The 262,804-nt window shown below is 43.5% G+C and overlaps 1 protein-coding gene and 1 non-coding gene across 2 annotated transcripts; one reads left to right on the top strand and one right to left on the bottom strand.

Moving 5' to 3' along the window:
* The first annotated feature begins 59,092 nt into the window (after positions 1-59,092).
* SNX4 (sorting nexin 4) lies at positions 59,093-189,863 on the top strand. Its single transcript, XM_060261816.1, has 13 exons — positions 59,093-59,212; positions 70,307-70,445; positions 78,871-79,020; positions 82,576-82,623; positions 93,170-93,225; positions 104,793-104,865; positions 109,942-110,003; positions 138,879-138,944; positions 152,830-152,919; positions 167,962-168,061; positions 178,851-178,996; positions 181,790-181,904; positions 188,139-189,863. Exons 1-13 carry the CDS (start codon positions 59,094-59,096, stop codon positions 188,184-188,186), a joined length of 1,212 nt encoding a protein of 403 aa, XP_060117799.1. The 5' UTR covers position 59,093; the 3' UTR covers positions 188,187-189,863.
* Positions 149,657-149,731, bottom strand: TRNAP-AGG (transfer RNA proline (anticodon AGG)). Its single transcript has one exon. It is a non-coding gene; the product is annotated as a tRNA-Pro (tRNA).
* Positions 189,864-262,804: the final 72,941 nt, after the last annotated feature.

The raw sequence follows: 262,804 nt of genomic DNA, 5'->3' as shown, positions 1-262,804 counted from the left end.
AGTACAGTTTGGAGTTTTATTTCTAAAGAAAGATAGTGAGTGATTATTTTGGGGGGGAGGGGGAATTGAGCACATCATAATTCAAATGCTTTGCCGCCACATGTGAGCCTAGGTTGCCGATATCATTAACTTCCATACCTAGATTATAAATCAGGAGTGGGGAATGTCCAGCCCAAGGGCCATTTATGGCCCTCAAGATCACTTGGTCTGGCCCTTGGGGATTGCTGGGCCAAGCCGAGCCATGTGGCAGCCTCCCTGGGGTCTGGCAGGTCGGTGAGGATTGTGAGGCCCAGCTGCACTGTACAGAGGCTCTCTGAGGCCCGGCTGGCCAGCAGGGATTACAGGGCCCAGCTATGCTGTGTAATGGCCTCCCTGGGGCCTGGTTGGCTGGCCAGGGTTACTGTGAGGCCTGGAAAAGTCACTGCCACAGTTCAGGTAAGTTTTCCCCTCATTTCCCTTTCTTTCTATTTCTCCCCCCACCCCCCATTTCTTTGTTTCTCTTAATTTCCCTTTCTTCTCCCCCTTCTTTTCATTTCTCCCCCCCCCCCATTTTTAATTTCCCTTTCTTCCCCCTCTCTTTATTTCCCTTTATTTCCATTTCTTCCCCACATTTCTTTATTTCTCTTTCTTCCCTCATTTCTTTATTTTCCTTCCTTCCTCCCTCCCTCCCTCCTGGGCATTGTGAAGGACTCTGCTGGTATATAGGTGCCTTTAAAAGTCTGCAGAGAGCAGCCACAGTTTCCGCATGGAGGGAACATTTCAGGGGGCATTTCAGGCTGTTGTGGCAGGGAGGTGTCTAGCATGCGGGTTCAATGACGAGTTGAAGTTGATACAAAGACTGCGTTTATTGATAGACCAATACTTTGGTAATAGGTTCTTGAGAGTAATGCTGAATACACATTGATACAATATTTTTAAGGCCTACTTCAAAAGGATTCCAAGGGATGGGGTTGCGGGGTAGCATTCACACATAAACTATCATAAATGTCTACATTCCCATAGTGTTATCAGGACCGTGTCCTTGCTTTCCCCAGATGTCTCTCACTCCCTTACAAGAATGTATGGGAAGGTGCTGATTACTTGGTTTCAGTTCTCACTACTTATTATAAGCCATAAAGCAAGGCGGGGGGAAGGGAAAGAATAACAGGCTAACAAAGCTGAATCCTTCATGATACTTCACAGACCAGGTTAGGCAGGACCACTAAACAATCAATTATCAATGGAATTTCACCATGCTTGACATACTGCCCCCCCTAAAATCAACCTCGGGGTTTCTGAGGAAATGCTCTGTGAAACTTGTTTACCAAATCGGGGGCTAACACATCTTTTTCTGCTACCCATTCATTTTCACTGGCTGGGAAGTGTTTCCACTTAATTAAATAATACAAAATCCCACGCTTCATCTTTGAATCTAATATATCTTGTACTTCATGGTGACTCTGATTCCCAATCTGGATAGGTTGTGGAGCTGGTGGTCGAGGGTGCCAAGAAGAACTACCCGGATCTCTTCGCAGAAGATTGCAGTGAAAGCCAGGGTGTATTTTACTAAACATTTTGGGCAACTCCAATTTTACAGTCACTTTGTTAATCACCCTCTTGATCTTAAAAGGACCCAAAAATCTATATGCCAACTTCTTGGAGGGTTGATTTAATGGGAGGTTCTTAGTTGATACAAATACCGAATCTCCCACTTTAAAATCCCAAGGGGGTACATGAGATTTGCCATATTGCTTTTTGTACGCCTCCTTAGTGGCTTCCAAATTCTCTTGAATTTCCTTCCAGCTGTTTCCTAGCTTTCCCCACCATTGTTCGAACGAGTTGGGGTCCCGGGTTCGCTCTCCCCCTGGCAACAGCGGAACAGGCTTCCCCTCATACCCATTTACAATCTGAAACGGGGACGCCTTGGTTGAACTGTGCACGCTGTTATTGTAACCATACTTGGCAAACGGCAAGAGATCCGCCCAGTTAGATTGTTGGAGATTTACATAGCACCGTAAATATTGTTCTAGCAGCGTGTTCACGCGTTCCGTCTGTCTGAGGGTGGTAGGCTGAGCTCAACCCTTGTTCTATGCCTGATAATTTGCAGAACTCCAGCCAGAAGTTGGCAATGAACTGTGGCCCCCTGCCGCTAATGATCTTATCAGAGAATGAGTGTAGTTTCACAATGTGAAGGAATAACAGATAAGCTAGTTTCTTAGCTTTTTGCAGTTGCGTGCAGGGAATGAAAGGTGCTTGTTTAGAAAAGGTGTCCACTACTACTAGAATTACGGTTTTGCCCTGCGAGACTGGTAGTTCGACTATGAAATCCATTGACACCACAGACCAAGGGCGGGTGACTGTCTCTAGAGGTTTTAACAGCCCAGGGGGCTTCCCTCCCCTTCTTTTTTGCCATTAAGCAAATTTGGCAGGATGCAACGAACTCAGAAATGTCCTTTTTCATGGAAGGCCACCAAAACTGTCTATTAATTAAATGCAATGTCTTCACATATCCAAAGTGGCCAACTAATTTGTTAGAATGGCAGAACTGCAGGACTTCGGATCGTAGGCTCTTAGGGACGTACAGCTTTTCACCTTTATACCAAAACCCATCCTCCCCTTTCTGTACCTCCCCCGGTCTGTCGTCTCCCTCCTTTTCAGTTTCTGTGGCCAGGCGCTCTCCCCACCCCACCCCACTTATCGGGCTGCAGATTCCGCCATGGTTTGGAGTCTACAACCTTGGTTTGGAGTCTACAACCTCCTCCTTTTGACTGTTATGTTGAGGAAGGCGCAAAAGGGTGTCCACCAAAAAGTTTTTCGTCCCAGGAATATGCTTCAGCACAAAGTCGAATTTAGAGAAAAACCTTGTCCACCGGATCTGTTTTTCGCTGAGATTGCATCGGCCAGTGAGCACCTATAAATTTTTGTGGTCGGTCCAGATTTCAAATGGAACCTTAGAGCCTTCTAGCCATGACTTCCAGGTTTTTAGCGCATAAGTCACAGCAAAAGCCTCCTTATCCCAGACCGACCAATTCCTCAGCTCTTGGGAGAACTTTTTAGAGATATAGGCACAGGGCTTTAGCCTCCCCTCCTCATCCTTTTGCATGATGATGGCTCCGATGGCATCGGAGGCGTCACATTGCACAATGAAGGCTTCAGCTCATTAGGGTGGGTTAAAACGGGTTTATTCATGAACAATCGTTTGAGCTTAGTGAACGCCTCTTGGCACCTCGGTGTCCAATTCAGTTTCGCCCCTGGTTTTTTTGCATCCAGACCCTTCCCCCTTGTTTTTAGCAACTCCGTGAGGGGTAACATAATTTGGGCGAACCCCAGTATGAAGGTTCGGTAAAAATTGGCGAACCTAAGGAACGATTGGAGCTGTCTACATGTCCTTGGGGGAGCCCAATCCAGTACCGCTTGAACCTTACTTGGGTCCATGGCTAGCCCTTGTGCTGACACCCGGAAGCCCAAGTAGTCTAGTTCGGTCTTATGGAACTCACATTTTGACAATTTAGCATACAGCTTGTGCTTCAACAGGGTGCTAAGAACCTCCCTCACTAATTTCACATGCGATTTGAGATCTTGTGAGTAGATAATTATGTCACCCAGGTACACCACCACCCCCTTGAACAAATATTCTCTCAACAATTCATTGATAAAGTTCATGAATACCCCCGGTGCCCCTTGCAACCCAAATGGCATCACTAGATACTCAAATTGTCCCATGGGTGTGTTGAATGCCGTTTTCCATTCATCCTCCTCTTTGATGCGCACTCTAAAATACGCATCCCAAGTCCAACTTGGTAAACACCTTCCCCTCCGACACCGTACTGAGCAGATCCTTGATGAGGGGGATTGGGAAGGCATTGGAGGTGGAGATCCCATTAATCCCCCCAAAATCAGTACAAAGTCTAAGTGAGCCGTCCTTCTTCTTCTTAAAAAGGACAGGGGCTGCATGGAGGGCTGTGGCGGGTCAGATGAAACCTTGCTTCAAGTTCTTATCGAGGAACTTCCGTATACCAGATCTTTCCAGGGGATCCGGTATACGCAAAGAACTTTGCAAGCGGGCCAGAGTGGTTAGCCACCTGGGTGCTGCAGGTCACCGGGTCCCGCTCCTACAAAGTCTCGTCGGAGGGGGGCCAGATCCTAAGGAGACATATTGACCAGCTGCAGCGTCGCACATTGCCGGAAGAACTGATAGCGATCGGGGGAGCGGGAAGTGGGGGAGTACTAACAGCAACACCCCCGGAAGCTGCCCAGCCTATGCCGGCCGCACCGACTATGCGGGCGGAAGAGCACCACAGTGGAGGGAGCACCCCCCCCCCCAGAGAGGAGATTCCGGAACAGCAACAGGCGACGGACAGCCCTTTTCCGGCCTCACCCCACCACGAGGAACCAGCTGCCCCGCCAGCCACAGCGGCCGCTCCAACTCCCCAAATAACCCCAAGGAGGTCGACCCAGGAACGCAGGGCGCCAGCCTACTTGAAAGACTTTGTGTCTTGAACTTGGGGGGGAGGAGTGCTGTGTCTTGCATTTCAGTCCCGCAATTGCACCTGGCCAGACTGAGGGTTGTTCTGGGGTATGTATATAATTGGGACCTGGCCCACGTTGTTTTGCCTTGTGATGTACTCGCTAATAAAGCATGTTGCCTTCAACACGGCTCGTCACTCAGTACATTACACAAGCAGAGCTTTTTTTCTGAGGTAATGCAGTGGAACGGGGTTCTAGAACCTCTTCATGGAAACAAAATTCTCCAAAAATATTTAAAAGTTCATGAGGGACACCCATGTGTTTCTCCCTAATTTCCCTCTTGAGAGTTCCAGCACCTCTTTTTTCAGAAAAAAAGCCCTGATTATAAGCAAGCAACTTCCTAATCATTATTAGAAAGAAAGGTCATTCTTAACATTATTTACTCTTTTTTAGAAAAGGGAGTCAGCAAAACAAATTACAAAGGCTGCTGGGATTTGAACCAAGTCTGTAGATTACCATCTCAATGTTTGTTTGTTTATACATTCATCCAATTATTCTGAGTCTATGATACAACAAATGTTGCATTATCTTAGTAATTCCAAACTGCATAATCAGCTAATGAGTTCAGAGATTCACAGAATTACATTTTGAGATGAATGCTAACCTGTTAATACTTACTCGGGGACGTGGCGGTGGCGCAAATGGCAACAGACGCGTGAGGCTTTAGCTCCCGACCCGATCTCCTCACCTTCCCTCATCGACGCAGGTTTTTATATCCTATTTCTTATCAGACTATGGGAAAATCGTCCCATAAAAAGAATAACTCATCTTTAGCTAGCGCTCGGCTTCTTAAATCCTTTCTGGACTCCAGCTCACAATCTGATCTCTCCCTGTCAAGGCCGCATGAAACGTCAAATATGGCGGATGACGCTGCTAGTCTGCTTCCCTCACCAGATCTGCTCACAGCGAAAGAATTCCATAATACCCTGAAATGCTAGACAACATGGCGGCTATACTCAAGCCAATTACAGATCAGATCAGCTCCTTACAAATCACTTTACAAGAAGCCACAGCCACAGCTAACTCAGCGTTAGAAACAGGCCTTACTAATCAAGAGGAAATCCGACATCTTCAGAGGCAAGAACGCTGGGCCACAGACAAAATTCTGGCACTAGATAACAAAGCACGGGAACGACATGTTAAGCTGCGAGGCTTTGAAGAACACGAGGAAGGAACCTCAGACCTGGCCAGCTTCCTAGCATCGTGGTTTTCTACAGCCCTTCAGCTGGAGGACGGCATCGCTCCATACATTGTTCGTGCTTATCGACTGGGTTCAACCTTCTCCTCCTGCTCCCACAGCTCCCGAGATGTCATCATCGAACTGGCTGACATACGAGTTAAGAAAAAGATCTTAGACACTGCCGGAAACCTTAATGGTCTTCCCTATAAGGATAAGAAAATACTTGCTTTCCCAGATCTATCAGCAGAAACCCTGCAGAATAGGCATTTCCTCAAACCTATTGCTCAAAAGCTGGCCGCAGCAAGCATCCGCTATAGATGGTCGCCCTCAGGCAGACTTGTCGTACATCACCAAGGGAAAAGCTGGACTATTGAAGACCCTGAAGCTGGTTTGTATCTACTTCAGTCGCTCAACATAGATGTTCTGATGGAGCTGGATCGTAAGTCACAAAAGCGAAAATGGACCTTCGCGTCACTGCCTGAGGATCGTAAAATCTCAACCCGTTCGCATGAACCAGCCCAGGCTCCGGACTCTATACAGTCACTGCAATCAGTAAACTCATCATAAACCTGCGTTGTTATCTTATGTTATCTTACTTTAAAGCTTTGTCTTATATGTTAATTAACATCTGAGGGAGGGTGGGGTGGTGAGGATAGAGTGGGGCTTGGCTCTCCAGCTCTCAAGAATGAGGGGAATGTGTAGTGGAAGGGTACAAGGTCCCCGGTCTCGGGTGGTTTCCTGGGACCCACGGGTTTTCCCCATGTGCTGGTTACTGGTTCTGTTATTTAATGTATCTGATGGGAGTTCTGTCCCCCTGCAGACATCTTTCCAATCTATCTTTGACCATCATTTATATACAGAGGGGACAGAGAAAGGGGAAGGGGGGAGGGGGGTGGGGATGCAGTACATTTATTGCTGTTACTTGTATTATAGTGTTAGATATGCTGGTTACCACTTATGTTGCTACTCTAGTACGCCATCTGCTGTTCAACTAGGGATATCACATGATTGTCTATTAGTTCTGTATAGGTTTCTTTGCCTTTTTTCTAGTTCTCGTTTGTTTGACTTGACACTGATGCAGTTCATTTGCCCTAGGAACAAAATGTATATGCCTTCATGTTTTATAGGCTTGCTTTTTGGATCAGTGGCCCTTTTTTCTCCTGTGCTCGTCATTTTTCTTTCTCAAAGGCCCGCCAAGTTGGCTTAAACTAATATTTCTATTTAGCCCTGTTATAGCAATTAGTACCTTTCCAATATCCCATTATATTCCCGCAGTAATCATAGATTGGGACATTGTCCTACATTCACTCACATACAAACCATCCTTTTTCATAGTCATGAGGTCTCATACTGCATTTCCCTGCTATGGATCTTACATTGTAATTGTCTATCGTCTCCGTCCTTTGTCCCCGACGAGAGACCTAATTTATAATCCATATATTTTGACCTAAATGGCCCCGGACCTAAAAATCTTTTCGCTAAACTGTTGAGGGCTTAATAGCAAAATCAAATCTAGACGCATCCTCTCAGGGTTGAAGAAACGTGCTCTAGACATTATCTTTCTACAAGAGACACACTTACGAAATGACATTAATCCCCTATTTCGCTCTGCCCATTTTCCTGTGTCTTTCACAGCCTCTGGTTCCTCTCATGCCAGGAGGGGTTGACCTTTTACTCTCACGTTCATTTCAATTTTCTTGCTTGGCTTCTGAGATAGATGAACGTGGTAGATTTCTTTTAGTTAAGGGTAGACTCAATGACGAAATCACAACCCTAGCTGCCATTTATGCTCCTAATTCGGGACAACTAGAATTTATCCAGGAGATTATGAACAAATTAAAAGCTTTTCAGGAAGGCGCTTTAATTATCGGAGCTGACTTTAATTTCCTTATGGACACTCGGCTAGACAGAAAATCGGAACATTCGCCTCTCCACTCCCCCCCCAGGCAAGGCTTTTCCCCCTCAGGCTTGCATAAAATAATGTCAGAAATGGGGCTTACAGACTCCTGGAGGTTTCTCCATCAAAATGAGCAGGACTTTACCTACTTCTCTTCGCAGCATCAAACTCACACGCGCATTGATTATATCTTTATTTTTTGATTCTCTTTGTAATGCTCTTGTAGATGCCTCAATTGAACCAAAACTCTGGTCTGATCACGCGCCAGTTATCTGCTCTATTAAGAAAACTGTACAATATGACCGTAGCTTTTCCTGGAGACTTGACAATTATTTATTATTAGATAAAGAACTTTTCAACCTAATCGAACAGGAAATTAAGGAATTTTTTAGCCACAATCTTTCTGACGACATCCCTTCCCAAACGGTCTGGGATGCGTGCAAAGCCTTCCTAAGAGGCAAAATTATTGCATTGGCTGCCACCTAAAAAAAGAAAAAACAACATCTTATTAACCTCTTGACTGTGAAAATCAAAGATCTTGAACTCCAACATAAACGCACTTGCAACAAAAAAACATTTCAGCACTTGCAAGAGGAAAGGAAAAAGTTAGAGGCCCTGGATACTCAAAAAATAAAACATAATCTGCTATTTACCAAACAAGCCTTTTGTTATCGGGGCCCAAAATTTCATAGGCTTCTAGCATGGAAAGCCAAACAGCAAGCCACCAACCTGAATGTAAAGGGTCTCAGAAATCGCGAAGGCGTTGTATGCACCTCTTCAAAGTCTATTTTAGATATTTTTAGAGAAGAGTCAATTCTACTCTTCTCTATACCAATCCAAGAACCCACCACCTGAAGCGATCACTGAGTTTTTTCAATCTGTTACTACACTCCCCACTTTGCTAGAAGCCCACAGAAAGTGTCTTGATCGCCCCATTGATGAGCTGGAACTTGCTGAATCCATCAAATCATTGCGCACAAACAAATAACCGGGTCTGGATGGCTTCACTTCTGAATTTTATAAAGCTTATAGTTGTACATTATCTTCCTACTTACTATCTCTTTTTAACTATATTCTCGATTCTGGCTCAGTCCCTCAGTCTTGGAGTCTTGCCAAAATTATTGTTTTACACAAAAAAGAGAGAGATGAATTAGACCCCAAGTCTTACCGACCGATATCGCTTTTAAACACCGACTACAAACTTTTTACTAGCATCTTAACAAGACGACTGAATAGTTTTATGGCAAATTATATTGCCTCTGATCAGTCGGGTTTCATCCCTGGTCGTGACTTAACTGATGTCACCCAAAAAACACTGAATTTGATTCATCATTGCAAAACCAAAGCTGTTCAGGATGCCTGCATCCTATCTATAGACACAGAGAAGGCCTTTGACTCGGTCGAACCTCTCTACCTGCACTCCTTACTAGAAAGAATGAATTTTGGTCCCAAATTTCGTACTCTTATTGACTCCCTCTATCTCTCTCCTTCAGCACTACTTCGAATTAACAACTTAAACTCAGCTATTTTCAGTCTGTCTAAAGGCACACGGCAAGGCTGCCCTCTCTCGCCCCTACTATTCGCTCTTGCAATTGAGCCGTTAGCCATCAAAATCAGGAACGATGCTCGCATCCATGGTATTCTCGTGGGGACCGAAGCTTTTAAAGTTAGTCTCTTTGCAGATGATATAACCTTGTATCTTACCAACCCTTCCTCATCACTTCCAGCAACTCACTCTCATCTTTCGGACTTCGCTATCGCCTCAGGCCTCACCATAAACTTTGATAAATCTCTCTTGCACCCCATTACCCTATCTTCTACCTCTATTTTTTTTATCAGCAAGCACTACCGATACAAATGGGTTAGAAAATCTTGGAAACACCTTGGTGTTCACATCCCGTTAGACTTCACTACTCTCCCAACCATTAACCAGACAGAAATTTCCAAATCTATCAATTCTCTCCTATCCCACTCGGGGGAAAAAATTTTCAACCTTTTGGAGCGCATCTATCTAATTAAATATTAATTCTACCTAAGATTGTGTTCTATTTATGGGTGGTCCCTCTGTGTGTTCCAGCTTCTCTGCTGCATAAATGGCAATCCCAAATAAATGAATTTGTGTGGCAGCATCGGAAGCCAAGGCTCAACTTTGCCTCAAGTAGGCGTCCTATTTTGCTGGGTGGATTAGCTGTCCCAGATATTTCAAACTACCATGATGCTATTATCCTCACTAATTTGGTGAAATATTATAGGTCCTCCTACGTGGCGGACTGGAAGTCAATCGAGGATTTTTATCTCAGGGCCCCCTCTTTCCAGGAGGAACTCTGGTGTGTGTCTAAGCGCGTCAAAACTTCTTCTTCTCCAAACCCTTTTTTGGCCTCCATGCTGCAGGTTTAGCGTAAACACCGTAATAAGTTAGCTCCCCTGACCTCCTCCTTAACCACTTTTGTTAGACAGCCCTGGTTCGCTCCGGCGCTGAGTAAAGACTCATTTATGCAATGGAAACATCTAGGACTGACCCGATTTGCTGATGTTCTTCTTAAGGGGGTACTGAAAGATAAAGTGACTCTGGAGGCTAACTCTGACCTCCGACTACCCTGGTTCGAATACCTTCAACTTAAACATTTATTAGATACACATTCCTTCAGTCCCCCTCTGCACGTCCACCTTGCTGGCTTTGAAAAGATCCTATTTGGTGATTCAATCCCGATCAAAGGACTGATATCAAAAATATATCAATTGCTACTCAGCCCCCTTAATGCAAAGCTGCACTCCTATCAAGGTGCCTGGGCTCGAGATTTGCAGATAGAACTAACTGAGGAGCAATGGCGAGCCATCTGGGGTTCTTCCATATATAAAACGAAAGCAATGAATGTCCAACTTCAAGCCCTTAAAGTCCTCACACGATGGTACCGGACCCCAGTGCAGCTAGCGCACTCGTCTTCCATCTCACCCCTCTGTTTCAAGAACTGTGGACAGAGGGGCACTTTTCTCCACTCCTGGTGGCATTGCCCAATCATAAATAGCTTTTGGAGACAAATCTATCAAGAAGTACAAGAACGCACATCATACTCTCCTCCATTTACGCCCGAATTTGCCCTTTTAAATCTAGATAACTCAAATATCCCCAAATCTGCAGAGGAATTGATCTCGCTCATGTTTGTGGCTGCTAAATTTGCAATAGCTCAAGTTTGGAAACAACACTCTCCCCCCTCACAACAAACTTGGTGGTTAAAATTGTGGGATTATTTTGCACTGGATAAGCTCACTTATGACTTAGGCCCTCATCATTCCCAACAAACTGCTTCCTCGAATTTTATAGAAAAATGGCGACCCTTCATTGATAAAGTTTATGCTGATAATAGAATCCCCAATGCCTCATACCACGCTATATTGATGTCCTGTCAATTACTTTCGTAACTGCACTCTGTAATGTTTCATGGTGTCATGTTTTGATATTTGATGCATACTCATGGTTTTCGTTTGTTATATCTGTATCGCACTTCTTAACTCAATAAAGCATTCCAAATGTTAAAAAAAAAATACTGACTCCACTTGCTCAAAAGTCAGAACCACAAAAACACTGGGTATATAAATAATAACCAAGGCATAAGACTTCATTATCAACTGCTCTTCAGTTGTTTTGTTGCCACTGGGATGTCTGAGCTTAATTGGTTATAGAAGTAACAAATCAGGGCCAGCTCTATAATGAGGTGATCAGAGGGGCAGATGTTTGAGAGCAGCCACCTCCCATAGTGCCTACTGCCAGTCAGCCACTCCCTCCACCCCTGCTTAGGGGCTGGATCAGATGATCCTCCTTATCACTTTGCTCCCAGAATTAAAAAAAAAATGTTGCCTTGTTTTTTAAACTCATTATTATTTATTTAAAGGTTTTGGTTAAGAAACGAGATAGAAAAGAAAATTGCAAACGTGGAGTAGAGAGACTAAAATACAGTGATGGCAGCTGACAAAAGGAACGTGAAGAGTGGTAGTTCACAGCTGAAGAAGTACTTGTGGGCTTGTGGCCCTGTCCTGGTTGTCAAGTAGAATGGGGTAGGGAAGGTGACACTGTATAGACCAGGGGTGTCAAACACCCAGCCCACGGGCTGGATCCAGCCCACCCAAGGCTTTGATCAGGCCTGCAGAGCTCTTTTCTCCCCCCTCCTGTCCTTACCCTTTGAAGCTCCTAGGCTCTTACTGCTCCCAGGCTTTTTGAAGCTTCCAGGCTGAGACTCTATGGCCGTTTTTGCACTAGCGTTTACTCCGGCGTAGCACCCCATTTACCTCCGGATCTTTCCCTGGTTTTCCCACCTGTTGCTCCGGCGCTGCGGTTTGCTCCGGCGCTGCAGGGTTTTCATGCTGGAGTATCTAGATCCACCTCCTTCCGGAGTTTTTGAAAACCTCCGGATCCACTCCGGATCCACTCCACGGAGTTTTCTGTGGGAAATCCATCCACGCCGGATCGACTGCTGTGTGGGCGGCACCCTCTCCCTTTCCGTCCTCCCACCCCATCCACCCCCTTGGCCAATCATCAGCCTTTCGCGGCGCTTCCCCAAAGTGCCGGCGCGGCCATTTTTTTTTTTAAACTTCACAGTTTTGCGTAATAGCGATATTTCGAAATTAACAAAGAAAAAAAAAACCCTCCCGGAATAGCCTCAATTGCCACTTCAATTGGTTTCGTTAGAATTTTTTATTATTATTATTGACTTTAGTTGCGTTATTTCGTCTGCTTGGTGCGGAGAGGTCGACTTGTTTGGGTTTCCTGCGCAGAAGGAGACCAAACAAGGCGCGGGAGAGAAGGGTGCGTGGGGTGGGGTGGGGGCATACAGTAAACAAAGAGGAGCTGGATGCCCCACCGACGTCCCCGGGGAGCTGCGCTGTGCCTTCGTTCTTTGCCCGGCACCATCCCAAACTCGGTCTGCCGGTGCGCCTTCTGGGTTTGAGGTGCCCCCCCCCGCCGCAGCCCCGCCAAAAGTAAAGTTTGTTTCCAAGCAGGAAAAGGAGCTGCGTCTCCCTCGGGGCCGGCTGCGCTCTGGAGCCCCCTTTTCTTTCCAGCCAGTCCGGGGGGGGCTGTCCCGAAGCGCTGCAGGGCCCCGAAGCTGCGTCTGCCTAGAGGCGCGCCGAGCGCTTCTCCTGCAGGCTGGGCGCCCTCGGGGAACCGCGGAAGGGAGCCGGGCGGGCGGGCTGTGCAGGCGCTGCTTTCCCCGTTGACCTCCCGCCGCTTGCTGTCTCCTTTGCGGTGCGTCTGCGAGAGGAGCCCGGCGGCTTCCTCCTGGCGCGCCCGCTGCGAGTGCCAGCCGGCCTGCTGGTGCTGGTGGATGGGGTTGATGGCGCCGTAGGGGTCGCCCAGGTGCGGTAGGCGGCCTCCTGGCCCTGCGAGTAGGGCAGCGGCGGCTGCGGGTAAGGCGGCGGGAAGTAAGGCGGCTGGAAGTCCAAGGCGGGCGTGTGGCACAGCGGGGGAGCCGACGAATAGGCCGCCGCTTGGTTCAGCGACGAGAGCTGCGAGAGGCGGCCGCCCGTCGAGCTGCCGTTCAGGCCATCGGAATAGCCTCAATTGCCACTTCAATTGGTTTCGTTAGAATTTTTTTATTATTATTATTATTGACTTTAGTTGCGTTATTTCGCTGTTGCGTTATACAATGTTGGGGGGGGGGAAATCTAGTGCCGGCGCGGGCCAAAGCGTTCATGTGTGTGTGTGTTTTAAAAAGGCAATGCCTCCCTCAGCTGTGCCACCAGGATTTCTGGACCTGCACAAAATCGCCATGTATAAAATGGGAAGTAGAGCACGGAGGAAATCCCAGCGTCGCCACCCGGGAGGGAGCGAGGCTGGGAAAGGAAGAAGCTGCCACACACACACACACACACACAAACCCCTCGATTTCTCTCTCTTCGGGCTGTGGAGGATACTACAGCTGCAGCCAATCCATAAGCAGCAGCAGCACACGTGATGCGGTTTGTCCACGAAAAGAAGGGGAGGGAACAGCTCGATGTTACGTTAGTACGTTAGTACGTCATTACGAAACCAGACTTGCGCTTAAAAAAAAAATGATTGACAGGGCATCGAACTCAAGTCGATGCCAGTGGGAAAACGATTTGAGCCAGGGCTTCAGGGAAGGCGACTCCGCAAAGAGTCACTAGTGGGAAAACGAGAAAAATGATCCGGACATAATTGCGCCGCGGAATAAGGGGAGCAAACGCTAAGTGCGAAAACGACCTATCAGTTTCAACCTGGAAGCTTCAAAGGCTTGGTGTAGTGGTTAAGTGTGCGGACTCTTATCTGGGAGAACCGGGTTTGATTCCCCACTCCTCCACTTGCACCTGCTGAAATGGCCTTGGGTCAGCCATAGCTCTGGCAGAGGTTGTCCTTGAAAGGGCAGCTGCTGTGAGAGCCCTCTCCAGCCCCACCCACCTCACAGGGTGTCTGTTGTGGGGGAGGAAGGTAAAGGAGATTGTGAGCCGCTCTGAGACTCTTTGGAGTGGAGGGCGGGATATAAATCCAATATCTTCTTCTTCTTCTTCTTCTTTGAAGCTTGCAGACTGAGTCCCAGGTTCTTCCTGCCTTTCTTTGCTGGCTGCTGCAAGGAAAACGTGGGGTGGATTTTAAGATCCATTCCACATTTTCCTTGTAGCTTTGTCTGTACTCTGCAATGGTTTCATATGGAGTGGAGATGGTTACATTTTCAGCTTCCCTATAGCTAGCTGAAACTCATGCTTCCTGGAGTTGTGTCCTTGCAAACAAGGGTTGATGCTTTCAGCCAGCTTCTCTCTCCTGAATGGACCTAACCTAGTGAGTACTTTAATGTGGGAACCCACAGCCAAAGGGGGATATTATACTGGAAAGACTTGGCCAATCTGAGTAGACTGGTGGGGAGAAGTTTACAATGTCATTTCATTATTTCCACAGAGTCAGAGCCTTGTGCTTTTTCTTTATGTTTTGTTTTTAAAATTGCATTGCCAAATTCCCCTAGTCCCCCACCTTTCCAACTTAAACCATTAATATCTTTAATTGGGTTTGTCTGTGTCCATTATAAAGTTTATATTTCCACTACTTGGCATATTTTATGAGACTCATGGCCCGGCCCACAAAGTCCCATTTGTGTCAGATCCGGCCCTCTTAACAAATAAGTTTGACACCCCTGGTATAGACTGATCTTGCCAGATCTCAGAAGCTAAGTAGGGTTGGGACTTGGATGGGAGACCACCAAGGAAAAGTCTGCAGATGGTAATAGTAAACCACCTGTTCTCACTTGCTTTTGGAAGCCCCTTGGTGGAGTCACTCTAGATAGGTTCCAACTTGCTGACATTTATGTGCATATGTTAGTGGAACAAAGAACTCTCAATGGAAACCATGAAATCATGTATCCCAGATATAACGGGCAATATTGGGTTTGCTCTACAAACTTTGAATGAAATCTTGGGTGGCATCAGGATGGTTACTTCCCTCAGTGTTACATAATAGTACAACAGTTTTCTAGAGCATAGGAAGTGGGTTGGGAACTATTTTATACAAGAGCTACCAAATGTGTCTCTGCATGTTTGTAAGTGTCTGTAAAGTGCCATCAAATCACAGCTGATTTTTGGTGACCGCAGCAAGGGGCTTTCAAGGTAAGTAAGAAGCAGAGGTGGTTTGCCATTGCTTTCCTCTACAGAGTCTTCCTTGGAGGTCTCCCATGATCCAAGATCTCCCTTGATTTTGCTTAGCTTCTGAGATTTGACAAGATTGGGCTATACCATGCCACCTTCTCTCCCAAGCTTCCAACAACTAAACCATTTCTGCACTACAATCACAATATCTGCCCTGTTCCTACAAGCAATTTAGACTAACAGCAGTCATTGCAGGGGGAGGAACTGTGCATGGCAAGCACATGGTTTCAGTATATCCACTACTCTCGAACTTCTCTTCCTGCAGGCATTCTTAGTCCTTCCCTAAGTTATCTCTGTATTTCATTTGCAAGGTTTAGAGAACCATACCCAGAGAGATTTTTTAAAGATCATAGAACATGTGCTGGAGGAATAGCAATCCAAAAGATATCTTCCTGTACATCTGGTGAGAATATCCTGCGTATTTTCCAGCAACTCTGGAAAGATGCCTGTTCACAAATGAAAGGCATAACAAATTAAAGTCTTGAAGATACATTGAATGTCTTAGTGTAGCTGCTTGTTCCTTGGTTCCATTGTACGGAAAAAACCCCCTACATTGATTATAGTGGTTACCACTCTTGTTATATCATGAAATATCTCCTACTCTTGTTATATCATGAAATATTCTAAATTCAGAACATTTTAGAATTGGGGAAATTTTGTCAGTTTGTTAGTCTGGGAGTGCAAAGGACTGAATTCAAGCCCCTGATTGGTCACAGATTCAATGGCTAACCTTAGGAAAGTAATTTTCCCCCATCTGAAAACTGGAAATCACAACAACCTACTTCACAGGTTACTGCAGTGATACTCAGTGGCTCAGGACATGCTACCTATGGCTCTTCTGAGCATTATTCCCAATGGCTTCTGCCCCATGTCCCAGGAATGGGGGCAATTTCTCTAGAAACTGATATAATTTAATCATTACTATATGCCCATGATAAAACTGCTTTATTTTTAAAATGTAATACATATTGCTAATGATAATTATATCACAGTTTTGCAGATGTAGGAATTCTGTGTTTGAGGATATACCTAAATAAGGTGAAGGGGACATACCACAGTTGAATGCTAGCCCATAAAACAAAACTCCCAATAGTGGGGGAAGACAACTTTAGATGCTCAGAGGTACTCTAGTTAAAAGGGTTATATTATATATTATTGTTTACCCATCTTTGAGGTGGTGCCCAGAACTAATTGTCATGTGGTTCTTTTGATTGATGGGAATTGTGAATGCGGCTCTCCACAATCCCAGAGTGAGTACCACTGTTTGTTGTGAATATGAACAAAGTAATGACTGTAAAACTAATTGAAAAGGGCTGCAGAAATTATCAATGTGCTTATACCCAAAATTGTTGGTCTTGAAGGTGCCACTGGACTCAGTCTTCATTTTCACACATTGTATTAGTATGCTAATTTGCTGCCATTCACAGATCTTACCAACTGCCTTATAATCACACGCTTACTTATGCATTTTGATTCTAACTAGCTCTTCCTGGCAACTAACCCCTACTTCCTATCAATACTCTAAGCTGTGGAGTCTTGTGAGCTACTGGCATTAAAGTTGTGAGCCACTGTATAAATTAGTTTGCTCTGGGGCATCCAGTTAGCTAGAATAGGTAATCTATTTCTATCTCTCATCTGCGCTATCTAGAATATAGTTCCTTTAATAAACATCTTATTAACTTGACATTGTCAAAAGGCTCTGTGTGACTTTGTAAGTTCACTAGCACACTCAGTATGAATGGTTCACTGTATGGTTAGTTTTAAGGTTAAGATTCCTGGTTGTACCAAACTAGTGAATCCAACACTAAGAAACTTCAGTTCTGAAGGCAGCGAGAGCTGTGAGTTGGTTGAAAGAGAAGCATTTTGGCAACAAAAGTATTTCTCTGGGGATCAGGTGTGAGCTAAAGCATCTGCCTTGCAGCCATGTCTAGTTGCCACCATATAGTCTGCTTGTAAATAACTAAATATTAGAAAGGCACTCGAAGTCTTAAGTGTTCTGTTATCCAAAGGAAATTATCACTACTATTCTAAACAGATTTACACCCTTTTAAGTCCATCAGCTTTGATCGGCTCAGAAGGGTGTGACATTGTTTAGGATTTCACTGTACTTGCTCCACTACTTCTCCTAAAACTCCTCACCACATGTGGAAGTGGGATGCAGCTAACAATATGTCCAAATGTATAGTAGTTTGCAGCACTCTGTGATGATGCGTTTTGTACTAAAGCAAGAATATGAGAGACTATGCTACACCAGAAAGCTGTGGGATAGTTCAGAATCCAGTGCAACAATTGTACCAAAGCATGTTATCTGGATGGTGCCACCTAGGCTGATTCTTGGTCTGTTATCTGGCAGAGTTTTTCCCGCATGGCTCATGGGTGCTGAAGGCATGGGATGGTATGTACCTGACTTCCTGGAATCCTCTGTCCTGAAGTTCCACTGAATTAGGCAGGATTCAGTTTTAGTGGAAATGGTGTGTATCCAGAAAAACAAATTCCATATTAAAGACATCTGCACAGATATTCCATGCTGTATACCACAAATATTAGAGAAAGGCATATACTAATTATGGCTTCTGCATAGTATCTGCATGTAAATACTTTCCTGTGATAAAGTGAGTAAGAAGATTTAAGCAAGAAAATGTACAACAAATACTGGAATATACTTTCAAATACTCACATGGGTTTTTTCAGGTTTAATGGACCTCTATAGAAATATAAACACTGTGTGCAACAAAGAGTTCTTTTGCTTAAATGCTGGATTATCCTTCCAGATATATGTAGCTGCAGAGGCCTTTCTTTCTCTGCTTACCTCAGAATTTTTATTATTTCTGTGTTTAAACTTGTGCGTATTTGCAAAAGAGCACAGTGCAGCTGTTTTAGTATCCAAGCACAAATGAAGCCACATATTTCACCCATGCATTTTAGTTGGATTTTAAGATGCTCAACTACAATGAAAAAAAACAAATGCAATTAAAATAAGTTACTTCATGTAACACTAACCCCTGCATTCATAAGTTACCATGTGGATACAGTTCTGGGAACTTAGGCTCCTTACCATAAACATTTACCATTTGTTAGAAAGAATAGCAAACTGGATTTTCCAGCAAGCCTGACTGCTGTAGTTTTATACCAAATCTCCAACTGTTCCCTGTCTTGCAGCTAGTCATCAGAGAGAACAGAGCTGGGAGACGGAAAATAAACAGCTCCTTGCTTTACACAGGCTAATCAGAAGCCTTTTGTTTTACTCACATAACAGCAGCAGCAGCAGCAGAACAAGGCGGCTCCAGTAACCCATTTTCTGGACTGTCCAGCAACTGAATTCCCAGCTTCACGGTTTTGATCAGTTCATCCTCCAGCAGCCAGTCCAGAGCTTGTGGGGCTCCTGGCTAAAACTGCAGGGGAGGCAGATCCAGCTGTTTCAAATCCAGCTCTCTCTCTGTGTGTGTGTGTGTGTGTGTGTGTGTGTGTGTGTGTGTGGAACTGAAGTTTATGAGCAAACTAAGCCCGATTCTCTGAACGCACACAAATATGGGAGAAGGAGGACAGGGAAGAGAATGCTGGCAGTAAAAGCCAGGCTTGATACCACAGTGACAATCCTTCAGCACCCTCTATACGTTACCCAAAACTGCTGGAAGAACATCAAATTCTCTCTCCTTCCCTCTCTCCCTTCCCCCTCTCTCAAACAGTCCTCTAGATCAGATGTAAAAACCCTTTTGTTTGGAGCAGAATATTGTGGTATAGAATGATATAGGGTTGCCAGCTCTAGACTGGGAAATTCCTGGAGATTCGGGGGTGGAGCCTTGAAAGGGCAGTATTTGTGGATGGGCAGGACCTTAGCAGGGTAAAGCTGCCATTTTCTCCAGGGGGACTGATCTCTGACATCTAGAGCTCCACCTGGAGACTGGCAACTTTATGAAGGAGTACATTAGTTATTATCCTATCTTCCTTTCGCTTTCTTTTAGATTATAATCCATTTTAGCTGCTGGTGGCTCACAATTTTTTTGTGTGCCATTGTTACATTAAAATTAGTCCATTTATAAATGCCCTTGCACAGTATAGGATGCTAGAGAACAGTGGATTGGATCCAAACAACAGTTTGCTGAGTTCCACTCAGAGGTATGGAAGGTGGTATAGGGACTTAGAATCAGGGCTTATTTTCTGGAAAAAGAGGTGCCGGAACTCTCAAGAGGGAAATGAAGGAGAAAAACATATGATTCTTTGAAACAATAGCAATGTTCTATGGATTCACCTCTACTTTAAAGCAAGTTCTAATCTTTAGACGTGTCACCAACTTCCTCAGTTCTTCTTTGAGTCTTGCTTTTGGTGCCTAATGCTGATTGCCTTGGAGGAACCATGTTTTAACATAATTTCTTGGATTAAGGACTGTTAAGGGAGGTCCAACAATTTTTATAAATGGGTTTTTTTTCTGGGAAAAGAGGTGCTGGAACTCTCAAGAGGGAAATGAAGGCGAAACATACAGGTGCCCCTCATGAACTTTTAAACATTCTTGAGAATTTTGTTTCCACAAAGAGGTTCTGGAACGCTGTTCCACCATGTTCCCCCGGAAAAAAAGCCCTGTTATAAAATGTTATAGTTTTGACTGACAAGAAGGATCTTTCTAAAGCGACAATCAGGTTCATCTGGGAAAATCTTTCACACAAACTGGAGGAAACAGCTATTGTATTGAGAGTGCACCGAATTCAAATCAGTTCCTTGGGCATTTCTTCCCTAAATGTTACATGTTCTTTGACAGCTTGAATGGTTTCTCTTTCATTGAGCTGAAATCTTCTTGCCAATGTGCTTATTTCTTCCTTCCCATAGAGAATGTCCCTTGAGTTTGCTGGCCAATTCTTAGAATCCAGAACTCTTCCACATCTTGACAATTCTGTTCCTTCTTTTGAAAGCAGCCTTTTTTGAAGAGAAATTTTAAGTTGCTCATAGAATGCAATTGAAGAGATTGCTGGTTCATCAATTCTATTTTTTTCTATGCAATGGGACACCCTTAAATTGCAGATTTTCTGTTGCCTCAAGCACTTTCTTATAATAAGGGCCTGGAACAGTGCTTCTCTTCGCACAAACATCAACAAGATACTCAGTCTTGATTTAGGCTTTCTACAGTTCAATATTTCTCTCCTGCAAATCTAAACAGTTCTTGCAAAGCATCACAAATTAATCTGAGATCCAAAATAAATTCAACTGATGTAATCTTTCTATGAAGACCTTCATATCTATATTTCTCCTTTCTGTCTCAATCATTTGATTTACCTTTTTCAAAATGAAGCGCTAGGGCTTCATAATCCTGCCAAACAGCAAAACAGTTCTGTAGCTAGATACAACCCATCTTATAGATAGAATCCTTCCAATTTTTTTAAATCTCCATCAATATAACTGCACATGACTTGAGCGGTCTTTCATTTTTTGGAAAGAACATACAACTTGACCAAAAAACTTCTTGAATCTATTGCTGCCAGAAACATGTTTTACAACATCATGTACTAAAAATTCTGGCCTGTGGCTAGTACAATGGCATAAAACAATGGCCGGGAATTTGGCTTTGGAAAGTTTTGAAATTCCTCCACAGGATCCCAGCATCACTGCAACATCATCACATGTCAATGAAAATAAATTTTCCTTTAAGAATTCTTCAGTGAACCCTAGTGACGCAATATGAGGCATAAAAATTTTGTATATTCCATGTGTTGTTAAATCGTCCAGCTCTATCAACCAATGAAGAGATTTACAGGTTCTTGCATATCTGTTTCCTCAGTGCAGATTTCTGACTTAAGGTTGTAAATTCATTGCGTTTTTGTGAGATTTTATTATTTGAATCATTAATGTCGTTCTCATTTCACTGCCAATGTGATTTATAATATTTATACAGGCAGTAGCTGAGTGCAAAATTCTCCCCATATCAATACCGTTTAATTCAGAGCTGTTGAACTCATTTGTTATGAAGGCTGGATCTGACATAAATGCAACTTTGTGGGGCCAGGCCATGCATGTCATAAAATGTAATGCCAGGTACTAGAAATGCAAACTTTCTAAAGGACACAGAAAACACAGCGCATTTTTTACCTAAAATGAAAACATGCTTAAAATTCTTGCAGTGTTTTGTTTAAAATGGAAAGGTGGAGGGGTTGTGGGATTTGACAATGCAATTTTAAAAATAAAACATCAAGGAAAAGCACAAGGATCACAGCAGAAACTAAAAATATAAAGTGCTCTGAGCCTAGGAAAACATGAAATGGCTCAACATTGCAAGCTTCTCCCCTCTCAAGGTTTACTCAGATTGGTAATAGCTCTCCTGTGTAATATCCCCCTTTGGCTGTGGGTTAGAGTACTCACTAGGCACCAGTTCCCAAGTCCACTGAGCAGAAACAAGCTGGTTCAAAGCATCAACCCTTTATTTGCAAAGACACAACTCCAGGCAGCAGCAGCTTCAGCTGGCCATAGAAACCTGGAAAGTGAAACTGAGCTCCACTCTATTGAAACACGTTGCAGCACAGACAAAGTTGCAAGGAAAATGTGGAATGGATTTTCCATTAGGATCTCTCGGTCCAGATAGACTACCTATCTGGGCACAGAGATCTTAATGGAAAACCCATTCTGCATTTTCTTTGAAGCTTTGCTAGCCCAGAAAAGCTTCCTGCTGCAGCTGGCAAAGACAAGGCAAAAAGAGCTGGGAACTTCAGCAGCCTCAGAGCTTCAAAGGGTGAGGACAGGAGAGGGAGGAGTGGGGAGAAATGAGACACAGGCTTGATTAGAGCCCTGGGTGGGCCAGTTGTGGCCCGTGGGACAGACATTTGACACCACTGATTAATTATTGTAAATCAATTTCAGCTTCAAAATGTTTAAAAGACTGGTTCTTTTTAGCAACCTTATATGCAGTACAAAATATTTTATTGGTAATTTCCTTCTCTCTTGCTAGTGACTTCAGATATACTGTTTCAAGCTTTTATTTTTTTTTCTTCAATTATTTTAACTGCAACTTTATGACCTGCACTTTCTCTATAGCCAAAAGCCTTTTCCTTCAGAGATATTAGTTGCTGTTTCCTATTTTGACCACATACCCACATTCTTTTCTCTGTGCCTAATTATCCAACATTTTTGCACACTGAGCAATCCAAGTTGACATCATGAAAAAATAACCATTTTTTTTCACAAATTCATTCTTCTGCTCTACAGTTCAACATTGGTGCCAGAAGCTTTAATTAACTTCAGAGACTGAAGTGGAACTCCTTGAGTCAATTGTTTCATTTTGAAGTTCCAGACATTAATTATTGGGAGTTGAAATTCCAGATGGATTGATTCATCCCTTGATGTTGATGAACAATTTTCAGTTGATTTACATTTTGTTGTAGCTTCAGTAAAATAGTCTGAAATCATTTTCATGTTTCTCAGTCATCATATGGTTGACACATATATGAAGGTGACAGCTCCCCTCCCCCGAATTTACGGTGCTTCCTCATCTGAAGAAGCTTGACATCACCATAATCATTGCACAGCAACTCTTACCTTTTACTGTTGCAGACCACAAGATAGAAATATTTATTTGAGGGGAAGGAATACTTGAAGCTCTACAGGATTACTTAGAGGCTTCAGATCCTCCTGATATTGATCAAATATACAGAATCAATTCAAGGTTTGCTCCCAAAAACAGTCTTCCCCAGGACATACTAGTTGTATTTGCACACAGGAAAACCAGATATGCAGCATAGAACAAAGACATACCCCATTTGTAGTTTCTGACAAAGAGAATTTTTTCAAGGTTTACCCACATCTGTACTGAAGAAAAGGAAAGATTTTAAAAAACAAACAAACAATTTTATTGGTAGCATATGGTAATAAATCTATAACCTCTTTTTTAAAAAAGCTTCTTTTATCTACCCCATATATTACTTTCTACCCACCCCTCCCCCCGTTACTTGACCCCTGCCGGTGTTATTTACTTAAAATGCAAATATTTAAAGGTACCCTTAACTATTAAAACAAAAATTTATATTCTTCTTCTTTTTAAAACTTAATCATTATCAAAGATTGTCCAATGTCCTTTTATTTTCCACTGTTTTTCTACATATCTTCTAAACTTTTTCCATTCCACCTTAAAAACTTCTAAATCATAATCTCTTAATATTCTTGTTAATTTGTCCATTTCAGTCCATGTAATAACTTTTATAATCCAATCCCATTTCTCTGGTATTTTTTCTTGCTTCCACAACTGCGCATACAATGTCCTAGCGGCTGAGAGCAAGTACCAGATTAAAGTTCTATCTTCTTTTGGAAATTTTTCCATTTGTAGTCCCAACAGAAAAGTCTCTGCAACTTTGTTAAACTCATATCCCAAAATCTTAGAAATCTCTTGCTGAATCATCAGCCAAAACATTTTAGCTCTTTCACAAGTCCACCACATATGGTAGAAAGAACCTTCATGCTTTTTACATTTCCAACATCTGTCTTGCATCTTATTATTAATCTTTGCCAATTTTTTAGGAGTTATATATCATCTATACATCATCTTAAAACAGTTTTCTTTAATACTTTGACATGTTGAAAGTTTTATAGAGTTCTTCCACAAATATTCCCAAGTTTCCATCTGTATTTCTTTATTTACATTAATTGTCCATTTAATCATTTGCGATTTCACTACGTCATTATCTGTAGACCATTGTAGAAGTAATTTATATTCTTTTGAAATTAATTTATCATTGTCTCCAAGCAGAACTTTTTCCAATTCTCTTTCCTTATTCCTTAAGTTTTAATATCATTCTCCACCAAGCTCTTTATTTGTTGCATTTGAAACCAATCATATTTATGATTCAACTCTTCAGCAGTTTTCAGTTCTATTTTGCCACTTTGTATTTTTAATAATTGATTATATGACAACCACTTTTCTTCGCCTATCTCAGCTGTTATTTTTATTACTTCAGCTGGCACTATCCATAACGGTTTTCTCTCATCTCCATATTTCTTGTATTTAATCCATGTATTTAGCAAATTATTTCTTATATAATGGTGAGAGAAAAAACCGTCCATCTTCTTTTTCCCATAATACAAATACACGTGCCAGCCAAATTTATTTCCGTGACCTTCCAACATTAAAAGTTTTTTGTTTAACAACGTTATCCATTCTTTCATCCCCACTAAACAAAGTGCTTCCTGACATAATTTTAAATTCGGCAGTTGAAACCCACCTCTTTCTTTTGCATCTGTCAAAATTTTCGTTTTAATCCTTGGTTTCTTCCCAGCCCACACAAATTCTGAGATTTCCCTTTGCCATTTATCAAATTGTTTGCCATCCTTCACAATAGGAATAGTTTGAAACAAATACATTATTCTTAGTAAGATATTCATTTTGATTGCAGCTATTCTATCCAACAATGACAAATTAAGCTTATTCCATTTTAATATGTCTTCATCCATTTTACGCCATAACTTCTCATAATTACTTTTAAACAGATCAATATTCTTCATTGTGATCTCTACCCCTAGATATCTTACCTTAGAGGTGACTTCACAACCCAGTAGTCTCTGTAATTCTTGTTGCTTGTTCATTCGCATATTTTTACACAGAATTTTTGATTTTTCTCTATTAATACAAAGTCCCGCCAACTTCCCATACTCTTGTATTTTAGCTAGCAGCAAAGGTGTAACTTGTATGGGGTTTTCATTTATAAACATTACACCATCAGCAAAAGCTCTATATTTGTAAGTAAATCCTTTTAGTCTTAATCCTTCTATTTCTTTTTCTCCTTGGATTTGCATCAATAATATTTCAAGAGTCATTATAAACAACAATGGTGAAAGCGGACAGCCTTGTATAGTACCTTTTCTAATTTTTATATTTTCTTTAAGATCTGTGTTTATACACAACCTTGCACTTTGTTCAGAATATATTGATTTTATCATTCTTATAAAGTTTTCACCCAGCTCCATTTTCTCCATTACTGCAAACATAAAGTCCCAATTTAAATTATCAAATGCTTTCTCTGCATCTGCAAAAAATAATGCTACTTCTTTTTCTGGATGTCTTTCAAAATATTCTACAATATTTACATCAGTTCTAATATTGTCTCTTATTTGTCTTTTGGGAAGAAACCCTGCTTGATCTTTCTTTATAAAGTTTATCAAATGTTGTTTAAGCCATTCTGCCAAGATTCTTGTAAATATTTTAAAGTCATTATTTAATAGCGAAATTGGTCTATAATTTTTTACGTTCGTGACATCTCTATCTTTCTTAGGTATCAATGAAATAACAGCTTCTTTCCATGTGTTTGGTACTTTCCCTTTTATTCTTAGCGTATTCATCAACTTCTGCAATTTTGGTATTAACTCATCTTTAAAAGTTTTAAAATATTTAGCTGTATATCCATCGGGCTCAGGTGCTTTTCCATTCTTCATTGCGTCAATTGCTGCTTCAATTTCTATTTTTTTCAATTGGATCATTCAAAACTTTTCACATATTTTCAGTTAAGGGCTCTATTTTTATCTTTTGTAAATACTCATCCATCTTCTCTTTCTTTATTTTAACAACTTTAAACAATTTGGCATAGTACTTAAAAATTCTCTTTTTATTCCCTCTTGAGTAACCACTTCTCTTCCATCTACCACAATTCTGTTAATAATTCTATTTTCTCTCTTTTTCTTCAATTGCCAAGCCAAATACTTTCCCAGTTTATTTGCTCCCTCAAGGATTTCTGCTGAAGTCTTTTCAAACTCCATTCCACTTCTTTATTTAACAAATGACTCAATTGAGTTTGTAATATTGTAATTTCCCTTAAAATTTTCTTTTTCCCTGGCCTTTTTCACAACTCCCCTTCCTTTTTCTTTATTTCATTTTAAATGTCCAACAACTGTTTTTCTTTTACTCTCTTATTTTTATTATTCAAAGTAATCAACATTCCTCTCATTACTGCTTTATAGGCATCCCAGACTGTCTGAAAGTCAATATCCTCTTTGTCATTCACTTGGAAAAAAACTTTAGTTTTATTTTCTAAGTATGTCACTATTTCTTTATTCTGTAGCAAATCGTTCAATCTCCATCTTCTCACCTTCTTGGACAATTTTGTAATCCACATTATTGGGTTATGATCAGCACCAATTTTAGGTAAAATCTCTATTTTCCTTGTTATAAGACCTAAATCTTTAGTTCCCCACAACATGTCAATTCTAGAAAAAGTTTTGTGTCTTGCAGAAAAGAAAGTATAATCCCAAACTTCAGGGTTAAATCTCCTCCATATATCTTCCAAATTTTCTTGTTTAACCAGTTCAAAAAAAGACTTTGGCAATTTTCCTTCTTTACTATTTTTTTTTTTCCCCTCCTGACCTGTCCAATGAGTTCTTAACTGTTCCATTAAAATCTCCCATTATCAAAACTTGGTCATAAGTCAATTCATCAAGCTGTTGTATAATGTCTTTAAAAAAACATGCTTTGCACCATTAGGCGCATAGAGTCCCAATAACAACATTTTTTTCCATCTAATATTGTCTCTATTGCTACAAATCTTCCATCTTTATCTTTAAATACTAATTTTGGCTCCAATTCTTGTTTAATATAAAAAAACCCACTCCCCTTTTCTTCTGTTCAGCCAATGAAAAAAATTCGACTCCCAATTGTTTGTTCCATAAAAATTTATAATCCTTTAATATGCACTTCTTGAAAACAAATTATATTACAGTTTTGTTTCTTAATCCAATGAAATGTTGCCCTCCTTTTTTGTGGTGAATTTAGTCCATTTACATTCCAAGACAATAATTTGTAATCCATCATGGTGCAAATTCTTTATTTTCTTCAAAAAATTTATGCATATCCTGTGCATTTGTAATTGTAATCTTTTCCCCCTGAAGTTCAAAGCTCAAGCCTTCAGGTATTATCCATCTGAACCTCATTCCATTGTCTCTCAATTTTTCTGTCAACTTTTTATATGTTCTTCTATCATTTATCACTTGCCTTGGCAGCTCCTTCATGATTCTCACTCTACTGCCTCCCACTATCAATGTCTTTTCAAAGTTTTTACTCATGATCCTTCCCACTATTTCCTTTGTCATATATCTTATGACAACATCTCTTGGTAAGTTATTTTTCTTGGCATAAAGTGAGTTCACTCTATACATATAGTCATACATGTTTTTAGACTCTTCGGGGTCTTCCTCTAAAAATTCCGCTATTATTTTTATTATATATTCTTTTAAATCACCATCCTCCTTCTCAGGTACTCCTCTCAGACGTATCTGAGTCTCCATCAATTTGCAGTCATGGATTGTCACTTTTTCTTGCATTTTCAACAAGGTGGACTCATATACTTTCATTCTGCCTTCTACCTCCTGCACTTTCTTAGATGTTTTCTCAGTTTCCTTTCTGAGATCTTCCATATCTTTTTAAATCTCTGCAATAATTTTTTTCCCCGATTCATTTATCATCTCTCTCACCCCTTTCATCATTCTGGCCTTCATTGCCTCCAATTGGTCCTGCATTTTTTCCAATAAAGTAGCCCTTGTACAGGGCTGCTTGTGTTCAGACATTTAAAAAACAATGAAAATTTGGACCTCACCAATTTCCAATTCGACTATCAGATTCAAAAGAGTAGGACTTGCCCTTTATAACAAGCCCAATTTCACCGTCCTCGGAGCTCCCAAAGTCAAGATATTTATTTTTAACGTTTTTAAAACTTCCAAAATGGCGTTCGCAACTTTTTACTGCTCCTTACAATTTTTTTCCCCTTTTAAAAACATCGGAGGTCCACATAAATAATATGACCAATAGTATTTAACTTCTTACCCTCTTCTCAGTTAACTCCAATAATTTTTAATGTCCCGAATTCTTTAAAAATATTGTTTTTATTTTGACCTCCCAGCAACGGCTGCCGATGTTTCTCAATGGTAGTAAATTCCTAGAGTAGGTTTTCCCTCTGCTACTTCCTGCTTTTCTTGCCATGAAGTCTCATTCACACTGGTAAGGAGATCTCACGATACTTGATGTACTTTCTGTCTTGCTTGAATGTGCTACAGGTCTGTGACGTTGGTGCTCTTTTGTCAAAACCGCAAGTAGACTAAACAATAAATTCCTTTCCACTTTTTAGCACTTTTTAACACTGTTTTTTATATTATAAAGTACAAATTTCACCTCTTCCTCCCCTCTTCTTCCAGACTTTCTAGATTTTCCTTTCCCACCTTTTAAATTTATTCCATTAAGATGTAAATAGTTCCGGAATGAAAGATAGTAATTTGTACCTTCTCTTCCAATTATCCAAGTTCCCACCAGTCTTGCAAAGCTTTAGATGTTTAGCAATGTCCAAGAAGGTTAGGATCCTGTCGAGCTTATGTCAAATAAATGATTCTGAAAACTTCTGCAGATGATGAAAATGCAACTCTTCCCGGAGACCCCTCAAAGCCTTAAAGGAGCCCCCCCCGGGACTCCCTTTTAGCCAAGGTAAATCTCCTCAAAGTTTCCTGTGCATATCTTGGACTAATCTCTGACTGAGAAAAGTAGGCAGTAGGCATTAAATTGCCTTCCACTACCCTGAACAGAAGTTCCAGCCTGCTTCTGTTATGAGAAACAGCTCAGCTCAACATTTTTCTCCCCCGGAAGTCAGAAAAGGAAAGATTTTAACTTCCTCTGGCAAATTTTACATTTGTCAAGCATGCAGTTTCAATGATGAGTCCGGTTTTATACAAAACTACGTTTATTGATAGACCAATACTTTCAGTGTAACAGATTCTTGAGAGTGATGAAAGAGATACATTGATACAATACTTTTAAGGCTAACTTCAAAAGGATTCCAAAAGGTGGGGGCGAGGGATGCACTCTCACACATAAACTATCATAAATGTCTACATTCTCATGGTGTTATAAGGACTCCATCATTGCTTTCCCCAGATGTGTCGCACTCCCTAACAGGAATGTATGGGAATGTGCTGATTACTTGTTCTCAAGTTAGTTTTGTTTCTTTATACTTCTACTTTGCAAGCAATAAAGCAAGAAGGGGGAGGGGAAAGAATAACAGAGCTAACAGACCTTGGTCCTCCATGATATTTTACAGACCAGTTTTATGGAGGACCCTAAAACAATCAATTACCAATGGAATTTTACCATGCTTGACATAATGCCCCCCTTAACATCAACGTCGGGGTTTTTGAGGGAATGCTTTATAAAATTTGTTTATCAAATCAGGGGCTAAGACATTTTGTTCTGCTACCCATTCATTTTGGCTGGCCGGGAAATGTTTCCATTTAATCAGATAGTACAACACTCCACGCTTCACTTTAGCATCTAAAATTTCTTGTACTTCATGATGACTCTGATTCCCAATCTGGATAGGTTGTGGAGCTGGCAGTCGAGGGTGCCAAGGAGTACCACCCGGGTCTCTTCGCAAAAGACTGCAATGAAAGACAGGGTGTATTTTACTAAACATCTTGGGTAACTCTAGTTCTACTGTCACTTTATTGATTACCCTTTTTATTTTGAATGGACCCAGAAATCTATAAGCCAGTTTCTTTGAAGGCTGATTCAGTGGAAGGTTTTTTGTTGACACAAACACAGAATCACCCACTTGGAAATCCCACATGGGCACATGGAATTTATCATATTGTTTTTTATAAGCTTCCTTGGTCAGTTCTAGGTTCTCTTGGATTCCCTTCCAACTATTCTCCAATTTGCTCCACCATTGCTCGAAAGAGGTGGGGTCCCGGGCTTGCTCTCCCCCCGGCAACAAGGGGAGAGGCTTGCCTTCGTACCCATTTACAATCTGAAATGGGGAAGCTTTGGTTGAGCTATGAACACTGGCTTGGCATCAGGGGGTATGGCCTAATAGTGCAAATGAGTTCCTGCTGGGCTTTTTCTTTAAAAAAACCCTGTGTAAAATAATGGTGATGTCAGGGGTGTTTGGCCTAATATGCAAATGAGTTCCTATTGGGATTTTTCTACCAAAAAAAAGCCCTGATCCAAACTACAACTATCCTGGCTTGGAATAAAAATCTGCAATAAAAAACAATGTATTATCAAAATTAAACTTTCTGTTACCAATTATTCCAGTGTTAATCTCCTAAAAGATTTTGAGTGACTGGCAAAAACAAATGAATAAGTGCATGGAAAGACAAGAAGTCAAGAATAAGATTTAAAGTACTGAAGGATGAGAGGAAGAGAGGCAGTCTGGCAATACCTAATATCAAGTTATACTATCAAGCTGCTGGGTTAGTTTGGATATCAGATTGCATCAAAAACCCAATGAAAGACTGCTTAAACTAGAATCATCAAGTCTTGTTGGTTTAAACAATTTATTTATTTTGAATGGTTAGAGGGAGAAAGAAAGGGGTAGACGGGGTGGGATGGGGGGGTTGTGTTAACATAAAAAAATAAGTGGTTCATACAATATAGAATTTCTCCAATTGAATTCTTAACAAATAGAAGTTTTCAAGATTCCATGTTGATACATCCCAACTATTATACTACATATCTATGCATTCACTATTTATTCCTTACACTAAGCCTGCTATTGTTCAGAGACTTTTCTTGCCTTCTTCAATCCATCTATAAAAAGGAGACCAGACTTCCTTTAAATTTCTTTTACTTCTCTCAAGAGGTCTGTCAGAATGTCCATTTCAACCATTTCAAAGAATTTGGTGATTACTTCTGCCTCAGATGGAGGTCCTTCTTTCTTCCAGTATCTAGCATATACAATTCTGGCAGCTGTCACTAAATGAATGCACATATGTTTAACATCCTTATCTACTATCGCTGATATTATATTCAGCAGAAAAAAATTCTGATTTAAATGGAATAGAAATTCTACTAATTTTTTGTAACATTTAGTGTATTCTTGACCTATATCATCTTGCTTTCTTACACGTCCACCACAAATGAAAGAAAGACCCTTCCTTAACCTTACATTTCCAGCAGCTATTTGATAGTCCTTTAAACATCTTAGCTAGTTTAGTTGGTGTCATGTACTACCTAAAGAACATTTTATAAATATTCTCTTTAAATACTGTCGATTTGGTTATTTTTATATTCGTCTGCCAGATTTGTTCCCACTGATCTAGTTGTATGTTATGTCCTAAATTTTGTGCCCACCTTACCATAGTTACTTTGACCACTTCATCTTTCATTTTTTGTTGCAACAAGATAGTATAGATCTTTTTAATTAATTTTTCATCTGGGCTCAGAATAATTTTGTCAAATGATGATTGCTTTCTTTCAAACCCTGTGATTTTATCTTTCACAAATCTGGACTCAATCTGCGCTCTGGTCCACCAATCTAATTTCACCGTTTTGTTCTTTAGTTCTTCACTTGTTCTCAATGTCATATCATCTGCTAGCAAATCCTCATATCGCAATATTTTTCCCATGACAACAGATTAGATTGCGTGAATGCTTCCATTGATGACACCCACATTAGTATTTCCATGTACATCCTTGCCTTTTGCTTATCCCAGACCCTCAGTAGTGATTTCCTTATTATATGATTTTTGAAATATTTATGGTTTCCTGCTTTCTGATAGAACAAGAATGCGTGCCTACCAAGTTTCAGGACATGCCCCTCTAGTATTAAGATCTGTTTATTCTGCACTTCTATCCAATCTTTCAACCACATCATCACACAAGTTTTGATGTGGAACATGATTGAAATGCTGTGGACTAAAACCGATTCCTCACTAGCAGTTGCTCTACACCTGGGCTTCTGCTTTCCTCAGACCAAGTGATCAGTTCCCCACTAGTTGTTGCATGACTACATTTTGACTTGCAGCTCCCTCCAATTTCCCTCACAGCTTTCAAATCTTTAAAAAAAAACAACAGAGCAGGAAGCTGCAAGGGAAATTGGAGGGAGCTGCAGATCAAAATATGGCCACATAGCAACTGGTGGAGAAACAATTGCTTTATCCGGGGAAAGCAGAAGTTCGGGGGCAGAGCGACTGCTAGTGGAGAATTGGTCTGAGTGTTTTTCTTTTGTGGTGGGAGTTGGGGACTTGTTGCTTGTTCTAAATTTGTTTGTTATTGTTTCTGGAAAATATATTAGTTGACAATTCATTTGTTCAGTGCACTTTATAACATGCGAAAAAACATACAATTGGTCAAAATGAGCCCCAGACCCAGTGTAAGGTTGACACAAACAAAGGGAAGAAGAAGAAGAAGATATTGGATTTATATCCCGCCCTATACTCTGAGTCTCAGAGTAGTCACAATCTCCTTCACCTTCCCCCCCCACACACACACAACAAACACCCTGTGAGGTAAGTGGGGCTGAGAGAACTCTTACAGCAGCTGTCCTTTCAAGGACAACTTCTGCTAGAGCTATAGCTGACCCAAGGCCATTCCAGCAGCTGCAAGTGGAGGAGTGGATAATCAAATCCGGTACTCCCAGATAACAGTCCACACACTTAACCACTACACCTAACTAGTGGGCTTGAAGGTTAACAAAAACATTGAACAAAGATCTTAGGAACCGTTTTTTAAAAGTCAAGTTAAACTGTAGGAACAAAAAAGGGAGCAGCAAGCAAATAGGTCACAATATTAACTGAACATGGTACATAGACATTCTGTGTTTGCCCAAATGGCCTAATTACTTTAATATGGGAATTGCTGGTCATAGACTTCCTCTTGCACTGTTGTACTGTACTGTGAGGCAACTTTGGTCTGTCCCATGCTGGAAGAAAGTTTAATATTAGGAGAAAAGGGCTATTTAAAATTTCTGATGTGCAAACTTTGATCTCTGACCAGTGTGCATTGAGTCATTTTGGCTGCCCGCTTCACACAGGAGCCCACAGCACCCCTTCCCCTAGCAACAATTGCCCTCTCCTGAGGCATGGGTAGGGCAGCTTCCCCCTCCCCCATAGGCTCCTAGGTATCATACAGCAGTTCAGCACCAATCAAGGTATTTGACCCCTCAACAAGGTGTGGTCATAATCAGGGCTGGCTCGCTCACTAGGAAACTAGGCGGTTGCCTAGGGCACTGAGAGGCTGGGGGCAGCAAATTGGGCTCTCCCCCCCTCTGGTGCCGCAGACAAGTGCTTAGTTTGCCTCCCTCTCCCTCCCTGCCACTGCCGCTGCTAGCCTCTTCCGGGCCACTGCCCCCTGCTGCTGCTGCCTCCGCTCCCCTGACACTCTGCTTGCCTGCCCGCTGCAGCAGCGACGGTGCTCCATTTGCTTCCTTCTCCCTGCTCGCCACGGCTAAAAGTAAGCTCTGCTGGATTTGCAGCCCATGCCTGTGCGTTTTGTCTCTTAACAAAACGTGCAGGCACGGGCTGTGAAGCCGGCAGAACTTACTTTTAGCTGCGGTGAGCAGGGGGAAGGGAGTGAGTGGTGCGCTGCTGCTGCAGCGGTGGCAGACAGACAAGTGGAGCCCTGGGAGGCAGGCAGGCGAGCGCCACACTGTGGGGGGGGGGTGGAGCTCTGCGCCGGGGGGCACCGGGGGGGGGCACCTGCCTAGGCACTATTCGCCCTGGTCATAATTCAATGCCTGTTTGATGTTTCTTGGGTCACCACTGCCTGCAACTGGACCATTGCCCTTGACATTTTGGAAAATGTGGAGAGGGCTTCCTGAAAAATGAAACATATTACCTGAGGGCTTTGCCTCTTCTCCTCTCCTTCCATCACGAGCTGTTGGTGCTTATGCCACCCAGCCTCCATCAAAGCATTGTGTGCCCCCCCCTCTTTTTTACAAACAATTTTTATTGGAAAAATATCAAATATGCAAAAACCCAAGGTAAAAAAGAGTACAAAACGTGATAATACAGTCATTAAACTTCCATACATAAAATTGGGGTTGGAATTTTGTATGTTTGTTTTTTGTCCCCCCCCCCCCCTTTGACCTTTATAATGTCAAATCTCCCCTTACAGTATCCAACAAATAAACCAACAAGCCAACAATCGTACATTCCAAAACAAAAACTTGCTCTTTCAAAATCAATACAAGCAAAGCATTTGGACAAAAGGCAATAAAGGAAGGTTGGACCTACATAAACAGATTGGAGCAAAATGTCCGAAGTAGAAATTTACTAAAGGAAACTTGGTCCATACTATCAAAAAGTAAAATTAATGTATAACCCCTACGTTGTTTGATCAAATCATTATATAGTGTGTGGATATCAATTTGTTCCAAAATCGAGAACCACTTAGTAACAAAATTTTGATAAGCTGTATATGGGTTGACAAGGTGCAGGCCAGCTAATATTTTATGGAAGGAGGGCCTCATAACTTGTAGAGAAAGAGTTAGGAAAGCTAAAGCTCAGTATGAGCTTCGGCTGGCCAAAGATGCTAAAAACAACAAAAAGGGTTCTTTTCTTATGTTCAGGGTTACATCAGTGCTTATTTATTGTGACCCTTTCTGACATAACTGGGGAAATGCTGATTACCAATTTTGGGGTCAGGAAGCAATTCCACTCAGGCCACTTTGACAAAGGATCCTGGAGGTTCCCCCCCTCATCTGCCCATGGAGTGGGGGTCACTAGGATGTGTGTGGTATTTGTGAATTTCCTGCATTGTGCTCGAGGTTGGACTAGATGACCCTGGAAGTCCCTTCCAACTCTGTGATTCTATGATCCCATGACACTCACCAACTGGGTTTCTCTCCTGGAGATTTGTCGGTCCTGCCTCTTCTGCTTGCCTTTTTTCTGATGTATGTGTATTGATCAAAGGAAAAAAGGAGTATTAACAAGGAGTGGCCAAGCAAGGATGGTTGTGGATGAAGGACTCAAATCCGTAACCCAGACAAATTTGATGGGCTGCATACATTTCAGTGATGGCTGCATGTTTACATAACATGGCAGAAATCCCCAGCTGAGCCCAAACAACTCAACGGCAGTTGAGACACACACCAACCTTGTTCAGTATCAGACTTTATAATGGTTTCATTGAAATCCTCTGTTACAGCCTCCTTCTGAATGCTCATGAGATCACTGTCACCATCTAGCTCAGCGGTGGCCAAACTACAGCTTGTGTTCCACATATGGCTCTTTCACCCATGTTGTGCAGCTCTCAAAGCACCCACAGCCCTTTCAACTGGCTTGGAGAAGGCATTTGTCTCTTTAAATAACTTCTCCAGGTAAAGCCAGCTGGTGGCTTGGAGGATGCATATAAAGTTTGCTTTCTTTCCACCTCTCTCTCCCTCCCCATCTACGTATTTCCTTCCTTCCTTCCTTCCTTCCTTCCTTCCTTCCTTCCTTCCTTCCTTCCTTCCTTCCTTCCTTCCTTCCTTCCTTCCTTCCTTCCTTCCCCTTCCCTTCCTTCCTTCCAGCTCTCATATATCTGATGTCTTGTGTCTTGTGGCTCTCAAGCATCCAATATTTATTCTATGTGGTTCTTATATTAAGCAAGTTTGGCCACCTCTGATTTAGAGTGAAAACAAAAACACGAGCATCATGTAGATAAGTCATTGAAGTCATCCCAGTTCCTACTAGGGTTGCCAAGTGCAATTCAAGAAATATCTGGGGACTTTGGGGGTGGAGCCAGGAGACTTTGGGGGTGGAGGCAAGATCAAGGCTGTGACAAGCATCATTGAACTCCAAAGAGAGTTCTGGCCATCACATTTAAAGGGACGGCACACCTTTTCAATGCCTTCCTTCCATAGGAAGTAATGAAGGATAGGGACACCTTCTTTTGGGGCTCATAGAATTGGACCCCCTGGTCCAATCTTTTTGAAACTCAGGGGGAATTTTGGAGAGAGACACTAGATGCTATACTGAAAATTTGGTGCCTCTACCCCAAAAAACAGCCCTCCCAGAGTCCCAGATACCTGCAGATCAATTCTTCATTATTTCCTATGGGAATAAGTCTCTGTAGGGAATCATAAGTTCCCAGCAGACATTTCCCTCCCCTCCCCCCGCTTTCTGACGACCCTGAAGCAGGGGGAGGGCATCCAAACCGGGGTATCCCCTGCCCCCACCTGGGGATTGGCAACCCTAGTTCCTACCCTGGGATGGAATGGCTCTCAGTGGTAGTGTTACTACCTGACATGGCACAGGATCCCAGGTGCATTCCTTTGCAAGAGTAAAAAGGATCAGGAAGGAGGTGCCATGTAAATTATAAGCATGAAGCCCTAGAGAGGAACTTCGATTCTGAGTAGACAAGGGTGACCAAACTACTGCTGAGTCAGTATAGGCCAGCTTCATGTGTCTGGAGATCTAATAACTGAGCCATGCTAGATGTACATTGGCTGTCCATAATAACTGCAGCAATGAGACCACTAGTCCCCTACCTGGAGAGTAGGCTTCCACTAACAACTACAGAACAGGTCACAATATTGGTCCTGTGTCAAACTACAATCCAAGATGTAATTGCAAAAGATGTACCCTTTTGTATGTATGCATGTTTCTCCAGATACGTTATAGTGGACATTCCAAGTACATGTAGTGGGGGGTGAGCACCATTCAAAGCTAGGAAGACAGCAGGGTACATTGATCCAAAAGGACTTGATCAGGGACTGAGGAAATTGGATTAATGGTTTACATTGGACAACTGACGAGGAAGTTAAAAGAGGTAGAGGGGAACTGTAATCTGACACCCACCATATACCCGCTCTGTTCACTGCTGCCTATTGACCCTTGTCTGGAGCCTCCTCTTAGCATCAGAGGGCCCTCTTAATTGGTGGGTGGGGGTTTCTTCATCTGTTCTGCATGCTGTCTCCCAAACAAAACTCTGAGTTGTTCTCTTGGATTTGATGCTTGCATCCCCCTAAGGATCTGATGAAGCTTCTCAGAGTAGGGGCAAGTTGCCCTGGCAGCACCTGATTTCCTATTGTGATGCAGCAACCTCTTATTCCCCAGGTGCAGGCTTTTGGTCTTGGTGTGGCACTCTCACTGTGCAGTTGTGTCCCCTCTCAGCCATGTCTTTTGCCAGTGCCAGATTAAACCCTGTGGAGACCCCTAGGCAGTTGAAATCTCGAGGCCCCTCCTCACAAATTATCTCCTACTCAACCGATATGTTAATCTGGCCTTGCCTGACTTTGTACACTTACCTGCAAATAACTCCCACTAACCATGCCGGATTTACTTTAACAGAAATATACGCAAGCCTCATTTTGGGCAGAAGCTCTCAGAAGTGGAGCTCCGGAACCTCTAAATTGTATTGTGCTCTTTCTTTCTTAACCCCTCCCCCCAAACCCCCCCCCCCCTTGCTTCTGGGCTCCATTGTCTCTGTGAGAATTTTGCTGAACTCTAAGATTGGACAAACTTTCTAATATTTCCCCCCATAAAAAAATGGGAAAATAACCAAAACATATAAAGCAGATAGATGGAAGTCTTCATCATGCCACTGTGGCCACATAGGAGAAAGTAATTTTAAAAAGATTATGGGAATAAGGTTTTATTATGACAATTGTAATCCAAGAAGCATTTTAAGACAGATGCTGAGCTGATATAATTCAGTACACCTTCTGGTGTAGCATATGCAAATGAGTTATGCAAAGGAGGTGCTAATGCTATACAGAGATTCCATATCCATTGTGGCTTCTTTGGAAGGCTGTTCAAAGGTTATCTTTTCCTCAGACAGCCTATGGTGTCATACACATAATGATGTTTAAAAGAATTACCTGAACCAGTGATACAACTGAAATATGTGTGAAAATCCATGTATATCTTATCGGACATCTGGGTTCTGAAGATTAAAAAATGGGAAACCTGGGTCTCATCTCCTCTTATGATAATGTGAGAAGACTGGAGTCCCAGGGCGACCTTTCAATTTTCCTTGAAAGCATGGGACCAAGCTGCTGTAGCTGCTTTTGTTGTTGTTTTTGGTTGAAACTGTTTTGTTGCATTCAGCAGGATTCACTTCTTGAGTAAAGATGCACAAGACTGGACTGTAAAGCAGCAATATTCATTCTATTTACCCTGACCTGGATAGCCCAGACTAGTCCAATCTTGTCAGATCTTGGAAACTAAGCAGAGTTGGCCCTGGCCAGTATTTGGGTGGGAGATCGCCAAGGAATAACTGGGGAGCTACACCCAATTAAGACTAGTAATGAGGACCAGAACTCCATCCAATTAAAATATAAGAAAGATGCAGTTTATTTACAAGACAGAATAAAAAAAAATAGAGGTGTACAAACAAGAAACGCAGAAACAAAAAATACAGATGCAGGCAATGGGAAACCACCTCTGAACATCTGAAAACCCTATAAGGTTGCCAGCAAAAAAAAAAAAAAAGTTGCTGTAGGTCATGAAGTCTATAAAATTGTGCATGGCGGAGAGAAACGGAACTTTCTCCCTTATTCCAATATACTAGAAGTTGCGCTTAACCAACGAAGTTGGCAGTAGATTCAGGACAGACAAGAGAAAGTACTTCATCACACAATCCACAATTAACTCGTAGAACACAGTACCACAGAATGCAGTGATGGCCATTAGAATAAGTAACTTTTAAAAGAAATTAAGGGGAATTAGTGGCAGTTAACTCCATCATATCCATGGTGCTAATGAAACATCCATCCTTCAAAGTACAGTGCTCCTCAATGTCAGTTGCTTGGGGAACCAGGAACCAGCGTGGTGCCTCCGTTAGAGCGTCAGACTGGCAGAATCCCAACTCTGCTATGATGAAAGCTTGCCTGGGTGACCTTGGGCCAGTTCTCATATCCTCAGCCTAATCTACCTCACAGGGTTGTTGTAAGAACAAAGTAGATAATAAAGCGGAGTTACAAACGACATAACGAATAAACAAAGTGCCCCTGCTTATATGCTTGGGGCACCTAGCCGCATACTGCGGGAACCAAAATGCTGGACCAGATGAACTGGACGAGACGGCCTGATTCTAGCGGTCTCGTCGTCTTTCTGTTCGTCTGTGAGCCAGCTCCGCTGAGCACGGCGGCACTTCCTTCTAGTAAACGCGCAAAAAGATTGCACTGCAAGGGCAGTTCCCTTGAGCTGGGGAGGCGCTGTGCCTGGCGCCGAACTGGAAGGCAGCCTGTTTTGCCTTGCAATCCATTCACCATTGGAAGCCCCTGTTTTGCATCTTCCGCGAGAGAGCGCGCAGTGCCCGCAGCGCCGCCCGGAACTGCCTGGTGCAGCCGCCAAGGCTTGCAGGAGGCCGGCGGGGGCGGGGGCGGGGTGCAGAGGCGCCGAGGATCCGGGCGCCAGCCTCGCCGAGGACTGCTGGGCGCCTGCGCGGAGGGGAGTCTCCTCCTCCGGCCTCCATGGAGCATCGCGGGGACGAGAGCCCGAGCAGCGGCAGCAGCGGCAGCAGCCAGGAAGGCGGCGAGCCCGAGTCTCCCCCCGGGGGGCCGGCCGAGGCTGCAGCGCCCCTGGTCCCGGTGAGAAGCGCCGGCACAGCTCGCGGTTAGGCCGCACGCCCGTCTCGCCTCCGCCCTCCGGGGTTGCCGGGGAGGGGAGGGGCGGCGCGGCGGCAGAGCCTTGGAGGGGGCAGCTGGGGTGCAGCAGGGGGCTGCCTGGGAAGGGAGAGGCGGCTCCCGCGCGCCGCTGCAATTGCAGAAGTGACGGGAAAGCCTGGCCTCGGGAAGGGAAACTTAACCTGCTGCTGAAGTTCCTTTTTTTCCCTGCGCAGGTCCTTATGAAGTTCTGTTGCCTACGAAGCTGTTGGAATGGGATGCACCAAAATGAATGACAGGACAGACGGTCCATAGGAAACAATAGCAGAGCCTGGGTGGCCCATAGGATATAATGGGAGAGAAGGCCGTCCATTGACTTCCATGGGCTTCATTGAAATGCATTGAAGCGCAGAAGCGGCTGCAACAAAAACCTGGCGTGGAGAATCTTCTCTCCCATTATATCCTATGGACCATCCAGGCTCCCATCCGGGCTTTGCTATTGTCTCCTATGGACAATCGTCTGCCAACCTCCAGGACTGGATTGGCAGTGCTTTGCCAACCTCCAGGATTGGATCGACAGGCGAAAAAGGCACTTTGCCAACCTCCAGGACTGGATTGACAGGGGGGAAATGTTCCTTACCAACCTCCAGGACTGAATTGACAGGCGAAAAGGCACTCTGCCAAACTCCAGCACTGGATTGACAGGCGAAAAGTGGTGGTTGACAGTCTCTAGGGCCAGATGGTCAGGGGAAAGGGAAGATTGCCACCCTCTAGCACTAGATTGTTGGGGGGAAAGGGAGATTGACTGCCTGTAAGGCTAGAATGACAGGGGAAAGGGCAGCTTGACAGCGTCTAGGACTAGATTGACAGGGGAAAGGGGAGACTGACAGCCTCTATCTAGGGCCAGATTGACAGGCAAGAGCGGAGATTGGCAGCCTCTAGGGCCAGATTGACAGGGGAAGGGGAGATGGACAGCCTATAGGGCCAGATTGTCATGGGGAAAGGGAGACTGAAAGCCTCTAGGGCCAGATTGACAGGGGAAATTGGAGATTGACAGCCTCTTGCACTAGACAGCCTCTTGCACTAATTATAGCATTGGAAAAAGTCCAGAAAAGGACAACTAGAATGATTAGGTCTGGAACACTTTCCCTATGAAGAAAGTTAAAATGCTTTAGGCTCTTTTGGTTGGAGAAACGTCGACTGCGGGGTGACATGAGAGAGGTTTACAAGTTTATGCATGGGATGGAGAAAGCAGAGAAAGAAGGACTTTTCTCCCTTTCTCACAATACAAGAACTCGTGGGCATTCGATGAAATTGCTGAGCAGACAGGTTAAAACGGATAAAAGGAAGTACTTCTTAACCCAAAGGGTGATTAACATGTGGAATTCACTGAGGTGGTGGCGGCTACAAGCATAGCCAGCTTCAAGAGGGGATTGGATAAAAATATGGAGCACAGGTCCATCAGCGGCTGTTAGCCATAGCATTTTATTGGAACTGTCTGGGGCAGTGATGCTCTGTATTCTTGGTGCTTGGGGGGGGGGGCAAACTGGAAGGGCTTCTAGCCCCAATTGTGGACCTCCTAATGGCACTTGGGGGTTTTTTTGGCCACTGTGTGACACAGAGTGTTGGACTGGATGGGCCATTGGCCTGATCCAACAGGGCTTCTCTTATGTTCTTATGTGACACAGAGTGTTGGACTGGATGGGCCAATTGGCCTGATCCAACATGGCTTCTCTTATGTTCTTATGTGACACAGAGTGTTGGACTGGATGTGCCACTGGCCTGATCCAACATGGCTTCTCTTATGTTCTTATGTGACACAGAGTGTTGGACTGGATGGGCCATTGGCCTGATCCAACAGGGCTTCTCTTATGTTCTTATGTGACACAGAGTGCTGGACTGGAGGGGCCACTTGCCTGATCCAACAGGGCTTCTCTTATGTTCTTTTGTGACACAGAGTGTTGGACTGGATGGGCCATTGGCCTGATCCAACAGGGCTTCTCTTATGTTCTTATGTGACACAGAGTGTTGGACTGGATGGGCCATTGGCCTGATCCAACATGGCTCCTCTTATGTTCTTCTGTGACACAGAGTGTTGGACTGGATGGGCCATTGGCCTGATCCAACATGGCTCCTCTTATGTTCTTATGTTCTAGACTGACAGGGGAAAGGGCAGATTGACAGCCTCTAGCTCTAGATTGACAGGGGAAAGGGCAGATTGACAGCCTTTAGGGCCAGATTGTCAGGAGAAAGGGGAGATTGACAGCCTCCAGGGCTAGATTGTCAGGGGGAAAGGGAGATTGACAGCCTCTAGGACTAGATTGTCAGGGGAGATGTTAGATTCCCAGCTTCTATTTATTTATTTATTTATTCTATAATTTATATCCCGCCCTTCCCACAGAGTGGCTCAGGGCGGCTCACAACAACGACAAAACAATAAAACAAGGTACAAAGTTAATACATTTAAAAGTCAAAACATTTAAAAAACCTAAAAACATTAAAATCTTAACATTAAAACTATCCAGTATATTTCACTAAAATCTGATAAGCTACATTTATCTAGTCGGCATAAGCTAACCGGAAGAGGGTTGTCTTACAGGCCCTGCGGAACTGAGTAAGATCCCGCAGGGCCCTCACCTCTTCCGGCAGCTGGTTCCACCATGTGGGGGCCATTGTAGAAAAGGCCCTGTCTCTGGTTGTCTTGAGACGGACTTCCTTAGGCCCGGGGATGGTGAGAAGGTTTTGAGTCCCAGACCTTCTGAGAGTGCATTGCCAGCGGAAAAGGGAGATTGCCTCTTGGTGCTCTGGCACCCAGTACCTGGTTATCATGGAAACCAAAGTACTTTTTGGGAAGACAGCTGGAGGATTTGCACCCTTGGCAACTGCATGGCTTTCCTTTTCCCAGGACTCCCTACAGTAGCATGGTCGAAGGCGTTTGGGGAATTATGTGATACACCTTTCAAATAGTTAAAGGTTCATTTTTTTAAAACTAGTGAAAAATGACAGACATAATCTTAGCACAGCACACGATAAACTGCCGGAAGATCAAGTAAAGGTTGGTTTGAAACACATCCTTCCGCGTCTGGTTTGAAGACTTGCCCTGCCAGATGTTGAAGCAGAGCAGGCCCATTTATGCTTAGTTACAACATCTTGTAATGGCACCTCATTGCATCGGGCTTCCTGCATCCAGTCAGGGCCAGCAACATGGTCAAATATAGCTGCTGGCTACTGCCTGGAGAGTCGCAGTCCCAGCTGCAGGAGAGAGGCAGCCTTGTGCTCTTCAGAGTAAGCACTTTTGTTTATTCTCTGACTCCACCCACTTTACATCACTCTCAACCCCTTGTAACCTGACCCACCTAGGTTTACGCTTCTTTTCCTGTTGTCCCCAGGAAGCCTCTTCTGTGGAAGGCATTCTGGGGAAAACCCACGCGTTCCGTGAAACCTCCACCTCATTCCTGGGGCTGGTCTAGCCCAATGTCCTTTCCACTCTTTTTCCTGCATGGAGGAGAAGGTTGCCCATGGTCTCTTCCAGTAGCACCATTAGTATCTCTCAAGAGACAGCCCAAATGCTAGGGCCTACATTCCCCCCCCCCCCTTCTGCCAATCTCTGAGCTCAGATACAGAAACTTTTAAAGCAGGCTTACCACTGCTCCAGGAGGCAAGGCATTTCTCCACACAGCCAATATAGGGTTGCCACAAAAATTTTATTTTTCATGTCCCTAACTTTCCCTGACCAACATTTGTCAATTTTCCTGACAACTATTCAAGTATAACCACAAGTTAAAAAATGAATGGGTGGTGTTGCATTAATGCAAGGCTTAATGAAATATTCTACTCTACAAATGCCAACGTCTCAACTGCAACAATATTTGTCAAAGTAAAATTGTTACTATCGGCTTCTTTCAACATTAACTGCACCAACATCTGTCCTGCAATTACACCAAGATACAAACTTCAAGTAAACTTTGAACGCTGACAAGTAGGAATTTTCCCAAAGCTGGGAAAATTACATTATCATATTCTGGTTTCAGAAAGTGTAATGAGCAGACCAGCAGCAAGGAAGTTGGTGGAGTCTCTGCAATCTGGAGAAGCGCACAAAAAGGGTTATAGAGCTGGTACTCTGTAAACTCCAGCAGGAAAAAGCGATCACATTTGCAAAATTTAGTTTGCATGGTGCAGAGTGGAAAGTGCTAGTTGTCTGTGAAATCCAACAGCAAAACGAATTTGCAACTCTGTGCTGGGTTTCAACAGGAGACAAAATGTCCATTCCATTTTGAAGCACGACCCAAAAACATATTTATTTTTATATGTAAGTTGAATGCAGCACTAGCAGGTAGGGATGAAAACAGTTAGATGTGTAAAGTTTGTACATAGCTAAATGTTTAAACTAGCCTCGCTTTGCAAATGCTACAGGCAGACCTTGGAAAGCATGCAGGGCAGAGCTCAACAAACACATCTGGCTGGTTGCTAGGGCCTGTGGGGTTGATAAAAAGGTGAAGCTGGGAAATGGCATCATTACGCTTCCCTTGTATTCTGAAGGCTGTCAGTCTCCCTTTCCCCCTGACAATCTGGTGCTAGAGGCTGTCAGTCTCCCTTTCCTCCTTGACGATCTAGTGCTAGAGGCAATCTCCCTTTCCCCCTCTCAATCTATTCCTAGAGGCTGTCAATCTCCCTTTCCCCTGACAATCTGGTGCTAGAGGCTGCCAATCTCCCTATCCCCCTATCAATCTAGTGCTAGAGGCTGTGGACCTCCCCTTTCCCCTGACAATATAGTCCTAGAGGTTGTCAGCCTCCCCTTTCCCCTGACAATCTAGTCCTAGAGACTGCCAATGTCCCTTTCCCTATCATTCCAGTGCTAGAGGCTGCCAATCTTCCTTTCCCCTGACAATCTAGACCTAGAGGCTTTCAACCTCCCCTTTCCCCTGACAATCTAGTCCTAGAGGCTGTCACCCTCCCCTTTCCCCTGTCAATCTAGTCCTTGAGGCTGTCAATATCTGCTTTCCAATGACAATCTAGTCCTAGAGGCTGTCAATCTCCCCTTTCCCCTGACAATCTTGTCCTAGAGGCTGCCAATCTCCCTTTCTCCCTGTCAATCTAGCGCTAGAGGCTGTAAACCTCCCCTTTCCCCTTACAATATAGTCCTAGAGGCTGTCAATCTCCCCTTTCCCCTGACAATCTGGCCCTAGAGGCTGTCAATCTCCCGTTTCCCCTGATAATCTGACCCTAGAGGCTGCCCTTTCCCTGACAATCTGGCCCTAGAGGCTGTCCCTTGATAATCCGTCAATCTCCCATTTCCCCTGCCAATCTCCCTTTCCCCCTGTCAATCTAGTGCTAGAGGCTGTAAACCTCCCCTTTCCCCAGACAATCTAGTCCCAGAGGCTGTCAGTCTCCCCTTTCCCCTGACAATCTAGTCCTAGAGGCTGTCAACCTCCCCTTTCCCCAGTCAATCTGGCCCTAGAGGCTGTCCATCTCCCCTTTCCCCTGTCAATCTAGTCCTAGAGGCTGTCAGTTTCCCCTTTCCCCTTACAATCTAGTCCTAGAGGCTGTCAGTCTCCCTTTCCTCCTTAATGATCTAGTGCTAGAGGCAATCTCCCTTTCCCCCTCTCAGTCTATTTCTAGAGGCTGTCAATCTCCTTTTCCCCATCAATCCATCTCCCTTTCCCCTGTCAATCTGGCCCTAGAGGCTGTCCATATCCCCTTTCCCCTGTCAATCTGGCCCTAGAGGCTGCCAATCTCCCCTTTCCCCTGTCAATCCAGTCCTGGAGGCTGGCAGACTACCTTTTGCCCTGTCAATCCAGTCCTGGAGGTTGGCAAAGTACATTTTCACCTGTCAATCCAGTACTGGAGGTTGGCAGACCACCCTTTCCTCTGTCAATGTAGTCCTGGAGGCTGGCAAAGTATATTTTCCCTGTTAATCCAGTCCTGGAGGTTGGGAGAGTACCATTTCCCCTGTCAATCTAGTCCTGGAGGCTGGCAAAGTACATTTTCTCGTGTCAATCCAGTCCCGGGGGCTGGTAGACTACCTTTTGACCTGTCAATCCAGTCCTGGAGGTTGGCAAAGTACCTTTTCACCTGTCAATCCAGTCCTGGAGGTTGGCAAAGTATATTTTCAACTGTCAATCCAGTTCTGGAGGCTGGCAGTCTACCTTTTCCCCTGTCAATCCAGTCGTGGAGGATGGCAAAGTACATTTTCACCTGTCAATACAGTCCTGGAGGTTGGCAGACTACCTTTTCCCCTGTCAATCCAGGTCCTGGAGGCTGGCAAAGTATGTTTTCCTTGTCAATCCAGTCCTGGAGGTTGGGAGAGTATCATTTCCCCTGTCAATCCAATCCTGGAGGTTGGCAAAGTACATTTTCTCCTGTCAATCCAGTCCTGGATGTTGACCAGGTACATTTCCCCCTGTCAATCCAGTCCTGGAGGTTGGCAAGGTACATTTTCTCCTTTCAATCCAGTCCTGGAGGTTGGCAAAGTACATTTCCCCCTGACAATCCAGTCCTGGTGGTTGGCAAGGTACCTTTTGCACTGTCATTCCAGTCCTGGAGGTTGGCAAGGTACATTCTCGCCTGTCAATCCAGTCCTGGAGCTTGGCAGACGATTGTCCATAGGAAACAATAGCAGAGCCTGGGTGGTCCATAGGATATAATGGGGGAGAAGATTATCCATTCCAGGTTTTTGTTGCAGCCATTTTTGTGCTTCAGTGTATTTCAATGAAACCCATGCAAGTCAGTGGACTATCTTCTCTCCCTTTATATCCTATGGTCCATGCAGGCTCTGCTATTGTTTCTTATGGACCATCTTGTGATTCGTTTTAGTAGATCCTGTTAGAACTATAGTAGCCCTGTTGTTTGGTGTATCATGTTGCCTTAAGAATCCACGGGGGACAATGGTCAAGCATGCATATTTCTGTGTGCCATGATGGTTCCTTGGACAAAGAGTAGGTCACCAGTCTCTACCGCCCCCCTCTCCTTTACCACCTTTGAGCAAGTAATAGATCCATCTAGCCCAAGGATGTTTACGCTGCAGCCTGGCTAGTAAAGCTGTGAATTACCTCTCCCCCAGATTCACACAGACAGTTCTTATCTGGTCCCAGAGAAGTGTGAGAAAGGGAGATGTTTTTAATAGCGTAAATTCCTTAGTAATAAAAGAGATACTATGTAGTAACCTTTGAACCCGTGACTCAAGCTGCATCTGCATGATACCCTTTGAAGCTATCCTATATAGCAACTATGTACCCGGTGTACCTCATTACTTCCAAGGATTGTGTCCTTGGTAAAGCTTCTGAGTTCCTACAATAAAGCAACTTTTGATTCAACAACAAAAGACTGTTTATTGAGAAATATAGATGCTTGACAACAATGATTTTATTTCAAATATATCTATATCGGTTTTCTACCATACATTCAAAGTGGTTTTTATGGGTATCATAATACGGAGCAGTTAATGAGCTTTTTTTGTGTACTTCATATACATAGTTTTGTTTGCAGTTCTTGAAACAGGCTTGTGTGGTAGGTTTGTTGTGTTAGTTCCATATTCAGAACCGAAGCAGGGAAGGTAGAAGAGGGACATGTGACTGGGGTTTGCGGCTTAGACAGATTCCTGAAGGACTAAAGAGAAACCTTGAGTTTAGAGGTGGCAGACCTCTAATTTCCAGTGCTAAGAGTAACATCAGGGGAAGGCCTTGGCTTTTATGTCCTGTTTGTTATTTCTTCAGGCATTTAGTTGACTATTGTATCACAGGATGCTGTACTAGAGGGACCACTAAAATGATCCAACAGGGCATGATATAGTTGCTTAATGTTTCCGTAAGTGGTTGAATGCTTGGATGAATGTTAGTTTTCACAGCATGTATGAGGATTTGCTTAGGGAAGCAGGGCTTACTAATTGCATGGTTGGCCTTTGCCTGTCATGAGGAATAACATCTGACTTACTAGTTGGGCCCAGGTGTTGGTGATAAACGTATTAACGGATGGGGTGGCCCTATCAATGCAAACAGCAGTGATACTACTCTTGAAGAAGCCCTCACTGGACCGAATTCATCATCTGGTTTCTAATCTCACACTCTTAGTTAAAGAATTGGAGTGGGTGTGGGGCAACAGCTCACCTTGAAAGATTCTTGAATTATTAGTATCCATGCAGTCTGGCTTTGGACCCCGACTGGAAACAGAAATGGTCTTGTCTGATGACGTGCAGTGCGAAAGGTACCTTTTGGTGGACAGTACTGTCACCGTGGGTTGGATCCTTATTCAGTCAGCAGAAGGCACTGACAGATCTTTCATATGATAGGAAAGTTTATTTCTGGAATTTTGGTATCTTCGTGATCTAATAGCCACACAGGTTGGGAGGTAGCCTTCTTCCATTATAACTGAGAGGGCTATTTTGTCCCATTCACCATTACAGCCCCCTGACTCATATGGCTGTTAGGCGGTACAAATCCCATGATCCAAGGAATAAACTTAATCAGAGTTGGAAAGAACTGTCAGGGGAGGGTGAATGCAGGAAAGATCCACAGTTCTTTTGTCCACAGGATCCAAACCAAGGTATCCTTTTGAGTTGCATGATTGAGCTGGGAATGGGAGACATCATACAAATGATAAAATGTCCAGTAGCACCCTTAGGATTAACACATTTTATTGTAGCATAAGCTTTCAATAAACACAGCTCTCTTTGTCAGATTTTGCATCTGATGAAGTGAGTTGTGTTTCTCGAAAGCTTATACTGCAATAAAATTGGCTAGTCTTAAAGGTGCTACTGGACTCCTTACTTTTTTGCAGTAACAGACTAACATGGCTAACTCCTCTGGATCTAAGACCATACAAATGGTCTCTCTGACCAAGACATCCTTTGTTTTTGAGCAAGGTACAACTTTGTTTCTGGAAAAAGATCTTAACTGTTCTTTTTAAATGTCTTGATAAACATCAGATTCAGTTATCTCAGTGTTCCTTTCACGGGGTTGCCCTTGAACAGTGTGTGAGAACTACATCTGGTTCAGTGCACTGGGGCGGATTGTTTATTGCTCTGAAGATATTATTCTGATGCTTAAACGATCTACAGAACCCTAAATGTTCTGAGACCGAGGTATCTGAAGGACAGCCTTCTCCCATATGAATCTGTCAGGTTACTGATGCTATCATCAGAAGCTCTTCTCTAGATGATAGGTGGGTTGACCAGACTCTGAAACTTTCCCCCCAGAAGTTTTTTTAGCATCCACTTTTTTCCCAGTGGCTAGTAAAAAGTTTTATTTGATCAAACATTTCTAGAAAAAAAAAAGTATGAAACTTTTGAACTACTACTTAATTCCTATTTTTGTTTGATATCTTAGTCTCAGTTATTGTGCATCAGAGCTTAAGAGAGTGTGTGGTTTGGAACCTAAACGTTTGGGAGGAGAAATGGCATTGTTTAGCTAAAAAGAAAAGCTACAAAAAAAAGCTGTTCAGTGTATCACAAGTAAATACAATGGTTAATGCTTGGTTAGGACAGTGAACACTCTGCCATTTTGGTGTGTGACATTATGATGAGAGACATTAACTGGCCCATTGTACCTTACAGAGCTGTTATGGAAATAGAATGGTGGGGAAGGATCCTTGTGTCATGGTCTGTGCTTCTTTGAAGATAAGCAGGATAAAAGTTAACCTATACACAAAGTGTACATCTTGAAAAATTACCATGTATCAAGTGGCTGCTCATGTCTTTGTTGCTATGTGCAATGTGTTGTATGTATGCTGGAGATGCATGGCCAATCATGACACCTTCCTGCACACTGTGATATTTTAATGCATAGTATGTTAAGTAGGTCTTCTCTTGTGTGGTGAGATCTGGTGTAAGTGATCAACTAGAATCAATGAAGGTCAAGGAAGGCCAAAAAACAACCAAGTTTCTTCTTTTTCATGATGTCTTTTCTGTTGTAGTCTTGTTTTTTGCCATGATAGAAGGAGATGAATAGGAATGGTCTCAGTTATTGAGGGCTTGAATTCAATATATATTTTATTTGATTTTTACAAAATTTTCTATCCTGTCTTTCTGCCATTGCAAGGGCCACCTTGTACTGTGATTTAACCCATTTTAATCACTGAGGCTACTTGACATGAAATCACATACTTGGTTCAGCCTTTTGTTTTCTTTAAAGAGCCAGCCTTTGGCACTTAACAAAAAGCAAAGGACTTTGATAGTTGTTTACTTATGGAATGATTTATTTATTTATTATTTACATTATCTGTAGCCTGTCTTTTTCTCGGAGACTCAAGGTGGGTTGCACAATGTAAGTCAAATACAGTCAGCAGGCTGGTTCATCCAATAAACAATCCATGAAGGTTTGTATTGCCAAAATCTGAAAAAAGCTGATGCAAAGCATAAGTATTTAAATATATGTTAAATCAGAGGTGTCAAACTCATTTGTTACGAGGGACAGATCTGACATAAATATCACTTTGTTGGTCCACACCATGTGTGCCATAAAATGTAACACAAGGTACTGGAGATAAACTCTTTATAAAGATGATTTCAGATGCCGAATGGCTTGGTTGGATTAGGCATGATATGCAGAGGGGTTATAGGCATGGGTAATGAGATAGGAAACCTAGGTCTCAGTTTGGTCCAGGAGGATGCAAAGAATAAATGGATATAAGTCTGAAGAAAGTGACTCAAAAAAGCTCATATCCTGCACAAATGTTGTTAGTCTTCAAGATATTACTGAACTCTTACAGCTATGAGAAACCATAACATTCAAAAACCACTGTGGGGGGGACATTTTAACCTTCCAGGACATTATGAACATATGAAGTTACCTTATACTGAATCAGACCTTCAGTCCATCAAAGTCAGTATTGTCTACTCAGACTGGCAGTGGCTCTCCATGGTCTCAAGCGGAGGTTTTTCATGCCTATTTGCCTGGACCCTTTTTAGTTGGAGATGCTGGGGATTGACTCTGAGACCTTCTGCTTACCAAGCAGATGCTCTACCACTGAGCCACTATCCCTCCCTTTAGTTGCTGACCAAAGAGTAGCAGATCTCTTACAAAGGAATTTCAGATGGAGATTAGAAAGAGAGACTGCTGAATTGCAACTGATAATGAAACTCAATGCATCCTCCTGGGCTGAATTGAGATCTATGTTTCTTCTCTCATTATCATGGTTTCTGTTATTTGGCATCTGAAATCACTTCACTCTCCATTATATGACAGATGGACTTACATTCTAGCCGTATCTGAAGAAGTGAGCAGTGTCTCCTGAAAGCTCATGCCCTGCCACAAATTTTGTTAGTTATTGAGGTGCTCCTGGATTCTTGCTCCCGTCCACTAATAAAGATTGCAAGCTGTGCAGTTAGGTTTCTTTTATATATATTTTTTTCATGTTAGAACTTAAGATGTTATTGTTAAATACCATAATGATTGAAAAAATGCATAAATGTAAAAATTAACACTGAAAAACTTCTGCAATAACTGAACTTTGTAAACCTTTTGTAGAATAAGTATTAATTTTTAGGAAAATGAAGTTTACAAATTTTATTGCCTGAGAAGTGTAAATAATATGATCATGATTACCTGACAGTGTGGCACTTTTAGAATCTAATTTATGTTGTCATTAAACAGTTTTAAGATACATATTAAGAAGTAAACTACAACCATCAAATACAGTAAGACTAAAAATGTTTTTTTCTAGCCTTCCTCATAGCAAAATCATCCAAAACTTCATCAAAATTTGTTTGTCTAAGTTTAATTTCAATGTACAGAATGCACAGTGTGGACAACCTCTCTTGAGACATTGTGGCCCTTAATTCATTGTTAATTCTTTTGTTAGCGACCGTAAAGCTAAGAAATAGCCACATGATTGCTTCCACATTAGGACAGGCCATCTGAATTTTTTCCATGTATATAATTTGATAAAGGTCTGTATGAGACAGAGAGTGCTCTTCTGTAGGCTTTGTCTCATGTACAGGTGAAAGTGCAAAAGTTCATCAATAAGTTTCAGGTCAATATCTTCTGGGTATGCTTCCATCAGCAGTTCACCACCTTGCTGAATTTCTTGCTTAGATACTGTCAGATTAGCAAGAATGGAAAACAATTGTACAACATCACTGTACACAGTACTGTTTCTTTTTAAATTTGCTTCAAGTGCATCTAATATAGGAATAAAGGATTTTATCCTAAACTTATCTCTTGAAGAAAGTGCATCTAAGGCATCAGGTGCACTTCTGTCATTTCTTTGCCATTCCCTTACTCTTTGTCTCCTTGTTTTGTAGTTAACATTTGGCAAGATAGCTTTTGCTTGTTTCTCAAGCTTATCAAAATCTTCTCTAATTTTCCTTTAAAAAATCCAGAAGTGAAATGTACAAACTTGCACAAGAACTCAATAACAGGTCTGATTTCTGAAGGGCTTTGCTGACCTTATGAAAATGACCTAGCACACGGGTCCAAAAATGCAGCATAAACACAAATTTCAGTTCTTTCATTTTCTGCAAAAGATTGTTAGCTTGAAGCCTTGTCTCCCCTTTCCCATTAACATCAGAGTACAAATGACTGAGGGCATCAGTGATAGCACTGTAACTTTCCAAAACAGCTTCTGTGGCTTTTGCGTGTGCATTCCACCTAGTGTCTGACAAATATTTAGGCACTTTAGACTCAGGTGGCAAAAATGATTTTAGAACTGCCCATCTCTTTGTGGAGGATGAAAAGAAGGTATAAATTTCATTGACAATGCCAAAACAGTTCACTGCATCAAGGCAGCAATCCACAGCTGAATGGTCCACCAGATTTAAAGAGTAACCTGCGCATGGAATAAATCTTACAAATTGTTTTTTTTCAATGATTTTTTGCTGCATACCGTTGTACTTACCAGCCATGTTGGCAGTGTTGTCATAAGACTGCCCGTGGCATTTTCTAAAGTCAATTTTAAGTTTAGTAGTGAAATAGTTGAACACTAAATCAGCCATGCTTTCTCCTGAGTGGGCTTTTAGCTCAAGGAAAGTTAAAAATCTCTCAGTTGGCAAACCATCTTCAGCTGATACATATCTGACAATTAAAGTCAACTGATCAGCATGTGAAATGTCAGGAGTGGAATCTCCTGAAAACCTGAAATATCCAGCCTTTCTCACATCAGCCAGAATTGCGTCCTTAACTTTTTTTTGCCATGAGTTGAATCATTTCCTCACATATTGTTTTTGACAAATAAGAGGGATTTCCTGATCCAGAATGTCTATACCGATTGATATGAGCAAGTAAAAATGGATCAGATTTTGCCACTAGTTCTAAAAGACCAAGATAATTGCCATTATTTGGAGATCCATATAATCTCCAAATTGTCTCCTCTAAATGGTAAGCCTCATTCTATAAGAATGCATATTACAGCAATAATTCTCTCAATGACATGCCACCAGCACTGCTGTTCTGCTTTTATTTTTTCCTCTAGCTTGGAAGTTAATGTTTGCCCTCTCTTCCATGGCATTCCTGTGCTTCTCTTGAGTTTTCATGAGTTTGGATAAGATGGGGTTTTTGCCAGTCATCAAACCCTTCAGTAGCTAAAACTGTGGAAGAAGATGCAAAGTTTGGAAAGAGTTTACAAACAAAGCAATAAATCCAGCCTTTTGAGGGAGAATATACAAGCCACTCTCAGCTATGTGTTTCCCCATTTGTTTTTATTGAGTAAAAAAGAGCGTTTGTGCAAAACTTGGACTGTTTTTTGTACACTCGCTTGTAATTTGAAATTGGTCCACAGTGATGCAGAATTTGAGAGGGACCCCACTAAACTCAATAGGATACTTCCTCATGTGATAATTCTGACCACAAACCAACATCTGTTACAGTCTATCTATGTTTGGCATTATCTTTATCTGCATCTGGAACACCTTGGACTTGGCCTATCTTACCAGGTGCGAACTGCAAAATCTGACTATTTACATTATTTTCTTGTGGCTCTTTAGCCTCTCCCTGTCCAGTAAGTGACTCTTGAATTAGTTCTAAACTTTCGGTTTAAGCCAGCATAATGACTGCTTCCTCATAATCAGCTTGCTGTTCCACATCCTGCTTTGCTGTTTCTCTTTTAGGGAGGTTTTTGTCTGATTGCATGCTAGTAGTTGGCTCAGGCTGGATAGCTTCACTGCTGGCTCTTGTTGCTTCAAACAGTGGTTGATGCACAAAAGCAATGATTGGTCTTAACTTCATTACATTTTCAAGTCTCTGTCTCTTGCACTTGCTAGCACCCCTTTCAAATCTAAACATAAAAAGTAAAATTAATCTTAAACTGGATAAACACGTGGATCAGAGGTTTATCAGTGGCTATTGGCACAAGGTATAGTTGGTTGCTGCTGAAGGGTTACAGAATTCAGTTTTCCACTGCGGAAAAATGGTCACCCACCCTGAGCCCTGGGGGGACTGAGTAGCTGGTTTGTGGCTCATGAGCCCCACTTCGCCTTCCCACCTCCTTGGTGGGCTTCTGTCACTCTTCAGTAGCTGCCACCACTCACTGACTTCCCTATGCCTTTCTTGAGGGGCAGTGAGACCCCTCTGGCTGATTCCTGGGGTTTGGAGAGGAAAACCCCTAACTTTGGGTTTCTCCTGGAGGGTTGGCACCTGCACATTTTCCCTCTCAGGACCCTTCTTAAGGCACTAGTAGTGGGCAGAGCGGGGGAGACTCCGTGGTCAGAGCACCAGACTGGGGTTTTAAAGAAAGAACAAAGATTTTATTGACTATTTACAAGTAACAGGATTTTAAACACAAAAAGGCACTTTAAATCAAACACAGAAAGGAAAACACCACCGGGCACAAATAAAATAAGACACAACACAGTTCCTCTGTCCCTGAGCTGATCCCTGTACTTATTCTCCCTCGGGATGAGGTTCAGTTACCAACCTGCAGCCTGGCCTCCTGCCTTCTACAAGTAGTTCTGGAACCCTCCAAGGATCCCTTTCCACCCCCTGGTTTTCCCACACTTTTTGGCCATAGAGGCAACTGGGATTTGTAGGTCTACCCTGGAGTTTTGTCCTACTTTCCAGGGTGGGTGGCCATTTTAACTAAACAACCTAAACTAAAGCAAACCCAAGATGGAGTCTATTCTGTCACATCCAACAAGCCAACCCTATAGCACAACGTCATTTTCCAATCTAAACATTTTCAAAGTTTATAAACTCCCAAAATTGCCAAAAGGATTCAAAATAATTTTCTCCAAGACATATGCAATTAGGAGGCTTAAAAATGATGCAAAAACATAGGTTAATAATTAACTATAATTTCTTATCTAATAATTCCAGTAGCAGCAAATACCAGGTTCCCATCCAACAATCAATACTAGCCATTTAAAAGAGCCAACTGCCAAAAAATGTTATATAAAATAAATATGTAAAACTTTGATTAGATTCTGCAATATTTAGAACAATTAATCTGCTATTAATATATGAAGCAGTATTGTTTGAATTTATTGGCATGACAATTGACACTATCAATATTTCTTTTCATATCCAAGACGTTCTGAGAAAGGGGTTGCAAGTACATGCTGCAGGCACCGACAGGGCTCTATTAAGTGTGAAAAATAGACTTCCCTGCCTGGGAGGGGTGAGGCCAGTGCCAGTCACATGTGCTTGCTCTGTTCAAGCCAAGGAGGAGGGAAGGAATGGAAGGGACTTGAGAGAGCTTGCTTGCCTGGTCTATCTGTCCCAGCTGGCCCCCAACTCGCACTCTCCCACTGATTAAAGTGCAGCACATACCACTACTGACCTGACCCTAGAGCTAGGGAAGGCTGTGCAGCTGGTTGTTGTTGACTCTGGGCTGCTGGCTCTGGAGTCCTGGGGTCTGTACTCTGAATAGTAGCACCAGGGACTTAGAAGGGGCAGGGCTTGTCAGTCCAACTCCTGCACAGTCTCATCAGGGCTGGATTTAAGGCAATTGGAGCAATTTGGCCAAATTGGGCCCCATGGGCTGCTCCTAAGGGGGCTCCCGCCCCAGGGCAATCTAGATGGATTTTATTTATATCTCTAAGATTCTGCAGACTTTGGCTGTGAACTGGCGCCCCACAACAATTTTTCCAGTTGGGCCCCAGAGTTTCAAATTGGGCCCCATTGCCTGGCCCTGAGTCTCATAGTTACTGGGCCTGAGTTGCCCTGCCCTCACATGAAGTCTTGAGTTTGCAATTTTGGGAGAGGGGAGACTGCCCTCTGGGTGGGGTGCAGGGCTGTGGAGGCCCCCTAGATTTAGAGGCCCTAGGCTTCAGCCTACTTAGCCTGTACATAAATCCGGCACTGCCCCAGACTAAGAGCTACAGGCCAAGAGTACTTTAGCTCTCTGCCTTCGGCTCGCGCTTCTGGCAAAGTGCAACCTTATAAATGCAAAGAGGGTGGGGCCAGCAGTCAGCCCCAGACATTCCCAATCAGCAACAATCACCTGCTGCAATCACCTATAGCCCACTCAAAACAAACAAATAGCAGTTCCTTAGCAACTACTCTTCCCATAGAGTAGCACCCAGCTGATCCTTCAGCTGTTAAGAAAAGGCAGAAAGAAAATGCAAGCACTCACCCTTTCAGCAACACACTTTTCCTGCTTTCTCCCAGAGCTCAACTGGTGTTCAGTAACTGTGGGATTTTTGTCTTTTGATGAGTATCCTGCAAAAAATCCAATATTAGTTCTTTCTTTAAATAACAAGTTGCTAATATGTCCGCATTTGATCTGGTTTTTACTGTTCCAAGTTACAATTGTGTACTGTTGAGACATTAATGTAGAGTCTTTTAAGGCATTGCCTTAGATTAAGTTGTAAAGGCAAAGAAAAACAAGGTAAGATGAAATTTAAAGGAAAGGAAACTTAAATCTAGAAAAAGAAGGCAGAATGCCAACACTAAAACTCCAATAAGGAGTAAGATTTCAAAAAACTTCAGCCAACCAATTTGTAGGGAGATATAATTCTACACTCCCAAGCATGAAACCTTCCTACAACTTGTGGGAGTCTTAATACACCCAATTAATTATAACTAAAGAAGAAACCACCTTCTCCTTCCTTCTTCAAGTTTAAGCAGACTATAATATATAATAAACAAAGAAGAAAAGTGTCACAAATATTAACTCAAATAAGCCATGACCAGTACTGAGAAAGCTGTGATATCAGACTTCACACCAAATTACGAGGCAGAGTAAATTCCATAGCAGTAACTGAGCAAAAGCAGAAGTATATGCATTACAAAAATGGTAGAAACATAACCTTGAAATATAAAGTTAAAAGTTAGGGTACATTACAAAATAAGAAATATGAAATAACGCTAAAAAAACAACCCTGGACATAAACAAGACCTGGATAGGTTCATTGATGTCCAAAGAGATTACTCAAATTAGGAGCACCAAGATCATAAAGCAGTAAAGTTGATCAGATGAATTCCAAGAGTTATTAATTTCAAGTCTTTTTAGCAAAGAAAGTAAAGTGAAATCTGTATAACAAAATCTATATAATCAGAATTCTATAAAAATTCATTAATTATATTTATCAGTATTTCAACTCTTCCTCCCTCCTCCCTTTTAAGTATTATGCCAAGTTCTATATATATGATAATTATATTTAACGAAATAAAGAAATAAAATACGAGGGTTACAAAATAATCTGTGTTAATCCATATAAAGCTAAAATTCATATTTAAAAGAGGTTTAAATTTAAATTAGCAAGTCATAAAAATATCAAAATTTATTCAAACATAATTACATAAAATAAGTAAGTGAAAAAAGCAAATTGAATTCGATAAAGAAACTCCAATTGAATTCAGTAAAGAAATTCATTAATAAAACCAAGCAATCATTACAAAGAATTTATATAACGAATGTTGTTAGTTTTTAAAAGTCTATTTCATTAAAACGCTATTAAATAAGTCATTAGCAGAGGTTATTAAAATTTTAGTAAAAATTTTGTAAATTAAGTTTTCTAGGAGTCTAATAAACTAGGATTAATGTCAAATTTAACTATTAACTGTCGTGACAGTACCAAAATTCATTCATATGTGCTCAAAAATCTAATTACTCAGTCAAACTGTGTCAATTAAGAGGGAACAATACTGATCAACACTAGAAATCTATGAGTGATGAAGCAGTATTAGATACTAAGCCCACATCAATTCATGTTGCTTCTGGAGAGGGGAGATTGTTAGTATCTGGAAGGATGGATTGCAGCTCTTCTTCCTCACTGTGTGTAAGTTTAATATTCAGGTTCTCTAGCAGCCGTTTTCCTGTCGAAATGTTAGAAGCTTTATATAAAGTACCTCCTTTATACACCAAGGTATCAGAGACAGGGCTCCATCAAAATCTTATGTTTGAATGGAATAATTTTGAAGCAAAGAACTTAAGACGTTTCCTCTTTTCTAGTGCTTCCACTAAGTCTAAAAGAACTAGGACCTTCTGCCCATCACAAGTAAAGGAGCCTTGGAACCGGGCTTCTTTCAGTATCTTCTTTCTTATTCTGGGGTATACAAATTGTGTCAAGATATCCCTCGGTCTTCCCTTACATGCTGAAGCCAACGGAACTAGATGCATAGCTGTTACCACTGCAGGGGCCGCTCCAACTTCTAATTTAAATACACAAGCTGGCCATTGTGAAATAAAAGTAGTGAGATCCATATTTTCTTCCATGCCCTCCGTGATCCCGCTAAACTTAAGGTTTAAGGATCTCCAGTGATTCTCCAGTGCTAAATCTCAAGTATTAAGTATGGATTCTTTTGCCTTAAGTTGTTTGATTTCTCCCTGTAAGGAGAGACTCTGCCATTCGTTCTGCCGTCTTAGAAGCGATTTCTAGTTCATTAGAGACTTCATCTATATAATTATTAATAGATGTCAAAAGTTCTTCTGCAGAGTCTTTAACAAAATTATGACTATCTTGACACAGCAACATTAGATCTCTCTTGCAAATGGGGGCATCATTGTCATTAGACTGAGCATTAGCAGCAGCATTTAGACTGGGCGCCATTTTGGGATTGGCAGGGAAAGATCAGCCTGTTTGCAGAGGAGGAGATCCTGAAGTAAAATAGTCTCTTACCTATTGCGATGCCTTCACAGAGGATTTGGCTTTAGATTTGGAAGACTTTCCCATTGAGGTAATCATTCTGTTTGTGTCATTGCTGAAACACCAAGATTTTGAAGGGAAAGATCGAAGCTTCACTAACAAGTGTATGCCATTACTCAGTGATGCTCCCCCCGAACCATTTCTTTTCAGTACAGCTGAGCCACCTGGTGGAAAGGGCGGGATATAAATTACAAATAAATAAAAAAATAAAATAAATAATATATATATATATATATATAAAAATAAAATATTACCTGTATAAGAAAGCCCTCCTGAATCATTCCGTTTTGTGTAGTCTGCAGAAAACCAAAGCAGTTTGATTTTGTCTTGTCTGTAGCTTGGGAGGTTCAATCAGGTTTTGCTTCTTGAATGTACAGGTGGACAGTTAACCGTGTTGAAGTTTGAGAACTCACTGACCTTACATTTGCTCTCTAAAATCAGGCACAAGATAGTTTCAACACACTGGTTCAAAAACTGAATAGGTATTTATTGTTCCAGAAGCAAATTGTTCTTTTATACATACTTAATACATTTTACATATGCTCAGTATTTAATTTTTAAGGACTTTTCTCCATGCCTAATACTTAAAAGTTCTTTCTTTTTAAAAAGATGATGGAAGATTGTTTGTTGAAGAAAATAGAAATCAATGTCTCAGAAGCAGAGAAACGAACTGGACGAAATGTCATGAACATACAAGAAACATTCACAGCTTACCTGGTGGAAACAAGGTGGGTAAAATAAATAAGGAATATATTACCTGATTGATTCTTGACTAGTAGTATTCAGGGCCAGTTCCAATATAAGTTCAGAAGTTCATACTTATACCTGTACTTTGTGTATGTGGGAACATGCAAATGAAGGACCATACATGTTAACCCACTTACAGATGAACCATTCAAGTGAGGCCAGTAAATAGTTCCCTAGGCTGTTTTTGATATGACTGGAATTATTTCCACTGGAAGTTCACTTTGGTGATAACTAAGATGAGTTAGCGATCTGATTTAGATGTTTCAAGACTAGACAGGCCCATGGGTTTGTTTCTAAGAGGTAAATGCAAGCACTCAACTTGACACTGGGGACAAAGTTAAAATATCCCTTTAATTTATGATTTTAAAAACCTGTCAGGTTTAACAGAATGTATACTAGGCAGAAACCATTCTGAAAATACAAGTAATAGTAGGTAACAAAATAACAATAGTCAGCTAAGAATAACTAAAAACTGGATTACTTACACAAAAAACACTTGCTTCTTTAGTTGTGAGCAGTTCCGTGAAATCAATCAATTAAGCGGTTTGTTAAAATTCTCAAAGATCAGAGGAGAGGAAGCTGCTTCTGTCTCAGGCAGCCTTCCTCATTTCACAGGCTGCCACATTCCATGAAAGTAATTTTCTTGTGTAGCTGCCAGCCATCTAATCATGCTCTCTTCCTTGAGCAGTGAACCTGTCAACCAATCAAGATTCCCCCAGCTATTTAACATTACTAATTTGAGAAAAATTATGGAGGCTCCCAAGGAAGGGGCAAAGCCTGTGGCTAGATGTAATTAAGAAATGAGCACATTGCTTTTGATAGCTTGCCGGTCAAAGGCCTACCATGACTTACTGGCTGAGCCAACCTGACAAGCCAAAACATCAAGTTTTCTTCTGTAAACTTGTCCACTATACTGCTTACCCCCAATTCCAATTATTTATGAACAAATTCAATAAGATTAGTACCAATATGGATCCTTGTGTGATCTCTCTACTCACTTCCTTCCGTTGTGAGCTGTCTATTCCTAGATTCTTCTTCCTATCATGTGAAGACCCCCATCCTCTTATCCTTTGATTTCTAAACTTACTCAGGAATCTTTAGAAGATACTTTGTCAAATGCCTTTTTGAGGTTCACGTATATAATGTTGACTGGATCAACCTTATCAACATGCTTGTTAACCTGCTCAAAGAACTCCCAAAGGCTGGTGAGGCAATTCAGAAGTTATGCTGATTTTCTCCCGGCAACCTTTGTTCCTTGACACAGTAAAATAAAAACTGTGCATCACATCCTTCTAAAGGACTTATATCATAAACTAGGAATATGGCTCATTGTGAGGAAAAATACAGCGGGCTCTAGAAAGAGGCTCTGAGTGAGTGCTCTTCCCACTCTTGCTGTCTTCCTACCCACCCACCCACATGAAGGCATTCACTTCCTTGGTGAATCCAATTTTCCCCTCCAACTACCACCTACCCAAAAACCACTTCTTCCTCTCAACTACCTCTGCACTCTTGGCACTCTACTATTTCCCCCATCTGTGACATTCACTCACCCCCACCTTTGTTGTCTGCCTATCAACCAACCCTTGGCCTTCACTCGCCCTCTCACCTTTGCTGTCTTCCCACACACCTTGCAGCTGAAACGGATGGCGTTAGCAACCTAGTTCCTTCTCAGCCAACCATCAGCCTACCTTTATCTTCCCCTCTGACTTCAGCCTTCCGTCTCCTCACTCTGTCAGGACCCCCCTGGTACTTAGTAAATAGACTTCAAATTCTTGTAAAGTTCCATTTATTTTAGAATCCAGGTAAGCACACTCAGACAGGCATTTTGAGTCAAATCTGAAGGTTTGAAGAGAGACCCAGGGTAATATAGGGTTAGGAATTGCGAAGCACAACCCCCTGCCCCCTTTGCCCAGACACATTTACTTTCACAACGATTCTTCTCAAGCACTCTCAGGCTTGGCCCAAGGCTGCCAACTTGGATACATTCTGTTACTAAAGTGCGCTAGACATAATACAAGCTGATGTGCATTGAAACATACTATGGGAATGAAGGAAGGGGGAGGGAAGGGAGAGATAACAGCACAGTGGAATGTGAAACACTTCAGCAACACTTTGCAAGGCACTTACAGAAAATTTAACTAATTTATGGCAAGGTACTTGACACCCTTCCTGCAACCTCTACCTAGGAAAAGAACAGTATTTTTCTGCAGTGAGGACCAAAGCACCTTACATCATTCTCCTGTCCCCCTTTTGATCTGCACAACAGCCCTGTGAGGTAGGTTAGGCTGAAAATCTGTGACTGCTCGGTAATCACCCAGTCAGCTTCCACAGCGAGAATTTGGGTCTGGCAGGCTCTTATCTGAAGCACTAACTGCTATATCACACTAGTTATCATATGGGGGCTGTTGCTAAACAGAAAAAGCAGCCAGACCTAGAATAGCCAACCTCCAGGTGGAGCCTGAAGACCTCCTGGTATCAATCAATCATATTTATTTCAGTCAAAGACCAGAACAGCAATAAAGACTTCCTGGTATCACAACAACTGAAGTTCAGACAACAGATTTCTCTCCCCTTAGAGAAAATAACTGCTTTGGAGGATGGACTTTATGGTATTATTCAGCTGAGGCCTCTCCCTTTACTGCGATAACCAACCTTGATTGTCTAGCAATAGCCACTGCTTAGCAGCTTCCCCAGTGGCCCAATCCTCATCTGCCCTTGGGCAAGGCTGAGGGGAGGAGGGAATGAGCAAGTGCCAGGAAAGAGGTTGCCACTGTGGCCTCTGAGGAAATGCTCCTGGCGGGCCAGGCCTTGCTGCGTAGTTGCATTACTACCTTCATGCCCTGTCTCTTTGCCATCTCCCTGCCATTGCTGCCTACTCTCTATTCTGAATGCCACAGAGAGTGCGTAGGCGACAGCAGGCAGGAGAGAGGAGTGAACTCAACCAATGGAATGCACGGAATGTGAGTGGCAGTTGACGGGTCGATAGCTGATGGAGTGCACACCACAGCCAGTGGAAGAACTGGAAACTGCCAACATGCTCAGCTTTTTTATACACACACACAGAGGAAGGCCTGCTGTGACCAAAAATACAACGGACACTAGAAAGAGGATTGGCGTGAGTGTCCTGGGGTGGTGAGGTGCTGGGGAAGGAAGGGAAAGATATAGGGCTTTTTTTCCCACGCACCCCCCAAGCCTTGACATCAACACACCCACCATAGCTGTCTTCCCACCCCCTACCAGCCGCCCCATACTGTTGTTGTTCCCCCCCCCCCCCACTGGTTGGCATTTAGCTTGCTCCACCTTGCCCATCCATTGGTATGAATCCCCCCCAAGCCTGGCTTTCCTCCCACCCCTCCTTTGGCATCTTCCCACCCTCCTCCCAGGCTTGACATTTGTTTCTCCCCACAACCTTACTGTTTCCCTATCCACTGTAAGCCTTGACATTAACCTCCCAGTGCTTGCTCCCTCCCCAAGCCTTGGTGTTCATTCCCCCCTTGCTTGCTTTCTACCCTCCCAACAGTTGGCAGTAGTCCTCCTACCCCTTGCTGTATTTCTAACCTCTGTGAGGCTTAGCAATCAGTCTGCACCTTATCCTTGCTGTCTTCCCACCCACCTACACCGTTTTCCCATGCATGGCATCCACTCCCCATTTTGCCATCTTCCCATGCATGCCCCCCCAGCTTGCTTTAGAATCATAGAGTTGGAAGGGACCTCCAGGGTCATCTAGTGCAGGAAACTAATGCAGGCCATCTAATGCAGGAAACTTACAAATACCTCCCCCTAAATTCACAGGATCTTCATTGCTGTCAGATGGCCATCTAGCCTCTGTTTAAAAACCTCCAAGGAAGGAGCGCCCACCACCTCCCGAGGAAGCCTGTTCCACTGAGGAACCGCTCTAACAGTCAGGAAGTTCTTTCTAATCTTGAGCCAGAAACTCTTTTGATTTAATTTCAACCCATTGGTTCTGGTCCTACCTTCTGGGGCCACAGAAAACAATTCCACACCATCCTCTATATGACAGCCCTTCAAGTACTTGAAGATGGTGATCATATCACCTCTCATCCACCTTCTTTCCTGGCTAAACATGCCCAGCTCCTTCGACCTTTTTTCATAGGACTTGGTCTCCAGACCCCTCATCTTCGTCGCCCTCCTCTGGACCTGTTCCAGCTTGTCTATATCCTTCTTAAAATGTGGTGCCCAAAATTGAACACAGTACTCCGGGTGAAGTCTTACCAGAGCAGAGTAAAGCGATACCACCACTTCACATGATCTGGACACTATACTTCTGTTGATACAGCCCAAAATTGCATTTGCCTTTTTAGCCACTGCATCACACTGTTGACTCATGTTTAGCATATGATCCACTAAGACCCCGAGATCCTTTTTGCATATACTACTGCTAAGACAAGTCTTCCCCATCCTATAACCTTGCACTGGATTTTTCCTACCTAAATGCAGAACTTTACATTTATCCCTGTTAAAATTCATTTTACTGGTTTTAGCCCAGTTTTCCAGGCTGCCAAGGTCATCCTGTATCCTGTTTCTGTCTTCTACTGTATTTGTAACCCCTCCCAATTTAGTATCATTGGCAAATTTAGTAAACTTTCCCTCTATTCCTTCATCCAAATAATTTATAAAGATGTTGAACAAAACAGATGCCAGGACAGATCCTTAAGGCACTCCGCTTGTCACTACACTCCAAGAGGGTGAGGAACCATTCACAAGCACTCTTTGGGTTCCATCTGTCAACCAGTTACAGATCCACCTAATGGTAACAGGATCCAAACCACATTTTACCAACTTGTCAACAAGGATAGTATGTGGAACTTTATCAAAAGCCTTACTGAAATCAAGTTAAACGATGTCTACAGCATTCCCCTGATCCAGTAAGGTAGTCACTTTCCCAAAAAGAGCAATCAGGTTAGTCTGACATGAGTTGTTCTTGAAATACCTGTGCTGTCTCTTAGTAATCACAGCCATCCTTTCTGAATGTTCCAGGACTGACTGTTTGATGATTTGTTCTAAAACTTTTCCAGGTATAGATGTCAAGCTGACGGGTTGGTAGTTACCCGGATCCTCCTTTTCCCCCTTCTTGAAGATGGAGATAACATTTGCCTGCCTCCAATCTTTCAGCACCAATCCTGTTCTCCAAGAATTCTCAAAAATAATAGCCAGAGGCTCAAAAATTATATCCTCAGGCTCTTTTAGAACCCTTGGATGCAGTTCATCTGGCCCTGAGGACTTAGTTTCATTTAAAGAAACTAGATGTTTATTTACTACCCCTATGCTGATCCTAGGTTGGAACTTCATACCCTCATTATATGTTCTGTTTTTGCCATGTTGAGCACTGTTTCCCTCACAAGAGAAGACTGAGGTAAAGTAGGAATTGTGCAGTTCTGCTCTCTCTTCATTACCTGTTACAATTTCATTTTCTTGCCCTTGCAATGGGCCTACCATGTCTTCACTCTTTTTCTTACTCTGAACATAAGAAAAGAACTCTTTTTTGTTGTTTTTAGCATCTTTGGCTAGACTAAGCTCATACTGAGTTTTTGCTTTCCTTACGTTTTCTCTACAAGCACTGGTGATTTGTTCATATTCATCCTTGGTTATAAGGCCCTCCTTCCAATTCCTAAAGGAGTCTTTTTTATTTCTCAAGTCTTTAGAGAGCTGTTTATGGAGCCAACTTGGCTTCTTTAGGCTTCTTCCATTTTTTCTTCTCATAGCCATCTTCTATGATTGTGCTTTCAGTATTTTGCTTTTAGGAAACTCTCACACCTCTTGAATCCCCTTCTTCCTAAGTATTTCTGACCATGGGATTTTTATTTTTTTATTTTTATTTGGTCGATTTATATTTTGCCCTTTTCCATACGGGCTCAGGGTGGATCACGGTCATAGTAAAACTGTTAAGATACAACAATAAGTTAATAATATATGAATAAAATATAACTCACGAAATATACACAGGCGGGCAGGCACATATTTCAGGTGAAAACATAATTTTTCGGCTCATAATAGCTTTTCAGCCCATTGTTGGGGAGGGCAATAGATGGTATAGACCAGGGGTGTCGAACTCATTTGTTATGAGGGCCGGATAAGACATAAAGAAGACCTTGTTTACGATTAGGTAGCAGAGATATAAATTTTATAAAGAACACAAACACAAATATATATATATATATATATATATATATATATATATATATATATATATATATATATATATATATATATATATATATATATATATATATATATATATATAAAAACTTAAAACATGCTTAAAATGTTAGCACTCATTAGTCTTAAAGATGCTTTCTTTGTATTTCTCCCATGGGATCCAGGGAACTGGGCAAAGGAAGCTCTGGCTCTTTCCCGCCTTCCCCAGGGCACTAGGAGGGGGAAGAGCCTCAGCCAATAGAAGGAAGAGAGGCTTGGCTCAGTAGCTCTGCTGTGCAATTCAGAGAGCCAGGCAAAGCAAACTGTTCCTCTCCCCTTCCTCCCAAGGGAGGAGCCTCAGCCAATGGTGAAAATAGAGGTTTTGCTCCGTAGCTCCTGTGCAATTGAGCAAGCTTGTAAAACAAGCTGTGATGCAGAAGAAAGCAAGATATAGGGAAAAGGAAGCAGATGACAGCCAGTTGCTCGGGGGCCTGATAGGAGCTCTCCAAGGGCATGATTTGGCCCCCTGAACTGCATGTTCGACACCTCTGGTATAGACAGTAGAATGAGAGGACGTCTGCTTGCCTCAACCAAAGGCCTGGCAAAACAGTTCCGTCTTGCAGGCCCTTTGGAACGGAAGCAAATCCGCTAGGGCCTGGATCTCCACAGGGAGCTGATTCCACCAGACCGGGGCCAGGGCTGCAAAAGCCCTGGCCCTGGTTGAGGCAAGCCTGATGTCCTTGGACCGGGGATGGCCAGAAAGTGCTGATTGACCAATCACAGCAGTCTTCGGGGCTCATATGGGGAGAGGCTGTCCTCTTTTACTCAGTGTAGTTCTAAGTTTATCGAAGTTTGCCTTTCTGAAGTCCAACCTATAAGTCTGGCTACGTGTAACTTTTCCCTTCCCTAAGACTGTAAATTCCAAAATCACATGGTCACTACTGCCCAGGGTGCCCACTATTGCCACTTCTTCAATCAATTCTTCCTTGTTGGTGAGAATCAAATCCAAGATAGCAGATCCCCTTGTTTCCTTCTTCACTTTTTGGAAAAGGAAGTTCTCAGTAAGACAAGTCAGGAATCTATTTGACCTTTCATTTTTAGCACAGTTGGACTTCCAACAGATGTCTGGGTAATTGAACTCTCCCATGATCACTGTATCTCTTCTCTTGGAGAACTTTGCAATCTGTTGTAGGAGTATCTCATCCAAGTCCTCTGCCTGGCTTGGTGGTCTATAGCAGACACCACGATAATATCACTGTTGTTTCTTACTCCTTTTATTTTTACCCAGAGACTCTTCAACTGAGCTGCCATGCTCATATTCACATATTTCCTCACAAGTATATACCTCCTTCACTTTACTCCCACCTGCTCCCATCGCCTCACAGTATCTCTCCCTCCATCACTTCCCCCCACCCAGCCCTTCCCACTCCCCCCCTATACACATCATTGCTTATCCTGGAGTTGCTGCCACTGAGTCCTTGCCACAGCCTGTCTAGGCTTCTGCAGGGGCCCATTAGCTGCTGGTGTAGGTGCTATCCCGAAGATTGTACGTGAGTCTGTACGAAACCAGGGGCCCTGAGCTAGACACTATGGCAGGGTTCCTACAAGCCTTGCTCACCCAGTATGAAGACCCCCTGCAAGAAACCAGAGCCATCACCGCACTACGGGAGATGCAATGGGGTGAAGTCGGTGCGTGAGTACGTGGCTGACTTTAGAGCCAACTTGGCCAAGGTCCAGGGTTGGAGTGAGCTGATGAAGATAGAACAGTTCCAGAGGGGCCTGAACGCGAGCCTGCTGGATTGGGTCCTGCAGCAAGCGTGCCCTACCACGTTGGTAGGGTGAGTGCAATTGGCAGGGGAAGTGGAAACCAACATGAAATGAGTGGCCCTACAGTACCAACTGCAGCAAGGGAGTAAGGGGGGACGTGAGTCTTGGTCAGGGGCAAAGTCAGATGGGAAAAAGGGCCCACCGGCGGGGGCAGCCTCCAAAACTCCCCCCGTGCGCAAGTGCTATCAGTGTGGGGACCCGAACCACCTGGCGGCAGACTGCCCAGAGAAACCTTGAGGCCCCCCCTTGCTCCGAAGCCTCCAATCACGACACCCAAGAGAACCAAGATATAAGGACCAATGGATTCAAATTCTAGCTGTATTTGAAGAAGTGAGCAATGACTCACAAAAGCTCATGCACTGCCACAAATATTGTTAGGTGCTACTGGACTCTTGCTCCTTTCCTCTGATAAAGATTGTAAGCTGCTCTATAGGTTTCTTCACCCCCCTTCATCTGTCTAACTGGGAGGGGGGGGGTCTCTTCAAGTGAAATAATGTGTTGAATTCACACTGGGGAAAAGCAGTGCTAGTGCATCAGAAATAAAGAGGAAATCAACAAAGGCAGCCAGAGTGGGAGATACAATGAACTGGAACTTATGGAACCATAAATGTATTCTAAATATTTAGCCATCTATTTCCTGTCATTAAACAATGGAATCCAATCCAATTCTTAATCAGGGTCTTTTTGAAAGAAAATTAAATCCCAGATAGGAACTAAGAAATCTAATCTTTTTTAAAAAATCCTTTTCAGAATAATCCAAAATAATTTCCTTTTAATTCTCCTTTATCCCAACGTGCCATTCCTTTAACACGCATACACACATGTATGTGTGTGTGTGTCAGAGAGAGATAAGGGGGGGATACCAAGGCTGATTCCGCATTAGCCTTTGCTCCGGCTCCAGCACTGAGTTTCCCCTGGGGCAGATGTTGGTTTCCGCATATCTTGACCCGGGGGGGGGGGCAGTTTGACCCACCTCCAAAGCGGTGTCACCCTGCATTTAGGAGATCGGCAAAATGCGAGACGTTTATTTTTGATGTGGTTTCGGGGCTCGAAATTTATGTGCGGAACTCACGCCAATGCGTTGTCAAACTTCTCGCATCAGTTAAAAAAAAAAAATTCTCGCATCATTAGAACACACCCACATAACTCCACGCCCATGATTCCGCCCAGTTATTTCGTCATACTTCCTTAATTTTACTCTCTTTGAAAATTATCCAATATTTTCCTGAAATAGAGTAATTTTTTTAAACAAATCACGTTTTGTGTTACAACGCGAAAAATATATAATGATGTAACACGATTTTCTTTTACTGAATACATCCCTTGCTTCCACCCACCCCCATTCTTTATGGTATTCCACGTGATTTTGATAATGTGTCATTGCATTGTGATTACTTTCTTCCCCCCTCTGATGAAAATCACTCCTGACTTATAATTTTTTCCCCAAATAAGATCGTTACAACGTAACTAAATAAATAGTGATGTTACACGAACCACTTTAAAGATGCGCGATTGCCACCTTTATCGATTCCCCCCCCCCCCGTATGACCTCAAACGGGAACGGGAATTTGATTCTGTTTATAGGTTTATATTTTTGATAGGTTGGGGAAACTTTCTTCCTTAACCCCTCTGCATAAATCTCCCCCTCCACCTTCATGCATCTGTTTGTAATTTGTTATAGCTTTTAATGGAAGACTGTGTACTTAACATTCAGCATGTGTGGATAAAAATGGTGGATCGCCAACTCAGATTTTCTGGGGCTTAGATAACCTGCCAATGGCAGGGCAAAAAGAAAACACGTGACTTTGCCAGTATTATGCCTCTGGCATTACATTGTAACGCAAACAAAGATGATCGTGTTGTAATGCGAACCTGCATGCATGTTAAAAAAAAAGGGGGGAAACGTATTAGGGAGGGGAAAATTGCTACGATTGTGGGGGAAACTCGGGGAGCAGCAGTAATGCGGAATCAGAACCCACGGAACAGATTGGGAATTGAATCCGGGAGAAATCCTCTAGTGCAGAATCGGGAAATTACACCTGCATGGAACAACCTTGGAGCAAAAGGGAGGCAAACGCCAAATGCGGAATCAGCCCAAGTCTCAAATAAAACATCAGAGCAAAGTGATCTCAATGTAAATTGTGCTTAGCAGAATCCATCCATCCTCCCTCCCTCTCTCAAGAAGAAGGAGAAGAAGAAAAGCTTATACCTGAAACAAAAGAAAAGCTTATACCTGAATTCTCCCAGGCACCTCTCTTTCTCTCCTGGAATGCAGCATGGGATTCTCCACTTCTCCTGGGATAGTCAGTCAGCCAGCTGAGGGTAGGATTTTGGACTGACGTATGTAAGTCTACTTGAGGACACTAGAAGTAAAAGTGCTAGGTTATACTGTCTGCTTTGTTACTTTTAATCATTTCCTTTTCTTTTCAGGTACCAAGCACCATCTTCAATAAATATTTCTTAAGCATTTTAAATTGGTGTCTGTGTGTGCTGCAAATTCATGGTATTCAGGAACCCTGTTGTAATAGTGTAATGTTTCATTTTTTTAATGTGTTTTAATTTTATCTGGCTACTGGTGTTCTTTTTTTTTTTTGTCAATAGCCTCTGCTGACAGGCTGGCGTTGGCTGACAGCTGAGATGAGTCTGGAGTGGCGATATAATTGTGACTAAAATAACAAATAGGAATTTAACAATAAGATTAACGCTAAAATTGATAATAGATAGTTTTGTTACAATTTACAGAGCATATTGGAGTTCTTGAAAGTATATGTAGTCCTTGTTTAATCTAACACTGACATAGTGGTTTTGTATATGGGTAAGATACATTAGGACACGATTGCATAAAAAAGACTGTCAAAGCACTCAAAAGAAAGAAAACCTTAACAGCATTTTGAAATTTTTCAAATAGCAATACTAGTGAAACTCAGTATGAGTAGTAGTTGTTTTTCCACATTTTAGTAGCCAGGACAATGCCACTTCAAAGACCACTGTAATAATCTCTCAAGCAATCTTGTATGGTTCTGAATTGTGACTTTTGTATTGATTATAATATTGGTTATAATATTATATTGCTGTGTTCTGCTGTATTTCAGGGCTGTGGAGTTGCAGGGTGAAGGTCACTGTTCCCCCCCAGATTCTCTTTGGAGACGATACAGTGAATTTGAGTTGCTGAGAAATTATTTGCTAGTTAACTATCCTCATGTCATTGTTCCCCCATTGCCAGAAAAACGGGTAAGAAAACTTAGCAACTTTATCTCATTCTGTTTTCCCCATCTCTACCTTCATGTGTTAATCCAAAACTGCATAATTGTTCCATTATTGGTCCAGTCAAGCAAATAAATTAGGGTTTAACATTATGAAAATCTCAGCTTTCAGGTTGTTGTTTTTTTAAAGCAAGCTTTTAATTTTAAAGCAAGCTTTTAAGTGGGTGGCCAATACTTACTGAAATATCAGAGGTCAAGCTAGAGCAGATTTCTGGTTGTCTGAGCTGAAGGTTTCAGTGTTGCTGAATTAATTACTTTAACAAGTGTGTGGTGTATGTTCAGTTCAGATGTCACACAAAAGTATGGTTTAATTGAACAAACTGATTAGTGTGATCATTTTGCTAATTATGGTTGGGTTTGAGCAGGGGTGTCAAACATGTAATCCAGGGGCCAAATCAGGCCCCCGGAGGGCTCTTATGAGGCCCCCGAGCAACTGGCTTCATCTGCTCCTTCTTTCTCTTTCTTGCTTCCTTCTGCATCATAGCTTGCTTTGCCAGGCCTGCTCAATTGCACAGCAACCACAGAGCAAAACCTCTATTTTCTCCATTGGCTGAGGCTCCTCTCTTGGGGAGAAAGGGGGTGGAAGGGAGAGCTTGCTTTGCCAGGCTCTCTCAATCACACAGAGCTACTGAGCCAAGCTTCTTTTCCCTCTGTTGGCTTAGGCTCCTCCCCCTTCTGGTCCCCCGAGGAAGCAAGGAAAGAGCCAGAGCTTCCTTTGCCCTGTTCCCTAGATCCCATGGGAGAGATGCAAAGAAAACACCTTTAAGACCAACAAGTGCTAATATTTAAGCATGTTTATTTTTAAAAAATCCTTTAATTGTTTGTCTGTCTTTTATAAAGTTTGTATATCTGCTGCCTGGCATTACATTTTATGACACACATGGCCCAGCCCGACAGGGTCTCATTAATGTCAATTCTGGCCTTCATAACATATGAGTCTGACTCCCCTGGGTTAGGGTGTGTCAGGATCTGAAATTGTGATTTGAAGGTAGTCTTAACCTCGGTTTCTCATGATATGCAAATATGGACATCCTGGTTTATACCTCAGTGCTACCCAACAGGGAATGGAACATTATCTGGGATTCGTAGTGTAGAGAAATGCCATTTTGGCTGGTCTTTTCCTGGGAATTGGCTGGAGGAGTCAAACTCTGGAAGCAGACTTTGGGGCCTAGTCTCCTCCCCCCCCCCCCCCCCACTCCTGTCTGGAAACAGCAAATCTTTATTGTGGTCTCTGTGCAGTCCCACACATGGGTCTTGCCTTCGGCAACGGATACTTCGGGGACTCCAATAGCTCACTAGGAGCGTCTTTCTTGGTGTCACTTCCATTTTGCTCTGGGGAACAGGCATTGACTGCGCATGCCTGGAGCGACCGGAAGACACACCTCCCACCCAGTTTCTTCCTAACCGCTGCCTGGACAACATCTACCTCACTGCGTTCCTCTTCTTGGTTCGTTTTCTCCTTTGTTTCATGTGGTATCGTATTTCTTCTTTGTTCTCTGCCTGTGTCTTTCTTCCTTTTCATCTTCCTTCATCCCTTGAAAAAAAGAAAAAGAGGCCCTGTTATTGCGTTTTCTTTGCCCTCTTTCCCCCCCTTCCCCCTGCCCCTTCCCGGAGCGTATGGAAGAGAAAACAACTTGTAAAAAGTGCCTGAGGTGTGGGACTAAAATCCTCACGACCAACGGACATTCCCACTACTTGTTTTGCCTGGGAGAAGCCCATAGAGTCAAATCCTGCCTTCATTGCACCAACTTCGGGAAACAGGTGTGAAAAAATCGAGCAGCAAGACTTCAGAGTTTTCTCCTTGAAAATCCCTCCTTGCGATGCCTGCATCGACTTCCCGACCACCTCCCCCAGAAAGAGCGGGAGATTCAGCTGCGTCGGCCGCTGTTCAGTCACTGAGAAAGTATAAGCCTGACAAGGGAGCTTTCCGCCATTCTGAGACCGGACATAAGTTAACAAACATGGTTAACAAACAAAGTAACGGAAGCTGTAAAAGGTAAGAAGGACTCCTTAAAGCGGTGGAAAGCTAGTATGAGTGAGATTAATAAAAGGGAACACAGGCTGTGGCAAATCAAATGCAAAACTGTGATCAGGCAGGCAAAAAGGGACTATGAGGAGCATATTGCAAAATACATAAAGACCAACAATAAAAATTTCTTCAAATATATTAGAAGCAGGAAACCAGCCAGGGAGGCAGTGGGGCCCTTGGATGACCAAGGGGCCAAAGGATTACTGAAGGAGGATAGAGAAACGGCTGAGAAGCTGAATGCATTTTTTGCCTCCATCTTCACTGTGGAAGATGAGAAGTGTTTGCCTTCTCCAGAACCACTTATTTTGGAAGGGGTGTTGAAAGACCGGAGTCAGATTGAGGTGACAAGAGAGGAGGTCCTACAACTGATAGACGAATTAAAAACTAATAAGTCACCAGGTCTGGATGGCATACATCCAAGAGTTCTAAAAGAACTCAAAGTTGAACTTGTGGATCTTCTGACAAAAATATGTAATCTTTCATTGAAATCTGCCTTCGTTCCTGAGGACTGGAAGGTAGCAAATGTCACCCCCATCTTTAAAAAGGGTTCCAGAGGAGATCTGGGAAATTACAGGCCAGTCAGTCTGACTTCAATACCAGGAAAGTTGGTAGAAACCATTATCAAGGACAGAATGAGTAGGCACATTGATGAACACGAGTTATTGAGGAAGACTCGGCATGCATTCTGTAAGGGAAGATCTTGCCTCACTAACCTGTTACATTTCTTTGAGGGGGTGAGCAAACATGTGGACAAAGGAGACCCAATAGATGTTGTTTACCTTGACTTCCAGAAAGCTTTTAATAAAATTCCTCATCAAAGGCTCCTTAGTAAGCTCGAGAGTCATGGAGTAAAAGGACAGGTCCTCTTGTGGATCAAAAACTGGCTAATTAATAGGAAGCAGAGAGTGAGTATAAATGGGCAGTCTTCGCAGTTGAAGACGGTAAGCAGTGGGGTGCCGCAGGGCTCAGTACTGGGTCCCATGCTCTTTAACTTGTTCATAAATGATTTGGAGTTGGGAGTAAGCAGTGAAGTGGCCAAGTTTGCAGATGACACTAAATTATTCAGGGTGGTGAGAACCAGAGAAAGATTGTGAGGCACTCCAAAGGGATCTGTTGAGGCTGGGTGAGTGGGTGTCAACGTGGCAGATGAGGTTCAATGTGGCCAAGTGCAAAGTAATGCATATTGGGGCCAAAAATCCCAGCTACAAATACAAGTTGATGGGGTGTGAACTGGCAGAGACTGACCAAGAGAGAGATCTTGGGGTCGTGGTAGATAACTCACTGAAAATGTCAAGACAGTGTGCGATTGCAATAAAAAAGGCCAACGCCATTATTAGGAAGGGAATTGAAAACAAATCAGCCAGTATCATAATGCCCCTGTATAAATCGATGGTGCGGTCTCATGTGGAATACTGTGTACAATTCTGGTCACCGCATCTCAAAAAGGATATTATAGCATTGGGAAAAGTCCAGGAAAGGGCAACTAGAATGATTAAAGGTTTGGAACACTTTCCCTATGAAGAAAGGTTAAAACGCTTGGGGTTCTTTAGCTTGGAGAAACGTCGACTGCGGGGTGACATGATAAGAGGTTTACAAGATTATGCATGGGATGGAAAAAGTAAAGAAAGAAGTACTTTTCTCCCTTTCTCACAATACAAGAACTTGTGGACGTTCGATGAAGTTGCTGAGCAGTCGGGTTAAAAAGGATAAAAGGAAGTACTTCTTCACCCAAAGAGTGATTAACATGTGGAATTCACTGCCACAGGAGGTAGTGGCGGCTACAAGCATAGCCCGCTTCAAGAGAGGGTTAGATAAAAATATGGAGCAAAGGTCCATCAGTGGCTATTAGCCACAGTGTGTATATATATGAGGGTCCCGCAGAGCAGAGCAGCTAAGTTTATTTTCACCCTACTGTTCTCGGCCAGTGGGGCCTGGCGTGGATTTGGAGGGCTGCTGAGATGGTGGTCTGGAGTGTGGGTGTGGCTGAACGAGGCCGGGCGACGAGCAGAGCCGGACGGAGCCGAGCGGAGTTGGAGGAACCCATTCGGCGAGTGGGCACTGGGTCGCTGACACAGTTGGGCACCGGGAGTGGAGTGCTGACGGGGAGATTGATGGAGATGGCTGGGCTCCCTCTATTTGGGGCTCGGGCAAGGAGAAGGACCTTGAAGCAACCATTCTGGCGCTGACGAGCTCAGAGGTGGAGCAGAGGTCTATGACAAGCTGGATGAACTCACAAATAGAGCTGTGGAGCCTTACTGTGTGGCGGGGGAGCACGAGGGGGGGGCCTCTATCCCCCCCCCCCGGGTCTGCCACGCTACACGGGGAGAATATTGGACTCAGGCTCGCTCGCTCTATATGTGTCACCTGCATCCCACCCTACACCCTGCTGTACGACCGCTACACTCAACTCTGCACTTTTACTCTGCACTTTACTCCGCACTTTACTCCACAGTTACATCGTAGAGACTGCATTTTAGCCCACTACTACATCAGAGAAAATTGGGGACCCTGCTTTTCATACAAATTGCAATTGTAGAGAACTTTACATCTACCTTATCTACATCTACGTCATAGAAGCACAACAGCACTTTACTCAGTGATAACAACTACCTCCAACCATTTACGAACTGCTAGTTTATCAAATGAGTTGTTGTAGGGGTTTGTTAATTAACTTATAGATTAGTTGAATTGATTGGTTTCAGAATAATATATATATTTGGCAATTAATTAAGGGTGGATTATCGTTAGGTTGGGATTTATATTTAAATAATTAGCCATTAGAATTAATTTAATGTATTTTAGCCAATTAATTTAAAAGGGAGATTGTGGGTAAGGTTTTAATTGGGTTGATTGACTTGAAAATTTGCAGCTGGCGGGGTGGAGTGGCTTGGGGAGTTAACCAAATGTGGTGTGGGAGTTGTGTACTTGTAGCAGCTACAACAGAAGCAGCCACCACTGGGAGATGACTGGCGTAGGGATTCCAGTGCTCCTGGGGAGGGGGAGGTATGACGGTGGGAACAGACAACGACACAAGGGATGCCGAAACCAGACAGTTCTCAACAGCTTTCCAGTCTGCGTCCCATCCCGAGGGTGACAGGTAGAGGGGCCAGGTTGAATGACTCGCCTCCTTCATTGGTGTTATGCAATGCCAGGTCCATTAACAATAAGACCTCTGTCGTTCGAGAGTTTTTACTCGAGCAGGTCATGGACCTGGCTTGTGTGACTGAGACTTGGGTTCGGGAGGGAGACACTGTGGCTCTCTCACAAACAGCTCCCCCGGGTTACTCAGTCTTTCACCAATCGCGGACTAGCGGGTGGGGGGGGAGGAGTGGCCCTATTCATACAAGAGGCTTACTCCTTTAGGGCTCTCCCGGCTCCAAAGATCGATGGTATTGAATGTGCCGGTCTGGCGTGGGAGGCTGGAGAGAGGTTGGCGATTTGGCTGGTGTACCGTCCGCTTAACGCACCAGCCAATGCCTTACCGTCCCTGATTGAGGCTGCAGCAGGCTGGGCATTGGAGTACCCAAGGCTGGTGATCCTGGGTGACTTCAATGTCCATGCTGATGACCTGGCCTCTAGTCAGGCGACGGACCTAGTGTCATCCATGGTGACACTAGGACTCTCTCAGTTTGTTACATCCCCCAACCACCAGGCGGGGCACATGTTAGACTTGACCTTTGCGGCCGGGTTTATGGTGGATGATATAACTGCAGAAGCGGTGCCATGGTCGGACCACTTTGCCCTTAAGGCTTGTGTGGATGCTCCATTCCAAACGCGTTTAGGCGGCGAGTTTATTATTGCTCGCCCGCGGAGTCAGATGGACCCAGAACGGTTCCAAATGGCTGTACAGGATACCTGGCCCCCTGGCGATTCCCTCGATGACCTGGTTGATGCCTGGCATGGCCAACTCTCCAGAGCCATTGACAAGATCTCACCTCGATGCCCTCTGCAACCTCGCACTAAGCTGGCCCCGTGGTATACCCCGGAATTGCGCCAGTGGAAATAATTTAATGCCTCAGCTACTCTTCCCTAAAGTTTCATATGTCAGCTATCTCTGCCTTCCATGTGCCTGTCGAGGGACAGACAGTTTTCTCACACTATCAAAATCCTTCCTTAAGGGGATTCTCCATCTGCACCCCCCAGTAAAACCTCTCATACCAGCATGGAGTCTATCGTTGGTTCTCTCCCAACTTATGAGGCCACCTTTCAAGCCTTTGACGTCTGCAGCCTTGCACCTTGTCTCCTGGAAGACTGCTCTCCTCATTGCACTCACATCGGGCAAACGAGCCAGCGATCTCAATGCCTTCCGCTCCAGTCTGCCGTACACGGTATTCCACAATAAAGGTGGTCCTTTGAGTGGATCCGGCTTTCCTACCCAAGGTGGTGTCCACCTTCCATCTTTCAGGCTCGACCTCCCTACTGACGTTTTTCCCAGACCCCAAGGACTCAGGCCAAAGGGCACTACACAGCTCTTCTGTAAGGTCCCCAACTTCTTCGTGGCCTATGGCAACCCACAAAAGGAGTCTAGAATATCTACCCAGAGACTGTCCAAGTTGGTAGCCAACACCATTCGTCTTTGTTACAAGAATGCCAAATAACCTTTACCTGCAGGTCTTAGAGCTCACTCTACCAGAGCTGTCTCAACCTCGTCAGCATTCTTTGAGGGCGTCCCTCGGGAGGACATCTGCGCTACTGCATCCTGGTCCTCCCTGTCTACGTTCGTCTCCCACTACGCCTTGAACATTCGTGTTAGGCGGGACGCCTCCTTTGGTCAAGCTGTTCTCAAATCCATCTTCCACTGATACAGCCACAGGTGAGTGCTTGTTGAAACTGTGAGTATCCAAATGTGCCAGCACCCACCGCCTTTTTCTTAATTTCAGCTCACTAATCACCCATTTGTGAGACTGCACAGAGACCACGATGAAGATAAACAGGTTGCTTATCTGTAACTGATGATCTTCAAGTGGTCATCTGTGCAGTCACACCCACCCACCCAGCCTTCCCCTCTGCTGGCTCTTTCCAGTCACATTTTTTTGCTTTTGCCGGTAGCAGCTGGAAGAAACTGAGTGGAAGGTGCGTCTTCCGGTCACTCCAGGCATACACAGTCAATGCCTGCTCCCCAGAGCGAAATGGAAGTCGCACCAAGAAAGATGCTCCTAGTGAGCTATTGGAGTCTCCGAGGTATGGATCCATTGCCGAAGGCAAGACCCATGTGTGTGACTGCACAGATGACCACTCGAAGATCATCAGTTACAGGTAAGCAACCTGTTTTTCTGAGGAGGCCTCCTAGAGAGACAGGAAGTCTTTCAGGCTGGTCTCCCTGAAGGCTGCAGGAAGGTACACCAGTTCCTGGGTGGGAACTGCAATTTATATTGAAGTTTTTGCGTGAGAAGCCTTCAGTTTGAGTTTGAGTTCAGTCTTGGAGTTCAGTCAGTTCAGTTGAGTTGGTGAGTCTGTCTGTTCTGGAAGGTATGGTCAGGACAAGTATTAGAATAAAAAGAGAAGGAGCTTTTTTTCCCTACTATGATTTGTGGCTTCTGTTTACTTTAAAAAAAATGTTTGTAAATAGTTATATGATGTAAATAAATATTTGTTTGTTATAATCTTGAGTTCCTCTGTGCCACATAGTTTCCCCAACTGCCTTAGACCACGCTACTGTAAGAGGGGAGTCAAGGGAAGGGGGAAGGCATGTAGTTGGCAAGGGTGCCAATCTGCCAGGGGTCTCTGTGATAACCGGGTGTTGGGTTGGCAGAGGACCTTGAGGCCAGACCTCAGAACTGGAAAGGGGGATTGGGGGTCCTGTTCCTCTTGGTCAGGAACCCCTAAATTGAGCACGTGGTGGCAGTGCACCCAAGTGGCAGGAAGCAGATTAGCTCCCTCCAGGAGTTGGCAACCCAAAAGGGAGTTGACGGTACTGGGTCTGAAGGCTGAATCGGGCCAGTTCCGTCACACGTGGTGACAAAAATCCTGAAAGCGCGCTTGTTAAGCCAGAATTTGAATGATCACCTGCAAACTGAAGCATGATTTAATTAAACAAAATAAGCCATGATATTATGTTATACCTGAACCAAAACAGTCAAGTGGTATCTTAAAGACTTACTTTGTTTCAGCATGAGTCAGATCTTTTACAGAATCTTATGCTGGAATATATGTAGACTTTAAGGTCTGCTGGGTATCTGTTTTATTTTGCCACAGTAGACTAACATGGCTATTCCTGGGAAATACCTGAACCAAGCCATTCCAGCACTGTGCTTTATTTACAAATATCCAGCCTTTCTGGTGTGGGATTTAGAATGACTTCTTTGTGCTTCCTTAAAATGGTGTATTCACAGCCTTGCCTTTAACACACTTCTTTGTTCCGCAGGCAGAGTTTGTTTGGCATAAGTTATCAGCTGATAACATGGATCCAGATTTTGTGGAAAGACGAAGAATTGGCTTGGAAAATTTTCTCTTACGTGTGGCTTCACATCCTATCCTTTGCCAGGACAGAATTTTTAATGCATTTTTAACCCAGGTAAGTTAATAGAATCCTGTCTGCAGTATTTGTTTAAAAGCAATATCTTAACTTGATATTAATTCATAGCATATTCTTCTGTGTAAATAATTTTGTTTCAGCTATTCACATATTGTCTTTTGCTCTAATTCGAGGTTGCAATAGAAATTTGCTAGAGTGGTTTATGTTGTTATTTTTTGTCATGTCATTTAATCAGTACTGCTTATCATGGTTTATATTCCAGACCAGTTTTAAGGTATAAGGTTTGCTCTCTAGCTAAGTGGTATTTGGGGTAAATAAAAAAAAAAAACAAGCTTCCGTGTATTATACTTTTATAGCATTGACTGTGATGGAGTTTATAAAGTCTGCTATTATTTTATATTAACTTATTTTATGGAATTAGTAGCCCACCTTTCTGTTCTCAGAAATAGCCAATGTAGCTTGCAATAACAAGGAAAATAACAATCAGAATAAAAATGTTCCAATTGTAGTAACAGAAAATCAATCATAAAGAAAGCTAAAAACAGTAAGGAACACAGAAGGGAAGTTCTGAAAGATCCAAGTAAGCTAGGCCCATTGAGGTGTGAGCAACCATATTTCCTGGGGTAGGGAACCACCTGGGAGCATTGGCTGAGAAGTACCTCAGTATTGATCATTCAAGTTCTCACAGCAGGGCATTGTTAGCTGATAACAAGCCTTGGTCAAGTTCACTTGAGTGCAGACAGTTATTCAGATCCTTCGGCCCCAAGCCATTTAGGGCTTTAAAGATGATCTTTTGAATTAGATCCTGAGACCATTGGGAACTTGTACATTCGATGAACTACTGGTCTAATGCATTAATCAGAATAGGTTGCTTCACATCCTGGCTCCTGCATTTTGTACCAATTGAAGTTTCAAAACTTTCTTCAAAGTGGCGCTAATAATCCAAAATATGTGTGACAGCAGCCATAACTGGTGAACTGACTGAAGTTGGTAAAAGACATTTCTGGACATCTCTGTAGCTTATGCACAGGTGATCGATTGAGGAGCACCTCCCGGACTGCAAACCTGATCTTTCAGGGATAGTGGAACCCCATCCAAAGCAAGTTGTATGCATATTTATGAAACAGCTTTATCCCCAATCCACAGTGCTACCATTTTAAGATTGAGTTCTGGTGTGTTCAGGCCAACCCCACCTTTCACTGATTTGAGGTACCAGTGGAGGGTTTCCACTGCTTCCCTGGAGTTAAAAGTTACTGAAAGATCTCTCATTGTATTGGTAACACCTTCCTCTGATTCTCCAGTTAACCTTTCATGTGAATATTAAACATCATAAGAGACCAAATATAATCCTGTTGCATGCCATAGGTTTACGGCCATAGGTAGGGCAAGTCTCCAAGCATTGCCCCCGAGATGTATCTGCTAGGAGAATTGGAGCTTTTGCACAGCAGCGTTTCCTAAACCCATCAGGATACCATGGTCAATGATATCAAAAGCTACTGAAAAATCCAGGGGAACCATCAGCCTCCCTAAACCTTGATCATAGGGTATTGGTCTCTGGGTCCTTTCCCCTCTATTGTTGAACAAAACAGCTTCTCCTAATCTGCCTGTCAAAATGATGTTTCCTTTAGTGCTATAACAAGATAAGGAAACCCGCAGTAAATAATATATTAAAGTCTTCACAAATTCTTCTCAATGTAATAGTCTTGTGCATTGATTCCTAGACTGAGGGATTTGCATTTTAAAAGTTTTTAAATTTAGATCGCTTGTTCTGTATACTATGATTGCTTTTACTGTTCTAAATTATGTTTACACTGTATTCTGGTCTTGAGATTGTAATAATAAGCAACACACAACAATGTAATAGTGTATAGTCCAATATCAAGCAGACACCTCACATGCAGTATCAAAGTTCACAGTAAGCAATGAAAAACATTCAATGGTTCAAGTAGAAATTACACACAAGATTCATACTAAGCATATTCTCAAAACCATACTTCCATGTGTCAAAACTGCTCTCCAAAATTCTGTAAAAAATTCCCCAAGTAGCTACATAGAAAAGTCTCTGGTGGTGCTACTCATGGAGATAAAAATATCCATTCAGCTGACCCATAATAGATACAAAAGGTCTGGCTTCGGAATCTTGATCCACAGCTGAATGCTGTGCTGCTGAGAAAGACATAAGATGGTCATGGAAAAATAGCTAGAGGTTGGGTGCTCCACTCTTTAAGATTTTTCTTCTTCTCTGTGTTTAAACTGATACTTTAAGAGGATATTGCTCCATGTGAGAAGCTTAGCTGTGGATCAAGATTCCGAAATCGGACCTTTTGTATCGATTATAGGTCAGCTGAATGGATATTTTTATCTCCATGAGTAGCGTCACCAGAGACTTTTCTGTGTAGCTACCTGGAGAATTTGTTGCAGAATTTTGGAGAGCAGTTTCGACTTGTGGGAGTATGGCTTTGAGAATATGCTTAGTATGAATCTTGTTGTGTATAATTTCTACTTGTACCATTGAATGTTTTTCATTGCTTACTGTGAATTTTGATACTGCATGTGAGGTGTCTGTTTGATATTGGACTATATATTATTACATTGAGAAGAATTTGTGAAGACTTTAATGTATTATTTACTGGGGGTTTCCTTGTTATTGATTACCTCCGGGACCCTGTGTGTTTGCTTATTCATTCTTTTAGTGCTATATCATCATCCACCTTTTATAGGTGTTATTCATTAGAACAGAACTTTCTTTTTTAAAAAAAAGGAAAACCCAGTTGACATGTGTGAATGATTGATAAGATTCTGTGTAGATTTTTGAAAATTGGATTTTGGAGGGAGGAGTTATCCAGTGAAATATGTGTGTCCTGATTTGTATGAGGCTACATGCTATACTTGTCACATACAAAGCAGATCTACGCTGTCTCTAAGAAGTTGGGAAGCTCTGTACAGGCAAAGAAACACATGGAAGTTGAAATAATCGTTGAGAAAGAGGAGCCATTGACTGGCTTTGGTATCTCTCTGGCAGTTCATCAGTCCTGTTGGTTGGGAATGGGTAGAACAGAGAATGTTAGCTTCTCCATAAATAACTGAACATAACATAACAGGGGAGCCTAAGTGTGGCTCTCTCTCCCCCAAGTATTCTGGCCTATAGAGACAAAGCCATTGGGAAATGTGTTAGAGTTCTGAATAGGCAAAATTGGGCCGCATTTCATGTAGCCCATATAATATATACCCTGACTTTTTGTTATGCTTGACTTGTAACTGTCACAGAGGATTAGGCAAGTAGCTGCATAAAAAGTGATTAGAGACAGTCAAGACTGGAAGTTTGATGTATTGCAAGTGACTTATACTGGCAAGTGAGAACCGAAGGGCTTGTAGATGGTTTTGTGGGCTATTAATTTGTATGGATTTTTGTTTTAAAAAAAATCTACCATACAAATGTCTTCAATTCACAAAAAGGTTTTGAAAGATCTCAGCTTTGTTTGTATCCAGCTTGGCTTGAGGTCAGTGAACTTTATTGAGCCAGTGTGTTTAGAACTAATGTTCACATTCATACCATTTTGAAACTAACAATTGAAATGAAATTTCCATTTCTAGGAAGGTGGATGGAAGGAAATGGTGAATGAAACAGGGTTTCAGCTGAAGGTAATTGTATACTTATAGTGTGACTTATTCTGGTTAAATGGTAAAATTAATTTGTAGAGTCATCGTAACCCTAAAGTGATATAGAAGAAACCATTTTGGAATATTTTGGTAACTCGAGGTCATAGTATAATGTAAGTGTACAGAATAAGATGGTGCTTGTGACATATTGGCTCCCCTGATTTATGTACCTCTTGTGAATTCCAGACATAGGTTTTTCTTGGTCTAAAATTTAGGAACTTTATCTTTGAATAGTATTGATCCAGGCATCTGAAGAAGTGTATGTGGACACAGAAAAGCTGATATCTTGAGTAAAACTTTGTTAGTGGTAACGGTGCCATTGGACTCTAACTTTATTTTGAACAGTATTGCTACATTTGCTGTAAGCCATTGCAGCAGTATTCCAAGCAGAAGTGGATGTTTTTAAACGGCAAGAATTCCTGTATGTTTTTACTACCTTGGAAGTATTTATGGTAGAATGTGACACACGCTTCACAGAGCAGCAGGAATTTTTAAAAAGTCTATATGCATTAAATGCAGGACAACATTTCTTCTACAGATGAGTGGAACAAGCTACTCCCAGCTCACCTTAATTTCTAGCCAGCACAAATCAAACTTTTTGAGAATAAACTCTAAAACATTTGTTGTATTATCAAAGATTTCAGGTTTTCACGGCTGGTAACATCATTAGGGATTGTAGAATCTTTCGGGCTCAAGTGCCGTGTTCACAGAACAACCTTCGCATTCCACAGAACAATCAGCACAATCAACAACCATCTTCCTTTTCTACACACCGCTTCCAACCCTCCCAGCAATTAACACAGAACAATGGTCATATTCAACAGCCGGTTTCCTTATCACTACCCTTCCAGGAAGCCCCACCAAACAATGGGCACATCCACAAACCTATTGCCCTTTCACCACACCCCCTCCAGCCTAGAAATAGCAGCTCTCCAGCAGCCCTGGCCTCACTCAATGCACAGCAGCCAAGAAGGTCAGAGCGCCTACTACGGCTGCAACGCCACTGAGGATGTTCTCTGCAGCCGAGAACGAAACTTCTGGAAGAAAAATTTTCTCCAGTAGAACACGGCACTTGAGCCCGAAAGATTCTACAATCCCTAATTTGTTGTATTGCAGCTTTTGAAATATTTGAAACCTGAGGGCACATCTATTGATGCCATCTGGAGCACTGTAGGTTACCTGTGCTCATGGTGGAGAGGCGGGAAAACCTGTGCTCATAGTGAAGTTGAAAAGCATTCACAGGAAGGGAGTGTTTCTGTTCTAATGTCTCTCTCACACACCCCACCCCAGTGGATCCTATCTCTGTAGTGCGTGCTGCATTTGGGAACTGTAATTCTCACAGTGTCTGGTGTTGCATCTGCTGTTCTGTAAACTATATTTTCTAAAATGACCAGGCACCTGAGAAAGCTCAAGGAAATGTAGTTCATCCCAGCTACTTGGGGCAGGGAAAAGAGGAAGGCAGTAAAGCAATGAAGGGACACAGCAATAATTTTTCCTCTTCTCAGCTGTCTTCTGCAGCTGCCATTTGTTTCTCCTCAGTAGGGCCACATACATTGAGGTGAAAGGGGAAGGAATTCCTTTCATCCCTTACGAGCTGGAAGCAGGAACCAAAAAAAAAAAATACATAGTTAAGTATTAAAATTACTGCTGCATTCAGACATCCCAGCAAGCCAACATTAAGCATGTGATATACAAATGTGATCTCTCTCATGGATTGCTACCTTGTTGTGGCGAGAGAGCTTGTATGGTTCAGTGAGGCTGTGGGCTATGTCATGCAGGGCCACCCAAGATGGACAGGCCGCAGCTGAGAACCCAGACAAAATGCAATCCACTGGAGAAGGAAATGGCAACCCACTCCAGTATCCTTGCCAAGAAAACCCCATAAACTGTAACAAAAGGGCTAAAAGATATGCCACTGGAAGATGAGCCCCTCAGGTCAGAAGGTGTCCAATATGCTACTGGGGAAGAGTGGAGAGCAAGTACAGGTAACCACAGAAAGAGTGAAGCAACTGGATCAAAGCCAAAAGGACGCTCAGCGGTGGATGTGTCTGATGGTGAAAGGAAAGTCTGATGCTGCAAAAAACATTACTGCATTGGAACGTGGAATGTAAGATCTTTGAATCAAAGTAAGCTGGATGTGGTCAAACAAGAGATGGCAAGACTGAACATCTTGGGAATCAGTTAATTAAAATGGATGGGAAGGGGCGAATTTAACTCAGAGGATCACTACATCTGTTACTGTGGGCAAGAGTCCCGTAGAAGCAATGGTGTGGCCTTTATAGTTAACAAGAGAGTGAGGAAGGCAGTAATGGGGTACAATCTCAAAAATGACAGAATGATCTCAGTCTGTATCCAAGGCAAACCTTTTGATATCACAGTAATCCAAATCTATGATGATGATATTGGATTTATATCCCGCCCTCCACTCTGAATCTCAGAGTCTCAGAGAGGCTCACAATCTATTTTATCTTCCTCCCCCACAACAGACACCCTGTGAGGTGGGTGGGGCTGGAGAGGGCTCTCACAGCAGCTGCCCTTTCAAGGACAACCTCTGCCAGAGCTATGGCTGACCCAAGGCCATGCTAGCAGGTGCAAGTGGAGGAGGGGGGAATCAAACCCGGTTCTCCCAGATAAGAGAGCTCTGGCTGACCCAAGGCCATTCCAGCAGCTGCAGGTGGAGGAGGGGGGAATCAAACCTGGTTCTCCCAGATAAGAGAGCTCTGGCTGACCCAAGGCCATTCCAGTAGGTGCAAGTAGAGGAGTGGGGAATCAAACCCGGTTCTCCCAGATAAGAGTCCGCACATTTAACCACTACACCAAACTGGCTCAACCACCGATGCAGAAGAGGCTGAAGTGGACTAGTTCTATGAAGATCTTCAACAACTTCTTGAACTGACACAAAAAAACATGTCCTCATCATCATAGGGGACTGGAATGCCAAAGTAGGAAGTCAAAAGGTAACCAGAACAATAGACAATGGCCTTTGAGAACAAAATGAAGCTGGGCAAAGGCTAATAGAGTTTTGTCAAGAAAACAAGCTGGTCATAGCGAACACCCTCTTCCAACAACCTAAAAGGCGACTCTACACATGGATATCACCTGATGGGCGACACAGAAATCAGATTGATTATATACTCTGCAGTCAAAGATGGAAACGCTACCTACAGTCAGCAAAAACAAGACCTGGAGCTGACTTGCGGTTCAGATCATGAGCTACTCATTGCAAAATTCAGGCTTAAACTGAAGAAAACTGGGGAAGCCATTAGACCATTCAGGTTTGACCTTGATCACATCCCTTATGAATATACAGTGGATGTGAAGAATGGTTTAAGGAACTAGAGTTGATAGAGTGCCTGAAGAACTGTGGATGGAGGTTTGTAACATTGTATAGAAGGCAGCAATCAGCACCATTCCAAAGAAAAAGAAATGCAAGAAAGCAAAGTGGCTGTCTGATGAGGCTTTACAAATAGCTGAGGAAAGAAGGAAAGTGAAAGGCAAAGATGAAAAGGAAAGATTCACCCAACTGAATGCAGATTTACAGAAGACAGCAAGGAGAGATAAGGAGGCCTTCCTGAAGGAACAATGCATAGCCATAGAGGAAAATAATAGAATGGGAAGGACAAGAGATCTCTTCAAGAAAATTGGAGAAATCAAGGGAACGTTTCGTGCAAAGATGGCCATGATAAAGGACAAAAACAGTAGGGATCTAAGAAGCAGAAGAGATTAGGAAGAGGTGGCAAGAATACACAAAAGAATTGTACAAGAAGGATCTCAATGTCCTTGATAACCACGACGGTGAAATGAGAATCTTGAGCCAGATATCCTGGAGTGGGAAGTCAAATGGGCATTAAAAAGTGTTACTAACAACAAAGCGAGCGGAGATCACGGTATCCCGGTTGAGCTATTCAAAGTCCTAAAAGATGATGCTGTTAAAGTGATGCACTGATTATGTCAGCAAATTTGAAAAAATGCAACAGTGGCAACAGGATTAGAAAAGGTCAATTTATATTCCAATCCCAAAGAAGGGTAATGCAAAGGAATGTTCAAACTATTACACCTTTGCACTCATTTCACATGCCAGCAAGGTCATGTTAAAGATCCTACAAGCTAGGCTTCAGCAGTATGTAAATCAGGAACTACCAGAAGTTCAAGCTGGGTTTCGGAGAAGTAGAGGAATGAGAGATCAAATTGCCAACATTCACTGGATTATGGAGAAGGCACGGGAGTACCAGAAAAACGTCTATTTCTGTTTCATTGACTATGCTAAAGCTTTTGATTGTGTGGATCATGACAAACTGGCAAGTCCTTAAAGAGATGGGAGTACCAGACCACCTCACATGTCTACTGAGAAACCTGTATAAGGGTCAAGAAGCAACTGTCAGAACGGGATATGGAACAACTGATTGGTTTAGAATAGGAAAAGGAGTTCGACAAGGATGTATATTGTCACCCTGCTTATTTAATTTATATGCAGATTACGTCGTGCGGAATGCCAGCCTGGATGAAGCACAAACCGGAATTAAGATTGCTGGGAAAAACATCAACAACTGTCGGGACCCCCTTTGGTACTCAGTAAATAGACTTCCGGTTATTGTAAAGTTCCAATTATTATAGAATCTAGGTAATTTCACTTAGACAGGCATTCTGAGTTAGATCTGAGGGTAGGTAGCAGGACCAAGGGTGATATATGGTTTGGGGAAAGCGAAGCAGCCCCCCCCCCCCCGTTCCCTGGCACAGATATTTTCCCAGCGATCTCTGTCTGGTGTGTTTCGACCCTGGGCTGCAGCTTTGGATACGTTCTGTCACTAAAAGCTGTGGATTGCAACAAAGTGATGGGAACAAGGGAAGGAATGAAGCGGATGTGATAATGGGGTATAGTATTCCAAAGCAGTTTCTAAGGCACTTAAAAAGGACCTAACTCATTTATGGCAAGGTATTTGACATTCTGCCCCCCTTAAGATTCCCCTCCACCTCCAGGACAGTCCGGATGGTGACGATGGAAGTGCTTTATTAATTTAGGGGCTTGGACATGTTCTGCTCTGACCCATTCCATTTGAGAGATAGGAAAATGCAACAATTTAATCAAATAATATAAGACACCCCTTTTTAGTTTAGAGTCCAATCTGAATTCAGTCTCGTGGTGAGATTCGTTCTGGATCATCTTTGGAGGTGGAGCTGGCTTCTGGGGGTGCCAAGTATCGTCCTTGGGGGCAGGTTTTAACCAGCTGCAGTGAAAGACAGGATGAAGATTATGATGAGTCTTAGGTAAAGCAAGTTCAACAGTTACGTTATTTATCAGTCTTGTAAGCTGGAAAGGTCCAATGTATTTGGGTCCCAGTTTTCGTGAGGGTTGCAAGTTGGGGAGGCTTTTTGTTGACAAGTACACCCAATCCCCGCTTTGTACATCCCAAAACAGGCTGTCATTTCTTGTCATAGGCATGTTTATAAGTCTGCTTAGCTTTATCTAGTTGAGTCTGGGCAGTTTTCCAAATGGACTCTAAGTTTGTCCACCATGTTTGGAAGTCTGTGGCTTTTGGGTTATTCCCGCCTCCCCTCCCCCGGGAGGGTGGGCAATGGTTTGCTGTCGAATCCCTGCCCAATTCTGAATGGTGTGTGGTTAGTGGAGCTATGGACAGAGTTGTTGTAAGCATACTCTGCAAATGGCAATAGTTCAGATCAATTGGATTGTTGGAAATTAATAAAGCACCTCAAATATTGCTCTAGCATGGCGTGAGTACGTTCAGTCTGTCCATCTGTCTGAGGGTGATAGCTGGAGCTGATTCCCTGCTCCATTTTAGTCAGTTGGCAGAATTCTCTCCAAAACTGACTTTGTCAGATATTACCTTTTCCATCGAATGTAAAGGTTCATGGTCTCTTAACCATTCCATGCTCAGCACCAAATAAAAAGCTGCTGTAGGCGCTATAACAAATGGTCTTTTCTCTCAGTGGTCTCCCAACCCCACAGAAGTAGGCAGAGTCTCTTCCATGCACGGTTCTCCCCTCATCAGGGATCCGTCCATTTGTTCAAAAGTCAGTGGGTGGGGTAGGGCTGTCTTTTGGAGCCCCAGAGCCTCTACCAGGTGGGGTGGAATCAAGTCCCTAGTGCATCCGGAATCCACCAGCACTTGCACATGGGCGTAGCGTTTGAGAACTGGGTTGAAAAGGGTTACTGGGAGGTACAAGAGTGTCCCCGAAGTCTTAACTCTTACCATGCTGGCGTCTTCATTTCCCTGTTGAGCTTCACACTCATCGTCCGATGGGAAAGAGGCTCCCTCCGTTTACCGCAGGTCCTGCTGAAGTGGGATAAATCCAGTATTAGCGGCCCTCAGGCCCTTCCGGGAGTTCTGCAGCTTGCTTCCCTTCCCTTTCTTGGGACTGGACATGGGGTTGGAGGGGGTGGCTGGCGGCTGCCCCTTTTCCCGTGGGCAGTTGGCAGCGAAGTGAGACAGTGACCTGCATCAGAAGCAGACACTTTAATTTTTTCCTGTGGCCATCCGCTTCCCCTGGGGACGTTGCTTTCTCAAGGTATCTCGAGCACCACACTCCCTTTCTTCTTGCAGTTGTACTTTGAGTGGGTAGGTATCCATTTCACTTGTTAACTGTATCCAACCTACCAGTGTATCTGGGTTGTCTTGTACTAGCTCCCACTGAGGCAGGTTGGCCAACAATCCACATTTGTAAGTGGCAACTTTCATCTGTTCGTCCCAGCTTTACCTTGAGCATGCGAAACTCGTGCGTGTACTCTCTTGCCGACCGTTTCTCTTGCTTGATTGCTTCTAATTGGGCGATGGCATTGGACTCTTTCATGGGGTCTTCGAATTGGCGCAGCAGAGAACGCGGAAATCTCTGTGCTGAATACAATTCCGGGGCTTTTGTCTCGTACAAGGCAACAAATGAGTCATCTGCGGGGCCCTCCAGGCATGCACCGATGGCATCAACATGCAGCTGTTCCGAAGCAAATGAGGTGGCCCATTGCCATAAGAAATTCCGGGCCTGGATGATAAAAAATTCTAACTTCCCCGGATCCCTGTTGAAATGTGCAGTTGGTCCCCAGACATTGGGCAGGGGGGCCCCTAGCGTTATCGAAGGTCCTGGAGATGCTAGTTGAGGCCCCAGCGGAGAGGCCCCTGGTGGCGGCGCTGGTGGCTGTACAGCAGGCGCTGGAGGAGCAGGTCCTGGTGGCACCGCTGTTGGTTGCAGAGGTGGTGGACACGGTAGCGGTGGCAACTGTGGTTGCAGTGGCTGCTCCCCCGGTGACATGGGTCTTGCTGGTGATCCGGCTGGCGAGGCGGGTCCCAAGTCTGGAGCTCTCGAGAGCTCCATGGGCCAAAACTGAAGCTTTTGCAGGAAGAAGTCACTCATGAAGCAGAGCTCATCTCAGATCTGCCCCACTGCATCTTTCAGCTCGAGCTAGATGCGCTGGAGGTCAGCTGTTCTCGCTGAATCACCATATCTCCCTGAGCCATCCAGAGGTTCCACCTCTTCTTCTTCATACTCCTTGGGTCAGGATGGTCGCCCTCTCCCAGGAGATTCAGCCGACGGGCTTGGCATTCCAGGCTGGTCCCAGACCTCTGTGGCTGCCATGCTTGGGGAGTAATGAATGATCTCTTCACTCCCTCGGGCCTTGGTCTTGCTTTCAAAGGGACATGGTCTTTGGTATAGCTTCGAAGTCTATGGGCCGACTTTCTCCGGTCGCGCTCTGTGCTGGGAAGGTGGATGCTGCCCAAGGGAAATCTAACACTATGTCAGGACCCCCCCTCCCCCCCCCCGGTATTTAGTAAATAGATTTCCAATTATTGCAAAGTTCAATTTATTATAGAATCCAGGTAATTTCACTCAGACAGGCATTCTGAGTTACATCTGGGGGTAGGTAGCAGGACCAAGGGTGATACAAGGTTTGGGGAAAGTGAAGCAACCCCCCCCCCCCCTTCCCAGATGCAGGTATTTTCCCAGCGATCTCTGTCTGATATTTTTCGGCCTAGGGCTGCAGCTTTGGATACATTCTGTTACTAAAAATGTGCTAGACATAATACACAGTTGTAGATTGCAACAAAGCGATGTGAACGAGGGGAGGAATGAAGCGGATGTGATAACAGGGTACAGTATTCCATAACAGTTTGTAAGCAGGGTTGGTGCGTGGGAGTCAGCGAACTAGTCAATGGCCTAGGGTGCTGGCTCCCACAGGGGTGCCTCCCTCCCTCTGGCACGATTGGGTGTGCCCCTTGGCCACCCCACCACCGCCTTCCTCCCTCTCTTCATAGCGCTGGAAGTGCCCCCCCCCAGCCTAGGCTGGTCCTTACCAGCTTCAATGTGGCTGTGTGCAGCTTCTAAGCCTTTGAAGGGCACACGATAGGAGAGTTCACTCCCCCTCACTACCGGTTCCAGGGAGGGGAGCAAACTCTCCTCTCGCAAGCCCTTCAAAGGCGTAGCAGCCCCACGCAGCCACATTGAAGCTGGTAAGAACTTGCCTTGGCGGTGGCGGCAGCAACGGAAGCAGGGGAGAGTGTGGCCTGGCTTTGCAAGCCTCGGCAAGATCGGGGGGGGGGGGATGCAGGGAGTGAATACGCTCAGAGCTAGTGGCTCTGAGCGCGCCCGCTGTCTTCCCGCTCTTGCCGAGGCTTTGCACAGCCTGATGTCATCATGATGTTGTTGGACTGCTTGCGCTGTGTGTGTGCGAAAGTTTGTGAAAATGAAAAAAGGAGGGGGTGGGGGGCAAATTTTGGTCTGGGGTGCTGGAAACCTCAGCGCCGGGCCTGTTGACTTGGACTTAACTCATTCATGGCAAGGTGTTTGACAACAACCTCAGATATGCAAATGACACCACTCTAATGGCAGAAAGTGAAGTGGACCTAAAGAACCTCTTGTTGAGGGTGAAAGAGGAGAGTGCAAAGTTAGGCTTGAAACTCAACATCAACATCCGGCCTCATCACTCCTTGGCAAATAGAAGGGGAAGACATGGAAGTCGTAACAGACTTCACATTCCTGGGATCAAAGACCACTGCAGATGGTGACTGTAGCCATGAAATTAAAAGACGTTTGCCCCTTGGGAGGACAGTTATGGCAAACCTAGGCAGCATAAGAAAAGTAGAGACATCACCCTGCCAACAAAAGTCCGTATAGCCAAAGCGATGGTATTTACAGTGATAATGTACGACTGTGAGAGTTGGAACATAAAGATGGCTGAGCGCAGAAGAATAGATGCTTTTGAGCTGTGGTGCTGGAGAAGAGTCCCTTGGACTGCAAGAAGATGAAATCAGTCAGTCCTAAGGGAAATCAACCCTGACTGTTCCCTGGAAGGTCAGATGCTGAAGCTGAAGTTCAAATACTTTGGCCACCAAATGAGAAGGGAACACTCTCTGGAGAAGAACCTGATGCTAGGAAAGAAGGCAAAAGAAGAAGGGGACGGCAATAGATGAGATGGCTGGACAGTGTTACTGATATAACTAACATGAATTTGAGCAGACTTCAGAGGATGGTGGAAGACAGGAGGGCCTGGCATGACTTTGTCCATGGGGTTGCAAAGAGTTGGATTCGACTGCAACTGAACAACAAACAAAATATAAATGTGATAAATAAACATATATAGAGAAATAAGTAATAAATAGAGAGAAAGAACTCAATGAAATTGCTGTGCACTTGGATTAGAATGGATAAAAGGAAGTACCTTCTTCACCCAAAGGGTGATTAACACATGGAATTCACTGTCACAGGAGGTGATGGCAGGTACATGCATAGATGGCTTGAGTAGTACCATGAAATGTATTTTAATTGTTATTTAATTGTTTTTAAATTGTAATCTTAAATTGACTGTTAGCCGCCCTGAGTCCACTTGCAGAGAGGGTGGGATAGAAATCTATCTATCTATCTATCTGTCTGTCTGTCTGTCTGTCTGTCTGTCTGTCTGTCTGTCTGTCTGTCTGTCTGTCTTCTTTCTGTCTGTCTGTTAAAACGCTCGGGACTCTTTAGCTTGAAGAAACATTGACTGAGGGGTGACATGATAGAGGGATAGAGAAGATGGAAAAAGAAGTATTTTTCTCCATTTCTCACTATATGAGAACTCATGGGCATTGAATGAAATTGCTGAGCAGTTGGATTAGAACAGATAAAAGGAAGTACTTCTTCACTCAAAGGGTAATTAGCACATGGAATTCACTGCCACAGGAGGGGATGACAGGTACATGCATAGATGGCTTCAAGAGGGGACTGGATAAACATATGGAGCAGAGGTCCATCAGTAGCTATTAGCCACAGGGTATAGATGGAACTCTCTGTCTGGGGTAGTGATGCTCTGTATTCTTGGTGCTTGAAGAGGGCAGCAGTGGGAGGGCTTCTAGTGTTTTGGCCCCACTAGTGGACCTGCAGATGGCACCTGGTGCTTTTCTTTTTGGCCACTGTGTGAGAGGGTGTTGGACTGAATGGGCCACTGGACTGATCCAACATGGCTTTTCTTACGTCTTGGTGCTTATTATGATTATAAATTTAAATAAATTTATAAAACTTATATGTGTCCTTCTGCTCTCTCCTCTAGGCAGATTCAAGATTAAAAGCTCTTAATGCAACATTCAGAGTGAAAAATCCAGACAAGTAAGTTTAAGAAAAATTAAACAATCTTAGTCACAGTTGGTTAATATTTTATCTCCTTAACTTTTAGTTCTCAGTGCATGTGCTAGACAGGCCCGTAGCCACGGGGGGGGGGGGGGGGGGGGCGGGGGGCACGGCCCCTCTATTAAACCCCCCCTCCCTCCTGTAGGGCCCCTCCGTTCAGCGCCAGCCCAAGGCACCCCCCCCCCCAAAGTGCTGCAATGCAGTGCTCCATTGAACTTGCCCCCGTGCTGCCCATCACCTGCGTCTCCTCTGCCGGCCCGCCAATGCTACTGTCTCTGGGGGTGCGCTACTGCGTGCTGGGGGTTGTGAAGGGAAGGAGTGGGCGGGCACCGAGCCTGGGGGGGGCGAAGGAAAGGGAAAGGAGGGATCGGCACTGGCCTAGCTCCTCTTGCAGGGTGGCTGCTGAAGCCAGCCACAGCGCCAGCTGAGTATGGTCTCCCCCAGGAACTCGGCCTGCCACAGCCAGTTGGATGACGACGATTCTGCAGCCTCTTTGTCGTTCTTGTCGCCCATGGCTGCTTGCCTCGCCCGCCGCTCAAACGTCTGTGCCTCCACTCCGTTCCACGTCCCTGGTGCCTTCCACTCTTACACTTGCCACGCTCCACCCGGGCCGGCCCCGCCCCCAGAGCAGCAGAGACTTGCCACTTCCCCTTCCTCCCCATCAGGGCTGCGTGCGCACAGGACGCTCTGGACCACGTAGCCGGTGGGGGAGAAGCGCACCTCTGGCCACCCAGCCACCTGGCTGACTTGAAGCCCTGGGTAGGTGGTAGAGGTGCCAGCCTCCATGCCTTTCCACACATATTGTGTGGCTCTTGAAGCCCCCACCACCCTGTTGGCTGGCTTGGAGAAGGCATTTGTCTCTGTAAATCATTTCTCCAAGCCAAGGAGAATGCATTTAAATTTGCTTTCTTTCCACCTCTCTCTCCACATCTATTTGCTTCTGGGTTGGTGGGTGGGAGGGAGGGGGAGGTGCTGTGCAGAGGGGGGTGGGGCTGCCAGAGCAGCGGAGAGAGTGGGGGTCGCCAGAGGAGGGTGGCCCTCCATTTAAAAAAAAATTGCATGCCCCCCCCCCCAACTGGAATTTTCTGGCTATGGGCCTGGTACTAGATTTTTTTTTATAAAAAAAAACAGATTTTAAAAACCACAACATAGAAATGAGAAAAATACCTATTCTATGGAAGACGTATCCAGCTTTACTTGCTTCTGGGTTAAGATGGTTATGGAGCAACAACTTGTTGAAGAGGCTAATTTATTTTAATAGCTGTGGGAAAACCCTGTCTGTAAAGTGTCAAGTCGGCAGATTCAATAACGAGTCTTTGTTGATAACAAAGTAGCTAGTTTATTGATATCATGGTTCTCGACTACAAGGAGATTGAAAGACTAAAGATCATACAGTAGAATGCAATCATATAAGGTACACTTCAAAGGAATTCTTGAAGGAGGGGTACTATGCAGGGCACATTCACACATTGATGTTACAATTTCGTTCTCAGGCCTGCTTTGGCCTTGAGCGTCTCTTTGGCTCCAACCTCCCCCGATGCCCAGCCTGAGAAGGCCCGATAACCTCTTTCACATATTCCCGTTTCAAAGCACAACTACATAACAAAGGAAAGGAGGGGGGTGAGGAAAGTTTGAGCTAGCAGCATTGGCATACAGTATGGCTTTACCCAGGATGCTTCTCTCCTGAACCAAAGATTGAGCACAGGCCTGACCAGAGTTAAAGCAGACTTGACATGAAGAGGTAGAGGACAGTCTAAATCAGGGATGTCAAACATCCAGCCCGTGGGCCAGAACTGGCCAACCCAGGGCTTTAATCAGACCTGTGGGGCTCTTTTCTCCTTCCTCCTTTGAAGCGCTGAGGCTGACAAAGTTCCCTGTTTTTTTTGCTTTGTCTTTTAGTTTTTAAAGTTTTATTAAGTTTTCATAAGAATGAAAAAAAGAGGGTACAGGGTATAAAGAAAAACAGTGAGTATATAAACAGAAAAGATGTACACTCTGCATATCTATGCATCGTTCACCATAAAAGAAAACGGCTATAACATGTTTTCCTAAATTCAAAACAGTGTCCAAATGATTCTAAGTAATCAATATATGTTATGAGTATTGTAAGTTCACACTAAAACTTATCTAAATTGGATCGTATTCTGAGTAAGTACATACTAAGTAAAACTGGTTACCCATTGCATTTCACATCAACTAGTCTTAATAAAACAACCAGGTTGAAATGTCCCACCTAATATACCACGGCTCCCAATGTTTTCTTGCTTCTTCCTTAGATTTGCCACCAAGTAATAAAGACAAGTAGTCCATCTCTGCTGTCTCCAAAATTTTCCCAATCAGTTCTTGCTTCGAAGGGACTTGTTGAAGTTTCCATTTCTGCACAAACAATATTCTAGCTGCTTTAGCTTTAATATGCTTGGGTGTCTTCTTGTCTAATTGTTTATCGAAAACTGCATTAAAGTCTCCTATTAAACAGTATTCTGCATAATCAAAATTTGTTAGCTTAAGATGCAGTTCATTAAAAAAAACTGTCCTGATGATCATTTGGGTCATAAATATTTGCCAAAAGTATTTTTTTTGCCTTCAGTAGTAATTTCCACTAGCAGAATTCTCCCATCTTCCGATGCAAACAACAATTGTGCATTCAGTTTGTCATTTACATAAGTTGCCAGGACTCTCTTCCTTTTTATTAGAATCAGCCGCCAAGAAAAGATTGCCCAATTTTTTGTTTCTTAATAAGTGTTGATCCTTTGACAGTATATGAGTCTCTTGTAGACAAATTATATCAGCTTTAAATTTTGTTAAATATTTGAAAGTCTTTCTCCTTTTTATAGGAGAATTAAGTCCATTGATATTAATAGAAACTATTGATGCCATTATGGGTTCTTCTTATCCCTATCTTTTTAATTTTTCTTATTTTTGGATCGTGTTGAGTACCGTATTTTTCACACCATAAGTCGCACTTCCCCCCCCAAAAAAAGTGGGGTAAAAAGTGTGTGCGTCTTCTGGAGTGAAGGTACCGTACGTACCTTCCTCGGGGGGGGGGGGGGGGGGCGATCCGCTGCCTCCGTCCCGGCGCCTGCCTGGCTCCAGCTCTGACGCTTACAGCAAGCGCTAGGATCGCTCCCTCCGCCCTCCGATCCCAGCGCTTGCTTTAAGCATCAGCGCTGAAGCCATGCAAACAGGCAGGGAGAAAGCATGCCGCCCCCTCCACAGGCGGCGCTCGCGAAGCGCTGGGTTTGCGGAGGGGGTGGGTGCTTCCTCTGCCTGGCTTCAGCTGCTACTTTCAGCAAGCGCTGGGATCAGAGGGTGGAGGGAGCGATCCTGGCGCTTGCTGTAAGCATCAGCTGAAGCCAGGCAGGCAGGCACGGGGAAAGCACGCCGCCCCCTCCACAGCCCAGCGCTTTGCGAAGTGCTGGGTTTGCGTAAGGGGCGGGTGCTTCCTCTGCCTGGCTTCAGCTGCTGCTTTCAGCAAGCGCTGGGGTCGGAGGGTGAAGGGAGCGATCCTGGCGCTTGCTGTAAGCATCAGCTGAAGCCAGGCAGGCAGGCAGGGGGAAAGCACGCCGCCCCCTCCACAGCCCAGCGCTTTGTGAAGCGCTGGGTTTGCGGAGGGGGCGGGTGCTTCCTCTGTGCCTGCGTGCCTGGCTGGGAGACAAGCGGCGAGATCGCTCCCTCCGCCCCCATCGCAAACCCAGCACTTCGCAGGGAGCGATCTCGCCGCTTGTCTCCCAGTCAGGCATGCAAGCGCAGGGGAAGCACGCCGGCGCCTGTGTAACCGGCTGAGAGATAAGCGGCGAGATCGCTCCCTGCGAAGTGCTGGGTTTGCGGTGGGGGCGGAGGGAGCAATCTCGCCGCTTGTCTCCCAGCCAGGCACCTGCGTCTAATGGTCCGGAGCGTCCAATGGACCGAAAAATACGGTATGTCTTCTTTCCTTCTTGATGGTCCTCTTCTGAAGATTCATCCTCATCATCATTCTCCCCCCCCCCCCAATCTTTACCTCCAAATTTCTCTAAAAAAAATTTCCGCTTTAAAGATTGAATTAATCCTATACCTTTTGTCTTCATATGTGGAAAGCAGGCCTTCTGGTGTTAGCCAGGTGTGTGGGATTTCTCTTTCTCTCAAAAAGGTTGTCAGTTCTTGATATTCTCTTCTCCTTTGTTGGACTGGCCATGGCACCTCTTTTACAAGTTTCACATTATTTCCTGCTATTGTCACCAACTTATCCGTTGTTTGCTTCAGAATAGCATCTCTGGTTTTCTTTCTCGTAAATTTCACATGTATTTCCCTGGGTAATTTCTGCTTTCTTGTGAAACTTGATGTCACACATTTAGTTTGTTGATCTCTTCTTCAATTTTCGATGGCTCAACCTTTAAGATTTCAGCAAGTGTTTTGCTTAATATTTTTCGCAAATCCTCAGATTTGTCTTCTGATACATTTTGAAACCTCAACATATAAGCTGCTCTGTCCATCTCCAGTTGAAGAAACCTACTGTCAAGAGTTTTTTGACTTTCCGCAAGCTGTTTCACCTTTTGGGTGTTAGTTGCCACTTGACTATCCAACACTTTTAATGTTTTGTTTGTCTCCTCTGTTTGCTTTCTATTCTCTTGCAATTCTTGTTTTACTTCTGACATCTGTTCTCTTATATTGTCTACCTTTTCAGACAATTGTGCTCTTGCTGTCATTAGAGCATTTTGCATTCTTTCATAACTTCTTGCATGTTTGAGGCACTAAGCTTCCCAGGTCTTGGGGAGGGGGGGAGCTAGGTGATGGAGTTATGGCTCAAACCTCTCTCTTCCTTTGGGTTTCTTTGAACCCAGAGGCCATTAGCTTGTTGCAGACAATTAACAGTCGACCTTAGAGCTTTGTATATACACTAGTTTGTTATGGAACACGATGTTCCCACTTTTGTCAACAAACCCAATGCCCAGAGAATAAAATCAATATTTTGGTTAAAAAGCAAAATGTTTGGGTACAAGACCTTCCACCTTATGTCAACAAACTAAGCAAACCCCAAATAGTGATACCATGTAGAATTAACAGTACCTTTTTACAATGACAATAATAGCCTAAATATAGAAATATTCAACCCTAGGCTTTAAAATATTCTAGTCCAGAATTTGCAGCCAAAATTATAAGTACCTCACAGTATTTTATAATATACTCTGCAATTCCCAGTCCAATTGTAAATCAGATTTAGCCAGTTAAATCCAGTTAATTCTGAGCCAAGGCAAGAACTTCAAAAGATATATTTTGATATATATATATCCTCCTGCACCTGATGGAATGGCCTTGGGTCAGCCATAGCTCTGGCAGAGGTTGTCCATGAAAGGGCAGCTGCTGTGAGAGTCCTCTCAGTCCCACCCACCTCACAGGGTGTCTGTTGTGGGGGAGGAAGGTAAAGGAGATTGTGAGCCACTCTGAGACTCTGAAATTTGGAGTGGAGGATGGGATATAAATCCAATATCATCATCATAATCCAACCAGAACGTTAGTCATCCATCCATCCATCCATTCATCCATGGAATCCAAAAATTGCCATACCAAAAAAGGAAAAAAATATATACAATATAGGTATTTATGATCCAAAACAGCCACTTGTATAATCCAAAACAGTGCTCTATAATCCCAGCTAGGTATTTATAATTTATAAATCAAAAGAGAGATTTGTAATCCAAGGTGTAAATTTGTAATCCTAGAATCCAGGATATAGGTTATAATCCAAAAAGAGATTTATAATCCAAGGCCCTTAGATGGGCTAAAAAACAACAACAGTTTTTAGTCACTGGTAGAGGTACAGGTTTGTAATCCAAAAAAGAAATTTATAATCCAAGTCATTTAGGTGGGCTAAAAAACAACTTTTAATCACTGGTAGAGGTGCACTCATCTCCAAAAATAATGCAACTCTGCTTCAGCCATATACTCCACTTAAATAGAACCAAGCAATCCAGACAAAGTACAATAGCAATTAGTAAACCAGCCAAGTTTCTCTTCTGATATATTAACTTCCTGTCAACTTCACACACTCTAAAAGCAGTGCCCGCCATTCACTCAGGGGCCCCAAACTTTTATAACTTTAAATCCCAGTCTATCAGTCACTGACATGAACGTAATTTATTTTCAGGACGATTCATATGCTTAGAAGCAACCACGGTTTGTTTTTTTAATTTTAGTAAAGCCTTTGTGAAGCCTTCTAACACAAGGATGGAGAGGGAGCCAGCTACCTGCCCTCCCCTCTCTTTAAATTTCCCGCTTCTGTTCACGCTTCCAGTAAAAGTTTATATTCGATCCTAAGGGTTATAATAAAATGCAAAGCACTCAATAAAGTTTGCTCAACTTGCTGAGCCTTCTCTCCGAATCCATTTATGCAGAGGGTACTTGGAAAACAGAAGAGGCAAAAAAGATACAGAAAAGAAAGCCAGCAGACGCCTCTGGGGCCATAAAAATGGTAATTGCAGCTGCAGGGGCTCCACAGCAACAACAGCTCAGGGAAACGACTGCCGTCGGTTTCTTGAGCTTGATGTCAAGCCGTCTGCCCTCCAGAACCCTTCCCGGGCCCCAGAATCGAGTCTCCCACTCCAGGAGACCCCCCTCCACCGGTCGCTGGATTAAAGCACAGCCGCTGGAGCAAGTACGCGGCCGGTCTTCCCTGTAAGCCTTTTTGCTGTGTCTTTACTGGCTGCAGCAGGAAGCAAAGCTGCATGGAAAACATGGAATGGATTTTCTGTTAATGTCTCCGTGCCCAGATAGATAGGGCCCAGGGACTTTAATAGAAAATCCATTTCATGTTTTTCTTGCAACTTTGTCGGTGCTTCAATGTGTTTCAATGGAGTGGAGATCAGTTTCGCTTTCAGTGTTCTTATAGTCAACTGAAGCTAATGCTTCCTGGAGTTGTGTCCTTGCAAATAAAGGGTTGATGCTTTGAGCCAGATTGTCTCTGCTGAGTGGATCTGACCATTATTTCCTCTAAACTGAGTTAGTGTGAGCTAGCTCACTGTTTTTTAGCCTCCAGCTCACACATTTTTGTCTTAGCTTAGAAAGGATGGCCCCAGAGCAAACTAATTTGGGCTGTAGCCAAATTGCTTGATCACAGCTTTAATGTTAGTAGCTCACGAAGTAGAATTTTTGCACGCAAGACTCCGCAGCTTAGAGGGAGCATTGGACCTGACCTAGTGAGTACTCTAACTCACAGCCAAAGGGGGATATTACATTGGAGAGCCGTTGCCAATCTGAGTAGATCTCTGGGGGTGTGGGGGACAAGCTTGCAATGCCATTTCATTGTTTTCCCAGGTTCAGAGCATTCTGCTTTTTCTTCATGTTTTATTTTAAAAATTGCTCTGCCAAATCCCACTATTTTTACATTTTTCATGTTTTGGCCCCGTAAATGGCACCAAGTACTAGGAGTTTTATCCGACTATATTCCCCCCCCCCCCAAAAAAAAAACACTATTAACTGTGGGCACAGCATGTGATGCTGTAACATTTGCAAAAAAACTGTTCCTTTCCAAGCCCGCTGGAGCCGTGAAAGTACTGTTTGGAAACAAAACTGCTGACTCACTCACCAGTCCTCTGTTGACTCTCGATTCAGGCTGGTTTGTAGCCCTGGCTGAAAGTGAGCCAACTGGAGTAGCTTCCCCAGGAAGGAAGGGATGGGACTAAAATGTGGGCTGAAATGGAGGATCCTCTTTGAAGGATATGAGCTCGCCTCACCCCCGATGGCTCAACCTAGCTGTGTTTCCTTTGCTGCTGTTTCCAGCTCTGAGCTCCATGCCCCTCTGTGGTCAGCCACCTCCTAATGCTGCTGCTTCTCTGGAGTGTCTCCAGTGGAGGGGCCATACAGGTAATTTAATGAAGAGGACTGGCCCTTCCTGGGTCCCCCTATAGCTAATTTCCTAAAACCAATTCTTCCAAACTATATAAAGTCCGACCAGATAGGATTTGTTTTTCAAAGAAATATTACAGACAGGACACGGCGCATATTAAACAAATCATTGTAACAAGTCCAAATTAGAAACAGCACTGCTATTGCTGGATGCAGAAAAAGCATTCGACAGCGTGGGAATACCATTTTTAAAAGCAATTTTAATTGAGATGGGATTTGGCAACAAATTTTTAAAAGCAATCCAAGCTATATATCAAAACCCAAGTGCAAAAATTTTAATTAATGGACTCTTAACTCAAAATTTTTTTTTACAAAGGGGGACTAGGCAAGGCTGCCTGTTTTCACCATTGCTGTTTGCATTGGCTATAGAACCGCTAGCAGAAGTCATTAGATTTCAGATATTCAAGGAGTAAAAATTGAAAATAAAACGCGTAACATTTGTTTATATGCAGATGATATTGTTTTATGTTTAACTAATTCTGTTGAATCATTATTTGAAGTTCAAAAGGTTTTAGACCAGTTCACCCAGGTCTCTGGTCTCCTCTTCAATAAAAATAAATCCAAACTATATCCCATTTATTTAAGGCAGGAAACAACCAAATCTATAAAAAAAAATTTATCTATAACTGGACAGCTAAAAATGGCACTATTTAGGCATAAATATTCCCGTTGTTTTTCATAAAATATACAATGAGTATTTTGACACATTGTTTAGAGAAATTAAAAAAAAATTAACAAATGGAATTCATTAGTATTAAATTTATCAGCTAGGATAGACCTGATCTGAAGTTTTCTTCTACCAAAATTCACTTGCCTTTTCAGAACAATTCTAGTGGCGATTCCCTTAAAAGATCTGCAAAAATGGTAAAAGGAAATATTAAAAATTTGGGGGGCAAATGAAAAAGTAAGATTAAAGAAACAAAACAAAAAAAATGTATAGACCATTTGACCAGGGGGGCCTGGAGATTCCAAATCTTCACTATTATGAAGCTTCTAACTTAACCTCATTAATTTGAGCTTATACATTTCCAGAACTGGAATGGGTTCAAATTGAACAGACTTATTTAGAGCCTTATTCCCTCACTGATTTTTATGGGATTTATCATTAGTTCCAACAAAGTGATGGCAGAAAAACATATTCCTTAAGAATGCTATAAATATCTGGAAAAAATACAAGGAACATATAGTTCTGGAAAATTCACTCGTGTCCTCTTATACAAATCAGAAATGGTTTGTCCGAGGCCAAAATGATACCACTTATTTCTCCTGGCAGAGAGCAGGATTAACAAAATGGAATGACTTTTTGGAAAAAGGCAAATTAATTTCTAAGCTGAAACTGGAAGAAAAAGTAGGTTTTAAAATTATGTGGCCACGTTATGCTCAAATTCAATCGTTATTTGAATCTCCGAACATTAAAAGATCCATAGAAAGGCCAGTGACTGATTTTGAACAACTGTGGTGGAAATTAGATAAAAATACAGTGGAATATTATCTAAAATACAGAAAATCATTTTGAATGCAGGAAATTTCCCTATTTTAAAAAATGTTGTGTGTGTGTGTATGTATATGTATATGTATATATATATATATATACACACACACACACACACAACATTTTTGGGGAAAGATTATTGCAAAAATACATCATATCAAACTTCCGCTTGACCCTAAAATTTTGTTATTAAGCAAATGGTCTCCCTCAGATAATAACCTGACTGATAATATAAGGATATACATCTTATTATCAGTTGCACATACTACTATTGCTGCCAAATGGATATCACATTATAATCCGACAATCGTACATTGGCAACAACGGTTGTGGGAGGATTTTATAATGGCTAAAATTTCCAACTCAATGGTTGTTTCTTCTGTAGATAAATATGAGAAACAATTTGTACCAGTTTGGTTTCCTATAGGAGAATATTTTGCAATGCTAGTCATAATTCCAAGAAACCAGTTATATAATCTGATGTTATACTTCTAGTGAGGACTAACTAATTTTCTTCCTTTACTTTTTTTTACTTTGGCAAGTTGCAAATGGAAAATATACTCGCCTACTTACCTTCTGTGCAATTTTCCTTTGTATTGTATTATTTCCTAGTTTATCAAATAAAGCAAACAACAAAAAAGGCATCCCTCCCTGCTTTCCAGTGCTGAGAGCCAAGCAAGGTTTGTTTGCTGGCCTGTGCAATAAAAAATCCCGACTGTGTGCCCCACCATATTTTAAATCCTGGCTGCTGCCCTGCTACTTGGGAAATGCAGAAAGCTACATTGTGCCAACTTATTCTGCAATCTTTTTCTGCTGAATCCTGCACCTATTGATAGTTTTAACTTGTTTTAAATCGAATGTGTCTTGTTTTAAATTTAATATGTCTTGTTAGGACTGTGTTGTACCCTGTCCTGAGCCTGTTCGCGGGAAGGGATGGGCTAGAAATTGAATAAATCAAATCAAATCACATAGGTTTTTCTGCCTGATACTTTTGAAGCTGGAAATAAGGTCAATGTAGCCTGCAGGTGTACAAAACAATTTTCAACGGATGCTTTAACTACTCTTTCTGACTTCCTACATTATAGGTAGCTAGCTTGTCTTTTCAGTATCCGGTAACAAAATTTAAAACAAAACAAAAAGTTTTCTAAAATTCGTATGTACAACATAGCTATATTTCCCCTGATTATTGCTTTTGCTTGTGTTGGCTGAACCATATCCTATGGTCAGACTTGTATACTGTAAAATCCTTCCACTCTCGCCTTGCTTCCCTGCTACTTCTGCATGTAGTCCCTTAGAAAGCTTTCAGAAGCTTCAGCTAGTACAGAATTTCGTGGCTAGACTGCTGATTGGGGCCAGTTATTGGGATCATGTGATCCCAGTATTATAGAAATGACACTGACTATCAATCTACTTCTGAGCCCAATTCAAGGTGTTGTTTTTTGCCTTTTAAAGCTCTTCATGGCTCGAGACAGGAGTATCTAAAGGACTGCCTTCTCCCATATCTTTGCATCTGGGAATTAAGATCACAGGGAGAGGGAGAAGTTCTCCTGACTGTCCCCTCCCAGAGAAGTGCACCTGGTCCCCTCACTTTCAGTGTTTAGAAGGCAGCTGGGTTTAATTTCAGTTTTAAGTATTTTTATATATTCTATTTTATGTATTTTATTTGTATATTGTATGATGCCTTGTCCATCATAAGGAAGAAAGGTGGCTAATCATAGAATCATAGAGTTGAAAGGGATCTCCAGGGTCATCTAGTGCACCCTCCAGCACAATGCAGGAAATTCACAAGTACCTCCCCCCCTATGTAAGTGTTTTAAAGAAATAAGGATGTCTATTGCATTGTGGTTTTTTGTCCTCCCCATCCCCATGAAAACAAATGCAGAGGCTGTTTTTGGGTTCATACTAGAAATGTAGCTTGAACACATAGTCAGAAATTTCATTCCCACCTAATAGACAGATGCAATGCCCAGTGAACAAGTAGTTAAACTGAAACACTTGCTTTGTTGAGCAAACTACTCACTTAAACAGTTCCTCTATCCAAGAAGCCTGAGTATTCTATTTGAACCAATCTGTTTGAACAAATACTTGAACTGTTTTGTTGCAATCCTGTCATGCAATTTGTGAGAGCTTGCTTCTCTGATTTCTAGTGGTGTATTTACTTTTCTTGCATTCCCAGGAGGTTTACAGAATTTAAACACTACAGTGATGAGCTGCAGTCTGTCATATCACACCTTCTGAGAGTCAGAGCTGTAAGTATTTCCCGTGTGGAGTCTGACAGTGTAATAAATTAGCTTTCTTTAAATGTATGAAGTAAGTCAGGGGTGTTAAACTCATTTGTTATGAGGGCCAGATCTAACATAACTGAGACCTTGTCAGGCCGGGTCAAGTGTGTCACAAAATGTAATGCCAGGTAGTGGAGATATATAAACTTTATAAAGGACACAGACAAACACAATTAAAGATTTTTTAAAAACTTAAAAGATGCTTAAAAGATTAGCACTCTTCCAATATTTTGTTTATTTAACAATTTCTGATAACTGACACCTCTTGCTCTCAATTATTACATCAAAATCTGGAGATTACATCAAAATCTGAAGTCTATGCTATGCTGTAGCAATCTTGAATATGCTGTGCAGGTGTTGCTCACGTGTTTCTGTGAGTTGCAAAACTGCTTTTGATTTATTGACATTCATTACAGAGATTGCATGGTCAATGCTTTGAGCCTAAGACCCTGAGGAAAACATGAAATGGCTGGGCATTGTGAGCTTTTGTACATAGGCTGCTTCATGTGCTGGTCAGCCAATGGAGAAAATAGAGGGTTTGCTCTGTAGCTCCTGGGTGACTGAGCAAGTCTGGCAAAGCAAGCAGTTACGCAGAAGGATGCAAGAGAGAGAAGGAAGCAGATGACAGTGAGTTGCTCACAGGACTGATAGGAGCCCTTTGGGGCCCTGATTCAGCCCTCGGGCTGCACTTTTGACGCCCCTGGAATAAGTGGAGCATCTGTCCATAGACTATGTGAAAGTGGTGTTTTCAGAAATAGGTTGTTTCCCTAAATGCCTGTCCTCCCTTTTAATCACAAAGTAAATGGAATTATACTTATAACGATACATTGATGCATATTTAAGAGAGAGACAGTTGTGATATTAAAAAAGCTGGAACAACTTCACAGATTAGACTGGTAGTATCAGACCTCAATTGAGGGTGGAGCTCCCCAGAGCACAGCTCTGGAAGTTAATCAGGCCCCCAAGCAAAAGGTCATTGTCTGCTTCCTTCTGTCTTGCCTCCTTTGGTTGCCATTTTTCTCTCTCCCCTGTGATGAGGCAGCCAAGCAAAGTGGCCTCTTGCTCTTTCACTCTTCCCCCTCCCTCTTCTCGAAGGGAGAAGGAGCCTCAGCCAGTGGAGGAGCTTGGCTCTGTAGCTCTGCTGTGTGATTGAGTTTGCCAGGGTTGCCAGGCATTCTTAGTCACACTGTAGAGCTACTGAACCAAGCCTCTCTTCCTTCTGTTCACTGAGGCTCCTCTCCTTTCCTGGGGAGGGAGAGAAAGGGGGAGAGTTTCCTTTGCCTAATTCCCTCTGTCAGTTGCATGGGAGAGATACAAAGAAAGCACTTTTAAGACCAGCAACGTTATGGTCTTATGCCTGGGTGGTCATAGGTGCAACTGAATTTGCCTTTCCCTTTTCACTGTATTTATGCCTTCATGATCCATGTCTTTCACTGTATTAATGCCTTCATGATCCATGCTGTCATTATCCAGAAGAGAAATAACAAGAAGCCAGGATTAAGCTGAGAGTTTTTGTCCAGACTAAGTTCCCCCAGCACATTTCCTTTTATTTTTCTTTCACATTTCACATTTTCCTTTGATTGATTGGGGATTTTGAACTTAGACTTCCCAGATAGTAGCCTGATATTGACCACTGTAAATGGTTGTCTCTCTGTTCTTGAACTGCCTCATAGGAGTTGTAGTAATTTCTCTGGGGAAGACTATAGTTTTGTAGACAAACACATAGCCCTCAGCAGGGGTTGGTTTCTAGAAAAACAGGTAGTGGAGCTCATTAGCATAACTCATTAGCATATGCCACACACCCCTCTGACATCACCCATAAGCCACACCCCTCTGAAATCACTGGAAGTACGTCATAAGGCACTGCCAGATAAATGAAAACTTGAATATTGTGATCTCAGTTCTCCAAACAAACCACCCCATTCAGTTTCCCAACACCAGCAAAGCAGTCAGGGTGAGAGGCCTGGTGGCATCCTCCCACTGGTACCTTGTGCATTTTGCAGGTACGTATCCACCAGACTGCATAGAAATGGGAGTTAGCATCTATTTGAACAGTTTGTTGTTCAGTTGCACAGTCGAGTCCCAACTCTTTGCGACCCCATGGACAAAGTCACGCCAGGCCCTCCTGTCTTCCACCAACCTCTGAAGTCTGCTCAAATTCGTGCTTGTTATATCAGTAATGCTGTCCAGCCGTCTCCTCTTTTGCCGTCCCCTTATTCTTTTGCCTTCTGTCTTTCCCAGCATCAGGGTCTTCTCCAGGGAGTGTTCCCTTCTCATTTGGTGCCCAGAGTATTTGAGAACATTTGAGCCCAGCAGTATTGGCAGGTTCCAGGAGGTGAGGGGGGGGGGGGGGTGTAGGGCTGCCAGATCCAGGCTTGGAGCTCCAGGAGATGTAGTGTAAGTGCAATGCCGTGGATTCTTTCTACCCTCCAAAATGTTTATTTTCCCAGGGGGGGGATTCATCTGTGTATTTTAGATATGATCTCATGGATCCCCAGGCCTCACCAGAAAGTTGGCAACCCTATCAGAGTATTGAACTAGAATCTGGGAGACCAAAGTCCAACCCCCTACTTCACCACCAAAGGTGGTTGGGGTTTTTTTTTTTGCCTAAACAAGCCAAAAAATGCCTGTGAGACAGCCGCTGACCTAACTGCCCACTACAACTCACTCTTCTGAGTCCCAGGAGAGGCAGCAGCAGTGGTGGCAAGAGGGCAGCAGGTAGAATGGCCAGCAAATAGGTGTGAAAAACCTCAGCACTGGAGAGCCGCTGCCAGCCTGAGTAGACAATACTGACTTTGATGGACTGAGGGTCTGATTCAGCATAAGGCAGCTTCAGATGTTCACATGTTCATGTTCAAACAGTCCACAAGCTGAAAATAAATCAAAGGAATGGTTTGGTCATTTGAGAGCAGCAGCTGTCCCACAATGCATAGGCTGCCTGAAGCGGTCAGCAGCAAGGTCTAAAGCTCCCACCCTGCCCTCCAGGGCTGCCTCCCTCAGCCCGCAAAAGGCCAGCAAGACAGGCACTGACCCATCTCCCACCCCAACCCCCCGTTCTTAGTCCTGGCAGTAGCAGCGAAAGTAGAAGCAACATGGCAGCATGCTCAATCCGCAGCAAGCAGTCCACAAGCTGAAAACAACAAAACAAGAAATGGTTCTGTCATCTTTGGTTTCCCAGACTCTAATCCAACATTCTGAAAGGAATGCCAACCACCAAGTGTGACCAGGCAATCCCTGAGAGAATTACAACTCATCTCTAAACTACAAGAATCAATTCCTGAGGAAAACAGAAATTTTGGAGGGTAGATAGAATCTGTGGCCCTCCAAGCTCTCACTGTAAGGCAGGGGAGCTGGCAAGTGAGAGCTCCTTGGGCCGGCTGGATGTCCAGCAGTTGGGGGCTTCCTGGGCTGCCCTCCCCACCCCACCAGTGAGAAAGGCTTGCCTGCACAAGGCATAACAACCCTGGCAGAGAGGGTCTTCCTTGGTCTGGCTGGGGAGCCAGCAGGCCCCAGGAGACTTCCCGTGCGGTTGGTGCTGTCCTGGGCCCCCCTCCCTTCCCCACCGATGAAGGAGCTTGCCCACACAAAAGCAGGGCAGCCCCAGCTACGAGAGAGGGCTCCTGTGTCTAGCTGGAGAGCCAGCAGGGCCCAGGAGACCTGCCTCATGGCTGGGGCTATCCTGGGCTTCTCTCCCTCCCCCACCGGCGCAAAGCAGGGCAGCCACAGCTATGAGAGAGGGCTCCTGGGGCAGGCTGGAGAGCCAGCAGGCCCCAGGAGACTTCCCTTGTGGCTGGGGCTGTCCTGGGCCGCCCTCCCTTCCCCTCTGATGAAGAAGCTTGCCTGTGCAAAAGCAGGGCAGCCCCAGCTACGAGAGAGGGCTCTTGAGGCAGGCTGGAGAGCCAGCCAGCCAGCCCTCAGAGACCTCTCTCGCGGCTGGGGCTGTCCTGTACCTCCTCCCACCTGCAGTTGAAAGGTCCTGTACCTGCCCCCCGCCCCCCCCCCCCCCCCCCCCGCAGTTGAAAGGCCAGGAAGCCACCCTGCTCCAAAACAGGGCTTACCTCGGAGCTCCTGTCGATCACAGCAGCATGCAGCAATTTTTCACAGGCTTTTCCAGGCTGTAATTAAGGCTGCTGGGGGCGTGGCAAAGCTGTTCTTTCCTGGCTGGCTGGCTGGCTGGTTTTCCGCTCTCCTATAGTCCACAGAAAAACAATGGATTATGCAGCAATGGAGAAAGGAAAGATAGGGGGGAAGGAAGAGGAGAGGGAGGGAGGGAGGGGGAATGCACCAGAAAGCTTCTGCAGCTCTGCTCCAGTGAGCTCTGGCTGAATCCGAGGTCTAGCCCTCAGTCTGTGTCATGGTTGCTTCACATGAAGCAATTTATGTACAAAAGCTTGCAATGCCAGCCATTTCATGTTTTCCCCTGGGTCTTAGGGCACTGAACATTGAGCATGAAATTTCTGTAATGAATGTCAGTAAATCAAAAGTAGGTTTGCAGCTTAAAGATACACACCTGAGCAACATATTCAGCATTGCCGCAGCACAATTGTATCCAGATTTTGATGCAATAATTCAGAGCACGAGATGTCAATTATCTGAGACTGTTAAAGAAATTCTATCCCTCAGATTTTTAATACATCAATGAACTTGTTGATGAGACTGATGAGTGTGGTGCTAGAAATTCTGAAAACAAGTCTTGCATAAGAGTCCCTGTCAAACATTTCTTTAAAATCTAAGTTAGGTAGTCATGGTACAAAAGATACGGATTTGAGCAAAGAGGAAATAGTGGTGGATTCAGTTTAAAACAGAATTTTCTTGTTTGGGTGGAGACTGATCAGTCTGCAGAGCAAGAGGGGGGAATGCCTCTTCTGTTCCTCCCAATTTTGTGATGACCCACATCACTTGTGCTTTGTGTAAAGCTTGTGAGACAGGCAAACTTCTAAAACTGAACATTTTACTTGATACTCTTTCCTCTATGAAATGACTTATAACGTACCTGATTGTCCTTCTTGATGTCTAACTTTTGCATATAAATCTTTCTTTTAGAGAGTAGCAGATCGTTTGTATGGGGTATACAAAGTTCATGGGAATTATGGGAGAGTTTTCAGGTAAGAGCTGAGAGGTTTTTTTATAACTTACTAGTTAATTCAATTCTTGGCGACTGAATATTTTAGATGTTTTTAAACTGTAACGTTTGTTGCTGTTTTAATGTTTGAAACTCTGTTGGAACCTCCTCTGAGCCTGCCTTGCAGGAAGAGCAGGATATAAGTCCAATAAAATAAATGTGCCTTCGAAGCGACTTGTGGAGAAATTTGTTTGCATTGGGAAATATTGCGGTGGTATCTCTACTGGGCACAGATCACCTTGATTGATACATTTGAGATCTTAACTCAGAGTTATCAAATTCATTTATTGCAAGGGCTGGATCTGACATATATGTCATTGTTGATCTGCCATAAGGCCATGTGTACCAGTTACCGGAGATATAAACGTTACAGAGGACACAGGCAAATTCAATTAATGACATTATTTGTATTCAAAATGCAAACATGTTTAAAGCATTAGTACTGGCAACTTTCAAGTTAATGTGTCCTCAATGCATGTCCCCGATTTCCCCCCCACAATGAGCAAGACACAATGAAGGACAGGAGAACCATACATGCCACTCCTGAGTTCCTTGAAGGAACGACAGGGTAAAAACATTCTTTTAAAAAACCCACAAATTTTATTGAAGCATTTTAAAACTTAAAAAAGACAAAAGACAAGAAAGAATGAATGAGAAAAAAAAGAGGAATACGAAGGAAAAGCTTTCAATTTTCTCAATGACACATATTGGCATAATAACAGAACTCACACTTGTTCTGTTGTTATCAGAATAAAACTTCTAATTTTTCTATAATCCCTTTTTCCCTTAATCTTTTCCCCAAAGATATCTTCCCCAACAAAGTAAGGTGCAATTTATCCCACCTTAATGTATCTTTTTTAGCTTCTTTCCATGTCGTCATAGTTATTTTGAAATAGCATACATTTCATGTTTGTTAGCATTTTTGGTAATAGGTCTGGGGTCACCACCAGGACCTCCCCTCAGTCCCAAACCGATTGACCAAATGGAGTTGTTCAAGTAGAAGCAGATAGCTTTTATTGCAACAAAAGCGGAGGACTGCCTTAGCAAGCCAGCAAGGTCCTCAATCTCATATAACTAGTTACAGCTTCTTATACATACTGCATTTTACTGATTACTGTGATTGGTTACATGTTGTCACGGCATATTCCATTACATGCATGCCTACTCTTGTCTTGGCAGGGTCATCAAATATGGACTTCCTTTCTGCTGCTTTTCTATTATTTACTCTATGACCTTTTGCATTGCCACTTGACCCTTCAATGCTCTTAGCACGACCTTTCAACCACCTGCTAGATATTCCTGCCATGGAGGTCTGTGCTTTCTTCTCGTAGACTATTATAGCAACTCTTGCCATCCTGTTAAGAGCCAGTCTCTATCAAAACAGGAAACTTTAGCTCACTTGTCTTACCGTTTACTCTTCATTTTGGTTTCTTTGGTTAGCTAAACACACCAGCTGGCAAGCCTTTGCAACTAGCAAGTGCTAATGTCATAATTTACTTGATAAACACTTGCTTTCTATATTAGATCTATTAGCCTTTTTGCAGCAAAGCCATATTCTCAATTTAGGATGGTTTCTTATTAGACTCCACGTCTCCAGCTGCTTCCCTCAACATAATACCCAATAGTTTTACCTTCTTTTCAACTTTAAACCTGTTTTTTCATCAGCTCTGTTTGATCTTCTGCTCATATTTTTGTTAACATTTTTGTTATCATTTCATTAATTTTAAAACCAGTTGTCACCAAATTATGTCAATTCAGCCATCCATTCTTTAATTCCCTTTAAGAGTTCCTCCAAAATTAAGACCAGATAATATGCAAAGGCTCTTAACTTGTAAGTCTTTTTAATCTTAACTCCCCCAGTCCTCTCATCATGTCTTATATCTCTATTTGGTATTTCAACAATGATAATAAACAAAAGAGGAGACAGTGGGTAGCCTTGTCATGTTTGTTTTTGGATCTCACAAGGTTTAGCTAAATCTACATTAGCAATAATTTTAGCTGTCTGTGAAATATAAATTGATTTCACCCATTTTATGAAATTCTCACCAAAATTCATATCTTATACAGAAAAGTCTAGTTTAAATTGTTAAATGTTTTCTCGGCATCTAAGAAAATAAAAGCTGTTTGTTTTTCATTATGTTTGCTGAGGTACTTCAAAATATCTAATTACCGTTCTAACATTATCTTTCAACTGTGTCTTAGGTAAAAAGCCATATTGATCTCCATGAATAGAATTTTGCAAAATTAACTTTTTTTGGCTAAAATTGTAGTAAACAACTTGTAGTCATTATTCAGTAATGAGATTGGTCTGGAATTTCTTGTCAAAATCAAGCCTTGTGGTTTCCGGTTTCGGCGCAGTGATGAGCAGGCGTGGTTTCCAGAGCCCCGGCTCCAGAGGCGCCTACATCGTTCGTTTTCAGGGGTTTAACCATACAAACCAAAGACATCTCCTGTTGTGGGGGTTCCCAAGCAGAGGGGGCTTAAGGAGGTCAGGGTCCTGGGTCCTACCAAGGTCTGTCATCCTTCTCCCCTAAGCCTGAAGCGAGCAGACGCCTAGGCGAGCTAGCTGTGAATCCGGGAAGAGGAGGAGGAAAAGTGGCATTTAGAAACAAAAAGGCGAGTGATTTTGGACTCTAGAAGTGGCAACGAAGAGATTATATTGTGGAGTGACAGAGGAGAAAAGAAAACTGGAAGGATAAGAAAAGACTTTGAAAAAGAGATTTGGCGTGGAGCGGAACGGAGTGGAGGGAGGACTGAAGAGTTGGTGGTAAGAAGTGGGGGCATGGAATGTGGAGTGGAATAGAAAAGGAAAAAAAGTAACCCTGCAAGGATAGATAGGAGACTGTGCTAAGAGAATTGAGAAGAAATAGTCAAGTTTGGATGTGAGGCGGAAAAATTTTGCAGGGTGAAAGATACGAACTGGACTTTTGAATTGATAAGCAGCAGAAGGTCGAAGGCTGAAGAAGCAGTACAGCGTTTTCCAGGATTGTTGGGTGGAGGCATGGTGGAGGGGCTTGAGTTCTGCTGGCGGAGATATGGAATAACTGGAGTGGATTTTTTGAATGAATTTTGAACTGGCTTTTTGATTTTATGAATTGAGTCTTTTGGGTTAAAGATGAAAAGAGGAAGAAGAAGGAAGAAGGAAGAGAGAAGAAAAGGGAGAAGAGAGAAAGACAGAGTTTATTACTGTTATTTAATCTGCATTTTGTTGACTTTTTAATATATATTGAGTGACTCTGAATGAATGGGTAGATGAATGAGGGGGGTTGATTTAAAAAAAATTAAAAATTCAATGAATTGGCATGTGTGAAGGTATGTAGTAAAGTGAGTGGGTTGTGAGTGGGCTGTGAGTGGGTTGTGAGCGAACCAGTGTGTCAGTGAATAAGTGATGAAGGCATTGCTTAGTTCAAGAACTTAAAATTAGGGGAGATTGGTGGATGGTTAACAAATAGTGTAGTCTTGGATATAAGATTGACATTACTCAGGGTCAAGGTCGGATAATACATTTAACATTTATTTATTTATTTATAATTTGTTTATAAATTGGTTGGAGGTATAAGTTTATAAGTTGATTGGAGGTTAACACAAACCAATTAAATATAATCATCAGGAAGGCGGGAATAAATAGATAAACAATTGAAATGAGTAAACCAAATAAGCCAGATAAGCCAGAAAGATCAGTTCCATCACCAGGAGCCCCAAAATCAATAGGGGCGATGCTTTCACAAGAGGCTATAAAGGAGCTACAGAACTCTATGCAATCATATTTCATGAATGCATTGAGTCAGGTGCAGGCAAATATAACAGAACAAATTGACAGAGTAAATAAGAAACTAGATGGTTTGCAGAAGCAATTGACAGAAAAAAAGACATTTTTGGTCTGGCTCAGTCTGTAAAATCTGTTGAAGGGAAGATGGAAGTTGTGGATGAAAAGCTTGAAGAGATTGAAGTAATCCAAAAAACAGAAGGGGATAGATCAGCGAGAATTGAAATGGAACAAGCTGCGTATATTTTAAGAATGCAGAACATTCCAGAAGATAAACATGAGAATATAAAAGAATTGATAATAGAGGCTTTGACCCCTGTGCTTGAAATGGAGGAAAAGGAACTGGAGAAGGACATAGATTACGTTCACACAGTTAATTCTATCTATTCCAAAAAACACTCTCTGCTGAGAGAGGTGCATATAAGATTTACTAGTAGACAAACAAAGGAGTTAGTGTGTCAGGCAGTGAGAGATAAACCATTAAAAATTAAGGAACAAAATGTGAATGTGTTAAAAGAAATACCATGGCAGGTGAGGAAGAAGAGGATTGAGTACAGGCCATTAACTAGATTTCTGCAAGAAAATTCAGTTTCATATCGTTGGCTATTGCCAGAAGGTATTTTATTTTCATTTGAGGAGATAAGATATAATATTACCTCAATACCCAAAATGGAAGATTTTTAGGAAGGTTTAAAAAGAAAAGAACAAGGAAAAAAGGGGAAGGAGGAGGAGAAAGTAAGAATGGTGAGCAGAAAGAACAAGAATCGTGTTCAGAAGAAGAGTTAATTGTGGCAGAACAAGAGACAGAAAATTGAGTGGAGATGAGCAGAGTAATAGAAACACGGGCACAGTGGAAGAGGAGAAACAGAGAGGACCACAAAGAAGTATAATTAAAATGGAGAAAAATAAGATGAAAATACTCTCAACATAAACAGCTTGAATTCCCCACAAAAAAAGGAGGGAAAACCTTTTTTCAGTTGAAAATATTAAAGTTAGATATTATTTATTTACAGGAGGTACATACCAAGTTGAAAGATAAAAATATTTTGGAAAATAGAAGGTTAGGAAAGATGTAGGTGGCATTGGCTGGGGAGAAAAAAAGGGGGTGATTACCTATGTAAGTGAGAAATACAAGTCACAATGTATATATGTATCGGATGACGCTATAGCTCTTTTTGTGGAAGTTCAGAAAGGTAATAAAAAAATCCTTGTTGGAAATATATATGCTCCTAATGATAAGCAGAAAGTTTTTTTATAGGAATCTGCCTCAAACACTTTGATTATATGACTATGAGGATATCTGCATTTTGGGAGACTTCAATGCAGTGTTTGATAGAAAAGAGGATAGAAAAATGGTAGACAAGTGAAAAAAGGAGGTCAATTACTACCAAAAAGTTTCTTTTTGTTAATGGAGGAATACACCCTGATTGATGGATGGAGAACGCGCAACCTAACAACTAAAGATTATACTTTTTATTCAAATAGACATGAATCTTGGTTCCAAATAGATATGGTCTGGTTTCCAGTGACAACAATGGGAATAGTGGAGAATATTGAGATCTTACCTAGAACGTTTGCAGATTATAGCCCCATATTTATGACAATGAGAGAAGATCCCAAGAATTTTAGATGGAGGTTAAATACACAAATCTTGAAAAATGAGTATTTTGTGAAAGAAACTAAAAAAGAATTAATTTTTTTTTTGAGATAAATACAAAAGAAGAAACGTCTTTTAACATAGTATGGGACACCAGCAAGGCCTATTTTAGGGGGCTGGCGATAAAACACAGCATACCAGAATAAAATTAAGAAGCAAAAATATGAAGCACTACTGCAAGCATTGAAAATTGAAGAAGACGATCTAAAGAAAACACCATCAATTAAGGATTGATGAGATTGCACCCCAGCGCCCTCTTCACTGCTGCTCACAGCTTGGACTGTGGTATACCCCGGAATTGCGGTTGATGAAACGGCAGCTTAGACGACTAGAGAGGTGATGGCAGCATGCCCGTGACAAGAACATCTCATAGTCTGTTTATGAAGTCCTACGAGATGGCAACCAAGGCCGCAAAGAAGACTCACTTTGCGACCAGATTGCGTCATCAAATTCCCGGCCAGCCAAATTATTTAGTACAATTTGGACGCTTACAAATTTGCCACAGAGCAAACTAAATAATAGGGAATTGAACATAGGCTGTGAGGCCTTTGCAAACTTTTTCGCAGATAAAGTCCTGTTGCTCTGCCGCAACCTCCCTGCCAATTTGGATACAGTAAGTGAACTCAAGGCTCCAAGTGTGTCTTTGGATTCGATCCTGGATCATTTCACTCCACTCAGCTTGGGGGAAGTTCACAAGGTCCCATGCTCTTTAACTTGTTCATAAATGATTTGGAGTTGAGAGTAGGCAATACAGTGGCCAAGTTTGCAGATGACACTAAATTGTTCAGGGTGGTAAGAACCAGAGAGGATTGTGAGGAACTCCAAAGGGATCTGTTGAGGCTGGGTGAGTGGGCGTCAACGTGGCAGATGATGTTCAATGTGGCCAAGTGCAAAGTAATGCACATTGGGGCCAAGAATCCTAGCTACAAATACAAGTTGATGGGGTGTGAACTGGCAGAGACTGATCAAGAAAGAGATCTTGGGGTCATGGTAGATAACTCACTGAAAATGTGCGATTGCAATAAAAAAAGGCCAACGCCATGCTGGGAATTATTAGGAAGGGAATTGAAAACAAATCAGCCAGTATCATAATGCCCCTGTATAAATCGGTGGTGCGGTCTCATTTGGAATATTGTGTGCAATTCTGGTCACCGCTCCTCAAAAAGGATATTATAGCATTGGAAAAAGTGCAGAAAAGGGCAACTAGAATGATTAAAGCTTTGGAACACTTTCCCTATGAAGAAAGGTTAAAACGCTTGGGGCTCTTTAGCTTGGAGAAACGTCGACTGTGGGGTGACATGATAGAGGTTTACAAGATTATGCAATGGAGAAGGTAGAGAAAGTACTTTTCTCCCTTTCTCACAATACAAGAACTCGTGGGCATTCAATGAAACTGCTGAGCAGTCGGGTTAGAACGGATAAAAGGAGGTACTTCTTCACCCAAAGGGTGATTAACATGTGGAATTCACTGCCACAGGAGGTTGTGGCGGCTACAAACATAGCCAACTTCAAGAGGGGGTTAGATAAAAATATGGAGCAGAGGTCCATCAGTGGCTGTTATCCACAGTGTGTATGTATACGTGCTTGCCTGACGGAACTACGAGCAGGAGATTATCAACAGGTCCTTGAGTGAAGGAACCTTTCCCATGCCTCTTAAGGAGGTGGTGGTTGACCCTCCACTCAAAAAACCATCCTTGGACCTGGCCATATTGGACCCGGCAAACTATCGGCCGGTGTCAAACTTGCCCTTTTTGGGTAAAGTTATTGAGAGGGCAGTGGCAGTACAGTTACAGGGGTTTTGGGATGACGCTTCCGTATTGGACCCATTTCAGTCCGGTTTCCGGCTGGGTCATGTGATGGAGATGGTACTGGTCACCTCATGGATGATCTCTTGAGACATCTGGATCGAGGCAGCTCAGCAGTGCTATTGTTATTAGACCTGTCGGCTGTGTTTGACACAGCCGACCACCACCTACTTTGCTGCCTTGCCAACATGGAGATTCGGGGGTCTGCCTTCCAGCGGCTTACCACCTTTCTCCAAGGCCGGGGACAAAGGGTGGCTATAGGGGAGCAGCTGTCCCAGAGACACCCACTTGTATGTGGCGTGCCTCAGGGGGCGGTTTTCTCCTCTATGTTATTTAACATCTATATGCGCCCCCTTGCCCAGATTGTCCGGGGATATGGAATGGGTTGCCACCAATATGTGAATGACACCCAGTTGTATCTATTGATGGGGGGCCAGTCCAGCTGCACCCTGGGAGATCTGGACCTGGCATTGCAAGCTGTAGTGAAATGGCTCAGGCAGAGTAGACTGAAGTTGAATCCAGCGAAGACAGAGGTCCTGTGCCTAAGTCATGACAGCCTGGGTAGGTCCCTCTGCCGGCCTTTGATGGGACGCCATTGGTGCCAGCTTCGAAGGTCAAGAGCTTAGGGGTGCTCCTGTAACCGTCGCTGGTAACAGCCACTGCCAAATCCTCATTTTACCATCTCAGATGGATAAAGCAGTTGACTCCATACCTAGAGCGCAGTGACTTGGCAACAGTGATCCATGCAATGATCACCTCGAGAATTGACTACAGTAACACCCTCTATATGGGACAGCCCTTGACTCAAATTCGGAGGCTGCAACTTGTGCAAAATGCAACAACCAGGTTGTCAATGGAACTGCCTGTACGGGTGCACATTCAGCCTGTGCTGGAAACATTGCACTGGTTGTCTGTGGCCTTCCGGATTTGCTTCAAGGTGCTGGTCATAACCTTTAAAGCCCTATATGGCCTGGGACCTGCCTACCTTCAGGACCTCCTCTCCCCACATGTGCCCCAGAGAGCACTCCATTCAGGATCTCAAAACCTTCTTAAGATCCCCGGACTGAAAGAGGCTCGACTGTCCAGCACTAGAGCCAGAGCATTCTCAGTAATAGCCCCTGCTTTGTGGAATGCCCTCCCTGAAGACATCAGGGCCCTGCAGGACCTGCCGCAGTTCTGCAGGGCCTGTAAGACTGAATTATTTAAACTTGCTTTTAACGGTTGAAGGAAGGTAGCTATTACTCCACAGCACCAACAATCCCGCTGAATTTTAGTAGAAGAAGAAGAATTGCAGATTTATATCCCGCCCTTCTCCCTGAATCAGAGACTCAGAGCGGCTTACAATCTCCTATGTCTTCTCCCCTCACAACAGACACCCTGTGAGGTGGGTGGGGCTGGAGAGGGCTCTCACAGCAGCTGCCCTTTCAAGGACAACCTCTGCTAGAGCTCTGGCTGACCCAAGGCCATTCCAGCAGGTGCAAGTGGAGGAGTGGGGAATCAAACCCGGTTCTCCCAGATAAGAGTCTGCACACTTCACCACTACACCAAACTGGCTCTCTTGTTTTATACTGAAACAAGAACATCAGAGAAATTAGAAATGTACATCTTGGTTTTAGGATTGTAAATTGTATGAATAATTTTATTATGTATCTTGTTTTTTAATGTTTATGTGGTTTGATTTGTTGTTGTTAGCCGCCCTGAGCCCATTAGGGGAGGGCGGGATATAAATTTGATAAAATAAATAAATCAATGTTTTATTGGCTGCTTTCCAGATCTGTGGCATCTTTCCCCTTGTAAATCAGAGTTCATTATATTTTGCAGAAGTTGTAAAATTTTATCTTCAAAACACTGGAGATTGGAGACCCTTTCTGGATCTCAAGTTTCTCAACATCAAGCTAGGTTGCTTCATGTGGAAGTCTTGAGGGTATTATGGGCTCTGTTCAACCTGGCAAGTTCCTTGCTTCCATGGACCTGGCAGAAACATATCTAGAGGTTCCAGTACAGCTGCCTCACAGACACTGCCTTCAGTTCATAGTGGAGGATCAACAGGTTCAATACCAGGTCATACCCTTTGGAATCTCCACATTTCCGAGTCTTCTTGAAGCCCCTGATAATCTAACAGTTCATTTTAGAGACAAGGAATCCATGCTCATCCTTGCTTAGAAGCAGTGTCCCCTCTAAGCTGAGTTAGTGTGGGCTAGCTCACAGATTTTTAGCCTCTGGCTCAAACATTTTTGTCTTAGCTCAGGAAAAATGGCCCCCGAGCAAACTAATTTAAGCAGTAGCTCACAACTTTAATGCTCACAACTTTAATGTAGAATTTTTGTTCACAAAACTCCACAGCTTAGAGGTAGTATTGTTAAGAACAAGCTTGTCCAACCCAACGGTCGCATGCGGCCCAGGATGGCTTTGAATGCGGCCCCAACACAAACTCATAAACTTTCTTAAAATAGCACCTGGAACTGTGTGCTGCAGCGGCAGCAGATCCTGGGACTGAGGCTACATCTAGTTGCTTTTTCCTCCTGCTTGCTTTCCCCCCTTACCACCAGAGAGGGCACCAGAGCTGACTCAGAGCACCTTTGTGTGAGCTCTCTTCCTTTGCTCCTGGGTGCTCTCTGGCTCTTTTTCCTTCCTGCTGAGGCCCCTCTGCATCTCCCACCCAGGAAAAAGAACCCTTGGCTGTGCTCTGGAGGTATCAGGGATGGCTGTGGGCCCCTTTCTGGGAAGGTTGGGAAGTAGCATAGCCAGCCTCCCAAGTAGGCCTCCCAATCCCCAGGTCTCAGAGAGGGATCCCCCGGTTTTACAGACTTTCCCCCTCCCCCAGTCAGCTGGCCGGCGGGGGAAGCCCCACCCCCACAGCCATCATGCACCTCCATGAACGATTCTCATAGGGAATAATGGGGAATTGATCCATGGGTATCGGGGGCTCCAGGGGGGCTGTTTTTTGAGGTAGAGGTGCCAAATTTTCAGTCTAGCATCTAGTGCCTCTCCCCAAAATGCCTTCCAAGTTTCAAAAGGATTGGACCAGGGGGTCCAATTCTATGAGCCCCAAAAGAAGGTGCCCCTATCCTTCATTATTTCCTATGGAAGGAAGGCATTTAAAAAGGTGTGCTGTCCCTTTAAATGTGATGGCCAGAACTCCCTTGGAGTTCAGTTATGCTTCTCACACCCTTGTTTTTGGCTCTGCCCCCAAAGTCTCCTGGCTCCACCCCCAAAGTCCCCAGATATTTCTTGAATTGGACTTGGCAACCCTACTCCCAAGCTTCTGGGTGGGCTTGTGGGGTGGGGGTTTTTCCTTTCGGGAGACTGCTGGCCCCTAACTGTGAAGACTGGAAGTGAGGTGTGTGCGGTGGAGCTCGGCTTGCTGTCCCAAAAATGGAGGTGCTCCACTGCCTCAGGTGGACTCTGTTGCATTCCCCCTCCATCTCTTCATTGTGGGAATTCCAGAATCCCCTTACCCTTCTCTGTAGCTGGGACTGAAAAAGAGACACATAGAAACATGGCGTCTCCCCCCAAGATGTCTCTGGAGAAAGAGGATTTTTTAAAAGCATGTGGAAAAAACAGGCATCCTGCTTTAAAAACAAATCAATAACTCCTCCCCCCCTTTTTTTTTTGCTCTTGACAGTGAGTCTTCTGTACTTGGGACAGCTTTAAAAGCAGGCCTGTATCTGTCAGCAAAAGGCCAGCTTCAATTGGGAAGCAGGGGTTGGTGTGAAAAAGAAAAAAATTCTGCCTGCTTCCTACCCCCTCCTCTGCTCCAAGCTTCTGAGAGATGTCATGGAGAAGCAATGATTTCCCTTCCCCCTCTGTTGGAAATTTAGAGGCATGGTTTGGGAATAGAGCAAAACAAACGTCTCTTCCACCCAACCCCGTAGCTACCAAGGGGTCTGGCAGCCTAGCAGTTTTTATAGGCCCCCTCTGCAGCCTCAGTTCCCCCAGCCCCCTCTGGACCCCTCATTTGTATCACCTGTTGGTGCTAAGCAGACTGAATGCTGGATTAAATTGGGCTGGGACAGGCTGCAGGGAGGATGACAAATCAGGAAGAAGGAGGAGCGGAGCCTGAGTCCCTCACAGACTGCCTCACACCTTCAGTTAGGCAGTTTGCTCCTCCCTTTGTTCCTGCTCACCAGAGTGCCCAATGATACTTTGTGTAAGGAGCCCACTCTCACCTATCTGAAAGAAACAACTATAGTGCAGAGAGAAGCATGCAGCTACAGAATTTGGGATCAGGCAAAAGGAAACCAACCAAACCCTATTTTCTCTGGAAAGCAAAGGACAATTAAAGGCATGGTTCCTGCTTCTTCTCTATGCCATCTGCAGCAGGATGTCATGAGCCCTGACAAGGAGGAGCTGGAAGGGTTAACAGATCTGGAAGAGTTGCCAGCCAGTTCCTCAGCTGAACAAAAAGCAGCTGGCCCATCAATCACTCTCCAGGCACCAGTGTCAGCTGTTGACGTTCAATCTCCTCCAATCTCTGTTCCTCCCATCTCAAGAGTTCGAAGCAGGCTCCGGAAAGAACTTTCAGAGTGAAGACTTGAGGCATGCCAATGCTTCAGGTCTCTCAGCCCTGAGTTCTAGCAGAGTCACTGCCACCCAGGGAGCAGGCTGATTGAGACTCCCATATAGCTCCAACCCCAGGATCTGGTAACCTTGTGGAAGCAACAGGTCTATTCTCTGGCTTGCATCCACGCTCCTTCCTGATCCTGACCTGCTTGATTTCCTTGGCAGCCTGACCTTTTGGCTTTTGGACATTGACTTCTGATTCCGGTTTGTGATTCTGCGTTGGTGACTTGGCTCCTGCTTGACTTCCTGGACTTTGACCTTGGACTGGCTTTGGACTCTTGCCTGCCTGCACCCTGAGAACATGACACAGGACTTGGAAGCAGAAAGGGCATTAAGCCCCTGTGTTTCTGGGAGGGATGGGATGATTTTTTTTACTGATCTCCCATCCCCCTCTTCCTTGTGTTTCACTGCAGCCTGATCTGAGTCTTGTGGGGCCTATGTGGCATGGTTCCTGTTTCAGTTCTGGGCCATCTGCAGCAGAATTTGGAAGCAGAAAGGACATTAAGCCCTTTGTTTCTGGGAGGGATGGAATGATTTTTTTTACTGACCCCCCTTCCCTTCCTTGTGGTTTCACTGTGGCCTGCTTTGGGCCACTAGTTTTATGTTGCCCTCTTTTCTTTTATTTTTTACTTTTAAAAAATGAAGTTTTATTACCTAGGTATGTACATTTTCTATATCTGATCACAAACTTGGGACCTGCTTGACAATTTTTAAAAACCTTCTGAATGGAGCAGCGTGTAATTAGGATTATTACACAAGAGCTTTCCTGCTTACATGTAGTAGCAGATATCATGAAAATTATGCATGGACCTTTTTTAGCTCATCATCAGGTATCGTTAGTGTTTGTGCATTTTATGTTCGGCTCAAGACAATTCTTCTTCTTCCAATGCGGCCCAGGAAAGCCAAAAGGTTGGACATCCCTGGCTTAGAAAATCTGTTATCTGATCTTACGATAAAGCCAAGTCTCTCCAGGATACAGAACTGATGCTCTTATGCTTGCGGCTAAGCATGGCTGTGATCCATCTCTCGTTCTTTGTTTCCTCTCTTTCCCTGCCCTACCTCTGAGGATCTTGAGGAAGCACACTGGAGTTCCCTTCCGCCACCCCATCCTCCCACCCCTTAATTTCCTTTCAGGCTGTGTCAGATGAACAGGTACTGCTGAAAGGCATTACCTGCTGCTGCATTTCCACACTCCACCTCCTTTTTTCCTTGCCTCCCTACATCTCTATCACCATCTCTCTCGATCTTCTTTTAGATTTGTCTTTACTTGATGTTCCTGGAAACCAGGCTGCCAAGGGCCACCATGGGCATCTGAACAAAGATTCCATCTGCCCCTTCTATGACCTAATCCCAACCAAATATTGTAAAGAACACAAATCACTTGGCTTGCTGTTAGCATGGATCTATAATAATAAAAGGATCCACATGTCCATCTGTCTGTCCATTTGTGGCAGGCATGACTCATCAGAAGATAAAACTAGAAAAATCAAAATTAGGCCACCAGCTTCATGATGATCATGGGAATTCCAGGGACAAAAATGAAAGGAACTTGAACATCTTGACTTAAGTTCTCTCCAGCCCCCATGCTATTTGCAGTGGAAAATAGAGTTGTGTAGAGGTTAAAGTGTCATACTAGGCTCTGGGAGTCTCAGGTTCAAATCCACACTCATGTCATGGAAGCTTGCTGGGTGATCTGGATGTGGAAAAAACCAAAAACGGGCAGCTGCTGCTTGCAGGATAGAAGTAGGCTTATGGACCAGATAAGAGCCCTTGACAGGCCACTTCCAATGTGCAGGTCATATGTTTGACACCTCAGCATATTAAGCTGTCCTTGAAAAAGTTTTTTATTTGTGTTTTTCCATCAGCATATTTTGCTGAAATGCATGCAGAACAACTTTTTACAGGGTTCATCTTCCTACTTCTAAACTGTGTGCAAATTGAAGTGTCGTCCTTAGATAGTAAACGGGAATAGAAATTGCTCCTCCTGGGAAAAATTGCAGATAATTTTAAAAAATTAAAGATAAAATGCAGATAATTAAGAAATTAAACGTTAAGTTAATTACCATAAATACCACACATTTTTAAAATTAAAATTCTTAATACTGGACTCAGCGGTGCACTCAGCTGGATCTGGCAGTGCAGCCAGCTGCTTCCCTCCCCTATGTGCTTGCTTTTCTCCCTCAGCTCTTGCGCTCTCTTTCCCACTCTAGGTCTCTGGGTGACCTCTGTGGTGGTGGAGAAGAACTTGCAAGCCTGCCTATATCTTCTTCGTGATCCCTGTGTAGTCCCACACTTGGGTTCGATGCCATGCATGAATCCCACCTCGGTGATTTTCAAAGCGTCAGCGTTTCTTTTCCCTTGGGCGGTCCCCTCCCCCCGGCCAGAAGTCGCCATTGCACATGACCGGATTTGGGGCGAAGGGCCTGCCTCCCACTCTGTTACTTTTTTGCCGCTGCCCTGTACGCACCTTGTGTACTTCGCTCAGCATTCAACCTTGGTCGTCATCTCTCTCCAATCCTCCTCTTTGTCCTTCTTCTTGTTGTTGTCTTTGAAAGTCCTCGTCTCTTCATCTAAAAAAAAAAAAGAGAGAGTCTTCCTTTTGTGAGTATTGTTCCCCCTCCCCCACCCTGGCTGAATGGAAGGGAACAACCACCTTTTTCAAAAGGTACTCTAAGTGCCGGACAAAGCTCCCATCTGCAGACAGTCACTCCCTCTGCCTAGTCTGCTTGGGGGAAGGACACAACATGAAATGTTGTGCACACTGCAAAAACTTCGAAAGCAGACTCAAAAAAACCAAGCGGCTCGACTTCAAAGTTGCCTTCTCGAAAACGCCTTTATGCCACACTCCGAACCAACCCGGCAATCGCTGCCTCCCCCCCACAAACAGCGGGAAGATTTGGCACCAGCGGAGCCTTCTCATAAAAAGAGGCATAAGACCAGGAAAAAGAAAAATCCCGATCACAGGCCACCAGGAATCTGGCAAAAATGCGGGTCAGCCTCTAGCCACCCAGCAGTCGACTATGAAACCGACAATACCATCAATGTTGACCATACCGCAAGTACCATCAACGTTGACCATACCGCCATCGATACCGACCATACCGACGACAGTGTCAACACCGACAGCACTACAGGCCCCCTCGGTACCAAGAGCACAAATCTCAACATCGACCATGTCAACCTCGAGAATCCAGCAACCAACATACCAAGTATCAACACAACCTCTGATGTTGGACCTCACCCTGACCTCATTGACCACGAACCCCGACACAGCAACAGTCACGTCATCCCTGACTCAGACCCTTTCAAAACCATCGCCTTGGCATTGGCCACCCTAGGGAGAGCCCTCAACCCCCATCTGAAATGATCCAGCTGGTTCCGAGACACACAGACCCAACCACACGTGCTCTCACAGACGTTCACCTTACCACTCCAAGAGCAAGCGATAACTACTTCACCAAACCGACCCATCCCTGGGCAACAACCACCGGCTTCTCCCAGACAACAACCACTCCGACTTCCACTGGAACAGCCGATACACTCACCTCAACACCGAACTCCTCGACGTCAAAATAGTCGCTCAGTCAACAGAAGCAGATCGCGCTCCAGATACAGCCACTCGAGAGCTCAAAGCCGATTGTGCTCACAATGCCGACACGGCGCATCCCGTAGCCGCTCGCACTCCCGCACATACAGAAGTCGGTACCGATCCCTAAACAGGAAACAGAGATTACATACTCACTGGTCCAGATCATCCAGTTCTTGGTCCTCGTCATCCGAATATGCAGGATGTAGATACCAATCACGACATCGATCCCCCTCACCACATCAAGGGGCATAATATGCACACTACCTGGACTCCTATCTCCAGGCCAGACTCCAGGTACTCAGGACCACTGCACAAACTGCACCACCGAGACAACAACAAATCCCTGCCGCCCTGGGGGCACCGCGAAACCCTCAGGAACTAATCCAGGAAGCGCCCCCACTCTACATGCCAGATGACTACTTCCTGGTCAACTGGGGAAATCATCTGACCAGTCCCCATCAATGTCCTCTTCATCCAATTCCAAACCAGACGAGGCACAAACAGACTACTCAGCTGACATCACACCATCAGGCTCCCTATCCCCCTCTGAAGGTACCAGAGCATACCTAGAGCTCATAACACGAATGGCAGAAGCCCTAAGCATCCCTATGCACACGAACGCTCCTCAGATCACAGATCTGGTGTACCAACTAGTGCAAGCAGACTTGCCCCCTACAACCTCCTTGCCAATGCTACCAGTGCACTTAGCCACCCTGAAGGAAGCATGGGACAAGCTGGCATCGGCCCCATCAACGTTCCGCAGATTAGGGGCTCTTTACAAGATTCAACCGGGAGATGCAAAATTCCTTACCACCCACCTAGTGCCAAACTCGGTTATGACTCAAAAACAAAAACTGCACGCCAGCCAGCGCCCCCAGATAGGGAGGGCAGGAAACTGGACTCCTTAGGTCGCAAACTCTATGTCACAATTCTACAATGTCACGTCTCCACAACTGCCTGACTACTTCGCAGCCTACACGTTCATATTGAAAGCGAAACTCACAACCCTTCTCTCCCAGCTTCCAGAACAGATGCAACCTCAAGCCATCACTGTCATGAACGAAAGCTCCAGACTCTCAAAGCAACAAATGAACTCACTAAGACATGCCGTCTTCTGCTCCTCCAGAGCCATAGCAACCTCTGTCGCCCTATGACGACACCCTTAGCTCCAGGCCACAACACTCCAACCAGACCTGAAACAGAAGGTGGAAGACGTTCCCTTTGATGAAGAAGGCCTGTTCCACTCCACCACAGATCAATTACTCTCCGTGGATGATGGCAAGAAGAAGGCTAGACACCTTGGCATAAATGCCCCCGGACCATCCAAGCATTACAAACCACGACAATGGGCACCATCACAACGCTCCAAACCATACCCATCACGCCCAACCAACACCTGGAGATGAAGGGCATCCACCAGCACAAGATCCTCCTTCACCGCAAAATCCATACAACAGACGGCCAAACGTTCCCCCCAAAACAAGCAGTCGCTTTGACCAACTCAACTTCCTGGAACTTCCAACCCCGACTGCAGTACCAGAACCTGCACCGACGAACCCAGGAACCAGACTCTTGAGCTCCCTACCCCAGTGGGAGACCATAACATCAGATGTCTGGGTACTTGCCATCATAAAGCTGGGTTATGCGATAGAATTCACACGCACCCCCTGGAAAAACCACTTCGTATACACACACCTCTCTTCAACACTCAGAGAGGAAGTGTGCACATTATTATCAAAAGGAGCACTAGAACGCATATCTTCTCATCACGGAGGAAAAGGGTTCTACTCCAGATACTTCATCGTCCCAAAACGGGATGGGGGAAAGTGACCAATCATGGACCTGCAGGGACTGAACCAATATATAAAGCCCAGGAAGTTCTGAATGATCACCCTCCAGACAATTTTACAACTCCTACCCCGAGAATCGCATCTAGCATCCCTAGACCTACAGGACACCTACTTCCATATCTCCATCAGGCCACACCACAGGAAGTTCCTCCACTTCACAGTAGGGAGCGATCACTTCCAATATCAAGTTCTACCATTCGGCCTGTCAACTGCACCATGGGTCTTCACGAAATGCATGGCACTAGTAGCAGCCGCGCCAAACCAGCAATCTATTCAAATATTCCCATACATAGATGACTGGTTACTAGTAGCCTCAGCAGCAGCCCAGCTGACCCAAGACATCGCCATAATGCAGGAACTCCCCTCCAAACTAGGCCTCTCTGTGAAGTTGGAAAAATCACAACTACAACCGACACAGAACCTACGCTTCATTGGGGCACACCTGGACATGCTAAACTATCGAGCATACCTTCCCTGAGACCGGGCACAAACACCGAAGACACTAGTCCAAGCATTCCTGAATTCACTCATCCAACCTGCCCGCGAAATACAATGCCTCCTAGGACACATGGCAGCTACAACCTCTTTAATACCCTATGCACGCCTCCACATGCGGCCTCTGCAACTATGGTTCGTACACAATTACCAACCACAGTCAGCCTCAGTCCACACGGCTGCAGATTTCATTGATGACCCTCTCGTCACTCCATTGGTGGGTGAACAATCACAATCTGACATGCGGAATGCCCTTCCAACGGGCACCCCCATCAGCCACCATAACCACCAACGCATCCCTCCGGGGATGGGGCGTGCACTACGAAACTCTTAATGGCCCAGGGCACATGGTCACCTGCAGAAAGTACCTTACACATCAACTGCCTAGAAATGCTGGCAGTGCACCGGGCCCTCCAGTCATTCCAGCTACACCTCAGAGACCTCCATGTACTCATCCTCTTTGACAACACGGCTACGGTCTACTATATAAACAAACAAGGTCGGACTGTGTCCAACAAACTCTGCCGCAGGGCACGACATTATGGACATGGTACATAACACAGAACATTCACCTCTCAGCAGTCCACGTATCGGGATCACAGTACAGCCACGCGGACACCCTCAGCATAACAACACTAGACAACAACGAATGGGAGCTCAACGACTCCTACATACAACCTGTCTTCTCACAATGGGGCCAGATGAGTGTAGACACCTTTCCGAACCCTCGGAACAAGAAATGTCCTCTCTTAAGTCGGGCAGGCCGAGCGAGAAGTTTCCTTGGGGATGCTTTCATCCACATATGGATGGGGACCCTCTTCTACATCTTCCCGCACTCCTCTAATCACCCGCACCATCCAGAAGATCATGACGGACAATACGAACTGCATCCTAATAACCCCATGGTGGCCATGCCAACCATGGTTCCCAAGCCTACTCCGCCTCTCCAACAACACCTACCAATGCCTACCAGGGGCACAGGACCTTCTGACACAACAAAACAGGGTGGTACTACACCACAACCCGACACTTTTCTGCCTAACGGCCTGGAGGATACGTCCTTCAACCTCCCAGAGGCTGTCCTCCACATAATCCTGAACTCCAGAAAACCATCCATGTGAAAATCATATGCTGCAAAGTGGAAGCGGTTCGCCAACTTCGCGCGACGACAAGGCTACGACTCAAAACTAGCCCCACTACCAATGATCCTGTCTTACCTACTAACGCTATCCAGCTCTGGCCTCAGTGTCTCCTCCATCAAGGTCCATCTCGGCATCTCACCCCCCAGTGGACATCTGGACAGTGTTCTCCCACCCAATATCGAAGGGCTTCCTAAAGGGCCTGATGCACTTGAAGCCTCCTCTGAAAGTTTGTCCTCTCCTGGAGCATATCACTAGTACTCACAGCTCATGGGAAAACCTTTCGAACCATTAGCATCCTCACCACTTCACCTGCTGTCATGGAAAACTGCATTCTTGGTTTCAATAACCTCAGCAAAGAGGACGAGAGAAATCTGCACCTTTGGCTGTGACCCCCCTTACACAATATTCAACTGAGATAAGGTGCTCCTGAGACCGGACCCAGCATTCCTCCCTAAGGTGGTGTCACCATTTCACCTCTCCCAACTGACGGTCCTTCTATCTAGACACGAGCCGCCCCTTCCGCTGGGACCTATGGCAAGCCTCAAGAGAGGTGAATGCATCTCGTGCCAGTGACTATCAGCATGGGTGACAAACACAATAAAGTTGTCCTAAGAACTGGCAAAGCAGCCCCTACCTGACACACTCAGAGCACACTTCACCAAGGCAGTAACCACCTCCTCAGCATTTCTGCGGGGGATCCCCTTGGAAGATGTCTGCATTGCTGCTACTTGGTCATCCCAATCCACATTCTTAAGGCACTACTCCCCAGACGTCCGCATATGGAGAGATGCCTCCTTCGGACGCTCCATCCTATAGTCCATTCTGTAATGACATCATGAGTGGGACAACAGGTGAGTGTATGACACAAAAATGATATGCTCAAACCTCTGCTCCCTTTTCATCTTCTATTACCGTAGCAAGCACCCACCATCCAGCATCATAGCTCACTACTCACCCAAGTGTGGGACTGCACAGGGACCATGAAGAAGATAAACAGGTTGCTTATCTGTAACTGATGATCTTCGAGTGGTCACCTGTGCAGTCACACACGACCCACTCAGCCTTCCCCACTGCTGGTTTATTCGTCAAACCACTACAGATGCATTGACCAGCGGTGACCGGAAAAAACTGAGTGGGAGGCGGTTCCTTCCCCCCGAACCCGGTCATGTGCAATGGCCACTTATGGCTGGACCGGGGGGAGGGGACTGCCCAAGGGAAAAGAAACACTGATGCTGCTTTGAAAATCACCGAGGTGGGATTCGTGCAGGGCATCGAACCCAAGTGTGTGACTGCACAGGTGACCACTTGGAGATCATCAGTTACAGGTAAGCAACCTGTTTTTTCCCCTCCTTCCCTGCTTCACACTCGGCAGAAATAGTTGCCTATCTATGGGTCAGTGCTCAGCAGCTGACTGAGGTCCCAATGCTATGCATGCTTACTTGAGAGTGAGCCTGTATTAAGTTCCTCCTTGACCTCAGGGAGCCACAGAATTTGTGTGAAAGAGCCGCAGTTTGTCCACTTCTGATCTTGCACATGCACAGTGGAGTGGGAGTTTATTTTTCATTGTATGTCTTTAATACCAAGAAAGCATTGTGATAGTTGGGTATGTGTGCTATGCTGAAAGAGCTAACTCAAGCAGTAGTCTTTCTTTGAGTTTATATGGCAGGATTGAGTGCTTAATGCTTTTTCCATTTTATTGGAGAATTAAGGAATCTGACTCTAGAATCCGGGATTCTCCTTGTTACTTCTACAGTTGGCAAATTTAATCCACTAGGCTAATGGACTGCAGATGGGTATGTCTAATTCAGAATGCAGAGTTAGACATTCTAAGTTAGACATTCAGTGCAGAGTTATTCTTTCTCTAAACCTTCTAATTGGCTTAGCCTGAAGTAACTCTGCAAAGGATTGCAGTGCAAGAAAAGTGTTATTTAAGCTTCTAACAACTCTAAAAAAGTTAACAGGATGTCTTAAGAACATGTGAACAGTAGACACAGGCTTGAAAGATAATTGCCAATTTCAGACACCGAACTTCCGGGGTAGGAAAATGCCGAGCTGAGCTGCTTCTCATAAAGGGAGCAGGCTGGAATTGCTTTTCGGGGTAGTGGAAGGCAAATTAATGCCTACTGCCTACTTTTCTCAGTCAGATTAGTCCAAGATATGCACAGAAAACTTTGAGGAGATTTACCTTGGCTGAAGGGGAGTCCTGGGGGGGGGCTCCTTTGAAGGGTCTCCGGAGAACAGTTGCATTTTCAGTTTCCAGAGTCATTTATTAGACATAAGCTCAACAGAATCCTAACCTTCTTGGACATTACTGAACATCTAAAGCTGCACAAGACCGGTGTGGATCTGGATAATTTGCAGAAAAGGTACAGATTACTATCTTTCATTCCAGGACTATTTAAAGTTAAAGAGAATAAATTCAAAAGGTGGGAAATGGAAATCTAGAAAGCTTGGAAGAAGAAGGGATGAAGAGGTGAAATTTGGACTTTTTAAATTTAAAGGACAGTGCTAAAAAGTGAGAAGGAATTTATTGTTTTGTCTACTTGCGGTTTTGAAAAAAGAGCACAATCGTCACAGACCTGCAGCATACACAGTCAACACAGGAAGTACATCAAGTATCGTGAGATCTCTCTACCAGTGAAAACGGGATTTGGTGGAAAGTAAAGCAGGATTAGATGAAAAGCCTACTCTAGGACTATAATACCATAGAAAAACATAGGCGGCCATTGCAAGGAGGTCAAAATTAAAATATTAATTTTAAGGTGTTTGGGACATTAATAATTTTTGGAAATAATTGAGATGGTGATGAAAGGATAAATACTATTGGACATTATCATCAATATTGGATTTTAGAAGCTTTTAAAGGAAGGAGATTTTTAAAAAGAAATAAAAAGTTGCGACCGCCATTTTGAAAAAATTAAAAAAATAATATCTCAGCTTAGGAGGCTCTGAGGACGGTGAAATTAGGCTTGTTGGAAAAAGCAAGCTTTAATCTTTTGAACTTGGTAGTCAAATTTTAAATTGGTGAGAATAAAATTTTTGGTGTTTTTAAATGTCAGAGCATAAGCAAACCCGTACAAGGGCTACCTCTCTGGAGAAAGTGTAGGAACAATTAGAGGCAATGGAGGCTAGAATGATGAAAGGTATGAAAGACATGATAACTGCCTCTAAGAACGAAATTATAGAAGAGATTAAAAAAGATATTGAGGATCTCAGAAATGAGACTGAGGAAACATCTAAGAAAGTGCAGGAGGTAGAAGGGAGAATGAAAGTACATGATTCCAGCTTGTTGAAAATACAGGAAAAAGTGGCAATCCATGACTGCAAATTGATGGAGACTCAGATACATCTGAGAGGAATACCTGAGAAGAAATAGAGTGACTTGAAAGAATATATAATAAAAATAATCGCATAACTTTGGAGGAAGATCCTGAAGAGACTAAACATATGTATAGAGTGAACTCATTCTATGCTAAAAAAAAATAATCTACCAAGAGATGTTGTCATAAGATATATGACAAAAGAAATGGTGGGAAAGATTATGAATAAAATTTTTGAAAAGACATTGATAGTGGCAGGTAGCAGATTAAGAATCATGAAGTAATTACCAAGGCAAGTGATAAATGACAGAAGAACATACAACAAACTGACAGAGAAATTACGGGACAATGAAATGAGGTATAGATGGATAATACCTGAAGGTTTGAGCTTTGAACTTCAGGGGAAAGAACCACAATTACAAATGAATAGGAACTGCGTAGATTTTATGAAGAACATAAAGATTTGCACCATGATGGATTACAAATTATTATCTTGGAATGTAAATGGACTAAATTCACCACAAAAAAGAAGGGCAACATTTCATTGGATTAAAAAGCAAAATTGTAATATAGTTTGTCTACAAGAAGTGCATATAAAACAGAAGGATTATAATTTTTTATGGAATAAACAATTGGGATTAGAATTGTATTCCCTGGCTGAGCAAAAGAAAAAGGGGAGTGATTTTTTATGTTAAACAAGAATTGGATCCGAAATTAGTATTTAAAGATAAAAATGGAAGATTTGTAGCAGTAGAAATAAATTTGAATGGGAAAAAAAGTTGTTATTGGGATTGTATGTACCAAATGGAGCGAAAGATGTATTTTTAAAGGACATTACACAACAACTTGATGAATTGACATATGATCAAGTTTTGATAATGGGGGGCTTTATGGAACAATTCAGAATACATTGGATAGATCTGGACAAAAAAAAATAAAGAAGGAAAATTGCCAAAATCTTATTTTGAACTGGTTAAACAAGAAAATCTGGAAGATGTATAAAGGAAATTTAATCCTGATGTACGGGATTATACCTTTTTTCAGGAAGAATTAATTCTTTTTCTAGAATTGACATCTTGTGGGGCACTAAAGATTTGGGTCTTATTACAAAGAAAATTGAGATTTTGCCTAAAATAGGAGCTGATCATAACCCAATAATGTGGATTACAAATTTGTTGAAAAAATCAAGAAGATGGAGATTAAATGAAGATTTACCACAGAATAAAGAAATAGTGACATCTCTAGAAAACGAGACCAAAGCTTTCTTCCAAATAAACGACAGAGGAGATATTGAATTCCAGACCGTGTGGGATGCCTGTAAGGCAGTAATGAGAGTAATACTGATAACATTGAACAACAAAGAGGGCAAAAGATAAACAGATGTTGGACATTCAAAATGAAATAAAGAAAAAAAAGGTGAATTAAGGAAAAGGCCAGGGAAAAAGAAAATTATGAGGGAGATTACAATATTACAAACACAAATGAGACATTTGTTAAATAAAAAATTGGAATGGAATTTGAAAAAATTACAGCAAAAGTTTTTTGAAGGAGCGAATAAACCTGGAAAGTACCTGGCCTGGCAATTGAAAAAAGAGAGAGAAAGTAAAATTATTAGTAAGATTGTGATTGATGGAAGAGAGATGGTGGATCAAGAAGGAATAAAAAGAGAATTTTTAAAATATTATGCTAAACTATTTAAGGGTGTTAATAAAGAAAGAAAAGATGGAACTATGTTTACAAAATATTAAAATAGCACCCGTAACAGAAAATATGAAAAAAGTTTTGAATGCGCCAATTGAAAAAATAGAGATTGAAGCAGCGATCAATGCAATGAAAATTGAAAAGGCTCCTGGGCCAGATGGATATACAGCTAAGTTTTTAAAAACATTTAAAGAGGAATTAATACCGAAGCTCCGAAAATTGATGAACATGATAAGATTAAAAGGTGAAATATCAAATACATGGAAGGAAGCAATGATTTTGTTAATTCCAAAAGAAGATAGAGATGTCACGAATGTAAAAAATTATAGACCGATTTCATTATTGAATAATGGCTATAAAATATACACAAGAATACTGGCAGAACAACTTAAGCAATATTTGATAAACTTTATAAAGGAAGATCAAGCAGGGTTTCTCCCCAAAAGACAGATAAGAGACAATATTAGGACTGTTGTAAATATTGTAGAATATTATGAAAGACATCCAGAAAAGGCAGTAGCATTATTCTTTGCAGATGCAGAGAAAGCATTTGATAATCTAAACTGGGACTTTATGTTTGCAGTTATGGAGAAAATGGAGTTGGGAGAAGACTTTATAAGGATGATAAAAGCAATATATACTGAACAACGTGAAAGGCTATGTATAAATGCAGACCTTACAGAAGATATGCTAATTAGTAAAGGTACAAGACAAGGGTGTCCGCTCTCTCCATTGTTGTTTATAATGACACTTGAAATTTTGCTGATGCAAATTCAAGAAGACAAAGAAATAGAAGGATTAAAAATAAAAGGATTTACTTATAAATATAGAGCATTTGCAGATGATATAATGTTTATAAATGAAAATCCAACTCAAGATGAACAATAAGATGCCAGATAGATGTTGGAAGTGTAAAAAACATGAAGGTTCTTTTTACCATATGTGGTGGACTTGTGAAAGAGCAAAAAAGTATTGGCAGATGATTCAACAAGAAATATCTAGGATTTGGGGATATGAAATCAAAGTTGCAGAAACTTTTCTGTTGGGATTATATATGGAAAAATTTCCAAAAGAAGATAGAACTATAATTTGGTACTTGCTCTCAGCTGCTAGGACATTGTATGCACAGTTGTGGAAGCAAGAAAGAATACCAGAGAAATGGGATTGAATTATAAAAGTTATAACATGGAGTGAAATGGACAAATTGACAAGAATTTTAAAAGACTATGATCTTGAAACTTTTAAGTTGGAGTGGAAGAAGTTTAGAAGTTATATAGAAAAAGAGTGGAAAATAAAAGGACATTGGACAATTTTTGATAATAATTAAGTCTTAAAAGAAAGAAAAATAGAAGTTTTTGTCTTATTCGTTAAGGGTACCCTTAGATATTAGTATTTTAAGTATATAACACTGGCGGGGGTCAAGTAACAGGGGGAGGAGGGGTTAGAAAAGTAATATATGGGATAGATAAAAAGAAGTAATTAACAATGCAAGAATTGATTGTTATCATGTTACTGGAATGAAATTGCTTTTTTAAAAAGTTATGCATTGGAGTGAAATGGACAAACTTACAAGAATCTTAAAAGAACATGATTTAGAGAAGTTTAAAAATGAGTGGGGAAAATTTCAAAAATATGTTGAAAAACAATGAAATGTTAAAAGATATTTGGCAATTTTTGACAATGATTAAGCTCTAAAGGAACGTTAAATGAAGTATAGTAAAAAAGCAAGATTATTGGAATATTTTTTAATTCTCGTGATTTATTTATTGATTTATTTATTTGTTCAATTTATATCCCGCCCTACCCCACCGAAGCGGGCTCAGGGCAGCTTACAACACAGAATGCTAACAGTAAAATACATAAAAATACATAAAACACACATCAATATACTATGCTACCTCTTCCTTAAGTCAGTTCTTCAAGTATTCCAGTGTTCAAATATTCTGATGTTCATAAGTTTAAATATTCAGGCATCCCGGTATCGGTCAGTTGTATGCCAACCGGAAGAGGGCTGTTTTACAGGCCCTGTAGAACTGTTCAAGGTTCCGCAGGGCCCTCACCTCCTCCGGGAGCTGGTTCCACCAACAGGGGGCTGCAATCGAAAAGGCCCTGTCTCTGGTCGCTTTCAGACGGGCCTCCTTTGGCCCAGGGATTATAAGGAGGTTCTGAGACCCCGATCTTAGCACTCTCTGGGGAACATGTGGGGAGAGACGGTCCCTAAGGTAGGCAGATCCCAGGCCATAAAGGGCTTTTAAGGTCATAACCAGCACCTTGTACCGAACTCGGTATGTTATCGGCAGCCAATGCAGTCCCCGAAGCCCCGGCTGAATGTGCTCCCTAACAACAGCCGGGCGGCGGCATTCTGCACTAGCTGCAACTTCTGGGTTCGGCATAGGGGCAGCCCCATGTAGAGGGCATTGCAGTAGTCCAGCCTCGAGGTGACCGTTGCATGGATCACTGTTGCCAGATCGCCGTTCTCCAGGAAAGGGGCCAACTGCCTTGCCCGCCTACAGTGAAAAAATGCGGACTTGGCAGTGGCTGCTATCTGGGCCTCCATAGTTAGAGTAGGCTCCAATAGCACCCCCAGGCTCCTAACCCTGTGCGCCGCTGTCAGAGGTACACCATCGAGGGCCGGTAAGGGAATCTCTCTCCCTGGACCACGGCGACCCCAGCAAAGGACCTCTGTCTTCGCTGGATTTAGTTTCAGCCCGCTCAGCCTGAGCCATCTAGACACGGCTTGCAATGCCAGGTCCAGGTTTTCTGGGACACAGGCAGGCCGGCCGTCCATAAGTAGATAGAGCTGGGTGTCATCAGCGTACTGGTGGCAACCCAGCCCATATCTCTGGGCAATCTGGGCAAAAGAGCGCATGTAGATGTTAAACAACATCGGCAAAAGCACTGCTCCCTGCGGGACCCCGCAATCCAGCAGGCACCTCCGGGACAGTTCATTCCCAATCGCCACTCTTTGTCCCCGACCCTCGAGGAAAGAGGCAAGCCATTGTAAAGCCAACCCCTGAATCCCCACGTCGGCGAGACGGCAGGTCAGCAACCGATGGTCGACCGTATCGAACGCTGCTGATAGGTCTAACAACATCAGTACCGCCGAGCCGCCTCGGTCCAGATGCCGCTGAAGATCATCCACCAGGGCAACCAGCACTGTCTCCGTCCCATGACCTGGGCGAAAGCCCGACTGATGGGAGTCGAGGATGGAAGCATCCTCCAGGAAACTCTGTAGTTGCAACGCCACTGCCCTCTCAATGAGTTTACCCAAAAAGGGTAAATTCGAGACCGGCCGATAGTGTGCCAATTCGGCCGGGTCTAGTGTTGTTTTTTTCAAGAGGGGGCGGACCACTGCCTCCTTAAGAGGTGTTGGAAATTGCCCTTCCATCAGGGATCTATTTATGATATCCCGTACAGGATACCTAAGCTCCCTCTGGCAGATTTTAATAAGCCAGGAGGGGCAAGGGTCCAAATTGCAAGTTGTAGGGTGTGCAGACAAGAGGATCCTGTCAACTTCCTCCAGGCTGAGAGCACTGAAACCATCCAAGACACAATCTGAAGACAGGCAAGGAGCCTCGGGTTCGCATACTGTCTTCAATATGGCGGGGGTGTCGCGGCAGAGCGACACGACTTTATCTGCAAAAAAATTCGCAAAAGCCTCACAGCCGATTTCCAATTGGCTAGCGTTTGGGCTGCCCTGTGGCGATGTTATAAGAGTCCGAATTGTGTTAAACAGTTGTGCCGGGCGCGAAGTTGCAGACGCAATCTTAGCCGCAAAGTATGTTTTCTTTGCGGCTTTGACTGCCATCTCATAGGACTTCATACACTCTCTATGAGATGCTCTAGTCGCTTTGTCTTGAGTACACCGCCATTGCCTCTCTAGTCATCTGAGTCCTCGCTTTAATTGCCGCAACTCCTGGTTATACCGGGGTGCTAGCTTTAGGCGGGGGTGCCGAGGACGTCTAGGTGCAATCTCGTCGATGGCCCTGGAGAGCCTATCATTCCAGGACTCCACCAGGTCATCGAGGGAATTGCCAGAGGGCCAGGGACCCCGTAGAGCCATCTGGAACCGTTCAGGGTCCATCTGGCTCCGCGGGCGAGCTAAAATACGCTCGCCGCCTAAACGGGCATGATAATGACTAAAGGACTATTATGAAGATGGATTACAATTATAACATGGTTTTTTCTTTCCTTTTCTCTTTTTGCTTTATGATGTTTTCTTTTTTATGAAGATTCTTTAATAGATAAAATTGATTACCTTCTTTTAGCAATTTAATTAAAATACACTGCCGGGGGTCACCAAAAGGGGGGAAGGGTGGAGAAAATGTAATGTATATGTATTAGTTTTCAATAACAAATGATAAGTGTCATTACGATATATTACAGTATAATACATTGTTTTAAACAAAGAAAGATAATTGCCAATTTCTGTTAATATTCCACTGTCTGTTTCATTTTGATCTGGTGGTGTTAATTAGTGTAATTCTATTCCTTGGCTTAATGCAAATCTAAGAATATCATTGGATTTAAAAATAAAATAAAATTGGGGAGCATTGTGTTCCCCTCTAGAATATCCCAGACATGTAAATAAAACGTTAATTCAAAGAAATAAAGCATTAACTGCCTATGTAAGAAAAGGTCACAATATCTTCAGTAATATGTTGACATTTTCCAATTTCGACTGTTTAAGCAAGACATCCCTTTTTTGGCCCCAGTCCTTAAACAGCTGAAATAGACTTTTTTAAAAAATGATGCAAGCATTTGAGATGGGGCAACAGGCTTTAAAGTAGGTGCTCAAATGTTTACCAGTCTTGACTGAAGGAAGTTCATCAACCAAGCCAAGTGAAACTTTGACATTTCTCCATACAGGTATCATCTGGGAGAGACAGTATACAGGATGCAGCTTGCTAACGTCTTTGTTCTTCACTTGCAGTGTTGTTTTTAAATTTGATTTGCTTTTTTGTCTCTAGTGAATGGAGTGCAATAGAGAAGGAGATGGGGGATGGGCTGCAGAGTGCTGGCCATCACATGGATGTGTAAGTATTGACTGTTTGAGAGTTGATGGAAACCAGATGGACAATGCTAGAAGAGGGTGGGGAGTGGAGAGTCAGAGCTGGACGGATGGTGTGTTTTGAAGAACAGCACTCAGCCATGCAGCATTTCATTTACTGTAGGTTAGGACTGCTTTAGAGTCTACTGCATTAAGTAGCTCAGGGAGTCCCTGATGATTTAAAGGGATTTCTTTTTTATTATTGAAACTGCAGACAAGTTTGGCTCACTTCTAGCATTTTCTTCAGACTACTATGCCAGAAACTGGTAGAATAAAACCTAATGTGCGGCAGATCTGATACTCTTCATTTGTTTGGCAGTGTGTGAATTTATGGGTTTTGTTTTACAATTTCCTGTCTGTTCAGTGCCTAGACCTTTTTTTGCTTATTTTGGGCACCTGAAGTCTTAACCTGCTAGCATTCACCCAGGTAGCATTTGCGTAAATTCAGACAGGGAAAAAAAAAAAACATTACAGAAAAGAGAAAATGAAACCCACCTGCAGCATTTGAATGAACGAAGAAATGTTATTTTTTATTGTTTGCACGATTTGGTGGGCAGAATAAGATTCCTGCTTGACCTAACTGTTTGCAGCATTTCTGAACCTTGTCAGACTAATATCCAGAACTTCTGTATTGATGGAACTTGGGCAGGGAGTGGACGTCAGAAGTTAAATTGAAGTAGTAAAAAACCCCACTTATGTGGGAAGAGAATGGAGATCAGAGGTCCAGCGACAATAGTGGCCTCAGAATATAATCCAGTTGTGCTTCATTCAGTATGTAAAATGCTTTACTCTTTCCTTGGAAACTTTCCCTTTTATTATGTATTTGTTAGCCATTTCTTAATTTTTAAATTATTTTTAAAATATTAATATTTGCATAGCAGTACATTGCTATAAAACCACAAAGAGTAGGAACTTGAGGCATCTTAAATGTAAACATGAAGCATTGGCCTGCTTTGAGCCGGACATGGCAATCAGTAGAGTTATATTCTGTGAGCCTGTGTTGTGGTGGATATTTCTGGGCACCATTTTGGCTTTTTCAGTCTGCTTCTTTGTTTCATTGGGTGGATAGTTATAATCACATGAATGCAAGTCGTTGATACCTCAGATGACAGTTTATATATATTGTATTTATTTGAAATATATATACCCACCTTTCTCCCAGGTATCTCAAGACAGTAACAACATTTAAAAACAATGCAAAACATTAAAACCGTATGTTTAAAAAGAGACCAAAAACTATGTATGATCCCACCAGCAGGGTATTCCCCTTTAGCTCAGGCAGCCCCAAAAACTTTTCGGAACAACCCTATTTTGTATTCTTTCCGGAAAGTCAGGAAGGTAGGAAGGCCCTTGACTTCTTCCAGGGGCTTTTCCAAAGACATAGGGCAGCCACTAGAAAAGCTTAAGCTTGGACAGTGGCAGAACATTTAGTAAACAGTGGAAGAACTGGGGTTGCCAGCCCCCAGGTGGGAGCAGGGGATTCCCCAATTTTGCAGCCTCCTTTAAAGAGTAAAGACCTAATTGGTGGAAACTAATTGGCATCCACCGAAGGACCCTCAAAATAGGAATGATGATAATAGACAAGCTGCTGCATTTTGCACCTGCTTGTAGCTTCTGAATTGTCTTCAAAAGTCTATCTTCCTAACATGTAAAGTACTCAAAATTCACAGTAAAGGGAAAGGAAGAGTTACCAGCATAATTCTGAAGCAACCATTTTTGGCTGATGAATTCTGGCCCTCAATTGGATGACCGTCTGATCTATGATAGGAAGCAAGTATTTTTTAAAATATATCTTAATATGTGTTTTTAATATCTTAGTGTGTGTTGGCCTTTGTATCTGTATGGTGTTGTCACAGGAAGTGATAGGCTAAGTCTTATTTTGCTTCCTTTCCTTGTTTCTGGTAGGGACTCTGTGAACAGTGGTTGGCTTTTGTTGGACAGGTAAGCAGTCATGGGGATGGAGAGGCTGTTATAGCGATACTAGCAGTTGTTGAATAGTGAAAGTGCAAATTCCTAGCCTTAAAACTGTGGGCACTGATGCGGAAGTATGGAAGTTCCATTTGCCCATTTGACCCAGGCCTTAATGTTCATTTTTACTGTAATCTGCTGCCACTTTGTTCTTCCTCAGTTGATGAGGGTGATGAATATTCTGGCTGTCATACCCAGCCCTCCATTTGTCAATGGCAAGAAAAAAGATTGGCCCTAGTCTTCCAATTCCTGCTGTATTTTGTGTGTTCCCCTCTTCAAAGGAGGATTTCCTAACCACCCTTTTCTCATTGTATGCTAAAATGAACAGAAGACAATTTGTGTGTGTATTTGCTAAGTGCTATCAAGTTGCTTCTGAGTTACAGCAACACTGTGCATTAATGATCTCCAGAACTGGCAAAGCCAATATGGTGTAGTGGTTAAGTGTGTGGACTCTTATCTGGAAGAACTGGGTTTGATTCTCCACTCCTCCACTTGCACCTGCTGGAATGGCCTTGGGTCAGCCATAGCTCTTGCAGGAGTTGTCCTTGAAAGGGCAGCTGCTGTGAGAGCCCTCTCAACCCCACCCACCTCATAGGATGTCTGTTGTGGGGGAAAAAGATAAAGGAGATTGTGAACCGCTCTGAGACTCTGAAATTCGGAGTGGAGGGTGGGATATAAATCCAATATCTTCATCTTCTCCTTCTTCCTCAGAACGTCCTATCACTAACAGCCTTGCTCAGGTCTTGTAAACTGAGGACCATGGTTTCCTTTATTGAATGAACCCATCTTTTCCTGCTGTCTTCAACTTTTCCTAGTATTATTGTCTTTTGCAGTGACTCTTCTCATAATGTGACAAGAGTAACAATAGCTTCAGTTTAGTCATTTTAGCTTTTAGGGAAAGTTCAGGCTTGATTTTATCTAGAACCCACTTATTTGTCTTTTTGACAGTCCACGATATCCATAAAACTCTCCTCCAACACTACATTTCAAAGGAATCAATTTTCAACATTTTCCATGTCAGCTTTCTTCATTGTCCAGTTTTTACATCCATGTATAGTAATCAAGAGTAATGCCCATTGTGGAGAAAAATACAACGGGTTCTGGAAAGAGGTGGTGAGTGAGTGCCCCCCCCCCCTTGCTATCTTCCCACCCACCTGAGTGAAGGCATTCACTCACCCCGAACTCAAGGGGAACCGATTTCTGCCATCTGGAGAGCAGTTGTAATTCTGAGTGATCTCCAGCCCTCACCTGCTGATTCCTGGGTATGGGGTAAAGTATATAAATTTGGAACACTCCGTGAGGGTTTTAACTAATGTATATATTAAAAAAAACAAAATTATCCACAATATTTTTCAGATATTTAGAAATATTTTACAGTCCATTTTTCAAAGACAATATACAATGTTCCTTTTTAGTTTGTAGGATTTCCTAAAGTTCAGTAATTCTTAACCAGGTGTGACTGCAATTCCCAAATAGGTTTGGCTGCAACCGGACTGCTGTTTCCATCTACTTTTGGAGTAAATCCTTCCTCAGGCAGCTCACCAAGGGATGCAGTATTTCAGTTGGCTCTGCTCAGTCTCTCCAATGGATCTAGCACGGTTCCACACTTCTATTTGTTCTAGGCTTCTCTTGAAAGGGTGAAAGCAGCAGTCTGGCTGCAGCCACACCTTTTTGGGAATTGCAGTCACACCTGGTTAAGAATGATTGAACTTCAGGAAGTCCTACAAACTAAAAAGGAACATTGTATATTGTCTTTGAAAAATGGACTGTAAAATATTTCTAAATATCTAAAAATACTGTGGATAATTTTGTTTTTAGATATATAAACTTAAAACCCTCATGGAGTGTTCCAAATTTACATACCTTACCTGGAGATTGGCAGCAATGGTTCCCAGGAGGAAATGGATGATTTTGGGGTTGGTGTCTATGGCATTGTACCTATCTTGAGGTCCCACCCCTCCTCATACCCATCATCACCAGGCTCCACCCCTCAAATCTCCAGGAATTTGCCAACCTGGAGTTGGCAACTGTGAAGTCACACTGGCTGTCATGGGTGGGTGGGGTGGCTGCTGCTGAACAGGAAGCAACCAGGTCTAGTTAAGTCATGCCTGTCTGGTGGCATCAAGTCACCCCAAGGGTTCTGCCAGGGCTAGGGTAGCCAGCCTCCAGGTAGAGGCTGATGTTCTCCTGGGATCACAACTGACCTCCAGAAAACATAGCTCTTGCCCCATCCTGGAGAAAATAACTGTTTTGGAGAGTAGACTACGTGGCATTATGTTCAATCAAAGCCTCTCCCCTTCCCAAACTCTGGTTTCCTTAGACTCCACAACAGATCTCCAGGAATTTCCCTCCAACTTGGAGCTGGCAGCTGTAGTCAGGAGTGGGCCTAAGAGTTCTGCCTCAAAGGGCAAAATAGGCCTTGAAAAGGCCTCCTCCCCCCGCCTTATCAGGAGCAGACTCCTGGTCCTCCAAGGTAAGTTTTATGCACTCAGAGTAGCAGCAGGCTTTCAGTGTCTCATGCAGAGTTTTTAAAGGACATGGGAGGGATTGATCTTGCGAGGTTCTGCATGACAAGCAGATGCTGTATCACAGAGCTGCAGCCCCTGCTGTTGCCATACCTTTGGACTTGTTAACAGCCTGCCAGTGTCAGTTACAGAAAATGTGACGGTATTGCCTCTGTATAGCAAGATAGAAATTGTAAAGGATGAAGGTTATTTGAGGTATTAATGGGGGTTTTTGTGCAGAGGTTGGTGATGTGTGTTTCCCCTGCCTGCACAGTAACCTGGCTGTGCAATGCAATCCCTCCCCCATGCTTTACGCTGCCTGTGTCATGCGAGGTGAAGCATTTCTCAGCAGAGGCCAACTCTCTCCCTCAGTAAAAAATCCTCGCTGGGCAATCCAGTACAGTAGTGAACACCACCACCCTCAGCCTGGCTGACATAGGCATTATTGGCTCCAGCAGTTGCTGTATACCTTGATAGAGTTTGGGCCAATGAGGAGTTGTTGGTATGCATTGGGAGAGCCCTTTTGGAGGTGTTGGAGAGGGCTTTTGCAGAGGCAGCTCAGAGGCCATGTTGGAGGTGGATGTACAGAAGAAGGGCTGTGAGCACAGCCTTAGAAGGGTAGAGGAGGGTGATCAGTGCTGCCTGAACTTCAGAGGCAGTGCAAGGCAAGCAGCAGCCTAGAGGGCTGTTTTGTGGGCCTTGCAGAGGGTGTCAGAGTGGTGTTTGTGGTGGAGCCCCAATGACATTGTAGAGTGTACAGCAGAGTGGCATGGCCCTGTGCAAAGTCTGCTAAGGACATTTGTGAGAGAGACAGGGGCTGGACACTGTTGTCAGCCGCCTGTGTGGGCCGTTTCGGGGGCAGCCAAGGTGCTTGCCTGGACTGCAGGCCATTTGTGAGGGCACAGGACAGCAGTAGCTATTGTAAGGGTTTAAGGCCATTGGTGGTGGTGGGGGGCTGCATGCTGTTGTTGGCCACATAGGCAATGGCGGCCTGGAGGCAGTTCAGGAGGGTGCAGGAGAACGGGAGCCATTTGTAAGGGCTTCTGAGGGAGAGTAGCCACTAAAGTTTCTGAGATGTGTGCCTGTCAGAGGCAAGAGTGTATGTGAGGATTTGGTCAGTTATTTCCAATGTTCCAGGGCTGACGTGGGTGGGGGACAGAGGAGTCAGCCAATAGGTATGCCAATTCCTAAAGATTATATTCTTAAATTGCTCCTGACAGTGGTGTATAATCCATTGCCCAGGTTATTTGTGTGGGTTCTATATTTAAGGGCATTCTTTTAAAAAGTGTTTTGCGTTCCTTCAAATTCGTCCTTCTCCTAACCAGCTGAATTACTGTCTGCGGGTATCCACGATTGCTAAATAGTCTAGTGAATAGATTACTGTCCCTTTTATAATCCATTTCCAAGGCTGAATCCCATTTGATGTGCAAAAATTGTCCATAAGGCAAATTATTTCTTAAATGGTAGGCATGATATCATTGGAAAGCTAGATACGAATTTCTGTTAGTTGGTTTTTTATATGTTTTTACTGCCAGTTTAAAATCTGTAGAAACCAAAACTATGGTGTCCAAATAATTAATTTTAGATCTGCTATATTGACCTGAAAATTTAATAGTTGGATGAATGGTATTCAACCATTGCAAAAACTTTTCTACAGTGGCATCATCCTGATAGAGGTAAAAGATGTTGTCGAAAAATATTCTATATAAGAGAATATTCTTATGATAAGAATTATTAGGAGTATTGACAACAGAACTCTCCAATGAGGCCACAAATAGATTTGCTGCATTCGGTGCAAATGTACTTCGCTATACCCTGTAATTGTAAGAAAAACTCTTCTCCATATCTAAAATAGTTTTTTTCAATTATTATGTCAATCAAGTCTAGTAAAAAGTGTTGGAGGAGATACTTTAGATCTACTCTCAAGAGTCTTCTCTAGAATCAATCTAGCCTCTTCATGAGGTATGCACGTATAGAGTGCATTTATATCAGAGGATATAAGGATTGGATTCTCCCTCACTTTCCAATCCTCTATTTGTTGAATGAAGTCCATGGTGTCCTTGAAAATCTCTGGCACCTGAGTCACCAACGGTTTTAGGAATGAGTCTACATATTGGGATAAGGGTTAGGATTAGGGTTCTAAAATTGAACCGCAGCCCAAAACAATAGTATCTTATCAAAGATTTCAGGTTTTCACGGCTGGTAACATCATTAGGGTTTGTAGAATCTTTCGGGATCAAGTGCCGTGTTCTACTGGAGAAAGTTTTCCTTTCAGACGTTTCGTTCTCAGCTGCGGAGAACATCCTCAGTGGCGTTGCAGCCGGAGCTGTCACGACCCGGACCTGCAGGTAGAGACGGGCGGCTGCTGTTGCCCTGGCAATTGGCCAGGACGCTGGCAGCCGGCTACGGTGCTTTCAAGGAGCAGCACAAGCGTTATCTAGCAGTCCTAATTAGTCCAGCCGAAGGGAGAAGCAGGGCGCGTCGTCACAGGAATGCAGTGGGTCAAAAGCCAGAGGAAGCAAGCCGAATATCTTCAAAGTACCTAAGCCAGTCCACAGAGCAAAAGCAGAGTCCAGTTCCAAGTCCAAGATTCAAGCCGGGTCAGGAGCAAACGGGTTCTCTCAGCAGGCAAGAGGGTGCAGGGCGTGGTCACGTCCGAGGAGGATCGTTCGTTGCCAGCACAGTTTGCCCTAAGGCCAGGACTACAGATATACTGTGCTGGCTTGTTAACTCGTTAGTACTCCGGGCTTAGATCTCTCCTCCCACGCATGCGTGCTTCTTTCCGTCTGTCTTTGAACTCCTGCCGTCTCCTTTCACGGAGCCGGCTCACAGGTGGCGGGGATTCAGGAGGTGATGCACTAGGGCCCGGTGTGGCCTGATCAGTTTCAGGAGGGGATGAGCTAGGGCCTGGTGTGGCCTGATCAGTTTCAGGTGGCTCCTGCTCTGGGTTAGCAAGGGCTGGGTCTGGTGCAGGCATGACAGGAGCAGGCGCTCAGACCTTCTTGGCTGCTGTGCATTGAGTGATGCACAGCAGCCAAGAAGGTCAGAGCGCCTGCTGTGGCTGCAACGCCACTGAGGATGTTCTCCGCAGCTGAGAACGAAACGTCTGGAAGGAAAACTTTCTCCAGTAGAACACGGCACTTGAGCCCGAAAGATTCTACAAACCCTAATAATAGTATCTTAGTTAATGTATAAAAAATAGGCACACAGGGGTACTCGTTTATGAAAAAATTAGCCACCTGGGCACCCTATTGTTTCGGGCTGCGGTTCAATTTTAGAACCGATACTCTAAATCCCAGATAATCGAGTTCAGTTTTATGGAGTTCACATTTAGACAACTTTACAAACAGTTTGTGTTCATATTTTTCAACACGTCTCTCACTAGTTTCACATGACTCTTTAGATCATTAGAATTCAGTAAAATGTTATCAAGTTAAACCAGAACCCCCTTGTATAGATGCTTTCTCAGTATTTTGTTGATCAGGTTCATGAAGACCCTCGGGGGCCCTTGGAGGCCAAACAGCATAACCAAATACTCAAACTGTCCCATAGGGATATTAAAAGCTGTTTTCAATTCATCCCCCTCTTGGATTCACACCCGAAAATATGCTCCTCGTAGATCTTTGGATTCACACCCGAAAATATGCGCCTTGGATTCACACCCGAAAATATGCGCCTCGTAGATCCAGTGAAAATTTTCCCTTGGGCCACCGTGCTTAATACGTTTTTAATCACTATCAATGGGTAGGCATTAGTCACTGCCACTGCATTAATTCCCCAATAGTCATTGCACAGTTGTAATCCCCCATCTTTCTTTTTCCAGAATAGTACTGGAGCAACATGTGGGGAGGTAGCGGGACAGAAAAAGCCCCGGGCTAGATTTTTGTCCAGGAACTTGAGTAGATCTTCCCACTCCTTCCACACCATGGAGTACACTTTGACTTTGGGGAGAGGTTGTCCAGGAATCAGCTCTGTGGCACAGGCAGTGTTGCTGTGCAGGGGCAACTCATCTGCCTCGCTTTCTTCGAATACCGTTAAGTCTCTATACTGAGACGGAATGCTGTACACCTCCTAAACATAGTTTCTCATTTATCAGAGGTGGATTGGGGCCCCGTTTAGGATCCCAGGCATCACATAGTTTGTCAATGAAACTTACGGCTTGGCTGCTCCATCTCATGTACATGTTCTGCCAGCCAAGAAACTTCCAATACCACCTCAAATGATACTGAGGGGGCTATGATGAAAGTCTTTCCCTCCCAATGGAGGCCCAGTCCCGCTGGCAATGGTTCTGTGTCATGGGTACAAGGATCTCCACACATTGGGGTCCCATCCATTCTGCTTAAATTAGATGGGATTGACTAGGGGTACAGATTTCAATTCCAAAGCATCTATAATCGTGGGGGTTATTAAATCTTTAGTGCCGCCCAAGTCTAGGAGGGCTCAGGTGCATAAAATGCTTCAATTCAGGGTTCAATAAGGTTAAAGGTACGAAAAATAGGGTCCCCATTATTCTCACCTGTAGTGGCGTGGATGTCTCCTCGACCTGCTGGATTGTGCCACTCACAGTAGGTTGTTGTTGTTTCCCACTGGCTGGTCACTCTCAGTCTCCTCTTTGGAATCAAGGGAGGTGAATCGTGACTCAGCGAGGATAAGGGTCAGTTCGGACTGGGCATCGTAGGTCACTGCAGTGCCATCTCCCCTGGTCTGGGCTCCTTTCTTCTCTGTGGTTGCTCTCTTTTTTGGTTTTGCTCCTCTGGTGGTCTTCGAAGCAAGGGGGGCGGGCCTTGAGGTCTGTTGTTACACTTGTTTTCCATTTGCCCTGGGGAGTTGCAGTGGTAGCACAGGCGTTGGCTCCCCTTCCATTCAGAGTTGTCAGTGCGAGGTGGCTTCTTGCCCCCGGACTTTTCCCCGGACCAAGACTCATGTCCCCCCCTTGCCCCCTTGTTGTTGGAGCACAACTCTCTGCATGCGAGTCTCTACCTTGTACGCCAGCTGGATCCATCCCACTAGGGTATCAGGGTCTGCTTGCATTAGGGCCTGGTCAAGGAGGGTGGTGTTCAGCCCCTTCTGAAATTGAACAACTTTAATGCGCTTGTCCCATCCTCGCACCCGAGTGATATCGGTGCAGAATTTGGCAGCATATTCTCTCACCAACTGCACACTTTGCTGTAGGCTCTGGAGTTCATTGCACACTCGTATCTCTCATAGCAAGTCCTCAAATTGCACTAGGAGGGCATGCAAGAAGTCCTGAACTGAGTTCAGTTCTGGGTCTTGTGGAGAGTGGCATACCAGCTTGCTGCGATGCCTTCTAGTTTGGAGCCCAGGAAATTGTGTGACTTGCCTCAGAGGGGAAGGAGGCCCCCCACTCTTGCAGGTAGCTGTTGGCTTGGATCACAAAGCATTCCAGCTTTTTTGGGTCCCCATCAAACTTTGCCTCTAGTCCCCGGTTAGTCAGGATATTTCTCGGCTGAAGGGCACCCGCAGGCACATTCCTAGGCACGAGGGCTCCACCATCGGTTCCACCCTGCTGGCCTCGCAGGTCAGTGAACTGCTGCCACACCTCTTGGAACTTGAACTCGGCCACCACTCATATTTCTTGTCTCAGATTGGTGGCCAATTGCTGCATCTCGAGTTGAATGAGACCCACTGGATCCATAGTTGTCATCTTGAACATATGAACATATGAAGCTGCCTTATACTGAATCAGACCCTTGGTCCATTAAAGTCAGTATTGTCTTCTCAGACTGGCAGCGGCTCTCCAGGGTCTCAAGCTGAGGTTTTTCACACCTACTTGCCTGGACCCTTTTTTGGAGATGCCAGGGATTGAACCTGGGACCTTCTGCTTCCCAAGCAGATGCTCTACCACTGAGCCACCGTCCCTCCCTTAACATATGAAGCTGCCTTATACTGAATCAGACCCTTGGTCCATCAAAGTCAGTATTGTCTTCTCAGACTGGCAGCGGCTCTCCAGGGTCTCAAGCTGAGGTTTTTCACACCTATTTGCCTGGACCCTTTTTTGGAGATGCCAGGGATTGAACCTGGGACCTTCTGCTTCCCAAGCAGATGCTCTACCACTGAGCCACCGTCCCTCCCTTAACATATGAAGCTGCCTTATACTGAATCAGACCCTTGGTCCATCAAAGTCAGTATTGTCTTCTCAGACTGGCAGCGGCTCTCCAGGGTCTCAAGCTGAGGTTTTTCACACCTATTTGCCTGGACACTTTTTTGGAGATGCCAGGGATTGAACCTGGGACCTTCTGCTTCCTAAGCAGATGCTCTACCACTGAGCCACCATCCCTCCCCTTCGGGCCTGGAGGTTCCTCCTCCTCAGCAGGTTTGGAACTGGTTGCTTCTTGCTCTTGTTCTCCCTCAGCGGTCCCAGTGCCCACTGCTGAAGCACCTTCCTGCCTAGTCTATTTAAGCTGTGACACCTGTAGCCATCTTTAGTTCTGACACTATGTCTGTTCTGTGGCTGTCCTCAATGAAAGAGGTGAGAGAACAAAGTGAGAGAACAAAGTTGGAGTCCAGCAGCACCTTTAAGACAAACAAAGTTTTATTGAGAATTTAAGCTTTCATGTGCTAAAAGCACACTTCAGCAGACAATAGTATAGGATGGAATGAGCAGTCCTACGTAAATAGAGTGTGGGCAGTGAATTAATATGCAAAATAGTGAAAATGTGGTTAGCAGTTTAAAGGAATGACAAGTTGAGGTCTGGTAATCGTTGGTTTGGGATGATTGTGTAGAAAAAACTGCAAAGGCAATAAACATCAGAATTGGAGATCGATGTCAATGTCATTAGGCCTCTTAATTGTGAATAGGAATAAATTAGAGTCTGTTGTAATGTTCCATTGGTCTCCTCTAAAGCATCGGTTTAAATAACATTTTCCTGCAGAATGGAGCTGCAGTCTACTTCATTCAGAACATTGGGTCTAACAGTATTAACTACACCATCCTGGGCTCATTCACTTGCTCATCTTCCAACATTGTATATGCCATTAGATGCCAACAATGCCCTTCAGTTCTCCACATAGGACAAGCAGGACAAACCCTACGCCAAGGAATGCATCTGACATCAGAAATTACAAAACAGAGACATCTGTAGGAGAACACTTCAGCCTTCCAGGACATTCAGTGGGTGACCTCAAAGTAGCTGTTTTGCTACAAAGGAACTTCAAGAACAGAACGGAGAGGGAAATTGCTGAATTACAAGTTATCATGAAACTTGGAACAAACACTTCCCCAGGACTGAACAGGGATATTGGTTTCTTATCTCATTACATATGCTAAACCCATTCTTATCAAGTAGAGCTATGTAGCCACTGCATTCCAATGTATTTTGGAATAGTGTATCAGAATAATGTCTGTGATATTATGCGATACAACAGAGTAGAAATCCCTCTGACAGAACTACTCTTAGAAAAGGATGTTGTTAGTTTAACCCATACTTGAGAGGTATATTCTAATGTATTTTTGCACTCGTATTTGAACAGGGTAGACTGCAGCTTCATTTTACAGCAGAATGTCATTTTAACCCCTGCTTTAGAGGAGGCCAATGGAACAATACAACAGACTTGAATTTATTACTTTTCACAATTAAGAGACGTAATGACATTGGCATCAGTCTCAAATTCTGACGTTTATTGTCTTTGCAGTTTTTTTCTACCCAGTCATCCCAAAACCAATGATTACCAGACCCCAACTTGTCATTCTTTAAAGTTGAATCTGCTAAAAAACATTTTCACTATTTTGCATACTAATTCACTGCCCACTCTCTTTATATGTAGGACTGCTAATTACATCCCGTACTGTTGTCTGTTGAAGTGTGCTTTTAGCACATGAAAGCTCGCATTCACAATAAAATTTTGTTGGTCTTAAAGGTGCTTCTGGGCTCTGAATTTGTTCTTTTGCTTCAGACCAACACAGCTGCCCACCTGTATCTGATTACAGATGAGTTTCAAGACAGTTGTAAAACATACTGATGCAGTGTAGGACACCTCTTAATAGCCCCTGTCCTTTTGTGCAGATGATAATGAACAACTTTGTTTAAACCTAGGGTCAAATTGCTGGGAACAAAAACTTTTCATAAGCAATCAGGTAGTAAACTTGAGGTCATGGCTTACTTATGTCAAGAATGCTTTTTGCCATGAGTACATCCATTCTGAAGTCCAGACAAATGCTGTAGTGGGAACTGCTGTAGAGGGGAATTGCTATGTTTGACACGCTTGCTAGCTTATGTACTGTATTATGTCTGTAATGCTATACAAGTAATTTTCTCACCCTGAGTACATAGTACTGCTTTGTGTTGAAGGCTATGACTTGGAGACTCTTGCTTTTGAAGCAACCTGCTTAAACAGGATTAGATAACAGCGAAGGGGGGAAATGGGGGATGCTTCATTGGTAGAGAAAAAGGCACCTAGTGCTTCAAACATGTAACGGTCTGGACTCAAGAGTATCATTGTAATCCTAAACTTGAGTGCCCCAGTCTTACCAAGACAAAGTCTTGGACCTGTAATGTCTTCATTTAATGAATAAAACCTAATTTGATTTCATCATAGAGGTCATCATTGATGGGGATGGTGCAAGCACCCGACAACTTATTACCTCAAACCTAAAAAATATTGTTTGTTCTTAAAGAAAACATTATATGTAGAAGCTACTATTGTCTTACAGATGTATAGTTTTTTTGCAACAGCAATAGGCTTGAAGGTTTTATTCAGTTTCTTGTTGCCCCCCCCCCCTTAGCCCACTTTCTGACCCACCAGAGTTGTCATATGCTCTAGCATAAAACAAAACCTTGCATCTCTAGATCATGTTATTGTGTTCTGTATTGTTACCAAGACTTTATTTTCTTTCCAATGGCTGAGGTGTTAACATTGCCAATGGCAACTAGCTCAAAGTTGTTTAACATCCAAATAGGTTTATTATGTAGATATATTAAGCCATAGGAATTGACTCTTTGTTTGTCTGTTTTTGTCCTGAGGGAGTTAGAAAGAGCTCTTATTTTAGTCTTCTTTTGTTTTGAGAAAGTTAAGGAAAGCTATTTTAGTCACCTGCTTCCATGAAGAAAGCTGTCTTCAATTAATATATTGGCTAAAGACTTTATGTTCAACCTCAGTATCAGCATTTCTTAAGTTTGTTAGAAAATTTTGTCCCAGCTATGTATAACATGTCCATTTTGTATGGAACATGAATGAAACCAGAACACTTTGTAAAAGAGCAGTGATTTAAATCAGTGATTTAGTTAAATCACTAATTTAAATTCGTTTGTCGTCTTTGTAATTGCTTGTATTTCTTAAACAAACATGAGGTGGCTCTAACAAACCAAATGAAAAGTTGATGTCTCAATAATATTGTATCAAATTTTGGGAGCCTAATTTTTCACTGTAATATTTTTCTAGGTATGCAGCTTCTATTGATGACATACTAGAAGAGGAAGAACACTATGCAGATCAGCTGAAAGAATATCTCTTCTATTCAGAAGCTCTTAGGTAAGCATATAATATACAACATCTGTGTGTGATAATTCTGATTTCTAAATGTTTAAATAGGCCTCATTTTTAAACTGTTTAATTGTATCGCTTGTATATAGCTTACAAAGAAAAGGGACATTGCAATAGAAATATGGATTCAAATCAGTTTGGTGTAATGGTTTAAGAGCAGCAGCCTGTAACCTGGAGTGGCAGACTCTAACCTGGTTTGATTCCCTACTCTTCCAAATAAAGCCAGCTGAGTGACCTTGGGCCAGTCACAGTTCTCTAAGAACTTTCTCAGCCCGACCTACCTCACGTTGTGTCTGTTGTGGGGAGAGGAAGGAAAGGCAATTGTAAGCTGCTTCAAGACTCCTTCGGGTCGTGAGGTATAAAGCCAGCTTTTCTTTTTCTCTTCCATGGAATCCTTGGGCAAGTCAGCGTCTCGTCTATACAGGTTAATAAAGGCAATTTCCCTGAGACTTTATAGCAGCGGTGTCAAACACGCGGTCTGCAGGATGGCTCAGACCTGTCCAGGGCTCTAATCTGGTGCACAAGCAACTTCCTTCCTCCTCCTCCTCCCTGTTGGTGCTCTGCTCCACAACCACTGAGCTCCCAACCCCTCTGCTCCTTTTATTCTTCCCACCTCAATGTGAAGTTTTGCCCAGATACTATCATAAGACTTCTTGAGTATATGCAGAAGAAGCTTTATTAATAGATCAGATAGCAACCATTATCAGTATGCTATTCACAAGACTGTGTCTTGCTAGACTAAGGTGGGTGGGCAGTCCCTCCGATAAGTAGACCCTTGTTGTAATGGCCCCCATTTTCCTGTGCCCATCAAAGTCAGTTGAATTATTTAATATAAAGTCCTTTCTCAGGCCTCAGTGTTCTTCTCCTTCGAGGTCATGCCTCACGTATTCTCTCTGATTCAGTTGGTCCATATCAGCATTGCCTAGAGAGACCTGATTAGAACAGTCTTCCCATGCTCCCTTTCCACCTGTGAGCCCAGAACATCCCACCAGTACTAATACAAGATAGGTCCAGGTGGGGCGGCAGCCCTCTCCCATTTAGATGTCATATGCCATCCAGAACAATTCAATCTTGCAGGCCCTGCGGAACTGTGATAAGTCCCACAGGGCCCTGATGGCTTCTGGGAGGTTATTCCAGATTATTGAGGCTGCCACAGAGAAGGCTCTGGCTCTAGTGGAATTTAGCCTAGCCTCTTTTAGCCCAGGGACCACCAGAAGATTTTGAGAACTTGGTCGAAGTGCTCTCTGGGGAACATGTGGGGCAAGGCCACATATGGCTTTGAAGGTTAATACCAGTACCTTGAAACGGATTTGGTATGCAACAGGCAGCCAGTGCAGTGCTCCTGCCGAGGGAGCCCCATTAGTAGCCTGGCTGCAGCATTCTGCACCAGCTGCAGGTTCCGAATCTGAGTCAAGTCTCAAGGGCAGCCCCACGTAGAGAGCGTTACAGTAAACTATTCTCAAGGTGACCAAGGCATGGATCACCATTGCTAAGTCACTGCACTCAAGGTCTAGAACCAACTGTGTATTTGCCGAAGATGGTAAAAGGTGGATCTGGCAGTGGCTGCTACCTGGGCCTCCATAGTTAAGGAGAACTCCAGGAGCACTCCCAAGCTCTTAACCCTCGACGCTGGCATCAACAGCGCCCCATCAAAGGCTGGTAAAGGGATCGCCCTTCCCGGACCAAATATAAAGAACCGTGGATATAACTAACAATATTAATCAATATTTATAAATATTTATAATATAAGTGCTTGTGCTCTTCCTTTACTACTACTTTTAATAAGGAAACGGCTTCATAGGTTGATATAACCATTGAGGCTACATACATGTCTATGCTTATTATGTCTTACTTGGAGCAGTTTGCCTTGCAAGCTCTAATGGCGGGGGGAAATCCAAGAAGGAGAGCTAGAAGGTGGGATGAACATTCCTCAGGAGAGAAGGATCACATAATGATAGTCTCACTCCCCCCCCCCCCCACCTTCTTGGCCCATTTCCTCCTCCACCACATTTCTGAGCCCAGTCAGGTGCAGAGATTGGGGGGGGGGGGCATAAGAACATAAGAGAAGCCATGTTAGATCAGGCCAATGGCCCATCCAGTCCAACACTCTGTGTCACACAGTGGCTAAAATTTATATATATATATATATATATATATATACACACACACACACATATACACACTGTGGCTAATAGCCACTGATGGACCTGTGCTCCATATTTTTATCTAACCCCCTCTTGAAGGTGGCTATGCTTGTGGCCGCCACCACGTCCTGTGGCAGTGAATTCCACATGTTAATCACCCTTTGGCTCTAATGCAAAGGAGTCCACTCTTGTAACCATTTCTGCCAGAGTGATGCTCTATATTCTTGGGACTTCTGGCCCCGCTGGTGGACCTCCTGAGGGCACCTAGGCTTTGGCCAACATGGCTTCTCTTATGTTCTAATCTGCAGTAGTGAGAAAAGAGGGGTCTGAGAGGGATGCCTGAAACTGATGAGACTGACTTAAAGACATACATAATAAAAGTCATTGCTGAATTTTTGGGAGATGATCCTGATGAGACCAGTTATTTTTATGACTACATTTACAGGGTCAATTCAGTCTGTGCAAAGAGAAATAAACTACCAAGGGATGTGGTAGTGAGATTTGTGACAAGTGACTTGGTTAATAGGATTTTAAGCAAATAATTTGAGAGTAAATTGGAGGTGGATGGAAGTAGTGTAAGAATTATGAAAGAATTGCCAAGGAAAGTTAGAAATGACAGAAGATTGTATAAAAAGCTGACTGACAAGCTGAGAGAAAGTGAAATATGATATAGATGGATACTTCCTGAAGGTCTGGGTTTTGAATATAAGGGGAAGAGGTTTACCATCACAATCACTAAAGACATGGCGGAGTTTTTGCAGGAGCATAAAGAATTTGAGGGTACAGATTAAAAACAGAATACCATGATGGATTACAAATTAATATCTTGGAATGTAAATGGACTTAACTCACCACAAAAAAGGACAACTTTTCATTGGATTGGGAAACAAAAATGTAACATAATTTGTCTACAAGAAATACATATTAAACAAATGGATTACAAATTTTTATGGAATAAGCAATTAGGAGTGGAATTTTGTTCATTGGCTAAGGAGAAAAAAAAGAGGTGTGGTTTTTTATGTGAAGCAAGAATTGGACCCAAAGTTGATTTTTAAAGATGGTGATGGCAGATTTATTGCAGTGGAAGTGATGTTAAACAATAAAAGGACTTTGTTATTGGGACTATATGCCGCAAATGGAGCAAAAGACTCTTTCTTTAAGGACATTATGCAACAACTTGATCAAGTGACATATGAGCAAATTATGCTAATGGGAGACTTTAACGAAACGGTCAAAAATATTTTGGACAGATCTGGGGGGAAAAAATAACGAAGGAAAACTACCAAAGTCATTTTTTGAACTAGTTAAACAAGAAGGTTTGGTGGATATATGGAGGGAATTTAATCCTTAAGTACGGGACTATACTTTCTTTTCAGCAAGACATAATTCTTTCTCAAGGATCGATATGTTATGGATTACAAAATATCTGGGACTTACAACGACAAAAATAAAGATTCTTCCTAAAAAGGGGCAGACCACAATCCATTAACGTGGTCTGCTAAACCCATTAAAAAGACTTTAAGATGGCGGATTAATGAAGATTTGCTGCAGGAAAAGGTGGTAGTAAAGGAAAAGGAGACTAAATCTTTCTTTCAAATAAATGATAATGAGGACATTCAATTTCAAACGGGATGCATATAAAGCAGTAATGAGGGGCATCCTAATTACATTGACTAACAAGGATAAAAAAGCCAAAGATAAACAAATGATAGATTTGCAAAAAGAGATTGGAAAGAAGGAGAAGGAGCTTAAAAAGAGACCTGGGAAAAAGAAAATTATAAGGGAGATTACAATATTACAAAGTCAAGTGAGACATTTGTTAAAGAAGTGGAATAGAATTTAAAATGGCTTCAGCAAAAGTCTTTTGAAGGTGCGAATAAACCTGGGAAATACCTGGCCTGGCAAATGAAAAGAAAAAGGGAAAATAAAATTATTAATACAATTCTTTTGGGAGATAAAAAAATTGTTGACCAGGAAGGAAACAAAAGAGAATTTTATAAATATTATGCCAAGTTGTTTAAAAGTCATGTGGTGGATAAGCAAAAAATTGATGCATATCTAATTAATGTAAATCCCTTAACTGATAATATGAAGAGGATATTAAATGAACCAATTGGAAAGGAAGAACTAGAGGCGGCAATTAACTCAATGAAATTAGGGAAAGCACCCAGTCCAGATGGCTTTACAGCAAAATTTTATAAAGTCCTCATGGAGGCTCTACTACCAAAACTTCAGAAGTTGATGAATATTATAAGAAAAGATGGGAAAATACCTAATACTTGGAAAGAAGCAGTAATTTTGTTGATATCGAAGAAAGACAGATGTCACGAACGTAAAAAATTATAGACCAATTTCATTACTTAACAATGATTACAAAATATATGCCAGAATATTAGCAGAACACCTGAAGCAGCATTTAAATGATTTTATTAAAGAAGAGCAAGCAGGATTTCTTTCCAGGAGGCGAATCAGAGATAACATCAGAACGGTGATATATATTATTGAATATTATGAGAAATATCCTGAAAAAGAAGTAGCATTATTTTTTGCGGATGCAGAGAAAGCATTTGATAATTTATATTTGCAGTGATGGAAAGATTGAGATTGGGTGAAGATTTTATCACACTGCAACCCCTTGTGGAAAAAAAAAGTAAAGTCAGTTGCAGCCGGAAATTTGGAGAGACCATTAAATATTATAACATTGTGCGCTATGCAGAATTCAATTAATCTAAGACCCGCCTTGTTGGTTAAAGTATCTTTAGAACAACGGGGTAAACATAATTGTAGTGGAAGGGATTCAACCGCTTCAAAGCCAAAATGAGAGATCCATTTCTGATTGTTACTGCCTATCCGAGCATTAAAATCACCAAAAATCATAAGCTGAGCAGTATGGAATTTCCTAGACAAAGACATCACATAGTCAGAAAATTTCTCCCAGACAGCATCAAACTCCAGCTCACCATTAGAAGGGGCTAAATAAACATTAATCATGATTAGGGTCAGTGCTGGGGAGGACAGCAATAAAGCCTGGGCAATTGGCGGGCAAGGATCCAAGAGGATCACCTTAAATGGTAAGCTGGATTTCACCAAAGCAGCCAGGCCTGCTTTACTGCGACCTTTAGAGTGAGATCTATAAGCGGGGAGATTAAAAACTTTAAAATCCGTCAGTCTAAAACTGTCTTCTGCCCATGTTTCCTGAAGGAAGACACAATCAAAGGATTTCAAAAAGTCCAAAAAATCTGAGTCATTCACTTTACTCTTCCACCCAGCAATGTTCCAGGAGATGATGTGGATCTTCCTTGTGGCTTCCCTAGCTGGTAGTCAATCGATAATGGATATCCTTTCTAGCACCCTGGAGTCATCAGTGAAAATACAACCGTTATGTTGGGGTGCCCTTGAGCCAGTTAGAGAGAGTTCCATAGACAGATCAATTAAGTCAGCTTATGGAGGAGAAGGGGACAGGGGTTTGCCAGCAGGATCCAGGTTGATTGAAGGAACTGATTTCCCCGGCTCTAAAGACCTTTGCAGCTGCAGCTTAGTACCTTCAAGTCTTTCGAGTATCGCCTGTTGATCTTTTGCTGGAAGACTCCCATTGATATTTATAATTACCTTAGAGGTATTGCTTATGCGGATTCAAGAAGATAAGGAGATAGAGGGACTGAAATTGAAAGGTTTTTCCTATAAGTTCAGAGCATTTGCTGATGATGTAATGTTTATAAATGAAAACCCAACCCAAGTTACACCATTGCTGCTTCGTAAAATAAAATAATATGGTGAGTTGGCAGGCTTCTGTATAAATAAAGAAAAGTCAAAAATTATATGTAAAAACATGTCAAAGAATAAACAGGAAAAATTACAAAGCTTAACAGAATGCGAAGTGACTTCTAAAGTAAAATATTTCGGTGTAGAAATCACAAAAACATTGACTTATGTAAAAACAATTATGAGAAGCTGTGGCGGAAAATTGATGAAGATTTATTAAAATGGAATAAGATGAATTTGTCTATTCTGGGCAGAATCTCTGCAATTAAAATGAATGTATTAACAAGAATTATGTTCTTGTTTCAAACAATTCCAATAGTGAAGGTTGATAAACAATTTAACAAGTGGCAAAGGAAACTTTCAGACTTTATATGGGCTGGCAAGAAACCAAGAATTAAAATGAAAATCTTAACCGATGCAAAAGAGAGAGAAGGTTTCCAAGTGCCAGATTTAAAATTATACCAGGACGCAGTATGCTTGGTGTGGATTAAGGAAGGGATAATGTTATGAAATAGAAAATTATTAGCATTGGAAGGCCATGGAAATGTTTTTGGTTGGCATGTATATCTGTGTTATGGGAAGAGCAAGATGGATGGCTTTTTCTTACATCATTACATAAAAAGTAATTTGTTAAAAACCTGGTTGAAATACAAAAGATTTGGGGATGAGAGAAAACTGCTTTGGATTGTGCTAACAGAAGTAATAAAGTTATATTCAGATATAAATGAAGAGAAATGGTTATCATATAAACAATTATTAAAAATACATGGTGGTAAGGTGGAGTTAAAATTGGTGGAAGAATTGGAATATAAGTATAATTGGTTTCAGTTGCAACAAATTAAAAGTTTGCTTGCACAAGATGTTAGAAATGATGGAGTAAGACAAGATCAAACAGAACTGGGGAGAATGCTGTTTGGCGATAATGAAAAATTGATTTCGAGAATTTATAAACTATTATTGAAGTGGTCTACAGAAAATGAAGTGGTCAAATCTCAAATGATAAAATGGGCAATAAATATAAATAAAAAGAAATACAGATGGAACAATGGGAGTACTTATGGAAGAACTCTATGAAGATATCAACATGTAATAATGTTAAAGAAAACTGTTTAAAATGGTACATGACACCTAAGAAACTTGAAAATGAATAATCAGGTGTCTGATAGATGTTGGAAATGTAAAAACATGAAGGATCTTTCTACCACATGTGGTGGACTTGTGAAATGGCAAAACAATGGCAAATGATTCATCAAGAGGTTTCAAAGATTTGGGTTATAATATAAAGAAGGCACCAGAAATCTTTTTGTTGGGATTACAAATGGAAAATTTGCCTAAACAAGATAGAACAATGCTTTGGTACTTGCTTTAAGCTGCACGGTCATTATATGCGCAGATGTGGAAGCAAGACAAAATACCAGAAAAATGGGACTGGATTATGAAAACTATGCATCGGAGTGAAATGGACAAGATGACTAGAATCTTAAAAGAATATGATTCAGAAGAGTTTAAAAATGAGTGGGGAAAATTTCAGAAGTATGTTGAAAAACAATGGAAGGTGAAAGGACTTTTAGTGATTTTTTACAATAGCTAAATGCTAGAGAAAACGTAAATGGACTTTAGTGAAAAAAATGTGATTATGGGAATATAACCTTTCTTATAAGGATAATAATGAAGATAGATAATAATCATAGTTAATGGTCTTTTCCTTATTTTTAATTTACTATAAATATAAGGTCTTTTTTAATGAAGATTCTTAAAATGTCAAATTACCTTTTATAATTTTTTTAGTACTTTAAATAAAATGCACTGGAGGAGGTCACGAAAAAGGGGGGAGGGAGGTAGAAAATATAATGCAATGTATTGGTATTAAACATTTAATAACAGTTGAATATTATAAAATGTTGCAGAATAATAAAAATTGCTTTAGAAAAAAAGGAACGTAAAATGTGAGGCAAATAGTCTTAATCTTTCATCCAAATTTTATGGCTGTTTTATACTATTTCTTCGTAACCTTGACTGACAACAACAACAAAAGATGACTTAAGGAAGGATCCCAAAGGGAGAGCCAGTTTGGTGTAATGGTTAAGTGTGTGGACTCTTATCTGGGAGAACCGGGTTTGATTCCCCACTCCTCCACTTGCACCTGCTAGCAAGGCCTTGGGTCCGCCATAGCTCTGGCAGAGGTTGTCCTTGAAAGGGCAGCTGCTGTGAGAGCCCTCTCAGCCCCACCCACCTCACAGGGTGTCTGTTGTGGGGGAGGAAGGGAAAGGAGATTGTAGGCTGCTCTGAGACTTTGTCCTTGAAAGGGCAGCTGCTGTGAGAGCCCTCTCAGCCCCACCCACCTCACAGGGTGTCTGTTGTGGGGGAGGAAGGTAAAGGAGATTGTGAGCCGCTCTGAGACTCTTCGGAGTGGAGGGCGGGATAGAAATCCAATATCTTCTTCTTCTTCAAAGCACACGCGTGGATTGGACCCTCCCGCCCGCTGTCACACGCTCGCCCTTCTCCACATTGAAGCGGCCTTTGCAGCACTCACAGCTAACTGCAAGCCACAGACAAAATAAAAGTGCACCAAAATGCCCAAGGGGGGGAGGGGGAGACATTGCAAAAACAACACACACCTCTGTCATTGGCCACAGAGAAGTTTTTTTAAACACACACACACATATTTTAAATCAAATATGCACTACATGGAACTTGAAGTGCTCACAAGAGCAGGTCATTCTCCGTGCTAGGCAGAGGTGCTGATTTAAGGAAGTGCCAGTCAGTCAGTTTATTATTGCAGTCATTTACCAGAATATGTAAGTCATTTAGAACAACCCTAAAAGTACCTTATAAAAAGTCCCACAAATCGTCTATATATTAAGATTTGATTATTTGAGGGTTATAACAGTAAAAAAGAATATGTTGTTGTTCAGCCGCACAGTCGAGTCTGACTCTTTGCGACCCCTTGGACAAAGTCACACCAGGCTCTGCTGTCTTCTACCATCCTCAGGAGTCTGCTCAAATTTGTGTTTGTTACATCCATAACGCTGTCCAGGCATCTCATCTTTTGCCGTCCCCTTCTTCTTTTGCCTTCTGTCTTTCCCAGAATCAGGATCATCTCCAGGGAGTGTTCCCTTCTCATTTGGTAGCCAAAATATTTGAGCTTCATCTTCAGCATCTGACCTTCCAGGGAACAGTCTGGGTTGATTTCCCTTAGGACTGACTGATTGGATCTTCTTGCAGTCCAAGGGACTCTCAAGATTCTTCTCCAGCACTGCATCTCAAAAGCATCTATTCTTCTGCACTCGGCCTTCCTTATGGTCCACCTCTCACAACCATACATTCAATCAATCAATCGATCAAAAGCGTTTATTGGCATATATCAGATTATAAACAAACAAATAAACAGCTACAGAAATAATAAAACAGTCATATGCAGCTATACATTGGACAATTGATCCTTGATTTCTAGACTCAAGAATAAAGCAACCTTTTCCGTTATTTCAGATGACAAATCATTCAGAATCTTTATAATGTCTGAGCAGCCTGTCATATTGAACAGAATTGGATCTAGAATCCTAAGGCGTATAGTATCATATAGGGGACAACAGAGAAGAATATGGGACAATGAGTCAATGTTTTAAATTACATATACATATTCTTAATGAAAGTGGGATTTTTTTATATCTACCATAGGTGACTGCTGATGGGATTGTGTTGCATCTAGGAAGGGTAAATGATCTACGCAATTTTGGAACATGGAGAGTTGATAAATAAGAAGGCAGATGACCAATAGTTGGGGAAATTCCAAAATTCAGAGAGGAGCAAGATTTGTTCGCAGCACGCATTAGTTTTTGTTATTCATTACCTAAAATTCTGTGTTTAATTACATAGTATGCATTTGTAAGAGGAAGCATGTAAAGAGGATCCATAGACAAACCTAAGGTGATTATTTTCCTCTTTGTGCAGGAAATCCATTTGGATGAGGAGGATTCAGACACCATTTGATATATATAACTCCCACAGTTGGCGGAATAGTGCACACGTAGCCAATATTTGATTGATATAAGCCATGCTCTAGTTTCTAACATATTGAGACCTGTTTCTAGACAAAGAGTGGCATATGAGACACAGCATGGTAGGCCCATGATTTTCCTAGCAAATTTGGGCTGAACTCTTTCGATATCAGATTCAAAGGCACTAATCCATTTTGGAATGCCATACAATAACTGTGGGATTACTTTGGCCTTATAGATTTTTAAAGCTGCTGGAACAAACTGGTTGCCTCTATTAAAGAAAAACTGGGAAATGACTGATGCAGTAGTGGCTGCTATGTTAACTGCAGATTTACGGTGACATGACCAGGATATGTTGTAACTAAAATGGAGACCTAGGTATTTAAAATGCCTGACCTGTTCTATTTTTTCCCATCGAATAGCCATTTGTGGATTTTACAAGATTTAGCAAAAACCAGAATCTTAGATTTTTCGTAATTCAGATGCAGTTTATTTTCTTGAAAAAAACTGAGACATCTATTCAACAGTCTTCTAAGCCCAACCCTCGTACAAGAAAGGAGTACTGTGTCATCCGCGTATAGCAAGATGAGTACACGCGTAGAGCCCAGTTTTGGGGGGGTGGCAGTCTACTTCTGTTAGTACAGGAGCCAAATCATTGAGAAATAGATTGAATAAAAAAGGAGCAAGTATGCATCCTTGTTTAATTCCTTTATTGAAGGAAATTTTAGGAGTCCGTTCCCCAGTAGATGAAGTTTTGATTTGGCAAGTGGTGGAGGAATGTAGAGTTGTGATTAGTTTGAGAAATCTCTTATCAATGCCCAGTTGGTGGAGTTTAATCCATAGTCGCTGTCTATCTACAGAGTTGAATGCCCCTTTAAGGTCCAAAAAAGCTGCATAAAGTTTGGAATTCCCAGGGTTAGTATATTTGTCAGCCAGGTGTGTTAGAGTGATACAATGATCTACAGTAGATTTACCCTTACTAAACCCAATTTGTTCAGGGCCTGAGACCCTTTGCTGGGACATCCAAGAAGTTAATTTAGTTAATAGATGCTTGGCGTATAGTTTGCCTATAATGGAAAGAAGGCTGATTGGCCTGCAATTAGAAGGAATTGTACAGTCACTGTTCTTGTAGATCAGGACTACAATTGCATTTCACCAAGCATCAGGAATATGGCCCGTTTGATTAATCATGGTAAAAAGGGAAACAAGAGGGACAGACCACCATTCTGGAGCTCTGGAGGAATCAAATCAGGGCCGGGAGCTTTCCCAGTTTTCAGTTGGTTGATTAATTCTATTACTTTGTCTGCTGTCACAGGTGGCCAAGCTGGTAAGTCCTTATCATAAAAATCACATGGCTTAATGGTACAATCTTGGTTTTGCTGAAACAAGTCAGAGAAATATTGAAACCATGCACTTGATGGAATCACAGACATTGGGAGAGAACCCACACATTCAGACCCTGAGGTTATAGCCCAGAACTTCTTAGAATTGTTTAGAATAATGGCTTGGTATAGTTGATCCCACTGATGGTGTAAATACTCCAATTTTTTTCTTTGTCATGCTCTCCCTTAGCTTTTTTTTTTTTTTTTTACCTGGAAGTACTCTAAAAGAAAAGAGGGCTTGTTAGAGATTCGGAATTGGCTATAGATATTACGTAATTGAGTTTTTAGTACTCTGCAGTCTTCAGTGAACCAAGAGTTAATGCCCCTATTGCTCTTCTGTGTTGAATGATTACGTTTTATACTGAGGGACTGAGAAAAATGGGAAATCAGAGTATTGTAAGCTGAGATATTTGGTGTGGGAGCCATGCTGTCAATTAGAGAGACTCTAAGATCAGAAAAAGATCTGAGTTGAACTAGTTGAGATGCCACCTGCATAGAATGGTTGTTCCATACAATTTTAGGTAAGATTTCTGGTTCAGAGTTCAGAGAAACTGGTGGATGGAAAGGGGCAGCAAAAAGACTGGTTCTGAGTGTTAGGATCAGAGGCAGGTGGTCACTAATAACAAATCCCCAACCTCAAAGTTCAAAACGCAGGATTCCAAGAGCTTTGACTATACAGACTTTTGTTGGCAGGGTGATGCCTCTACTTTTTATTATACTGCCCAGGTTTGCCATAGCTGTCCTCCCAAGGAGCAAACATCTTTTGATTTCATGGCTACAGTCACCATCTGCAGTGATCTTGGATCCCAGGAATGTGAAGTCTGTCACTACTTCCATGTCTTCCCCTTCTATTTGCCAAGGTGTGATGAGGCCAGATGCCATGATCTTAGTTTTTTTGAAGTTGAGTTTCAAGCCTACTTTTGTGCTCTCCTTTTTGACCCTCAACAACAGGTTCTTTGGGTCCTCTTCACTTTCTGCCATTAGAGTGGTGTCATCTGCATATCTGAGGTTGTTGATGTTTTTCCCGGCAATCTTAATTCCGGTTTGTGCTTCATCCAGGCCAGCATTCCGCATGATGTACTCTGCATATAAATTAAATAAGCAGGGTGACAATATACATCCTTGTCGAACTCCTTTTCCTATTCTGAACCAATCAGTTGCTCCATATCCCATTCTGACAGTCGCTTTTTGACCCTTATACAGGTTTCTCAGGAGACATGTGAGGTGGTCTTGTACTCCCATCTCTTTAAGGCCACAGTTTGTTGTGATCCGCACAATCAAAGGCTTTAGCGTAGTCAATGAAGCAGGAATAGATGTTTTTCTGATACTCCCGTGCTTTCTCCATAATCCAGCGAATGCTGGCAATCTGATCTCTAGTTCCTCTACCTCTCCGAAACCCAGCTTGAACTTCTGGCAGTTCCCAATCGACATACTGCTGAAGCCTAGCTTGTAGGATCTTTAACGTGACCTTGCTGGCATGTGAAATGAGTGTAATGGTGCAATAGTGTGAACATTCTGTGGCATCACCCTTCTTTGGGATTGGAATATAAACTGATCTTTTCCAATCCTGTGGCCACTGTTGCATTTTCCAAATTTGTTGGCATAATGAGTGCATCACTTTAACAGCATCGTCTTTTAGGACTTTGAGCAGCTCAACTGGGATACCGTCATCTCCGCTAATGCTTTCTAAGGCCCATTTGACTTCACACTCCAGAATGTCTGGCTCTAGGTCAGCGATTTCACTGTCATGGTTTCGAGGACATTGAGATCCTTCTTGTATAATTCTTCTGTGTATTCTTATAACATAAGAATATAAAAGATTATTATTATTAAGGAAGTGCTGATAACCATATTTAAAAGGACCCTCAGCAATAACTGCTGAACCTTCTCTGTCCCTTTTGCTTTCGCATGCAAACAGCTGGAGGGATCCCGAAGCACTTTCTCCCCACTGAAGCAGCCTTTGCAGCATTCATAGCTCATTGCAAGCCGCAGACCATATAAAATGCCCAAGGAGGGGAGAGAGAGCTGTCCAAGGAAGCTTTTTAAAACACACATTTGCAAGCCCCCAGGTTGTTCTTCATGCTAGGCAGCCGCAGTGCTCTAGGGCCAAACGTCTTGCAAAGAAGGAGACCCCCTCCCAGCCCAGCCTCTTGCAAGCCTCCAGCTTGAGTGAGGGGAAGAGAAGTAGCTACCGCAACTGGTAAATAAGAAGGAGCTGCAGCAGCCACTTCAGATTTCAGTTTGCAGGGAGAGGAGGCGAGCAGCACAGCCAGCCCATTCGGGGCAGCAGGGATACACACTGCTGGTTCAGCCTGGCCAAGGGGTCCCTGATGGGTGAAAGGGGTGGCAGGGCTGCTCTGCCTGGCTTTGAGCAGGAGGGTGAGAAAGGCAGGGAGGCAGCGAGAAAGGTGGGGGCAAGCAAGCAAGCAAGGCTGTGACAGGTGAGCAAGAATTGAAAGCCAGCAGGAGAGCAGGGAAGGCCTCAGAGTGAAGCTGCTCTCCTCCAGGCCTGGCTTGGAAGCCGGGCTCAGAGGTGAGAGAGGTGGAGCAGGGGGAGGGGGCGCTCCGTAGGTGAGGTGGCGCTCCAGGCAGCTGCATACCTCACCGGCTATGCCAGCTCCTTCAACCTTTCTTCATAGGACTTGGTCTCCAGACCTCTCACCGTCGTCTTTGCCCTCCTCTGGACCCGTTCCAGCTTGTCTCTATCCTTAAAATGTGGTGCCCTTACAATACTCCAGGTGAGGTCTTGCTTCACATGATCTGGACACTACTGTTAATACAGCCCAAAATTGCATTTGCCTTTTTAGCCACCATATCACACTGCTGACTCACGTTCAGCGTACGGCCCACTAAGACCCCTAGATCCTTTTTTGCACTTACTACTGCCAAGACAAGTCTCCCCCATCCTATATCCATGCATTGGAATTTTCCTACCTAAATGCAGAACTTTACATTTATCCCTGTTAAAATTCATTTTATGGTTTCAGCCTAGTTTTCCTGCCTGTCAAGATCATCCTGTATCCTGTTTCTGTCTTCTACTTTTTCTTGCCACTACTCCTAATCTAGTATCATTTGCAAATTTAATAAGCATTCCCTCTATTCCTTCATCCAAATCTTTTCTGAAGATGTTGAACAAAACAGGTTCCAGGACAGATCCCTGAGGCACTCCACTTGTCACTCCTCTCCAAGAGGATGAGGAACCACTCACAAGCACTCTTTGGGTGCGATCTGTCAACCAGTTACAGATCCACCTAACGGTAACAGGATCCAAAGCACATTTCACCAACTTGTCTACAAGGATAGTATGTATAGGATATATCTCTGAAAGGAACTAGTAATTTAAATGTTTAGGAGTTGTGGGAGGGACAGTGGCTCAGTGGTAAAGCATCTGCTTGGTAAGCAGAAAGTCCCAGATTCAGTCCCCGGCAACTTCAGCTAAAAAGAGTCCAGGCAAATAGATGTGAAAAACCTCAGCTTGAGACCCTGGAGAGCCGTTGCCAGACTGAGTAGACAATACTGACTTTGATGGACCGAGGGTCTGATTTACTACAAGGCAGCTTCATATGTTCATAACATTAGATAGTGTTCCATAGCATTTTTACTATGTCAGAATTGCATTTATGATAGGGTTATTTAATCAGCTATCTCAGTTTCTCAGGATGAAGACAGCTAAAAAAAAAATCTTTTTTAAGGCCATAATGAACAGAGAGTTTTCATGATAAAGTTTATATTTATTGTTTTCAGGGCTGTATGCAGGAAGCATGAACTTCTGCAGTATGAGTTGGAAACAGTTGCTCAGGATCTGACATCGAAGAAGCAGCAGAGTGAGGAACTGTCAACAGGAGTAAGCTTGGACACACCTACCCCCTCCCCCATATTCTCCAAGATTTAGAATTGTAGACAACCAGGTGCTTAACCTAAACAGCATCCTTTCTATAATAAAAGCCCTATGTTGGTGGCCAAATGGAACTCTCCCATTGGCTGTGGTGTGCAGTCCATCAGTGCCAATGGCTGGGCCTCCTCTTTCCTGCCCCCTGTCACCTACCCACTCTCTGTGGCATTTGGAAAAGAAAATAGGTATCAGTGTCAGGGAGACGGTGAATGCACAGGGAATGATAGGCAGCAAGGCCTGGCCCTACTGAGAGCGTTTTCTCAGAGGTCATGGCAGCCACCTCTTTCCTGTCACTTCCACCCTCCCTCTTCCCCTCAGCCTTGCTCCAGGACAGATGAAGATTGGGCCACTGGGGAAGCTGCTAGCCAGAGGCTGTTGCTTCTGTCAGTAAAGGGAGAGGCCTCAGTGGAATAGAATACCATAGAGTCCACACTCCAAAGCAGTTATTTTCTCCAGGATGGGAAGAGAGATCTTTGTCTGGAGTTCAGTTGCACTGGCTACCTATTGAGTACTAGATTCATTTCAAGGTTCTGGTATTGACCTTCAGAGCCCTGCACGGCCTGGGATCAACATATCTGAGGGACTGCCTCTCCCTGTAGATGCCCCGATGGGCTTTACGCTCAGAAAACTAACATCTGTCCCTCGCCTTAAGGATGTTTGTCTGGCCTTGACTAGGACCAAGGCTTTCTCTGCCCTGGCCTGGTGGAACATGCTCCTGCCGGAGATTAGGGCCTTGCCAGGTCTGCTGCCTTTTCCCAGACAGAGCTGTCCCACCAGGCCTTTGGATGAGGCAGCAGGTATCCACATTAAACCAGGCTAAATGAAACTGGCCACCCTTGAAAAGGCCCACTTGAACTGTGGCATCATTAATTAGTGGCCAGCTGGAAATTGTTCTTCCTTTATACCCTTCTGAACCAGGAGGTTTCTACTTGTTTTAATATATTGTTTTTATTGATTATAATGTCTTTAAGTGTCGGGATGTTGGAATCTGCCCGGAGCCCATTTGTGGGGTAGGGCAGAATATAAATTTATTAAAATAGATAATAAATAAATCCCAGGAGACCTGGAGGTTGGCTACCCTACGCCTGGCTGCTTGCTACTGCTGCTGGGAAGGAGATAGGGTTGTCAACTCCAGGTTGGGAAATTCCTGGAGATTTGAGGGTGGAGCCTGGAGAAGGTGGGGTTTGAGGAGGGGTAGGACCTCTGGCAGGCACAATGCCATAGACTTCACCCTCCAAACCAGCCGTTTCCTCCTGAGGAACCACTGTCGCCCAACTCCAGGTGAGCAACCCAATGAGTATCATGGAGAAAGGTGGGGAAAAGCAAAGCCAAGCCTCCATGTAACCTAAGCCTCAATATATGAAAAAATTTTTTTACGACACAACAGTGAATAAATTATATTCCAAGTTCTATTTCATTATCAAAAGTGAATTCACATAATATCCATTAAGAACAACGTGTATTATTCAACATCAAGCAGAATAACTCAATATTAGCTATCCGTTAATCCTTTTAAATTTTCAGTCCATAGTAACTTCCATAGACCATTTAAATTTTACAGATGAGAGTCTTCTGCTCTTGATTTCAGCTTGTACAAATACACTGTTAGTCAGCTTGTATAGATATAGCAGCAACAGGTCAGTACTGAATTCCCTGTTTCACTCATGCTTTTTCCAAGCTTTTCCTAAACAAGACAGAATACAGGCAAGAAATGCTCACAGTTGCGATCTGCTTCCTTTCTCTAAGTAAAGTCATCATATCCTCTTGAGGTCGCTGGAAAGCTGAAGTCAGATTAGTTCCCCTACAGAAAACGGCAACCTTAAAGTGGTATACCCAGGCCTCATTTTGGGCAGAAGCTCACAGGAACAGAACTCCAGAACCTCTAAATTTTATTGTGCTCTTTCTTTCTTACCTCCCCCCACCCCCAATAATTGCTTCTGGGCTCCATTGTTCTAATCCCCTGTGAGAATTTTGCTGAACTCTAAGATTTGACAAACTTTACAATACTTTCCCCCACAAAAAATGGGAAAATAACCAAAACATAAAGCAGACAGTTGGAAATCATCATGCCACTGTGGCCACACAAGAGAAAGTAATTTTAAAAATATAATGGGAGTAAGGTTTTATTATGACAATTATAATTCAAGAAGCATTTTAAGGTAAATGCTGAGCTGACATAATTCGGTACCCCTTCTGGTGATATCGGGTATGTGGCACATGCAAATTAGTTATGCAGATGAGTTGTGCTAATAAGCTCTGGCACCTCTTTTTCTATGAAATGACCCCTGGGAATACCATAACACCACCAAGCCAAGTAAAACCCCCCAGAAAGGGTGGGTTGAGTGAATGTCACGGGTGGGGGGAGCAGTGGAGTGCAAAGGGTGTGGGGGTATGAGAAGTACAATCCTGTGCGGAGTTACTCTAGTCTGAGCCCACTGGTTTTAAGTAGAGCTTAAGACTGAAACAGTACTGCATATGATTGCAATGTGACTAGTATTTGCACTACTTAATGACTTTTGTTGTCTATGCAAACCTTCTTCTGGGAAATACTAGTTTCTGTGCATCTGTATTGACCAAAAAGAAATTCAGCATGCTGTTGGCTAAATTGCAGTTTTTGAATTGCAGAGAGGAAGGATTCCTTTCATTTTTAAAAATTTGGTATGATTTTGGTATGATTTCATTTGTTCAGTGGCTTGGAAGCCATCCAGAGGAACTGGATAGAAAGGGAGCGCTGGATATCACAGGTGGTCATGACATGGAGAGATAAAGATGAATAGCTATGCACTACACACGAGTTCTTTTTCTGCATGAACCTGCTTGACATTGACAGGACTTGACAGATTTTCTTCAGATCTAGGACCAAAAAATCAGGATCCAGGCTCATCCATGACAAGTCGAGTTGGAAGGGGCCATAAAGGCCATCTAGTCCAACCCCCTGCTGAATGCAGGATCAGCCTAGAGCATCCCTGACCAGTGTTTGTCCCGCTACTGCTTAAAGATTGCCAGTGAGGGGGAGCTCACCATCTCCTTTGGTAGTTGATTCCACTGTTGAACAACTCTTATTGATTAATATCCAGTTAATACCTTCCCACCCTTAATTTAAACCCATTATTACATCTTCTGCTGCCAACAGGAACAGCTCCCTGCCCTCTTCTAAGTGACAGCCCTTCAAATACTTACAGAGAGCAATCATGCCCCACCTCAACCTCCTCTTCTCCAGACTGAACATTCCCAAGTCCCTCAGCCTTTCCTCACAGGGCTTGGTCTCCAGGCCCCTGATCATCCTTGCCACTCTCCTCTGCACCCGCTCCATTCTTTCCACATCCTTCTTGAAGTGAGGCCTCCAGAACTGCACACAATATTCATGGTGTGACTCAGCCAATGCAGTGTACAGCGGAACTATGACATCTTGTGATCTGGAAGTTATGCCTATGTTGATACACCCCAAGATGACATTTGCCTTTTTTGTCACTGCATCACACTGGCTGCTCATATATAACTTATGGTTCCCAAGATCTTGTTCACACACAGTGCTACCCAGAAGTGCATCCCCCCATCCAGTATGTGTGTTTCTCATCTTTGTTAACTCAGCACTTATCCTTGTTAAATTGAATCTAGTTCATTTCCTCCCACTTCTCCAGCATGTTCAGATCTCATTGAATTCTAACTGTGCTTTCTGGTTTATTTACTGCTCCTCCCAATTTGGTGTCTTCTGCAGATTTAATGAGTAGTCCCTCCACACCCTTATCCAGGCCACTGATACAAATTTTGAAAAGTACAGGGCCCAAAACTGAGCCCTGTGGCACCCCACTGGACACCTCCCTCCATTCTGATGCAGTGCTATTAACAACTGCTCTTTGAGTGCGGTTCTCCAACCAGTTCACTATCCACCTCACTATCCTAGGGTCCAGTCTGCAGTCTTCTAGTCATTCTGCAGAACATCATGGGGAACCATGTCAAAAGCTTTACTGAAATCTAGGTAAACAATATCAACAGCATTCCCTTGATCCAGTAAGCTCATCAGTCGGTCAAAGAAGGAAATGAGGTTGGTCTGCCAGAACCTGTTAGGACAAATCTATGCTGACTCCCCTAGATCAGCAAGTTGTCCTTTAGGTCAGGAGTGTCAAACATGCAGTCCGGGGGCCGAATCAAGCCCCTGGAGGGCTCCTATCAGGCTTGCAAGCAAGTCTGCTTCCTTCTTCTTCTTTCTTGCTTCCCTCAGTTATACTGTTAAATAAAATATTGCAAGAGTGCTTTTAAGGCTGTTTTATTTAAAGTTTTTTTTTAATAAAAATCTTTAATTGTGTTTGTCTGTATCCTTTATAAAGTTTCTATCTCTGCTACCTGGCATTCCATTTCACGACACACACGGCCCAGCCCAACAAGGTCTCGTTTATGTCAGATCCAGCCCTCACAACAAATGAGTTCGACGCTCTGTTTTAGGCGCTCGCAGATTGATCCTTTTAAAATCTGCTTCAGTATATTCCCTGGAACAGAATTAAACACAATTAAAAAAATTTTCTTAAAATAAAACATGCTTGAAACATTAGCATGCTTGCAATATTTTGTTCTCCTGCTGAGGCAGAAGGACTGGCTTGTGGTTTCCTGGATCATCCCTCCTCCCTTTTTTGAAGACTGGGATGACATTTGCCCTCCTCCAGTTGTGTGGCATGTCTCTTGTCCTTCAAGAGGTCTCAAAGATGATTGACAAAGCTTCTGCAAGCTCCCTGGAAAGTTCTTTGAGCACTCTTGGGTGCCCAGGGGTGTCAAGCTCATTTATTATGAGGGCTGGATATGACATAAATGGGACCTTGTTGGGCTGGGCCGTGTGTGTCATAAAATGCAATGTCAGGTAGTGGAGATATAAACTTTATAAAGGGCACAGACAAACACAAAGATTTTTTTTCTTAAAACATGCTTGAAACATTAGCGTGCTTGCAATATTTTGTTCTCCCACTGAGGCAGAAGGACATCTTGTGGGTGATTCCTAACCTACCTACCTTCCTTCCTTCCTTCCTTCCTTCCTTCCTTCCTTCCTTCCTTCCTTCCTTCCTTCCTTCCTTCCTTCCTTCCTTCCTTCCTTCCTTCCTTCCCTCCTCCCTTCCCTTCCCTCCCCTCCCTCCCTCCCTCCCTCCCTTCTTTCTTTCTTTCTTTCTTTCTTTCTTTCTTTCTTTCTTTCTTTCTTTCTTTCTTTCTTTCTTTCTTTCTTTCTTTCTTTCTTTCTTTCTTTCTTTCTTTCTTTCTTTCTTTCTTTCTTTCTTTCTTTCTTTCCAGATATATATCCCACCCTCCTCCAACAGGCTCAGGGCGGCTAATAACAGTTTAAAAACATTAGCAGTTTGCAAACATATTAAAATTAAATCGATAAAAACATTTCCATATTAAAAATCCGAGATGGCAAGCTTCTGATTTCCATTATATTACTTCAGTGAGATTGTCGATGCTGAAGGTAGTAGCCACCTCCCCCTAACCATTAAAGGTGAGTTTGAATAGTTTGGTCTTACAGGCCCTGCGGAACTGTGGCAGGTCCCACAGGGCCCTGATGCTTTCAGGGAGGGCATTCCACAAAATGGGGGCTCTTACTGAGAACTCTCTGGCTCTAGTGCTGGTCATTTGAGCTTCTTTCGGTCCAGGGATCTTAAGGAGATTTTGAGACCCTGAACGTAGTGCTCTCTGGGGTAAGGCAGTCCCGAAGGTAGACAGGTCCCAGGCCATATAGGGCTTTAAAGGTTTTAACCAGCATCTTGGAGCGAATCCAGAACGCCACAGTGCTTTCAGCACATGTTGAATGTTCTCCTGTACAGGTAGCTCCATTAACAACCTGGCTGCTGCGTTTTGCATAAGTTGCAGCCTCCAAAGTTGAGTCAAGGGCAGCCCCATATAGAGGGCATTACAGTAGTCTATTCTCAAAGTGACCGTTGCATGGATCACTGTTGCCAAGTCGTCGCACTCCAGGTGTGGAACCAGCTGCCTAAGATGGTAGAATGTGAATTTGGCAGTGGCTGCTACCTGGGCCTCCATTGTCAGCAAAGGCTCCAGGAGCACCCCCAAGCTCTTGACCCTCAACACTGGCGCTAATAGCGTCCCATCAAAGGCCAGCAAGGGGATTTCCCTACCCAGGCCACTGTGACTCAGGCACAGGACCTCTGTCTTCGCTGGGTTCAATTTCAGTCCACTCTGCCTGAGCCATTTCACTATGGCTTGCAATGCCAGGTCCAGATCTTCTAAGGTGCAGCTGGACTGGCCTCCCAACAATAGAGCTGGGTGTCATCCGCATACTGGTGACAACCCAGCCTGTATCTCCAGACAATCTGGGCAAAGGGGCACATGTAGATGTTAAACAACATCGAGGAGAGGGCTGCCCCCTGAGGGACCCCACATGCGAGAGGATGCCTCTGGGACAACTACTCCCCTATAGCCACCCTTTGTCCCCGGCCTTGGAGAAAAGAGGTAAGCCATTGAAGGGCAGACCCCTGAATCCCCATGTCAGCGAGGTGGCGAGACAGAAGCTGGTGGTCGACTGTATCATACGCAGCCGACAGATCTAACAACAACAGCACTGCCAAGCCACCCCGATCCAGATGTCTCAATAGATCATCCATGAGGACGACCAGTACCGTCTCCATCCCATGGCCTGGCCAGAAGCCGGACTGAAATGGATCTAAGATGGAAGCGTCATCTAAGAATTCCTGTAACTGTACTGCCACTGCCCTCTCGATGACGTTACCCAGAAAGGGCAAGTTCAACATTGGCTGGTAGTTTGCCGGTAGTTTGCTGGTAGTTTGCCGGTAGTTTGCTGGTAGTGCCTTCTTGTAGGGAGGCAGAAAATGAAGGTTTTTTGTACTTCCTGTTCTGGTTAGGAGTCACCCATACCTTAGTTCTTTTCCTGCCTCAGTATGGAAAGCATCTAGATCTGGCAGTTGCCTTTTTCCTTTCTGCTACCTACTGTCTAATCTTCTTCTATTCTTTAATTCTCACCATTCTACTTTCACTTTTTCTAGCCTCTATCCCTGTTAAATTCCCTTCCTCCTCCTAATTTGTTCCTCCGTCCTCTCTCACCAATGGTACCTTAAGCAACCATGTCGTGGCTACCATCCATTTTTGGCCGTTGGGAACAGTGCACCTTTGAAGGCACCCAAGCTCCTCTCTTGCTCAAGCGACATGTATGCCCAGGAATGACAGTGATGGTTTTCTCTCCGACAGCAAGCAGGATGTTCTGCCTACAGCCAGGAGACACAGTAGAGCCAGCAAGACCCATAGTTGGCTTGCTTGGTCCTCCACAGCGCTTCTGCCATTTTGCGCCTCTTCCCAACAGAGCACCAAATGCAGCAGAAGCCTTAGCACTACGGAGCACAACAGGAGGCGTGGAAACCAGACAGCTCAGCAAATGCCATCCCCGCCTGCGGGCCATGAGCAACACGAGCCAGCAAGGCTTCCCTTGTCCTGCTCTTTTGTTGACTCGGGCAACCACGGTTTGGCAGGTGCGTCTTCCTCTGCAGCCTACTCACAAGGAGACCAGCCGACAGACACAGCAGGAACGTCTGCTGGTTCCTCAGCCCCTGTAGTTCTGCCTCCAGAGTTCTTTACTCAGTTATCTGAACAACTCTTGGAAGGGCTCTATAAGTGCTGTAATAAGAGGGGTAGGAGGCAATGAAGATCTCCCTCCTCCTCTACTTCTTCCTCCCCATCTCCCCACTCGAGGCATAGGAAGTCTGGAGGTTCCTATTGGCCCACTAAGGCTGCTCAGAAACAGGTAGCTGTTCAGGATCACAGAAATACATCCTTGGGGGAGCTAGTTCTGTTGGGGATGATCAGAGGGTCAGAGAGGAAGGGGAATTCTTACCAGGGGAGGAAGAGATGGAAATAGCGGTCCCAGAACCTTCAGTGAGGTTTTTAAAGGCGGACTTATAACTGTTTGCTTTCCAACACACTAATGGCATTAGATCTTCATGATGACCATGATATAGAGGAAGATCAGGATCAGCAGTCTAGTAAGCGTTACAAGCAGGGGGGTACAGAATTTTTTCCTAAGCAGGCAACATCTGGTAAAGCATTACCCTTTCCTTCATACTTTGAGAGGCAAATGTGTTTTCTGTAGTCACTGGGGGAATCGCTTTGGTTTGCCTCTAGAACTACGTGAGACTACCTTTTGGATTTTCTTTGCTATTAGATAGCTCACATTTCATTCCTGCCTTAATTAGCTTTTACAACCTGCTTAAATTGCTTTCACAAGGGTGATCTTTGCCAAATATATTGTACCTGAATTGTTGGCTAGAAGCTGGGTATTGACTTTGCATTGCTAACATTTTATAACTTATTATTTCTGCTTTCTGTTTTTCAGCCACAAGGTCACTGTTTAGCTGTAATTTTTCCCTTAAGGTTGTAAAAGGTCTTTTTTGCTCTACTTTATGCAAGAAGAGGTTCCTAGTCTGCTGTCATTTTTAATTAATTCTGCCTTTGATTATTGTAACAATAGAGTTCACAAGGGAGGAGGGTTAGGATATTCAACATGTAATTTTTCACCATCTTCGTTAAACATAGTTTTTCAGCTTGGGGTGGAGGTTGGGGCCCCCACTTTGAATGCCATCTGCGCTTGTCACACCCCCTGTCTTGGAAATAGATTGCATTTCCACTCCACTGGACAAAGGGGTCGTGGTCCACCAGGCACTCCAAGCTGAAGACGGCCTGGAATTTAGCGGAGGGGGCGATCATCTCCTGCTCCAAGAAATCATTCATCACCATCATATCCTCTCTCAGCTGTCAGCTTTGCAGCATCAGTGTTTCTTGGACCGATCCGGCGGGTCCCTTGCTTGGTCCACTCCGGCAGGTGCGGAAGGCTCCATATAGGCCCGTTGATCAGGAATGGGAAGGGGCCCCTTGGAGATCTCCCGGAAACCTCTGGACCCCCACTCCTTTTTCCTGACTATCGCCAAAGAGGGTACTAGCACTGGCCCCTCTGGTTTCAGTTCCTCCTGCACTGGGTTGAGTGGTTCTCCCTTAGCTTTGTCCTCCTCTTCTCCTGACATGTTCAGGGATGGATAGTCAGCTAAGGCTAATTCTGAGTCTTAGCCATTTGTCAGGACCGCGAGTCAAGGAATCACAGTCTGATAATTCAGCAGTTTATTCCAGGAGCATCTTAAGGCAGGACACCATTTTTGCTAAGATTGATGTTTTAACTCAGTGACTCCCTTTAAACCCTTCACTCCAATCCTTACATTTCAAGCAAGCGCGGGGATTTTTTGGCGGGTCCCCCACCCACCAAAAGCCTTGGATGTCCAGGTGCACAATCCTTTCTTCTTTCAACGTCTCACCTTGAAGGCCGGCAGAGGTGGCTTGGATAATAAGCTCCATAGATAAGCAACGTGCAAGGGCGGGGTGGGGGGGAAAGCCAAGCAAGCAGGCAAGCACAGCAATCCTGTAGCTACACAGAATTTATGGCAAGAGAAATACAGTTGTTAAACAGAGAAATATAATGACTCTTGACACAGGCAAGGCTTTCTGGGGATGGAGTGCTACTTAAGTGGATTGAAAGCTTCGATCCAGCTTCTTAAACTGCACTCCAACCCTATCTGTTAGGGATGGCTATAAGAGCCAGCTCCAAGGAGCTGGAGAGAAGGTATAGGCTCCAAAGAGAGTTGTCAAAATGCTGTAGCCTCCAGCAATTAGATTTGTCAGTGCCTGGCATACGCTGGACTGATGATAGGTGGTGGTGAATTGAGATGATAATTTGAATCAGACAAAGGAGAATTGGTAATTTGACTCAGAGTAAAACTGGAAGATTTTTTTTGTGTGTGAATGTTTAGAAACAATGTATTATGCAGGGAGTGATAAAAATGGTGATATAAGCCTAATGTTGCAAATATTGTAAGCTGTCTTGACTCTGGCACTGTGTTTTAGAAGGACTTTTTTGTAGCAAAAGCCTAGGCAGAACTCATTTGTATATTAGGCCACACCCCTGACATTAGCATTGTTTCACACAGGACTTTTTTTGTAGAAAAAGCCCAACAGGAGCTTATTTGCATATTAAGCCACACCCCCTGACACCAAGCTAGCCAGAATTGCATTCCTGTGCGTTCCTGCTAAAAAAAAATCCCTGTGTTTTAAAAACAACTAAACATTATGTGCAGTCCTGCACAGTTATACTTCATATCTCCCACTTAAAATACATAAGAATACTTAACTGTGCTCAAAGTTACAATGTAAATCCCCATTGCTAATGACAATTGAAAGTGTAAGCCTTGGTATTTAGGTTCCAGGCCATCATCCAATCTAACTATAAATTTAGGATAAAAGAAGAGGGCTCTGTATTGACAGAAAAGCTTCAAAGTGCTTCAGGCCATTTATTTGAATTTGGTGCACTACTTAATTGGCTTAATTCAGATGGTCATCAAGAACCATGCTGTATGCTCACATGGTGTTCCTGCAGCCATCTCTCACTGATTCCATGCTCCATTTCTCTGTTTGGTATTACCTCCAAATCTGTAAAACTGTGGTTTGCCCCATGTGCGCATAGTGGCAATCTGCACGTTGGAGTGATTCAAATAGGAGGGAGCTTATGGATGTACAGTGTGACAAGTTGTCTGTGATGAGCCATAGTTAACTTGTTTGTGCTACAGGGTTTCATTTTGGCATCCCTATCATATTTTTACACATTTTTGAAACAAATACTTCATATATATATTTGGACATTTATTTTCCTGGAAAAGAAGAAACATGGTATTTATTTGTTGTGTTGTTTTAGACTGTGAGAACATTCTCCTTGAAAGGAATGACCAGTAAGCTTTTTGGTCAAGAAACTCCCGAACAAAGAGAAGCAAGGATAAAGGTGCTAGAAGAGCAGATACATGAAGGAGAAGAACAGCTCAAAGCAAAGAACACAGAAAGCCGGTAATTGTTGATTTTGTTTAAAGAAAATATATGTTGTTAAAAGTTAAAGGGCGTTTTCGCACTGACCTTAATCAGCAGCGACGCCCCTCTTCACCGCGCAGGATCGGCGCAGATTTCGCACTAATTGCCGCGGAGCACCCGGAAGAGCCGGAAAGTCCCGCGGCTTTTGCGGCGCAGATGGAAACTGGTTTTTGGCGGTTTCCGTTTGCGCCGCAAAAGCCGGGGGACTTTCCGGCTCTTCCGGGTGCTCAGCAGCAATTAGTGCAAAATCCACGCCGATCCTGCGCGGTGAAGAGGGGCGTCGCTGCTGATTAAGGTCAGTGCGAAAACAGCCATAGAGTCAGCGGCCTGGAGCCTACCAAAAAATCTCCACTGATGAGCAGAGCATGATTTCTTCCTTGTCGTGCTGCAGCCTGAAATATCACCTGAAAAGCTGCTCCTGGAGAACAGGGGATCTCCAGGGATGACATGAAGCGGGATCTGTTAGCTGTAGGAGGGGAGAATCAGTTGACTGCACTACCCGTGCACACAGAAATGATCAATGGGATCCCACCCAGTGTCAATATAAGCTCTTTGTAAGCTGTAAGCATTTGTGTTATATTTATTATGTTTGTAAGCGGTCATACACAGCTTTCTTATCAATTGCAAGAAGAGCCACTGTTTTCTGGAAGAGAGTCTGAAGAACTGAGTCAAACTGAGGTGATCAGAGATGAAGCTGTAGAGCTATTGGGGAAATTAAAAACTGATAAGTCTCCAGGTCCTGATTGCATACACCCAAGAGTTCTTAAGGAACTTATATGTGAGATACTTGATCTTCTAACCTGTATATGTGATCTTCCACTAAATTCAGCCACTATACGAGAAGACTGGAAATTAGCAAATGTTAACACCAATTTTTCAAAAGGGATCCAGAGAGGAACCAGGAAATTACTGGCCAGTCAGCCTAACATCAGTCCCTGGCAAATTAGTAGAAACTGTAGTCAAAGATAGGCTACAGTTTACATCCTGCCCTCCATCAAGGGAGGGCAGGATATGTGTTATAATTTTTTTTTTAAATTGTTAGGCACATAGTGGAACAAGCTTGCTGAGGGAAAATCAACATGGCTTCTGCAAAGGGAAGTCCTGCCTCACCAACCTTTTGGAGTTCTTTGAGAAAATGAACAAGCACATAGGCAATGGTGACCTGGTAAACATTTTATGCTAGGACTTTCAAAAGGCTTTTGCCATGGTACCTCACCAAAGACTCCCGAGTAAACATAGCAGTCATGGGATAAGATGATGGGTTAACAATGGTTAAATGATGGGAAGCAAAGAGTAGGAATCAGTGGACTGTTCTCACAATGGAGGGATGTAAATAGTGGGTCCCACAAAGATTGTTACTGGGACAGGTATTGTTGAATATATTCATAAATGATCTGGAACTAGGGGTGAGTAGTGTAGTGACCCAAGTTTGCAGATGACAAAAAAATTATCCAGGATAGTGAAACCAAGGCTGACTTTGAAGAGCTCCAAGAGGACCTCCACAAACTGAGTGAGTGGGTGACAATGTGGCAAATGTTGGTAAGTGTAAGGTGATGCACATTGGGAGAATAAAATTCCACCTTCAGGTATAAACTAGTGGGGTCTGAACTTGCTGAGGCTGAGAGGGGAAAAGATCTTGGGAATGTAGCAGATAGCTCAATGAAAGTGTCAACACTTTGTGCTGCAGCAGTGAAAAAGGCAAACTCTATGTTAGAGATTATTAGGAAATGGATTAAGAATAAAATGGCCAATATTATAATGTATGGTGCAGCCTCATTTGGAATACTGTGTACAATTCTGGTCACTGTATTTCAAAAAAGGTCATTGCAGACCTGGGAGAAGTACAGAAGATGGCCTCCAAGATGATCAGAGGGTTGGAGCTCCTTTCTTATGAGGAAAGACTGAAATCTCATGAAAGATTCATGAAAATTTTTAAAAGAAAGATTCACAAAAGCTCAAACCCCGTCACAAATTCCCTTAGTCTTTAAGGTGCGACTGGTCTCTTGCTCTTTTCTGCAGCCATAAAAACTGTTGGTAATAACAATCAGCATCAAATAGTAATTATGGGCCAAATGGGATAAAACAAGAATTAGGCACCAAGTTTAACAACAACAACAAAAACGCAGAACCCTGGAGCAGCAAAACATAACCTCAAAATCCTGGGAGAAAGTAATTTTGTTTTAATCTGGCACTTCAAACTAAACAGGCTCTGGATCTCTGTTGGATCCAGGCTCTGGATCTCTGTTGGATCCAGGCTCTGGATCTCTGTTGGATCCAGGCTCTGGATCTCTGTTGTCAAAGGTGAGGAACCAGCATAGAGCAAGCCCTGGTTTATATTGACGGTTATTTTTATGTAACAGACTAACATGGCTGCCCCTCTGGAATTATGGCTTGCACATTATAAGGTCTTCACAGAGAAATACTTTTTTGAAAGATGTAGACACCAAGTAGCAAGCGGCCTAAATTGCCACCAGAGTTTTAAATACTGAAACAAGACAAACAAGGTTAGAAGAAATTGTATTATCGTAAATTTAATTATGCATCCTAAAAGTTTTAGCTTCATAAGTCATATGGGAGGAGGTGTTGAAGTAAAATAACCACAGTTTAAATAGAGAACTTGTACTCCCCCCCCACTCCATTATTAAAATTCCTTAGCTTACTCTTTTGGTGTCAGCTGTTCATTTGGTAGGTTTCAGAGGGTGTTGCTTAGGCTTATAGTAATATGATACATGCATATCCTGCTTACATTAATTTGTCTTCAATTAATTTCAGAGACTTTGTCAAAAGTGCTTGGGCTGATATTGAACGCTTCAAAGAGCAAAAGAACCATGACTTAAAAGAGGCCTTCATAAGTTATGCTGTGATGCAAATCAGTATGTGCAAAAAGGTATGTCTGTTGGGCAAGTATGTTTAACAGGAAACCAGAGTTTAACTCAGGATAATGGCAGTCTCCCAGGAAAGAAGCATCAGGGTACTCCACAGCTAATGCCAATGCCCTGAGGGTGCATTTTAAGCTTCATTTTAAGCACATGCCATACATTACTTTGGTGTACGTATTTATCTTACAACATTTATACTCTGCCTTCTGCCTTGTAAGGTCCACCAAGGTGACTAACAAAACAGATATAATAAAATCACATTTTAAAATGAGCAAAAAACCACATATTTAAGCAATCAGAACCAGAGATAAAATGCATTTATCTTATTTATTTATTTCTGTGGATTTGTATTCCACCCTTTCCCAAATAGGGCTCGGGGCGGATTCCAGCATATCAAATAGTAAAACCAATAATTACCCTATTACAATAAAACAGTTAAACAATTAAAAACATTAAAAATTAAAACAGTTAAGCCAATAATAGTTTGGATAGTGTGGACACTTAAATACACAGCCTGGTGTCCAAAGATGCCAACTATATAGATGCCAACTACATACAAAAACATAAAAGTAATTTAAACATTGGGAATGAAGGCGGGATCCTGGAGGGAACTCTAAACAAAACAAAGATGTCTTTGCCTGCTGGTGGCAGATATAACAGAAAAGGTCAGAGAACTCTCCATATGGAAAGAGTTCCAGGGTTTTGACCGAGCAAACCCTCTCCTGGGCAGTTTTCCCTCTAAGCTGTGAAGTGTTGAGTACAAAAAAAAAAAAAAAAAATTCTGAGCCAAACCATTAAAGTTGTGAGCAAGTTTACATTTTTAAAAACTTTTTTTTTTCAGTTTACAAACTTTCTAAGGTGCTGCTGGACTTGAATTTAGCTGCTTTCTCTGCCTGTCATATTTTACAGAGTTATAAGGATAAAAATGAAGGAGGAAAGAATCATGCAAACGATAAAGCTTCTTGGAGGAAAAGCAGGAAAAGATGCAATTGATAAAAGATCAGAAACAAAAAGGCATAAAGCCCCTCTTCATTTGTTAGTTTTTCATTCCTTTAAAGTAAATATTTCCTTGTTCACTGTGCAAATTATACATTATTACATCCATATGCAAGGGAGTTTGTAATGCTATTACATTTTCTATGGGAGGCAAGCCTAGAGTGGAGGGGGTTTCTTGAAATATCTGGGTATTACACTCTGTCTCCAAAGCTACAGATTTATTTTGTTGTTGTTCAGTCACATAGTCGAGTCCGACTCTTTGCGACCCCATGGACAAAGTCACGCCAGGCCCCCCTGTCTTCCATCATCCTCCGAAGTCTGCTCAAATTCGTGTTTGTTGCATCAGTAATGCTGTCCAGCCATCTCATCTTTTGCCGTCCCCTTCTTCTTTTGCCTTCTGTCTTTCCCACCATCAGGATCTTCTCCAGGGAGTGCTCCCTTCTCATTGGGTGGCCAAAGTATTTGAGCTTCAGCTTCAGCATCTGACCTTCCAATGAACAGTCTGGGTTGATTTCCCTTAGGACTGACTGATTTGATCTCCTTGCAGTTCGAGGGACTCTCAAGAGTCTTCTCCAGCACCACAGCTCAAAAGCATCTATTCTTCTGCGCTCGGCCTTCCTTATGGTCCAGCTGTCACAGCCATACATTACTACTGGGATTACCATTGCTTTGACTATACAGACTTTTGTTTTCAGGGTGATGTCTCTACTTTTTATTGAGTTTTATACTTTTTATTGGTTTTAACTACAAAAAGAAGAGACACAAGCATGGATACATTAAAGAGGGGAAGGGGTGGATACAAAGTGGGAAAAACAGAAACAAAGGAAAATGCAAATATGTCAGTTACAATTCTACCTCCAAGTGAAATACCCAGTTCTTTCTACCTGCAGATATGAAGTTCTCCCCTTATATTTTACCATCTTTATCTTTCATTATAGATTTTTTTACTAAACTATTACTTAAAATACAAATCTAAACAATTCTTCTTCAGCACATATAAGTATAAAAAAGTCAGAGCAGTCTCAACGCAGAACTGGCTGGCTAAGCTTAACCATATTGAAAGCACAGATCAACTTGTTAGTTTTACAATATCGTCATTAAAATAAGCATATGAAACAAATATCTTTATGGTTTAACTAGCCTAATTCAAGCAGAAAGAAAAAAAATCAGATTTAAAATGTCATAGAACATAGGGAGAAAAAAATTAACAAGCTAAAGATAAAAGATAATAGTTTATCTGTCTCGGTATAAACAATTTCTCCAAACAAACATACTAAGAGCAGATCTACCAGATTACAAAATAATTGTGCTGTCTGCCTTCTTAACAATTGATCCAAATTAACTATTTATTTATATAACATTTTTTGCAAAACTTTTCAATCCTTAAGATCTCACTTGACCTTTTAAAATCACATACCAGTTCTTATTAAAAAATTCCATATCTAATCACCCACAGAGGAACCACAGTTCAAAGACCCTTCTTCCTGAAAGATTTCCACGTCTTGATTTTTTGCTGCTTAACTCAACGATATTGAAAATACAGACTAGCTTGTTACTTTAACAATATTGTCATTAAAATGAGCATAAAAAACAAATATCTATCTGTTGAGAGCGAATCTACCAGATTACAAAATAATTATGTCTGCCTTCTTAAAAGTTAATCCAAGTTAACTATTTATTTACATAAAATTCTTTTCAAAACTTTTCAGTCCTTTAGCTCTTACATCCATATTACTCTAGGAGAAACAACTTAATATAATCCAAAAATCTCACTTAGCCTTTTAAGATCGCATGTCAGTTCTTATTGAGAGTTCTACCCACAGAGAGAGATAACAATTCAAAGACCCTTCTTCCTGAAAAATTTCCACATCTTGATCTTTTGGCTGAGATGCACCTTCTCTCTCCTTAATGCAGTCATCCCTCTCGGTAAAAGTAGGAAGGATTCCACGCCATTTGTTCCTCTCGACAAAACTTCAATCAGTCTCAATTTCCGGTCCTGTGTTCTGTAAGGTTTCATTTTGGTTTTCTTTTGTTCGTTTCCCAGCGGATCCCTCTCCATTTCCAATTCCACGTCACCAAGATCTCTTTAACACTCTGCTCATGTAGATTTGAGATTTCACTAGCTTTCAGCATAAAAGCTCCCTTTGTTTTTTAATCAACTCTGTTAATGAACCAAGATCCTGCTTCAGAGAAATTGCTACGTAATGTATCTTTTTTATAAAACATTTCGCTTGGAAATGCCATTTTTCTCTGTCAACAAACTCAGTCTATTAATCCAAGTTGAAAAGTAGCTCAGAGACCCAGTTAGTCTGCCTCTCCAAATCTCCTCCAGCTGTGATTTTGGATGTTTTCATTTCAGTTGCAATCAGACGACAAAGACAGATCTCTCTAGAATATATCTTGTTTTTGTTCAGACCATATTGCAGCCAGATAATGTTCTCTTTAACACATATCCAATTATAATCCGGTTCGATTTAGGTATCTGTATTCAGTCTAATTCAGATTGCTGCCAATGCTCAAAGTTCTTCTTTATCTTTTTAAAGCCTCATTCACAAGAAAGTGGGGGGAGAATCCACCTCTTTGCCTTCCTTTGAACTGTCCTGCTTATTATATAAAATGACCCATTAGCCAGTGGTATTGAAAGCAAACTTACTTGCCAAGTAGAATTACCATGCTTGAGGTAGGGAAGCGATACATCAGAAGCTTATTAAGAGAAAAGAAAGCAAGCGGTCGGGTGTTCACCTCTTACTGCTGTGGTAGCGATCATGGCGGTGGAGCTTCGGGGCATACAAGAAGGACAGGAACAGCCGCCACTATGCCTCTGGCTTCTTGCAAAAGTCCCATGCCGAAAGAAAACCCCTTCAGCCAACTACCCCAAAATTACTAAAACTCCAGTGGGAGCAAAGCCACTGACGAGCAAAGCTGGAGGGATCAGCTACCAGAACCAGTGAGGGGATGGCAGCACACGCAATGAGCGGTCCAGAGGACCAGCAATTGGATACTTTGTCTGGGGAACCTGCTGTGAATGGCGCAAGTACAGGGAATTGATGCGCTACCTTGGGTGAGAACCAAGGGAACTTTATTTTATATCCCAGTGACTTTAGTTAACCCCAAGTTAGGGACTCATGTGAGAGTGAGGGCCTTGTTAGACATGGGATACAGTAGAGACTTAATAAGTCTCACCATAGTTATGGGACTAGGGCTGAAAGTGGCAAACCTTCCTGAGTCTATTTGGTTTGAACAGATGGATGGGACCCTGATGTGGGGAGACCCCTGCACCCTAGAGACTGAGTTGCTAACTGTAGGGATGGGGCACCATTGAAAAGAACAGACATTTGTAGTCACACTCTCTGCATGATTCAGAATGGTATTGGGTGTGCAGTGGTTGACTGATCATGATCCATATGTACAGTGGAGCAAACAGTGGCTATGCTTCCCAGATGAAAGGTGTAAGGAGCACCACTAGGACCCTGCCTGGGGCCAACCCCTGCCCCTGCCCCAGAGATGGTTTGTTTGACTAGAGAGGAGCTGGATGAGATCCTGCCCATGTACAGAGACTTAGGCCCTGTGTTTGAGGAGAGCAAGGCAGGTGAACTGCCACTACAACAAGCCACCGCTTGTGCAATTAAATTAATACCCAGGGAGACGTTGCCAACAAGAAAGTTATATTCCTTGAGTCTGCCTGAAAGGACAGAGTTGCAAAAGTTTTTTGATAAGAACGTAGAGATTTCATCCTTCCCACCAGCTCACCACATGTGGACCCAGTACTATTCAGGAAGAAAAAGGATGGAAGCCTGAGACGGTGTACAGATTATTGGGGGATAAACACAGTCTCTGCCTAAACACATACCTGATCTCGCTGATAAAAAATTTGCTGGGGGTCATATGAAGTTTTTACTAAACTGGATTTGAGGGATGCATATTTATGAGGAAGTGATTAAGGACATGCAACTTGAAACACTTTATTGCAAGCACTATATGGGAACTTTGCAGGATCAGCACAAGCACTGTTGTACCTATTCATTTGAGAGGTTTGAAGTTGTGTGTCTTGGTTGGCTTTGAATAGCTTTGCGCGGACTCTATACTCTCTGTGCTATTGACAATTTTGTTGTATAATATTATTGTGATTATTTAGTTTTGAAACGTTATTACAGTGCATTAGTTATTTACATTCATGGACTTTTATTTTGGTTTGTTACAATCTCTACACCATTAATCTCTCTTTGGTTGCCGCTTTAAAGGGCAGGCCGTCATTAAAGTGCTCCATTTTGCTGCCCCTCACTGCCAAGCCAGGGGAAGCAAAAGGGAGCTCTGAAATGGTTTTAAAGTAAACAGCTCGGAAGGTCTACCTGTCAGTTGTTTTCCTTAATGGAATGAAAGTTTAATACGGTCAAAGACCAATCAATTAAATACAAATAACTTAACAAGATACAGTCAGGCAATAGTATAATGGGAATAAAACATACACAGTATAAAATATAATTAGGCAATACTATAATGCGAATAAAACATAGACAGTATAAAATATAATTTCCTCCCCAAAAACACTGATTAAATTCCAGAACCAAGGTGTTCAGTTGGGAAGGCAGCCATTAGAGTGCTCCGTTTTGCTCCCCCTTTCTGCCAAGCAGAAGAGGGCAAACAAAAGGGAGCCCTGAAATCGCTTTTCACCTTTTAAAGTAAACATCTGATCGACAGACCCATCAGTCAGCTGTTCACTTTAAATGACCTGCTGCTCCTTCTCCTGAGGGAGGAGACCTTCACCGGTGGGGGGAAAGAAGGCTTGGTTTTGTGCCTCTTCCCCCTGGTGGGGCAGGCTGTGGCAGCCAGGAAGGGGCAGGTGGAGTTTTCTTATTGCTCTGTGCTCAGTTGGGGAATCTGGGGGCAGGGAATTAAGCTGGCACAGCTTAAAAGGAATGCTGCTCCTGCATTTTCATCTGCCTGATCTCAAAAGGGGGACCCAATACAGGGACCCAGTGGATTACTGTTAGTGGTCAGCTAGGTTCATAAGGTAGTAGGTGGTCCCTCGGGTATTTTGCTTCCAAACCGTCTATGGTTCTAGAGGTCAGCACCAGCACCTTCAATTGTGTATGCAAGATCTTCTTTGTTCCCCTCATCACAAATGTAAGACTCCCAGCAGTTTGAATAGAAAATAGTACATGATTGTCAATAATCCATTTTATCCAGCTGTCTACTTGAAATTTCTTCTCAAATGTTATTTTTCTTTTTCCTCTTGTCAACTAAAGGGAATTCAAGTTTGGACTAATGCAAAAGAATGTTTCAGCAAGATGTGATGTGTGGAACTGAGTCCTTTTTTGTGAAGTGCTACAGATCAGAAGCACAAGTGCATGAACATGGATATTAAATTGCTACATTATTAAATCATGGCACCAGTGTCGCTGTGAAAGTAGGGCACGAAGAATTGGTCTTGTTCCTTGATAGCCACCTTGTGGCTTGTTTTGCATGCAGTATCAAATTGAATATTGTAACTCTCTTGAAGTAAGGCGGTAGGCGAAGATACAAATTGGCTCCAGTGAATTACACACAACTAAACTGTTCACCATACTTAGACTCTTGAGCCACACTTAGCACTGTAGAAATCATTTCCAGATTACCTTTTGTCATATCTTTTTGTTTCATATATGTAATTCTAGAATAGATGCTGCTTTTGTTAAATTGTCTACCCGCCTCTCCCCCCAAAAAACAATTGTGGCACAAAATCATATTTTCAAGGTTTCAATCACATGCATTATATCACTGTGAAGAAATTTTATTTTCTAGAGGTTAGCTTAATCTCTGTATCGAATTTGATACCCTGTACGGTTGGGGCATTCTGTACAGTACTTTCAGTGTGACATTTCTGTATTAGACATTTAAAATTAAGAGGACTCCATTTTGATAATTTTTATACCTGTCAACACACAAGGCTGCATATTAGCAAGCGGATACTGTTACTGACCTCAGTAAAAATGCTTAAAACCAGCTTTAAATTTACACTGCAGCATCTACTATATGAGGAATATTTGGTTCTGGATTAATAGTTCTCTTTAAGGCTATTATGCTGAGCATAAAAATGTTCCTATATAGTACTAATGGAAGTAGTTTCCAGAAGAGTACTATGGATCTGGCATGGTTTTAGTTTGTGTTTGCAGCAACATACATGTGAATTCTTATTTACATGTCTTAGCATTAATTTAGTTTACTGAACTTGTTTTGGCTTCACTGTTTGGAAGGGAAATGGAAAGAATGGATTATTTGGTGTCCACTGATATAGATAGTATGTTCATGAGCAAGGTCTCTCTTGTTAGATTTGCTGAACTTAAAAACCCATTGATTCTCAGCTATAAGAAAGAACTTGCATGCTCATTTTGCATAGTTAAATTTAAACCTGTCACTTCAGTTAAATTTGGAATCAAGCTAGACATAATTGCAGAAAAGCTGCTGGGAGATTAACGGTTCTTATTTCTTAAGTACACATTTAATTATTTTGGACAATAACACCTTACTAGTTTACATACACCAGAAATAAACTCTTAAAGTTATTTCTGATATTTTTCTTTTTAATTCCTATGAACAGTTCCATCTTCTCTGCTCAGTGCAGAGAATCTAGTTAAAATAGATTAATCTAAGCCCAGTCATTCCATTTCCAATAACGGAAATCTAGATCCTAAAACTGGTAGACTAAAAACTTGTACATTCCAAAAACAATAAGCAGCTACAAATTTAGATTTTCTAGTAAACTTCCTAGAATAGTGTGCCTTAATTTAATACCACTGGGCACTTGGAGTCAGTATTTTCCATGCACTTGGTCTTCTTGGTGCCTTTCTCCCCAGCCCCTGATTTTATATGCTGTATAACTTAAATGTATTAGTATGCCTTTTCTTGCTAATTGTGTTAAATTTGAGAAAGAATCAATAGGTTCTTGTATGCTTTGTGCCAAATATGCTAAATAAAATTACACTTTATTATTTTGAGATTTGCCTGTATTGAAATGGTTGTATCTTGTATTGGACTTTACTCTTAGTTCTTTCTTGGCTCTTTTCTTTGAAGAGTCACATTTTCAAATTATCTGGGGCTCAAACTATGCATCTGTCTGTCAATACATTAAAAAATCTTTTTTGTTTGACAGATTTCCATAAATCAGTATCTCAGTCCACTTTTGCTCAAGGTAAACTAGAACTCTCAGCTATTCTGTATGTGATGAAATGGCTAAGTTCTATGAAATAAGTATTCAAAAGTCAAGTAAGGCTACATTCAGTCAGTAAATAAAACTGGTTTGTTTAATTCAAGAACAAGCTTCTGCAGTTTTTGGACTCTCTTCTTACGTCATGTGCTGTTTATAGACTGAAGACTTCCTGAACTGGAACAAATCGCAGTTCATTGTGACATCCATACCTGTGGGATGACATGGCCTGTCATCCTGATTCTTGCCTTGCAGACCATAATTCTAAACCAAGCTTCTTGGACCATTTGGATGCAGCCTAAAAGTCTGCAAACCCAGCATCAGAGATCATAATTCTCTTGTGGGGTGGCCAAATGGAGCTCTCCCATTGGCTTAGGGATGCATTCCATGTACTCCATAAACATTGGCCTATCACAGCTCAGTCATCATCTCTGGCCTCCCATTGACTGACTCTCCTGCCTCTGCCTACTGCAGGCCCAGGAATGTTGAACAAACTGCCAAAAGCAGTCTTACCTGGGAACCATGCCGAATCTAACATGGTGGCTGGGGCTATGGATATTCAGGAGCACTCAGAGTCCATAACGAAAAATAGACCTAAATGAACTAGAACAATTTGCTCATGAAAATTAAAACTTCACTAGAGCTAATGCAAAACTAACTGATATAAAACTAGGGCTATCAGAAGTCCATAAAACAGCAGAAACTGCTATGCAACTAGCTAAAATATGGCAAGATGAAAACTAAACTTTTTAAAAAGAAAACATATTGCAACAAAAATACTCTGGAAATGGAATGCCGACAAAATAACATGAAATGTAGAGGATTTCTGGAAAACCTACCTGAAATGTCTGATTTACAATCTTTTATTGCAGGGGTGACCAACAGTAGCTCTCCAGATGTTTTTTTGGCCATGCTGGCTGGGGCTGATGGGAGTTGTAGGCAAAAAACAACTGTTGGTCACCCATTTTATTGCAATTTGGCTTGCAAAAGTAATGCAACTGGAGGACGGTGTTGTGCCCATTTTGACAAAGGCATATTGTCTAGGATCTCCAAATAATGTAAAAAGAAAAGGATATTCTTGGATTACAGAGTTAAACTAAAATATTACATGAAGCAAGACTAAAAGGCTCATTGAAACAGTACGCGAACTCGAAGCTCCATGCCTGTCTTCCGGACCAGCTTTAGATCATTTTAAACCGCTCAGTCTGGAGAAAGCTGACAGAATCGTCTCTACTGGGCGCCCAACAACATGTGATTTGGACCCTTGCCCATCCTGGCTGATTAAAGCTTGTCAGGGAGAGCTCCGATATCCTATACAGGATATCATAAATAGATCTCTCTCAGAAGGGCTTTTTCCAACGTCTCTTAAAGAGGTGGTGTTCCGCCCTCTCTTGAAAAAGTCCACTCTAGACCCGGCCAAATTGGCACATTACCGGCTGGTCTCAAATTTACCCTTTTTGCATAAAATTATTAAGAGGGCAGTTGCACTACAGTTACAGAGCTTTCTGGAGGATGCTTCCATCTTAGATTCCCACCAGTCTGGCTTCCGTCCAGGCCATGGGATGGAGACAGTTTTGGTTGCCTTGGTGGATGACCTCCTGCGGCATCTGGATCAAGGTAGCTTGGCAGTACTGATGTTGTTAGACCTATCAGCTGCGTTCAATACAGTCGACCATCAGCTACTGACTCACCATTCACCAATGCAGGGATCCAGGGGTTAGCCTTACAGTGGCTCTCCTCTTTTCTTTGCGGTCAAGGACAAAGGGTATCAATTGGGGGAGAATCGTCTCAGAGACACAGCCTTATTTGTGGTATGCCTCTATCCCTGATGCTGTTTAACATCTATATGCGACCCCTTGCCCAGATTGCCTGGAGGTATGGGCTGGGTTGCCACCAGTATGCTGATGACACCCAGCTCTGTCTATTGATGGACAGCCAGTCTGACGACGTCCCAGTAAACCTGGACCAAGCTGTGGTTGGATGGCTTAAACTGAGCCGACTGAAAGTGAATCCGACGAAGATAGAGTTCCTTTGCCTGAGTTGCGGCGGTCTAGGTTGGGGAACTCCCCTACCAACTTTTGACGGTGCGCCACTGACAACAGCGCACAAGGTCAGAAGCTTGGGGGTACTACTTGGGTGAAGATTTTAACTATTTAGCAGATCTTGATTTAGACAGGACAAGAAATAAAAAGAATCAATTAAATACGGCAAAAAAAAAAAAAATCTGACTAAGCTACCAGAAATATTTTTTAGAATATCAGCTTATAGATGTTTGGAGATAATTGCACCCTCAAGAGAAAGATTTTACCTATTATTCACCAAGGCATAATGTATACACACACATAGATTATGTTCTTGTGTCCTTTAAAAATTTTGGAAAAAACAGTCTCATCCCAAATAAGTTACAAAATGTGAATGGATCATGCATAGGTTTGTTGTTGTTTTTCAATCGCACAGTTGAGTCCGACTCTCTGCGACTCCATGGACAAAGTCACGCCAGGCCCTCTTGTCTTCCAATACACTCTATTAGCCTGTTCTATTAAGAATATTATATGTAGATTTTGGCACATTCTAACCAATATACTTGGGTGTTCAGAGAAATCCCTCATAAGCTTTTGCAGGACTAGAAATCTTGGTGATTCTCCAATAAGATTTGACTTCAATTCTGTTCCCAGGATTGTTCCTAGACATTTCAAATGTGGAAAAGGATGTTCAGTAGTGTTAGAAACCAGAGAGTTTTAGCATCTTGAAAGCTGCAAAGTTATACTAACTGCAAATCTAACATTGTTTATTACATAATCTGTAAAAGTCAGTTCATATACACAGGAATCAGCAGAAGACCAGTCAAGGTTTGTATCCTTAAACATATTTTAAGAATCAATAATAACATATAGGTAGTTCCTATGGCCTTTCACTTTCATCAAGTAGCTCATGCTTCTGATGATTTCCAGTTTGTACTTTTATTTCAGCATCAGGCAAATGCATGACAGAAGTACATACTTACAACGTTGACAATGTTTCCTGCTTACTGTTACATAAGGAAGCTTTTATCATTCTCCCTCCCTGCAGGCTTCCTGAGAAAATGTCAAAGAGGGAGGTCTTTCGGGTGCTCTGTGTGGTTGCGCAGGTCCCACTGGTCAATGGTGGGAACCCAGCCACACAAATTCCCTGCTCACCTTGCAGGCTTCTGTATGGAGGTGACAGGGTATAGAGGGTGGTCTGGATGAATAACCCAGGTTATTGCACCCTCAGCCTGACCAACTTCATGGGGTTATGAGCATAAAACAGAGAAGAAGGGAATGTTGCAAGCTGGAGGGAGGGAGGTCGCTAATTGAACGAGTACATGGATGAGACTCCTAACTGTGCATCTGCTCTAGGAAGGGGGTCCTCTGGCACTAAGGGGAAGGCATCTCTGAAGTAGGACAGGAGGGTAGGGGATCATGTGGATTCTGAGAGTCAGCCAACTGCATGCCTGTCATCACTGGGGGGCTCTCCCAAGCTGCCCTTCCCTGCCCCCTAGCTGTGATGTGCAACAGCACCTGCCCCTGGGACTGGCCACTCCCTTGATGCCCCAGCCCCATCACTGCCATGAGGCCATGCCTCACCATGGATGTGGCCTTGCTTTGCAGTGTAACTTAGGGAGCTGACTAGTGGTGCTGTCCCTGCAGCACAGGTGTGGCTCAGAATAGCTCTGTTAGTCTATTAATCTCTCCATCAGTCTTTTATAGAGCACTGTTTTATTTTCAATTGGGGCATATAATTCCACCACCATAAGAAATATTATTCTTGTTTAATTTATTTTTTGCACTCCATGTCTAGTTTACCAGTGTCTCTGGTCCAGCAATTTGGTTCGAGTTGGCGGAACCTTCATTAGAAGCTAAAGCCTGGACTGCAACATTTATTTGTAGTTTAAAATTTTTCCATTCATCAGAGGAGTGTTATTTACATCTACTTGCTAAAGATGGTTTTTGGAGTTCTTGACAAAAAGTAGTTGATGGTAGATTGCAGAGACTGATGTTCTCTTATGAGACTTTGAAGGAAATGGAATACTCCTCCGCAAACTGGCAAGAGAGCCAGTTTGGTGTAGTGGTTGGGTGTGCGGACTGTTATCTGGGAGAACCGGGTTTGATTCCCCACTCCTCCACTTGCACCTGCTGGAATGGCCTTGGGTCAGCCAGAGCTCTGGCAGAGGTTGTCCTTGAAAGGGCAGCTGCTGTGAGAGCCCTCTCAGCCCCACCCACCTCACAGGGTGTCTGTTGTGGGGAGAGAACATATAGGAGATTGTAAGCCACTCTGAGTCTCTGATTCAGAAGGACGGGGTATAAATCTGGAGTCTTCTTTATGTAAACTGAAATCCAACTACCATAATAAATTTAAGTTAAGATAAATTTATTTCAACACCCACAAACCTATAATGGTAATCTCTCAATACCAGTTTGGGTTTTAGGTAAGGTTTGATATAGAATATAACTCTATTTTTCTTTTTAATAACTACCAAAAAATTTCTTCACCCAGAGTTTTGTAAATCACGTATTTGGTATCCTTTTTTGTTGTATGGGGCGCTCCTGTAAGGAAATAATATCCTGTTTTAATTTTTTTTCCAAATAATTTTTCTTTTTTAATTTATTTAGTATAGTTTATTACATAATTTCAAAACAGGACTAGAAAAACGGTGAACTATAAAATTAACTAAATAACAATGGAAATTACAACAAGGAACATATATGATTAAGCTAGAAACAACTGGAAAACAGAAAACCTTACAGGTTGGGAGCCATACAAAAATGTCAAGTTATAATTTGCTTTTACATTTAGTAAACCAGGCAATTCAGCTCAGGGAGGGGAGAAGATGAAAGCCTGTCAAGATTTGGTTCTTGCCATGGTATCATGTAACCTATATTTTCATGTATCTTACATTTTCTCCTATTTGCTTTGGCTCTGTCTGTATGCCCACATTCATTGCAACATAAGTAATCTCTCTGCCCTGGCTAGCAACAAGCATTCCTCTCATGAGTGGCAAAGGTCACCTGTTATCTGTCTAGCTGAAGACTAACTTTCAATTCTGGAGAAAAATGTCCAAACTGTTAGGGAATTCTGTTTGAAATTCTATTTCTTTATCTCAATCAGTGTGATGGATCACTGGATCAAATAATCATTGAGAGACATTTAACATGAAAAAGCAAAAACATATTTATTTCTACAGGGAAAGGGTACTGGGAAGTGAAAATAGCAAACACTATAGAACTACATGCTAACACTAGAAGATCATGTGCTTAATGGAAGACCACTTCCTCCTCCTCCTCCTCGAACTCTCTGCCTGAACAAAAGAAGTCACCTGACTAACTGACCAAACAGACAAAACAGGTTTTCCCGCTTCTAGACCTTGACTTGACAGCAGTCAGTATCTTCTTCCCAGGTCATGCAGACAACAGGGAATCAGGCACAGTGTTAACCCTGTAATGACTGGAACTTTAGAACATTGCAAAGGACATACAAAACAGATTCATATTTCCAACACCGCTTCTCAATGCCTAATGTGCAAGTCATTAAACATTCAGTAGTCATTACTCATTATTCACTGTAACATTCACATCAACTAGATTCATCATTTCACATAAACGTTGAAATCTAGCACAAGGTAATGGCTTAGTAAGTATATCAGCTACTCTAGCTTCTTTACAACAATATTCTATCTTAATCAGCCCCTTCTGGTGTAGATCTTTCACTAGCTCACATTTAACACCAATAGATCTACTTCTGGCTATTCTACTTTCTCCTTTACATATAGCAATACAAGCTTTATTATCTTCAAACATTACAATAGGTACAAGTTCTTTTATCCTGAAGTCTTTCAGCAGATGAAAAATCCATTCAAGTTCACTGCAGGCACTGGCTGCTGACACACACTCAGCTTCTGCTGTAGATTGTGCCACTATAGTCTGTTTTCTGCTAGTCCATTCTACAAGTCCATTTCCGTAGAAGAACAAGTATCCGCTGGTTGATCTGTAATTGCACGATTCTTCTGCATAGTTGGCATCCATGTATCCAACTAGTCTGGGATTCTCAGAAGGTTCAATGATCAGTCTTAAGTCCATAGTCCTTTTTAAGTATCTGGCAAGTTTCTTTACTGCATTCCAATCATGGTGATTAGGCAAACTTATTTTTCTGCTTAGTATTCCGACAGCAGCTGTGCTATCAGGTCTGGTACTCAGGTACAGGAGTTTTCCTATAGCTTCTCTGTACTCTCCAATGTCTTTGAGTGGTTGACCACCCTAAGCTCTCAGGTATGCAAGTTCAAGAGGTATCTTAGATTCTTTACAGTCTCTCATGCCAAGAGATTCTATAAAGTCCATAATTTTTTGTCTTTGGCACAGCTGAAAGGTTCCATCCTTGAGTCTCTCAATCTGTATTCCTAGGCAGTGTTTAATATCTCCAAGTCTTTTGACTTCGACCTCTTTGTTCAGCTTTTCAACAATGTCTTCAATGTCCTCTTTGTTCTTGCAGCTCACAAACAAATTGTCAACGTAAATCAGAACGTATTAATATTCTCCATCTTTGAGTCTAGTGTACATGCAGGGTTCAGCTTTCCCTTGCTCAAATCCTTGTTGCTGTAGTAGTCCAGTTATTTTGTCATAACAACTTTTTGCGGCTTGTTTCAAACCATACAGTCCCTTGTTGAGTTTGAAAACACAGTTCTCTTTGCCAGGGACTTGAAAACCTTCAGATATTTTCATATAGATTTCCTCTAACAACTCACCATTAAGAAATGCTGTTTTAATGTCTAGGTGCTCTACAAGCATATCTCTAGATGATGCCACACTCAATAGTGTTTTAAGTGTAGCACTATTGATAACTGGTGGAAAAGTCTCTGAATAATCAGTTCCAAATTCTTGTGCATAGCCTTTGGCTACTAGCCTTGCTTTGTACAAGTCTACAGTTCCATCATCTTTGTACTTTATTTTGTAGACCCACTTGCATTCAACAGGCTTTCTTCCTGCAGGTAGCTTTGTAAGAGTCCATACATCTTTTTCATAAATGGATAGTATCTCTTGTTCCATTGCTTGAATCCATTTCTCCTTTTCTTCATTAGGTAGATCACACACTTGTTTCCAGCTCTTGGGTTCCTCTTTAGGTTTCACAGTCTCTATAGATCTCATAGTGTCACAGTATCCATATTTCTGTGGTGGTTGCCCTTTTGTGCTCTTTACTGATTGTCTTAAAATGAGTGGAGGTTCTGTCACTCCCTGCGGTGTGGTCCCCATTTCCCCTTCTGGCTCAGTAGAGTCTTCAGAAGGTAGACCTGCTGGTTCACCGGTGGTCACTACAGGTAACCAACTATACCAGTCTTCAGAAGTATCATCAGTAATCTCAGGATCAGATTCAGGTACACAGGGTGCTCTAGGCAAATCACTGTCATCCACGAACACAATATTACAATGTTTGGTCTTATTCAGCTTTGGATCATAGACTCTGTAGCCTTTTCCCACTGAGGGATATCCTATTAAGCATCCAATCTCAGTCCTTGCATCAAGCTTCCCTCTATTTTCTCTAGGAACATATGCATAGGCTTTTGATCCAAAAGTTTTAATATGCTTCTCCTGGCTTCTTGCCAAACCAAGCCTGGATCAGAGTAATTTCTGTTACTTTTGAAGGTATTCTATTGTGGATATACACTGCTGTATTTACAGCTTCAACTCACAGGCCTCTAGGTAATCCAGAATGCATGAGCATTGCTCTGGTCATTTCCTGTAACACACGATTAAGTCTTTCTGCACTCCCATTCTGCTGTGGAGTGTATGGGACAGTCACTTTGTGTTCAATCCTCTGCTTTCAGAAATTTCTTAAACTCATTATTGCAATATTCACCACCTCCATCTGTCAGCAAACTTTGAGGTGCACACCCAGATCTGTTTTTAACCATGGCAACATATTCTTTAAATTTATCAAGAGTCTCATCTTTTGATTTGAGCATACAGACAGTGCTATATTTTGTCTTTGCCTCTGTGAAAACTGAGAAAAAATTATTTCTCCCAATCAAAGCTTTTATAGGCCCAACAATATCACTGAATATTGTTTCCAAAAATCTTTCATAATGCACACTGCTTTTTCCACTGAAGCAAGGTGCGGTTCCTTTTGCTGTCAGACAAACATCACATCTTTCCTTGGATTTATCACAATGCACAACATCAAGTCCACAATCCTTTAGCAGCTTCTCAACACTCTGCATGCTTCTGTGTGCTACCTTTACATGCCAAGCATAAACACATCTCCTATGGTCACACTTTCTGCCTTCAGTCTGGCAAATAGTCTTTTCCACAACATCAACAGCATCTGACCTTTCTCTTAAGTTCATAATATAATGAGCTCCATTTCTTTCATCCAGTTTAAAACTAATTTCAGAATTCTTCTGAATAATTTCACCATCATCTCCTTCATCAAGATATACAGCATAATCATTTCTTATAAGCACTTGGCTTGAAAGTACGTTCTCAATTGATTCAGGTGCATAAGCTACATTTTTCAGTCCTACTGGCATTAAATCTCCATCAGTGGTAAGCAATTTCATTTTGATCTCATCCACACCACAAACTTGTAAGTGTTTTTGGTTGGCACCTATGATTTCAGGTCTCTGACTTTCATCCAACTTTGAAAACATGCCCTTATATCGACAAATATGCATAGAAGATCCACTATCAATCAAAAATCTTCCTCTTTCACCAATAAAATTCACATTATTAACATGCATGGTACTTTCTCTGTTCTTTTCTTTGTTCCCACCTGGGCCATGTGGCTGCTGAAAAAGTTCTGTTGGGAGATAACGATAAACTGATTTCAAAAGTATATAAGTTATTATTTAAATGATCTACTGAAGATGAAGTAGTAAAATCTCAAATGATAAAGTGGGCAATTAATGTAAATAAAGAAATACAGATGGAATCTTGGGAATACTTATGGAAGAACTCTATGAGGATTTCGACTTGTTACAATATTAAAGAAAATTGCTTTACAATGTTATACAGATGGTATATGACTCCAAAAAAATGGCAAAAATGAATAACAAGATGTCACATAGGTGCTGGAAATGTAAAAAGCATGAGGATTCTTTCTACCATATGTGGTGGACTTGTGAAAAAGCAAAACCATTTTGGCAGATGATTCAACGAGAGATTATAAAAATTTTAGGATATGACTTTAAGAGACTTCCAGAGATTTTTTTATTGGGATTACAAATGGAAAAGTTTCCAAAGGAAGATAGAACTTTAATTTGGTACTTACTTTCAGCTGCAAGGACATTGTATACGCAGTTATGGAAGCAAGATAAAATACCAGAAAAATGGGACTGGGTTGTTAAAGTTATGTCATGGAGTGAAATGGATAAACTTACAAGAATCTTAAAAGACTATGATTTGGATGGATTTAAAATGGACTGGAGAAAATACAGAAGATATATAGAAAAAGAATGGAAAATAAAAGGACATTGGGCAATTTTTGATAACTATTAAGTGTTAAAAATATTAAAATGAAGAACGAAGGTGTACTATAACAATGAAGATAGGGTTATGTATTAGTAATATTAGAAAGATGTATTTTCTTGAAGAATAACAATTTTATATCTTTCTTTTCTATTTTTATGTTATAAGATTTTTGAGAGATAAGGTTATCTTCTTTTTATAAGTATTTTAATCAAATGACACCGGTGGGAGTCAAGATATAGGGGGGAAGTAAGGGTGGAAAATAGCAATGTATGAGATAGATAATGAGTTTATTAATGTTTTATTGAATTTGAATATCATATGTTGCTAAAATAAAAGTGTTTTACACAGAAAATTTTCTGACTGCTATTATTTCTATGGCCACAAGATGGCGCTCGTGTTCCTTCATTTGAAACATGTGCTTTAACATTGCTATTCCTTTGTTCAGTGTCCTTGTCCCCAGATCTGGAGCCTGCTTCCTCCTCGATAGCATTTAACACGCCTTCCAGACTCAAATATCTTTGAAGAAGATAGAAGATATTGGATTTATATCCTGCCCTCCACTCCAAAGAGTCTCAGAGCGGCTCACAATCTCCTTTACCTTCCTCCCCCACAACAAACACCCTGTGAGGTGGGTGGGGCTGGAGAGGGCTGTCACAGCAGCTGCCCTTTCAAGGACAACCTCTGCCAGAGCTGTGGCTGACCCAAGGCCATGCTAGCAGGTGCATGGGGAGGAGTGGGGAATCAAACCCGGTTCTCCCAGATAAGAGTCCGCACACTTAATCACTACACCAAACTGGCTTTTTGCAGTCTCAAAATCATCTTAATTGGTTTATAGCTGTTTGGTAGAGCTTTCAATATAGTTGAGATTAAGTCTCTTTCTGCAATAACCTCACCAAGCTCCTGTAGTCTGGATTGCATGCACATAAATTCCTTCAGACGTTTAGTCACATTCTCACCTTCTTGCACTTGGACACCAAATATTTTGCTTTTTAAATCATGAATTGTGATTATGGGAGTTTTGTTATATTTATATTTAAGGCATTCAAGCATTTCTTTTGCAGTTTTAAGAGTGTGCAATTCAGGAATTTCATATGCCTTAAGAGATTCTAAAATGAGTGTTTTAGCAAAACCATCTAGCCGTTTAAAATTTGATTTTTCTTGCTCATTCTCAGGGGGATTTTCAGACATAAATCTCCATAAATCTCAAGTCTCTTTTCATTAGGAGTGAGAGCCAGAATGAGAAATTATTCTTAGTTAACTTCAGGGTACTAAATCCTATCACTGGTAGGTTATTCACCAAAACCAAGATTTGCAGTGGCTGTTCCTGAAGATGTGGAAACAGAAGGTCCAGTGGCTCCTATCTCTGGGTTCAACATTTTTCACAGCAATCAGGCAGGGCAGGGTTAAAGATTCTTCCTTCCTCACTGGAGAGAAAAGGCAGCTGAATGTGCGTGTGTGGTTGCAGCAAGGCTCTTCCAAGGTTTCCGACGTAATCCACAGAAAAAGGGTTAAAAAGCTCCAAAAATTCTCTTTCTAGCACATCTGAGGCTGTTAGACAAAAGCGTTTCCAGATCGAGACAATCTGAACACAAAGCTCATTTAAGTCAGAATGCTCTCAGTAATGGCAAGAGGAAAAAAAAAAGCGTCATTTTAAAATTGAGGCTTGTCTGCACAGCATAGCAGCTTTTTGCCTATTGCTTTCTAAATGCTCTCAAAGGCGATCCAGATTAAAAAATCATTTAGAGTTCAAAAAACAGTCCATGCTATAAGCAGTTTTGTAGCAAGAACAACCGTCGACTGCAACCAATTTTGTTAGGGAATTCTGTTTGAAATTCTATTTCTTTATCTCAAACACTGCGATGGATCACTGGATCAAATAATCATTGAGAGACATTTAACATGAAAAAGCAAAAACATATTTATTTGTACAGGGAAAGGGTACTGGGAGGTGAAAATAACAAACAGTATAGAACTACATGCTAACACTAGAAGATCATGTGCTTAGTGGAAGACCACTTCCTCCTCCTTCTTGAACTGTCTGCCTGAACAGAGGTGTAATTAATGAGTGCTACACAGAACTTGACACAGCCTAGCATGAGGACCAATCAGGTACCAACTAAGTAGACTCTGGCTTATAAAATAAGGTAGAGTTTAATAGTCCTGATACAGGAGAGGATTGCCAGAAATAAATACAAGGGAGATATACTCTAAATATACAGATAAATGTGGCTCTTCCCTCTCCTTGGTTTTACATAAGAACATAAGAGAAGTCATGTTGGATCAGGCCAATGGCCCATCCAGTCCAACACTCTGTGTCACACAGTGACCAATATATGTGTGTGTGTGTATACACACACATATATATATATACACACACACACTGTGGCTAATAGCCACTGATGGACCTCTGCTCCATATTTTTATCCAATCCCCTCTTAAAGCTGGCTATGCTTGTAGCCACCACCACCTCCTGTGGCAGTGAATTCCACATGTTAACCACCCTTTGGGTGAAGAAGTACTTCCTTTTATCTGTTTTAACCTGACTGTTCAGCAATTTCATTGAATGCCCACGAATTCTTGTATTGTGAGAAAGGGAGAAAAGTTGTATGTCAGTCAGAGACAACACAGGCCTCATGGTTCTTACATACCCAAAGCCACTCACAGAGTCTGGGCAAAGGAAACACCAGGTCTTTGTTTCCATGGCAACAAGATAAGCCATGAGTTACAGATGCCAAATCCTGACCATAAACAACAAGCTTCTAAAAGCATCACCTGCCTCCCCCCACAAGGCTAGTAATCAAGTAACTGGGTTACACTAAGCATGCAGCAATGTAAGACAATAAAACTTCTTAGAGTCTCGCAGGACAGCAGTGTCAGTCAATAAAACATCTAATGGGAGGACACATTCTAACATCTCTCCCCGCCCCCTGCCCCCCATTACATTCCTCCCGGCTTCCTTGGGAATTGTTTGTGAACCTTCACACCTTCAACATGGACCAATTCATTATGGTTTTCTGAAAAAAATGGGCCCATTTCACAAGGTAATACAGAATTCCCCATTTGATTTTAGAGTCCAAAATATGTTCAATCCCTGATGGGGTTGGCCACCAGACATCAATGGCAGAGGGGCCATGGTTTAGGGATGCCACAAGTCCAGTCTGGGGTCCCACTTGACAAAGCTGAAATGAAAAGTTGGATGAATACGTTTTAAGGTCTTAGGCAAATCAACTTCCACAGTCACTTTATTTATTAAGCGCACCACCTTGAAGGGGCCTATGTATTTAAACCCCATTTTCTTTGCAGGTTGCAGTCCTTTCAGATTCTTTGCAGCAATATATACCATGCCTCTCACCTTGAGTTCCCAGGGTGGAGATCTCTTTTTGTCTGCTTGCTTTTTGTAATCATCCTTAGCCTTACCCAAACGTCTCTTTAATCTGGTCCCATTGTACAACTAATTTGGACCACCAGTTTGTAAAATCCCCTGCTTGGTGGGGCATCCCTCCTGGCAGTCCGGGGAATGGCTTCTCTTTCAACCCCTGTACTATTTGAAAGGGGGATGCCCCCACCAAGCTGTGGATACTATCGTTATAGCAATATTCTGCAAACGGCAGCAAGTTCACCCAGTCGTCCTGTTGAAAATTTATGTAACACCTTAGGAATTGTTCTAATATTTGACTGGTTCCATGGCACAGAGTGGTAAAGGAGCAGTACTGCAGTACTGTGATCTGAACTCTCTGCTCACTACCTGAGTTCGATTCTGGCAGAAGCTGGATTCAGGTAGCCGGCCCAAGGTTGACTCAGCCTTCCATCCTTCCAGGGTTGGTAAAATGAGTCCCCAGCTCACTGGGGGGGAAGTGTAAAAGACTGAGGAAGGCAATGGCAAACCACCCCATAAAAAGTCTGCCATGAAAACGTTGTGAAAGCAACATCACCGCAGAGTCGGAAACGACTGGTGCTTGCACAGGGAACCTTTCCTTTCCTTTCCTCTTCAAATGGTCATCTGCTCAGTACCAGTTTGCCTAAGGAACTCCTTCCAGAACATAGCAATGAACTGGGACCTGCAGTAAAAAATCACCTTATCTGCAAAAGTCTGTAGTTTTACAGCATGTTGCATGAACAGTTTAGCTAATTTCATGGCTGTGGCTACTTGTGTGCATGGCACAAAATGGGCTTGCTTATAGAGTATGTCCACCACAACTAGGATTGCAGTTTTCCCTTTACTCAGGTAGAATGGTGATAGTCCACTGAAATCACCACCTATGGCTGTGAAGACATTTCCAGCTGTTACAGCAATCCCAGGGGTTTCCTCCCTTTCCTTTTCCATTAAGCCTATTGGACAAGACGAGATGTATTGGGAGGTGTCTCAGCACACACTAGGCCACCAAAACTGTCTCTGGACCAGATACTTTATTTATTTTATTTATTTATTTATTTGGTGACTTCTATCTCGCCCTTCCCACAAGTGGCTCAGGGCGGCTCACAACGACAATAAAACAATAAAACAGTAAAATCAGAGCAAGTTATTACATCTAAAATCAGACAATTAAAACCTAAAAACCTTAAAATTAAACATTAAAACTATACAGTATAATCACAAAAATCTGGTAGCTACATTATCTAATCAGGCATAGGCTAACCGGAAGAGGGTTGTCTTACAGGCCCTGCGGAACTGAGCAAGGTGCCACAGGGCCCTCACCTCTTCTGGTAGCTGGTTCCACCACATAGGGGCCATTGTGGAAAAGGCCCTGTCTCTAGTTGCCTTGAGACGCACTTCCTTGGGCCCGGGGATGGTGAGCAGATTTTGAGTGCCAGACCTCAGTACTCTCTGGGGAACGTGTGGGGAGAGACGGTCCCTCAGGTAGGCAGGTCCCAGGCCATATATGGCTTTAAAGGTGATGACCAGCACCTTGTACTGGACTCGGTATATTATTGGAAGCCAGTGCAGAGCCCGAAGGCCCGGCCGGATGTGCCCCCACCTTGGGAGGCCCAGTAACAGCCGGGCCGCAGCATTCTGCACTAGCTGCAATTTCCGGGTCCGGCACAGGGGCAGCCCCATGTAGAGGGCATTGCAGTAATCCAACCTCGAGGTGACCGTGGCATGGATCACTGTTGCTAGGTCGTCGGGAGCCAGGAAGGGGGCCAACTGCCTTGCCCGTCTAAGATGAAAAAATGCGGACTTGGCAGTGGCCGCTATCTGAGCCTCCATCTTTAGGGACGGCTCCAATAGCACCCCCAGGCTCCTGACCCTGTCCGCTGGCCTCAGCGGTACACCGTCAAAAGCTGGCAGGGGGATTTCCCCCCCCCGGTCCCCGACGGCCCAAACAAAGGACCTCTGTCTTCGCAGGATTCAGTGTCAGTCCACTCAGTCTGAGCCACTCAGCCACGGCCTGTAGTGCTCGATCCAGGTTTTCTGGGGCGCAGACCGGTCGGCCGTCCATAAGTAGATAGTTCTGGGTGTCATCAGCATACTGGTGACACCCCAGCCCATACCTTCGGGCAATCTGGGCAAGAGGTCGCATATAGATGTTAAACAACATCGGGGAGAGAACCGCTCCCTGGGGCACCCCACAGTTAAGTGAGCGCCTCTGGGACAGTTCCCCCCCAATCGCGACCCTTTGTCCCCGACCTTCAAGGAAGGAGGAAAGCCACTGCAAAGTCTTTACAAACTCAAAATGCCCTGCCAGTTTATTATCATGACAGTGGTGCAGAATTTCTCCCCATAGGGATTCAGACACACACACTTTTGTACAGCCACCTGTCCTCCCTTTTTATTAGTTCATCTTTAAAGCCTGCATTGCCTTCCTGAGCAAGAACTTCTTTAACCTTGTCTGCCCAGGGAGAAGAGGGGTGAGCGCTCTCCAGTTTCTTAATTTGGCTTCGACTGAGTACTGCTCCCCTCCCCAAACTGGATCAGTTTAAACAAAGAGTCAATGATTTCCTCTCTTACTCTCATGTTGGGTCAAGTGTGATAGTGCTTTCTCCGGGAGGTGCTTCTTTTGTGCCCCATCGGGGGTCTTATTGGCTTAGGGCAATCAGCAGTGAAGTTATCTGCCCCACATTTCAGGCATATGTCTCATCATCTGCCACTCTTTCTCCACCATCAAGGGGGTCTTTTTGGGTAATTAATTCTCCTCTCAGGATTTGCTGCTGCTTTTCCTCTGCCTCTTGATAATGCTAGGCAGGAGTTTCACCACTTGCTCATGGTTCTCAATTTCGCAGGCTAGTTGCATCTATCCCAGGATGGTGCACAGGTCGTCTTGCACCATTGCTTTAGCCACCAAGTCTGAGTTCAGGCTGGCCCAGTAGAACTCAATCTTAAATGATTCAGACTAGTCACATACCTTGGCCATGCAGGCTCTGAATTCTGCCAAAAATCCCCTCACCAATTGGCTCCTCTTTAGGTTCATGCATGCCTGCTCTTCTTCTATGGGGTCTTCCAGCTGTGCCTTTGAGGCCCTCAGGAACCCTCAAACCATGCAGAGCTCTGCCACCTGGTTTCATATAAAGGTGACATAACTTTCTGCCAGTCACCCCAACTGGGATCCCAGGTAGTTCACTTGGCTCACTTCATTAGGGAAAGTAGGCCCCCATTCTCTCAGGAACTCTCATGCTTTGAACTTCGCCTCTAAGTTGTGCTGCCCTACAGGGCCTGCAGGTTCTGGGGCCAGACTGGCTGAGGCAACTGGGTGTGGTGGAGGTTGAGGCTGGGGCCCTGGGACCATAGGGGCTCCTCCTGCCAGTGTTTGCCTGTCTGGGGGCACCTGTGCCATCAGCAGTTGATGGCCATCAAGGGGTCCTTGGGAAGGTTGCTGCTGCCCATTGCAGTGCCAGTTGGTTCTGTGCAATATTCATTGCCATTCTTACCATCTCCTGTACGAAATCAATGAAGCCCAGCATCTCCTGTCTCATCTTTTCTCTCATCTAGGCAATTTCTGCTTTCAGGTGGCTGAGCTTACCAGTAGGGGCAGCTCTGGCCACCCCATCCCAGTCCACTTCGTTGGACTCTCACTCACTTCCTCCTCCCATTCCAAGAGGAATTTTTCAAGGAGGATGTTGCCCCCAACCATTCCATTGGGTCATACTCCCACCAGATAGATCTAGAGGAGTAGCCAAACTGTGGCTCAGGAGCCACATGTGGCTCTTTCACACATACTGTGTGGCTCTCAAAGCCCCCACTGCCCCTTTGGCTGGCTTGGATAATGCATATAAAGTTATGTTCTTTTCACCTCTCCCTCTGTCCTGCCTCCCCCATCTATTTTCCTTCCTTCTGTTCTCAAACATCGGATGTTTACTTTATGTGGCTCTTACGTTAAGCAACTTTGACCTCCCTGGATCTGGAGCCTGTCCTCCTTCAGGTGTTGGACCAGGGTAGCAGTTGTGCTCCCGTCCCCCCTTCTTCAGTCCTGTGTTCCGTAGGGTATGGTTTCTTCTTGGGTACATTGGGTTTCTACTTGTCTGAGTCTGGTGTGTCTGTCCTGCTTCTGTTCTCAGTTGTAGTTTGGTTCGGGCTTATTCAGTGGCATCAGAAGCCAGCAGAGGTTGATTCCTGGCAAAATGTGAGGACTAACCATGTGCCAACTAGGCAGACTCTGACTTATGAAATAAGGCAGAGTTTAATAGTTTTGATACAGGAGGATTGCCAGGAAAAAATACAAGGGATACAAACAGCAAAGATATACTCAAAACATGCAGGTAAATGTGGCACTTCCCCCTCCCTGGTTTTCACACCAAGTTGTATATCAGACAACACAGTCTTTTAGGTTCACACAGGGGTTGCTTTGTAGAAAAATAGGTGGTGGAGCTCATCCAGGGGTTGTTATGCAGCTGCACCTACTATTCAATGGACAAGGAGGTGGAACTCTCAGAAAGGTTCAGGAGCTGTGCTCCTGTGAGCTCCCATTGAATCTGAGGCCTGGGCTCACACATACACAAGGCCACTCACAGAGTCTGGGCAAGGGAGGTACCAGGCACCAGGTCTTCATTCCCATAGCAACGAGTAAAGCCATGAGTTACAGACGCTGAATCCTAACCATAAACAACAAACTTCTAAAATTACAAAGCAAAGAGCATCATCTGCCCCCCTTCCCATAGCACAAGGCTAGTAATCAAGCAGCTGGGTTACACTAAGCATGCAGCAATGTAAGGCAATAAATCTTCTCAGAGCCTCGCAGGGCAGCAATGTCAGTCAATAAAACGTCTCATGGCAGGACACATGGTAGAACACAGGTAAGGTTGTAGTATTAAACAGACTGACACTTAAGATGCATTACAACAGTTCCAAAGTTCATGTGGGAACAACAGAGCCCCAATCTCACTAACCCGGAAGTTCTCTTTATGCATGGGATTCATGTAGAATTCAGGGTTTCCTTTCCCCTAATCTTCAGCTCCTGCTCGTACATCCAGGTGAGCAAACAAGAACAAAGATTGTCATTTCAGAGGCCATCGGGAAGATAATGGCACAGTCCACCCCTCCCCCGAGGCCATGGCCTTACCAGTGGTCTGACTGACCTTCACCCCAGTCCTTTGAACATATGGTGTAACCAGTCCCAACCACCCACTTCCGGTGCCACTGGAATCTAACAGTCCAGCCCAGATATAAAATCACCCCGAGCTGATTCCTTCTTAGTGGATTGGTGATAACCGGTGGGAATCTCTACATTCACATTCCAATTTTGCTTCTGTCCATGACAATTATGAATGGGACATCTAATAGCAACTTTCAGATTGGACTACCTCGCCCTTAAGACAGTAGCTGAACATTCTACAAAACCATTTTCAGTTCTTTTGAGAGCCTTTCTGGTCAAAACGTCAAAAAGAAAATATATGTGAAATTACTCCTGATGAAGGTTAAAGCAAGAATACAGTTGAATATCAAGAAGACAAAAAATGGCAGTAAATAAACTCTATGTACACTTAAGTGTCATTGAGTAGTAGGTTTTTTACAACAATATAAAAACTTTAGATTTTTTATTTCCATTCGGTTGTGTGGTATTTCTCGCTGTTGTAATCTTGGTTTATTCCAAAATGAGAGAGAAGATGTTGCAGAACATTAACATTTGGTTGCTACTAGAGACTGTTAACCCTGGAAGAAACATAGAAAGGATTACTCCCGAGGAAGTCTATCGACGAAATGAGCCAACATCCGGGTGCTCATAAACTTTTTTTGTAATATGGGAATGTTAAAATTGGACCTCTGTTACAATATGAAGTATTAAAATATATGAAGGTTTTTAAATGGTTTTATTAAACTATGTCAGCCAGTATATCACAGTCGTTGTTTAACACTCTACTATTGACCAGGAAAGAATGATGAGAAAAAAATCCAGGATATTAGGTCTCAGATATGAAAGCTTATGATGGAATAACTTATGTTCGTTTTAAAAGTGCCATGGGACTCTTACTTTGTCTGAAAGTTATTTGGAGATCAGAGAAGAAAGTTTATGGGCTGCTAATCCATAAAAAATGGCTTAAAGTTAAAGGTAGTCCCCTGTGCAAACACCAGTCGTTTCCGACTCTGGGGTGATGTTGCTCTCACAACGTTTTCACGGCAGACTTTTTACGGGGTGGTTTGCCATTGCCTTCTGCAGTCATCTACACTTCCCCCCCAGCAAGCTGGGTACTCATTTTACTGACCTCGGTAGAATGGAAGGCTAAGTCAACCTGGAGCAGGTTACCTGAACCCAGCTTCCACTGGGATTGAACTCAGGTCGTGAGCAGGGAGCTGAGACTGCAGTACTGCAGCTTTCCGCTCTGCGCCACGGGGTTTACCTTACCATTAAAGAATCTATCTGCTACTTTTGTAGGTCCTGAATTCAATGCATTATTTCTTGTTTCGTCTGGCACCAATTGGGAAAATAATATTTTTGGGGGAGAGAGGATGATGCATAAACCATACCCTTTCTCATAATTAGATATATTTACATGCAATTTTTCCTTTACTAAACATATTACCAACACCATAAAATCAAAACACAATATGCATCTTTTCCTGCAAGTATTCATAACAAGGTATAAAATCTTGCATGGTTGTATTTGTCCTTTCAGTTTTATGTTATAAATTGGATGCTCCCCATCAACAACGGTCACCAATAATTCCATCTATATTTAGGTGTCTGTGATAGAGCCAGTAATTGTTTACACTGCTCCTTAGAGGAAACCTCTCCTTTTCACCATGCTTTACAAAGCCTGCTTTCTCTGCCACTGCAATCCGGAGAGGATCCAGATTCTGCCTTTTGCCACTGCTATCCCTCCCCTCAATCTCTAACCTTGCTCCTCGACATCTTTTCCTCCTGCCATAACATCATTCTTCCAAAGTTACTAGTGGTTTTGTGATGGCAGAGTGGATTTTGAGCCTCGGGACTGTAAAATGGGAATGCTGACCCATTTTATGGCTTGATTTCTTTGAAATATTTCTGCCCCCCCCCTTTTAAAATTACAAGACCCTCAAAGTGGACTGCAATAGTAAGAATCAATTCACAATTCATTAGCAGAACAAAGCGCAAAATTAAAAAAAACAGCAGAATAAAAACAAAACAGTAAAATAAAAATCAGTCCAAAAATCAAAAAGTGAGGATTAACCCAGATCAAACCAAATGTCCAGCTAGTCAGACCAATATCCCGAAGGGATGGTACCAGGCCCACATTATTTATTTATTTTATTTTTTATTTATTTTATGACTTCTATCCCGCCCTTTCCAACAAGTGGCTCAGGGCGGCTTACAACACAGGAATCTAACATAAGTAGGCGTTAAACATAGAGCATTTAAATTTAAACATTAAACCATTTAAAACATTGAACCATTTAAAACATTTAAAATATTGGGGGCAGCAGACATCCACCATAACTGCGCTAGCATGGCCTTGGGTCAGCCATAGCTCTGGCAGAGGTTGTCCTTGAAAGGGCAGCTGCTATGAGAGCCCTCTCCAGCCCCACCCAACTCACAGGGTGTCTGTTGTGGGGGAGGAAGGTAAAGGAGATTGTGAGCCGCTCTGAGACTCTTCGGAGTGGAGGGCGGGATATAAATCCAATCTCTTCATCTACCTCACAGGGTGTCTGTTGTGGGGGAGGAAGGGAAGGGAGATTGTGAGCCGCTTTGAGACTCTTCGGAGTGGAGAGAGGGATATAAATCCAATATCTTCATCTACCACACAGGGTGTCTGTTGTGGGGGAGGAAGGTAAAGGAGATTGTGAGCCGCTTTGAGACTCTTTGGAGTGGAGGGAGGGATATAAATCCAATATCTTCATCTACCTCACAGGGTGTCTGTTGTGGGGGAGGAAGGGAAAGGAGATTGTGAGCCGCTTTGAGACTTCATCATCAACAGACACCCTGTGAGGTAGATGAAGAGATTGGATTTATATCCCGCCCTCCACTCTGAAGAGTCTCAGAGCGGTCTCAGAGCGGTTCACATTCTCCCCCACAACAGACACCCTGTGAGGTAGATGAAGATATTTATATCCCGCCCTCCACTCCGAAGAGTCTCAGAGCGGCTCACAATCTCCTTTCCCTTCCTCCCCCACAATAGACACCCTGTGAGGTAGATGAAGATACTGGATCTATATCCCTCCCTCCACTCCGAAGAGTCTCAAAGCGGCTCACAATCTCCTTTACCTTCCTCCCCCACAACAGGCACCCTGTGAGGTAGATGAAGATATTGGATTTATATCCCACCCTCCACTCCGAAGAGTCTCAGAGCGGCTCACAATCTCCTTTCCCTTCCTCCCCCACAGCAGACACCCTGTGAGGTAGATGAAGATATTGGATTTATATCCCTCCCTCCAATCCGAAGAGTCTCAAATTGGCTCACAATCTCCTTTCCCTTCCTCCCCCACAACAGACACCCTGTGAGGTAGATAAAGATACTGGATTTATATCCCGCCCTCCACTCTGAAGAGTCTCAGAGCAGTTCACAATCTCCTTTACCTTCCTCCCCCACAACAAGACACCCTGTGAGGTAGATGAAGATACTGGATTTATATCCCGCCCTCCACTCTGAAGAGTCTGAGCGGCTCACAATCTCCTTTATCTCCCTCCCCCACAACAGACACCCTGTGAGGTAGATGAAGATATTGGATTTATATCCCTCCCTCCACTCCCAAGAGTCTCAAAGCGGCTCACAATCTCCTTTCCCTTCCTCCCCCACAACAGACACCCTGTGAGGTAGATGAAGAGATTGGATTTATATCCCGCCCTCCACTCTGAAGAGTCTCAGAGCGGTTCACATTCTCCCCCACAACAGACACCCTGTGAGGTAGATGAAGATATTTATATCCCGCCCTCCACTCCGAAGAGTCTCAGAGCGGCTCACAATCTCCTTTCCCTTCCTCCCCCACAATAGACACCCTGTGAGGTAGATGAAGATACTGGATCTATATCCCTCCCTCCACTCCGAAGAGTCTCAAAGCGGCTCACAATCTCCTTTACCTTCCTCCCCCACAACAGGCACCCTGTGAGGTAGATGAAGATATTGGATTTATATCCCTCCCTCCACTCCAAAGAGTCTCAAAGCGGCTCACAATCTCCTTTACCTTCCTCCCCCACAACAGACACCCTGTGAGGTACATGAAGATACTGGATTTATATCCCTCCCTCCACTCCGAAGAGTCTCAGAATGGCTCACAATCTCCTTTACCTTCCTCCCCCACAACAGACACCCTGTGAGGTACATGAAGATACTGGATTTATATCCCTCCCTCCACTCCGAAGAGTCTCAGAATGGCTCACAATCTCCTTTACCTTCCTTCCCCACAACAGACACCCTGTGAGGTAGATAAAGATATTGGATTTATATCCCTCCCTCCACTCCAAAGAGTGGAGGGAGGGATATAAATCCAATATCTTCATCTACCTCACAGGGTGTCTGTTGTGGGGGAGGGAGATAAAGGAGATTGTGAGCCGCTCAGACTCTTCAGAGTGGAGGGCGGGATATAAATCCAGTATCTTCATCTACCTCACAGGGTGTCTTGTTGTGGGGGAGGAAGGTAAAGGAGATTGTGAACTGCTCTGAGACTCTTCAGAGTGGAGGGCGGGATATAAATCCAGTATCTTTATCTACCTCACAGGGTGTCTGTTGTGGGGGAGGAAGGGAAAGGAGATTGTGAGCCAATTTGAGACTCTTCGGATTGGAGGGAGGGATATAAATCCAATATCTTCATCTACCTCACAGGGTGTCTGCTGTGGGGGAGGAAGGGAAAGGAGATTGTGAGCCGCTCTGAGACTCTTCGGAGTGGAGGGTGGGATATAAATCCAATATCTTCATCTACCTCACAGGGCATCTGTTGTGCGGGAGGAAGGGAAAGGAGATTGTGAGCCGCTCTGAGACTCTTCGGAGTGGATGGCGGGATATAAGTCCAATATCTTCATCTACCTCACAGGGTGTCTGTTGTGGGGGAGGAAGGTAAAGGAGATTGTGAGCCGCTCTGAGGCTCTTCGGAGTGGAGGGCAGGATATAAATCCAATATCTTCATCTACCTCACAGGGTGTCTGTTGTGGGGGAGGAAGGGAAAGGAGATTGTGAGCCGCTCTGAGACTCTTTGGAGTGGAGGGCGGGATATAAATCCAATATCTTCATCTACCTCACAGGGTGTCTCTTGTGCGGGAGGAAGGGAAAGGAGATTGTGAGCCTCTCTGAGACTCTTCGAAGTGGAGGGCGGGATATAAATCCAATATCTTTATTTACCTCACAGGGTGTCTGTTGTGGGGGAGAATGGGAAAGGAGATTGTGAGCCGCTCTGAGACTCTTCGGAGTGGAGGGCGGGATATAAATCCAATCTCTTCATCTACCTCACAGGGTGTCTGTTGTGGGGGAGGAAGGGAAAGGAGATTGTGAGCCGCTCTGAGACTCTTCGGAGTGGAGGGCGGGATATAAATCCAGTATCTTTATCTACCTCACAGGGTGTCTGTTGTGGGGGAGGAAGGGAAAGGAGATTGTGAGCCAATTTGAGACGCTTCGGAGTGGAGGGCGGGATATAAATCCAATATCCTCATTTACTTCACAGGGTGTCTGTTGTGGGGGAGGATGGGAAAGGAGATTGTGAGCCGCTCTGAGACTCTTCGGAGTGGAGGGCGGGATATAAATCCAATCTCTTCATCTACCTCACAGGGTGTCTGTTGTGGGGGAGGAAGGGAAAGGAGATTGTGAGCCGCTCTGAGACTCTTCGGAGTGGAGGGCGGGATATAAATCCAGTATCTTTATCTACCTCACAGGGTGTCTGTTGTGGGGGAGGAAGGGAAAGGAGATTGTGAGCCAATTTGAGACTCTTCGGAGTGGAGGGAGGGATATAAATCCAATATCTTCATCTACCTCACAGGGTGTCTGTTGTGGGGGAGAAAGGGAAAGGAGATTGTGAGCCGCTCTGAGACTCTTCGGAGTGGAGGGTGGGATATAAATCCAATATCTTCATCTACCTCACAGGGTGTCTGTTGTGGGGGAGGAAGGGAAAGGAGATTGTGAGCCGCTCTGAGACTCTTCGGAGTGGATGGCGGGATATAAGTCCAATATCTTCATCTACCTCACAGGGTGTCTGTTGTGGGGGAGGAAGGTAAAGGAGATTGTGAGCCGCTCTGAGACTCTTCGGAGTGGAGGGCGGGATATAAATCCAATATCTTCATCTACCTCACAGGGTGTGTGTTGTGGGGAGGAAGGTAAAGGAGATTGTGAGCTGCTCTGAGACTCTTCGGAGTGGAGGGCGGGATATAAATCCAATGTCTTCATCTACCTCACAGGGTGTCTGTGGTGGGGGAGGAAGGGAAGGGAGATTGTGAGCCGCTCTGAGACTCTTCGGAGTGGAGGGCGGGATATAAATCCAATATCTTCATCTACCTCACAGGGTGTGTGTTGTGGGGTGGAAGGTAAAGGAGATTGTGAGCCGCTCTGAGACTCTTCGGAGTGGAGGGCGGGATATAAATCCAATATCTTCATCTACCTCACAGGGTGTCTGTTGTGGGGGGGAAGATAAAGGAGATTGTGAGCCGCTCTGAGACTCTTCGGAGTGGAGGGAGAGATATAAATCCAATCTCTTCATCTACCTCACAGGGTGTCTGTTGTGGGGGAGAAAGGGAAAGGAGATTGTGAGCCGCTCTGAGACTCTTCGGAGTGGAGGGTGGGATATAAGTCCAATATCTTCATCTACCTCACAGGGTGTCTGTTGTGGGGGAGGAAGGGAAAGGAGATTGTGAGCCGCTCTGAGACTCTTCGGAGTGGATGGCGGGATATAAGTCCAATATCTTCATCTACCTCACAGGGTGTCTGTTGTGGGGGAGGAAGGTAAAGGAGATTGTGAGCCGCTCTGAGGCTCTTCGGAGTGGAGGGCAGGATATGAATCCAATATCTTCATCTACCTCACAGGGTGTCTGTTGTGGGGGAGGAAGGGAAAGGAGATTGTGAGCCGCTGTGAGACTCTTTGGAGTGGAAGGCGGGATATAAATCCAATATCTTCATCTACCTCACAGGGTGTCTGTGGTGGGGGAGGAAGGGGAGATTGTGAGCCGCTCTGAGACTCTTCGGAGTGGAGGGCGGGATATAAATCCAATATCTTCATCTACCTCACAGGGTGTCTATTGTGGGGGAGGAAGGGAAAGGAGATTGTGAGCCGCTCTGAGACTCTTCGGAGTGGAGGGCGGGATATAAATATCTTCATCTACCTCACAGGGTGTCTGTTGTGGGGGAGAATGTGAACCGCTCTGAGACTCTTCAGAGTGGAGGGCGGGATATAAATCCAATCTCTTCATCTACCTCACAGGGTGTCTGTTGTGGGGGAGGAAGGGAAAGGAGATTGTGAGCCGCTTTGAGACTCTGGGGAGTGGAGGGAGGGATATAAATCCAATATCTTCATCTACCTCACAGGGTGTCTGTTGTGGGGGAGGGAGATAAAGGAGATTGTGAGCCGCTCAGACTCTTCAGAGTGGAGGGCGGGATATAAATCCAGTATCTTCATCTACCTCACAGGGTGTCTTGTTGTGGGGGAGGAAGGTAAAGGAGATTGTGAACTGCTCTGAGACTCTTCAGAGTGGAGGGCGGGATATAAATCCAGTATCTTTATCTACCTCACAGGGTGTCTGTTGTGGGGGAGGAAGGGAAAGGAGATTGTGAGCCAATTTGAGACTCTTCGGATTGGAGGGAGGGATATAAATCCAATATCTTCATCTACCTCACAGGGTGTCTGCTGTGGGGGAGGAAGGGAAAGGAGATTGTGAGCCGCTCTGAGACTCTTCGGAGTGGAGGGTGGGATATAAATCCAATATCTTCATCTACCTCACAGGGTGTCTATTGTGGGGGAGGAAGGGAAAGGAGATTGTGAGCCGCTCTGAGACTCTTCGGAGTGGAGGGCGGGATATAAATATCTTCATCTACCTCACAGGGTGTCTGTTGTGGGGGAGAATGTGAACCGCTCTGAGACTCTTCAGAGTGGAGGGCGGGATATAAATCCAATCTCTTCATCTACCTCACAGGGTGTCTGTTGTGGGGGAGGAAGGGAAAGGAGATTGTGAGCCGCTTTGAGACTCTTGGGAGTGGAGGGAGGGATATAAATCCAATATCTTCATCTACCTCACAGGGTGTCTGTTGTGGGGGAGGGAGATAAAGGAGATTGTGAGCCGCTCAGACTCTTCAGAGTGGAGGGCGGGATATAAATCCAGTATCTTCATCTACCTCACAGGGTGTCTTGTTGTGGGGGAGGAAGGTAAAGGAGATTGTGAACTGCTCTGAGACTCTTCAGAGTGGAGGGCGGGATATAAATCCAGTATCTTTATCAACCTCACAGGGTGTCTGTTTTGGGGGAGGAAGGGAAAGGAGATTGTGAGCCAATTTGAGACTCTTCGGATTGGAGGGAGGGATATAAATCCAATATCTTCATCTACCTCACAGGGTGTCTGCTGTGGGGGAGGAAGGGAAAGGAGATTGTGAGCCGCTCTGAGACTCTTCGGAGTGGAGGGTGGGATATAAATCCAATATCTTCATCTACCTCACAGGGCATCTGTTGTGCGGGAGGAAGGGAAAGGAGATTGTGAGCCGCTCTGAGACTCTTCGGAGTGGATGGCGGGATATAAGTCCAATATCTTCATCTACCTCACAGGGTGTCTGTTGTGGGGGAGGAAGGTAAAGGAGATTGTGAGCCGCTCTGAGGCTCTTCGGAGTGGAGGGCAGGATATAAATCCAATATCTTCATCTACCTCACAGGGTGCCTGTTGTGGGGGAGGAAGGGAAAGGAGATTGTGAGCCGCTCTGAGACTCTTTGGAGTGGAGGGCGGGATATAAATCCAATATCTTCATCTACCTCACAGGGTGTCTCTTGTGCGGGAGGAAGGGAAAGGAGATTGTGAGCCTCTCTGAGACTCTTCGAAGTGGAGGGCGGGATATAAATCCAATATCTTCATTTACCTCACAGGGTGTCTGTTGTGGGGGAGAATGGGAAAGGAGATTGTGAGCCGCTCTGAGACTCTTCGGAGTGGAGGGCGGGATATAAATCCAATCTCTTCATCTACCTCACAGGGTGTCTGTTGTGGGGGAGGAAGGGAAAGGAGATTGTGAGCCGCTCTGAGACTCTTCGGAGTGGAGGGCGGGATATAAATCCAGTATCTTTATCTACCTCACAGGGTGTCTGTTGTGGGGGAGGAAGGGAAAGGAGATTGTGAGCCGCTTTGAGACTCTTGGGAGTGGAGGGAGGGATATAAATCCAATATCTTCATCTACCTCACAGGGTGTCTGTTGTGGGGGAGGGAGATAAAGGAGATTGTGAGCCGCTCAGACTCTTCAGAGTGGAGGGCGGGATATAAATCCAGTATCTTCATCTACCTCACAGGGTGTCTTGTTGTGGGGGAGGAAGGTAAAGGAGATTGTGAACTGCTCTGAGACTCTTCAGAGTGGAGGGCGGGATATAAATCCAGTATCTTTATCTACCTCACAGGGTGTCTGTTGTGGGGGAGGAAGGGAAAGGAGATTGTGAGCCAATTTGAGACTCTTCGGATTGGAGGGAGGGATATAAATCCAATATCTTCATCTACCTCACAGGGTGTCTGCTGTGGGGGAGGAAGGGAAAGGAGATTGTGAGCCGCTCTGAGACTCTTCGGAGTGGAGGGTGGGATATAAATCCAATATCTTCATCTACCTCACAGGGCATCTGTTGTGCGGGAGGAAGGGAAAGGAGATTGTGAGCCGCTCTGAGACTCTTCGGAGTGGATGGCGGGATATAAGTCCAATATCTTCATCTACCTCACAGGGTGTCTGTTGTGGGGGAGGAAGGTAAAGGAGATTGTGAGCCGCTCTGAGGCTCTTCGGAGTGGAGGGCAGGATATAAATCCAATATCTTCATCTACCTCACAGGGTGCCTGTTGTGGGGGAGGAAGGGAAAGGAGATTGTGAGCCGCTCTGAGACTCTTTGGAGTGGAGGGCGGGATATAAATCCAATATCTTCATCTACCTCACAGGGTGTCTCTTGTGCGGGAGGAAGGGAAAGGAGATTGTGAGCCTCTCTGAGACTCTTCGAAGTGGAGGGCGGGATATAAATCCAATATCTTCATTTACCTCACAGGGTGTCTGTTGTGGGGGAGAATGGGAAAGGAGATTGTGAGCCGCTCTGAGACTCTTCGGAGTGGAGGGCGGGATATAAATCCAATCTCTTCATCTACCTCACAGGGTGTCTGTTGTGGGGGAGGAAGGGAAAGGAGATTGTGAGCCGCTCTGAGACTCTTCGGAGTGGATGGCGGGATATAAGTCCAATATCTTCATCTACCTCACAGGGTGTCTGTTGTGGGGGAGGAAGGTAAAGGAGATTGTGAGCCGCTCTGAGACTCTTCGGAGTGGAGGGCGGGATATAAATCCAATATCTTCATCTACCTCACAGGGTGTGTGTTGTGGGGAGGAAGGTAAAGGAGATTGTGAGCTGCTCTGAGACTCTTCGGAGTGGAGGGCGGGATATAAATCCAATGTCTTCATCTACCTCACAGGGTGTCTGTGGTGGGGGAGGAAGGGAAGGGAGATTGTGAGCCGCTCTGAGACTCTTCGGAGTGGAGGGCGGGATATAAATCCAATATCTTCATCTACCTCACAGGGTGTGTGTTGTGGGGTGGAAGGTAAAGGAGATTGTGAGCCGCTCTGAGACTCTTCGGAGTGGAGGGCGGGATATAAATCCAATATCTTCATCTACCTCACAGGGTGTCTGTTGTGGGGGGGAAGATAAAGGAGATTGTGAGCCGCTCTGAGACTCTTCGGAGTGGAGGGAGAGATATAAATCCAATCTCTTCATCTACCTCACAGGGTGTCTGTTGTGGGGGAGAAAGGGAAAGGAGATTGTGAGCCGCTCTGAGACTCTTCGGAGTGGAGGGTGGGATATAAGTCCAATATCTTCATCTACCTCACAGGGTGTCTGTTGTGGGGGAGGAAGGGAAAGGAGATTGTGAGCCGCTCTGAGACTCTTCGGAGTGGATGGCGGGATATAAGTCCAATATCTTCATCTACCTCACAGGGTGTCTGTTGTGGGGGAGGAAGGTAAAGGAGATTGTGAGCCGCTCTGAGGCTCTTCGGAGTGGAGGGCAGGATATGAATCCAATATCTTCATCTACCTCACAGGGTGTCTGTTGTGGGGGAGGAAGGGAAAGGAGATTGTGAGCCGCTGTGAGACTCTTTGGAGTGGAAGGCGGGATATAAATCCAATATCTTCATCTACCTCACAGGGTGTCTGTGGTGGGGGAGGAAGGGGAGATTGTGAGCCGCTCTGAGACTCTTCGGAGTGGAGGGCGGGATATAAATCCAATATCTTCATCTACCTCACAGGGTGTCTATTGTGGGGGAGGAAGGGAAAGGAGATTGTGAGCCGCTCTGAGACTCTTCGGAGTGGAGGGCGGGATATAAATATCTTCATCTACCTCACAGGGTGTCTGTTGTGGGGGAGAATGTGAACCGCTCTGAGACTCTTCAGAGTGGAGGGCGGGATATAAATCCAATCTCTTCATCTACCTCACAGGGTGTCTGTTGTGGGGGAGGAAGGGAAAGGAGATTGTGAGCCGCTTTGAGACTCTGGGGAGTGGAGGGAGGGATATAAATCCAATATCTTCATCTACCTCACAGGGTGTCTGTTGTGGGGGAGGGAGATAAAGGAGATTGTGAGCCGCTCAGACTCTTCAGAGTGGAGGGCGGGATATAAATCCAGTATCTTCATCTACCTCACAGGGTGTCTTGTTGTGGGGGAGGAAGGTAAAGGAGATTGTGAACTGCTCTGAGACTCTTCAGAGTGGAGGGCGGGATATAAATCCAGTATCTTTATCTACCTCACAGGGTGTCTGTTGTGGGGGAGGAAGGGAAAGGAGATTGTGAGCCAATTTGAGACTCTTCGGATTGGAGGGAGGGATATAAATCCAATATCTTCATCTACCTCACAGGGTGTCTGCTGTGGGGGAGGAAGGGAAAGGAGATTGTGAGCCGCTCTGAGACTCTTCGGAGTGGAGGGTGGGATATAAATCCAATATCTTCATCTACCTCACAGGGCATCTGTTGTGCGGGAGGAAGGGAAAGGAGATTGTGAGCCGCTCTGAGACTCTTCGGAGTGGATGGCGGGATATAAGTCCAATATCTTCATCTACCTCACAGGGTGTCTGTTGTGGGGGAGGAAGGTAAAGGAGATTGTGAGCCGCTCTGAGGCTCTTCGGAGTGGAGGGCAGGATATAAATCCAATATCTTCATCTACCTCACAGGGTGTCTGTTGTGGGGGAGGAAGGGAAAGGAGATTGTGAGCCGCTCTGAGACTCTTTGGAGTGGAGGGCGGGATATAAATCCAATATCTTCATCTACCTCACAGGGTGTCTCTTGTGCGGGAGGAAGGGAAAGGAGATTGTGAGCCTCTCTGAGACTCTTCGAAGTGGAGGGCGGGATATAAATCCAATATCTTCATTTACCTCACAGGGTGTCTGTTGTGGGGGAGAATGGGAAAGGAGATTGTGAGCCGCTCTGAGACTCTTCGGAGTGGAGGGCGGGATATAAATCCAATCTCTTCATCTACCTCACAGGGTGTCTGTTGTGGGGGAGGAAGGGAAAGGAGATTGTGAGCCGCTCTGAGACTCTTCGGAGTGGAGGGCGGGATATAAATCCAGTATCTTTATCTACCTCACAGGGTGTCTGTTGTGGGGGAGGAAGGGAAAGGAGATTGTGAGCCAATTTGAGACGCTTCGGAGTGGAGGGCGGGATATAAATCCAATATCCTCATTTACTTCACAGGGTGTCTGTTGTGGGGGAGGATGGGAAAGGAGATTGTGAGCCGCTCTGAGACTCTTCGGAGTGGAGGGCGGGATATAAATCCAATCTCTTCATCTACCTCACAGGGTGTCTGTTGTGGGGGAGGAAGGGAAAGGAGATTGTGAGCCGCTCTGAGACTCTTCGGAGTGGAGGGCGGGATATAAATCCAGTATCTTTATCTACCTCACAGGGTGTCTGTTGTGGGGGAGGAAGGGAAAGGAGATTGTGAGCCAATTTGAGACTCTTCGGAGTGGAGGGAGGGATATAAATCCAATATCTTCATCTACCTCACAGGGTGTCTGTTGTGGGGGAGAAAGGGAAAGGAGATTGTGAGCCGCTCTGAGACTCTTCGGAGTGGAGGGTGGGATATAAATCCAATATCTTCATCTACCTCACAGGGTGTCTGTTGTGGGGGAGGAAGGGAAAGGAGATTGTGAGCCGCTCTGAGACTCTTCGGAGTGGATGGCGGGATATAAGTCCAATATCTTCATCTACCTCACAGGGTGTCTGTTGTGGGGGAGGAAGGTAAAGGAGATTGTGAGCCGCTCTGAGACTCTTCGGAGTGGAGGGCGGGATATAAATCCAATATCTTCATCTACCTCACAGGGTGTGTGTTGTGGGGAGGAAGGTAAAGGAGATTGTGAGCTGCTCTGAGACTCTTCGGAGTGGAGGGCGGGATATAAATCCAATGTCTTCATCTACCTCACAGGGTGTCTGTGGTGGGGGAGGAAGGGAAGGGAGATTGTGAGCCGCTCTGAGACTCTTCGGAGTGGAGGGCGGGATATAAATCCAATATCTTCATCTACCTCACAGGGTGTGTGTTGTGGGGTGGAAGGTAAAGGAGATTGTGAGCCGCTCTGAGACTCTTCGGAGTGGAGGGCGGGATATAAATCCAATATCTTCATCTACCTCACAGGGTGTCTGTTGTGGGGGGGAAGATAAAGGAGATTGTGAGCCGCTCTGAGACTCTTCGGAGTGGAGGGAGAGATATAAATCCAATCTCTTCATCTACCTCACAGGGTGTCTGTTGTGGGGGAGAAAGGGAAAGGAGATTGTGAGCCGCTCTGAGACTCTTCGGAGTGGAGGGTGGGATATAAGTCCAATATCTTCATCTACCTCACAGGGTGTCTGTTGTGGGGGAGGAAGGGAAAGGAGATTGTGAGCCGCTCTGAGACTCTTCGGAGTGGATGGCGGGATATAAGTCCAATATCTTCATCTACCTCACAGGGTGTCTGTTGTGGGGGAGGAAGGTAAAGGAGATTGTGAGCCGCTCTGAGGCTCTTCGGAGTGGAGGGCAGGATATGAATCCAATATCTTCATCTACCTCACAGGGTGTCTGTTGTGGGGGAGGAAGGGAAAGGAGATTGTGAGCCGCTGTGAGACTCTTTGGAGTGGAAGGCGGGATATAAATCCAATATCTTCATCTACCTCACAGGGTGTCTGTGGTGGGGGAGGAAGGGGAGATTGTGAGCCGCTCTGAGACTCTTCGGAGTGGAGGGCGGGATATAAATCCAATATCTTCATCTACCTCACAGGGTGTCTATTGTGGGGGAGGAAGGGAAAGGAGATTGTGAGCCGCTCTGAGACTCTTCGGAGTGGAGGGCGGGATATAAATATCTTCATCTACCTCACAGGGTGTCTGTTGTGGGGGAGAATGTGAACCGCTCTGAGACTCTTCAGAGTGGAGGGCGGGATATAAATCCAATCTCTTCATCTACCTCACAGGGTGTCTGTTGTGGGGGAGGAAGGGAAAGGAGATTGTGAGCCGCTTTGAGACTCTGGGGAGTGGAGGGAGGGATATAAATCCAATATCTTCATCTACCTCACAGGGTGTCTGTTGTGGGGGAGGGAGATAAAGGAGATTGTGAGCCGCTCAGACTCTTCAGAGTGGAGGGCGGGATATAAATCCAGTATCTTCATCTACCTCACAGGGTGTCTTGTTGTGGGGGAGGAAGGTAAAGGAGATTGTGAACTGCTCTGAGACTCTTCAGAGTGGAGGGCGGGATATAAATCCAGTATCTTTATCTACCTCACAGGGTGTCTGTTGTGGGGGAGGAAGGGAAAGGAGATTGTGAGCCAATTTGAGACTCTTCGGATTGGAGGGAGGGATATAAATCCAATATCTTCATCTACCTCACAGGGTGTCTGCTGTGGGGGAGGAAGGGAAAGGAGATTGTGAGCCGCTCTGAGACTCTTCGGAGTGGAGGGTGGGATATAAATCCAATATCTTCATCTACCTCACAGGGTGTCTATTGTGGGGGAGGAAGGGAAAGGAGATTGTGAGCCGCTCTGAGACTCTTCGGAGTGGAGGGCGGGATATAAATATCTTCATCTACCTCACAGGGTGTCTGTTGTGGGGGAGAATGTGAACCGCTCTGAGACTCTTCAGAGTGGAGGGCGGGATATAAATCCAATCTCTTCATCTACCTCACAGGGTGTCTGTTGTGGGGGAGGAAGGGAAAGGAGATTGTGAGCCGCTTTGAGACTCTTGGGAGTGGAGGGAGGGATATAAATCCAATATCTTCATCTACCTCACAGGGTGTCTGTTGTGGGGGAGGGAGATAAAGGAGATTGTGAGCCGCTCAGACTCTTCAGAGTGGAGGGCGGGATATAAATCCAGTATCTTCATCTACCTCACAGGGTGTCTTGTTGTGGGGGAGGAAGGTAAAGGAGATTGTGAACTGCTCTGAGACTCTTCAGAGTGGAGGGCGGGATATAAATCCAGTATCTTTATCAACCTCACAGGGTGTCTGTTTTGGGGGAGGAAGGGAAAGGAGATTGTGAGCCAATTTGAGACTCTTCGGATTGGAGGGAGGGATATAAATCCAATATCTTCATCTACCTCACAGGGTGTCTGCTGTGGGGGAGGAAGGGAAAGGAGATTGTGAGCCGCTCTGAGACTCTTCGGAGTGGAGGGTGGGATATAAATCCAATATCTTCATCTACCTCACAGGGCATCTGTTGTGCGGGAGGAAGGGAAAGGAGATTGTGAGCCGCTCTGAGACTCTTCGGAGTGGATGGCGGGATATAAGTCCAATATCTTCATCTACCTCACAGGGTGTCTGTTGTGGGGGAGGAAGGTAAAGGAGATTGTGAGCCGCTCTGAGGCTCTTCGGAGTGGAGGGCAGGATATAAATCCAATATCTTCATCTACCTCACAGGGTGCCTGTTGTGGGGGAGGAAGGGAAAGGAGATTGTGAGCCGCTCTGAGACTCTTTGGAGTGGAGGGCGGGATATAAATCCAATATCTTCATCTACCTCACAGGGTGTCTCTTGTGCGGGAGGAAGGGAAAGGAGATTGTGAGCCTCTCTGAGACTCTTCGAAGTGGAGGGCGGGATATAAATCCAATATCTTCATTTACCTCACAGGGTGTCTGTTGTGGGGGAGAATGGGAAAGGAGATTGTGAGCCGCTCTGAGACTCTTGGGAGTGGAGGGAGGGATATAAATCCAATATCTTCATCTACCTCACAGGGTGTCTGTTGTGGGGGAGGGAGATAAAGGAGATTGTGAGCCGCTCAGACTCTTCAGAGTGGAGGGCGGGATATAAATCCAGTATCTTCATCTACCTCACAGGGTGTCTTGTTGTGGGGGAGGAAGGTAAAGGAGATTGTGAACTGCTCTGAGACTCTTCAGAGTGGAGGGCGGGATATAAATCCAGTATCTTTATCTACCTCACAGGGTGTCTGTTGTGGGGGAGGAAGGGAAAGGAGATTGTGAGCCAATTTGAGACTCTTCGGATTGGAGGGAGGGATATAAATCCAATATCTTCATCTACCTCACAGGGTGTCTGCTGTGGGGGAGGAAGGGAAAGGAGATTGTGAGCCGCTCTGAGACTCTTCGGAGTGGAGGGTGGGATATAAATCCAATATCTTCATCTACCTCACAGGGCATCTGTTGTGCGGGAGGAAGGGAAAGGAGATTGTGAGCCGCTCTGAGACTCTTCGGAGTGGATGGCGGGATATAAGTCCAATATCTTCATCTACCTCACAGGGTGTCTGTTGTGGGGGAGGAAGGTAAAGGAGATTGTGAGCCGCTCTGAGGCTCTTCGGAGTGGAGGGCAGGATATAAATCCAATATCTTCATCTACCTCACAGGGTGCCTGTTGTGGGGGAGGAAGGGAAAGGAGATTGTGAGCCGCTCTGAGACTCTTTGGAGTGGAGGGCGGGATATAAATCCAATATCTTCATCTACCTCACAGGGTGTCTCTTGTGCGGGAGGAAGGGAAAGGAGATTGTGAGCCTCTCTGAGACTCTTCGAAGTGGAGGGCGGGATATAAATCCAATATCTTCATTTACCTCACAGGGTGTCTGTTGTGGGGGAGAATGGGAAAGGAGATTGTGAGCCGCTCTGAGACTCTTCGGAGTGGAGGGCGGGATATAAATCCAATCTCTTCATCTACCTCACAGGGTGTCTGTTGTGGGGGAGGAAGGGAAAGGAGATTGTGAGCCGCTCTGAGACTCTTCGGAGTGGAGGGCGGGATATAAATCCAGTATCTTTATCTACCTCACAGGGTGTCTGTTGTGGGGGAGGAAGGGAAAGGAGATTGTGAGCCAATTTGAGACGCTTCGGAGTGGAGGGCGGGATATAAATCCAATATCTTCATTTACTTCACAGGGTGTCTGTTGTGGGGGAGGATGGGAAAGGAGATTGTGAGCCGCTCTGAGACTCTTCGGAGTGGAGGGCGGGATATAAATCCAATCTCTTCATCTACCTCACAGGGTGTCTGTTGTGGGGGAGGAAGGGAAAGGAGATTGTGAGCCGCTCTGAGACTCTTCGGAGTGGAGGGCGGGATATAAATCCAGTATCTTTATCTACCTCACAGGGTGTCTGTTGTGGGGGAGGAAGGGAAAGGAGATTGTGAGCCAATTTGAGACTCTTCGGAGTGGAGGGAGGGATATAAATCCAATATCTTCATCTACCTCACAGGGTGTCTGTTGTGGGGGAGAAAGGGAAAGGAGATTGTGAGCCGCTCTGAGACTCTTCGGAGTGGAGGGTGGGATATAAATCCAATATCTTCATCTACCTCACAGGGTGTCTGTTGTGGGGGAGGAAGGGAAAGGAGATTGTGAGCCGCTCTGAGACTCTTCGGAGTGGATGGCGGGATATAAGTCCAATATCTTCATCTACCTCACAGGGTGTCTCTTGTGGGGGAGGAAGGGAAAGGAGATTGTGAGCCTCTCTGAGACTCTTCGAAGTGGAGGGCGGGATATAAATCCAATATCGTCATCTACCTCACAGGGTGTCTCTTGTGGGGGAGGAAGGGAAAGGAGATTGTGAGCCTCTCTGAGACTCTTCGAAGTGGAAGGCGGGATATAAATCCAATATCTTCATCTACCTCACAGGGTGTCTGTGGTGGGGGAGGAAGGGGAGATTGTGAGCCGCTCTGAGACTCTTCGGAGTGGAGGGCGGGATATAAATCCAATATCTTCATCTACCTCACAGGGTGTGTGTTGTGGGGAGGAAGGTAAAGGAGATTGTGAGCTGCTCTGAGACTCTTCGGAGTGGAGGGCGGGATATAAATCCAATGTCTTCATCTACCTCACAGGGTGTCTGTGGTGGGGGAGGAAGGGAAGGGAGATTGTGAGCCGCTCTGAGACTCTTCGGAGTGGAGGGCGGGATATAAATCCAATATCTTCATCTACCTCACAGGGTGTGTGTTGTGGGGTGGAAGGTAAAGGAGATTGTGAGCCGCTCTGAGACTCTTCGGAGTGGAGGGCGGGATATAAATCCAATATCTTCATCTACCTCACAGGGTGTCTGTTGTGGGGGGGAAGATAAAGGACATTGTGAGCCGCTCTGAGACTCTTCGGAGTGGAGGGCGGGATATAAATCCAATCTCTTCATCTACCTCACAGGGTGTCTGTTGTGGGGGAGGAAGGGAAAGGAGATTGTGAGCTGCTCTGAGACTCTTCGGAGTGGAGGGCGGGATATAAATCCAGTATCTTTATCTACCTCACAGGGTGTCTGTTGTGGGGGAGGAAGGGAAAGGAGATTGTGAGCCAATTTGAGACTCTTCGGAGTGGAGGGAGGGATATAAATCCAATATCTTCATCTACCTCACAGGGTGTCTGTTGTGGGGGAGGAAGGGAAAGGAGATTGTGAGCCGCTCTGAGACTCTTCGGAGTGGAGGGTGGGATATAAATCCAATATCTTCATCTACCTCACAGGGTGTCTGTTGTGGGGGAGGAAGGGAAAGGAGATTGTGAGCCGCTCTGAGACTCTTCGGAGTGGATGGCGGGATATAAGTCCAATATCTTCATCTACCTCACAGGGTGTCTGTTGTGGGGGAGGAAGGTAAAGGAGATTGTGAGCCGCTCTGAGGCTCTTCGGAGTGGAGGGCAGGATATGAATCCAATATCTTCATCTACCTCACAGGGTGTCTGTTGTGGGGGAGGAAGGGAAAGGAGATTGTGAGCCGCTGTGAGACTCTTTGGAGTGGAGGGCGGGATATAAATCCAATGTCTTCATCTACCTCACAGGGTGTCTGTGGTGGGGGAGGAAGGGAAGGGAGATTGTGAGCCGCTCTGAGACTCTTCGGAGTGGAGGGCGGGATATAAATCCAATATCTTCATCTACCTCACAGGGTGTGTGTTGTGGGGTGGAAGGTAAAGGAGATTGTGAGCCGCTCTGAGACTCTTCGGAGTGGAGGGCGGGATATAAATCCAATATCTTCATCTACCTCACAGGGTGTCTGTTGTGGGGGGGGGAAGATAAAGGAGATTGTGAGCCGCTCTGAGACTCTTCGGAGTGGAGGGCGGGATATAAATCCAATCTCTTCATCTACCTCACAGGGTGTCTGTGGTGGGGGAGGAAGGGGAGATTGTGAGCCGCTCTGAGACTCTTCGGAGTGGAGGGCGGGATATAAATCCAATATCTTCATCTACCTCACAGGGTGTGTGTTGTGGGGAGGAAGGTAAAGGAGATTGTGAGCTGCTCTGAGACTCTTCGGAGTGGAGGGCGGGATATAAATCCAATGTCTTCATCTACCTCACAGGGTGTCTGTGGTGGGGGAGGAAGGGAAGGGAGATTGTGAGCCGCTCTGAGACTCTTCGGAGTGGAGGGCGGGATATAAATCCAATATCTTCATCTACCTCACAGGGTGTGTGTTGTGGGGTGGAAGGTAAAGGAGATTGTGAGCCGCTCTGAGACTCTTTGGAGTGGAGGGCGGGATATAAATCCAATATCTTCATCTACCTCACAGGGTGTCTGTTGTGGGGGGGGGAAGATAAAGGAGATTGTGAGCCGCTCTGAGACTCTTTGGAGTGGAGGGCGGGATATAAATCCAATCTCTTCATCTACCTCACAGGGTGTCTGTTGTGGGGTGGAAGGTAAAGGAGATTGTGAGCCGCTCTGAGACTCTTCGGAGTGGAGGGCGGGATATAAATCCAATCTCTTCATCTACCTCACAGGGTGTCTGTTGTGGGGGAGGAAGGGAAAGGAGATTGTGAGCCGCTTTGAGACTCTTTGGAGTGGAGGGAGGGATATAAATCCAATATCTTCTATCTTCATCTTCTTCTTCCTGTATTCTCCCAATTTCTTTTCTGCTGCTATGAGAAGTGAACACTTGCTAGCACTGCTCCATCAGAGTTTCTGAAAATGTAGCTCTGACAAGGCAACCAATATCTTCTTCTTCATCATCTCTGCGCACATTTCTTGTGATAAGAGGACAGGATGCTAACCCCTTAGGGCTCTCCGCACTCTTTTCCAGGATGCTTCTGCCACCATACAGGAGGATGGCTCCATCCTGTCGATAAAGCAGGGAAAGGAGCCATCTAGGCTCCTCCCACAAGAACAAAATGAACCTTAAAAAAGAAAAAAAAGTTAAACCCTCTTTTAATCGCCGTCCCCCTTCCACGGACAGGGCCCTCCCCGTGCGGGGAGCCTGAGGCCGAGCCAGGCCCTGTGCGGAGTGCAGCGCTCCGAAACCTTTCGCGCTCCAGCGCAGGCCTCCCATTCGCGCCTCCCGTCTCCGCCGCTGAAGCTCCTGCCTGGGAACCGCATCCTCCGCGCGACCAGGCCGCTGCCTTCCTTCGGGGCGAGGCGAGAGGCGCTCTCGACATGTTCAGAGGCCCCCCTCAACATAGGCCTCGCTGAAGCCCTGCCCCCCCCACGCGGGGCCCGCGCTCCTCAGAGCCGCCCTCCCCTCCGTCCCTCCTTCCTTCCGCCTCCCCCGCCGCCCGTGGGGAGGGAGGGAGGGAGGGAGGCGCGGCCTGGTCCCGGCGACGGGTTCGGATTCTGCAGGCGGCTTCCCGGCGTGCACCGCGCGGCTGGGCCCGTCCGCCGCTGTCACCGCCAGGAGGAGGCTGAGGCGGCTGCGCCTCCCCGACCGACCCGCCGCCGGCGAGCAGGAAGGAGCCGTTGCCGCTGTCGCCCGCCCGCCCGCCATCATGGTGCCCGCGGCCGCGGCCTGGGGGCGCTGAGCCCCTCCGCAGCGCCCTCCTCGCCCCGGGCTGCCGGTAAGAGTGCGTCACACGAGGCGGGCCCGCTCGGGCCGGGAGGGGGTGGCGGGAGCCGGATCCTGCCTCGGGGCCTCTCATCCGGCCCTCGCGCAGCAGGCCTCTCCGCCCTCCCCGGGCAGGCAGACAAAGGGGGCATCGCCCGGGAGGGGTTCGCCCAAGGTGGCCGCCCTGCAAAGACAAAGAGGCCGCTGCAGAAATGCCCCCCCCGCCCGCCTTGCAGGGTTGCAGCCTTGGGGGGGAGAGGGGAGGCGCAGTCCTGGGCACTGGGGGGGCGGCTGTGCTTGGGTCTCGAAGGGTGACCCCTGCCTGCTGTGCTCTGACCCTGGCGTTGGCATTCTCGTCCAGAAGTTGCCCACCCCGACTCTAGCTGATCCCTGTTTAGCCAGGAGTCCTCTGTTGACAAGCATCCGTGGCCACTTAAGCTGTCAGATTCACGGGCAGTTCTCTGCTGTCGGGAACGCAACGTTTTCCTAGCGGTGAGCAGAAAATCTTAACCCTATTTAATGATTTTAAGGTTGGTTCTATAACTGAAATTGTAATTATTGTATATGGTTTTATTGCACACTGCATTTACATGTTGTGAGCCGACCTGAGCCTGCTTGCGGGGAGGGCGGGATATAAATAAATAGTATTATTATTATTATTAAAAGTCTCTTCCGTCGTTTCCATATCATTCTTTCAAAATCCTCGTCTTGGGAGTATCATATCCATACCCTCAGAGTTCTGAATCTAAGGACTCTGCAAACATCTCAGATTCTACCTGTGTTCCTTGCTTCAACAGTAGCAGACTGGCTGCAGTCATATACGTTCTGCTTTGGAATATTGGTGGAATTTACTGTTGAGCAAGCAAACCATCGGAGGATGGTGGAAGACAGGAGGGCCTGGCATGACTTTGTCCAATGGGTCGCAAAGAGTTGGGCTCAACTGTGCGACTGAACAACAGCAAAAAAACCAAACGCAAGTTCAGGCTGTGTAAAGTGACAGAAAGGCATCGATTCCCAGACACTTAGCATTTTAAAACATGCTTTTCCTTTCACTGCTAATATAAGGCCTTCACCAACTATTGAATTCTGGAACTGGGAAACGCACACACAAATTGTAGCTATCTACTTCCCATCTTTGCTGCTTGGAGCGATAGATTGGGGAAAGCTGCCCCAATTCATATTCCTGCCATAATTTTACTGCCATAATTCATATTCCTGCTTTGTTAGAGTTTTGCAGTTTACTTTTAGGAATCCTTCACTCTTTATCCTTTGCAAAATAGAGTCTTAAATATTTTGCAAATAGCTATGTAGTGAAGTACTGCCTACCTTGCTACAAGGGTAGCATGCTTAAGGAGGCCATAATGGGATGCTTTCTGTTCAAGGGAGAGCTTAGCATGAAAGTGAAAATAAGAATTTGTGTGAGTTGAAGAGTAAACTGAGTGAAATTATATTGTAGATCAGTAATTTCAATTTTTAATCAATTACTGTACCCAAAACCACAGGTAAAAACGTATAAAAATGGTACTCTAAGCAAGACAACTTTATAAAAGCTTTTTGTGTGTGTGAAATAAGCATATAATGCATAGATCACAGATTCTGTGAAATTCAGTGAGACTCTTCTGCTTGGACATCTACCAAAGTCCTGAATGTTTTTATTCCTGTTTGCTTTAAAACATGGAGGAGAAGCTTAGAATAATAGAATCATAGAGTTGGAAGGGACCTCCAGGGTCATCTAGTACAACTCCCTAGGGGCACAATGCAGGAACTTCCCCCCCACACATACATACATCCCCAGGGAGCCCTGCTCCATACCCACAAAATGGCAAGAACCTCCAGGATCCCTTGCCAAACTGGCCTGAAGAAAAATTGCCGACTGACCCCAGAGTGTCCATCAGCATTTCCTTGGGCATGTAAGAAAGGGCCACAAGAACTAAGCACTGATGCAACCCTTCCCACCCTCCTTCTCATGATCTGCCTAATTCACAGAATCAGAACTGCTGTCAGATGCCCATTTAGCCTTTGCTTAAAAGCCTCCAAGAAAAGAGAGCCTACCATCTCCCGAGGAAGCCTGTTCCTCTGAGGAACTGCTCTGTCAGGAAGTTCTTTCTAATGTTGAGCCAGAAACTCTTTTGATGTAATTTCAACATGTTGGTTCTGGTCCTACCTTCTGGGGCCATAGAAAACAATTCTGCACCATCCTGTATATGACAACCCTTCAAGTACTTGAAAATAGTTATCATATCACCTCTCGGTCATCTTCTCTCAAGGCTAAATATACCCAGCTCCTGCAGCCTTTCCACATAGGACTTGGTCTCCAGACCATCTTCATTGCTCTCCTTGGGACATATTCCAGCTTGTCTATATTCTTAAATTGTGGTGCCCAAAACTGAACACAGTACAATAGTACTGGGTCTGGAGACCAAGTCCTATCAAGATAGGTTGAAGATGCTTGGTGTGTTTAGCCTGGAGAGGAGGCAGCTGAGTGGTGATTTCATCACCATCTTCAAGTACTTGAAGAGCTGTCATATAGAGGATGGTGTGGAATTTTTTTCTGTTGCCCCAGAAGGTAGGACCAGAACCAGCAGGTTGAAGTTATGTCAGAAGAATTTCTTGCTCAACATTAGGAAAAACTTACTGACAGAACGGTTCCTCAGTGGAACAGGCTTCCTCTGATGGTGGGCTCTCCTTCCTTGGAGGTTTTTAAACAAAGGCTAGATGGCCATCTGACAGCAATGCTGATCCTGTGAACTTAAGGGGAGGTATTTGCAAGTTTCCTGCATTGTGCAGCAGATTGTACTAGATGACCCTGGGGATCTCTTCCAACTCTATGAGTCTATGATTCTAAGTGTGGAGAAGAAGCATCCTAAAATTCCAAATGCCCCTGTTTGCCCTCAAGCATTCTAAATGCTTCCCAAGTGACATCCATTAAAAATCTCTACCCTACTTGACCTGGATAACCCAAGCAAGCCTGATCTTGTCAGAAGCTAAGCAGGGCTGACTCTGTCAAGTGCTTGGATGAGAGACCTCCTTGGAATATCAGAGCTGGAGGCCACCTCTCTGAATATCTTCCATGCCCCCAGTAGGTGTCAGTCACTAAAGGTTGCCATGACTTCCAGGTACATTCTAGATAAAGGCAGCCTAATATTCCCATTCATGTTTCTGTCTCTAAACTATAAATACTGTTGAACTCAGGCACATAATAATATAATATATTTAGGATCTGTGAAGTTTGTACTTTCTTTGAAGTGATTATAGAATTATTTCACAGGAGGAATACAAGTTGCCATCTATTGTCTGTTCAGAAGATCCATGTGGTTGAAAAATTCTAAGTTAGAATTTTTCATGTGTATTCTTGCATGGAAATAGTTGTAGAAGTGTTCTGAAGAAGAAAATGGTTCTTTTTGCACCTTAGTGCTAAATCTCATCTCAAAAGAATTTGTTTGTGAGAATGGACATGATATGCACTCCCAGATGAGAAAGTGCCATGCATAAAGATAATCACCACTAGATAAACTCAAGATCTGTGTCGATTGTTTCAGAAGGTAGCTGTTTTTGTCTACAGTAGAACAGCAAGATTTGAGTTTTGTAACATCTAAGCAACAAGATTTTTGGATATGAGCTTTCAAGAATCAACACTGACAAAGGAAGTGTTGACTCTTGAAAGCCTCAGACCTCCCAAATCTTGTGGGTCTCTAAGGTGCTACTAGACTCGAATCTAGCAGATCCGTGATAAGTGTTCTACTTACTACCATCAAATGTCATCTCCCATTTCAGTTTAAACCTTGTTACTTTTCCTGTGTAGATATTCTATTGTAGGTTCTGTAGCTTGTCAGCCACAAGAAATATCAAAAGTCATTTACAAGGTGAGGATTTTCAGAAATCTACTTTGAGATTTAGCTTTTAAAATTCCCAAAACAAGACATACACACTCAGTTTCAAGGTTTACACAAATAAAAAATATATTTCGTGTTGTGATAAATTTTATGAGGAATTCTGGTATTGGTCCTGTCTCTAAAAGATTGAGGTTCGTTTCTAGCTAGGGTGGATGAGATGTTGAGATTTGTGTTTGATGGAATTCAGTCAAGTTTTTACAAGGGGCTATAACGCATGTAGATTTGGCAAGGCCATTCTTGCTAAAAGAAACTTCCCAAACTTGCATATTTTAGATTTTACCGTGACCCCTTTTATTTTGGAAGGTGAATAGATTATGGCCTTGAAGTAATATTTTGGGGAAAGCCATATGTCCTTGTCAGGAATAGGGTATTTCTCTTCATACAAATATACATTTGTACAGATATTCATTTGAGCTGGTGTTTGACACACAGTGGCCTGTTTCCAACTGCAGAGTCCCAAAGAGTTAACGATACTTAAGTTTCTAGTGATATTTAAGTTTCTGAAAGAGGGGGCAAGTATTTGATTCTCCCATCCATTTGTAGCTCACTGAGTGCTCTGAAATTCTGTTCCTGGGAGGCAGAGGACCTTTAGGAATAGAAGATGGGCAAAGTGAAGACTTATGGGGGGGGGGGTGGAATTAGTTGAGTTCTACAAATTGGAGTTGTGCTGAGAGCACTTCTGTGAATAGTCTGCTTATCAATGTAACTACACTGGCCTAAGTGGCAATAGATTGCATGCTGATTGGAAAAACCCCCATGATGCATTGGTAAAAGAGGTCTCATAATAATGTAGATACAACCAAATGCAATATTTAAAATAAATATTGAAATATTTTAGTCTGGTCTCATATCCTTTCATTAGCTGGGATACTTTAGAGAAAGGTCTGTAGGACAGAAACCTTTCCCACAAATGTGCAGATATCACTTGGGACATCATTTGTCCTTAGAGAGGCACTTTTTAACTGTCATTGTTTGAGAGTAGCTAGATCCCAGATGATAGATGACAGCATTTTCCTTTTTATGCCCCCCCCCCCCCAAAAAAAAAAGTGATATCAACACTGGTAGTTTCTGTTTTCTTTATGAACATTTTCATCCTTAAATTCAGGTAAAATCAGCAAGCATTACAACTTACATTATATTCAGAGTGTTTAAGCAGCACTCAGTGTCCATCTGTTCAAGGAAAAGGCATAATCTCTCCTGAAAAACAACGTGTATAATCTTCGGCACATATTATATGAGACAAGCAAGGAGTTTGGTCCAGCTTGCTTTTCCACAGTTGAGAAAGGGAAGCAGGAGTCCCCTCTGAGCACCAAAAGTCTATGCTGACCGTCATGGGAGCCACATGGTCAGAGGAGGAGGATTTGGGGGAGGTGGTTGTGGGAAAGTTTCAACAGGCCTAAGAAAAGATGAAAAGTTTACAGTAGAGTGATACAGTACAGTAGAGTTATGTTGCGTGACATACGAGAAAATGGCATTTTAAAAAATCATAAATGTTGCCAGGAATCTCAAGGTGATTAAATTTCTAATTTCTCACGGACCCTGCAATATTACACACAATTGTATGTTACTTAGAAAATGCTCAGTTTGAAGAAATATTCCTTAAAAGCGTAAAAAGTGCTTAAATTAACTAAAATTATGTTAATACCTGGATCTTTCCCCCCCTGTTCTAATTACTAGCTGTTTCAAGATGTATTAATCAGTTCTTACTATTCTCTTGCATCAAATGTGAGTGGAGGGTGTTAGTCTAAAGGTATGTATTCCAACTATATTTTGAAATAATGTTTTAATTAAAGATTTTCAAGAATACAAAAGAACAGTATAATGTCTATATATCTAATTCCCAACTCTGCCCCCTATCTGCGGGTAGTTATTTCTGCAGATGGGGGCACATGCAGGGTAAAGAGATTTTTCTGCAAACTTAGGGGATTTCCCAGGTTTGCAGAAAAATCTGAAAACTTAAAAAATTACATTGGGAGATTTAACCCCTCCCCCCAAATAAAAAGTGTTGTTTGCACATGTGCAGACAATGCAGTTTATCTGTCTGGCCTAAGACCTCCCGAAGCCGACAAGGTTGGGAACAATGAGGCTGCGGCTCCCCATACCAGTGGGACTGCAAGGGAGGCCTTTGGAGCTGCAGAGGAAGCCGCAGCAGTAGGAGCCTTCCGTGGAGCTGTGAGGGAGACTGCTGCAACAGGAGCCCTCCCCAGAGCCATGGTGGAAGCTACTGCTGCAGGAACCATCCCCACCAGATCTGCTGGCAGAGGAGAGGGTGACAGGAATGCGGTTTCTCCACCAATGAGGGAATCCATCGGGCCATGGAAGAATGGCAGCTTGCTTCACTGTGGATCCCACCCTGGTTAACTCAAAGGACAGAGGGCAGGACTTCTGAGGCCCCAAAGCAGGAGCCTTCCAAGGACAGGGCATGAGCAAGGGAAAGAGGGAGGAGGGAGAGGGGAAGGAAAACCATGGATTTAGCTTTCCAAAGAACAGAAACAGCAGAGACCATGCCTGGCCACAGCAGGCACCAGGAGCTGCTCTGAACTTGGCCACCACCAGGAGCTGCTCCAGGCTTGGAGCTGCTCCCAGGCATCGCCACCACTGCCACATAGGGGCAGAAGGAGGGAGAATGAAGTAGGGATTGGCTTGGGAGGAGAGAGAAGGTTGAACTACCAGACAAATTTGATTGTCAAAAGACTGTCAGTTGACTCGCTGACTTTTAAAGGGCTAGTTGCTGTTATCAGCTGGTTGTCATCTGCTTGGAAACAAATGTCATGGGGGGAGGCTTGAACTTCCTTTGTTCATGTGCTGTGGTCTTGATCTGAATTGGGCCTGCGTGCGCCTACAGAGCTTGGAGCGCTCAGAATATGCCTGTTGATCTGACCTCAGGTTGAATCCAGGAAAAGTGTAGTAGTTAGATCCTAGTTCCAGATGGCTCAAGCAAGACAATAACCAAATGATTAAATTTCTGAGATTTTCAACAGTATTCTAGCTGTCAGTCCTTCCGTTGCTCAAGGCAATTGGATTTCCATGTATCTGTTTACCTGGTTTAAAGGTGGTGTACAGAGCTTTCATGAGAAAACTAAATGCCTAAATAGGAACTCTGTGGGAGAAACCCACTCATTCTTAAAATAGCAAATGAATCTGCAGTAAAATTATTCTACTCAAGAACAACCATAGATAAACATGATTGTTGAAGCATCTCCTCTGTCTGTTATCTTTGGCTTGTCTCCAAGAGAGACAGTCTAATAAAATGTATAACCTTACTGAATTTTTTTCTGTCAGCATCATTAGCACTGACATTGCCTTGAATGCTATCTTAAACAGAAAAATGTTACCCTAATTCTAAAATATCTCCATCTTGTAACTTTGTATGAAAAGAAATCTAAGTCTGTAAGTGGGATTCTAATAAACCATTTTATCAACACTTTAGTAGACAAGATTAGTTCCTGTGCAAGCGTACCATCGGCCCTAGATCTGTTAGCCACCTGGAACCCCCCCAGCCCTCCCCTGCTGTCCTGCCAGACCTGCTCTCCTTGCAGGCGGGGTGTGGTAGTGGGGCATGCACAGGTGGAGGGGTGCGGGGCAGGTGCCGGCCTGGGGGGCCTGAGGCCCTAGCGTTGGGCCTGAATGCAAATGTCACAAGGGACTGTATTATAAACTGCTTTGGGTCTCCACTGGGAAGGCAGTGGGATAGATAAAAATTATTAAATGATAAATAAATGGTACCATAGAATCATAAAATCTTAGAGTTGGAAGGGACCTCCAGAGTCGTCTTGTCCAACCCCCTGCATAATGCAGGAAACTCACAAATACCAGATTTAAATGTTAAAAGCTGGGCTTAATCTGGTATAGATAGCTGGGCTTAATCTGGTATGGAGCAAATCCATCCATGGCAACCAGCTATGATGACTAAAACGAACATCCATGTCTAGAGACAGTAAACCTGAATTCCAGAAGGGTCAACCTTTTATGTTCTGTTCGTTGGGCTATCAGGGCAACTCATTGTTTATTGTGAGAAACAGGATGCTAGACTAGAGGGACCACCAGTCGGTTCCAACAGAGCACTTCTTAAGTTATTATGGTACTTAAGGGACGATAACATAGGTGCCAAGCAAATATAAACAGGGGGAGAGTTCCACTTTTCATTTATTTGAAAGATTTATTAGCTGCCTTTCTGTTTTATAGGAACTCAGGCTGCTTACAATGTATAAAAGGTAAAAGTAGACAGCAATAAAGTACATAAAACATATAAAAGCACTAATTTAAAAGAAATGATTAAAAACTACTGGTAGACAGAAAAACTAAAATAAATCTAATGCTGTCCTGAGTAAAATTGACTTCAGCTGCCTCCTAAAGGTCAAGTGTGAGCAGGACACATTGTTCCATAATTGTTGGACTGATACTGAAAAGGTTGTATGATGGACCCCATCCACTTCCCACCCTGAGAAGCTAGATTTTCCCTTAGCTTTTCTGTCCACTCACTGAGCAGCCCTGGTAATGTGTTTTATTCTTCCTTGAAAAACCTTTGGTTCTCCCACCTTGTGTCAGTAAGATATAGAACTATTTGCCCAGCCGGAGGGAAGGGATAGGATTGCCCTTTAACCAACAACTGAAAATGGGACTTGAAATGCTTTTAAAATTAAAAAATAGCAAAAGGTTTTTATTTGACATCAAGGGGAAAGGCCAAGATAAATTATTGTTATTAGAATCACAGAATCATAGAGTTGGAAGGGACCTCCAGGATCATCTAGTCTAACCCCCTGCACAATGCAGGAAATTCATAAATACCTCTTCCTAAATTCACAGGATCTGTATTGCTGTCAGATGGCCCCAAAGCAGTGAACAGCATTCCCTGGCATGTAAGAAAAGGCCACAGGAATTAAGCACTGATGCAACCCATCCTGCCCTCCTCATGAGCTGCCGAAGTTCACAGAATCAGCATTGCTATCAGATGGCCATCAAGCCTCTGTTTAAAAACCTCCAGGGAAGGAGAACCCACCACCTCCCGAGGAAGCCTGTTCCACTGAGGAATTATTCTGTCAGGAAGTTCTTCCTTGAGCTGGAATCTTTTTTGATGTAATTTCAACCCATTAGTTCTGGCCTGATCATCTGATACCCAAGAAAACAATTCTGCACCATCCTCTCTATGACAGCCCTGAAAGTACTTGAAGACAGTTATAGCCAGAGCTTTTTTTGAGCAGGAACACACAAGAACACAGTTCTGACTGGCTTGGCATCAGGGGGTGTGGCCTAATATGCAAATGGGTTCCTGCTGGGCTTTTTCTACAAAAAAGCTGTGTGTGAAACAATGGTGACATCAGGGGATGTGGCCTAATATGCAAATGAGTTCTTGCTGAGTTTTTTCTACCAAAAAGCCCTGGTTATAGCACATCTCATCCACCTTCTCTCCAGGCTAAACATGCCCAGCTCCTTCAACCTTTCTTCATAGGACTTGGTCTCCAGCCTCATCACCATCTTCATTGCCCTCCTTTGGACCAGTTCCAGCTTGTCTATATCCTTCTGAAAATCTGGTGCTCAAAACTGAACACCGTACTCCAGATGAGGTCTTACCAGATCAGAGTAAAGCGATACCATCACTTCATGTGATATGGACACTATACTTCTGTTAATACAGGCCAAAATTGCATTGGCCTTTTTAGCCACCGCATCACATTGTTGACTCATGGTCCACTAAGACCCCTAGATCCTTTTCACACATACTACCAAGACAAGTCTCCCCCATCCTATAATTATGCATTGGATTTTTCCTACCTAAATGCAGAACTTTACATTTATCCCTGTTAAAATTCATTTTATTAGTTGCAGCCCAGTATTCCAGCCTGTCAAGATCATCCTGTAACTTTTTTCTGTCTTCTTCTGTATTTGCAATCCCTCCCAATTTAGTATCATCTTCAAATTTAATAAGCATTCCCTCTATTCCTTCATCCAAATAATTTATAAAGATGTTGAACAAAACAAGCCCAGGACAGATCCTTGAGGCACTCCACTTGTCAGTCCTCTCCAAGAGGATGAGGAACCATTCACTAGCACTCTTTGGGTACCTTCTGTCAAGCAGTTATAGATCCACCTAATGGTAACAGGATCCAAACCACATCTACCAACTTGTCAACAAGGATAGTATGTGGAACCTTATCAAAAGCCTTACCTGAAATCAAGATAAACTATCTCTAGCATTCCTCTGATCCAGCAAGATAGTCACTTTCTCAAAAAAAAGAGATCAGGTTAGTCTGACATGATTTGTTCTTGAGAAACCCATGCTGGCTCTTAGTAATCACAGCAATCCTTTCTAAATGTTCCAGGACTGACTGATGATATGTTCTAAAACTTTTCCAGGTATAGACGTCAAGCTGATGGGTTGGTAGTTATCTGGATCCTCCTTTTCCCCCTTCTTGAAGATGGGGACAACATTTGCACGCCTCCAATCTTCTGGCACTTCTCCTGTTCTCCAAAAATTCTTTTAAAAAATGGCCAAAGGCTCAGAAATTACTTTTTTCAGTCTTCTCTTGCAAGGGAAATGGTGCTCAGCATGGCAAAAACAGAACACATGATGAGGGAAGGGAATTGTAGCCTAGGATTCGCATGGGGTAGTATATAAACACCCAGTTTCTTTAAATGAAACTAAGTCCTCAGGGCCAGATGAATTGGATCCAAGGGTACTAAAAGAATTTGTGGATGTAATTTCTGAGCCTCTATCCATTATTGTTGAGAATTCTTGGAGAACAGGTGAGGTGCCAGAAGACTGGAGACAGGCAAATGTTGTCCCCATCTTCAGGAAGTGGAAAAAGGAGGATCTGGTAACTGCTGACCTGTCAGCTTGACTTCTGTATTTGGGAAAGTTTTAGAACAAATAAGCAAACAATCAGTCCTTGAGCATTTAGAAAGATAGTTGTGCTCGCTAAGAGCCAGCATGGGTTTCTTGAGAACAAATCATGTCGGACTAAAAATGTTAGTATCTTGCTGGCTCAGGGAAATGCTGTAGACATAGTTTATCTTGATTTCAGCAAGGCTTTTGATAAGGTTCCACATACTGTTCTTCTTGACAAGTTGGTAGATGTGGTTTGGATCCTGTTACTGTTTGGTGATCTTTAATTGGTTGACGGATGGCACCCAAAGAGTGCTTGTGAATGGTTCCTCATCCTCTTGGAGAGGAGTGACGAGTGCCTTTTGGGATCTGTTTTGTTCAACATCTTTAGAAATTATTTGGATGAAGGAATAGAGGGAATACTTATTAAATTTGCAGATGATACTAAATTTGTAGGGGTTGCAAATAAGGTAGAAGCCAGTGTCAGGATACAGGATGATTCTGACAGGCTGGAAAACTGAGCTAAAACAAATAAAATGAATTTTAAGGGTTTATAAATGTAAAGTTCTGCATTTAAGTAAAAAGAAACACGCAAATGCATAGTTATAGGATAGGAGGAGATGCTTGTCTTGGCAATAGTATTGTATGTGTGAAAAGAATCCAGGGGTCTTACTAGACCACACAATGAACATGAGTCAGCAGTGTGATGTGGTAGCTAAAAAGGCAAATGTGATTTTGGGCTGTATTAACAGAAGCATAGTGTCTAGATGATGCAAATTGCTGGTATCACTTTATTCTGCTCTGATTAGACCTCACCTAAAGTATTGTGTTCAAGGATATAGACATGTCCGGAGGAGGGCATGAAGGATATGGAACAACTGATTGGTTTAGGAAAAGGAATTCGACAAGGATGTATATTGTCACCCTGCTTATTTAATTTATATGCAGAGTACATCATGCGGAATGGTGACCTGGATGAAGCAAAGCCGGAATTAAGATTTCCAGGAAAAACATCAACAACCTCAGATATGCAAATGACACCACTCTGATGACACCACTGTAATGACAGAAAGTGAGGAGGACCTAAAGAACCTCTTGTTGAGGGTGAAAGAGGAGAGTACAAAAGTAGGCTTGAAACTCAACATCAAAAAAACTAAGTTCATGGCATCCGGCCCATTACTCCTTGGCAAGTAGAAGGGGAAGACATGAAAGTAGTGACAGACTTCGCATTTCTGGGATCCAAGATCACTGCAGATGGTGACCATTAAATAAGAAGACGTTTGCTTCTTGGGAGGACAGACTTTGCTTCTTGGCAAATCTAGGCAGTATTATAAAAAGTAAAGACATCACCCTGCCAACAAAAGTCCGTATAGTCAAAGCGATGGTATTCCCAGTAGTAATGTATGGCTGTGAGAGTTGGACCATAAGGAAAGCCGAGCGCAGAAGAATAGATACTTTCAAGCTGTGGTGCTGGAAAAGAATCTTGAGAGTCCCTTGGACTGCAAGAAGATCAGATCTTAAGGGAAATCAACCCTGATTATTCCCTGGAAGGTCAGATGCTGAAGCTCAAATACTTTGGCCACCAAATGAGAAGGGAGCATTCCCTGGAGAAGATCCTTATGTTGGGAAAAACAGAAGGCAAAAGTAGAAGGGGATGGTAAAAGATGAGATGGCCGGACAGCATTACTAATGTAACTAACACGAATTTGAGCAGACTTCGGAGGATGGTGGAAGACAGGAGGGCCTGGCGCGACTTGGTCCATGGGGTCGCAAAGAGTCGGACTCAGCTGTGCAACTGAATAACAACAGAGGAGGACAGTGTAGGTGGTGAGGAGTCAGGAGACCAAATCCTATGAGAAGTTGAAGGAGCTATGTATGTTTAATCTGGAGAGGAGATGACTGAGAGGTAATATGATAACCATGTTCAAGTGCTTGAAGGGCTGTCATATAGAGGATGGTGCAGAGTTGTTTTCTGCAGTCCCAGAAGGTCAGACCAGAGAGAACAAGTTGATGTTAAATCAAGAATTTTTGGCTAAACATTAGACGGAACTTCCAAACACAGCAGTTCCTCATAGAACAGGCTTCCTTGAGAGGTGGTGGTTTCTACTTCTTTGGAGGTTTTTAAGCAGAGGCTAGATGGCCATCTGACAGCAGTGCGATTCTGTGAACTTTGGCAGATCATAAGGAGGAGGACAGGAAGGGTTGCATCAGTGCTTAGTTTTCGTGGCTCTTTCTTATACACCCAAGAAATGGTGATCGCCACTTTGGGGCCAGGAAGCAGTTTTCTCCAGGCCAATCTGGCCAAGGACCCTGGAGGGTTGGGGATGTTTTTTGGCCATCTTCTGGGCATGGAGCAGGGTAACTGGGTGTGTGGGGGGGGAGGTATTCACAATGTGAATTTCCAGCATTGTGCAGTGGGTTGGACTCTAGGTGACCCTGGTCCCTTCCAATTCTATGATTGTATGATTCTAAGATCTGTCCCTTTTCCTTTTGGCCTGAATGAGAGTCTTCTCTATTACCCAAACTTCCTTGCCAAACTTTCCCCCAGTTCTCTCTCTATGTTCAAACTGCTGTCAGCTAATGCTGAATTCAAATGGTGTTCAGTCAAAGCAGAAATCTGACTCTGTCTGCGCTAACTACTGAAATCTGAGATGTCCTGGTAGAAGTTTATGTAAAGATGGGTGGTCATGATTGGATGTTGGGGATGGAGCTTGGCCCCACTGGGAGGGTGGTGATTGGTTATGCCTGTAGTCAGCATCCTGAGCTCCTCCGAGCCTAATTAGTGAGGACACCACAGCAGGGGAAGACTTGATTTCCGCATTCAATTGGTGCCTATGGGCTATGCCATGTTTTTTGCTGGCTTAACTTTCTGCCTCTGGCAGGAGGCATTCCCGGCTGAAAGGGCTCAGGGAGCCAACTAAATCTTGCCATGCCTTTCAAACGGCCCACAAGCACAGGTGTTTATGCCTTAGCCACACCAGTGGCAGCTGCCATGGTCCACCACAGGTGTTTGAGAGCAACAGACCAGTGCTGGGAGACTGTCATCGTAAGCAGCCATAACACTGGCATATTTTGGACTTAGGCCGACACATGGGTCAGTTATCTCCCTGTGCACTTTCATGCCCCTCCCCCAGCTGTATTATGAATCTAAAGTTTTAAAAGCTACCAAACTCATTGAAGGGATAATGAAAATACTGTTGAATAATTTCTGTTGCATTTTTTAAAATATTTTTATGGTGTTTTCACTAGCTATCTTGAACTGTTTAAGAAAGGTAGGATAAAATAGATAATCCTCAGTGCTCATGTACAATGAAATTCCTTGGTTCATTCTTCAAATTTGCCCCCATGGTACAAGAAAAACTTTTATCAGCTGTACCTTCATCTTATACCATACCATAACAAACCTTTAAACATTGAAGATAAAATCAAAATGAAACCGAGCTTACAGATGCATTCATACATGGTCAGATTTGAATTTAAGGATGTCAGCCAAAAATTTTGCCACAGCCTCGCTAACCTCCCCCTCAGTATCATTCAATAAATAATAACAGGGTGACAGAATAGACAAATCTGGGGAGAAAGAAAGCTTGCAAAATAAATCTTTACGGAGATTATGATAAAAGGAACAATCAAGCAATATATGCTGAATTGAGTCAGGAATATTCGCTCCACAGGAACAGAGTCTGTCGCCTAAAGGGTTTCGATGATATCTCCCTTGTAAAACTTTGGAGGGAAACGCATTTTATCTAGCCAACATAAATGCCCTGCGATGACTTGGAATGGGGCATTTTGCCGCAGAAAGCATAAAGTCTGATAGATAATGGGGCATTTTGCCACAGAAAGCATAAAGACCTAAGGAAGCTGGGGAGCAAATATAAGGGTCTGTTGGCCGTAATTTTGTTTCCTCCAACTCTCACAGTCTCAGTTTAATACATCTAAAGATATGTGACTCATCAGAAGTAAAAAAAATCATCAACCTCTATCCCCAACTGGTTAAGTTTGGACATAATCACTGCTGTCCAGGATGAGATATATGGGTCTCTTTTCATACAATCAAGAAGGCTGTTAGGATCTGGTCTAAAGTGAATTTTGAGCCAGAATTTAAACACTGCAATCCAGGCTTTTGTCTCCACCAAAGACTGACCCACTTCAGAGCAGAGAGCAAAGTAGGACACACATTTTGGCATACCAAGAATTTGTCTAAAGAATGAGGCTTGAATTCCCTCCATTTTCCTGGTAAATGCTGAGATCCATATAGGGATACCATAGAGAATTTGGGCTAGCGTTTTGGCTTTGAACACCTTAATTGCTGCTGGAACTAATTGGTTGCCCCTTGCAAAGAAAAACTGTTTAATTTGAGCAGCCAAACATTTAGCCAAGTTGACGGTGTTGTTACGATGTGAAACTCAGCTTAACTTGTGATTAAAAGTGATCCCCAAGTATTTAAAATTTTATGTTTGCTCAGTTGATGAATTGCCAATAAACCATCTCTGTGGGCGCCAGCAATTTGAAAAGACAACTACTTTAGATTTGGCATAATTGATAGAGAGTGAATTTCAATTACAGTAGTCATAGAAGGCATTAAAATACCTCTGCTGGCCCACATTTGTGCAAGAGAGGATGGTAGTATCATCGGCATAAAGTAATAAGGGGACCGCTCGGCCTGCTAGTTTAGGCGGATGACCATTAATAGGGTTCAAAAATTGTACCAGGTCAGTTAAAAATAAATTTAAAAGATGCGGGCCCAGCACGCAACCTTGTTTAACCCCCTTTAACACTGGGATTTTGCTAGTCAAGTCACCACTAGAAGAAAATTTCACTTGGCAAAAAGTATTAGAATGAAGTTTCCTCAAGAGAAAAGTCCCTGGACCAAGGGAGGTTAGATTGAAATCAACGAGGGAGCAAGCCTTCTCAACAGTGGCTCCCCAATGGTGGAATCAACTCCCAGAAGAGGTGTGAGCCCTGCGGGACCTAAATCAGTTCCGCAGGGCCTGCAAAACTGCCCTCTTCGAGCTCGCGTTAAGATGAAGCCCGGGAAATGATATCTAGCCTTCTTATATACAACTGAATTGTAACACTGAAACTTAGACTTCGTAACGGTTTAACTGTTTATTTAATTTTAACGTAACTGATGAATGTAATTTATTTGTTTTAACTGTCTAATTGTTTGTAATAATATTGTATTTTACTGTAATCATGGTATATACCGTGTCGTGTTAGCCGCCCTGAGCCTGCCTTTGGCGGGGGAGGGCGGGATATAAAAATAAATTTATTATTATTATTATTATAAGAGAAACAGCAAACGAGGGTCCATTTCCAGGTAACTTAGCTTAATCCATAGTTGGGCTCTATCTATTGAATCAAAAGCGCCCTTCAAATCGATGAAGGTAGCATATAATTTTTTTGTCCCGGTATGCATATTTTTCAGCAAGGAAGGCCAGAGTGCAGCAATGGTCCATGGTAGATTTGCCTTTGGAGAAGCCAATTTGTTCAGGACCTATGATGTTGCCTAGGCGCATCCAGTCAGTTAATTGGAGTTCTAAATGTTAGGCATACAATTTGCCCACTATAGATAATAAACTTTTAAAAGATACATTGCACTGTGCTTGCAATCAGGGTAATTGGGGCAAGCTCGTCAGAAGACATGGATCTTTCTTCATTATCATGCTGTCTCTGCTGCACCTTTAAAGCCCCCACCCCACTGGAGTTGAGAATGAGGTGATAAGATAAAACAATTCCTTTTATCAAGGCATTTAAAAAACAATTTCTTTTATCAAGGCAAGATAAAAGTTAGAAGATTGAAAACAACTTAGCGTTTTTAGGAGCAAAGAAACAAGCATCTGCCTTCCTCCGAGTCTACGCAGTCACCATACTTCTTCATCTTATACTAAATGCTGTGGTCCCATTTGTCTCCATATAACTAGCAGTCTGTGTCAATGTTAGAACTTCCAAGGATGCTTTGTAGTGACCTTTCCTCCTTCTAATATTGGAAAACCTGCTATACAATATGAAGGTAGATTTGATCAGTCTCTGCCTGTCCACAGGCATTCAGTGTGTTAGATGTGATCCTTAACTAAGGAACTGCCTTTCTGAACATGCCAGGATCATAAGGCTGAATTCTAAAAAGGGCTTCTTCAGTTGACTGTTACAGTTTTGCAGGATGTGGTTATGCTGTTTGATTATTTAAATTGATTACTGTTTGTAATTCTTTAATTTCATTGTAAACTGCCTTGAGTCTATCATAGGAGGAAGGCAGATTTTAAAAAAAATTGAGGAAGAGGATTTTCCCCACTATGTGAGCAGTATTGCCATTGGAGGTTACTACTTTGATAATTATGAGATCAGTTCTTAGAATAGTTTCACAATGCCCTTGTGCAGGCACTGAGAGTTCTGTAATGGGTCGTATTCTGTGGCTTTGCACTATAGAGGATAAGGTTCTCAGAGAAGCAAAACTGTTGAAGAATGACAGGCAGGGCTTTCTTTCTGGGGGAACGCAGCAAAATGGAATTCCAGAACCTCTTTGTGGAAACAAAATTCTCAAAAAATGTTTAAAAGTTCATGAGGGGCACCCTTATGATTCTCTTTCATTTCCGTATTGAAAGAGTTCTGGTACCTCTTTTCCCAGAAAAAAACCCCTGATGACAGGTTTGCAGATAAATCTGAAATCTTAAAAAGACAAAGAAAGAAAATGCTGGGAGGTTAACTATCTCCTGAATAATAGAAGTGGATCCTGTAGCTCTAAGAAATGAATTCCCTTTACAATTTCAGTAGCCATTTTGGGAGTTCCTAGGCAACCATAATAATGTTGCCAGCCTTCAGGCATTTTTTTTTTGTCAATAAAAGGCAACAGGAAGAGGTAGGGCACTTTCCAGAGCTGTTTTGGCCTCCCATACCACCTCATATCCACTTTCAGTTGCCCAAGAGGGAAGACTCATCAGGACCAGGCTGAGCAGCAACCATTGGGTGACTTGCCATATGCAACTTACACGAGTTGCCCAGGCCCGGTAGCGGCTGCTAGGTGACTTGATACCATGCAACTTGCCTGGCCCCTGCAGCAGCCACTATCAAATCATGCAGCTTGTCCATGCCCAGCTGTACCAAGTTACTTGCTGCGCAGTACCAAGTTACTTGCCTGAGTAACTTGGTATTGCACAACTTTTCAGCTGGACAGTCTTTTCCAGAAGAGGCTTCCAGAAAAAGGGAAGGACGGAAAACTTAGACCCAGTGTGGTATATTGGTTAGAGTGACAGACTAGGATCTAGGAGACCCAGTTTTGAGTCCCCCACTCTGCTATGGAAGCTTGTTGGGTGACCTTGGGTCAGCTATTCTGTCTCTACCTAATTTACCCCACGGAGATATTGTAAGGATAAAGCAGAGGAGAGGAGAATGATGGTATGCTGCTTTGGGTCCCCATTATAGAGGAAGGCAGTGTAGTAAATAAATATCAGTGTAGCCAAAGATGGGGGGCAGATATAAGTTAGTTTGGTGAGTGTGGGAAGGAGGGAAAGGTGAGCATATGAGGCTGACAGTAGGAAGAAAAGAGTGTAGGGAAGGGGGTAGATCAGGGGTGGGAAACGTCTGGCCCGAGGGCTGTTTATGGTCCTCAAGATCACTTGTTCTGGCCCTTGGGGATTGCTGGGCCGAGCAAAGCCATATGGCAACCTCTCTGAGGCCTAGCTGGTTGGCAAGGATTCTGGGGCCAGGCCACACTGTGCAGCGGCCTCCTCGGGTTCCTGCTTGGCTTTTTCTACAGAAAAAGCCATGAACCCAGGCATTTGCCTAGGGCGGCAGGTCATGTGTGTGTGCGCGCAAATTAAGCTATCCTGACATGACTTCAAATAGAAAAACAATTATTTGCATTAATTGTGCTGAACTGAATCGTTCTCCCTCAGTGGAGCAGTTTTTTAAGTTGGTAATTTTGTATGGCCCACAAATGATGTTATAAATATCCAAATGGCCCTTGGCAGAAAAAGCTTCCCCACCCCTGGGGTAGTTGCTCCCATGGCACAGTGGGCACTTGAACCTGGGTTTCCCAGATCCTAGTCTGACATTCTAAGCACTACACAACACAGCTATCATTAAATTTTACTTCCCTAGGTATATCAAGCCACCAATAAATGCACAGTACTAGACTGGTCACAAATTAAATCCTTTGACTTGTATCTTCTTCACACAAACTTAGTTTTATAATGCAATTATTTAATTTGCCACTAGCAAAAACTCATGTTAATTAAAAGAGTGAATATTTATTATTTATTTAGGAGGCAGCTCACAACTAAAACAATAAAACAGAACCAATACAATAAAAACAAGTGAACCAAATAAACTAAGTAAATAAAATAAATAAACACAATTTATTTAAAACATGGCAATAAATAAAGTCAAACCTATAAACACAAGCCAAGGCATAAAAGGACATAAAACAAGTACACCACTCTAAAATTACATTGATAAAACAGTCCTCAATCTAGGATCACACCATGAGAAATGTCAGAGGTCATGCACCACCAAAAAGGTCCTGCCTGGTAGGTCACTTGCAGGCCATATAGCTGGTGGTGGGTTGGAGTCCCAAAAATCGGGGAAAATCCCACTCAGACCAAGAGTTTGACAACCCTAAAGTAAAGAATTGAAAAGAGAAGAGATACAGTTGCGGGAAGATTTCAGTCTCCTTGGACTTTCTGCATTTGAATTTATACTAAACCAGCAGTCACAGAAAAACTGCTCATAGTTTAAGAAAAGAAAGGGAAAGGAGGAAAATACTAGGAATCAAAAAAGGAAGCCAAGTACTTTATTCAGAACAAGGAATGATGGATCAAACCTTCTTCACAAACCTCTATAAAAAAAGAATCCGTAAATAAGGATGAAATGGAAAAATACAGGAGTAATCATTTTTTTAAAATTGCGCCAGAACACAGAAAAATATTAAATCAAGTTATAACAATACAGGAAATTAATTATGCCATTGAAATTTTTAAAAAGACAGGGCACCTGGTCCAGATGGTCTTACAGCACCATGCTATACATCCTCTGAAGATATTTTAACAATACTATTCCAAAAAGTAATGAATGAGGTACAAGAAGGGGAAAAAAGCTACCACTATCTTGGCAAGAGGCTAATATTACTCTTAATACACAAAGAAGGGAATGATCCATTACTACTACAATCTTATAGACCAATTTCATAGCTAAACATGGATTACAAGATTTTTGCAACAATAATCGCAGAGACTAAGAAAATGTATTCCAGAACTAATTCATCAAGATTAAACAGGATTTGATGCAAAAAGGTATGCAGGACAACATCAGATACCTCTTAAACACAATTGAATATTCTGAGAGGAAAGAACGAAAAATGGCATTTATGTTTTTGGGTGCTGAAAAGGCTTTTGACAACTTTTAGCTGTTCCTACTTAAAGTTTTACAAAACATGGATTGTAGAAGTTAATTTTTAAATTGGATTTACAGAAATCAATATTCCAAAATCTTAGTGAACTGTTCTTTATCAGGGGCAATTGAGATCGCCAAAGGAACTTGACAAGGATGCCCAGTATCACCGCTTTTTATTCTAGCAATGGAAATAATGGCCAATAAAATCAAACAAGATAATAAGATTACTGGAATAAAGAAAGATGAGGAAGATGAAAAGCTATTCAGATGATGTCATAATGGTAACAAGACCCGGTATCTCTTTGAAATACATAATGGAACAAATAACCAGCTTTGGAACTCATTTTAGATATAGACTGAACAAAAGAAAACCAAGATAACCTTAGTAAATACAACTCAAAGAAGCTAACAAATAAAAGGAAGTAAATACAACTGAAGAACAAAAAGAACTACAAAAACTAACTGGATGCCTTGTTACCAGAAAACCAATATAATATTTGGGCATCAGTATAACAGGACAAAATAAAAAGGTGGCGGGAGAGCGGTCAGGGAGGGATGAGAGTGGGTAAGGTGGTGCCATGACACGAGAGTGGGCAAGACGGGATGAGAGCGGGCAAGGCGGTGTGAGAGCTAGCAGGGTGGTGTGAAAGTGGGCAGAGCAGCATGAAAGCGGACAAAACAGTGGTGCCGTACAAGAGCAGGAGAGAGAGTGTGAGAGCTGGCAGAGCGGCAGGAGAGTGAGCACAGTGGCACAAGCGTGGGCAGGACAAGAGCAGGCAGGGCAGGATGAGAGCAGGCAAGGCGGCACAAAAGCAGGCAAGCAGTGGTGTGGCGCAAAAGCGGGCTAGGCGGTGCAAGAGCGGCAGGGCTGGATTAACAATTAGGCAGAGTAGGCACTGCCCTATGGGCCCCCATGACTTTAGGGGCCCCAGGCTGGTTTGTTTCTCCAGGGCCGTGGGGAGAAGCCCAAGAAGATCAGAGTGTGTGTTTGCCTTGCCTTGCAAAGGTCCAGGGAGATCAGTCTGTTCCCTTGTAAAAGCCCAGGGGGTTGAAAAAGATTCACTTGCACCTTGACTCTGATGGTCTGTCTTTTGGATGGGGAGAAGGAAAGACCCACTCTTGCCTTGTAAAAGCCCAGGGAGATTGTCTCTGTAAGGTGTGTGTGTGTGCCTTTAAATCTCTGTGAAGGGGGGGCTGGAGCCTCGGAGCCTAAGATGGTGGACGCTTGATTCCGTGGCTCTAGCCCATTAATCCCAATCTCTTCAGAATATGCAGCTTTACAACAGCTAAGGTATGCAAAACAAATGAAAAACTTTTGAGGAAATACTCCCCATGAAAATGGAGGCAGGCTTTAGATAAAGCTCCTTCGGGTGGAAAAAAACAAGCGGTCAGGGAAACAGGCGTGACATTAAACAAAAAAAAATGGCGGCTGACTCAGCGGCGAAACAAAAAGACAGCCATTCTGAACCCACTACTACCGCAACTCTTCAAAACTTGATCAAAGCTGCCCTCCAAGATACTGAATAAATTTATTAAATAAATTGGAAATGAAAATCAAAGAAGTCATTCAGCCCTCATCGGACCAAATAACTGAGCTTTCCACAGCTCTAAAAAACCAGAACTTAAAGCAGAAGCAGCTTTAAAAATAGGCAACACTATGCAAGCTGAGCAAAACAAATTACAAGATTCCCAATCCCTGAAAGATAGAGTATTATTTTTAGAGACACAAGTCAGAACTCCAAACTTCAAATTTTGTGGGTTTAATGAGAACCCTACTGAAACTCCTGCCTTGCTTCAAGACATGAGCACCTGGCTAGCAATGATTCTCCAGTTCAAAGAAGGCCTTTATCCGGTTTTACAAAAAGCTCATTGGATTGGGAACCCGAATAAAAACAATAGGAAGCAACCAAGAGACATTTTAGTTTCCTTTGCGGACATTAGACAAATTAAATGATAATAAATAGAGCAAATGAACTAGGCTATCAGAATCAAAGAATTTTGGTGTTCCCGGACCTACCACCAGAGGCCCTCGCAGCAAGACAAAAATTAAAGACAACTACTACGAAGCTCAGAGATGAAAAAATCCTCTACAGATGGATTACACCGGGAAAAATAATGGTTAAAAAAATTGGACTGACTCTTTATGCCACAGATAAAGATAGCAGATTACAATTACTACAGGCATTGGGACTAGACTTCACAAGGGACTCAACATGGAAATCAGCCAAAAGGAAATTATCTTTGCTGGATACACATGAGAAACAACAATGGGAAGAGGAAGAAGAGGTCTAAAAGATGGTTAATAAATAAAAAGTCAAGCATTAAGCTAAGCAGATAAATAAGGACTCGGACTTATCACTAGATTAGAGACTGGGAAAATAAAGGACTTAATACGATATCATATAAAGTAATGGAAATGCCTAATATAATTATAAACACTGTTTGTTTTGATTTGATTCATTTATTAAGGGAGAGCTTTCATAAACATTATGTAAACTAGGGAGGGAGGGCAGGATCTGGGTGCACAGTAGAGGGACAGTGCTCCTTGGTTAACTTGGGCAACTACGAACTAAGCTTTGAAAGTGGTCATAAGAAAGAACAAATAGTTAATACTAAGTATTGCTGAAAACTAAGAAATAAGATTTTTGCATACAGTTGTGGTAATTCTGTTGAGTGTTAACTTAGATTGTTATTAAGTTTCCTTTCTGTTCAGTTAGTTTGATTAGAAAGTATATTCTGGGAAAACAATATTTAACAAAGAAATATTGCTATGATTTGCCAGGTGTTAACTGCTGTTAGATCCTACAAAGTTAGCAGGCACATTAAGCCACCACAGTAGGTCACAATGTGATATGATCAGAATGCCATATTCAATTTGGTCTCGGAATGTCCGAGGCCTTAACAATCATATTAAAAAAAAAGTGACAAGTCATATTCTCAAGGCAACACGCCAAATTCTTCTCCTTCAGGAGACACACCACAAGAAAGAATTAATGCCATTATTATCCACTACTTGGTATTCAAACCAATATTCCTCTCCAGGGTCCTCAAAATCTAGAGGAACCGCAATAGCAATTGCTAAAACATTGAAATTTGAATTTCAGGGCAAACTGAAGGATACACATGGCAGATTCAACTTCATTAAAGGAAAACTGGATGGAAAGATGTTAACTATAGGCTCCATATATGCTCCTAATAAAAGTCAACTTAAATTCATTTTTTTTAGGAGATCGAATGTGGTTTAGACCACAATTAGATCCAATTCTTATAATAAAATATATCCATACATTAATTCCATACAATCAGCAATACATTAAGCTTACCTATAAATCATTCTTTTTTAACTATTTATACAATTTTTCCCATTTTTTGCTAGCTTCAGATTTCGGTATCCCTTTCACCAAATTTGATAATATATCCATTTCTGCGGCTTGCAAAATTTTATCTAGAACCTTCTCTAATTTCGGACATTCCTTTTGTCTCCAATATTTAGCAAAAGTAATTCTTGCTGCAGTGAGAGTGTAAACTATCACGTGTTCATCTTTTTAAATTCATTAATGACATGTTAAAACAATTACAAACCGTCCAAGAAGAAGAAATCTTGCTTGGAGGTGATTTCAATTTCATTTTAGACAATATTGGACAGGTCGTTCGTTTGATTTTAATACGGTCAACGACCAGCACAAATCAGAAAGAATTTACAAAAGCTAAAATACATACAAAATATTAAAATATTGCAGCATGAACACTAGGAAATATGGTATATAAAATAGCAATTAAAATTTGGCTTCGGAACATAATACAGCATTGCAATTGCAAAAAACTTTGCACAAGGACCTGTAATCTGTGGGTTCACTCCCATAAGAAGCTTCCTAGTGATCTCCAAATTAGAAAGACTGAAATGGCCCTGAAATCTACTTGTTAAGGGACTAATTAACCTTGCCCGTATCTCCTGGTAAAATTGGCACGATAGAAGAACATGTTCAACAGTTTCGATGGCCCCTGTTCCACAAGGACAGACCCTCTCATTCAAAGGGATCTTTCTAAAGCTGCGGAGGGGAGTGCATGCCATCCGTCTAGAGAAAATGCTGTAAGATGAATGGGGGATTCCAGGGATGAGAGATACGCTGCTGGTGCTACAATGTATCTAGAATTATCATGAAGATCATGTTGCCGTTCGGTATCAAGCACCCTCTGTCTGGTGATGGCTTTTGCCTGGTCTAAGCCTATGTTTAGGAAAGAGTGTGGCGAAAGACCTAGGCTCACCAATTTATTGTAGACCGCTATTAACCAAGAAGATCAAAAGCCATCCTGAAGAACTAATGATGGCAATCCTTGGGGGCAATAATTTAGCATAAGCCAAAAATTAATAGAGGCTAGGGTTGCCCTCGCTTCTATTTTAATCAAGCAGATTCCAAGCGTAAGCTTGCACTGGAACACATCTGGGGAGTCGTAAAAGCGCCCTTATAAACTTTGACTGCACTAATTCCAGGGGAGCATATTTGGACAGGTTAAAAAAAATGCAAAGCATAAAACTCCTCTTAATACGGTGACAAATCTGTATCAGATTCTAGGGGGAAAAAAATTCGACTTACAATGATATCTGGAGACTTAAACACCCGAGAGAACGGAACTACACATACTACTCTTCTCAATTCAACAATTATACACGCATTGATATGCTATTGACCTCTTCAGCGTTGGTTGATTATGTAGAAACAGCAGACATAGAATTTAAAATTTGGTCAGATCATTCACCTATTTTGTGCAAATTACAGGGCTTTGAACCCATAAAAAAAGATACTAAATGGACTCTTGACTTTTCTCTTTTATTGAAGCAAGACATAAAAGATCAAATAGCAAAAAAGTTAAATTTTTATTTCAAAGAAAACAAAATTCAAGACACCACTGCTGCTATTACATGGGACGCCATGAAAGCAGTGCTTAGAGGACAACTGATCTCCATTGCTTCAGCTCTGAAAAAAAGAGAGAGACATCCAAATTAATTCATTGCACGCACAAATCAACAAACTGGAAATAGCACATAAAAAGACAGGTAATAAAAATATACTAAGCTTCTAGCCCAAAGAGCCTTATTAGAGTCACTTATTTAAAAAAAATACATAAAGGCCTTCTTTACACTAAACAGACATATTGGACAAAATCTCCAAGGACAATCAAACTATTGGCTTGGAATGTTAAAGAAAAACACTCTGCTAGAATGATTCATTCATTAAAAAATAAAGAAGGCAAAATTCTGACAAACTCAATTAATTAAGCAACAGTTAAAAGAATATTACACTAGCCTATACAAATTACAAGATATCCCTCATGAAAGCATTTCAGAGTATTTGGAAAGGAAAAATGCTATACCATCACTTACACAAACACATATAGATGACTTAGACAAACCCATATCTAAAGTTGAAATAGAGAAAGCCATAACACAATCAAAAAATAATTCTGCACCAGGGCCTGTTGGCTTTCCCTCAGAATTTTTAAAAGGTTTTAAAACAGAACTAATAGAACCTTTTGAAACGTTACGCAAAGAAATATTTACATCTGGCAAGACTCCTGCTTCATGGTTGCAGTCTGAAATTGTTTTAATTCCTAAACCAGTCAAAGACTTACTGCAACCATCTTCATACAGACCTATAGCACTTTTAAATGCTGATCAAAATATATTTACCAGAATTATGGCCAATCGCCTGAAAATTTTTTTGCCTCATTATATACATAGTGACCAAACAGGTTTTTTGCCAGATTGTAATATTGTTCATAATATTAGAACTCTAAGTCTAATGTCATACATCCAACAAATTAAAACTCAAGCTTCAATAATAGCACTAGATGTGAATAAGGCCTTTGATAGTGTCAGCATTAACTATCTAAAACTCCTTATCCAAAAAATGGGCTTTGGTTCTAATTTTCAGAATTCAATTACTGCACTGTATACCAACCCATCTGCGAAACTAAGAGTTAACAACTCAACCACAGATGTTATTCCTTTACAAAGAGGTACCAGACAAGGATGTCCCCTTTCCCCACTTTTATTTATTATAGCTTTGGAACTCCTTGCAAATATGATCAGGGCAGATGAGCACATACATGGAATTGATATTGGTGACAGAACTCATAAGATTGCATTATATGCAGATGATGTTATACTCTACATTAAGAAACCTTTGCAGTCCCTACCAGCATTTCATCAGGTAGCTCAAAGTTTTAGCAAAATCTCAAGTTAGTTTTTCAATGAAAAAAAAATTTCATCCAATTAATGTACCACACAGAGACTTGGAAGCGATGAAAATTAATTATCAATATGATCTCCCAACCAAACCTTGGTGGTATCTTGGGATATTTATTTCAGAAAATCTTTCAGACCCTTATTTAGTCAACTTTAATAAACCACAGAAGGAAATAGAAAACGCTATGAATAGATATTTTTGAGTTGGACCTGGCAACCCTATGCTCTGTTGTCCACAGGGAAGGTGTTTTGATTCAAATGATTCAGGCTAACCTGGATTAATCTTGTGCTCATTGGTAAATTGATAGTGTTCACTGATCAAGATCTAAGCATAACAGAGACTTTATTGGGGCAAGAAAATCTGAGCCAAGGTGGCAAATTAATAAACATTTAAGTACATTTTTATTTAGTACATTTCGCTCCCTCTCACTTCCGGTTCCTGGAAGGAGGGAGAAAAAGCCTCCTTCTGCAGGCTCTTCAAAGGAGTAGATGCCGCGCTACCAGCCACATTGAAGGCGGTAAGCCCAGACACGGAGCGGGCGGGATGCAGGCAGGCTCTGACGTTCTGATCGCACCAGGGGGAGCGGGGGGAAGCGCAAGGGAAGGAAGGGGGGAGCGGCGGGGGGAAGCAGGCAAACTAGGAGGGGGCGAGGCCAGTTCAGTGCCCCTCACCTCCCAGTGCCTTAGGCAACTGCCTAGTTTGCCTAGTGGGCGAGCTGACCCTGGGTAGAGTGAGGATCTGAGCAGGGCTCATCAAGGTAGAATACAATAGATAATGGGATTAATTCCAGTACAATGAACAATAATTGGTTTGAATTAAGTATTTAGCAAGTGGAATAGTTCACTTACTTTTTCAGATACAAGGTAATGAAATCATGAAAATGCTTCCCAATTGTACAGCAATTGTCAAATCATGATTTCACTTTAAGCACAATTGTATAGGTGTTTTTAAACCCTTGCAACAGAACCCCCTGGCTTTTCCCATCTTTTGCTTGCCTTGGTATTTTTAATGGCCGGAGGGGGGGGGCGTGGCTGGTTGCAAAGGCTGCCTCTTCCACCATAAGAGTGCCTGGAAGTCATGGTGACAATTCATCTGTTTTCAAAAATTGGTTATCGGGGGGGGGGGCAGCAGATGTTAGCTTTGTCTAGGGTACCTGATAGGGTACGCCTCTCTCTGTATCTCCCCCACAGCTTTGTCAAAGGAGCTTTAGAGAAGATGCCTGCAGGAGATATTAGGAGATAATTTGCAAGGGGGCCCCCAAGATTTCAACTGCTTAGGGGCCTCCACAGGGTTTAATTTGGCTCTGGAGAGCAGGTAAGGCAGCACAAGAGCTGGCAGGGCGGCGTGAGAGCGGGCAGAGCGGCTCAAGAGCAGCCAGGGCTGGATGAGAGTGAGCAGGGTGGGAGGAGAGTGGGCAGGGCAGCATGAAAGCAGGCAAGGTGGCAGTGTGATGGGAGAGTGGGCTAAGGGGAACAAGAACAATGGCAGCAGGTGATGATGGAGGGTCTGGAAAAGTAAAATGGGGAAGATGTGTGGCGCCTGACTCCCTGCCCCCCCCCCCCCGCTATGGGCCTGTGTTTATGAGACAAAACAGTAGGGTTCCTTCTCTTCAACTGATGCAAAAGGAATGTTGATTCACAGCAGGGAGGGACCAATCACTGCAGCAGATACATAGGCTGCCACCTTTCCACCTGTAAATACTCTTCACTTTTTCTATTCAAATTAGGCTACAGTGGGCTCATTTGGTAGAATGGACTCTGAGGGAGAGGCCTTTCCTCTTGGGGAACCACTGTTGCCAATCTCCAGGTGAGGGCTGTAGAAGCTGACTGGATGATCTCAAACCAGCCTAACCTGCCTCATGGGGTTGCTGCTGTTGTTCAAATCAAAGGGGGGAGAGGAGAATGATGTAAGCGGATGTAATGGCTGAGGACTCCTATCTATTAAACAGTCTGTCAGGCTGTTGGTTTGAAAGGTACCAATATAGGCCTCTAATCCAGAACTCATTGGGGCCACTCCTGACTATGGCTGCCAGTTCCAGGTTGGTGAGAAATTCCTGGAGATTCTGTGGTGGAGTTTGAGGAAGCATAGGAGTTAGGGCTTCAGCATGGGATCTTGCTGTGGAAGCTGACTGAGTGATTTTGCACCAGTCACAGACTCTCACACAGGGTTGTGAGAGAATGATGCAAACTGCTTTGGTCCCCATCCCCACACCATGGAGAAAGATAGCCTATGTAAAGGCTGCAGGGAAGGGGAAGGAGATGGAAAGTTGAAGTCAGAGGGGCAGATATGGGGAAGGAGATAGGTTGCCAACTCCAGGTTAGGAAAATCCTGGATATTTAAAGACTGGGGCCTGGAGAGGGTAGGGTTAGAGGAGGGGGGGACCTCAGACAGGTTTCCTCCTAGGAAACTACTGGAGAGCACTCAGATTTACAACTGCTCTCTAGATAGCAGAGATCAGCTTGCCTTGAGGTAGGAGAAGTTAATGCCTTCACTGGGGTGGGTGGAAAGACAACAAGGGTGGCAGGCACTTGCCCAGAGTCTCCTTCTAGAGCCCATTGTATTTTTCTTCACAATGGGCCTTACTCCTAGTATATATATGATTCTATTGCAATATGAAACAGAAACAAAACAAGTAAAGAACTGTATAATCAAATGGATGAAGAACTTTGGAGAGTATATTTCAATGAGCCAGTGGGAAGATTTATGGACAAAAGAAATCAAGTTCACTGATTCTCAGACCGTGAGAGAGAACTGGTATAAAATGCTCTTTAGATGGTACATCACACCCAAAGAAATTGCAAATGCCGGATGCAAGAGTACAGATTCAACATGTGCTGGTCCTGCAACAAAGGCAAAAAATACTGGATAAGGATCCATGAAGAAATACAAAACATACTAAAAGTTAACTTCCCAATGAATAAAAAATATATGCTACTAAATATATTATCATCGAATGCAGTGGTGTCAAAAGTCTGGCCCATGGAACCACCCCGCCCAGGGCTTTAATCTAGTCCCCGAACTGGCCTTGATAAGCCTTGATTCTCCCAGGTTCAGCTGGCTCCACTTGCCGCTTCCCTCCTCTGTGCTTTGCTTTGCTACAGTTGGTGGGTGTTTCTTTTTATTTATTTTTTTGTTGGGTTTCTTCTACCTTGACTCTTCTAGGTGCAGCTGGCTTTGCCTCCCCCTTCCCTCCTAAGTGCTTTGCCTTTCTACAGTTCTTTCTTTCTTTCTTTCTTTCTTTCTTTCTTTCTTTCTTTCTTTCTTTCTTCTTTCTTTCTTTCTTTCTTCTTTCTTTCTTTCTTTCCTTCCTTCCTTCCTTCCTTCCTTCCTTCCTTCCTTCCTTCCTTCCTTCCTTCCTTCCTTCCTTCCTTCCTTCCTTCCTTCTTTCTTTCTTCTTTCTTTCTTTCTTTCTTTCTTTCTTTTCTTTCTTTCTTTCTTTTCTTTCTTTCTTTCTTTCCTTCTTTCTCTGGGCTTCTGCCTTGACTCTCACAGGTGGAGCTGGCACTGCCTCTCCTCCCTGCTTTGCCTTGCTACAGTCTGTGAATATTTCTATTTTATTGGGGGGGGGGGCTGGGCTTCTTTTGCCTTGGCTCTCCTGGATGCAACTGACTCCACCTCCCTTTTGCCTCCTGTGTACTTTGCCCTGCTACAGCGATTGTGGAATTTTTTCCTTTTGCCCAGGTTCTTCTGCCTTGACTCTCCCAGGTGCATTGTGCTGTGTATTTGGTCATGGACCGTAATAAAGCAAACTGAAACATACCAACTTGATGCTTACAGGAACACACTAACTTCCTGCTTACCCAGAAGCCGGCAAAATATCTTTAATTCTGTTTGTCTATGACATCCTTTATAAAGTTTAGACCTGCACTACCTGGCGTTACATTTTATGACACACATGGCCTGGCCTGAAAAAGTCCTGTTTATGTCAGATCCAGCCCACATAACAAATGAGTTCGACGCCTCTGGTCCAATGTATCAAAAATACACAATGAACTGTTTGAATACATGGTGACAGCAGCAAGAGTGGTATTTTATCTAAATGGAAAGCTGAAATATGCCCAGAATTGATTGACTAAAAAATAAATTAACTGATGATATGGCAGTGGCAAAGCTAACATCTTACTTGTACGACAGACCAGAATCTGAATTTCAAGAAAAACAAATTTATAATTTGCATATATTGATCAAAATTAGGTGGAAAGCTTTAAAGATTAAAATAAGAATCTTATACATATAAAAGTCAAAAGTCCTGGCATTGTCCAGCTCTCCCACTGGCTGTGGTGTGTATCACATCAGCCATTGGCCTCTGAACCATCAGTCATGACAACTTGCATGCCATTGGATGGATCTGCTCCTCTCCCCCACCCACTGCGGACCCAGGACAAACAAGAAATGGCCTACTGGGGACACTGCTACACAGTACCTATTGCTAGACAACCAACAGAAGCTGTTGCTTTTGTTGTTATAATGCAACCAAGCTTGGTTCTCTCAGAAAAAGGCAGGAGGGAAGAAGCCCTTCCTAGGCCTATTTTGGCCTGTGAGGGAGAACATTGGGCCCAGTCCTGACTACAGTTGCCAGCTCCTGGTTGGTAGGAAATTCTTGGAGACATAGACAGGAGATTTTGTGGTGGAGTCTAAGGAAGCCAGAGTTTGGGGAGGGGAGAGGCCTTAACTGAATATAGTGCCATAGAGTTCACCCTCCAAAGTAGTTATTTTCTACGGGGGAGACAGATCGGTTGTTTGGAGTTCAGTTGTAATATCAGGAGATCTTCAGGCTCCATCTGGAGGTTGGCTACCCTAGGCCTGACAGCAGCTTCTGGGTGACTTGATGCCATCTAATTGGCATGACTTAACTAGGCCTGATTGCTTGCTTCTGTTCAGCAGCTCCTCATTACAACCAGTATGGCATAGGAGTTAGGACTTCAGAGCGGGGTCTGCCAGACCCAGGTTCTTGCTGTTGAAGCTGACTGGGTGATTTTGAACCAGTCACAGACTTCAGCCTAATCTACCTTACAGGGTTGTTGTGCCGATCAAAGGAGGAAGAAAAGAATTATGTAAGCTGCTTTGCGCCCCCCCCCCCCTACTATGGAGAAAGACTGTGCTTTCCCTAGGTAGAGGCTGCAGGGAGGGGGAAGGAGATGGAAAGCTGATGTCAAAGGGTTAGAGAAAGGGAAGGAGATAGGGTTGCCAACTGCAGGGTGGGAAATTCCTAGATATTTGAGGGGTGGAGCCTGGAGAGGGTGGGTTTGAGAAGAGGTGGGACCTACGACGGGTACAATGCCATAGACTCCAGCCTCCAAACCAGCCATTTCTTTCTGGGGAATCATTGCTGCCAATTTCCAGGTGAGGGCTGGAGATCACTTAGAATTACAACTGCTCTCCAGATGGCAGAGATCAGGTCCCCTGGAGAAAATGACTGCTTTGCTGGATGAACTCTGTGTCATTATACCCTGATGAAGTTGCTTCCCTCCTTTGGTTCATGGTATGATTCTGGTTCACTCACAGACTTTCAGCCTAACCTACCACACATGATTATTGTGTAGATCGAAAGGGGGAGAAGAGAATGATGTGAGCTGCTTTGATCCATAGTGTGGAGAAAGACTGTACTTTTCCAAGGTGGAGGCTGCAGGGAAGGGGGAGGAGAGGAAAAGTTGCAGTTTCCCTACAGAAAACGGCCACCTTGGGTGGGAAGACAATCAAGGTTGTGGGAAGCAAATGGCTTCACTTGGGTGAGTGGGTGGGAAGAAAGCCAGGGTGGGGGGGGGCACTTGCCCATAGCGTCTTGCCCATTGTATTTTCCAGCACAACAGGCCTTATTCCTAGTAAATGATAAAGTCCAATATGATTAAGAGACAGAATTGAGCAACATACGTTTAAAATGTTTATGTTTACAATGATCCAAGGTCAGAAATGTTAGGAATGAAAATGTAATTGTATGTAGACCAGACCAAAACAAAAATATATAAGTAATTTGAATATAACAGAGTAAAATCTCTTCATTAACTTCATGGATAGAAAAATGTTATTACAATTTATTAGACAATGTTGATGATTATAAATGACGGTTTTTCTTTGATTTTTGTGCTTTTGTCGGCCAAAATATGACTTGTGTATAAATGTCTTATCTGTGCTATTTCTGTCGTATCTTACCTTTTATCTATGTTTGAATTCTTTATATAAAAATAAAAACATACTAAAAAAGAAAAATTGCTGTTGAAAAGTATAAAAATAGAATTCGCTAAAAAAATAGAGCAGGAAATTTATACAAGAGTAGGGTATTGGTACAGACTGATGTACATGGATATTTTCCATGAGCTTGTTTGGTTTGGAGGTCTTAGGATCCAAATCTGTATACATTTCTATTATCAGATACTGACCCTATGGTTTCTTATAAGGTAGCACTTTTTGCTCTGGCTGCTAGTAAAATCAGGGCAAAGGTAATTTCCAGCAGACAGTAAAATGATGTTAACCAGACTATTAGAGCCTGACTATGGAATCACAGGGTTGCTGTATGTAAATAAGATGGTTTGGGAGCTCTGCTGACAGAAGAAGACAATTTTTTCCTGTTTCCCTCTGCAGCCATTTTAACAGCATGGTTATTAGTCCCAGATCACCTTTCCTCTGGCTGGGAGGGGCTGCTGGGGGTGGAATGTTTATGTATATGGGAGTTATCCCTAGCATTTGTGCTGATGAATCATTGAATCAAAGCCAGTTTTTCTGTTGGGAAAAACCTGAAAAAAGTCCCCAGAAGAATCCCTTTGATTTCCCCTCATTCTATGCCCCCATGCCTTCACGCCTATAAGTCGAACTCATGTTTTTTTGCAGGAGCAAACACTGCATTGTCAAACGTTTTTATTACAGATAGGTGGTATTCTTTAGACAGAAAAGAGAATTGTTAATTTTGGAATTTTCAGGAAAGCTCAGAAACCCATTTCATGAAGATAGGCACAGAACATCAGCATCAACTTCCCAGATGGGTGGGGGGAAAGAGAATCAGCATCTAGATGTCATATCTTGGTCATCTGTCATGGTATCCTCTTACCTTTTGTAGATTTCCCCCAGTATCTGTTCTGTATATACATAGAATAAAATCCTTCTAATTTTGGAACTTTGACTGGATTATATTCCCTATAAACCTTCCCCACCCAGAAAGACACATGATGGTAGGAGTGAATCCTAGCCTTTGGCCACATATATGTCTGATAACATATGTTTACAGGAATTTGTAGGCTGAC

Source organism: Heteronotia binoei, chromosome 21 (assembly GCF_032191835.1).
Source record: "Heteronotia binoei isolate CCM8104 ecotype False Entrance Well chromosome 21, APGP_CSIRO_Hbin_v1, whole genome shotgun sequence".
In the NCBI taxonomy this organism is placed as follows: Eukaryota; Metazoa; Chordata; class Lepidosauria; order Squamata; family Gekkonidae; genus Heteronotia; species Heteronotia binoei.
This window is presented reverse-complemented; position numbering and strand designations above follow the sequence as displayed.

What these genes read in the sequence shown, in the direction of transcription:
- SNX4 (XM_060261816.1), top strand. Translation starts at nt 59,094, where the DNA reads ATGATGGAAGATTGTTTGTTGAAGAAAATAGAAATCAATGTCTCAGAA. An exon ending in CCCCATTGCCAGAAAAACGG is followed by an intron (nt 70,446 to 78,870) that starts GTAAGAAAACTT and finishes TTTGTTCCGCAG; the next exon opens with GCAGAGTTTGTTTGGCATAA. An exon ending in TTAATGCATTTTTAACCCAG is followed by an intron (nt 79,021 to 82,575) that starts GTAAGTTAATAG and finishes TTCCATTTCTAG; the next exon opens with GAAGGTGGATGGAAGGAAAT.